This window comes from Ambystoma mexicanum, chromosome 4q (assembly GCF_040938575.1).
Source record: "Ambystoma mexicanum isolate Mex_15411 chromosome 4q, UKY_AmexF1_1, whole genome shotgun sequence".
Taxonomy (NCBI): domain Eukaryota; kingdom Metazoa; phylum Chordata; class Amphibia; order Caudata; family Ambystomatidae; genus Ambystoma; species Ambystoma mexicanum.
In genome coordinates this window covers 435,489,867-435,759,602 of record NC_090928.1, presented here as the reverse complement: position 1 = coordinate 435,759,602, position 269,736 = coordinate 435,489,867, and the positions used below count along the sequence as shown (strand labels likewise).

The window sequence follows — 269,736 nt, the reverse complement described above, 5'->3', positions numbered from 1 at the left end:
AAACAATGCATTTTCAGCCACCAAACCCTCCTTATAAGTATATGGGGTGCGAAGGATGTCCTTTATCTGCCTTGGTAAAATACAGTAAGGTTCCCATTGCGTATCACATGTAGATCTTGGAACATGGAAAAAAAATCTTTTGTCAAATGCACAAATTCTGAAAAATGTAATTGCTTCTCTACTGCAGTTTGTTGATTTTGTGCTAAGAGCATAGTTAAACCCAATTGTTCATTGTTTTGTATATGAAATGATTATATATCTTATTGTTTCTTACAGTGCATTGGTTTGAAAAACATTTAACAGGATCTATTGAAGAGGGTATATGGTTATGAAACAGGCACTTCTTGAACTACACTCCTACGCTCTACCACTGACATAAACCCTTGAATGTTGAAAACTGCCCTTTTTTAAAAAGGTGATAGAGTGGGTGACTCTACGGAACTTGTAGAACTAATGGCATCAGTGCACTTCTGGTCAGCTGTACAAATTAATACATTTCATTAAGGGCATATTATTGGTTTCCACCACAGTTTTATAACATTCATATGAGCTTCCAATGGACTATTTCAAACTGGTAATATCACCAGTAGAACTTGGGTGAATGTCAAACACAGCTTGTATCATATGAAGAAATCCTAAACAGTTTCATGGTGTTACCCTATGTTTCAGGAGATGATCAGGAGTATTTCTAATGTAGAAATGTGTTGCTCATTACATAAAATGCTAAGATTGTAAATGTTTTCTTCAATTAAAAACATATTTCTACAGGTAAAACAGTTGAACAAGGGGGCACCCAGTTTTGAACTAGGGACCTCTTGATCTGCAGTCAAATGCTCTACCACTGAGCTATACCCCCATTTCTGAAAAGTTCACCTTTATTAATTCAGTAATATGTACAAAGTGCAAGCAACATGCAATCACCATCAAAACAATGCATTTTCAGCCACCAAACCCTCCTTATAAGTATAAGTGGTACAAAAGATGTCCTGTATCTGCCTTGGTAAAATACAGTGAGGTTTCCATTGCAAGAATTCATACATTTCGTATCACATGTAGATCTTGGAACATGGCAAAAAAATCTTTTGTCAAATGCACACATTCTGCAAAATGCAACTGTTTCTCTACTGCAGTTTGTTGATTTTGTGCTAAGAGCATAGTTAAACCCAATTGTTCATTCTTTTGTATATGAAATGATGATATATCTTATTGTTTCTATTGTTCCTTACAGTGCATTGGGTTGAAAAACATTTTAACAGGATCTATTGAAGAGGGTATATGGTTATGAAACGGGGACTTCTTGAACTGGATTCCTACGCTCTACCACTGAGTTAAACCCTTGAATGCTGAAAACTGCCCTTTTTTAAAAAGGTGATAGAGTGGGTGACTTTATGGAACTTGTAGAACTAATGGCATCAGTGCACTTCTGGTCAGCTGTACAAATTAATACATTTCATTAAGGGCATATTATTGGTTTCCACCACAGTTTTATAACATTCATATGAGCTTCCAATGGACTATTTCAAACTGATAATATCACCAGTAGAACTTGGTTGAATGTAAAACACAGCTTGTATCATACGAAGAAATCCTAAACAGTTTCATGGTGTTTACCCTATGTTTCAGGAGATGATCAGGAGTATTTCAAATGTAGAAATGTGATGCTCATTACATAAAATTCTAAGATTGTAAATGTTTTCTTCAATTAAAAACATATTTCTACAGGTAAAACAGTTGGACAAGGGGGCACCCAGATTTGAACTAGGGACCTTTTGATCTGCAGTGAAATGCTCTACCCCTGAGCTATACCCCCATTTCTCAAATGTTCACCTTTATTTATTCAGTAATATGTACAAAGTGGAAGCAACATGCAATCACCATCAAAGCAATGCATTTTCAGCCACCAAACCCTCCTTATAAGTATAAGGGGTACAAAAGATGTCCTTTATCTGCCTTGGTAAAATACAGTGAGGTTTCCACTGCAAGAATTCATACATTTCATATCACATGTAGATCTTGGATCATTGAAAAAAAACGTTTGTCAAATGCACAAATTCTGCAAAACGTAACTGCTTCTCTACTGCAGTTTGTTGATTTTGTGCTAAGAGCATAGTTAAACCCAATTGTTCATTGTTTTGTATGTGAAATGATGATATATCCTTTTGTTTCTTACAGTGCATTGGGTTGAAAAACATTTTAACAGGATCTATTGAAGAGGGTATATGGTTATGAACAGGGACTTCTTGAACTGCACTCATACTCTCTACCATTGACATAAACCCTTGAATGTTGAAAACTGCCCTTTTTTAAAAAGGTGATAGAGTGGGTGACTCTATGGAACTTGTAGAACTAATGACAACAGTGCACTTCTGGTCAGCTGTACAAATTAATACATTTCATTAAGGGCATATTATTGGTTTCCACCACAGTTTTATAACATTCATATGAGCTTCCAATGGACTATTTCAAACTGATAATATCACCAGTAGAACTTGGGTGAATGTAAAACACAGCTTGTATCATATGAAGAAATCCTAAACAGTTTCATGGTGTTTACCCTATGTTTCAGGAGATAATCAGGAGTATTTCTAATGTAGAAATGTGTTGCTCATTACATAAAATGCTAAGATTGTAAATGTTTTCTTCAATTTATTTAATTAGAAAAATATTTCTACAGGTAAAACAGTTGAACAAGGGGGCACCCAGTTTTGAACTAGGGAACTCTTGATCTGCAGTGAAATGCTCCACCACTGAGCTATACCCCAGTTCTGAAAGGTTCGCCTTTATTAATTCAGTAATATGTACAAAGTACAAGCAACATGCAATCACCATCAAAGCAATGCATTTTCAGCCACAAAACCCTCCTTATAAGTGTATGGGGTGCGAAGGATGTCCTTTATCTGCCTTGGTAAAATACAGTGAGGTTTCCATTGCAAGACTTCATACATTTCTTATCACATGTAGATCTTGGAAAATGGAAAACAAATCTTTTGTCAAATGCACAAATTCTGCAAAATGTAACTGCTTCTCTACTGCAGTTTGTTGATTTTGTGCTAAGAGCTTAGTTAAACCCAATTGTTCATTGTTTTTTATATGAAATGATGATATATCCTATTGTTTCTTACAGTGCATTGGGTTGAAAAACATTTTAACAGGATCTATTGAAGAGGGTATATGGTTATGAAACAGGGACTTCTAAAGCACTCCTACGCTCTACCACTGACATAAACCCTTGAATGTTGAAAACTGCCCTTTATTAAAAAGGTGATAGAGTGGGTGACTCTATGGAACTTGTAGAACTAATGACATCAGTGCACTTCTGGTCAGCTGTACAAATTAATACATTTCATTAAGGGCATATTATTGGTTTCCACCACAGTTTTATACCATTCATAAGAGCTTCCAATGGACTATTTCAAACTGATCATATCACCAGTAGAACTTGGGTGAATGTAAAACACAGCTTGTATCATATGAAGAAATCCTAAACAGCTTAATGGTGTTTACCCTATGTTTCAGGAGATGATCAGGAGTATTTCAAATGTAGAAATGTGTTGCTCATTACATAAAATGCTAAGATTGTAAATGTGTACTTCAATTTATTTAATTAAAAACATATTTCTACAGGTAAAACGGTTGGACAAGGGGGCACCCACATTTGAACTAGGGACCTTTTGATCTGCAGTGAAATGCTCTACCCCTGAGCTATACCCCCATTTCTGAAATGTTCACCTTTATTTCTTCAGTAATATGTACAAAGTGGAAGCAACATGCAATCACCATCAAATCAATGCATTTTCAGCCACCAAACCCTCCTTATAAGTATAAGGGGTACAAAAGATGTCCTTTATCTGCCTTGGTAAAGTACAGTGAGGTTTCCATTGCAAGAATTCATACATTTCGTATCACATGTAGATCTTGGAACATGGAAAAAAAATCTTTTGTCAAATGCACAAATTCTGCAAAATGTAACTGCTTCTCTACTGCAGTTTGTTGATTTTGTGCTAAGAGCATAGTTAAACCCAATTGTTCATTGTTTTGTATATGAAATGATGATAAATCGTATTGTTTCTTACAGTGCATTGGGTTGAAAAACATTTTAACAGGATCTATTGAAGAGGGTATATGGTTATGAAACAGGGACTTCTTGAAAAGCACTCCTACGCTCTACCACTGACATAAACCCTTGAATGCTGAAAACTGCCCTTTTTTAAAAAGGTGATAGAGTGGGTGACTGTATGGAACTTGTAGAACTAATGACATCGGTGCACTTCTGGTCAGCTGTACAAATTAATACATTTCATTAAGGGCATATTATTGGTTTCCACCACAGTTTTATAACATTCATAAGAGCTTCCAATGGACTATTTCAAACTGATCATATCACCAGTAGAACTTGGGTGAATGTAAAACACAGCTTGGATCATATGAAGAAATCCTAAACAGCTTAATGGTGTTTACCCTATGTTTCAGGTGATGATCAGGAGTATTTCAAATGTAGAAATGTGTTGCTCATTACCTAAAATGCTAAGATTGTAAATGTTTTCTTTAATTTATTTAATTAAAAACGTATTTCTTCAGGTAAAACAGTTGGACAAGGGGGCACCCAGATTTCAACTAGGGACCTTTTGATCTGCAGTGAAATGCTCTACCCCTGAGCTATACCCCCATTTCTGAAATGTTCACCTTTATTTATTCAGTAATATGTACAAAGTGGAAGCAACATGCAATCACCATCAAAGCAATGCATTTTCAGCCACCAAACCCTCCTTATAAGTATAAGGGGTACAAAAGATGTCCTTTATCTGCCTTGGTAAAATACAGTGAGGTTTCCACTGCAAGAATTCATACATTTCGTATCACATGTATATCTTGGAACATGGAAAAAAAACGTTTGGCAAATGCACAAATTCTGCAAAACGTAACTGCTTCTCTACTGCATTTTGTTGATTTTGTGCTAAGAGCATAGTTAAACCCAATTGTTCATTGTTTTTTATATGAAATGATGATATATCCTATTGTTTCTTACAGTGCATTGGGTTGAAAAACATTTTAACAGGATCTATTGAAGAGGGTATTTGGTTATGAACCAGGGACTTCTTGAAAAGCACTCCTACGCTCTACCACTGACATAAACCCTTGAATGCTGAAAACTGCCCTTTTTTAAAAAGGTGATAGAGTGGGTGACTGTATGGAACTTGTAGAACTAATGACATCGGTGCACTTCTGGTCAGCTGTACAAATTAATACATTTCATTAAGGGCATATTATTGGTTTCCACCACAGTTTTATAACATTCATATGAGCTTCCAATGGACTATTTCAAACTGATAATATCACCAGTAGAACTTGGGTGAATGTAAAACACAGCTTGTATCATATGAAGAAATCCTAAACAGTTTCATGGTGTTTACCATATGTTTCAGGAGATAATCAGGAGTATTTCTAATGTAGAAATGTGTTGCTCATTACATAAAATGCTAAGATTGTAAATGTTTTCTTCAATTTATTTAATTAGAAAAATATTTCTACAGGTAAAACAGTTGAACAAGGGGGCACCCAGTTTTGAACTAGGGAACTCTTGATCTGCAGTGAAATGCTCTACCACTGAGCTATACTCCATTTCTGAAAAGTTCGCCTTTATTAATTCAGTAATATGTACAAAGTACAAGCAACATGCAATCACCATCAAAGCAATGCATTTTCAGCCACAAAACCCTCCTTATAAGTGTATGGGGTGCGATGGATGTCCTTTATCTGCCTTGGTAAAATACAGTGAGGTTTCCATTGCAAGACTTCATACATTTCTTATCACATGTAGATCTTGGAACATGGAAAAAAAATCTTTTGTCAAATGCACAAATTCTGCAAAATGTAACTGCTTCTCTACTGCAGTTTTTTGATTTTGTGCTAAGACCATAGTTAAACCCAATAGTTCATTGTTTTTTTATATGAAATGATGATATATCCTATTGTTTCTTACAGTGCATTGGGTTGAAAAACATTTTAACAGGATCTATTGAAGAGGGTATATGGTTATGAAACAGGGACTTCTTGAACTACACTCCTACGCTCTACCAATGACATAAACCCTTGAATGTTGAAAACTGCCCTTTTTAAAAAAGGTGATAGAGTGGGTGACTCTATGGAATTTGTAGAACTAATGACATCAGTGCACGTCTGGTCAGCTGTACGAATTAATACATTTCATTAAGGGCATATTATTGGTTTCCACCACAGTTTTATAACATTCATATGACCTTCCAATGGACTATTTCAAACTGATCATATCACCAGTAGAACTTGGGTGAATGTACAATACAGCTTGTATCATATGAAGAAATCCTAAACAGCTTAATGGTGTTTACCCTATGTTTCAGGTGATGATCAGGAGTATTTCAAATGTAGAAATGTGTTGCTCATTACATAAAATGCTAAGATTGTAAATGTGTTCTTCAATTTATTTAATTAAAAAAATATTTCTATGGGTAAAACAGTTGAACCATGGGGCACCCTGATTTAAACTAGGGACCTCTTAATCTGCAGTCAAATGCTCCACCACTGAGCTATGCCAGCAGTTCTGAAAATTCACCTTTATTAATTAAATATATGTACAAAGTGCAAGCAACATGCAAACACCATCAAAGCAATGCATGTTCAGCCACCAAACCCTCCTTATAAGTATATGGGGTGCGAAGGATGTCCTTTATCTGCCTTGGTAAAATACAGTGAGGTTTCCATTGCAAGAATTCATACATTTTGTATCACATGTAGATCTTGGAACATGGAAAAAAAATCTTTTGTCAAATGCACAAATTCTGCAAAATGTAACTGCTTCTCTACTGCAGTTTGTTGATTTTGTGCTAAGAGCATAGTTAAACCCAATTGTTCATTGTTTTGTATATGAAATGATGATATATCCTATTGTTTCTTACAGTGCATTGAGTTGAAAAACATTTTAACAGGATCTATTGACGAGGGTATATGGTTATGAAACAGGGACTTCTTGAACTGCACTCCTACGCTCTACCACTGATTTAAACCCTTGAATGCTGAAAACTGCCCTTTTTTAAAAAAGTGATAGAGTGGGTGACTGTATGGAACTTGTAGAACTAATTACATCAGTGCACTTCTGGCCAGCTGTACAAATTAATACATTTCATTAAGGGCATATTATTGGTTTCCACCACAGTTGTATAACATTCATATGAGATTCCAATGGACTATTTCAAACTAATCATATCACCAGTAGAACTTGGGTGAATGTAAAACACAGCTTGTATCATATGAAGAAATCCTAAACAGCGTAATAGTGTTTACCCTATGTTTCAGGTGATGATCTGGAGTATTTCAAATGTAGAAATATGTTGCTCATTACATAAAATGCTAAGATTGTAAATGTGTACTTCAATTTATTTAATTAAAAAAATATTTCTACAGGTTAAACAGTTGGACAAGGGGGCACCCAGATTTGAACTAGGAACCTTTTGATCTGCAGTGAAACGCTCTACCCCTGAACTATACCCCGCTTTCTGAAATGTTCACCTTTATTTATTCAGTAATATGTACAAAGTGGAAGCAACATGCAATCACCATCAAAGCAATGCATGTTCAGCCACCAAAACCCTCCTTATAAGTATAAGGGGTGCGAAGGATGTCCTTTATCTGCCTTGGTAAAATACAGTGAGGTTTCCATTGCAAGAATTCATACATTTCGTATCACATGTAGATCTTGGAACATGGAAAAAAAATCTTTTGTCAAATGCACAAATTCTGCAAAATGTAACTGCTTCTCTACTGCAGTTTGTTGATTTTCTGCTAAGAGCATAGTTAAACCCAATTGTTCATTGTTTTGTATATGAAATGATGATATATTTTATTGTTTCTTACAGTGCATTGGGTTAAAAAATACATTTTAAAAGGATTTATTGAAGAGGGTATATGGTTATGAAACAGAAACTTCTTGAAAAGCACTCCTATGCTCTACCACTGACATAAACCCTTGAATGCTGAAAACTGCCCTTTTTTAAAAAGGTGATAGAGTAGGTGACTGTATGGAACTTGTAGAACTAATGACATCAGTGCACTTCTGGTCAGCTGTACAAATTAATACATTTCATTAAGGGCATATTATTGGTTTCCACCACAGTTTTATAGCATTCATATGAGCTTCCAATGGACTATTTCAAACTGATAATATCACCAGTAGAACTTGGGTGAATGTAAAACACAGCTTGTATCATACGAAGAGATCCTAAACAGTTTCATGGTGTTTACCCTATGTTTCAGGAGATGATCGGGAGTTTTTCAAATGTAGAAATGTGTTGCTCATTACATAAAATGCTAAGATTGTAAATGTTTTCTAAAATTTATTTAATTAAAACAATACTTGTACAGGTGAAACAGTTGGACAAGGGGGCACCCAGTTTTGAACTAGGGACCTCTTAACCTGCAGTGAAATGCTCTACCACTGAGCTATACCCCCATTTCTGAAATGTTCACCTTTATTTATTCAGTAATATGTACAAAGTGGAAGCAACATACAATCACCATCAAAGCAATGCATTTTCAGCCACCAAACCCTCCTTATAAGTATAAGGGGTACAAAAGATGTCCTTATATGCCTTGGTAAAATACAGTTAGGTTTCCATTGCAAGAATTCATACATTTCGTATCACATGTAGATCTTGGAACATGGAAAAAAAATCTTTTGTCAAATGCACAAATTCTGCAAAATGTAACTGCTTCTCTACTGCAGTTTGTTGATTTTGTGCTAAGAGCATAGTTAAACCCAATTGTTCATTGTTTTGTATATGAAATGATGATATATCCTATTGTTTCTTACAGTGCGTTGGGTTGAAAAACATTTTAACAGGATCTGTTGAAGAGGGTATATGGTTATGAAACAGGGACTTCTTGAACTACACTCCTACGCTCTACCACTGACATAAACCCTTCAATGTTGAAAACTGCCCTTTTTTAAAAAGGTGATAGAGTGGGTGACTCTATGGAACTTGTAAAACTAATAACATCAGTGCACTTCTGGTCATCTGTACAAATTATTACAGTTCATTAAGGGCATATTATTGGTTTCCACCACAGTTTTATAACATTCATATGAGCTTCCAATGGACTATTTCAAACTGATAATATCACCAGTAGAACTTGGGTGAATGTAATACACAGCTTGTATCATACAAGGAAATCCGAAACAGCTTAATGGTGTTTACCCTATGTTTCAGGAGATGATCAGGAGTATTTCAAATGTAGAAATGTGTTGCTCATTACATAAAATGCTAAGATTGTAAATGTTTTCTTCAATTTATTTAATTAAAAAAATATTTCTACAGGTAAAACAGTTGGACAAGGGGGCACCCAGATTTAAACTAGGGACATCTTAATCTGCAGTCAAATGCTCCACCACTGAGCTATGCCAGCAGTTCTGAAAATTCACCTTTATTAATTAAATATATGTACAAAGTGCAAGCAACATGCAAACACCATCAAAGCAATGCATGTTCAGCCACCAAACCCTCCTTATAAGTATATGGGGTGCGAAGGATGTCCTTTATCTGCCTTTGTAAAATACAGTGAGGTTTCCATTGCAAGAATTCATACATTTCGTATCACATGTAGATCTTGGAACATGGAAAAAATCCTTTTGTCAAATGCACAAATTCTGCAAAACGTAACTGCTTCTCTACTGCAGTTTGTTGATTTTGTGCTAAGAGCATAGTTAAACCCAATTGTTCATTGTTTTCTATAAAAAATGATGATATATTGTATTGTTTCTTACAGTGCAATGGGTTGAAAAACATTTTAACAGGATCTATTGAAGAGTGTATATGTTTATGAAACAGGGTCTTCTTGAACTGCACTCCTATGCTCTACCACTGACATAAACCCTTGAATGTTGAAAACTGCCCTTTATTAAAAAGGTGATAGAGTGGGTGACTCTATGAAACTTGTAGAACTAATGACATCAGTGCACTTCTGGTCAGCTGTACAAATTAATACATTTCGTTAAGTGCATATTATTGGTTTCCACCACAGTTTTATAACATTCATAAGGGCTTCCAATGGACTATTTCAAACTGATCATATCACCAGTAGAACTTGGGTGAATGTAAAACACAGCTTGTATCATATGAAGAAATCCTAAACAGCTTAATGTTGTTTACCCTATGTTTCAGGTGATGATCAGGAGTATTTCAAATGTAGAAATGTGTTGCTCATTACCTAAAATGCTAAGATTGTAAATGTTTTCTTTAATTTATTTAATTAAAAACGTATTTCTACAGGTAAAACAGTTGGACAAGGGGGCACCCAGATTTGAACTAGGGATCTTTGGATCTGCAGTGAAATGCTCTACCCTGAGCTATACCCCCATTTCTGAAATGTTCACCTTTATTTATTCAGTAATATGTACAAAGTACAAGCAACATGCAATCACCATCAAAGCAATGCATTTTCAGCCACAAAACCCTCCTTATAAGTGTATGGGGTGCGAAGGATGTCCTTTATCTGCCTTGGTAAAATACAGTGAGGTTTCCATTGCAAGACTTCATACATTTCTTATCACATGTAGATCTTGGAACATGGAAAAAAAATCTTTTGTCAAATGCACAAATTCTGCAAAATGTAACTGCTTCTCTACTGCAGTTTGTTGATTTTGTGCTAAGAGCATAGTTAAACCCAATTGTTCATTGTTTTTTTATATGAAATGATATATCCTATTGTTTCTTACAGTGCATTGGGTTGAAAAACATTTTAACAGGATCTATTGAAGAGGGTATATGGTTATGAAACAGGGACTTCTTGAAAAGCACTCCTACGCTCTACCACTGACATAAACCCTTGAATGCTGAAAACTGCCCTTTTTGAAAAAGGTGATAGAGTGGGTGACTGTATGGAACTTGTAGAACTAATGACATCAGTTCACTTATGGTCAGCTGTACAAATTAATACATTTCATTAAGGGCATATTATTGGTTTCCACCACAGTTTTATAACATTCATATGAGCTTCCAATGGACTATTTCAAACTGATAATATCACCAGTAGAACTTGGGTGAATGTAAAACACAGCTTGTATCATATGAAGAAATCCTAAACAGTTTCATGGTGTTTACCCTATGTTTCAAGAGATGATCAGGAGTATTTCAAATGTAGAAATGTGTTGCTCATTACATAAAATGCTAAGATTGTAAATGTTTTCAACAATTTATCTAATTAAAAAAATATTTCTACAGGAAAAACAAGTGGACCAGGGGGCATCCAGATTTGAACTAGAAACCACTTGTTCGAAAGTCAAATGCTCTATCACTGAGCTATACCACCATTCTAAAACATTTACCTTTATTAATTCAGTAATATGTACAAAGTGCAAGCAATATGCAATCACCATCAAAGCAGTGCATTTTCAGCCACCAAACCCTCCTTATAAGTATATGGGGTGCGAAGGATGTCCTTTATCTGCCTTGGTAAAATAAAGTGAGGTTTCCAGTGCAAGAATTCATACATTTTGTATCACATGTAGATCTTGGAACATGGAAAAAAAAACTTTTGTCAAATGCACAAATTCTGCAAAACGTAACTGCTTCTCTACTGCAGTTTATTGATTTTGTGCTAAGAGCATAGTTAAACCCAATTGTTTTTTGTTTTTTATATGAAATGATGATATATCCTATTGTTTTTTACAGTGCATTGGGTTGAAAAACATTTTAACAGGATCTATTGAAGATTGTATATGGTTATGAAACAGGGACTTCTTGAACTGCACTCCTAGGCTCTACCTCTGACATAAACCCTTGAATGCTGAAAACTGCCCTTTTTTAAAAACGTGATAGAGTGGGTGACTGCATGGAACTTGTAGAACTAATGACATCAGTGCACTTCTGGTCAGCTGTACAAATAAATACATTTCATTAAGGGCATACTATTGGTTTCCACCACAGTTTTATAACATTCATATGAGCTTCCAATGGACTATTTCAAACTGATAATATCACCAGTAGAACTTGGGTGAATGTAAAACACAGCTTGTATCATATGAAGAAATCCTAAACAGCTTAATGGTGTTTACCCTATGTTTCAGGAGTTGATCAGGAGTATTTCAAATGTAGAAATGTGTTGCTCATTACATAAAATGCTAAGATTGTAAATGTGTTCTTCAATTTATTTAATTAAAAACATATTTCTACAGGTAAACCAGTTGGACAAGGGGGCGACCAGATTTGAATTATGGACCTCTTGTTCTGTAGTCCGATGCACTACCACTGAGCTATAGCCCCAGTTCTGAAATGTACACCTTTATTAATTCAGTAAATTGTACAAAGTGGAAACAACATGCAATCACGATCAAAGCAATGCATTTTCAGCCACCAAACCCTCCTTATAAGTATATGGGGTGCGAAGGATGTCCTTTATCTGTCTTGGTAAAATAAAGTGAGGTTTCCATTGCAAGAATTCATACATTTCGATTCACATGTAGATCTTGGAACATGGAAAAAAACTTTTGTCAAATGCACAAATTCTGCAAAACATAACTGCTTCTCTACTGCAGTTTGTTGATTTTGTGCTAAGAGCATAGTAAAACCCAATTGTTCCTTGTTTTTTATATGAAATGATGATATATCCTATTGTTTCTTACAGTGCATTGGGTTGAAAAACATTTTAACAGGATCTATTGAAGAGGGTATATGGTTATGAAACAGGGACTTCTTGAACAGCACTCCTAGGCTCTACCACTGACATAAACCCTTGAATGCTGAAAACTGCCCTTTTTTAAAAACGTGATAGAGTGGGTGACTGTGTGGAACTTGTAGAACTAATGACATCAGTGCACTTCTGGTCAGCTGTACAAATTAATACATTTCATTAAGGGCATATTATTGGTTTCCACCACAGTTTTACAACATTCATATGAGCTTCCAATTACTATTTAAAACTGATAATATCACCAGTAGAACTTGGGTGAATGTAAAACACAGCTTGTATCATATGAAGAAATCCTAAACAGCTTAATGGTGTTTACCCTATGTTTCAGGAGATGATCAGGAGTATTTCAAATGTAGAAATGTGTTGCTCATTACATAAAATGCTAAGATTGTAAATGTTTTCTTCAATGTATTTAATTAAAAAATTATTGCTACAGGTAAAACAGTTGGACTAGGGGGCACCCAGATTTGAAAAAAGGACCTCTTGATCTGCAGTCAAATGCACTACCACTGAGCTATACCCCCAGTTTTGACATGTTCACCTTTATTTATTCAGTAATATGTACAAAGTGCAAGCAACATGCAATCACCATGAAAGCAATGCATTTTCAGCCACCAAACCCTCCTTATAAATAGCAGGGGTACAAACGATGTCCTTCATCTACCTTGGTAAAATACAGTGAGGTTTCCATTGCAAAAATTCATACATTTCGTATCACATGTAGATCTTGGAACATGGAAAAAAAACGTTTGTCAAATGCACACATTCTGCAAAACGTAACTGCTTCTCTACTGCATTTTGTTGATTTTGTGCTAAGAGCATAGTTAAACCCAATTGTTCATTGTTTTGTATATGAAATGATGATATATCTTATTGTTTCTTACAGTGCATTGGGTTAAAAAATACATTTTAACAGGATCTATTGAAGAGGGTGTATGGTTATGAAACAGGGACTTCTTGAACTGCACTCCTAGGCTCTACCACTGACATAAACCCTTCAATGCTGAAAACTGCCCTTTTTTAAAAAGGTGATAGAGTGGGTGACTGTATGGAACTTGTAGAACTAATGACATCAGTTCACTTCTGGTCAGTTGTACAAATTAATACATTTCATTAAGGGCATATTATTGGTTTCCACCACAGTTTTATAACATTCATATGAGCTTCCAATGGACTATTTCAAACTGATAATATCACCAGTAGAACTTGGGTGAATGTAAAACACAGCTTTTATCATATGAAGAAATCCTAAACAGCTTAATGGTGTTTACCCTATGTTTCAGGAGATGATCAGGAGTATTTCAAATGTAGAAATGTGTTGCTCATTACATAAAATGCTAAGATTGTAAATGTTTTATTCAATTAAAAAAATATTTCTACAGGTAAAACAGTTGGACAAGGGGGCACCCAGATTTGAACTAAGGACCTCTTGATCTGCAGTCAAATGCACTACCACTGAGCTATACCCCCAGTTCTGAAATATTCACCTTTATTTATTCAGAGATATGTACAAAGTGCAAGCAACATGCAATCACCATCAAAGCAATGCATTTTCAGCCACCAAACCCTCCTTATAAGTAGAAGGGGTACAAAAGATGTCCTTCATCTGCCTTGGTAAAATACAGTGAGGTTGCCATTGCAAAAATTCATACATTTCGTATCACATGTAGATCTTGGAACATGGAAAAAAACTTTTGTCAAATGCACAAATTCTGCAAAACGTAACTGCTTCTCTACTGCATTTTGTTGATTTTGTGCTAAGAGCATAGTTAAACCCAATTGTGTTTTTGTTTTTTATATGAAATGATGATATATCCTATTGTTTCTTACAGTGCATTGGGTTGAAAAAACATTTTAACAGGATCTTTTGAAGATTGTATGTGGTTCTGAAACAGGGACTTCTTGAACTGCACTCCTACGCTCTACCACAGAGTTAAACCCTTGAATGCTGAAAACTGCCCTTTTTTAAAAAGGTGATAGAGTGGGTGACTGTGTGGAACTTGTAGAACTAATGACATCAGTGCACTTCTCGTCAGCTGTACAAATTAATACATTCATTAAGGGCATATTATTGGTTTCCAACACAGTTTTATAACATTCATATGAGCTTCCAATGGACTATTTCAAACTGATAATATCACCAGTAGAACTTGGGTGAATGTAAAACACAGCTTGTATCATATGAAGAAATCCTAAACAGCTTAATGGTGTTTACCCTATGTTTCAGGAGATGATCAGGAGTATTTCAAATGTAGAAATGTGTTGCTCATTACATAAAATGCTAAGATTGTAAATGTGTTCTTCAATTTATTTAATTAAAAAAATATTTCTACAGGTAAAACTTTTGGACAAGGGGGCGACTAGATTTGAACTATGGACCTCTTGTTCTGTAATCAAATGCACTACCACTGAGCTATTGCCCCAGTTCTAAAATGTACACCTTTATTAATTCAGTAATATGTACAAAGTGGAAACAACATGCAATCACGATCAAAGCAATGCATTTTCAGCCACCAAACCCTCCTTATAAGTATATGGGGTGCAAAGGATGTCCTTTATCTGCCTTGGTAAAATAAAGTGAGGTTTCCATTGCAAGAATTCATACATTTCGTATCACATGTAGATCTTGGAACATGGAAAAAAACTTTTGTCAAATGCACAAATTCTGCAAAACGTAACTGCTTCTCTACTGCAGTTTGTTGTTTTTGTGCTAAGAGCATAGTAAAACCCAATTGTTCATTGTTTTTTATATGAAATGATGATATATCATATTGTTTCTTACAGTGCATTGGGTTGAAAAATGTTTTAACATGATCTATTGAAGAGGGTATATGGTTATGAAACAGGGACTTCTTGAACTGCACTCCTACGCTCTACCATTGACATAAACCCTTGAATGTTGAAAACTGCCCTTTTTTAAAAAGGTGATAGAGTGAGTGACTGTATGGAACTTGTAGAACTAATGACATCAGTGCACTTTCTGGTCAGCTGTACAAATTAATACATTTCATTAAGGGCATATTATTGGTTTCCACCACAGTTTTATAACATTCATATGAGGTTCCAATGGACTATTTCAAACGGATAATATCACCAGTAGAACTTGGGTGAATGTAAAACACAGCTTGTATCATGTGAAGAAATCCTAAACAGCTTAATGGTGTTTACCCTATGTTTCAAAAGGTGATCAGGAGTATTTCAAATGTAGAAATGTGTTGCTCATTACATAAAATGTTAAGATTGTAAATGTTTTATTCAATTTATTTAATTAAAAAAATATTTCTACAGGTAAAACAGTTGGACAAGGGGGCACCTAGATTTGAACTAAGGACCTCTTGATCTGCAGTCAAATGCACTACCACTGAGCTATACCCCCAGTTCTGAAATGTTCACCTTTATTTATTCAGCAATATGTACAAAGTGCAAGCAACATGCAATCACCATCAAAGCAATGCATTTTCAGCCACCAAACCCTCCTTATAAGTAGAAGGGGTGCGAAGGATGTCCTTTATCTGCCTTGGTAAAATACAGTGAGGTTTCCATTGCAAAAATTCATACATTTCGTATCACATGTAGATCTTGGAACATGGAAAAAAAAACTTTTGTCAAATGCACAAATTCTGCAAAACGTAACTGCTTCTCTACTGCATTTTGTTGATTTTGTGCTAAGAGCATAGTTAAACCCAATTGTTCATTGTTTTTATATGAAATGATGATATATCCTATTGTTTCTTACAGTGCATGGGGTTGAAAAACATTTTAACATGATCTATTGAAGAGGGTATATGGTTACGAAACAGGGACTTCTTGAACTGCACTCCTACGCTCTACCATTGACATAAACCCTTGAATGTTGAAAACTGCCCTTTTTTAAAAAGGTGATAGAGTGGGTGACTGTATGGAACTTGTAGAACTAATGACATCAGTGCACTTTCTGGTCAGCTGTACAAATTAATACATTTCATTAAGGGCATATTATTGGTTTCCACCACAGTTTTATAACATTCATATGAGCTTCCAATGGACTATTTCAAACTGATAATATCACCAGTAGAACTTGGGTGAATGTAAAACACAGCTTGTATCATGTGAAGAAATCCTAAACAGCTTAATGGTGTTTACCCTATGTTTCAGGAGGTGATCAGGAGTATTTCAAATGTATAAATGTTTTGCTCATTACATAAAATGCGACAGCATTTTAAATGTTTTCTTCAATTTATCTAATTAAAAAAATATTTCAACAGGTAAAACAAGCGGACACCCAGATTTGAACTAGGGACCTCTTGATCGAAAGTCAAATGCTCTATCACTGAGCTATACCCCCATTCTAAACCGTTTACCTTTATTAATTCAGTAATATGTACAAAGTGCAAGCAATATGCAATCACCATCAAAGCAGTGCATTTTCAGCCACCAAACCCTCCTTATAAGTACATGGGGTGCGAAGGATGTCCTTTATCTGCCTTGGTAAAATAAAGTGAGGTTTCCATTGCAAGAATTCATACATTTCGTATCACATGTAGATCTTGGAACATGGAAAAAAACTTTTGTCAAATGCACAAATTCTGCAAAACGTAACTGCTTCTCTACTGCAGTTTGTTGATTTTGTGCTAAGAGCATAGTTAAACCCAATTGTTTTTTGTTTTTTATATGAAATGATGATATATCCTATTGTTTCTTACAGTGCATTGGGTTGAAAAATATTTTAACAGGATCTATTGAAGATTGTATGTGGTTATGAAACAGGGACTTCTTGAACTGCACTCCTACGCTCTACCACTGAGTTAAACCCTTGAATGCTGAAAACTGCCCTTTTTTAAAAAGGTGATAGAGTGGGTGACTGTGTGGAACTTGTAGAACTAATGACATCAGTGCACTTCTGGTCAGCTGTACAAACTAATACATTTCATTAAGGGCATATTATTGGTTTCCACCACAGTTTTATAACATTCATATGAGCTTCCAATGGACTATTTCAAACTGATAATATCACCAGTAGAACTTGGGTGAATGTAAAACATAGCTTGTTTCATATTAAGAAATCATAAACAGCTTAATGGTGTTTACACTATGTTTCAGGAGATGATCAGGAGTATTTCAAATGTAGAAATGTGTTGCTCATTACATAAAATGCTAAGATTGTAAATGTGTTCTTCAATTTATTTAATTAAAAAAATATTTCTACAGGTAAAACAGTTGGACAAGGGGGCGACTAAATTTGAACTATGGACCTCTTGTTCTGCAGTCAAATGCACTACCACTGAGCTATACCCCCACTTCCGAAAAGTTCACCTTTATTTATTCAGTAATATGTACAAAGTGCAAGCAACATGCAATCACCATCAAAGCAATGCATTTTCAGCCACCAAACCCTCCTTATAAGTAGAAGGGGTACAAAAGATGTCCTTCATTTGCCTTGGTAAAATACAGTGACGTTTCCATTGCAAAATTTCATACATTTCGTATCACATGTAGATCTTGGAACATGGAAAAAAACGTTTGTCAAATGCAAAAATTCTGCAAAACGTAACTGCTTCTCTACTGCATTTTGTTGATTTTGTGCTAAGAGCATAGTTAAACCCAATTGTTCATTGTTTTGTATATGAAATGATGATATATCCTATTGTTTCTTACAGTGCATTGGGTTGAAAAATATTTTAACATGATATATTGAAGAGGGTATATGGTTATTAAACAGGGACTTCTTGAACTGCACTCCTACGCTCTACCATTGACATAAACCCTTGAATGTTGAAAACTGCCCTTTTTTAAAAAGGTGATAGAGTGGGTGACTGTATGGAACTTGTAGACCTAATGACATCAGTGGACTTTCTGGTCAGCTGTACAAATTAATACATTTCATTAAGGGCATATTATTGGTTTCCACGACAGTTTTATAACATTCATATGAGCTTCCAATGGACTATTTCAAACTGATAATATCACCAGTAGAACTTGGGTGAATGTAAAACACAGATTGTATCATGTGAAGAAATCCTAAACAACTTAATGGTGTTTACCCTATGTTTCAGGAGGTGATCAGGAGTATTTCAAATGTATAAATGTTTTGCTCATTACATAAAATGCTAAGATTGTAAATGTTTTCTTCAATTTATCTAATTAAAAAAATATTTCTACAGGTAAAACAAGTGGGCACCCAGATATGAACTAGGGACCTCTGGATTGAAAGTCAAATGCTCTATCACTGAGCTATACCCCCATTCTAAAATGTTGACCTTTATTAATTCAGTAATATGTACAAAGTGGAAACAACATGCAATCACGATCAAAGCAATGCATTTTCAGCCACCAAACCCTCCTTATAAGTATATGGGGTGCGAAGGAGGTCCTTTATCTGCCTTGGTATAATAAAGTGAGGTTTCCATTGTAAGAATTCATACACTTCGTATCACATGTAGATCTTGGAACATGGAAAAAAAACTTTTGTCAAATGCACAAATTCTGCAAAACGTAACTGCTTCTCTACTGCAGTTTGTTGATTTTGTGCTAAGAGCATAGTAAAACCCAATTGTTCATTGTCTTTATATGAAATGATGATATATCGTATTGTTTCTTACAGTGCATTGGGTTAAAAAATACATTTTAACAGGATCTATTGATGAGGGTATATGGTTATGAAACAGGGACTTCTTGAACTGCACTCCTACGCTCTACCACTGACTTAAACCCTTGAATGCTGAAAACTGTGCTTTTTTAAAAAGGTGATAGAGTGGTGACTGTATGGAACTTGTAGAACTAATGACAACAGTGCACTTCTGGTCAGCTGTACAAATTAATACATTTCATTAAGGGCATATTATTGGTTTCCACCACAGTTTTATAACATTCATATGCGCTTCCAATGGACTATTTCAAAATGATAATATCACCAGTAGAACTTGGGTGAATGTAATACACAGCTTGTATCATACGAAGAAATCCGAAACAGCTTAATGGTGTTTACCCTATGTTTCCGGAGGTGATCAGGAGTATTTCAAATGTAGAAATGTGTTGCTTATTACATAAAATTCTAAGATTGTTAATATTTACTTCAATTTAACTAAATAAAAAAAATATTTCTACAGGTAAAACAGTAGAACAAGGGAGCACCAAGATTTGGACTATGGACCTCTTGATCTGCAGATAAATGCTCTACCACTGAGCTATAGTCTCAGTTCTGAAATGTACACCTGTATTTATTCAGTAATACGTACAAAGTGGAAATAAGATGCAATCACCATCAAAACAATGCATTTTCAGCCACCATACACTTATAAGTATAAGGGGTACACAAGATGTCCTTTATCTGCCTTTGTAAAATACAGTGAGGTTTCCATTGCAAGATTTCAAACATTTCGTATCACATGTAGATCTTGGAACATGGAAAAAAAAAACTTTTGTCAAATGCACAAATTCTGAAAAACGTAACTGCTTCTCTACTGCAGTTTGTTGATTTTGTGCTAAGAGCATAGTTAAACACAATTGTTTTTTGTTTTTTATATGAAATGATGATATATCCTATTGTTTCTTACGGTGCATTGGGTTGAAAAACATTTAAACAGGATCTATTGAAGATTGTATATGGTTATGAGTCAGGGACTTCTTGAACTGCACTCCTACGCTCTACCACTGAGTTAAACCCTTGAATGCTGAAAACTGCCCTTTTTTTAAAAAGGTGATAGAGTGGGTGACTGTGTGGAACTTATAGAACTAATGACTTCTGGTCAGCTGTACAAATTAATACATTTCATTAAGGGCATATTATTGGTTTCCACCACAGTTGTATAACATTCATATGAGCTTCCAATGGACTATTTCAAACTGATAATATCACCAGTAGAACTTGGGTGAATGTAAAACACAGCTTGTACCATATGAAGAAATCCTAAACAGCTTAATGGTGTTTACCCTATGTTTCAGGAGATGATCAGGAGTATTTCAAATGTAGAAATGTGTTGCTCATTACATAAAATGCTAAGATTGTAAATGTGTTCTTCAATTTATTTAATTAAAAAAATATTTCTACAGGTAAAACAGTTGGACAAGGGGGCGACCAGATTTGAACTATGGGCCTCTTGTTTTGCAGCCAAAAGCTCTACCACTGAGCTAAAGCCTCAGTTTTGAAAGGTACACCTTTATTAATTCAGTAATATGTACAAAGTGCAAGCAATTTGCAATCACGATCAAAGCAGTGCATTTTCAGCCACCAAACCCTCCTTATGGGTATATGGGGTGCGAAGGATGTCCTTTATCTGCCTTGGTAAAATAAAGTGAGGTTTCCATTGCAAGAATTCATACATTTCGTATCACATGTAGATCTTGGAACATGGAAAAAAACTTTTGTCAAATGCACAAATTCTGCAAAACGTAACTGCTTCTCTACTGCAGTTTGTTGATTTTGTGCTAAGAGCATAGTAAAACCCAATTGTTCATTGTTTTGTATATGAAATGATGATATATCCTATTGTTTCTTACAGTGCATTGGGTTGAAAAACATTTTAACATGATCTATTGAAGAGGGTATATGGTTATGAAACAGGGACTTCTTGAACTGCACTCCTACTCTCTACCATTGACATAAACCCTTGAATGTTGAAAACTGCCCTTTTTTAAAAAGGTGATAGAGTGGGTGACTGTATGGAACTTGTAGAACTAATGACATCAGCGCACTTTCTGGTCAGCTGTACAAATTAATATATTTCATTAAGGGCATATTATTGGTTTCCACCACAGTTTTATAACATTCATATGAGGTTCCAATGGACTATTTCAAACTGATAATATCACCAGTAGAACTTGGGTGAATGTAAAACACAGCTTGTATCATGTGAAGAAATCCTAAACAGCTTAATGGTGTTTACCCTATGTTTCAGGAGGTGATCAGGAGTCTTTCAAATGTAGAAATGTGTTGCTCATTACATAAAATGCTAAGATTGTAAATGTTTTCTTCAATTTATCTAATTAAAAAAATATTTCTACAGGTAAAACAAGCAGGCACCCAGATTTGAACTAGGGACCTCTTGATCAAAAGTCAAATGCTCTATCACTGAGCTATACCCCCATTCTAAACTGTTTACCTTTATTAAATCAGTAATATGTACAAAGTGCAAGCAATATGCAATCACCATCAAAGCAATGCATGTTCAGCCACCAAACCCTCCTTATAAGTATAAGGGGTACAAAAGATGTCCTTTATCTGCCTTGCTAAAATACAGTGAGGTTTCCATTGCAAGAATTCATACATTTCGTATCACATGTAGATTTTGGAACATGGAAAAAAAATCTTTTGTCAAATGCACAAATTCTGCAAAATGTAACTGCTTCTCTACTGCAGTTTGTTGATTTTGTGCTAAGAGCATAGTTAAACCCAATTGTTCATTGTTTTGTATATGAAATGATGATATATCCTATTGTTTATTACAGTGCAACATTTTGACATGATCTATTGAAGAGGGTATATGGTTATGAAACAGGGACTTCTTGAACTGCACTCCTACCCTCTACCATTGACATAAACCCTTGAATGTTGAAAACTGACCTTTTTTAAAAAGGTGATAGAGTGGGTGACTCTATGGAACTTGTAGAACTAATGACATCAGGACACTTTCTGGTCAGCTGTACAAATTAATACATTTCATTAAGGGCTGTAAGGATATTTGGCGTGTTACAGCACGGAGTACAGCACTACTGCACAGGTAGCATTTTTTTTTTGATGCAGCACCACCACATGGATGTGGTGCATTGCTATATGTGTTGCCAGAGTAACATGGACATATAAGTAAAGACAGGCTATTCAGTCAAAAACGATTTTTACATATAAGATGCAAATCTATTTTTACAGTTAAAAGCACACGTGCACATTCAAAATGCACACTATTTTTCACCTGAAATGCCTATGTTGCAAGAGACACATTTGAAAATTAATAACTTCATTTAACATAACCCACTAATAAAAATGTGTCTCCACTGCAGAATTAGGCCTACTCTGAAAGTGAACTTTTAAACACACATTCATTTTTTTTTCTCTGCTGCTCTGTCCACATAACTACAGGAAGCAAAGAGCTCGAAGGAACAGGAAATCAGTTTGTTACAATTGCCACTGTAGAAGTGAGCCATTGTGTAGTGAGGGAGGAGATGACATGATTGATTCTGAATAGAGCAGCGTCATAGCAAGTATCATGCTAGAGGCTGTGATTAGAACTTTGCTGGAGAAGCTTGAGGAGAGGGGGAGAACAATCGAGATCTGGCAGAGCTGGGAGAAGGATCTTTTACTGTCTGGGGCATTCCTGCTGCAAAAGCTGAGAGTTCCAGGAAATAACCCCGGTTTGAGAACGGCAGACGCTTGTTCTCACTGGGGTTGATTTTCAAGGGAGCCAAATTCAGAAAGAGAATAGCCGGAGAACAGATAAGGTAATTATAGAAGCGAGTGGGAGCTGTGCGAAAGTGTGCGAAACTGTTCAGTCAGTGTATTAAAGGGAGTCTCAGTCTCTTATCAGCATATTTAATGTTACCAATTGAATATATTCTAGCAGCTCTCTGTACATTTTATCACAAATAATGTTGTACCATTTCATTTATTTAAAAAAAAAAATTAAACTGTGTTTAAAAGAAATTTCTATAATACAAAAATATTTGAAAACAGATAGCTAGTGTGTATTATTTCTCTCTTTCATTTTGCATGGGAAAAGGTTTAAACGTGGGTAGATTTTTAAACAGTGCAATTGTCATTTTAAAACAGATGTGTGCATGATTATATTCAGTATGGACAGTTGTGAGTGACTGTTTGTAGCATAGCCTGTTGGAGGTACATGAGTCAACGGGAAGAGAGACTCTCTGGGCATAGTTCCCTAACGTATATAATGTAGTGGAAATTACCACAAAAATACCACAATAGCCCAATGGCACACAACACTAACACTGAAAATGTGGTATCCCTAAAATGTAGGCCTGAGGTCTCTCTAGTGATCAAGAACAATCTAGATAAAAAACAAGGGATGTTGGATATTGGGGCCACAAATAAACCAACCACTATACCAACCAACCACGCAAACTACTGCGCACATCATCTAAATAGGTCTGAATTCTGAAATAATGCAATGTATTATTGTCATGTGTGACCCAATATGAATACAGAGAGTGATTATTGCTAAAGGTATTTTGGCGGTAAGAAAATACTGCAAAGCCCCAAATATCCACAAAATACCCAACATATTTATGGTGCGTTGCAGGCCGGGAAAGTGATCATAGAGTACCTACTGGCCGTGGCAAGCGTGTCTCACACTGCCATTTGCACATTAAAGGGAACCCATTTTATAATAGCAGTGTGCCACTAAAAACGAATTTCAGAATGTCACAAAGGGAAACCACATTTTCAGACCTAGTGCAATATTTAGAGGCAAAGTTGTTTGCACATGGGACGTGGTCGTTGAACAGCACCTTAGAATGGCGTGACCGCATTCAGGGTGAGGTGCAGAAAGAAAAACTAGACAATATTTTTGCAGAAGGCAGCATAATTCAGGTCTGCCTTACAAGATTATTGAATGCAGCCGATAAAAGCACAGAGAAAGACTGTTTAATACGGCTATGCGGCAAAATATGGTTTATTTTGAATAAGTCCCTGCGAATGCAGGAAAATTATACCCAGCTAATTAACAGGTTAAAGACTGAATTAGATGGGGCAAGTAAAAATCAGGAAATGTTAAGAGCAGAATTGGATGTATGCCAAAAAGACATGCAGTTAAAATGCAGGGATTTTGATTCTCAATTGTGCAAAAGCAAGAAACAGTTTGAAGACAGTGAGCAAGAATTGGTTCATCTAAAAGCTTTAGTGGACCACATTAGGCAAGATAAAGATGAAGTTATTTCTGAAATGCAGATTTTACAAAAAGAACATTGTGAAAAAGAATGTGATCTCCATAGTGCAGAACAAGAAATGATTAAAATGACTCAAGAAAGAGACACGAGAAATAAAGATGAGTGATGAAAACAACTATTTGCAAAATGAAGCAAACAGCCTCCTTAAAAAGTGTAAGGACTTAGAACAGCAAATGTGCATTCCCAAGTCCCAGGAGAGGCGGCAGGGTACCACATTCAATGGAGTGGAGGTGAATTCTAGTTCTGCCCAAAGAGCTAGTGCTCCAGTGACTGGGCCGGTGACTGAACTTGGTTGCAGCGCCCTTGGGGGATTTGATACTCCCATTGGGGGCAGCCACCAATCACATACACCTGAAAACAGGATTGAATCACAAAGTAGTGCAATTCCATGCATTGCAACAATTATCCCCATAAAAATAATGAAATCCATTAAAGCCCTGATCAAACCATTTAAAAATGGAGGTGAATGCTGCATTGGGGATCATTTAGAAGAGGTGCATGACATTTTTAAAGCACTCCAGATACCTAAGGAACAGTACAGACAATATTTTCATTTAACTTTAGATGCCCCGACGGCCAGCATCATAAGGGGATTAAATGAACAGCAGAATATGACCTGGGTGGAGTTTGAAAAAGAAATTAGGGGTCATTTTTCTCCTTTTCAGTCATTGCAGGAGGCAAAGAAAGTCGCTTACACAATCACTGCTGGACCTAATACATCCCCTCGCCAATTTTTACAAGACTTAAAAAGAGCATTTTCTCGCTTTGAGGTATCTTTTGACCCAAATTCCAATGAGTTTAAAACTGCATACTTCTATGGGCTACAGAAAGACATCATATCCCAATTGGTCCGTGAATTTGACCGTGACAATTCCCTTGAATGGATTGTACATCAAAGCACAAAACTATATGAGGTACTCTATTGTCAGGGTAGAGAAAGTGATAAAATGAAAGATACTAGACCTAAATCTAAAGAACCCTCAGCCACAGTAATGGAAATCAGGTCAGCCAAAATGTCCCTTGAGTCTGCTCAAAGCCAAGGTAAAAATAATGTGACACCTGAACAAAGGGGTAATCAACAAAGATCGCCATTTCCTGTACCAATGTTCCAATCACATGATCCTAGTAATAGGGAGAGCTACATCAGCCCTAGGTATTTAGGGGACAGACCCCGGGTAGGATATCGGCCTGATATGGCAGGTATGAACAATAACCAGAGACAAAATCAAGATCAAAGAAATGATGGTCCCTACCAGTCATTGGGGACACAGAGCAGATTTGATCCCAATACCATGATATATGGTAATCAGGATAGACCCCGATATGTGGATCGATTTACTGATAATGGAAATCAACATAAGGGCCAGTACCCACAATCTGAGAGACAGGACATGAGGCAAAACATGAACTACAATCCACGTCAGTACAATGATTCCCCACCAGGGGACTATAATCAAAGGATGGGTGCACCCCACGCCCCTCCACAAATGAATCAAGAGTTCAGAAACCATCCCAACTGACATCAATCACCTGAGAGGTATCAGAATAGATCCAATCAGGGGGAAAACAACCGATATCGACCTAGGCCACAGAAAGAGGATTCTAGAGAGATGGAAAGGTTCCAGGGCCTTGAGGCCCAAGTCAAAATGTTAGCTGAGCAAATAGGAAAGCTCTATACAGCGCAAAAACAACCTTCCAAAGAGGGGGCTGATGGCCATAGCAATGACCGGGGGGCTTCCGAAAAGTGACTAAATACTCATGATAACTGCAGTGCCAAAATGACAGATTGCTCTGATATAATTTTGCATAACGACTCTGAGATGCCTAATCAATTAAAAATGAAAGTGCCAGTAAATGAACATGTGACAGAAAGTGCAAATACTTCTAAAAAAGAGGTACGGTTTAACCTGGAGCTAAATAAAACAGTAAAGATTTGCACAAATGAAAAAGAAACATTAGGAATTCCAAAAGAACAAAGGGACAGATTTAAGAAAAATGACTCATGCATGGGGAATACCAGTGAACAGGGAGTAAGTGGGGATGCTATAGCTCCTTCCCTGGGCAAGCAAAACAATGACCAAACACAGGCAGAAAAAGGGAATACTCAAAAGGAGGGTACAAGTCAATCACCTGAAGAATTCTTTGAGCCACATATTTTTGAAGAGGCTGAAAGGGCTGGTATCACACTAAATGATCACAAATGCACACATTTAAAAAATGACAAATTGCTGAATGATGTTGTTACACATGTTCAGTTGGAAGGTTGTAGTGTGGTCTCTGATGTTACCCAGATGGATGGGCGAACAGTGGCCACACTCCAAAAAACCTCTGATCATGGAGAAATTAATAAAGTCTCTCGCGCAGAAATGGGTAAAAAGGAGGGAAAAATGTCTTTCCATTTACCAATGTGCTTAGCCAAAAGTGAAAAAGGCCTGAGAAAGGTGAGCCCTGAAATCAGTAAGAATTCACACTTCTTATGTATATTAGAGGAAGTTGAGGACAGATATTATGCACCCATCACTGTAGAAGAAAAATGCCACACCTTTGCTATGTTTGACACTGGCACAAAGGCCACAATTATGTCCAAGGAGCTGGTAAAGAGTATCAATGAAGGGAGATCCCCACAGAGTCAGATCACAGTGAAGGAAAATCAAGGTCCAGTGCATAACTTTAATGGGGAGGAGGTGCCCATCATAGGTGTAACTGAGGTTGACATAAAAATAGGAAAGCACAGAATGAAACAAGAGGTATTGATCAAATCTATTTGTGAAATTCCATTTCTGATGGGGACAGATTGCTTGAAAAGATTGTCTCCTCTCATAGATGGGGTGAATGGAGTGCTGTGGTCCTTAACCAAAAAATCATTGAGGCCTAAGAAACTAAAATCACAAAACAGCAACATAAATGAATGTCACACCGTTGCCAAAACAAATGATGCTGTGGAGGTATATCTCCAGAATAGTTGCATACCTAGTATCACTGTTATATTAATGTGTCAAGACAAAATGCAGAGCGACAATGAAAAACTACCTGTACAAATATACCTGGACCCAAGGAAAAGTTGGCAGACTGCCATAGATGAGCACACATTACGTTTTTATTTAAAAGAGAAAACATGCAAACAGAATATTGCTCCTAAAACAGATTCAGAAAAACACATTACCACTCTGGCAGAAATACACATGGAAGATGAGCAACCATGGGTTCATGTTGGTATAATTGACTATTTTAAAACAATAAAAGGCACTTTAGCGCTTGGACAGGAAAGGAGTTTCATTAATGAGAAATTGTTGCAAAAAATAATGGAGACGGAAGAAATCCCGAAATTTAGGATTAAAAATCAATATGTTTCTGGGTTGGACAGTCCAGACTTTGAAAACCGAATTGCAGGCAGATGCATGCTTAAAATTAGCATTGGGCAGAAAACAATTTACCATAATGTATGGATAGTGAGTGGAGCACAAAATGAATTTTACATGGGCAATGACATCATGCACAGAATGTGTATGGTGTTAGATTTCCTTAATCAAAAAATATGATCACGCCTAGGTGGTCCGGCGCCTGAATTTGAAGACAAAAGAAGGGCTTATCATTGTGCACAACTGGTTCCTTATGCAATCGAATTACAAATGAGGAAAGATACTATTATTCCTGCATTTACAAAACAGTTTGCAATAACACTGAAATGCAAAAATGGACAGCAGATGAAAGACTCTGATGCATTTGTATGCCTGAATGAAACCATAAAACAGCAAGGCCTGGATTATGAATACATTCCATTGGTAGATATTGGTGAAGGATCTGTAAAAATTATGGTAAATAATAAAGGTTGTCAGGAAATTTATTTAGAGGAAAACTCCCCATTAGGAATGGCCATACAAAAATCACATTATACGGCAGATTTAAATAACATGGTGATTGGAAATATCCCTGAAAAGTATGTAGATGCCAAGGGTGAGTTGCCAGAACACCTGGACGCTCAGCCCAAAGGAATATTTAAAATTCATTCTGTGTATCCTTATGATTCAAATGAGACAGTGTGCTGCCATCAAGAGGATTGCATAATATTTAATTTAAATGAAAATGAAACAGAAAATCAACCCATTGAAGTGGAAGCTAATATGCCAAAATATTTAAAAGTGGCAGCTTTACAAAAAGACACAGCCACACAGTTAGGGGAAAGCGCAGAGATTCCCTTACCAGAAGATTTTCCAGAATTTTCCAAAATGGTAGAAGAGCAGATCTCCTTAGCGGATGCGTGTGACAGCAATGAGGATAGGGACAATCTGAGGGAGATATTTATGGAGTTTAAGGATGTATTTGCAAAAGATGCTTATGATGGTGGTTTAACTGATATACATGTGGCCACACTACCAGAAGGGTGTAGCAGAAGTCCAGTGTTTGTACGCCAGTATAGACTACCGCTGGCATGTTTAGAATCATTGGCAGAGATTATTAAAAATTTGGAATCACGGGGAATCATCAAGCCCATTCATAGCACATCCAATACACCTATTTTAGGTGTGTTAAAGCCAAATGGTCAATGGCGGCTATGTGCAGACTTGAGAGAGTTAAATAAAAGAGTACCAGTATCTAGATGGCCACTGCCATTCATTAATCAGGGCCTAGCTCAGGTACATGGTTCAAAAGTATTTACCACATTAGATCTCACCTCTGGATATTGGTCGTGCCATTGGCAGAGGAGATACAACATTTATTTTCCTTTACATTTGACAGGACTCAATACGCCTGGCTTAGAGCTCCGTTTGGGTACATCAATAGTGGGAGTGAATTTGGCATATTTTTGAGAAAGGCCATGCCGGATGCAGCGGAAAGAGGAACAATAGTTTACGTGGACGATGTTCTGATAAAAAATGAAAGCCTGAAAAGCCATTTTGATGAAATAAGACATGTGCTTGGCCAATTGCAGAAAGCAGGCGCCAAAGTATCTTTGCAAAAAGCACAATGGTACAAGAAAAAAGTGAACTTTCTAGGGCATGAAGTGACTGAACATGGGCTAAATTCACAAAAGAAGAAAATAGAGGCCATACAAAGATTAAAAGATCCTAAACATGTGATAGGAGTAAAACGTTTATTAGGGATGACAGGCTATAACAGAAAGTTCATTGAAAGTTATGCAGAAATCACTCAACCATTGACTAAACTGCTTAAACTGAATACTCCCTGGAAATGGGAAAAAAAGCAGTCTGATGCAGTGGCTAAATTAAAGGAATGTCTTGTAAAGGCACCATGTTTGGCATATCCCATAAAGGACAGGGATTTCTTTATAGAAATAGGTTTTTCTGAACATTGTATGTCAGCAGTGTTATCACAAAAACACGATTTCAATCACAAAACCATTGCCTATGCAAGTAAGGCATTTTCCCAAGTTGAATTGAAATTTAATGAATGTGAAAAGGCCCTATTAACCACTGTGTGGGCGCTACAACATTTCCGCCCCATTGTTCATGGAGAAAAGGTGATTATTGAAACAAATCATCAACCTTTGCAATTTTTAGAGAGTAAAATAATTAGATCAGGTAATCTAGCACAGTCCAGAATCACTTCATGGATGCTGGCATTACAAGGTTTTCCTGTAGAAGTGAGATATGGACAAAATAAAAAGAACCCAATTGCTCAAGGGTTAGCTGACTTACATGACTGCGCAGCTGAACAAATACCAAATGAAATGGAAGTGGAAACTAGTTTGCAGAAATTTGAACAATCACCACACAAAGCTTTTGATGAAAAAACATGCAAGGATTTGCCAACTGTATATGTGGATGGTTGTGCTTTTCACATTGAAAATGACAGTAATAAACAATTAGTGGCAGGAATAGGAAATGTCTGGTTGAAATGTGAAGGCGTCCCCAGTATAGGAATGAGGATTGGAGATAGGAGCAGTCAGGTGGCAGAATTGGCAGCCATTTATAAAGCAATTACTACTGCAGTTGATAAAAAGTTCAGTGAAATTGTCCTGGTGACTGATTCTGACTATGCACGGAATAGCTTTCTGGAGTATTTGCCTGGTTGGAAAGCAATAGGCATGGTTACATACAACAAAAAGCCACTTAAACATGGAAAAATGATACAAGCCATAGACAAATTGGTGTCAGAGAATAATTTAACAATATACTGGAGAAAAATTTGTGGGCATTTAAAAACACCAGGAGAGGATAAGGAGGGAAATGATAAGGCAGACCACCTGGCTAAGATTGGGGCTGTGATGGGAGAATTGCTACCTATTGATTATTTAATGGGTGAAATAAAAATTGATGCAGTAACAGGTTCTAAAGCACCAAAGGAGGTAGATCAACCAGTGGTACAGTGGAGTCATGACACGCCAGACCAAGATTTGATTGAGGCACAAAAGAATGATCAAATTTTGGGAATCTATTATAATCATTTGATAGATCCTGAACAAAACCCTTTAACAGAAAATGATTGTATGGGAAAAGAAGAGTTGAGGGTGCTATTAAAGAACAAAACACGAATTAGATTACAGGATGGACTCATGATTAGAGAGTCCATAACAGGACAAATACAGTGGGTGGTACCCCTTTCATTCAGAGGGCTAATGCTACACCATGCACATGATGCCATAACTGCAGGCCATAGAGGTTCACAAAAAACATTGGAAATACTAAAAGATTATGCTTACTGGCCACATATGTCCCAAGATGTGGAATTATATACTAGAGGATGTCTAGTATGTGCCCACTTTAAAGCTGCTTCACCAATGCATAGAGCCCCATTAATGAAAAGAGGCCTAACTCTTCCATGGTCAGATTTGCAAATAGACTAAGTAGGGCCTTTAAAAAGGTCGAGCAGAGGAAACCGTTATATTTTTAGTGTGGTATGTTGGATGTCAAAGTGGTTTGAATGCATTCCTGCACCAGATTGTAGTGCGCAAACAGCAGCCACATTGCTGGTGAACCGTGTGTTCTCAAGGTTTGGGTTGCCACAAAGAATTGAGTCAGACAGAGGAAGTCATTTCACAAGTATTCTAATGAGTAAGGTATGGCAAATACTGGGTGTGAAAAGAAAACTACATATTGCATATCGGGCGGCCTCTTCAGGTGGAGTTGAACGAAGCAATAGGTCTGTTGTGGATATTTTAAAGAAATTCTTGGCAGAAGCAGGTTCCAGCTGGGATTTTCGTTTACCGTTGGTTTTGATGGCAATCAGATCAACTCCTGCCAAAGAAACAGGTGTTAGCCCCCATGAGGTCTTGACAGGTAGGAAAATGGTGTTACCACAACACCTACTATACAGAACACATGAGCAAACACTTGTGAGTGCATCCACAGTTCATGAATATATTGATGAACTGAGGAGGCATTTGAGGTACAAGTTTCATTTTGGAAAAAGTAAACAGAAAAATTCTAAATTTCTAGCAGCCTGGCAGGGGCCATTTCGAATTATAGCTAAAATTTTGAAAAATGAAGGTGAAACAGCGATAGAGCAGTTTGTCCATGTAAATCAGATCAAACCATGCCATCCCAGACACGAGATCAGGCGGCTTGAGCATGTAGAAACAGAATTCCCTGGGGCTACTACCCACTGATGCACACAATACAACATAAAGTCCCTTGAACAAAAAAAGAGAAAATAAATGGATACAATCAGGAGGCAGTGACAGAGAAGTTAAAAAGTTGATTGTTATAATGGCATACAAACACTGTAATATATGTAAAAATATATAATATAAAATAAGTAAATAAATAAATAAATAAATAAATATAATGGAAGCTCATGGTTGGTGTGCAGAGAGAAAATGTATTAAATATTGAATGCTGTTTTATATATGCTTGTTTTCTTTTTAACTTGTGTTTAATTTCAGAAAAAAAAGAAAAAAAAAACTAAATGTTTTTACCAAGCATGTTTTATTTTTGGAAAAAGGGTGAAGTTAGTATTGTGCAATATACTTAATCTGTTTCTTTTCCATTTTGGTTTAGAACATTAACTATTTATACCGGAGGTCACGGGAGACAATGGAGTCCTGGAGCCCACGTGGACGGATTCCGGGAAAGCCCCAAAGAGGGGTGAAGACCAAGGCTGCAAAGCGAACAGCATTGAAGATGATACCGATGATATGGTTAATGATGATGATATTTGGAGGGATCTTCAAGAATTCAGAAGCACAGGTTGTCATTGAACCTGGACCAGCATCTGGTATCGCGGTGGAAGAGGCACCAGGATTCATCATGAGTGATAGAAGGATGATTTTCCAAAATATCTACATACCATTGAATCCTGAGATTTTGATTGAAAAACATTTGAACAATACCGGAATTAAGATTGAACAGACTAAAGAGTGGCTGGAAATAAGAAAAGTTGACACTAAGCAGTCAATAAGAGATATATTAATGCAGTTGGAGAAAACATTTGTGAATTCAGCAGACATTAAGAAGAGGAGAGGAAAGAGAGGTGCGGTGATGCTCGCGATATCATTGGTAATGTCTATAGTTGGAGCCATAATAGGTACCACAATATCAACAGCCAATTCTATTTCGGTAGGAACACTGAGTACTAAAGCGCAACAACTGAGTATTGACCTAGAAATAATACAAAAAACCTTAGATGGGATTAGAGGGGGACTGGATGAACAAGTAAGATTCATAAATGAAACTGCAATCATTCTAAATGAACAAGCAGATGTGATGCAACTGACGACTAAAATAATACTTAAGCATGACAGAACTTTAAATGAAATATTGAACATAATGAGTCCTGTTGATAGACTATTAAGGAATTATATGAGAGAAGTTCAAACTGCAGTTTCACAATTGATTCAAGGACATGGCCCCTTGTATTTTGTTTCGCAGGATATTATTCGTCAAATGATAGAAAGATTGACCAGGAGGGAAATTGATATAATACAGGTAAAAATTGCATTTGAAATGGGTAATGCAATGCCGTTATACGTGGACTTGAAAAGACTAGAGATCGGATTTTTGCTATGCATCCCATATGTAGCTCCTGAACTTATTTATCAAATGAAGTGGGTACACAACGTGGGATTTTGGCAAGAGGACAGATTTATTAAGATTAAGACTCCAGAAGTGGTGGCATTTCAGTCATGGGAACCTGAAGTTTATTTAATACCAAACCTGGAAACATGTGTCAAATTTAAAGAACAAAATTATATGTGTTCAGGTAAACCGTTTGTTCCTGATGCCACAGATGCTATTTGTGGTTTGAAATCTGACCCAAGTATATCAGAAGGATGTGAAGTGATTATTAGCAATATGGGGAGTGAAGAACTGGCACAGGCTAAGATGGTCAGAGGTAAATGGTTGGTCAGCACCTGTTTAAAGAAGATGACGGTAGTACATTTAAACCATGGAACATACGTGGTTAAACAGGTGAAATATAATGTTTTTTATTTACAGGTTCCAAAGGATACAATTGTGTCAATTGGGGGGTTAACATTGTTTCATGTAACAAATGATGTTTGGGAAAGCCAAGTGGAAAATATCGATTTTTTTCAAAGGGATACTTTTCCAATAGATCCAGATGTGGAATATTTATTGAATCACAAAGAAAGACATGTTATAAAAATGAATTTGAGAAAAAACAATATTACAATTAGTAATCTGGGGATAATAGAAGTGGAAAGATTTAATTGGGGAACCTGGGGGGAACGCTCAATAGTGGGTTTGGCTGTCCTGGTTCTAATCATGGGTGGATGGTTGATTGTGCTATCAGTAAAAATGAAAATGTTACTGATTTTAGTAGCTACGTCAGGAAGAGAAAGATATCCCAATACACATGCATTTTAAAAGAAAAAAAAGAACAAGTTGTTTTTAGGAATTGGCTTGGATAGTAGCCAAGTTCTAAAAACAAAAGGAGGGTATGTAAGGATATTTGGCGTGTTACAGCACAGAGTACAGCACTACTGCACAGGTAGCATTTTTTTTGATGCAGCACCACCACATGGGTGTGGTGCATTGCTATATGTGTTGCCAGAGTAACATGGACATGTAAATAAAGACAGGCTATTCAGTCAAAAACGATTTTTACATATAAGATGCAAATCTATTTTTACAGTTAAAAGCACACATGTGCACATTCAAAATGCACACTATTTTTCACCTGAAATGCCTATGTTGCAAGAGACACATTTGAAAATTAATAACTAACCTTATTAATAACTAACCTGACTAATAAAACTTCATTTAACATAACCAACTAATAAAAATGTGTCTCCACTGCAGAATTAGGCCTACTCTGAAAGTGAACTTTTAAACGCACATTCATTTTTTTTCTCTGCTGCTCTGTCCACATAACTACAGGAAGCAAAGAGCTCAAAGGAACAGGAAATCAGTTTGTTACAATTGCCACTGTAGAAGTGAGCCATTGTGTAGTGAGGGAGGAGATGACATGATTGATTCTGATTGGAGCAGCGTCATAGCAAGTATCATGCTAGAGGCTGTGATTAGAACTTTGCTGGAGAAGCTTGAGGAGAGAGGGAGAACAATCGAGATCTGGTAGAGCTGGGAGAAGGATCTTTTACTGGCTGGGGCATTCCTGCTGCAAAAGCCGAGAGTTCCAGGCAATAACCCCGGTTTGAGAACGGCAGATGCTTGTTCTCACTGGGGTTGATTTTCAAGGGAGCCAAATTCAGAAAGAGAATAGCCGGAGAAAACTCATGCTGAACAGATAAGGTAATTATAGAAGCGAGTGGGAGCTCTGCGAAAGTGTGCGAAACTGTTCCTTCAGTGTATTAAAGGGAGTCTCAGTCTCTTATCAGCATATTTAATGTTACCAATTGAATATATTCTCGCAGCTCTCTGTTCATTTTATCACAAATAATGTTGTACCATTTCATTTATTTCTATAAAAAAAATTAAACTGTGTTTAAAAGAAATTTCCATAATACAAAAATATTTGAAAACAGATAGCTAGTGTGTATTTTTTCTCTCTTTCATTTTACATGGGCAAAGGTTTAAACGTGGGTAGATCTTTAAACAGTGCAATTGTCATTTTAAAACAGATGTGTGCATGATTCTATTCAGTATGGACAGTTGTGAGTGACTGTTTGTAGCATAGCCTGTTGGAGGTACATGAGTCAACGGGAAGAGAGACTCTCTGGACATAGTTCAATACCGTATATAAGATAGTGGAAATTACCACAAAAATACCACAATAGCCCATGGTGGCACACAACACTAACACTGAAAATGTGGTATCCCTAAAATGTAGGCCTGAGGTCTCTCTAGTGATCAAGAACAATCTAGATAAAAAATAAGGGATGTTGGATATTGGGGCCACAAATAAACCAACCACTATACCAACCAACCACGCAAACTACCGCGCACATCATCTAAATAGGTCTGAATTCTGAAATAATGCAATGTATTATTGTCATGTGTGACCCAATATGAATACAGAGAGTGATTATTGCTAAAGGTATTTTGGCGGTAAGAAAATACTGCAAAGCCCCAAATATCCACAAAATACCCAACAGGTCATATTATTGGTTTCCACCACAGTTTTATAACATTAATATGAACTTCCAATGGACTATTTCAAACTGATAATATCACCAGTAGAACTTGAGTGAATGTAAAACACAGCTTGTATCATGTGAAGAAATCCTGATCAGCTTAATGGTGTTTACCATATGTTTAAGGAGGTGATCAGGAGTGTTTCAAATGTAGAAATGTTTTGCTCATTACATAAAATGCTAAGATTGTAAATGTTTTCTTCAATTTATCTAATTAAAAAAATATTTCTACAGGTAAAACAAGTGGACAAGGGGGCACCCAGATTTGAACTAGGGACCTCTTGATCGAAAGTCAAAAGCTCTATCACTGAGCTATCCCCCATTCTAAAATGTTTACCTTTATTAATTTAGTAATATGTACAAAGTGCAAGCAATATGCAATCACCATCAAAGCAGTGCATTTTCAGCCACCAAACCCTCCTTATAAGTATATGGGGTGCGAAGGATGTCCTTTATCTGCCTTGGTAAAATAAAGTGAGGTTTCCATTGCAAGAATTCATACATTTCGTATCACATGTAGATCTTGGAACATGGAAAACAAATCTTTTGTCAAATGCACAAATTCTGCAAAACGTCACTGCTTCTCTACTGCAGTTTGTTGATTTTGTGCTAAGAGCATAGTTAAACCCAATTGTTCATTGTTTTGTATATGAAATGATGATATATCTTATTGTTTCTTACAGTGCATTGGGTTGAAAAACATTTTAACAGGATCTATTGAAGAGGGTATATGGTTATGAAACAGGGACTTCTCGAACTGCACTCCTACGCTCTACCACTGACATAAACCCTTGAATGCTGAAAACTGCCCTTTTTTAGAAAAGGTGATAGAGTGGGTGACTGTATGGAACTTGTAGAACTAATGATATCAGTGCACTTCTGGTCAGCTGTACAAATTAATACATTTCATTAAGGGCATATCATTGGTTTCCACCACAGTTTTATAACATTCATATGAGCTTCCAATGGACTATTTCAAACTGATAATATCACCAGTAGAACTTGGGTGAATGTGAAACACAGCTTGTATCATATGAAGAAATCCTAAACAGTTTCATGGTGTTTACCCTATGTTTCAGGAGATGATCAGGAGTATTTCAAATGTAGAAATGTGTTGCTCATTACATAAAATGCTAAGATTGTAAATGTTTTCTTCAATTTATTTCTACAGGTAAAACAGTTGGACAAGGGGGCACCCATATTTGAACTAGGGACCTCTTGATCTGCAGTCAAAAGCTCTACCACCGAGCTATACCGCCGATTCTGAAATGTGCACCTATATTAATTCAGTAATATGTACAAAGTGGAAACAACATGCAATCACCATCAAAGCAATGCATTTTCAGCCACCAAACCCTCCTCATAACTATAAGGGGTAAACAAGATGTCCTTTATCTGCCTTGGTAAAATACAGTGAGGTTTCCATTGCAATAATTCATACATTTCGTATCACAGGTAGATCTTGGAACATCGAAAAAAACTTGTGTCAAATGCACAAATTCTGCAAAACGTAACTGCTTCTCTACTGCAGTTTGTTGATTTTGTGCTAAGATCATATTTAAACCCAATTGTTCATTGTTTTTTATATGAAATGATGATATATCCTATTGTTTCTTACAGTGCATTGGGTTGAAAAACATTTTAACAGGATCTATTGACGAGGGTATATGGTTATGAAACAGGGACTTCTTGAACTACACTCCTACGCTCTACCACTGACATAAACCCTCCAATGTTGAAAACTGCCCTTTTTTTAAAAAGGTGATAGAGTGGGTGACTGTATGGAACTTGTAGAACTAATGACATCAGTGCACTTCTGGTCAGCTGCACAAATTGAAACATCTCATTAAGGGCATATTTTTGGTTTCCACCACAGTTTTATAACATTCATATGAGCTTCCAATGGACTATTTCAAACTGATCATATCACCAGTAGAACTTGGGTGAATGTAAAACACAGCTTGTATCATATGAAGAAATCCTAAACAGCTTAATGGTGTTTACCATATGTTTCAGGTGATGATAAGGAGTATTTCAAATATAGAAATGTGTTGCTCATTACATAAAATGCTAAGATTGTAAATGTTTACTTCAATGTATTTAATTAAAAAAATATTTCTACAGGTTAAACAGTTGGACAAGGAGGCACCCAGATTTGAAGTAGGAACCTTTTGATTTGCAGTGAAATGCTCTACCCCTGAGTTATACCCCCATTTCTGAATTGTTTACCTTTATTAATTCAGTAATATGTACAAAGTGCAAGCAACATGCAATCACCATCAAAGCAATGCATTTTCAGCCACCAAACCCTCCTTATAAGTATATGGGGTGCAAAGGATTCCCTTTATCTGCCTTGGTAAAATACAGTGAGGTTTCCATTGCAAGAATTCATACATTTCGTATCACATGTAGATCTTGGAACATGGAAAAAAAATCTTTTGTCAAATGCACAAATTCTGCAAAAAATGTAGCTGCTTCTCTACTGCAGTTTGTTGATTTTGTGCTAAGAGCATAGTTAAACCCAATTGTTCATTGTTTTTTATATGAAATGATGATATATCCTATTGTTTCTAACAGTGCATTGGGTTGAAAAACATTTTAACTGGATCTATTGACGAGGGTATATGGTTATGAAACAGGGACTTCTTGAACTGCACTCCTACGCTCTAATACTGAGTTAAACCCTTGAATGCTGAAAACTGCCCTTTTTTAAAAAGGTGATAGAGTGGGTACTCTATGGAACTTGTAGAACTAATGACATCAGTGCACTTCTGGTCAGCTGTACAAATTAATACATTTCATTAAGGGCATATTATTGGTTTCCACCACAGTTTTATAACATTCATATGAGCTTCCAATGGACTATTTCAAACTGATCATATCACCAGTAGAACTTGGGTGAATGTAAAACACAGCTTGTATCATATGAAGAAATCCTAAACAGTTTCATGGTGTTTACCCTATGTTTCAGGAGATGATCAGGAGTATTTCAGATGTAGAAATGTGTTGCTCATTACATAAAATGCTAAGATTGTAAATGTTTTCTTCAATTTATTTAATTCTACAGGTAAAACAGTTGGACAAGGGGGCACCCAGATTTTACCTAGGGACCTTTTGATCTGTAGTGAAATGCTCTACCCCTGAGCTATACCCCCATTTCTGAAATATTCACCATTATTTATTCAGTAATATGTACAAAGTGGAAGCAACATGCAATCACCATCAAAGCAATGCATGTTCAGCCACCAAACCCTCCTTATAAGTATAAGGGGTGCGAAGAATGTCCTTTATCTGCCTTGGTAAAATATAGTGAGGTTTCCATTGCAAGAATTCATACATTTCGTATCACATGTAGATCTTGGAACATGGAAAAAAAATCTTTTGTCAAATGCACAAATTCTGCAAAATGTAACTGCTTCTCTACTGCAGTTTGTTGATTTTGTGCTAAGAGCATAGTTAAACCCAATTGTTCATTGTTTTGTATATGAAATGATGATATATCCTATTGTTTCTTACAGTGAATTGGGTTGAAAAACATTTTAACAGTATCTATTGAAGAGGGTATATGGTTATGAAACAGGGACTTCTTGAACTACACTCCTACGCTCTACCACTGACATAAACCCTTCAATGTTGAAAACTGCCCTTTTTTAAAAAGGTGATAGAGTGGGTTACTCTATGGAACTTGTAGAACTAATGACATCAGTGCACTTCAGGTCAGCTGTATAAATTAATACATTTCATTAAGGGCATATTATTGGTTTCCACCACAGTTTTATAACATTCATATGAGCTTCCAATGGACTATTTCAAACTGATCATATCACCAGTAGAACTTGGGTGAATGTAAAACACAGCTTGTATCATATGTAGAAATCCTAAACAGCTTAATGGTGTTTACCCTATGTTTCAGGTGATGTTCAGGAGTATTTCAAATGTAGAAATGTGTTGCTCATTACATAAAATGCTAAGATTGTAAATGTTTACTTCAATTTATTTAATTAAAAAAATATTTCTACAGGTTAAACAGTTGGACAAGGGGGCACCCAGATTTGAAGTTGGAACATTTTGATTTGCAGTGAAATGCTCTACACCCGAGCTATACCCCCATTTCTGAAATGTTCACCTTTATTTATTCAGTAATATGTACAAAGTGGAAGCAACATGCAATCACCATCTAAGCAATGCATTTTCAGCCACCAAACCCTCCTTATAAGTATAAGGGGTACAAAAATGTCCTTTATCTGCCTTGGTAAAATACAGTGAGGTTCGAATTGCAAGAATTCATACATTTCGTATCACATGTAGATCTTGGAACATGGAAAAAAAAAACGTTTGTCAAATGCACAAATTCTGCAAAACGTAACTGCTTCTCTACTGCAGTTTGTTGATTTTGTGCTAAGAGTATAGTTAAACCCAATTTTTCATTGTTTTTTATATGAAATGATGATATATCCTATTGTTTCTTACAGTGCATTGGGTTGAAAAACCTTTTAACAGGGTCTATTGACGAGGGTATATGGTTATGAAACAGGGACTTCTTGAACTGCACTCCTACGTTGTACCACTGATTTAAACCCTTGAATGCTGAAAACTGCCCTTTTTTAAAGAAGTGATAGAGTGGGTGACTGTATGGAACTTGTAGAACTAATGACATCAGTGCACTTCTGGTCAGCTGTACAAATTAATACATTTCATTAAGGGCATATTATTGGTTTCCACAACAGTTTTATAACATTCATATGAGGTTCCAATGGACTATTTCAAACTGATCATATCACCAGTAGAACTTGGGTGAATGTAAAACACAGCTTGTATCATATGAAGAAATCCTAAACAGTTTCATGGTGTTTACCCCATGTTTCAGGAGATGAACAGGAGAATTTCAGATGTAGAAATGGGTTGCTCATTACATAAAATGCTAAGAGTGTAAATGTTTTCTTCAATTTATTTAATTAAAAAATATTTGTACAGGTAAAACAGTTGAACAAGGGGCACCCAGATTTGAACTAGGGACCTCTTTACCTGCAGTCAAATGCTCGACCACTGAGCTCTACCCCCAGTTCTGAAATGTTCGCCTTTATTAATTCAGTAATATGTACAAAGTGCAAGCAACATGAAATCACCATCAAAGCAATGCATTTTCAGCCACCAAACCCTCCTTATAAGTATATGGGGTGCGAAGGATGTCCTTTATCTGCCTTGGTAAAATACAGTGAGTTTTCCATTGCAAGAATTCACACATTTCGTATCACATGTAGATCTTGGAACATGGAAAATAAATCTTTTGTCAAATGCACAAATTCTGAAAAATGTAACTGCTTCTCTACTGCAGTTTGTTGATTTTGTGCTAAGAGCATAGTTAAACCCAATTGTTCATTGTTTTGTATATGAAATGATGATATATCCTATTGTTTCTTACAGTGCATTGGGTTGAAAAACATTTTAACAGGATCTATTGACAAGGGTATATGGTTATGAAACAGGGACTTCTTGAACTGCACTCCTACGTTGTACCAAAGATTTAAACCCTTGAATGCTGAAAACTGCCCTTTTTTAAAAAGGTGATAGAGTGGGTGACTGTATGGAACTTGTAGAACTAATGACATCAGTGCACTTCTGGTCAGCTGTACAAATTAATACATTTCATTAAGGGCATATTATTGATTTCCACCCAGTTTTATAACATTCATATGAGCTTCCAATGGACTATTTCAAACTGAAAATATCACCAGTAGAACTTGGGTGAATGTAAAACACAGCTTGTATCAAATATGAAGAAATCCTAAACAGTTTCATGGTGTTTACCCTATGTTTCAGGAGATGATCAGGAGTATTTCAAATGTGGAAATGTGTTGCTCATTACATAAAATGCTAAGATTGTAAATGTTTTCTTCAATTTATTTAATTAAAAAAATATTTGAACATGTAGAACAAGGGGGCACCCAGATTTGAATTAGGGGTCGCTTGATTTCCAGTCAAATGCTCTACCACTGAGCTATACCCACAGTTCTGAAATGTTCACCTTTATTAATTCAGTAATATGTACAAAGTGCAAGCAACATGCAATCACAATCAAAGCAATGCTTTTTCAGCCACCAAACCCTCCTTATAAGTATAAGTGGTACAAAACATGTCCTTTATCTGCCTTGGTAAAATACAGTGAGGTTTCCATTGCAAGAATTCATACATTTCGTATCACATGTAGATCTTGGAACATGGAAAAAAAAACTTTTGTCAAATGCACAAATTCTGCAAAATGTAACTGCTTCTCTACTGCAGTTTGTTGATTTTGTGCTAAGAGCATAGTTAAACCCAATTTTTCATTGTTTTGTATATGAAATGATGATATATCTTATTGTTTCTTACAGTGCATTGGGTTGAAAAACATTTTAACAGGATCTATTGAAGAGGGTATATGGTTATGAAACATGGACTTCTTGAACTGCACTCCTACCCTCTACCACTGACATAAACCCTTGAATGCTGAAAACTGCCCTTTTTTTAAAGAAGTGATAGAGTGGGTGACTGTATGGAACTTGTAGAACTAATGACATCAGTGCACTTCTGGTCAGCTGTACAAATTAATACATTTCATTAAGGGCATATTATTGGTTTCCACCACAGTTTTATATCATCCATATGAGCTTCCAATCGACTATTTCAAACTGATCATATCACCAGTAGAACCTGGGTGAATGTAAAAAACAGCTTGTATCATATGAAGAAATCCTAAACAGCTTAATGGTGTTACCCTATGTTTCAGGTGATGATCAGGAGTATTTCAAATGTAGAAATGTGTTGCTCATTACATAAAATCCTAAGATTGTAAATGTTTACTTCAATGTATTTAATTAAAAAAATATTTCTACAGGTTAAACAGTTGGACAAGGAGGCACCCAGATTTGAAGTAGGAACCTTTTGATTTGCAGTGAAATGCTCTACCCCTGAGTTATACCCCCATTTCTGAATTGTTTACCTTTATTAATTCAGTAATATGTACAAAGTGCAAGCAACATGCAATCACCATCAAAGCAATGCATTTTCAGCCACCAAACCCTCCTTATAAGTATATGGGGTGCAAAGGATGCCCTTTATCTGCCTTGGTAAAATACAGTGAGGTTTCCATTGCAAGAATTCATACATTTCGTATCACATGTAGATCTTGGAACATGGAAAAAAAACTTTTGTCAAATGCACAAATTCTGCAAAACGTAACTGCTTCTCTACTGCAGTTTGTTGATTTTGTGCTAAGAGCATAGTTAAACCCAATTGTTCATTGTTTTTTATATGAAATGATGATATATCCTATTGTTTCTTACAGTGCATTGGGTTGAAAAACATTTTAACTGGATCTATTGACGAGGGTATATGGTTATGAAACAGGGACTTCTTGAACTGCACTCCTACGCTCTAATACTGAGTTAAACCCTTGAATGCTGAAAACTGTCCTTTTTTAAAAAGGTGATAGAGTGGGTACTCTATGCAACTTGTAGAACTAATGACATCAGTGCACTTCTGGTCAGCTGTGCAAATTAATACATTTCATTAAGGGCATATTATTGGTTTCCACCACAGTTTTATAACATTCATATGAGCTTCCAATGGACTATTCCAAACTGATCATATCACCAGTAGAACTTGGGTGAATGTAAAACACAGCTTGTATCATATGAAGAAATCCTAAACAGTTTCATGGTGTTTACCCTATGTTTCAGGAGATGATCAGGAGTATTTCAGATGTAGAAATGTGTTGCTCATTACATAAAATGCTAAGAGTGTGAAGTGGGAGAATGGAAGACCAGGCTCCCGTCCTTCACCTCTCGCGCTTGGCCTAGAGGGTCACGGCCCAGACACCCGCCGCGAGAAGAGTTTGTCCAGTTACCAGACGACCAGGTACCATGGTACAGGAACATACGGATGTGTCCACCTGTTTGCCCAGCAGCCCGCACTGGCCATGCCGACACCTGCGGCTCGGATCAGCTAGACTAAAAAACCACACGTCGTTAGAGATGCCATGACGACCTAGACAACTGGAAGCACATCTGTACAAATATACACACCTAACATTCCCACAACAATCTACACGAAGAACATACTCAGTGCTCTGACGTAGGTGACAGGCATATTCACGGACGTGCATCTTTATTATTTTTACATAGGCTTTCAGAATGCAGAACCGCAAGATGCATCATGAATTCATCTATAACGCCGCTTGCTCACGCTTCTCTTGAAACCCGTTACCACCATGAGAGGTATAATAGAAACACGATACTGGTCATGGAAATATACGCCACTATAACCTAAAGCACCCATGCCCGAAATGGATCACTTATACACCAGGCCCAAGTAGGCCTCAGGCAAGAGTTCCCGTGGACATTAACAAAGCAAAAGTCAGGTTGCTGATCCCGCAGAATGAGCCTGGTGGAGCAACCAGCCAAGGTCGCAATGTTGCAAACCCACATCCAAGAACAAATCATCAAAGGCATGATGTTGCAACCTTGCACTCCGCGTACCAACGTTAGAATCATATCTACATATTAAACCAGACACACAGTGGAAAAGCAATATTAATTGTGCAGAATTCTGCCTCAAACACGGTCCCGCCTCACGTGACCAAGCCGAACCTGACGAGATGCCAAAGCCCAGGAGAAAGAAAGGCGTCTGGGTCCCTCGCTACGAGACATAGGCCGATACACTTGAAAGGCTCAATGGACATCTGCTACAGTGGGAGCGGTCAGCCTTCCACCTATGAATAAATCCTCACATTGTCTGCACGTACCCTTATTGAAACATTGTTGCAAACACAGGTACACCGAGAGCTGGGAACAACGGTGGTCCCAGGCTGGGGAGCTCACGGATGCACCAATCAGAACATGGGGCTCTTATCTCAGACGTCAGTAACATTAGCCAATCCTCAGGAGTCTTCATGTAACAATTCTTATGTATCTAATTATAGGGACAACCCAGATATACCACCTGACTACACCTTGACCACTAATATCATTCTCTATATGTGTACTATACTAACCCTACCACTCGAGCAACCAATTAAGAATGGCGATAGGTTTTTTGTTAACCTTTTGAAGTGACGCAAGTAGCGCGTCATATTACAATAAAAAGGGCCTGCGAGCCCCACGAGTGTGTGTGTCAGGACGAACGCGTACGCTCCTTGACCCATCCCTGCCGTTTGCATAATAAACAGCAGAAGTTGCCTTGCTCCTTGTGTGTGCCTCATACTCTGTCTCGATCCGAGATATACACGGGAGGAGTTGGGGCCTCCCTGCCCGGAGGTCTGCGGACGGCCCGGCCGACCCCGGCAGAATTTCCCCCCGACAAGTTGGAGGCACTGCTGAATCTGTTTAAGATCGACTTTTATTTTTAATTTTTCCAGGCACTCCCGTTGCGAGGAGGCCCGGCGGCGCGGCCCCCTCTGCCGTTGCCCCCTTCTGAGGACTACAGGACCATCGCGGAGCTGCGAGAGGACCGGACAGCGCAATCCGGATATTGGCCCTCGGGAGCCGGTTGAGAAGTATCCCGCCCGCGGTCGGCGAGCCTCCAGACGTGGTCCAGACGAGGGGAGGTGGCGAGCCGCTTGGAGGGGTGCACGCAGTCGAGCGGCCCTGCATCGAGAGAACTTGGTGAGCATGACACGCACAACAAGCAATGCGAAATTGTGAGGGAGGGGGAGGAAGTAAATAAGGGAGGAGGGAGGTATTGTAAAGCGGCGAGGGTTTAATTGAGTGTTGCTAATGGAATGAATGGTAGCGAAACGAGTGCGAGAGCAGGCGGCTAACGTTACGCGAAAGAGGGGGGCGGGGCACGAAAATATCACGTGCAGCCGCTCGTAACAGTGAGCTAACGTTACGCGAAAGAGGGGGGCGGGGCACGAAAACATCACGTGCAGCCGCTCGTAAGACACTGATTGGCCTAAATCGCGACTACGTGTGAGGGTGGGTGTGTGGTTTCCTACGGTTTGATATTTATTATTGAATGAGTAGATGAGGTTCCCTATTGTTCGAGCAAGAAACTCGATAGGTAGATGACGTTTCCCTGTGGGCGGTGGCTAGTTACGTAGTTGCCCAAAACGGAAGATAATTGGCTGGTTAAGCCCTCCTGTTGAGGGGCGTATCACACGCGAGGCGACGCAGCGTGCGCAGTCCGGTTATAGTATTGATGAGATTACCTTGTTCCAGGAGAGACAGGAAGACAGCTGTAGGGTTAGCGGGGTAGATTACAAGTGTATTTTGAATTTAAAGAACATAACACGAATATACCAGTAGCTCGAAGAAATCGGTGACGTCACCAGTAGGGATTTAATAGGATATCGCGAGCACAAGGAATATTGGGTTGAGAGTGGTGGGGAGGAGAAGCATGATAAAGGAGCTGATACGGAGATAAATTATAAACCAGTGGATCGAAAGAAGAAGGGGAAAGGGGCGTGGCTGCGCACGGAGAACGCCGGCCACGGCAAGTGTAAAAGGGGGAGGAGAACGGAGAAACAGGACAACTGTATAAGATCGTCGTAAGGGGTACGCAGCCGCAGGGGGCTGCGTGCGCTTCGGCCGCAGGGGGCCGTAGGGGAAGGAATATAATATAACATCACATTTATTACTATTGCATAATTTGTCAAAGGATTGTCGTAAGTCCCCACACTTGCGGGGCGAGGTAAGCAATACAAGGTTGTATATTGTAAATTGGTAGTAAGGGGAAGGGTAACAAGGGGAGTACAACCATGTCATACGGGGGAGGGTCGGGAGGGTGGGGGAACACCCTCACTACCCCACTACAGCACATATGCACCACACTGCCACCACACAGGGAGAAGTTAATTAAGTACAGCATAGAGTGGACCCAGGGGACAGACAACAAAATGTTAACACCATGGCCGCCTAATGGTAGTTTCGATCCATATGCCCAACACTCACTACTGAACCATCTGCACAATACATACAAGGGGAAGAAGTTGGCAAACCACGTGGAGGTGTTTAACTCATGGAGGATGTTCCAGGGGTCTCGACCAGGACCAAATGGAATGTTCACTATGGGGGAAACACAGGAAGAAAAGGAGATTAAGAAAGAAGGAACGGGTGGGGAAAAGGAGAGCGAAAGCACAAAAAATACGGGGAACGAAAGAAAGGGAGGAGAAAAGGTTGATAAATCAGACGACATAAAAAAGGAACCGAGCAATGAGATACCCATAACACCGGGAGTAAAAACAGAGGGAGGAGGGTTGTACCCTTTAAGAGAATTAGGAGAAATAGAAGGACAGTTAAGGGCGGCTGAAGGATACTCAAACCCGGCATACAGCCCTCCACCATATGTGGCTCATGGGAAGATACCAATGGGGGAAGGGAGGATTAGAGAAGAGCAGACTGTAGAGATAGGAGACGATGAGTGGGTAGCTGCACAGATATTGTTGAAATTACGAGGCTCACTAACTGGAGAAGAAAGGGAGGCGGTAAGGAGAACAAACGAGGATAGTGCCAGAGAGAGTGAAATGAGGGGAGAGGAGCTACTACGGCAGAAGGAAGAGATTTTGGAGGAAAGATTAGCAAAACTAAGGGATGAGCAGAATGAACTGATCAAACAACTTGAGAGGGAGGAAAGAGAGAGAGTGAGGAAAAGGAAAGAAGGTAAGGACGAATTGGAAAGATTAAGGGAACGAAGCGAGGAACAAAAGAGAGAAGCTGAAAGGGTAAAAGCAGCAGCAGATAGGGTATCAAGAGTAGTGCTGAGAGAGAAGAAGAAGGAAGAAGAAGAAAAGGAAAAAGAAATGGAAATATGGAGGAGGAGGATAATATCTGAGACAGCTAAAAAATATGAAGAGGGGAAGGTAATAGAGAGTATAGTAGAAAGAGAAAGGGTGAAATGGGAAAGGAAGAGGGAGGATGAAAGGATATTGGAACAGATGAGCAACGAAGTAATGGAGGAATTAAAAAGGAAAAGAGAGGAAAATAGTAGGGAAATGGAGGAGAGAAGGGAAGAAGGAAGAGAAGGGAGGGGTAGGGAGAGTGAAAGATGGGGAGATGTATATAAAAGTAGGGAGGTAGCAACGACATCAGCACTAGGGGGGACAGTTGGTAACAACGAAAGGGGAGAAAGAGACCTAATAGATTTAAAAACAGTAACAATAAAAGGAAAAAAGGCAGAGTGGGGGGTGTCATTTATAAATGATTTTTGCAGTGAGGAGGAAGAAGGAGTGGAGAAGGATGGAAGAGAGAGTGAAAGGGAAAGCTTAGATAAACTGTACCTCACTAGAACAAACATAGATTCGCCCTGGATAAGTAGAAGAGGGGAGGAGCTGGAGAGAAGTAAGGAGGAAACGAAAAGAATAGGGGAAACACAAACCAATGAAACCACGCCACCCACATCTCCATCACGCCGCCCTCCCACGTCACTACCTACATGTTCAACCACCGCACGCTCTCTGCACAGAATAAAGCTCGCGCCCTTCATGAACGAACTTACACCGTATGCATGTCGGCTTAGGGACCTCCCTAGTCGCAGGCAAGACAGACAAATAAACATACCCATATTGAACACAGGAAATGATGAAAGAAGGGGAAAGGAAGAAGAGGGAGGTAGGGGCAGAGGTAGTAAGGAAGAATTTGAAGTAGTAAAAGAAATGGGGGAAGAGGAGGGGTGTGAAGACTCAATATCATGGAGCGTAAAGGGTGACAAAAGACAGAATTTAATGCCACTGTTGGAGAGAGGAGGGGTTAGACCACAGTTTGTACCTTGGAAACATACGGATAAGGAAAATATAAAATGTAGGCTCCCATCACTAAGTGGAGGTGCGGGTAAGTGGATATATGAAATGGAAAAACACACCGCAGGACAGAAACTAGCAGTAGGAGATGTGAAGGGCCTGTTAATATCAATATTAGGGGATAGAGCGGATGACATTTGGAAAAGAGCGGGATTCCATGGGGTAACAATAACAAACACATCGCATGATGGGGCACCATTTGCAAACTGCAGACATGCGCTATGGCAGGCACTGAGAGTGCAATACCCAGACACCTCAGACATAGGAGCCATTACTTCCCGTAAGATGGGTGAAAATGAGGATCCTGTTGATTATATCCAGGACATTCAAGAGAAGTGGCGCATGGAAACTAGAGAACAATGGGACAAAACACCAGCCATATTTTATCATATACTAGTACAAGGGCTCCCAGAAGGAGTTCAGAAACAGCTAAAGAAAGTAGTAGGAATGGAAGCAAAACCATGGCCAGAAATACAACTGACTATAGTACATCACTGCAGGACATGGCAAGGAAAGATGAAACAAAAGGAGGAGGACAGGAAAACAGAAGAGGCCAAATTAGTACAGAAAAAACTTACTAAATATACAATGGAAGGGGCACTAATAACTACGCCCACACCAATGGCCCAAAGCCCAACGCAAGTAGTGGCTGCACAAGATCCAGCTCAAATAGCGCCCCCACAAGGTGTAATACAGCAAGTGCCGCCTCTGCAATTACACACACCGAACATGGGAGGAGGGTACCCAATGCAAGGAACTGGGTATTATAGTTATAACAGAGGAAGAGGAGGGGTTATGAGGGGGAGAGGATATGGATATAATACCCAGCAACAGGGGGGGGGACTCAGAAATTACTACCCCACAGGGCAACCCGTATACCAGGACAACACAGGGAGCTTCCCATGGCAAAACAGGGAACCACCCGTGTGTTGGAGCTGCGGACTATTAGGACACATGTCACGTACATGTAGGGTCAGGCCAGGAACACCAGCATGGAATGAACAAGCACAACCTAGGACCTCACAAGAACAGCAGGGCATGCAACAACAGCAGATGTCACAACAAGGGAGTGACCAACCACAACAAACACGACAGCAACAAACCTATTCACTGCCACAACAACAAATAACACAGCAACTGACGCCGCCACAACAACAAGTGGCGTTAATACAACCACCACCCCAAAATGAACGAACACAATTGGGTGGGGTGTCGGTGTTGGGACACAACCCTTATACGGGGAATGGCCAATCATTGTACCCCCAATAGGCCAGCCCACAGACGGCCTTGGTGTGTCCCATCCTGTCAGTAACACCTAATAGTGCGGAGGAGCCACGCATAGAGGTAACGATAGGTGACAAAAAATTATCATTTCTTGTTGACACCGGGGCAACCCGGTCTTGCATAAGGGAAGGTAAATTTAAGATGTCAGGCGAAGCCATGAACACCCAAGGATTTTCTGGGGCTAAAGGGTTGGTTCCATTTACTGATAACGTTCCCTTATCTATTGGAGATTATGATCTGTCAGTCCCACTTTTGTATTATAGTGCCTCGCCAGTAAATATACTGGGGAGAGACATAATGAACAGGTTGAATATGACGATCTCCTTTACAGAGGATGGCATAATTTGCTCTACTCCAGGGATTAACATGCTCGCAGCACGACAGATTTTGCAAGCATACTGTGGACAGGCAGCGATTAGGGCGGAGCCACTGGATGGCGAGATATTCCAATATGGCACAGACATGGCATTTGCATGGATGCCAGGGATAGAAGGGAAAATATGGAGGAGGCCAGCAGCCTATCTATTCCGACCAGAAACACCAGCTAATGAACTGGAAGGGAAGGTGTTTGCAGTGGACATTGAGAGCATTATTGCAACAGCTGATTATGTTGCTGTGCACGCCCAAGATAAAGAAGGGAGAGCCTGGAGGGCGGTGATAGCACTAGCAGAAGGGTGTAGGCTGACCCAGGTGTCAGATGAAGAGCTGTTCTCAGAAGAAAAGGAAGAAAATGAAATGGTGTTCATGATGAGTGTAGAAATATGGCTAAGAGTGGCTCACAAACAAGTAGCACAGAAAATTGCAATGGCACTTGAGGCACCCGCAGGCACCCCAGTCCCATTTTTTAAGGAGGATATGTCAAAGGTGCCCAAATCATTATGGACTATTAGCCCTTATGACGTGGGATGCATAAAAAGCATAGGGGGTGTAAGGATAAAATTGAAAAAAGGTGCCATATTACCAAGAGTGAAACAGTACCCATTGTCAAAAGAGGCAGATGAGGGCATATATGAAACCATAACGGCCCTTATAAACAATGGCATATTGGTCCCCTCAGAATCACCATGTAACACAGCTGTGTACCTGGTGCGCAAGGCTAAAGGGGGGTCTTGGCGCTTCATACAGGACCTCAGACCCTTGAACAACATAGTAGAAGCAGAGTATCCAGTAACAGCAAACCCGGCCACAATATTGTGTGGCATTCCAGCAGAAGCATCACGATTTACAGTGATTGACCTTAAAAATGCTTTTTTCTCAATACCATTACACCCAGACTCACAAGATTTGACAAGCTTTACTTACCGAAATACAAAGTGGAAACATACCAGATTACCACAGGGGTATTGTGAATAACCCTCAATTTTCAATAGAGTAATACAGATGGATTTGGGTAACGTTGAGGTGGAAAGCACAGTGTTACAGTATGTGGATGACTTAATAATTTGCAGTACAAACGAAAGCAAATGTAGAGAGGACTCCTTAAAAATGTTGACAATATTGGCTGAAAAGGGGTATAAGGTAGACATGGAAAAGATACAATACTGTCAGGAACAGGTACTTTACATTGGCCAACTGATATCTCAACATGGAAGAAGGATTGCACCACAAAGAGCACAGGCCATCTCAAGCACTCCCGTGCCACAGACTGTGAGAGAACTGCAGCAATTTCTGGGGCTGTGCAACTACTGTAGAGCATGGGTATTTGATTATAGCTCATACATAGGACCCCTGCTTGAGGGTTTGAAGGAAGCAAATAAAGGGGAGAAAAAGTTGGGATGGACTATGGAAATGAGGGAGGCATTTGACGAATTAAAGGACGCGATATCAACTGCTCCAGTACTGGCATCCCCAGACTATGAGCGGCGCTTCTTTATATTTTCACATTGCGACTCAGCAGTGATGAAAGCAGTGTTGGCCCAAAAAACTAGCATGGGCTATAAACCAGTAGCATTTTACAGCGGTCACTTAGACCCTATAATGTTAGGCCACTTCTCTTGTGAACAAGGTCTCGCTGCAGCTGCTTTTGCAGTAGAAAAAGCATCAGCAATAACTATGGGGTGTCCAACTACACTATTTGTGGAACATGCATTATTTGCGATATTGAATAAACCTAAGTCCACACTAACAACACAGAGGGCATCAGGTTATGAGATTATTTTGTCTAAAGCTGAACTAGCAATTGTTAGATGTAGCACGGTTAACCCTGCAAGGTTCCTAGCAGAAGTAATTGAAGAGGGAGATTACGCCCACGACTGCACCCAAGTAACTGAAATGTACTCATGTACTAGGAAAGTTGAAGAAAACGCACTAGAGGGAGGTGAGCTTTTGTTTATTGATGGGTCATCAACTATTGATCAAGGAGATGGGATACGAAGGACTGGGGCAGCAGTAGTAAAAATGATGGAGGCGCCGGTGTCTGTGGCTATGAAGTGTGTACAATTACCACAGCATTACTCTGCTCAAGCCGCGGAACTCGTTGCACTAATATTGGCATTAAAGGAAAGTTTTAATAAAAGAGTAACTATATATTCTGACAGTGCATATGTTACATCAACTGTCCACTCAGGGCTATCAAAATGGAGAAGAAGAGGGTTTAGGAGAGCTGATGGCACTCCAGTACAACATGCCCTCTTGTTGGCTGAACTAATTGAAGTAATAAACGACCCCCAAGAACTAGCCCTGGTAAAATGCACCGCACACACAAATGGAGAAGACTACGTATCAAAAGGTAATGCAGCAGCAGACGCACATGCGAAATATGCTGCATATTTTGGTGAGATATGGAACCCCACAGACTCACAGAGAGGGAGAGGGAGGGGAATAGCTAGGGAGATGTTAATAAGAGAAGGGTACACCCATCTCCCAGCCACACAGATTATGGAACTACAAGCGGCTGCACCAATGGCCGAAAAAGAAGTATGGGTGAAAAGAGGATGCACAATGTCACCAACTGACGCACTATGGCGCCAGGGTGGCACTGGGAAAGTTGTAATACCGTTGGCACTGTTAAATACCGCCCTGAGCCAATTACATCACCCTGCCCATACAGGCAAGGAAATAATTGCAGCACGAATTAGAGAAGATTGGTTTTGTCCCGAGTTAACCTCTCATGTGTCAAATTTTATCAGCAATTGCCTCACATGTCAACAGTTTACGGCCGGTCATACTTTAAAAGTGATAAGAGGTATCATACCCCGGCCAGAAGGACCTTTTCGGCACCTTCACATTGACTATGTTGATATGATCAACATATGTCAAGGTAATAGGTATATGATTGTAGTAGTATGCCCATTTTCTAGGTGGATTGAAGCAGGGCCCTGTTCACACCCTGATGCGTTTAGAGCAGCCAAATTCATAGTAAGGGAGGTCTTCCCCAGGTGGGGAGTGTGCGAGGTGTTAAGATCAGACAACGGGCCCCATTTCGCAAACGAAATGTTCCAGCATATCACATCCCTGCTGAACATTAAACACAAATTTGCATGTGCATACCACCCACAGGCTAATGGTGTATGCGAACGCCTGAATGGCTTATTGAAGGAGGCAATTGCTAAAATACAACAAACAACAAAGAAAAGTTGGTTTTATTGCCTTCCGTTAGCATTGTTTGAACTTAGAAACAGGCCAGGGTCCGACCACCACCTCACCCCACACAAAGTGGTTACTGGACGCCAAATGCGCCTTCCCCTAACACCAACGTCAAGGGCATTCACCGACCACGAAAGTTCAGCGAATGTGTTAGGTGATGAAATGTATCAATATGTGTCTTCTTTGATTACTAGTGTCGTGTTTGTGTCTCAACAGCTCGAGCGCACACGGGGCGGGTCTACCAGCAACCAAGAAAAAGACGAAAATACAGAATTGGGAAAGGAGAACTTGTGCAAACTTGCCAAAGGTGACCACGTACTACTTCGCAATTTCAATAGGAAGTGGAACCAGAAGAGGTTCACTGGCCCCCATCTGGTAGAGGACGTATCAACAAGAGCAGTAAAACTAAAGGATAAGCGTGCCTGGAACCACCTACATGACGTAAAGATCTACAAACTGCAGACCCGCCCCAGCGCCAACGACAGATCCATTGGAAGAACAGCAACCACATCCCCTACAGCGGAAGAAAGTTTAACCACAGACAACGACCCAATTGTTCCCTCGGAGACAATAACTTTACGAAGAAGGGAGTGATCCCCATACTGCCCACCCCATGATCACTCGCTCAAAGAGTAAAAATACTTCCGCCATTTGAGCACAAACCCCCCCATTGACTGCTAAGTACAGTTGTAACTAAAACTGAAGGACATGCTTGCACTAATACACATGTAAACACGTGAATGTTCTCTTTTTTTTTCTCTCGCACATACAGGAACTGCGTAATATTGTATTGTTAAGAAAGCTAATTAACAAATTCAGTGTGCAGGTGTAGATGGTGATGGCAGACGATAACTACCCAGAAGAATTGTCACACCAGTTCGTATACGAAATAAAGAGGCCAACATACTTAAAAAGGAGAAGGGTACGTGTCTACTACACAGCCTTCCTCCTGGCCATAGAATATCACATGCCCCACCTCCACCCATACTTGCCGGTCTTAAGAGATCCATCACTTAGAGTAGCGTGGGAGCAGCTCTTCGCCTGGGCACTGAATGACTACTTGATAGGGAGAGCTTAAAACTAACATTTAATAACAAGCACTTTTGAGAATTTTTAGGCGGGCAACTGTAACGTCGCAAGAATAAGCTGCCAGGACTGCAGCAAGGTAAGAGCAAAATGCCGGTGAAATTAGCACATGTAATAAAAATAATAGGGATTTTTATGATCACCGAGTTCTTGGCTGCCTCTGTCTGGCAGTACAGCTATGCTATCGATTTTATTGCTGCGCACAAACTTAATATACCCCCGCCCTCTGCTGCAACAGGTGTTACGTCAGGTGGTAATAGTAACATTGCACCCAAGCAAAATAGAGTTAAACGCAGCACATACTCAGACAATAAAGGTATTGATAATTATGTACAAGATTCAGCACATGTCACAAACAACATATGGTACCAGCACATGACCCGCATTGGTAAGCAGACAACTGAGGATAGCTGTTACGTTTGCTCATTAATACCATACGCCATGAGCGCCTCACGAACATTTGTTGCCACAGAAATAGATGAAAAAACAGCACAGTGCATAATATATTTGGCCCTGTTCCAAACGAAAGGAAGATTTCAAGGAACAGTGGTGCACATGACATGGAAAACGCGAGACTCATACCCATATGAAAACAACTTCCTCAAGACCTATCTGAGTTATCACAAGACCAGTTTACATGCCGAAGCATTCAGGTACATAACAAGTGGCCCTGCAAAAGGAGAAACAAAGAAGGTAACACTGCAGTATCTACCATGTGATTGGTACGCCACTGAAGTTCCGGGTAAACAAGGATGCTGGGAAAGGCCGCTACTGACGATAACAGGAAAGGTGTATCTGGACAATAGCTGGGAGATAGGAGTAATTGGCAGCAACATGGTAACAAAAGAAACTATCTCAACCATCGAGACACACAATCATCGATGTTGGACGACGTGGATCAAGTACGTACCTATGCTCACGTGGGTAGAAGAAGATGAAGACCCAATAACAATATTACCATTGACTGCGCCCAAAGTATGCTACCAGCATAAAGGAGAGGTGGATGTAGGATATAACACCAATTGTGCAAGTGTGATGGAGTTACCTGAGGGGGGTGCGGGAACAGCAGTAATAATGGACCATTATTGGGCCTGCGGAGAAAAGGCATATCATACACTGCCTCCCCTGTGGAATGGTGTGTGCACAATGGTACACGTCAATGTACCATCACTAGTGGTACCTAAGAAGCATGTCAATGTGGCGAAATTTCCTAAAATGGATGAAGGGGATAAGAGACGAAAGAGATCTGCACCACTCCAGAAGGAGCAAGAGAACAAGACCAACAGCGAGGATACTGTCCTAAATAGGAGAAAACGACAAGGAGAGCCACTGACAGGAAATTACCTGTGGGGAAGGTCGGAAACGGAACTAACGTCAATACCGCCAGAACACAGACTATTCAGCAGAGCAGCAATGTTTTTCTCCTCAATAATACATCCGGGACTGCAGGCATACGCAAACGCAAAATGGCTCCAAATAACAAGATGGGAACTAATGATGACCATCAATTCAACAGTAAATGGGTTCAACGCAATTAAAGAGGAGCTGCGAGCTGTAAGGATGGTAGCACTACAGAACAGATATGTACTGGACCTTCTCACAGCAATGGAAGGAGGAGTTTGTGCAAAGATAGGACAATCTTGCTGCACGTTCATACCTGCCAACGATGCTGACAATGGTACACTGACAGAAGCAGTTTCACAATTGGCCCAGATGCACTCTAAAATGATGGACGAGAGTAACGGTGTAAACAAGGATAAGAGCTGGTTCTCACTATTATGGTCATGGATGCCATCTTGGCTGTCGGATGGACTGAAAATAATAGTGGGGTGTACTATTTTGGCTGGAGCTACTCTGATCATAATTAAATTTTGGAAAGCCCGAAAGGCATGCACGGCTGACGAGTTGCTGGAAATGGTGGGAATGCACCCCTTGATGCCAGCAGATGATGGTCAGCATACAGGGGTGATAATACAAGAGAGGGAGAAGCTGCGCACACAAATCATCACCAACCATCTAGATCCACCATCAGTGAAGATCGAGAACCCAAGGAACCCCAGGAGCTACATAGGAAGATGGGTATACTGTACTCCTGGAGGAACATGTGAATACATGTATTGGTCGTTTGAAGATCATGTAAACCATTATGGACATCTCGGAGGGATAACTAAGATATGGAGGGTAAGAGGAGATAACGAGAAGGATATGTTTGTGGTCGACAAGTCGACCAGAGGGGGGACTGAAGTGGGAGAATGGAAGACCAGGCTCCCGTCCTTCACCTCTCGCGCTTGGCCTAGAGGGTCACGGCCCAGACACCCGCCGCGAGAAGAGTTTGTCCAGTTACCAGACGACCAGGTACCATGGTACAGGAACATACGGATGTGTCCACCTGTTTGCCCAGCAGCCCGCACTGGCCATGCCGACACCTGCGGCTCGGATCAGCTAGACTAAAAAACCACACGTCGTTAGAGATGCCATGACGACCTAGACAACTGGAAGCACATCTGTACAAATATACACACCTAACATTCCCACAACAATCTACACGAAGAACATACTCAGTGCTCTGACGTAGGCGACAGGCATATTCACGGACGTGCATCTTTATTATTTTTACATAGGCTTTCAGAATGCAGAAACGCAAGATGCATCATGAATTCATCTATAACGCCGCTTGCTCACGCTTCTCTTGAAACCCGTTACCACCATGAGAGGTATAATAGAAACACGATACTGGTCATGGAAATATACGCCACTATAACCTAAAGCACCCATGCCCGAAATGGATCACTTATACACCAGGCCCAAGTAGGCCTCAGGCAAGAGTTCCCGTGGACATTAACAAAGCAAAAGTCAGGTTGCTGATCCCGCAGAATGAGCCTGGTGGAGCAACCAGCCAAGGTCGCAATGTTGCAAACCCACATCCAAGAACAAATCATCAAAGGCATGATGTTGCAACCTTGCACTCCGCGTACCAACGTTAGAATCATATCTACATATTAAACCAGACACACAGTGGAAAAGCAATATTAATTGTGCAGAATTCTGCCTCAAACACGGTCCCGCCTCACGTGACCAAGCCGAACCTGACGAGATGCCAAAGCCCAGGAGAAAGAAAGGCGTCTGGGTCCCTCGCTACGAGACATAGGCCGATACACTTGAAAGGCTCAATGGACATCTGCTACAGTGGGAGCGGTCAGCCTTCCACCTATGAATAAATCCTCACATTGTCTGCACGTACCCTTATTGAAACATTGTTGCAAACACAGGTACACCGAGAGCTGGGAACAACGGTGGTCCCAGGCTGGGGAGCTCACGGATGCACCAATCAGAACATGGGGCTCTTATCTCAGACGTCAGTAACATTAGCCAATCCTCAGGAGTCTTCATGTAACAATTCTTATGTATCTAATTATAGGGACAACCCAGATATACCACCTAACTACACCTTGACCACTAATATCATTCTCTATATGTGTACTATACTAACCCTACCACTCGAGCAACCAATTAAGAATGGCGATAGGTTTTTTGTTAACTTTTTGAAGTGACGCAAGTAGCGCTTCATATTACAATAAAAAGGGCCTGCGAGCCCCACGAGTGTGTGTGTCAGGACGAACGCGTACGCTCCTTGACCCATCCCTGCCGTTTGCATAATAAACAGCAGAAGTTGCCTTGCTCCTTGTGTGTGCCTCATACTCTGTCTCGATCCGAGATATACACGGGAGGAGTTGGGGCCTCCCTGCCCGGAGGTCTGCGGACGGCCCGGCCGACCCCGGCAGAATTTCCCCCCGACAAGTGTAAATGTTTTCGTCAATTTATTTAATTAAAAAAATATATGTACAGGTAAAACAGTTGAACAAGCGGGCACCCAGGTTTGGACTAGGGACCTCTTTACCTGCAGTCAAATGCTTTACCACTGAGCTATACCCCATTTTTCTGAAATGTTCACCTTTATTAATTCAGTAATATGTACAAAGTGCAAGCAACATGCAATCACCATCAAAGCAATGCATTTTCAGCCATCAAACCCTCCTTATAAGTATATGGGGTGCGAAGGATGTCCTTTATCTGCCTTGGTAAAATACAGTGAGGTTTCCATTGCAAGAATTCATACATTTCGTATCACATGTAGATCTTGGAACATGGAAAAAACACTTTTGTCAAATGCACATATTCTGCAAAATGTAACTGCTTCTCTACTGCAGTTTGTTGATTTTGTGCTAAGAGCATAGTTAAACCCAATTGTTCATTGTTTTGTATATGAAATGATGATATATCCTATTGTTTCTTACAGTGCATTGGGTTGAAAAACATTTTAACAGGATCTATTGAAGAGGGTATATGGTTATGAAACAGGGACTTCTTGAACTACACTCCTACGCTCTACCACTGACATAAACCCTTCAATGTTAAAAAGTGCCCTTTTTTAAAAAGGTGATAGAGTGGGTGACTCTATGGAACTTGTAGAACTAATGACATCAGTGCACTTCTGGTCAGCTGTACAAATTAATACATTTCATTAAGGGCATGTTATTGGTTTCCACCACAGTTTTATAACATTCATATGAGCTTCCAATGGACTATTTCAAACTGATCATATCACCAGTAGAACTTGGGTGAATGTAAAACACAGCGTGTATCATATAAAGAAATCCTAAACAGCTTAATGGTGCTTACCCTATGTTTCAGGAGATGATCAGGAGTATTTCAAATGTAGAAATGTGTTGCTCATTACATAAAATGCTAAGATTGTAAATGTTTACTTCAATTTATTTAAAAAAATATTTCTACAGGTAAAACAGTTGGACAAGGGGGCACCCAGATTTGAACTAGGGACCTTTTGATCTGCAGTGAAATGCTCTACCCCTGAGTTATACCCCCATTTCTGAATTGTTCACCTTTATTAATTCAGTAATATGTTCAAAGTGCAAGCAACATGCAATCACCACCAAAGCAATGCATTTTCAGCCACCAAACCCACCTTATAAGTATATGGGGTGCGAAGGATGCCCTTTATCTGCCTTGGTAAAATACAGTGAGGTTTCCATTGCAAGAATTCATACATTTCGTATCACATGTAGATCTTGGAACATGGAAAAAAAATCTTTTGTCAAATGCACAAATTCTGCAAAATGTAACTGCTTCTCTACTGCAGTTTGTTGATTTTGTGCTAAGAGCATAGTTAAACCCAATTGTTCATTGTTTTTTATATGAAAAGATGATATATCCTATTGTTTCTTACAGTGCATTGGGTTGAAAAACATTTTAACTGGATCTATTGACGAGGGTATATGGTTATGAAACAGGGACTTCTTGAACTGCACTCCTACGCCCTAACACTGAGTTAAACCCTTGAAGGCTGAAAACTGCCCTTTTTTAAAAAGGTGATATAGTGGGTGACTCTATGGAACTTGTAGAACTAATGACATCAGTGCACTTCTGGTCAGCTGTACAAAGTAATACATTTCATTAAGGGCATATTATTGGTTTCCACCACAGTTTTATAACATTCATATGAGCTTCCAATGGACTATTCCAAACTGATCATATCACCAGTAGAACTTGGGTGAATGTAAAACACAGCTTGTATCATATGAAGAAATCCTAAACAGTTTCATGGTGTTTACCCTATGTTTCAGGAGATGATCAGGAGTATTTCAGATGTAGAAATGTGTTGCTCATTACATAAAATGCTAAGAGTGTAAATGTTTTCTTCAATTTATTTAATTAAAAAAATATATGTACAGGTAAAACAGTTGAACAAGGGGGCACCCAGGTTTGGACCAGGGACCTCTTTACCTGCAGTCAAATGCTTTACCACTGAGTTATACCCCATTTTTCTGAAATGTTCACCTTTATTAATTCAGTAATATGTACAAAGTGCAAGCAACATGCAATCACCATCAAAGCAATGCATTTTCAGCCATCAAACCCTCCTTATAAGTATATGGGGTGCGAAGGATGTCCTTTATCTGCCTTGGTAAAATACAGTGAGGTTTCCATTTCAAGAATTCATACATTTCGTATCACATGTAGATCTTGGAACATGGAAAAAACACTTTTGTCAAATGCACATATTCTGCAAAATGTAACTGCTTCTCTACTGCAGTTTGTTGATTTTGTGCTAAGAGCATAGTTAAACCCAATTGTTCATTGTTTTGTATATGAAATGATGATATATCCTATTGTTTCTTACAGTGCATTGGGTTGAAAAACATTTTAACAGGATCTATTGAAGAGGGTATATGGTTATGAAACAGGGACTTCTTGAACTACACTCCTACGCTCTACCACTGACATAAACCCTTCAATGTTAAAAAGTGCCCTTTTTTAAAAAGGTGATAGAGTGGGTGACTCTATGGAACTTGTAGAATTAATGACATCAGTGCACTTCTGGTCAGCTGTACAAATTAATACATTTCATTAAGGGCATGTTATTGGTTTCCACCACAGTTTTATAACATTCATATGAGCTTCCAATGGACTATTTCAAACTGATCATATCACCAGTAGAACTTGGGTGAATGTAAAACACAGCGTGTATCATATAAAGAAATCCTAAACAGCTTAATGGTGCTTACCCTATGTTTCAGGAGATGATCAGGAGTATTTCAAATGTAGAAATGTGTTGCTCATTACATAAAATGCTAAGATTGTAAATGTTTACTTCAATTTATTTAAAAAAATATTTCTACAGGTAAAACAGTTGGACAAGGGGGCACCCAGATTTGAACTAGGGACCTTTTGATCTGCAGTGAAATGCTCTACCCCTGAGTTATACCCCCATTTCTGAATTGTTCACCTTTATTAATTCAGTAATATGTTCAAAGTGCAAGCAACATGCAATCACCACCAAAGCAATGCATTTTCAGCCACCAAACCCACCTTATAAGTATATGGGGTGCGAAGGATGCCCTTTATCTGCCTTGGTAAAATACAGTGAGGTTTCCATTGCAAGAATTCATACATTTCGTATCACATGTAGATCTTGGAACATGGAAAAAAAATCTTTTGTCAAATGCACAAATTCTGCAAAATGTAACTGCTTCTCTACTGCAGTTTGTTGATTTTGTGCTAAGAGCATAGTTAAACCCAATTGTTCATTGTTTTTTATATGAAAAGATGATATATCCTATTGTTTCTTACAGTGCATTGGGTTGAAAAACATTTTAACTGGATCTATTGACGAGGGTATATGGTTATGAAACAGGGACTTCTTGAACTGCACTCCTACGCCCTAACACTGAGTTAAACCCTTGAAGGCTGAAAACTGCCCTTTTTTAAAAAGGTGATATAGTGGGTGACTCTATGGAACTTGTAGAACTAATGACATCAGTGCACTTCTGGTCAGCTGTACAAAGTAATACATTTCATTAAGGGCATATTATTGGTTTCCACCACAGTTTTATAACATTCATATGAGCTTCCAATGGACTATTCCAAACTGATCATATCACCAGTAGAACTTGGGTGAATGTAAAACACAGCTTGTATCATATGAAGAAATCCTAAACAGTTTCATGGTGTTTACCCTATGTTTCAGGAGATGATCAGGAGTATTTCAGATGTAGAAATGTGTTGCTCATTACATAAAATGCTAAGAGTGTAAATGTTTTCTTCAATTTATTTAATTAAAAAAATATATGTACAGGTAAAACAGTTGAACAAGGGGGCACCCAGGTTTGGACTAGGGACCTCTTTACCTGCAGTCAAATGCTTTACCACTGAGCTATACCCCATTTTTCTGAAATGTTCACCTTTATTAATTCAGTAATATGTACAAAGTGCAAGCAACATGCAATCACCATCAAAGCAATGCATTTTCAGCCATCAAACCCTCCTTATAAGTATATGGGGTGCGAAGGATGTCCTTTATCTGCCTTGGTAAAATACAGTGAGGTTTCCATTGCAAGAATTCATACATTTCGTATCACATGTAGATCTTGGAACATGGAAAAAACACTTTTGTCAAATGCACATATTCTGCAAAATGTAACTGCTTCTCTACTGCAGTTTGTTGATTTTGTGCTAAGAGCATAGTTAAACCCAATTGTTCATTGTTTTGTATATGAAATGATGATATATCCTATTGTTTCTTACAGTGCATTGGGTTGAAAAACATTTTAACAGGATCTATTGAAGAGGGTATATGGTTATGAAACAGGGACTTCTTGAACTACACTCCTACGCTCTACCACTGACATAAACCCTTCAATGTTAAAAAGTGCCCTTTTTTAAAAAGGTGATAGAGTGGGTGACTCTATGGAACTTGTAGAACTAATGACATCAGTGCACTTCTGGTCAGCTGTACAAATTAATACATTTCATTAAGGACATGTTATTGGTTTCCACCACAGTTTTATAACATTCATATGAGCTTCCAATGGACTATTTCAAACTGATCATATCACCAGTAGAACTTGGGTGAATGTAAAACACAGCTTGTATCATATGAAGAAATCCTAAACAGCTTAATGGTGTTTACCCTATGTTTCAGGTGATGATCAGGAGTATTTCAAATGTAGAAATGTGTTGCTCATTACATAAAATGCTAAGATTGTAAATGTTTACTTCAATTTATTTAATTAAAAAAATATTTCTACAGGTAAAACAGTTGGACAAGGGGGCACCCAGATTTGAACTAGGGACCTTTTGATCTGCAGTAAAATGCTCTACCCCTGAGTTATACCCCCATTTCTGAATTGTTCACCTTTATTAATTCAGTAATATGTTCAAAGTGCAAGCAACATGCAATCACCACCAAAGCAATGCATTTTCAGCCACCAAACCCACCTTATAAGTATATGGGGTGCGAAGGATGCCCTTTATCTGCCTTGGTAAAATACAGTGAGGTTTCCATTGCAAGAATTCATACATTTCGTATCACATGTAGATCTTGGAACATGGAAAAAAATCTTTTGTCAAATGCACAAATTCTGCAAAATGTAACTGCTTCTCTACTGCAGTTTGTTGAGTTTGTGCTAAGAGCATAGTTAAACCCAATTGTTCATTGTTTTTTATATGAAAGGATGATATATCCTATTGTTTCTTACAGTGCATTGGGTTGAAAAACATTTTAACACGATCTATTGAAGAGGGTGAAGTGGGAGAATGGAAGAACAGGCTCCCGCCCTTCCCCTCTCGCGCTTGGCCTAGAGGATCACGGCATAGACACCCGCCACGAGAGGAGTTTGCCTATCTACCAGATGACCAAAAACCCTGGTACAGGAACATACAGATGTGCCCACCTACTTGCCCAGCAGCCCGCCCTGTCCATGCCGACACCTGCGGCACGGATCAACTCGACTAAACCTACACGTCGTTAGAGATGCCATGACGACATAGCCAACGGTCAGCACACCTGTGCAAACATGCACACCGGACACTCCCACACCAATCCACACGAAGAACATACTCAGTGCTATGACGTAGGCGACAGACATACCCACGGACGTGCATCTTTATTATTTTCCACATAGGCTCTCAAAATGCAGAAACGCAAGACGCATAATGAACTTATCTAAAAAGGCTTGCTCACGCTTCTTCTAAGAACCATGTACCATAATGAAGAATATAACGGAGACACGATACTGAGGATAGAGCAATATGATACCGTAACCTAAAGCGCTCTGCATCAAACGGTTCCACCTATGCACCAGGCCCAAGTAGGCCGCAAGCAAAAGCTTCCATGAACATTGAATGAGTAAGAGCTTGGTTGCTGACCCTGCAAAATGAGCCCGGAGAAAGCACACCGCCAAGGGCACGATGTTGCAATCTCGCACGCCGCAAGCCGACGCCAAGGTCGCACCTGCAAGATAAACCAGGCACACAGTAGGAAAAACAATATTAATTGTGTTGAATTTTGCCTCAAACATGGTCCCACCTCACGTGACAAAGCCAAACTTGACAGGACGCCAAGCCCAGGAGGAAGGAGACGCCTGAATCCCACGTTTCAAGACACAGGCAGATACAATTAAAAGACTCATTGGACATCTGCAGCAGTGGGAGTCGTCGACCTCCCAACATACGAATGAATCCTCACATTGTTTACACCTACCCATAGTAAAACATTGTTGCAAAGGACAGGTGCACCGCGAGCTGGGAACAGCGATAGTCCCAGACTGGGAGGCTCGCGAGCGGACCAATCAGAACATGGGGCTCTTATCACTGACGCCATTAACATTGACCAATCCTCAGGGGTCTTCATGTAACAATTTTCATGTATCAAATTGAAGGGACAGCCCAGGTATACCACCTGACTAACCCTCAACCACTAACACCGTTCTCTATATGTATGCTATATTAACCCTACCACTCGAGTAACCAATCCAGAGTGGAAATAGGTTTTTTGCTAAACTTTCCAAGGTGACGCAAGTAGCGCGTCAGAATAAGGTAAAAAGGGCCTGCGAGCCCCACAATTGTGTCTGTCAGGACGGACGCGTACGCTCCTTGACCCATCCCTGCCGTTTTGTCTAATAAACAGCAGAGTCACCTTGCTTCTTGCGTGTGTCTCATACTCTATCTCTTTTGGGATATACAGGAGGAGTTGGGGCCTCCCTGCCCGGAGGTCTGTGGACAGCCTGGCCGACCCCGGCAGAATTTCCCCCCGACAAGTTGGAGGCACTGCTGAGATCTGTTTAAGATCTGCTTTTTTATTTTTATTTTTTTCCAGGTACTTCTGTTGCGAGGAGGCCCGGCGCGCGGCCCCCTCTGCCATTGCCCCCTTCTGAGGACTACTGGACCATCGCGGAACTGCGAGAAGACCGGACAGCGCAATCCGGATATTGGCTTTCGGGAGCCGGTTGAGAAGTATCCCGCCCGCGGTTGGCGAGTGTCCAGACGTGGTCCAGACGAGGGGAGGTGGCGAGCCGCTTGGATGGGTGCACGCAGTCGAGCGGCCCCGCATCAAGAGAACTTGGTGAGCATGCCACGCACAACAAGCAATGTGAAATTGTGAGGGAGGGGGGAGGAATTAAATACGGGAGGTGGGAGGTGTTGCACAGGTGCGCGGCGAAGGTTTGACAATTTAGTGTAGACAATGAAATGAATGGTAGCCGAACGAGTGCGAGAGCAGTCGGCTACGTTATGCGAGAGAGGGGGGCGGAGCACGAAAACATCACGTGCGGCCGCTCGTAGACACTGATTGGCCTAGGTCGCGACTACGTGTAAGGGTGTGTGTGTGGTTTCCTACGAGTTGGCATTTATTGATCCATGAGTGGATGAGGATCCCTATTGTTCGAGCAAGAAACTCGATAGGTAGATGACGTTTCCCTGTAGGCGGTAGCTAGTTAGTTGCCCAATACGGAAGATAATTGGCTGGTTAAGCCCTCCTGTCGAGGGGCATATCACACGCGAGGCAACACAGCGTGCGCAGTCCGATTATATTATTGATTACCTTGTTCCAGGAGTGACAGGAAGACAGCTGTGAGGTTAACGGGGGTAGATTGCAAGTGTATTTTGGACTTAAAGAATATATGAAGAACTTACCAGTAGTTTGAAGCGATCAGTGACGTCACCAGTAGGGCCTTTCATAGGATATCCCGAGCACAAGGCATTTTTCTTTCTGAGAGTGGTGGGGAAGAGAACTGTGGTAAGGGAGTGGAAACGGAGATACACAGTAACGAGTTGATTGGGGAAAGGCGAAACGGGGGACGTGGCTGCGCACGGAGAACGCCGGCCACGGCAAGTGTAGAAGAAGGAGGAGGAGCAAATAAAAATAGGACGACTGTATAAGAACGTCACAAGGGGTACGCAGCCGCAGGGGGCTACGTGCGCCTCGGCCGCAGGGGGCCGTAAGGGTGTTGTGTAAAGGAAGAAAGAAAGAAGAAAATATACAAATGTAAATACTATATTTTAATAATTTTCCTTAGCGGACTATCGCAAGTCCCCAAACTTACGGGGCCAGGTAAAGGTATAAGGCTGTGTATTGTAAGTGTTAGTAAGATAATAGCTACCAAATAGGGGAAGGCTAACAAGTGAAGCGCTACTATGTCATACGGGACAGGATCGGGAGGGTGGGGGAACACCCTCACTACCCCACTACAACACATATGTACAACACTGTCACCCCATAGGGAGAAACTGATCAAGTATAGCATAGAATGGACACAGGGGACGGACAACAAAATGATAACACCATGGCCGCCTAATGGTAGCTTCGATCCATATGCCCAACATTCACTATTAAACCATCTGCATAATACATACAAAGGGAAGAAGTTGACAAACCACGTGGAGGTGTTTAACTTATGGAGGATGTTCCAAGGGTCCCGACCAGGACCAAATGGAATGTTCACTGTGGGGGAAATACCGGAAGAAAAAGAGATTAAGGAGGAAGGAGAGGATGGGAAAAAGGGGAGTGAAGACCCAAAGAACACGGGGAACGGACAAGAGGGAGGAGAAAAGAATAATAACTCAAAAGAAAATGAAATAAAAAAGGAACTGAGCAACGATATACCCCTAGCAAAGGTAGTGAAAACAGAGGGAGGGGGGTTGTACCCTTTAAGAGAATTAGGAGAAATAGAAAGAGGACAGTTAAGGGCGGCTGAGGGGTACTCGAACCCAGCATACAGCCCGCCACCATATGTGGCTCATAGGAAGATGCCAGCAGGGGAGGGGAAGACTGGAGAAGAACAAACTGTGGAAATAGGACATGATGAGTGGGTAGCTGCGCAGATACTATTAAAATTACGAGGTTCATTAACAGGAGAAGAGAAGGAGGTAGTAAGGAAAACAGACGAGGATAATACCAGGGAGAGTGGAATGAGAGGGGAAGAGCTGTTACGGCAAAAGGAAGAGATTTTGGAGGAACGACTTGCAGAGTTAAGGGATGAGCAGAATGAACTGATCAAACAGCTCGAGAGGGAGGAAAGAGAGAGAGCGAGGGAAAGGAAAGAAGGTAAGAACGAATTGGAAAAAATAAGGGAACGAACTGAGGAGCAAAGGAGAGAAGCTGAAAGGGTAAAAGCAGCAGCAGAAAGGGTATCAAGAGCAGTGCTACGAGAGAGGAAAAGGGAAGAAGAAGAGAAAGAAAGAGAAATGGCAATGTGGAAGAAGAGATTACTATCAGAAACGACTAAGAAATACGAAGAAGGGAGGGTGATAGAGAGTATATTACAAAGGGAGAGGGTGAGATGGGAAAGGAAGAAAGAGGATGAAAGGATATTGGAAAAGGTGAGTAGTGAAGTAATGGAGGAATTAAAAAGGAAAAGGGAGGAAAATGGTAGGGAGATGGAGGAGAGAAATGAAGGGGAAAGAGAAGATAGGAGAAGGGAGAATGAAGTAAGGGGGTATGTATATAGAGACACAGAAGTAGCAACAACATCAGCACAAAGGGGAGCGATTGGTAAAGGAGAAAAGGGAGAACCGGACCTAATAGACTTAAAAACAGTAACAATCAAGGGAAAAAAGACAGAGTGGGGGGTGCCGTTTATGAATGACTTTTGTAGTGAGGAAGAAGATGGAATGGAGAAGGAAGGAAGAAACAGTGAAAGGGAAAGGCTAGATAAACTATACATCACACGGACCAACACAGACTCACCATGGATCCGTAGGAGAAAGGATGAACTGGAGAGAAATGAGGAGGAAGAGCAAGGAATAGCGGAAAGACAGACACATGAAGCCACACCGTCACCATCACACCCTCTCCCATCCCACCCTACATGCTCAACCACCTCACGCTCATTACGTACAATCAAACTTGCGCCCTTCACAGACGAACTGACACCCTATGTAGGTCGGCTTAGAGACCTCCCTAGACGCAGGCAGGAAGGATGAATACACATGCCCACATTAAATACAGGAAATGATGGAAGAAGGGGAAAAGATGGAGAAGAAAGAGTTACGAGCAGGGGAAATACGGACGAAATTGACGATGTAGGAGAGAGGGAAGAAGAGGAGGGGTGTGAGGACTCGATTTTATGGAACCAAAAGGGTAAAACGAGACACAACTTAATGCCACTTCTGGAGAGGGGAGGGGTTAGACCACAGTACGTCCCTTGGAAGCATACAGACAAAGAAAATATAAAGTGCAGGCTCCCATCATTAAGTGGAGGTGTGGGTAAATGGATATATGAAATGGAAAAACACACCACAGGACAGAAACTGGCAGTGGGAGATGTAAAGGGCCTTCTAATATCGATATTAGGGGATGCAGCGGATGACATTTGGAAGAGAGCGGGATTCCCTGGGGTAACAATAGTAAACACATCGCGCGATGGGGCACCATTCGCAAACTGCAGACATGCACTATGGCAGGCACTGAGGGTGCAGAACCCAGACACATCAGACATAGGAGCAATTACTTCACGCAAGATGTGTGAGAACGAAGATCCTGTTGATTATATCCAGGAAATCCAAGAGAAATGGCGCATGGAAACTAGAGAACAATGGGACAAAACACCAGCAATATTTTATCATATACTAGTACAAGGGCTCCCAGAAGGAGTTCAGAAACAACTGAAGAAAGTAGTGGGAATGGAAGCAAAAGCATGGCCAGAAATACAACTGACAATAGTGCATCATTGCAGGATATGGCAAGGAAAAATGAAACAAAAGGAAGAGGACAGGAAAACGGAAGAAGCTAAACTAGTACAGAAAAAACTTACTAAATACACAATGGAAGGGGCACTAATAACTACAGCTACAACAATGACCCAAAGCCCCACACAAGTAGTGGCTGCACAAGATCCCTCCCAAATACCACCCTCACAGACTATAACACAACAGGTGCCGCCACTCCAACCATACACGACCAACATGGGAGGAGGATACTCAATGCCAGGAGCTGGGTATTATAATTACAACAGGGGAAGAGGAGGAATTATGAGAGGGAGAGGATACGGATATAACACACAACAGCAGGTGGGAGGACTTAGAAATTCCTACCCCACCGGGCAACCAGTATACCAGGACAACACAGGGAGCTTTCCATGGCAGAGTAGGGAACCACCGGTGTGTTGGAGTTGTGGATTATTAGGGCATATGTCACGCACGTGTAGAGTAAGACCAGGAACACCATCATGGAGCGAACAGGGACAACCAAGGCCCACACAGGAACAGCAGGGCATACAGCAACAGCAGACGTTGCAACAGGGAAATGAACAGCAACAACTAATAACACAACAACAGCCACAGACATATTCACTGCCACAACAACAGGTAGCGATAACACAACAACCCCAAGCACAACAAACACAACTGGGTAGGGTGACGGTTCTGGGACACAACCCTTACACAGGAAATGGTCAATAGTTCTACCCTCAATAGGACAGCCCACAGACGGCCTTGGTGTGTCCCATCCTGTCAGTAACACCTAATAGTGCAGAGGAACCACGCATAGAGGTAACGATAGGCGACAAAAAATTATCATTCCTTGTTGACACCGGGGCGACCCGGTCTTGCATAAGGGAAGGTCAATTTAAGATGTCGGGCGAAGACATGAACACCCAAAGATTCTCTGGGGCTAGAGGGTTGGTTCCTTTTACTGATAACATTCCCTTATCTATAGGAGATTATGACATGTCAGTTCCACTTTTATATTATAGTGCCTCGCCAGTAAATATACTGGGGAGAGACATAATGAACAGGTTGAATATGACGATCTCCTTTACGGAGGACGGCATAATTTGCTCTACTCCAGGGATTAACATGCTCACAGCACGACAGATTATGCAAGCATACTGCGGACAGACAGCGATTAGGGCTGAGCCAGTAGATGGCGAACTCTTCCAGTACGGGACAGACATGGCATTTGCATGGATGCCAGGGATAGAGGGAAAGATCTGGAGGAGGCCAGCAGCCTATTTGTTCAGACCAGAAACACCAGTCAATGAACCAGAAGGAAAGGTGGTTCCAGTGGACATTGAGAGCATTATAGCAACAGCTGATTACATTGCTGTACATGCCCAAGACAGAGAAGGAAGAGCATGGAGGGCAGTAATAGCACTAGCAGAAGGATGTAGACTCACCCAGGTGTCAGATGAGGAGCTGTTTTCAGAAGAAAAGGAGGAAGATGAAATGGTGTTTATGATGAGTGTGGAAATATGGCTAAGAGTGGCGTACAAACAAGTAGCACAGAAAATTGCAATGGCACTTGAGGCACCCACATCCACCCCAGTTCCCTTCTTTGAGGAGGATATGACAAAAGTACCCACATCATTATGGACTACTAGCCCCTATGACGTGGGGTGCATAAAAAGTATAGGTGGAGTAAGGATAAAATTGAAAAAAGGTGCAATACTCCCCAGAGTGAAACAGTACCCACTATCAAAAGAGGCAGATGAGGGCATATATGAAACCATAACGGCCCTTATAGATAATGGCATATTGGTCCCGTCAGAATCACCATTTAACACGGCTGTATACCCAGTGCGCAAGGCTAAAGGGGGGTCTTGGCGCTTCATACAGGATCTCAGGCCCTTGAACAACATAGTAGAAGCAGAATACCCCATAGCCGCAAACCCGGCCACAATATTGTGTGGCATTCCAGCAGAAGCATCACGATTTACAGTGATCGACCTTAAAAATGCTTTTTTCTCAATACCATTGCACCCAGACTCACAAGATCTGACAAGCTTCACTTACAGAAACACAAAGTGGAAACACACCAGCTTGCCACAAGGGTATTGCGAATCACCCTCAATTTTCAACAGAGTAATACAGATGGATTTGGGTAACATTGAAGTGGAAAGCACAGTGTTGCAGTATGTCGACGACATAATAATTTGCAGTACAAACGAAAGAACATGCAGAGAGGACTCATTAAAGATGCTGACAATATTGGCTGAAAAAGGTTACAAGGTAGACATGGAAAAGTTACAGTACTGTCAAGAACAGGTACTTTACATTGGTCAGCTCATATCCCAACATGGAAGGAAGATTGCACCACAAAGAGCACAGGCCATTTCAAACACACCAGTGCCACAAACAGTGAGGGAACTGCAGCAGTTCCTGGGTCTGTGCAACTACTGTAGAGCATGGGTATTTGATTACAGCTCATACATAGGACCCCTGCTCGAGGCGTTAAAGGAAGCTAATAAAGGGGAGAAAAAGTTGGGGTGGACAATGGAAATGAAAGAGGCTTTTGATGGATTGAAAGATGCGATATCAACTGCTCCGGTACTGGCATCCCCAGACTATGAGCGACAATTCTTTATATTTTCACATTGCGACTCAGCAGTAATGAAAGCAGTGTTGGCTCAAAAAACATTCATGGGCTACAAACCAGTAGCATTTTACAGCGGCCACTTAGATCCTGTGATGTTAGGTCATTTCCCTTGCGAACAAGGTCTCGCCGCAGCTGCTTTTGCGGTAGAGAAAGCATCAGCAATCACCATGGGGTGCCCAACTACACTGTTTGTGGAACATGCACTATTTGCGATATTGAATAAACCTAAGTCAACCCTAACCACGCAAAGGGCATCAGGTTATGAGATCATCTTATCCAGAGCTGAACTATCAATTGTTAGATGTAGCACAGTCAACCCTTCAAGGTTCCTAGCAGAAGTAATTGAGGAAGGAGATTATGCCCACGACTGTACGCAAATAACTGAAATGTACTCATGTACTAGAAAGATTGAAGAGAACGCACTAGAGGGAGGTGAGCTCCTGTTCATTGATGGGTCATCAACTATCGACCAAAGGGATGGTATAAGGAGGACTGGGGCAGCAGTGGTAAACATGATGGAGGTACCGGTGTGTGTGGCAATGAAATGTGTACAACTACCACAGCATTATTCCGCTCAAGCAGCAGAATTAATTGCACTGATTTTGGTGTTGAAGGAAAGCTTTGACAAACGAGTGACCATATATTCCGACAGCGCATATGTTACGTCCACTGTCCACTCAGGGCTGTCGAAATGGAGAAGAAGAGGGTTTAGGAGAGCTGATGGCACTCCAGTGCAATATGCCCTCCTATTGGCTGAACTAATTGAAGCAATAAATGACCCCCAAGAATTAGCTTTGGTCAAATGCACCGCACACACCAATGGTGAAGACCACATCTCAAAAGGGAATGCAGCAGCGGACGCACATGCGAAGTATGCTGCATATTTTGGTGAGATATGGAACCCCCCAGAGTCACAGAGAGGGAGAGGGAGGGGAATGGCTAAGGAGATGTTGGTAAGAGAAGGGTACACCCATCTCCCAGCCACACAGATAATGGAGCTACAAGCGGCTGCACCAATGGCAGAAAAAGAAATATGGGTAAAAAGAGGATGCACAATGTCACCAACTGACGCACTATGGCGCCAGGGTGACACTGGAAAGATTGTAATACCACTGGCACTATTGAACACCGCCCTGAGCCAACTACATTACCCAGCCCACACAGGCAAGGAAGTAATTGCAGCACGAATTAGGGAAGAATGGTTCTGCCCCGAGTTAAATTCTCATGTGTCAAATTTTATCAGCAATTGTCTCACATGTCAACAGTTTATGGCCGGTCACACTCTGAAGGTGATAAGAGGTACTATACCCCGGCCAGAGGGACCCTTCCGACATCTCCATATTGACTATGTTGATATGATCAACGTATGTCAAGGAATATGATTGTAGTAGTATGCCCATTCTCGAGGTGGATTGAAGCAGGGCCCTGTTCACACCCAGATGCATTCAGAGCAGCTAAATTCCTAGTGAGGGAGGTCTTCCCCAGGTGGGGAGTGTGCGAGGTACTGCGGTCAGACATGGCCCACATTTCGCAAATGAAATGTTCCAGCACATCACATCCTTGCTGAACATCAAGCATGAATTTGCATGTGCATACCACCCACAGGCCAACGGTTTATGTGAATGCCTGAATGGCCTATTAAAGGAGGCAATTGCAAAAATACAGCAAACAACAAAGAAGAGTTGGTTGTATTGCCTTCCATTAGCCCTATTTGAGCTAAGGAATAGACCAGGTTCCGACCACCACCTCACCCCTCACGAGGTGGTTACCGGACGTCAAATGCGCCTTCCCCTAACGCCAACATCAAGAGCATTTACCGACCACGAGAGTACTGCAAATGTCCTTGGTGATGAAATGTACCAATATGTGTCTTCTTTGATTACTAGTGTAGTGTTTGTGTCTCAACAGCTCGAGCGCACGCGGGGCGGGTCTAACAGCGATCAACAAGAAGACGTGGATAAAGAATTGGAAAAGGAAAGACTGTGCAAAGTTGCTAAAGGTGACCACGTACTACTTCGCAATTTCAACAGAAAGTGGAACAGCCCACGCTTCACTGGCCCCCATCTGGTAGAGGAGGTATCAATGAGAGCAGTAAAGCTACAGGACAAACGTGCCTGGAACCACCTACACGACGTAAAGATCTACAAACTCCAGACCCGCCCCAGCGCCACCGACAGGGCCACTGGAAGAACAACAACAGCGTCACCAACGGAGGAAGAGATTTCTACCACAACTAACCTGTCCCCATACACCGCCACCCCTCAGATTCCCCAGAGACAACTACTAGAAAAAAAAGGGGTGATCCCCATACCGCCCACCCCATGGTTACACGATTAAAGAGTAAAGAGACTTCCGCCAGTTGAGCCCCAAACCCTCTGCCCATTGACCCCCTACCCACTGTAGTAATAACTGAACTGAAGGACATTGTCTTACACATATACACATGTAAACACCTGAATGTTCTCTTTCTTTTCTCTCACACATGCAGGTACAGCGTATTATTGTACTACTAAGAAAGTAGATAACTAACCAATTCACTGCCCATGAGTAGATGGTACCCTCAGACGATAATTACCTGGAAGAATTGTCACACCAATTTGTATACGAAATAAAAAGGCCAACGTACCTGAAAAGAAGGAGGGTACGTGTCTACTACACAGCATTCCTCCTGGCCATAGAACATTCAATGCCCCACCTCCAACCATACTTGCCTGCCCTAAGAGATAGATTGCTTAGATTGGCGTGGGAACAGCTCTTCGCCTGGGCACTGAATGACTACTTGATAGGGAGAGCTTAAAAACGACAACTAACACTAATAACAAGCATATTAAGAATTTTCAGGCGGGCAACTGTAACGTCGCAAGAATAAGCTGCCGGACTGCAGCAAGGTAAGAGCAAAATGCCGGTGAAATTAGCATTTGTAATAAAATTGATAGGGATTTTAATGATCACCAGGTTCTTGGCTGCCTCTGTATGGCAGTACAGCTATGCTATCAATATTATTGCTGTACCCAAACCTAATACACCCCCACCCCCAGCTGCAACAGGTGTTACGTCAGGTGGTACTAGTAAAATCCCACACAAGGAAAATAGAGTTAAACGCAGCACATACTCAGATAATAAAGGTATTGACAACTACATACAAGATTCAGCACACATCTCAAACAACATATGGTACCAACACATGACCCACATAGGTAAGCAGACAACAGAAGACAGCTGCTACGTTTGCTCATTGATCCCATACGCCATGAGCGCTTCTCGAACATTTGTTGCCACGGAGATAGATGAAAAATAGCACGATGTATAATATACCTGGCACTGTTCCACACGAAAGGAAGATTTCAAGGGACAGTGGTGAAACTGGTGTGGAAAACATGAGATACATATCCATATGAAAACAACTTCATCAAGACTTATTTGAGTTACCACAAGAGCAGTTTATATGCTGAAGGATTCAGATACATAACAAGTGGTCCTGAAAAAGGTGAAACAAAGAAAGTAACACTACAGTACCTACCATGTGATTGGTACGCCTCTGAAGTCCCTGGTAAAAACGGATGTTGGGAAAGACCACTGATGATAATAACAGGGAAGGTGTACATGAACAACAAATGGGACATAGGAGTGGTTGGCAGCAACATGGTAACAAGAGAAAATATTTCAACTATTGATGGACACAACCATAGATGTTGGATGACTTGGGTCAAGTACGTAACCATGCTCACTTGGATGGAGAAGGATGAAGACCCAATAACAATACTGCCGCTAACTGCGCCTAAGGTATGCTACCAACATAAAGGAGAGGTGGACGTAGGATACAACACCAACTGTGAAAGCGTGATGGAGTTACCTGAGGGGGGAACAGGAACAGCAGTAGTAATGGACCATTACTGGGCCTGTGGAGACAAGGCGTACCACACACTGCCCCCTTTGTGGAATGGTATATGCACAATGGTGCACGTTAATGTACCATCACTAGTGGTGCCCCAGAAACATGTGAATATGGCGAATTTCCCCAACATGGATGAAGGGAACAAAAGGAAGAAGAGATCTGCACAGCCTCGGAAAGGGCCAGAGAACCAACGCAACGGCAACAACACTGTCCTCAACAGAAGGAAAAGACAAGGAGAACCTCTGACAGGAAATTACCTGTGGGGAAGGTCGGAAACAGCACTCACCTCAATTCCGCCGGAACACAGACTATTCAGCAGAGCAGCTATGTTCTTCTCCTCAATAATACATCCTGGACTGCAGGCCTACGCAAACGCAAAATGGCTCCAGATAACTAGGTGGGAACTAATGATGACAATTAACTCTACAGTAAATGGATTCAACGCAATAAAAGAGGAATTGCGAGCAGTAAGAATGGTTGCACTACAGAACAGATATGTACTGGACCTCCTCACAGCAATGGAAGGAGGAGTTTGCGCAAAGATAGGACAATCATGCTGCACATTCATTCCTGCTAACGATGCTGACAATGGTACACTGACAGAAGCAGTTTTACAATTGGCCCAGATGCACTCAAAAATGATGGATGAAAGTAAAGGTGTGAAAAAGGATGAGAGCTGGTTTTCAATATTATGGTCATGGATGCCATCTTGGCTGTCAGATGGACTGAAGATTATAGTTGGATGGATGTACTATTTTGGCTGGAGCTACACTGATCATAATAAGATTTTGGAAGGCCCGGAAGGCACGCACCACAGACGAGATGATCGAAATGGTTGGTATACACTTCTTGATGCCAACAGATGACGGCCAACACACAGGCACAATCATAAAAGAGAGAGAGAAGTTGCACAACCAGATCATCACCAACCACCTGGACCCACCATCTGTGAAGCTCGAAAACCCAAGAAACCCAAGGAGCTACATAGGGAAATGGGTATACTGCACTCCTGGAGGAACCTGTGAATATATGTATTGGTCATTTGAAGACCATGTTAACCACTATGGACATTTGGGAGGAATAACTAAAATATGGAGAGTAAGAGGAGATAAAGAAAAGGATATGTTTGTGGTCGACAAGTCGACCAGAGGGGGGACTGAAGTGGGAGAATGGAAGAACAGGCTCCCGCCCTTCCCCTCTCGCGCTTGGCCTAGAGGATCACGGCCTAGACACCCGCCACGAGAGGAGTTTGCCTATCTACCAGACGACCAAATACCCTGGTACAGGAACATACGGATGTGCCCACCTACCTGCCCAGCAGCCCGCCCTGTCCATGCCGAGACCTGCGGCACGGATCAACTCGACTAAACCTACACGTCATTAGAGATGCCATGACGACCTAGCCAACGGTCAGCACACCTGTGCAAACATGCACACCGGACACTCCCACACCAATCCACACGAAGAACATACTCAGTGCTATGACGTAGGCGACAGACATACCCACGGACGTGCATCTTTATTATTTTCCACATAGGCTCTCAAAATGCAGAAAGACGCATAATGAACTTATCTAAAAAGGCTTGCTCACGCTTCTTCTAAGAACCATGTACCATAATGAAGAATATAACGGAGACACGATACTGAGGATAGAGCAATATGATACCGTAACCTAAAGCGCTCTGCATCAAACGGTTCCACCTATGCACCAGGCCCAAGTAGGCCGCAAGCAAAAGCTTCCATGAACATTGAATGAGCAAGAGCTCGGTTGCTGACCCTGCAATATGAGCCCGGCGAAAGCACACCTCCAAGGGCACGATGTTGCAATCTCGCACGCCGCAAGCCGACGCCAAGGTCGCACCTGCAAGATAAACCAGGCACACAGTAGGAAAAACAATATTAATTGTGTTGAATTTTGCCTCAAACACGGTCCCACCTGACGTGACAAAGCCAAACTTGACAGGACGCCAAGCCTAGGAGGAAGGAGACACCTGAATCCCACGTTTCAAGACACAGGCAGATACAATTAAAAGACTCATTGGACATCTGCAGCAGTGGGAGTAGTCGACCTCCCAACATACGAATGAATCCTCACATTGTTTACACCTACCCATAGTAAAACATTGTTGCAAAGGACAGGTGCACCGCGAGCTGGGAACAGCGATAGTCCCAGACTGGGAGGCTCACGAGCGGACCAATCAGAACATGGGGCTCTTATCACTGACGCCATTAACATTGACCAATCCTCAGAGGTCTTCATGTAACAATTTTCATGTATCAAATTGAAGGCACAGCCCAGGTATACCACCTGACTAACCCTCAACCACTAACACCGTTCTCTATATGTATGCTATATTAAACCTACCACTCGAGTAACCAATCCAGAGTGGAAATAGGTTTTTTGCTAAACACTCCAAGGTGACGCAAGTAGCGCGTCAGAATAAGGTAAAAAGGGCCTGCGAGCCCCACAATTGTGTGTGTCAGGACGGACGCGTACGCTCCTTGACCCATCCCTGCCGTTTTGTCTAATAAACAGCAGAGTCACCTTGCTTCTTGCATGTGTCTCATACTCTATCTCTTTTGGGATATACGGGAGGAGTTGGGGCCTCCCTGCCCGGAGGTCTGCGGACGGCCTGGCCGACCCCGGCAGAATTTCCCCCCGACAAGTGTATATGGTTATGAAACAGGGACTTCTTGAACTACACTCCTACGCTCTACCACTGACATAAACCCTTCAATGTTGAAAACTGCCCTTTTTTAAAAAGGTGATAGAGTAGGTGACTCGATGGAACTTGTAGAACTAATGACATCAGTGCACTTCTGGTCAGCTGTACAAATTATTACATTTCATTTAAGGCATATTATTGGTTTCCACCACAGTTTTATAACATTCATATGAGCTTCCAATGGACTATTTCAAACTGATCATATCACCAGTAGAACTTGGGTGAATGTAAAACACAGCTTGTATCATATGAAGAAATCCTAAACAGCTTAATGGTGTTTACCCTATGTTTCAGGTGATGATCAGAAGTATTTCAAATGTAGAAATGTTTTGCTAATTACATAAAATGCTAAGATTGTAAATGTTTACTTCAATTTTTTTAGTTAAAAAAAATATTTCTACAGGTAAAACAGTTGGACAAGGGGGCACCCAGATTTGAACTAGGGACCTTTTGATCTGCAGTGAAATCCTCTACCCCTGAGCTATACCCCCATTTCTGAAATGTTCACCTTTATTTATTCAGAAAATATGTACAAAGTGGAAGCAACAAGCAATCACCATCAAAGCAATGCATTTTCAGCCACCAAACCTTCCTTATAAGTATAAGGGGCACAAAAGATGTCCTTTATCTGCCTTGGTAAAATACAGTGAGGTTTCCATTGCAAGAATTCATACATTTTGTATCACATGTAGATCTTGGAACATGGAAAAAAACGTTTGTCAAATGCACAAATTCTGCAAAATGTAACTGCTTCTCTACTGCAGTTTGTTGATTCTGTGCTAAGAGCATAGTTAAACCCAATTGTTCATTGTTTTTTATATGAAATGATGATATATCCTTTTGTTTCTTACAGTACATTGGGTTGAAAAACATTTTAACAGGATCTATTGACAAGGGTATATGGTTATGAAACAGGGACTTCTTGAATTGCACTCCTACGCTCTACCACTGAGTTAAACCCTTCAATGATGAAAACTGCCCTTTTTTAAAAAGGTGATAGAGTGGGTGACTGTATGGAACGTGTAGAACTAATGACATCAGTGCACTTCTGGTCAGCTGTACAAATTAATACATTTCATTAAGGGCATATTATTGGTTTCCACCACAGTTTTATAACATTCATATGAGCTTCCAATGGACTATTGCAAACTGATAATATCACCAGTAGAACTTGGGTGAATGTAAAACACAGCTTGTATCATATGAAGAAATCCTAAAAAGCATAATGGTGTTTACCCTATGTTTCAGGTGATGATCAGGAGTATTTCAAATGTAGAAATGTGTTGCTCATTACATAAAATGCTAAGATTGTAAATGTTTACTTCAATTTATTTAGTTAAAAAAATATTTCTACAGGTAAAACAGTTGGACAAGGGGGCACCCAGATTTGAACTAGAGACCTTTTGATCTGCAGTAAAATCCTCTACCCCTGAGCTATACCCCCTTTTCTGAAATATTCACCTTTATTTATTCAGTAATATGTACAAAGTGGAAGCAACATGCAATCACCATCTAAGCAATGCATTTTCAGCCACCAAACCCTCCTTATAAGTATAAGGGGTACAAAAGATGTCCTTTATCTGCCTTGGTAAAATACAGTGAGGTTTCCATTGCAAGAATTCATACATTTCGTATCACATGTAGATCTTGGAACATGGAAAAAAACTTTTGTCAAATGCACAAATTCTGCAAAACGTAACTGCTTCTCTACTGCAGTTTGTTGATTTTGTGTTAAGAGCATAGTTAAACCCAATTGTTCATTGTTTTTTATATGAAATGATGATATATCCTTTTGTTTCTTACAGTGCATTGGGTTGAAAAACATTTTAACAGGATCTATTGACGAGGGTATATGGTTATGAAACAGGGACTTCTTGAACTGCACTCCTCTGCTCTACCACTGAGTTAAACCCTTGAATGCTGAAAACTGCCCTTTTTTAAAAAGGTGATAGAGTGGGTGACTCTATGGAACTTGTAGAACTAATGACATCAGTGCACTTCTGGTCAGCTGTACAAATTAATACATTTAATTAAGGGCATATTATTGGTTTCTACCACAGTTTTATAACATTCATATGAGCTTCCAATGGACTATTTCAAACTGATAATATCACCAGTAGAACTTGGGTGAATGTAAAACACAGCTTGAATCATATGAAGAAATCCTAAACAGTTTCCTGGTGTTTTCCCTATGTTTCAGGAGATGATCAGGAGTATTTCAAATGTAGAAATGTGTTGCTCATTACATAAAATGCTAAGATTATACATGTTTTCTTCAATTTATTTAATTAAAAAAATATTTCTACAGGTAAAACAGTTGAACAAGGGAGCATCAAGATTTGAACTATGGACCTCTTGATCTGCAATCAAATGCTCTACCACTGAGCTATACCCCCAGTTCCAAAAAGTCACCTTTATTAATTCAGTAATATGTACAAAGTGCAAGCAACATGCAATCACCATCAAAGCAATGCAGTTTCAGCCACCAAACCCTCCTTATAAGTATATGGGGTGCAAAGGATGTCCTTTATCTGCCTTGGTAAAATACAGTGAGGTTTCCATTGCAAGAATTCATACATTTCGTATCACATGTAGATCTTGGAACATGGAAAAAAAATATTTTGGGAAATGCACAAATTCTGCAAAATGTAACTGCTTCTCTACTGCAGTTTGTTGATTTTATGCCAAGAGCATAGTTAAACCCAATTGTTCATTGTTTTGTATATGAAATGATGATATATCCTATTGTTTCTTACAGTGCATTGGGTTGAAACACATTTTAACAGGATCTATTGAAGAGGGTATATGGTTATGAAACAGGAACTTCTTGAAAAGCACTCCTACGCTCTACCACTGACATAAACCCTTGAATGCTGAAAACTGCCCTTTTTTAAAAAGGTGATAGAGTGGGTGACTGTATGGAACTTGTAGAACTAATGACATCAGTACACTTCTGGTCAGCTGTACAAATTAATACATTTCATTCAGGGCATATTATTGGTTTCCACCACAGTTTTATAACATTCATATGAGCTTCCAATGGAATAATTCAAACTGATAATATCACCAGTAGAACTTGGGTGAATGTAATACACAGCTTGTATCATACAAAGAAATCCGAAACAGCTTAATGGTGTTTACCCTATGTTTCAGGAGATGATCAGGAGTATTTCAAATGTAGAAATGTTTTGCTCATTACATAAAATGCTGAGATTGTAAATGTTTTCTTCAATTTATTTAATTTAAAAAAATATTTCTACAATTAAAACGGATGGACAAGGGGACACCCAGATTCGAACTAGGGACCTCTTGATCTGCAGTCAAATGCTCTACCAGTAAGCTATACCCCCAGTTCTGAAATGTTCATTTTTATTTATTCAGTAATGTGTACAAAGTGGAAGCAACAAGCAATCACCATCAAAGCAATGCATTTTCAGCCACCAAACCTTCCTTATAAGTATAAGGGGCACAAAAGATGTCCTTTATCTGCCTTGGTAAAATACAGTGAGGTTTCCATTGCAAGAATTCATACATTTTGTATCACATGTAGATCTTGGAACATGGAAAAAAACGTTTGTCAAATGCACAAATTCTGCAAAATGTAACTGCTTCTCTACTGCAGTTTGTTGATTCTGTGCTAAGAGCATAGTTAAACCCAATTGTTCATTGTTTTTTATATGAAATGATGATATATCCTTTTGTTTCTTACAGTACATTGGGTTGAAAAACATTTTAACAGGATCTATTGACAAGGGTATATGGTTATGAAACAGGGACTTCTTGAATTGCACTCCTACGCTCTACCACTGAGTTAAACCCTTCAATGATGAAAACTGCCCTTTTTTAAAAAGGTGATAGAGTGGGTGACTGTATGGAACGTGTAGAACTAATGACATCAGTGCACTTCTGGTCAGCTGTACAAATTAATACATTTCATTAAGGGCATATTATTGGTTTCCACCACAGTTTTATAACATTCATATGAGCTTCCAATGGACTATTGCAAACTGATAATATCACCAGTAGAACTTGGGTGAATGTAAAACACAGCTTGTATCATATGAAGAAATCCTAAAAAGCATAATGGTGTTTACCCTATGTTTCAGGTGATGATCAGGAGTATTTCAAATGTAGAAATGTGTTGCTCATTACATAAAATGCTAAGATTGTAAATGTTTACTTCAATTTATTTAGTTAAAAAAATATTTCTACAGGTAAAACAGTTGGACAAGGGGGCACCCAGATTTGAACTAGAGACCTTTTGATCTGCAGTAAAATCCTCTACCCCTGAGCTATACCCCCTTTTCTGAAATATTCACCTTTATTTATTCAGTAATATGTACAAAGTGGAAGCAACATGCAATCACCATCTAAGCAATGCATTTTCAGCCACCAAACCCTCCTTATAAGTATAAGGGGTACAAAGGATGTCCTTTATCTGCCTTGGTAAAATACAGTGAGGTTTCCATTGCAAGAATTCATACATTTCGTATCACATGTAGATCTTGGAACATGGAAAAAAACTTTTGTCAAATGCACAAATTCTGCAAAACGTAACTGCTTCTCTACTGCAGTTTGTTGATTTTGTGCTAAGAGCATAGTTAAACCCAATTGTTCATTGTTTTTTATATGAAATGATGATATATCCTTTTGTTTCTTACAGTGCATTGGGTTGAAAAACATTTTAACAGGATCTATTGACGAGGGTATATGGTTATGAAACAGGGACTTCTTGAACTGCACTCCTCTGCTCTACCACTGAGTTAAACCCTTGAATGCTGAAAACTGCCCTTTTTTAAAAAGGTGATAGAGTGGGTGACTCTATGGAACTTGTAGAACTAATGACATCAGTGCACTTCTGGTCAGCTGTACAAATTAATACATTTAATTAAGGGCATATTATTGGTTTCTACCACAGTTTTATAACATTCATATGAGCTTCCAATGGACTATTTCAAACTGATAATATCACCAGTAGAACTTGGGTGAATGTAAAACACAGCTTGAATCATATGAAGAAATCCTAAACAGTTTCCTGGTGTTTTCCCTATGTTTCAGGAGATGATCAGGAGTATTTCAAATGTAGAAATGTGTTGCTCATTACATAAAATGCTAAGATTATACATGTTTTCTTCAATTTATTTAATTAAAAAAATATTTCTACAGGTAAAACAGTTGAACAAGGGAGCATCAAGATTTGAACTATGGACCTCTTGATCTGCAATCAAATGCTCTACCACTGAGCTATACCCCCAGCTCCAAAAAGTCACCTTTATTAATTCAGTAATATGTACAAAGTGCAAGCAACATGCAATCACCATCAAAGCAATGCAGTTTCAGCCACCAAACCCTCCTTATAAGTATATGGGGTGCAAAGGATGTCCTTTATCTGCCTTGGTAAAATACAGTGAGGTTTCCATTGCAAGAATTCATACATTTCGTATCACATGTAGATCTTGGAACATGGAAAAAAAATATTTTGGGAAATGCACAAATTCTGCAAAATGTAACTGCTTCTCTACTGCAGTTTGTTGATTTTATGCCAAGAGCATAGTTAAACCCAATTGTTCATTGTTTTGTATATGAAATGATGATATATCCTATTGTTTCTTACAGTGCATTGGGTTGAAACACATTTTAACAGGATCTATTGAAGAGGGTATATGGTTATGAAACAGGAACTTCTTGAAAAGCACTCCTACGCTCTACCACTGACATAAACCCTTGAATGCTGAAAACTGCCCTTTTTTAAAAAGGTGATAGAGTGGGTGACTGTATGGAACTTGTAGAACTAATGACATCAGTACACTTCTGGTCAGCTGTACAAATTAATACATTTCATTCAGGGCATATTATTGGTTTCCACCACAGTTTTATAACATTCATATGAGCTTCCAATGGAATAATTCAAACTGATAATATCACCAGTAGAACTTGGGTGAATGTAATACACAGCTTGTATCATACAAAGAAATCCGAAACAGCTTAATGGTGTTTACCCTATGTTTCAGGAGATGATCAGGAGTATTTCAAATGTAGAAATGTTTTGCTCATTACATAAAATGCTGAGATTGTAAATGTTTTCTTCAATTTATTTAATTAAAAAAAATATTTCTACAATTAAAACTGATGGACAAGGGGACACTCAGATTCGAACTAGGGACCTCTTGATCTGCAGTCAAATGCTCTACCAGTAAGCCATACCCCCAATTCTGAAAGGTTCATCTTTATTTATTCAGTAATATGTACAAAGTGCAAGCAACATGCAATCACCATCAAAGCAATGCATTTTCAGCCACCAAACCCTCCTTATAAGTATATGGGGTGCGAAGGATGTCCTTTATCTGCCTTGGTAAAATACAGTGAGGTTTCCATTGCAAGAATTCATACATTTCGTATCACATGTAGATCTTGGAACATGGAAAAAAAACTTTTGTCAAATGCACAAATTCTGCAAAATGTAACTGCTTCTCTACTGCAGTTTGTTGATTTTGTGCTAAGAGCATAGTTAAACCCAATTGTTCATTGTTTTGTATATGAAATGATGATATATCCTATTGTTTCTTACAGTGCATTGGGTTGAAAAACATTTTAACAGGATCTATTGAAGAGGTTATATGGTTATGAAACAGGAACTTCTTGAAAAGCACTCCTACGCTCTACCACTGACATAAACCCTTGAATGCTGAAAACTGCCCTTTTTTAAAAAGGTGATAGAGTGGGTGACTGTATGGAACTTGTAGAACTAATGACATCAGTGCACTTCTGGTCAGCTGTACAAATTAATACATTTCATTAAGGGCATATTATTGGTTTCCACCACAGTTTTATAACATTCATATGAGCTTCCAATGGACTAATTCAAACTGATAATATCACCAGTAGAACTTGGGTGAATGTAATATACAACTTGTATCATACCAAGAAATCCGAAACAGCTTAATGGTGTTTACCCTATGTTTCAGGAGATGATCAGGAGTATTTCAAATGTAGAAATGTTTTGCTCATTACATAAAATGCTGAGATTGTAAATGTTTTCTTCAATTTATTTAATTTAAAAAAATATTTCTACAATTAAAACGGATGGACAAGGGGACACCCAGATTCGAACTAGGGACCTCTTGATCTGCAGTCAAATGCTCTACCAGTAAGCTATACCCCCAGTTCTGAAATGTTCATTTTTATTTATTCAGTAATGTGTACAAAGTGCAAGCAACATGCAATCACCATCAAAGCAATGCAGTTTCAGCCACCAAACCCTCCTTATAAGTATATGTGGTGCGAAGGATGTCCTTTATCTGCCTTGGTAAAATACAGTGAGGTTTCCATTGCAAGAATTCATACATTTCGTATCACATGTAGATCTTGGAACATGGAAAAAAAATATTTTGTCAAATGCACAAATTCTGCAAAATGTAACTGCTTCTCTACTGCAGTTTGTTGATTTTGTGCTAAGAGCATAGTTAAACCCAATTGTTCATTGTTTTGTATATGAAATGATGATATATCCTATTGTTTCTTACAGTGCATTGGGTTGAAAAACATTTTAACAGGATCTATTGAAGAGGGTATATGGTTATGAAACAGGAACTTCTTGAAAAGCACTCCTAAGCTCTACCACTGACATAAACCCTTGAATGCTGAAAACTGCCCTTTTTTAAAAAGGTGATAGAGTGGGTGACTGTATGGAACTTGTAGAACTAATGACATCAGTACACTTCTGGTCAGCTGTACAAATTAATACATTTCATTAAGGGCATATTATTGGTTTCCACCACAGTTTTATAACATTCATATGAGCTTCCAATGGACTAATTCAAACTGATAATATCACCAGTAGAACTTGGGTGAATGTAATACACAGCTTGTATCATACAAAGAAATCCGAAACAGCTTATTGGTGTTTACCCTATGTTTCAGGAGATGATCAGGAGTATTTCAAATGTAGAAATGTTTTGCTCATTACATAAAATGCTGAGATTGTAAATGTTTTCTTCAATTTATTTAATTAAAAAAAATGTTTCTAGAATTAAAACGGATGGACAAGGGGACACCCAGATTCGAACTAGGGACCTCTTGATCTGCAGTCAAATGCTCTACCAGTAAGCTATACCCCCAGTTCTGAAATGTTCATCTTTATTTATTCAGTAATATGTACAAAGTGCAAGCACCATGCAATCACCATCAAAGCAATGCATTTTCAGCCACCAAACCCTCCTTATAAGTATATGGGGTGCGAAGGATCTCCTTTATCTGCCTTGTTAAAATACAGTGAGGTTTCCATTGCAAGAAGTCATACATTTCGTATCATATGTAGATCTTGGAACATGGAAAAAAAATCTTTTGTCAAATGCACAAATTCTGCAAAATGTAACTGCTTCTCTACTGCAGTTTGTTGATTTTGTGCTAAGAGCATAGTTAAACCCAATTGTTCATTGTTTTGTATATGAAATGATGATATATCCTATTTCTTCTTACAGTGCATTGGGTTGAAAAACATTTTAACAGGATCTATTGAAGAGGGTATATGGTTATGAAACAGGGACTTCTTGAACTACACTCCTACGCTCTACCACTGACATAAACCCTTGAAAGTTGAAAACTGCCCTTTTTTAAAAAGGTGATAGAGTGGGTGACTTTATGGAACTTGTAGAACTAATGACATCAGTGCACTTCTGGTCAGCTGTACAAATTAATACATATCATTAAGGGCATATTATTGGTTTCCACCACAGTTTTATAAGATTCATATGAGCTTCCAATGGACTATTTCAAACTGATCATATCACCAGTAGAACTTGGGTGAATGTAAAACACAGCTTGTATCATATGAAGAAATCCTAAACAGCTTAATGGTGTTTACCCTATGTTTCAGGTGATTATCAGGAGGATTTCAAATGTAGAAATGTGTTGCTCATTAAATAAAATGCTAAGATTGTAAATGTTTACTTCAATTTATTGAATTAAAAACATATTTCTACAGGTAAAACAGTAGGACAAGGGACCACCCAGATTTGAACTAGGGACCTATTTATCTGCAGTGAAATGCTCTACCCCTGAGCTATACCCCCATTTCTGAAACATTCACCTTTATGTATTCAGTAATATGCACAAAGTGGAAGCAACATGCAATCACCATCAAAGCAATGCATTTTCAGCCACGAAACCCTCCTTATAAGTATAAGGGTACAAAAGATGTCCTTTATCTGCCTTGGTAAAATACAGTGAGGTTTCCATTGCAAGAATTCATACATTTCATATCACATGTAGATCTTGGAACATGGAAAAAAAATATTTTGTCAAATGCACAAATTCTGCAAAATGTAACTGCTTCTCTACTGCAGTTTGTTGATTTTGTGCTAAGAACATAGTTAAACCCAATTGTTCATTGTTTTTTATATGAAATGATGATATATCCTATTGTTTCTTACAGTGCATTGGGTTGAAAAACATTTTAACAGGATCTATTGACGAGGGTATATGGTTATGAAACATGGACTTCTTGAACTGCACTCCTACGCTCTACCACTGAGTTAAACCCTTGAATGCTGAAAACTGCCCTTTTTTTAAAAAGGTGATAGAGTGGGTGACTGTATGGAACTTGTAGAACTAATGACATCAGTGCACTTCTGGTCAGCTGTACAAATTAATACATTTCATTAAGGGCGTATTATTGGTTTCCACCACAGTTTTATAACATTCATATGAGCTTCCAATGGACTATTTCAAACTGATCATATCACCAGTAGAACCTGGGTGAATGTTAAACACAGCTTGTATCACATGAAGAAATCCTACACAGCTTAATGGTGTTTACCCTATGTTTCAGGTGATGATCAGGAGTATTTCAAATGTAGAAATGTGTTGCTCATTACATAAAATTCTAAGATTGTAAATGTTTACTTCAATTTATTTAATTAAAAAAATATTTCTACAATTAAAACAGATGGACAAGGGGACACCCAGATTTGAACTAGGGACCCTTGATCTACAGTCAAATGCTCTACCAGTCAGCTATACTCCCAGTTCGGAAATGTACATCTTTATTTATTCAGTAATATGTACAAAGGGCAAGCAACATGCAATCACCATCAAAGCAATGCATTTTCAGCCACCAAACCCTCCTTATAAGTATAAGGGGTACAACGATGTCCTTTATCTGCCTTGGTAAAATACAGTGAAGTTTCCATTGCAAGAATTCATACATTTCGTATCACATGTAGATCTTGGAACATGGAAATAAATATTTTGTCAAATGCACAAATTCTGCAAAATGGAACTGCTTCTCTACTGCAGTTTGTTGATTTTGTGCTAAGAGCATAGTGAAACCTAATTGTTCATTGTTTTGTATATGAAATGATGATATATCTTATTGTTTCTTACAGTGCATTGGGTTGAAAAACATTTTAACAGGATCTATTGAAGAGGGTATATGGTTATGAAACAGGGACTTCTTGAACTGCATTCCTAAGCTCTACCACTGACATAAACCCTTCAATGTTGAAAACTGCCCTTTTTTAAAAGGTGATAGAGTGGGTGACTGTATGGAACTTGTAGAACTAATGACATCAGTGCACTTCTGGTCAGCTGTACAAATTAATACATTTCATTAAGGGCATATTATTGGTTTCCACCACAGTTTTATAACATTCATATGAGCTTCCAATGGACTATTTCAAACTGATAATATCACCAGTAGAACTTTGGTGAATGTAAAACACAGCTTGTATCATACGAAGAAATCCTAAACAGCTTAATGGTGTTTACCCTATGTTTCAGGTCATGATCAGGAGTATTTCAAATGTAGAACTGTGTTGCTCATTACATAAAATGCTCAGATTGTAAATGTTTACTTCAATTTATTTAATTAAAAAAATATTTCTACAGGTAAAACAGTTAGACAAGGGGGCACCCAGATTTGAACTAGGGACCTCTTGATATGCAGTGACATGCTCTACCACAGATATATACCCCCAATTCTGAAATGTTCACCTATATTAATTCAGTAGTATGTACAAAGTGGAAGCAACATGCAATCACCATCAAAGCAATGCATTTTCAGCCACCAAACTCTCCTTATAACTATATGGGGTACACAAGATGTCCTTTATCTGCCTTGGTAAAATACAGTGAGGTTTCCATTGCAAGAATTCATACATTTCGTATCACATGTAGATCTTGGAACATGGAAAAAAACTTTTGTCAAATGCACAAATTCTGCAAAACGTCACTGCTTCTCTACTGCAGTTTGTTGATTTTGTGCTAAGAGCATAGTTAAACCCAATTGTTCATTGTTTTGTATATGAAATGATGATATATGCTATTGTTTCTTACAGTGCATTGGGTTGAAAAACATTTTAACAGGATCTATTGAAGAGGTTATATGGTTATGAAACAGGAACTTCTTGAAAAGCACTCCTACGCTCTACCACTGACATAAACCCTTGAATGCTGAAAACTGCCCTTTTTTAAAAAGGTGATAGAGTGGGTGACTGTATGGAACTTGTAGAACTAATGACATCAGTACACTTCTGGTCAGCTGTACAAATTAATACATTTCATTAAGGGCATATTATTGGTTTCCACCACAGTTTTATAACATTCATATGAGCTTCCAATGGACTAATTCAAACTGATAATATCACCAGTAGAACTTGGGTGAATGTAATACACAGCTTGTATCATACAAAGAAATCCGAAACAGCTTATTGGTGTTTACCCTATGTTTCAGGAGATGATCAGGAGTATTTCAAATGTAGAAATGTTTTGCTCATTACATAAAATGCTGAGATTGTAAATGTTTTCTTCAATTTATTTAATTAAAAAAAATGTTTCTAGAATTAAAACGGATGGACAAGGGGACACCCAGATTCGAACTAGGGACCTCTTGATCTGCAGTCAAATGCTCTACCAGTAAGCTATACCCCCAGTTCTGAAATGTTCATCTTTATTTATTCAGTAATATGTACAAAGTGCAAGCACCATGCAATCACCATCAAAGCAATGCATTTTCAGCCACCAAACCCTCCTTATAAGTATATGGGGTGCGAAGGATCTCCTTTATCTGCCTTGGTAAAATACAGTGAGGTTTCCATTGCAAGAAGTCATACATTTCGTATCATATGTAGATCTTGGAACATGGAAAAAAAATCTTTTGTCAAATGCACAAATTCTGCAAAATGTAACTGCTTCTCTACTGCAGTTTGTTGAGTTTGTGCTAAGAGCATAGTTAAACCCAATTGTTCATTGTTTTGTATATGAAATGATGATATATCCTATTTCTTCTTACAGTGCATTGGGTTGAAAAACATTTTAACAGGATCTATTGAAGAGGGTATATGGTTATGAAACAGGGACTTCTTGAACTACACTCCTACGCTCTACCACTGACATAAACCCTTGAAAGTTGAAAACTGCCCTTTTTTAAAAAGGTGATAGAGTGGGTGACTTTATGGAACTTGTAGAACTAATGACATCAGTGCACTTCTGGTCAGCTGTACAAATTAATACATATCATTAAGGGCATATTATTGGTTTCCACCACAGTTTTATAAGATTCATATGAGCTTCCAATGGACTATTTCAAACTGATCATATCACCAGTAGAACTTGGGTGAATGTAAAACACAGCTTGTATCATATGAAGAAATCCTAAACAGCTTAATGGTGTTTACCCTATGTTTCAGGTGATTATCAGGAGGATTTCAAATGTAGAAATGTGTTGCTCATTAAATAAAATGCTAAGATTGTAAATGTTTACTTCAATTTATTGAATTAAAAACATATTTCTACAGGTAAAACAGTAGGACAAGGGGCCACCCAGATTTGAACTAGGGACCTATTTATCTGCAGTGAAATGCTCTACCCCTGAGCTATACCCCCATTTCTGAAACATTCACCTTTATGTATTCAGTAATATGTACAAAGTGGAAGCAACATGCAATCACCATCAAAGCAATGCATTTTCAGCCACCAAACCCTCCTTATAAGTATAAGGGTACAAAAGATGTCCTTTATCTGCCTTGGTAAAATACAGTGAGGTTTCCATTGCAAGAATTCATACATTTCATATCACATGTAGATCTTGGAACATGGAAAAAAAATATTTTGTCAAATGCACAAATTCTGCAAAATGTAACTGCTTCTCTACTGCAGTTTGTTGATTTTGTGCTAAGAACATAGTTAAACCCAATTGTTCATTGTTTTTTATATGAAATGATGATATATCCTATTGTTTCTTACAGTGCATTGGGTTGAAAAACATTTTAACAGGATCTATTGACGAGGGTATATGGTTATGAAACATGGACTTCTTGAACTGCACTCCTACGCTCTACCACTGAGTTAAACCCTTGAATGCTGAAAACTGCCCTTTTTTTAAAAAGGTGATAGAGTGGGTGACTGTATGGAACTTGTAGAACTAATGACATCAGTGCACTTCTGGTCAGCTGTACAAATTAATACATTTCATTAAGGGCGTATTATTGGTTTCCACCACAGTTTTATAACATTCATATGAGCTTCCAATGGACTATTTCAAACTGATCATATCACCAGTAGAACCTGGGTGAATGTTAAACACAGCTTGTATCACATGAAAATATCCTACACAGCTTAATGGTGTTTACCCTATGTTTCAGGTGATGATCAGGAGTATTTCAAATGTAGAAATGTGTTGCTCATTACATAAAATGCTAAGATTGTAAATGTTTACTTCAATTTATTTAATTAAAAAAATATTTCTACAATTAAAACAGATGGACAAGGGGACACCCAGATTTGAACTAGGAACCCTTGATCTACAGTCAAATGCTCCACCAGTCAGCTATACTCCCAGTTCGGAAATGTACATCTTTATTTATTCAGTAATATGTACAAAGGGCAAGCAACATGCAATCACCATCAAAGCAATGCATTTTCAGCCACCAAACCCTCCTTATAAGTATAAGGGGTACAAAGATGTCCTTTATCTGCCTTGGTAAAATACAGTGAAGTTTCCATTGCAAGAATTCATACATTTCGTATCACATGTAGATCTTGGAACATGGAAAAAAATATTTTGTCAAATGCACAAATTCTGCAAAATGTAACTGCTTCTCTACTGCAGTTTGTTGATTTTGTGCTAAGAGCATAGTGAAACCTAATTGTTCATTGTTTTGTATATGAAATGATGATATATCTTATTGTTTCTTACAGTGCATTGGGTTGAAAAACATTTTAACAGGATCTATTGAAGAGGGTATATGGTTATGAAACAGGGACTTCTTGAACTGCATTCCTAAGCTCTACCACTGACATAAACCCTTCAATGTTGAAAACTGCCCTTTTTTAAAAGGTGATAGAGTGGGTGACTGTATGGAACTTGTAGAACTAATGACATCAGTGCACTTCTGGTCAGCTGTACAAATTAATACATTTCATTAAGGGCATATTATTGGTTTCCACCACAGTTTTATAACATTCATATGAGCTTCCAATGGACTATTTCAAACTGATAATATCACCAGTAGAACTTGGGTGAATGTAAAACACAGCTTGTATCATACGAAGAAATCCTAAACAGCTTAATGGTGTTTACCCTATGTTTCAGGTCATGATCAGGAGTATTTCAAATGTAGAACTGTGTTGCTCATTACATAAAATGCTCAGATTGTAAATGTTTACTTCAATTTATTTAATTACAAAAATATTTCTACAGGTAAAACAGTTAGACAAGGGGGCACCCAGATTTGAACGAGGGACCTCTTGATATGCAGTGACATGCTCTACCACAGATATATACCCCCAATTCTGAAATGTTCACCTATATTAATTCAGTAGTATGTACAAAGTGGAAGCAACATGCAATCACCATCAAAGTAATGCATTTTCAGCCACCAAACTCTCCTTATAACTATATGGGGTACACAAGATGTCCTTTATCTGCCTTGGTAAAATACAGTGAGGTTTCCATTGCAAGAATTCATACATTTCGTATCACATGTAGATCTTGGAACATGGAAAAAAACTTTTGTAAAATGCACAAATTCTGCAAAACGTCACTGCTTCTCTACTGCAGTTTGTTGATTTTGTGCTAAGAGCATAGTTAAACCCAATTGTTCATTGTTTTGTATATGAAATGATGATATATCTTATTGTTTCTTACAGTGCATTGGGTTGAAAAACATTTTAACAGGATCTATTGAAGAGGGTATATGGTTATGAAACAGGGACTTTTTGAACTGCTTCCTACCATCTACCACTGACATAAACCCTTGAATGCTGAAAACTGCCCTTTTTTAAAAAAGTGATAGAGTGGGTGACTGTATGGAACTTGTAGAACTAATGACATCAGTGCACTTCTGGTCAGCTGTACAAATTAATACATTTCATTAAGGGCATATTATTGGTTTCCACCACAGTTTTATAACATTCATATGAGCTTCCAATGGACTAATTCAAACTGATAATATCACCAGTAGAACTTGGGTGAATGTAATACACAGCTTGTATCATACGAAAAAATCCGAAACAGCTTAATGGCGTTTACCCTATGTTTCAGGAGATGATCAGGAGTATTTCAAATGTAGAAATGTTTTGCTCATTACATAAAATGCTGAGATTGTAAATGTTTTCTTCAATTTATTTAATTAAAAAAATATTTCTACAATTAGAACAGATGGAAAAGGGGACACCCAGATTTGGGCTAGGGATCTCTTGATCTGCAGTCAAATTCTCTACCAGTAAGCTATACCCCCATTTCTGAAATGTACCTCTTTATTTATTCAGTAATATGTACAAAGTGCAAGCAACATGCAATCACCATCAAAGCAATGCATTTTCAGCCACCAAACCCTCCTTATAAGTATAAGGGTACAAAAGATGTCCTTTATCTGCCTTGGTAAAATACAGTGAGGTTTCCATTGCAAGAATTCATACATTTCGTATCACATGTAGATCTTGGAACATGGAAAAAAACTTTTGTCAAATGCACAAATTCTGCAAAACGTAACTGCTTCTCTACTGCAGTTTGTTGATTTTGTGCTAAGAGCATAGTTAAACCCAATTGTTCATTGTTTTGTATATGAAATGATGATATATCCTATTGTTTCTTACAGTGCATTGGGTTGAAAAACATTTTAACAGGATCTATTGACGAGGGTATATGGTTATGAAACAGGGACTTCTTGAACTGCACTCCTCTGCTCTACCACTGAGTTAAACCCTTAAATGCTGAAAACTGCCCTTTTTTAAAAAGGTGATAGAGTGGGTGACTCTATGGAACTTGTAGAACTAATGACATCAGTGCACTTCTGGTCAGCTGTACAAATTAATACATTTCATTAAGGGCATATTATTGGTTTCCACCACAGTTTTATAACATTCATATGAGCTTCCAATGGACTATTTCAAACTGATAATATCACCAGTAGAACTTGGGTGAATGTAAAACACAGCTTGAATCATATGAAGAAATCCTAAACAGTTTCCTGGTGTTTACCCTATGTTTCAGGAGATGATCAGGAGTATTTCCAATGTAGAAATGTGTTGCTCATTAAATAAAATGCTAAGATTATAAATGTTTTCTTCAATTTATTTAATTAAAAAAATATTTCTACAGGTAAAACAGTTGAACAAGGGAGCACCAAGATTTGAACTATGGACCTCTTCATCTGCAGTCAAATGCTCTACCACTGAGCTATACCCCCAGTTCTAAAAAGTTCACCTTTATTAATTCAGTAATATGTACAAAGTGCAAGCAACATGCAATCACCATCAAAGCAATGCAGTTTCAGCCACCAAACCCTCCTTATAAGTATATGGGGTGCGAAGGATGTCCTTTATCTGCCTTGGTAAAATACAGTGAGGTTTCCATTGCAAGAATTCATACATTTCGTATCACATGTAGATCTTGGAACATGGAAAAAAAATATTTTGTCAAATGCACAAATTCTGCAAAATGTAACTGCTTCTCTACTGCAGTTTGTTGATTTTGTGCTAAGAGCATAGTTAAACCCAATTGTTCATTGTTTTGTATATGAAATGATGATATATCCTATTGTTTCTTACAGTGCATTGGGTTGAAAAACATTTTAACAGGATCTATTGAAGAGGGTATATGGTTATGAAACAGGAACTTCTTGAAAAGCACTCCTACGCTCTACCACTGACATAAACCCTTGAATGCTGAAAACTGCCCTTTTTTAAAAAGGTGATAGAGTGGGTGACTGTATGGAACTTGTAGAACTAATGACATCAGTGCACTTCTGGTCAGCTGTACAAATTAATACATTTCATTAAGGGCATATTATTGGTTTCCACCACAGTTTTATAACATTCATATGAGCTTCCAATGGACTAATTCAAACTGATAATATCACCAGTAGAACTTGGGTGAATGTAATATACAGCTTGTATGATACGAAGAAATCCGAAACAGCTTAATGATGTTTACCCTATGTTTCAGGAGATGATCAGGAGTATTTCAAATGTAGAAATGTTTTGCTCATTACATAAAATGCTGAGATTGTAAATGTTTTCTTCAATTTATTTAATTTAAAAAAATATTTCTACAATTAAAACGGATGGACAAGGGGACACCCAGATTCGAACTAGGGACCTCTTGATCTGCAGTCAAATGCTCTACCAGTAAGCTATACCCCCAGTTCTGAAATGTTCATTTTTATTTATTCAGTAATGTGTACAAAGTGCAAGCAACATGCAATCACCATCAAAGCAATGCAGTTTCAGCCACCAAACCCTCCTTATAAGTATATGGGGTGCGAAGGATGTCCTTTATCTGCCTTGGTAAAATACAGTGAGGTTTCCATTGCAAGAATTCATACATTTCGTATCACAAGTAGATCTTGGAACATGGAAAAAAAATATTTTGTCAAATGCACAAATTCTGCAAAATGTAACTGCTTCTCTACTGCAGTTTGTTGATTTTGTGCTAAGAGCATAGTTAAACCCAATTGTTCATTGTTTTGTATATGAAATGATGATATATCCTATTGTTTCTTACAGTGCATTGGGTTGAAAAAAATTTTAACAGGATCTATTGAAGAGGGTATTTGGTTATGAAACAGGAACTTCTTGAAAAGCACTCCTACGCTCTACCACTGACATAAACCCTTGAATGCTGAAAACTGCCCTTTTTTAAAAAGGTGATAGAGTGGGTGACTGTATGGAACTTGTAGAACTAATGACATCAGTACACTTCTGGTCAGCTGTACAAATTAATACATTTCATTAAGGGCATATTATTGGTTTCCACCACAGTTTTATAACATTCATATGAGCTTCCAATGGACTAATTCAAACTGATAATATCACCAGTAGAACTTGGGTGAATGTAATACACAGCTTGTATCATACAAAGAAATCCGAAACAGCTTAATAGTGTTTACCCTATGTTTCAGGAGATGATCAGGAGTATTTCAAATGTAGAAATGTTTTGCTCATTACATAAAATGCTGAGATTGTAAATGTTTTCTTCAATTTATTTAATTAAAAAAAATATTTCTACAATTAAAACGGATCGACAAGGGGACACCCAGATTCGCACTAGGGACCTCTTGATCTGCAGTCAAATGCTCTACCAGTAAGCTATACCCCCAGTTCTGAAATGTTCATCTTTATTTATTCAGTAATATGTACAAAGTGCAAGCAACATGCAATCACCATCAAAGCAATGCATTTTCAGCCACCAAACCCTCCTTATAAGTATATGGGGTGCGAAGGATCTCCTTTATCTGCCTTGGTAAAATACAGTGAGGTTTCCATTGCAAGAAGTCATACATTTCGTATCACATGTAGATCTTGGAACATGGAAAAAAAATCTTTTGTCAAATGCACAAATTCTGCAAAATGTAACTGCTTCTCTACTGCAGTTTGTTGATTGTGTGCTAAGAGCATAGTTAAACCCAATTGTTCATTGTTTTGTATATGAAATGATGATATATCCTATTTCTTCTTACAGTGCATTGGGTTGAAAAACATTTTAACAGGATCTATTGAAGAGGGTATATGGTTATGAAACAGGGACTTCTTGAACTACACTCCTACGCTCTACCACTGACATAAACCCTTGAAAGTTGAAAACTGCCCTTTTTTAAAAAGGTGATAGAGTGGGTGACTTTATGGAACTTGTAGAACTAATGACATCAGTGCACTTCTGGTCAGCTGTACAAATTAATACATATCATTAAGGGCATATTATTGGTTTCCACCACAGTTTTATAAGATTCATATGAGCTTCCAATGGACTATTTCAAACTGATCATATCACCAGTAGAACTTTGGTGAATGTAAAACACAGCTTGTATCATATGAAGAAATCCTAAACAGCTTAATGGTGTTTACCCTATGTTTCAGGTGATTATCAGGAGGATTTCAAATGTAGAAATGTGTTGCTCATTAAATAAAATGCTAAGATTGTAAATGTTTACTTCAATTTATTGAATTAAAAACATATTTCTACAGGTAAAACAGTAGGACAAGGGGCCACCCAGATTTGAACTAGGGACCTATTTATCTGCAGTGAAATGCTCTACCCCTGAGCTATACCCCCATTTCTGAAATATTCACCTTTATGTATTCAGTAATATGTACAAAGTGGAAGCAACATGCAATCACCATCAAAGCAATGCATTTTCAGCCACCAAACCCTCCTTATAAGTATAAGGGTACAAAAGATGTCCTTTATCTGCCTTGGTAAAATACAGTGAGGTTTCCATTGCAAGAATTCATACATTTCGTATCACATGTAGATCTTGGAACATGGAAAAAAAATATTTTGTCAAATGCACAAATTCTGTAAAATGTAACTGCTTCTCTACTGCAGTTTGTTGATTTTGTGCTAAGAACATAGTTAAACCCAATTGTTCATTGTTTTTTATATATAATGATGATATATCCTATTGTTTCTTACAGTGCATTGGGTTGAAAAACATTTTAACAGGATCTATTGACGAGGGTATATGGTTATGAAACATGGACTTCTTGAACTGCACTCCTACGCTCTACCACTGAGTTAAACCCTTGAATGCTGAAAACTGCCCTTTTTTTTAAAAAGGTGATAGAGTGGGTGACTGTATGGAACTTGTAGAACTAATGACATCAGTGCACTTCTGGTCAGCTGTACAAATTAATACATTTCATTAAGGGCGTATTATTGGTTTCCACCACAGTTTTATAACATTCATATGAGCTTCCAATGGACTATTTCAAACTGATCATATCACCAGTAGAACCTGGGTGAATGTTAAACACAGCTTGTATCACATGAAGAAATCCTACACAGCTTAATGGTGTTTACCCTATGTTTCAGGTGATGATCAGGAGTATTTCAAATGTAGAAATGTGTTGCTCATTACATAAAATGCTAAGATTGTAAATGTTTACTTCAATTTATTTAATTAAAAAAATATTTCTACAATTAAAACAGATGGACAAGGGGACACCCAGATTTGAACTACGGACCCTTGATCTACAGTCAAATGCTCTACCAGTCAGCTATACTCCCAGTTCGGAAATGTACATCTTTATTTATTCAGTAATATGTACAAAGGGCAAGCAACATGCAATCACCATCAAAGCAATGCATTTTCAGCCACCAAACCCTCCTTATAAGTATAAGGGGTACAAAGATGTCCTTTATCTGCCTTGGTAAAATACAGTGAAGTTTCCATTGCAAGAATTCATACATTTCGTATCACATGTAGATCTTGGAACATGGAAAAAAAATATTTTGTCAAATGCACAAATTCTGCAAAATGTAACTGCTTCTCTACTGCAGTTTGTTGATTTTGTGCTAAGAGCATAGTGAAACCTAATTGTTCATTGTTTTGTATATGAAATGATGATATATCTTATTGTTTCTTACAGTGCATTGGGTTGAAAAACATTTTAACAGGATCTATTGAAGAGGGTTTATGGTTATGAAACAGGGACTTCTTGAACTGCATTCCTAAGCTCTACCACTGACATAAACCCTTCAATGTTGAAAACTGCCCTTTTTTAAAAGGTGATAGAGTGGGTGACTGTATGGAACTTGTAGAACTAATGACATCAGTGCACTTCTGGTCAGCTGTACAAATTAATACATTTCATTAAGGGCATATTATTGGTTTCCACCACAGTTTTATAACATTCATATGAGCTTCCAATGGACTATTTCAAACTGATAATATCACCAGTAGAACTTGGGTGAATGTAAAACACAGCTTGTATCATACGAAGAAATCCTAAACAGCTTAATGGTGTTTACCCTATGTTTCAGGTCATGATCAGGAGTATTTCAAATGTAGAACTGTGTTGCTCATTACATAAAATGCTCAGATTGTAAATGTTTACTTCAATTTATTTAATTAAAAAATATTTCTACAGGTAAAACAGTTAGACAAGGGGGCACCCAGATTTGAACTAGGGACCTCTTGATATGCAGTGACATGCTCTACCACAGATATATACCCCCAATTCTGAAATGCTCACCTATATTAATTCAGTAGTATGTACAAAGTGGAAGCAACATGCAATCACCATCAAAGCAATGCATTTTCAGCCACCAAACTCTCCTTATAACTATATGGGGTACACAAGATGTCCTTTATCTGCCTTGGTAAAATACAGTGAGGTTTCCATTGCAAGAATTCATACATTTCGTATCACATGTAGATCTTGGAACATGGAAAAAAACTTTTGTCAAATGCACAAATTCTGCAAAACGTCACTGCTTCTCTACTGCAGTTTGTTGATTTTGCGCTAACAGCATAGTTAAACCCAATTGTTCATTGTTTTGTATATGAAATGATGATATATCTTATTGTTTCTTACAGTGCATTGGGTTGAAAAACATTTTAACAGGATCTATTCAAGAGGGTATATGGTTATGAAACAGGGACTTCTTGAACTGCTTCCTACCATCTACCACTGACATAAACCCTTGAATGCTGAAAACTGCCCTTTTTTAAAAAAGTGATAGAGTGGGTGACTGTATGGAACTTGTAGAACTAATGACATCAGTGCACTTCTGGTCAGCTGTACAAATTAATACATTTCATTAAGGGCATATTATTGGTTTCCACCACAGTTTTATAACATTCATATGAGCTTCCAATGGACTAATTCAAACTGATAATATCACCAGTAGAACTTGGGTGAATGTAATACACAGCTTGTATCATACGAAAAAATCCAAAACAGCTTAATGGCGTTTACCCTATGTTTCAGGAGATGATCAGGAGTATTTCAAATGTAGAAATGTGTTGCTCGTTACATAAAATGCTGAGATTGTAAATGTTTTCTTCAATTTATTTAATTAAAAAAATATTTCTACAATTAGAACAGATGGAAAAGGGGACACCCAGATTTGAACTAGGGATCTCTTGATCTGCAGTCAAATGCTCTACCAGTAAGCTATACCCCCATTTCTGAAATGTACATCTTTATTTATTCAGTAATATGTACAAAGTGCAAGCAACATGCAATCACCATCAAAGCAATGCATTTTCAGCCACCAAACCCTCCTTATAAGTATAAGGGTACAAAAGATGTCCTTTATCTGCCTTGGTAAAATACAGTGAGGTTTCCATTGCAAGAATTCATACATTTCGTATCACATGTAGATCTTGGAACATGGAAAAAAACTTTTGTCAAATGCACAAATTCTGCAAAACGTAACTGCTTCTCTACTGCAGTTTGTTGATTTTGTGCTAAGAGCATAGTTAAACCCAATTGTTCATTGTTTTGTATATGAAATGATGATATATCCTATTGTTTCTTACAGTGCATTGGGTTGAAAAACATTTTAACCGGATCTATTGACGAGGGTATATGGTTATGAAACAGGGACTTCTTGAACTGCACTCCTCTGCTCTACCACTGAGTTAAACCCTTAAATGCTGAAAACTGCCCTTTTTTAAAAAGGTGATAGAGTGGGTGACTCTATGGAACTTGTAGAACTAATGACATCAGTGCACTTCTGGTCAGCTGTACAAATTAATACATTTCATTAAGGGCATATTATTGGTTTCCACCACAGTTTTATAACATTCATATGAGCTTCCAATGGACTATTTCAAACTGATAATATCACCAGTAGAACTTGGGTGAATGTAAAACACAGCTTGAATCATATGAAGAAATCCTAAACAGTTTCCTGGTGTTTACCCTATGTTTCAGGAGATGATCAGGAGTATTTCAAATGTAGAAATGTGTTGCTCATTACATAAAATGCTAAGATTATAAATGTTTTCTTCAATTTATTTAATTAAAAAAATATTTCTACAGGTAAAACAGTTGAACAAGGGAGCACCAAGATTTGAACTATGGACCTCTTCATCTGCAGTCAAATGCTCTACCACTGAGCTATACCCCCAGTTCTAAAAATTTCACCTTTATTAATTCAGTAATATGTACAAAGTGCAAGCAACATGCAATCACCATCAAAGCAATGCAGTTTCAGCCACCAAACCCTCCTTATAAGTATATGGGGTGCGAAGGATGTCCTTTATCTGCCTTGGTAAAATACAGTGAGGTTTCCATTGCAAGAATTCATACATTTCGTATCACATGTAGATCTTGGAACATGGAAAAAAAATATTTTGTCAAATGCACAAATTCTGCAAAATGTAACTGCTTCTCTACTGCAGTTTGTTGATTTTGTGCTAAGAGCATAGTTAAACCCAATTGTTCATTGTTTTGTATATGAAATGATGATATATCCTATTGTTTCTTACAGTGCATTGGGTTGAAAAACATTTTAACATGATCTATTGAAGAGGGTATATGGTTATGAAACAGGAACTTCTTGAAAAGCACTCCTACGCTCTACCACTGACATAAACCCTTGAATGCTGAAAACTGCCCTTTTTTAAAAAGGTGATAGAGTGGGTGACTGTATGGAACTTGTAGAACTAATGACATCAGTGCACTTCTGGTCAGCTGTACAAATTAATACATTTCATTAAGGGCATATTATTGGTTTCCACCACAGTTTTATAACATTCATATGAGCTTCCAATGGACTAATTCAAACTGATAATATCACCAGTAGAACTTGGGTGAATGTAATATACAGCTTGTATCATACGACGAAATCCGAAACAGCTTAATGGTGTTTACCCTATGTTTCAGGAGATGATCAGGAGTATTTCAAATGTAGAAATGTTTTGCTCATTACATAAAATGCTGAGATTGTAAATGTTTTCTTCAATTTATTTAATTTAAAAAAATATTTCTACAATTAAAACGGATGGACAAGGGGACACCCAGATTCGAACGAGGGTCCTCTTGATCTGCAGTCAAATGCTCTACCAGTAAGCTATACCCCCAGTTCTGAAATGTTCATTTTTATTTATTCAGTAATGTGTACAAAGTGCAAGCAACATGCAATCACCATCAAAGCAATGCAGTTTCAGCCACCAAACCCTCCTTATAAGTATATGGGGTGCGAAGGATGTCCTTTATCTGCCTTGGTAAAATACAGTGAGGTTTCCATTGCAAGAATTCATACATTTCGTATCACAAGTAGATCTTGGAACATGGAAAAAAAATATTTTGTCAAATGCACAAATTCTGCAAAATGTAACTGCTTCTCTACTGCAGTTTGTTGATTTTGTGCTAAGAGCATAGTTAAACCCAATTGTTCATTGTTTTGTATATGAAATGATGATATATCCTATTGTTTCTTACAGTGCATTGGGTTGAAAAACATTTTAACAGGATCTATTGAAGAAGGTATTTGGTTATGAAACAGGAACTTCTTGAAAAGCACTCCTACGCTCTACCACTGACATAAACCCTTGAATGCTGAAAACTGCCCTTTTTTAAAAAGGTGATAGAGTGGGTGACTGTATGGAACTTGTAGAACTAATGACATCAGTACACTTCTGGTCAGCTGTACAAATTAATACATTTCATTAAGGGCATATTATTGGTTTCCACCACAGTTTTATAACATTCATATGAGCTTCCAATGGACTAATTCAAACTGATAATATCACCAGTAGAACTTGGGTGAATGTAATACACAGCTTGTATCATACAAAGAAATCCGAAACAGCTTAATGGTGTTTACCCTATGTTTCAGGAGATGATCAGGAGTATTTCAAATGTAGAAATGTTTTGCTCATTACATAAAATGCTGAGATTGTAAATGTTTTCTTCAATTTATTTAATTAAAAAAAATATTTCTACAATTAAAACGGATCGACAAGGGGACACCCAGATTCGCACTAGGGACCTCTTGATCTGCAGTCAAATGCTCTACCAGTAAGCTATACCCCCAGTTCTGAAATGTTCATCTTTATTTATTCAGTAATATGTACAAAGTGCAAGCAACATGCAATCACCATCAAAGCAATGCATTTTCAGCCACCAAACCCTCCTTATAAGTATATGGGGTGCGAAGGATCTCCTTTATCTGCCTTGGTAAAATACAGTGAGGTTTCCATTGCAAGAAGTCATACATTTCGTATCACATGTAGATCTTGGAACATGGAAAAAAAATCTTTTGTCAAATGCACAAATTCTGCAAAATGTAACTGCTTCTCTACTGCAGTTTGTTGATTTTGTGCTAAGAGCATAGTTAAACCCAATTGTTCATTGTTTTGTATATGAAATGATGATATATCCTATTTCTTCTTACAGTGCATTGGGTTGAAAAACATTTTAACAGGATCTATTGAAGAGGGTATATGGTTATGAAGCAGGGACTTCTTGAACTACACTCCTACGCTCTACCACTGACATAAACCCTTGAAAGTTGAAAACTGCCCTTTTTTAAAAAGGTGATAGAGTGGGTGACTTTATGGAACTTGTAGAACTAATGATATCAGTGCACTTCTGGTCAGCTGTACAAATTAATACATATCATTAAGGGCATATTATTGGTTTCCACCACAGTTTTATAAGATTCATATGAGCTTCCAATGGACTATTTCAAACTGATCATATCACCAGTAGAACTTTGGTGAATGTAAAACACAGCTTGTATCATATGAAGAAATCCTAAACAGCTTAATGGTGTTTACCCTATGTTTCAGGTGATTATCAGGAGGATTTCAAATGTAGAAATGTGTTGCTCATTAAATAAAATGCTAAGATTGTAAATGTTTACTTCAATTTATTGAATTAAAAACATATTTCTACAGGTAAAACAGTAGGACAAGGGGCCACCCAGATTTGAACTAGGGACCTATTTATCTGCAGTGAAATGCTCTACCCCTGAGCTATACCCCCATTTCTGAAATATTCACCTTTATGTATTCAGTAATATGTACAAAGTGGAAGCAACATGCAATCACCATCAAAGCAATGCATTTTCAGCCACCAAACCCTCCTTATAAGTATAAGGGTACAAAAGATGTCCTTTATCTGCCTTGGTAAAATACAGTGAGGTTTCCATTGCAAGAATTCATACATTTCGTATCACATGTAGATCTTGGAACATGGAAAAAAAATATTTTGTCAAATGCACAAATTCTGCAAAATGTAACTGCTTCTCTACTGCAGTTTGTTGATTTTGTGCTAAGAACATAGTTAAACCCAATTGTTCATTGTTTTTTATATGAAATGATGATATATCCTATTGTTTCTTACAGTGCATTGGGTTGAAAAACATTTTAACAGGATCTATTGACGAGGGTATATGGTTATGAAACATGGACTTCTTGAACTGCACTCCTACGCTCTACCACTGAGTTAAACCCTTGAATGCTGAAAACTGTCCTTTTTTTAAAAAGGTGATAGAGTGGGTGACTGTATGGAACTTGTAGAACTAATGACATCAGTGCACTTCTGGTCAGCTGTACAAATTAGTACATTTCATTAAGGGCATATTATTGGTTTCCACCACAGTTTTATAACATTCATATGAGCTTCCAATGGACTATTTCAAACTGATCATATCACCAGTAGAACCTGGGTGAATGTTAAACACAGCTTGTATCACATGAAGAAATCCTACACAGCTTAATGGTGTTTACCCTATGTTTCAGGTGATGATCAGGAGTATTTCAAATGTAGAAATGTGTTGCTCATTACATAAAATGCTAAGATTGTAAATGTTTACTTCAATTTATTTAATTAAAAAAATATTTCTACAATTAAAACAGATGGACAAGGGGACACCCAGATTTGAACTACGGACCCTTGATCTACAGCCAAATGCTCTACCAGTCAGCTATACTCCCAGTTCGGAAATGTAAATCTTTATTTATTCAGTAATATGTACAAAGGGTAAGCAACATGCAATCACCATCAAAGCAATGCATTTTCAGCCACCAAACCCTCCTTATAAGTATAAGGGGTACAAAGATGTCCTTTATCTGCCTTGGTAAAATACAGTGAAGTTTCCATTGCAAGAATTCATACATTTCGTATCACATGTAGATCTTGGAACATGGAAAAAAAATATTTTGTCAAATGCACAAATTCTGCAAAATGTAACTGCTTCTCTACTGCAGTTTGTTGATTTTGTGCTAAGAGCATAGTGAAACCTAATTGTTCATTGTTTTGTATATGAAATGATGATATATCTTATTGTTTCTTACAGTGCATTGGGTTGAAAAACATTTTAACAGGATCTATTGAAGAGGGTATATGGTTATGAAACAGGGACTTCTTGAACTGCATTCCTAAGCTCTACCACTGACATAAACCCTTCAATGTTGAAAACTGCCCTTTTTTAAAAGGTGATAGAGTGGGTGACTGTATGGAACTTGTAGAACTAATGACATCAGTGCACTTCTGGTCAGCTGTACAAATTAATACATTTCATTAAGGGCATATTATTGGTTTCCACCACAGTTTTATAACATTCATATGAGCTTCCAATGGACTATTTCAAACTGATAATATCACCAGTAGAACTTGGGTGAATGTAAAACACAGCTTGTATCATACGAAGAAATCCTAAACAGCTTAATGGTGTTTACCCTATGTTTCAGGTCATGATCAGGAGTATTTCAAATGTAGAACTGTGCTGCTCATTACATAAAATGCTCAGATTGTAAATGTTTACTTCAATTTATTTAATTAAAAAATATTTCTACAGGTAAAACAGTTAGACAAGGGGGCACCCAGATTTGAACTAGGGACCTCTTGATATGCAGTGACATGCTCTACCACAGATATATACCCCCAATTCTGAAATGCTCACCTATATTAATTCAGTAGTATGTACAAAGTGGAAGCAACATGCAATCACCATCAAAGCAATGCATTTTCAGCCACCAAACTCTCCTTATAACTATATGGGGTACACAAGATGTCCTTTATCTGCCTTGGTAAAATACAGTGAGGTTTCCATTGCAAGAATTCATACATTTCGTATCACATGTAGATCTTGGAACATGGAAAAAAACTTTTGTCAAATGCACAAATTCTGCAAAACGTCACTGCTTCTCTACTGCAGTTTGTTGATTTTGCGCTAACAGCATAGTTAAACCCAATTGTTCATTGTTTTGTATATGAAATGATGATATATCTTATTGTTTCTTACAGTGCATTGGGTTGAAAAACATTTTAACAGGATCTATTCAAGAGGGTATATGGTTATGAAACAGGGACTTCTTGAACTGCTTCCTACCATCTACCACTGACATAAACCCTTGAATGCTGAAAACTGCCCTTTTTTAAAAAAGTGATAGAGTGGGTGACTGTATGGAACTTGTAGAACTAATGACATCAGTGCACTTCTGGTCAGCTGTACAAATTAATACATTTCATTAAGGGCATATTATTGGTTTCCACCACAGTTTTATAACATTCATATGAGCTTCCAATGGACTAATTCAAACTGATAATATCACCAGTAGAACTTGGGTGAATGTAATACACAGCTTGTATCATACGAAAAAATCCAAAACAGCTTAATGGCGTTTACCCTATGTTTCAGGAGATGATCAGGAGTATTTCAAATGTAGAAATGTGTTGCTCATTACATAAAATGCTGAGATTGTAAATGTTTTCTTCAATTTATTTAATTAAAAAAATATTTCTACAATTAGAACAGATGGAAAAGGGGACACCCAGATTTGAACTAGGGATCTCTTGATCTGCAGTCAAATGCTCTACCAGTAAGCTATACCCCCATTTCTGAAATGTACATCTTTATTTATTCAGTAATATGTACAAAGTGCAAGCAACATGCAATCACCATCAAAGCAATGCATTTTCAGCCACCAAACCCTCCTTATAAGTATAAGGGTACAAAAGATGTCCTTTATCTGCCTTGGTAAAATACAGTGAGGTTTCCATTGCAAGAATTCATACATTTCGTATCACATGTAGATCTTGGAACATGGAAAAAAACTTTTGTCAAATGCACAAATTCTGCAAAACGTAACTGCTTCTCTACTGCAGTTTGTTGATTTTGTGCTAAGAGCATAGTTAAACCCAATTGTTCATTGTTTTTTATATGAAATGATGATATATCCTATTGTTTCTTACAGTGCATTGGGTTGAAAAACATTTTAACAGGATCTATTGACGAGGGTATATGGTTATGAAACAGGGACTTCTTGAACTGCACTCCTCTGCTCTACCACTGAGTTAAACCCTTGAATGCTGAAAACTGCCCTTTTTTAAAAAGGTGATAGAGTGGGTGACTCTATGGAACTTGTAGAACTAATGACATCAGTGCACTTCTGGTCAGCTGTACAAATTAATACATTTCATTAAGGGCATATTATTGGTTTCCACCACAGTTTTATAACATTCATATGAGCTTCCAATGGACTATTTCAAACTGATAATATCACCAGTAGAACTTGGGTGAATGTAAAACACAGCTTGAATCATATGACGAAATCCTAAACAGTTTCCTGGTGTTTACCCTATGTTTCAGGAGATGATCAGGAGTATTTCAAATGTAGAAATGTGTTGCTCATTACATAAAATGCTAAGATTATAAATGTTTTCTTCAATTTATTTAATTAAAAAAATATTTCTACAGGTAAAACAGTTGAACAAGGGAGCACCAAGATTTGAACTATGGACCTCTTGATCTACAGTCAAATGCTCTACCACTGAGCTATACCCCCAGTTCTAAAAAGTTCACCTTTATTAATTCAGTAATATGTACAAAGTGCAAGCAACATGCAATCACCATCAAAGCAATGCAGTTTCAGCCACCAAACCCTCCTTATAAGTATATGGGGTGCGAAGGATCTCCTTTATCTGCCTTGGTAAAATACAGTGAGGTTTCCATTGCAAGAATTCATACATTTCGTATCACATGTAGATCTTGGAACATGGAAAAAAAATATTTTGTCAAATGCACAAATTCTGCAAAATGTAACTGCTTCTCTACTGCAGTTTGTTGATTTTGTGCTAAGAGCATAGTTAAACCCAATTGTTCATTCTTTTGTATATGAAATGATGATATATCTTATTGTTTCTTACAGTGCATTGGGTTGAAAAACATTTTAACAGGATCTATTGAAGAGGGTATATGGTTATGAAACAGGAACCTCTTGAAAAGCACTCCTACGCTCTACCACTGACATAAACCCTTGAATGCTGAAAACTGCCCTTTTTTAAAAAGGTGATAGAGTGGGTGACTGTATGGAACTTGTAGAACTAATGACATCAGTGCACTTCTGGTCAGCTGTACAAATTAATATATTTCATTAAGGGCATATTATTGGTTTCCACCACAGTTTTATAACATTCATATGAGCTTCCAATGGACTAATTCAAACTGATAATATCACCAGTAGAACTTGGGTGAATGTAATATACAGCTTGTATCATACGAAGAAATCCGAAACAGCTTAATGGTGTTTACCCTATGTTTCAGGAGATGATTAGGAGTATTTCAAATGTAGAAATGTTTTGCTCATTACATAAAATGCTGAGATTGTAAATGTTTTCTTCAATTTATTTAATTAAAAAAAATATTTCTACAATTAAAACGGATGGAGAAGGGGACACCCAGATTCGAACTAGGGACCTCTTGATCTGCAGTCAAATGCTCTACCAGTAAGCTATACCCCCAGTTCTGAAATGTTCATTTTTATTTATTCAGTAATGTGTACAAAGTGCAAGCAACATGCAATCACCATCAAAGCAATGCAGTTTCAGCCACCAAACCCTCCTTATAAGTATATGGGGTGCGAAGGATGTCCTTTATCTGCCTTGGTAAAATACAGTGAGGTTTCCATTGCAAGAATTCATACATTTCGTATCACATGTAGATCTTGGAACATGGAAAAAAAATATTTTGTCAAATGCACAAATTCTGCAAAATGTAACTGCTTCTCTACTGCAGTTTGTTGATTTTGTGCTAAGAGCATAGTTAAACCCAATTGTTCATTGTTTTGTATATGAAATGATGATATATCCTATTGTTTCTTACAGTGCATTGGGTTGAAAAACATTTTAACAGGATCTATTGAAGAGGGTATATGGTTATGAAACAGGAAGTTCTAGAAAAACACTCCTACGCTCTACCACTGACATAAACCCTTGAATGCTGAAAACTGCCCTTTTTTAAAAAGGTGATAGAGTGGGTGACTGTATGGAACTTGTAGAACTAATGACATCAGTGCACTTCTGGTCAGCTGTACAAATTAATACATTTCATTAAGGGCATATTATTGGTTTCCACCACAGTTTTATAACATTCATATGAGCTTCCAATGGACTAATTCAAACTGATAATATCACCAGTAGAACTTGGGTGAATGTAATACACAGCTTGTATCATACGAAGAAATCCGAAACAGCTTAATGGTGTTTACCCTATGTTTCAGGAGATGATTAGGAGTATTTCAAATGTAGAAATGTTTTGCTCATTACATAAAATGCTGAGATTGTAAATGTTTTCTTCAATTTATTTAATTAAAAAAAATATTTCTACAATTAAAACGGATGGAGAAGGGGACACCCAGATTCGAACTAGGGACCTCTTGATCTGCAGTCAAATGCTCTACCAGTAAGCTATACCCCCAGTTCTGAAATGTTCATCTTTATTTATTCAGTAATATGTACAAAGTGCAAGCAACATGCAATCACCATCAGAGCAATGCATTTTCAGCCACCAAACCCTCCTTATAAGTATATGGGGTGCGAAGGATCTCCTTTATCTGCCTTGGTAAAATACAGTGAGGTTTCCATTGCAAGAAGTCATACATTTCGTATCACATGTAGATCTTGGAACATGGAAAAAAAATCTTTTGTCAAATGCACAAATTCTGCAAAATGTAACTGCTTCTCTACTGCAGTTTGTTGATTTTGTGCTAAGAGCATAGTTAAACCCAATTGTTCATTGTTTTGTATATGAAATGATGATATATCCTATTGCTTCTTACAGTGCATTGGGTTGAAAAACATTTTAACAGGATCTATTGAAGAGGGTATATGGTTATGAAACAGGGACTTCTTGAACACACTCCGACGCTCTACCACTGACATAAACCCTTCAATGTTGAAAACTGCCCTTTTTTAAAAAGGTGATAGAGTGGGTGACTCTATGGAAATTGTAGAACTAATGACATCAGTGCACTTCTGGTCAGCTGTACAAATTAATACATTTCATTAAGGGCATATTACTGGTTTCCACCACAGTTTTATAACATTCATATGAGCTTCCAATGGACTATTTCAAACTGATAATATCACCAGTAGAACTTGGGTGAATGTAATACACAGCTTGTATCATACGAAGAAATCCGAAACAGCTTAATGGTGTTTACCCTATGTTTCAGGAGATGATCAGGAGTATTTCAAATGTAGAAATGTGTTGCTAATTACATAAAATGCTAAGATTGTAAATGTTTTCTTCAATTTATTTAATTAAAAAATATTTCTACAGGTAAAACAGTTGGACAAGGGGGCACCCAGATTTGTACTAGGGACCTCTTGATATGCAGTGAAATGCTCTACCACGGATATGTACCCCCAATTCTGAAATGTTCACCTATATTAATTCAGTAATATGTACAAAGTGGAAGCAACATGCAATCACCATCAAAGCAATGCATTTTCAGCCACCAAACCCTCCTTATAACTATAAGGGGTACACAAGATGTCCTTTATCTGCCTTGGTAAAATACAGTGAGGTTTCCATTGCAAGAATTCATACATTTCGTATCACATGTAGATCTTGGAACATGGAAAAAAAACTTTTGTCAATTGCACAAATTCTGCAAAACGTCACTGCTTCTCTACTGCAGTTTGTTGATTTTGTGCTAAGAGCATAGTTAAACCCAATTGTTCATTGTTTTGTATATGAAATGATGATATATCTTATTGTTTCTTACAGTGCATTGGGCTGAAAAACATTTTAACAGGATCTATTGAAGAGGGTATATGGTTATGAAACAGGGACTTCTTGAACTGCACTCCTACGCTCTACCACTGAGTTAAACCCTTGAATGCTGAAAATTGCCCTTTTTTTTTAAAAGGCGATAGAGTGGGTGACTGTATGGAACTTGTAGAACTAATGACATCAGTGCACTTCCGGTGAGCTGTACAAATTAATACATTTCATTAAGGGCATATTATTGGTTTCCACCACAGTTTTATAACATTCATATGAGCTTCCAATGGACTATTTCAAACTGATAATATCACCAGTAGATCTTGGGTGAATGTAAAACACAGATTGTATCATATGAAGAAATCATAAACAGCTTAATGGTGTTTACCCTATGTTTCAGGAGATGATCAGGAGTATTTCAAATGTAGAAATGTGTTGCTCATTACATAAAATGCTAAGATTGTAAATGTTTACTTTAATTTATTTACTTAAAAAAATATTTCTACAGGTAAAACCGGAGGACAAGAGGGCACCCAGATTTGAACTAGGGACCTCTTGATCTGCAGTCAAATGCTCTACCATTGAGCTATACCCCCAGTTCTGAAAAATCATCTTTATTAATTCAGTTATATGTACAAAGTGCAAGCAACATGCAATCACCATCAAAGGAATGCATTTTCAGCCACCAAACCCTCCTTATAAGTATATGGTGTGGGAAGGATGTCCTTTATCTGCCTTGGTAAAATACAGTGAGGTTTCCATTGCAAGAATTCATACATTTCATATCACATGTAGATCTTGGAACATGGAAAAAAAATCTTTTGTCAAATGCACAAATTCTGCAAAATGTAACTGCTTCTCTACTGCAGTTTGTTGATTTTGTGCTAAGAACATAGTTAAACCCAATTGTTCATTGTTTTTATATGAAATGATGATATATCCTATTGTTTCTTACAGTGCATTGGGTTGAAAAACATTTTAACAGGATCTATTGACGAGGGTATATGGTTATGAAACAGGGACTTCTTGAACTGCACTCCTACGCTCTACCACTGAGTTAAACCCATGAATGCTGAAAACTGCCCTTTTTTAAAAAGGTGATAGAATGGGTGACTGTATGGAACTTGTAGAACTAACGACATCAGTGCACTTCTGGTCAGCTGTACAAATTAATACATTTCATTAATGGCATATTATTGGTTTCCACCACAGTTTTATAACATTCATATGAGCTTCCAATGGACTATTTCAAACTGATCATATCACCAGTAGAACCTGGGTGAATGTTAAACACAGCTTGTATCACATGAAGAAATCCTAAACAGCTTAATGGTGTTTACCCTATGTTTCAGGTGATGATCAGGAGTATTTCAAATGTAGACATGTGTTGCTCATTACAAAAAATGCTAAGATTGTAAATGTTTACTTCAATTTATTTAATTAAAAAAATATTTCTACAGGTACAACAGTTGGACAAGAGGGCACCCATATTTGCACTAGGGACCACTTGATCTGCAGTGAAATGCTCTACCCCTGAGCTATACCCCCATTTCTGAAATGTTCACCTTTATTTATTCAGTAATATGTAGAAAGTGGAAGCAACATGCAATCACCATCAAAGCAATGCATTTTCAGCCACCAAACCCTCCTTATAAGTATAAGGGGTACAACGATGTCCTTTATCTGCCTTGGTAAAATACAGTGAGGTTTCCATTGCAAGAATTCATACATTTCGTATCACATGTAGATCTTGGAACATGGAAAAAAAATATTTTGTCAAATGCACAAATTCTGCAAAATGTAACTGCTTCTCTACTGCAGTTTGTTGATTTTGTGCTCAGAACATAGTTAAACCCAATTGTTCATTGTTTTTTATATGAAATGATGATATATCCTATTGTTTCTTACAGTGCATTGGGTTGAAAAACATTTTAACAGGATCTATTGACGAGGGTATATGGTTATGAAACAGGGACTTCTTGAACTGCACTCCTACGCTCTACCACTGAGTTAAACCCTTGAATGCTGAAAACTGCCCTTTTTTAAAAAGGTGATAGAGTGGGTGACTGTATGGAACTTGTAGAACTAATGACATCAGTGCACTTCTGGTCAGCTGTACAAATTAATACATTTCATTAAGGGCATATTATTGGTTTCCACCACAGTTTTATAACATTCATATGAGCTTCCAATGGACTATTTCAAACTGATCATATCACCAGTAGAACCTGCGTGAATGTTAAACACAGCTTGTATCACATGAGGAAATCCTAAAAAGCTTAATGGTGTTTACCCTATGTTTCAGGTGATGATCAGGAGTATTTCAAATGTAGAAATGTGTTGCTCATTACATAAAATGCTAAGATTGTAAATGTTTACTTCAATTTATTTAAAAATAATATTTCTACAGGTACAACAGTTGGACAAGAGGGCACCCAGATTTGCACTAGGGACCTCTTGATCTGCAGTGAAATGCTCTACCCCTGAGCTATACCCCCATTTCTGAAATGTTCACCTTTATTTATTCAGTAATATGTAGAAAGTGGAAGCAACATGCAATCACCATCAAAGCAATGCATTTTCAGCCACCAAACCCTCCTTATAAGTATAAGGGGTACACAGATGTCCTTTATCTGCCTTGGTAAAATACAGTGAGGTTTCCATTGCAAGAATTCATACATTTCGTATCACATGTAGATCTTGGAACATGGGAAAAAAATATTTTGTCAAATGCACAAATTCTGCAAAATGTAACTGCTTCTCTACTGCAGTTTGTTGATTTTGTGCTAAGAGCATAGTTAAACCCAATTGTTCATTGTTTTGTATATGAAATGATGATATATCCTATTGTTTCTTGCAGTGCATTGGGTTGAAAAACATTTTAACAGGATCTATTGAAGAGGGTATATGGTTATGAAACAGGGACTTCTTAAACTACACTCATACGCTCTACCACTGACATAAACCCTTCAATGTTGAAAACTGCCCTTTTTTAAAAAGGTGATAGAGTGGGTGACTGTATGGAACTTGTAGAACTAATGACATCAGTGCACTTCTGGTCAGCTGTACAAATTATTACATTTCATTAAGGGCATATTATTGGTTTCCACCACAGTTTTATAACATTCATATGAGCTTCCAATGGACTATTTCAAACTGATAATATCACCAGTAGAACTTGGGTGAATGTAAAACAAAGCTTGTATCATACGAAGAAATCCTAAACATCTTAATGGTGTTTACCCTATGTTTCAGGTCATGATCAGGAGTATTTCAAATGTAGAAATGTGTTGCTCATTACATAAAATGCTCAGATTGTAAATGTTTACTTCAATTTATTTAATTAAAAAAATATTTCTACAGGTAAAACAGTTGGACAAGGGGGCATCCAGATTTGAACTAGGGACCTCTTGATATGCAGTGACATGCTCTACCACAGATATATACCCCCAATTCTGAAATGTTCAACTGTATTAATTCAGTAGTATGTACAAAGTGGAAGCAACATGCAATCACCATCAAAGCAATGCATTTTCAGCCACCAAACTCTCCTTATAACTATATGGGGTACACAAGATGTCCTTTATCTGCCTTGGTAAAATACAGTGAGGTTTCCATTGCAAGAATTCATACATTAAGTATCACATGTAGATCTTGGAAAATGGAAAAAAAACTTTTGTCAAATGCACAAATTCTGCAAAACGTCACTGCTTCTCTACTGCAGTTTGTTGATTTTGTGCTAAGAACATAGTTAAACCCAATTGTTCATTGTTTTGTATATGAAATGATGATATATCTTATTGTTTCTTACAGTGCATTGGGTTGGAAAACATTTTAACAGGATCTATTGAAGAGGGTATATGGTTATGAAACAGGGACTTCTTGAACTGCTTCCTACCATCTACCACTGACATAAACCCTTGAATGCTGAAAACTGCCCTTTTTTTAAAAAGTGATAGAGTGGGTGACTGTATGGAACTTGTAGAAATAATGACATCAGTGCACTTCTGGTCAGCTGTACAAATTAATACATTTCATTAAGGGCATATTATTGCTTTCCACCACAATTTTATAACATTCATATGAGCTTCCAATGGACTATTTCAAACTGATCATATCACCAGTAGAACCTGGGTGAATGTAATACACAGCTTGTATCATACGAAGAAATCCGAAACAGCTTAATCGTGTTTACCCTATGTTTCAGGAGATGGTCAGGAGTATTTCAAATGTAGAAATGTTTTGCTCATTACATAAAATGCTCAGATTGTAAATGTTTACTTCAATTTATTTAATTAAAAAAATATTTCTACAGGTAAAACAGTTGGACACGGGGGCATCCAGATTTGAACTAGGGACCTCTTGATATGCAGTGACATGCTCTACCACAGATATATACCCCCAATTCTGAAATGTTCACCTGTATTAATTCAGTAGTATGTACAAAGTGGAAGCAACATGCAATCACCATCAAAGCAATGCATTTTCAGCCACCAAACTCTCCTTATAACTATATGGGGTACACAAGATGTCCTTTATCTGCCTTGGTAAAATACAGTGAGGTTTCCATTGCAAGAATTCATACATTAAGTATCACATGTAGATCTTGGAAAATGGAAAAAAAACTTTTGTCAAATGCACAAATTCTGCAAAACGTCACTGCTTCTCTACTGCAGTTTGTTGATTTTGTGCTAAGAGTATAGTTAAACCCAATTGTTCATTGTTTTGTATATGAAATGATGATATATCCAATTGTTTCTTGCAGTGCATTGGGTTGAAAAACATTTTAACAGGATCTATTGAAGAGGGTATATGGTTATGAAACAGGGACTTCTTAAACTACACTCCTATGCTCTACCACTGACATAAACCCTTCAATGTTGAAAACTGCCCTTTTTTAAAAAGGTGATAGAGTGGGTGACTGTATGGAACTTGTAGAACTAATGACATCAGGGCACTTCTGGTCAGCTGTACAAATTATTACATTTCATTAAGGGCATATTATTGGTTTCCACCACAGTTTTATAACATTCATAGGAGCTTCCAATGGACTATTTCAAACTGATAATATCACCAGTAGAACTTGGGTGAATGTAAAACACAGCTTGTATCATACGAAGAAATCCTAAACAGCTTAATGGTGTTTACCCTATGTTTCAGGTCATGATCAGGAGTATTTCAAATGTAGAAATGTGTTGCTCATTACATAAAATGCTCAGATTGTAAATGTTTACTTCAATTTATTTAATTAAAAACATATTTCTACAGGTAAAACAGTTGGACAAGGGGGCACCCATATTTGAACCAGGTACCTTTTGATCTGCAGTGAAATGCTCTACCCCTGAGCTATAACCCAATTTCTGAAATGTTCACCTTTATTTATTCAGTAATATGTACAAAGTGGAAGCAACATGCAATCACCATCAAAGCAAAGCATTTTCAGTCACCAAACCCTCGTTATAAGTATATGGGATGCGAAGGATGTCCTTTATCTGCCTTGGTAAAATACAGTGAGGTTTCCATTGCAAGAATTCATACATTTCGTATCACATGCAGATCTTGGAACATGGAAAAAAAATCTTTTGTCAAATGCACAAATTCTGCAAAATGTAACTTCTTCTCTACTGCAGTTTGTTGATTTTGTGCTAAGAGCATAGTTAAACCCAATTGTTCATTCTTTTGTATATGAAATGATGATATATTTTATTGTTTCTTACAGTGCATTGGGTTGAAAAACATTTTAACAGGATCTAATGAAGAGGGTATATGGTTATGAAACGGGGACTTCTTGAACTGCATTCCTACACTCTACCACTAAGTTAAACCCTTGAATGCTGAAAACTGCCCTTTTTTAAAAAGGTGATAGAGTGGGGGACTGTATGGAACTTGTAGTACTAACGACATCAGTACACTTCTGGTCAGCTGTACAAATTAATACATTTCATTAAGGGCATATTATTGGTTTCCACCACAGTTTTATAACATTCATATCAGCTTCCAATGGACTATTTCAAAATGATAATATCACCAGTAGAACTTGGGTGAATGTAAAACACAGCTTGTATCATACGAAGAAATCCTAAACAGTTTCATGGTGTTTACCCTATGTTTCAGGAGATGATCAGGAGTATTTCAAATGTAGAAATGTGGTGCTCATTACATAAAATGCTAAGATTGTAAATGTTTACTTCAATGTATTTAATTAAAAACATATTTCTACAGGTAAAACAGTTGGACAAGGGGGCACCCAGATTTGAACAAGGGACCTCTTGATCTGCAGTCAAATGCTCTATCACTGAGCTATATCCCCAGTTCTGAAAAGTTCACCTTTATCAATTCAGTAATATGTACAAAGTGCAAGCAACATGCAATCACCATCAAAGCAATGCATTTTCACCCACCAAACCCTCCTTATAAGTATATGGGGTACAAAAGATGTCCTTTATCTGCCTTGGTAAAAGACAATGAGGTTTCCATTGCAAGAATTCATACATTTCGTATCACATGTAGCTCTTGGAACATGGAAAAAAAATCTTTTGTCAAATGCACAAATTCTGCAAAATGTAACTGCTTCTCTACTGCAGTTTGTTGATTTTGCGCTAAGAGCATAGTTAAACCCAATTGTTCATTGTTTTGTATATGAAATGACGATATATCTTATTGTTTCTTACAGTGCATTGGGTTGAAAAACATTTTAACAGGATCTATTGAAGAGCGTATATGGTTATGAAACAGGGACTTCTTGAACTGCACTCCTACCCTCTACCACTGACATAAACCCTTGAATGCTGAAAACTGCCCTTTTTTAAAAAAGTGATAGAGTGGGTGACTGTATGGAACTTGTAGAACTAATGACATCAGTGCACTTCTGGTCAGCTGTACAAATTAATACATTTCATTAAGGGTATATTATTGGTTTGCACCACAGTTTTATAACATTCATATGCGCTTCCAATGGACTATTTCAAACTGATAATATCACCAGTAGAACTTGGGTGAATGTAGTACACAGCTTGTATCATACGAAGAAATCCGAAACAGCTTAATGGTGTTTACCCTATGTTTCCAGAGATGATCAGGAGTATTTGAAATGTAGAATTATATTGCTCATTACATAAAATGCAAAGATTGTAAATGTGTTCTTCAATTTATTTAATTAAAAAAATATTTCTACAGGTAAAACAGTTGGACAAGAGGGCACCCAGGTTTGAACTAGGGACCTTTTGATCTGCAGGCAAATGCTCTACCACTGAGCTATACCCCCAGGTCTGAAATGTTCACCTTTATTAATTCAGTAATATGTACAAAGTTAAAGCAACATGCAATCACCATCAAAGCAATGCATTTTCAGCCACCAAACCCTCCTTATAAGTATATGGGGTGCGAAGGATGTCCTTTATCTGCCTTGGTAAAATACAGTGAGGTTTCCATTGCAACAATTCATACATTTCGTATCACATGTAGATCTTGGAACATGGAAAAAAAACTTTTGTCAAATGCACAAATTCTGCAAAACGTAACTGTTTCTCTACTGCAGTTTGTTGATTTTGTGCTAAGAGCATAGTTAAACCCAATTGTTCATTGTTTTTATATGAAATGATGATATATCCTATTGTTTCTTACAGTGCATTGGGTTGAAAAACATTTTAACAGGATCTATTGAAGAGGGTAGATGGTTATGAAACAGTGACTTCTTGAACTGCATTCCTACGCTCTACCACTGAGTTAAACCCTTGAATGCTGAAAACTGCCCTTTTTTAAAAAAGTGATAGAATGGGTGACTGTATGGAACGTGTAAAACTAATGACATCATTGCACTTCTGGGAAGCTGTACAAATTAATACATTTCATTAAGGGCATATTATTGGTTTCCACCACAGTTTTATAACATTCATATGCGCTTCCAATGGACTATTTCAAACTGATAATATCACCAGTAGAACTTGGGTGAATGTAGTACACAGCTTGTATCATACGAAGAAATCCGAAACAGCTTAATGGTGTTTACCCTATGTTTCCAGAGATGATCAGGAGTATTTGAAATGTAGAATTATATTGCTCATTACATAAAATGCAAAGATTGTAAATGTGTTCTTCAATTTATTTAATTAAAAAAATATTTCTACAGGTAAAACAGTTGGACAAGAGGGCACCCAGGTTTGAACTAGGGACCTTTTGATCTGCAGGCAAATGCTCTACCACTGAGCTATACCCCCAGGTCTGAAATGTTCACCTTTATTAATTCAGTAATATGTACAAAGTTAAAGCAACATGCAATCACCATCAAAGCAATGCATTTTCAGCCACCAAACCCTCCTTATAAGTATATGGGGTGCGAAGGATGTCCTTTATCTGCCTTGGTAAAATACAGTGAGGTTTCCATTGCAAGAATTCATACATTTCGTATTACATGTAGATCTTGGAACATGGAAAAAAAACTTTTGTCAAATGCACAAATTCTGCAAAATGTAAATGCTTCTCTACTGCAGTTTGTTTATTTTGTTCTAAGAGCATAGTTAAACCCAATTGTTCATTGCTTTTTATATGAAATGATGACATATCCTATTGTTTCTTACAGTGCATTGGGTTGAAAAACATTTTAACAGGATCTATTGAAGAGGGTATATGGTTATGAAACAGGGACTTCTTGAACTGCACTCCTACCCTCTACCACTGACATAAACCCTTCAATGCTGAAAACGGCTCTTTTTTAAAAAGTTGATAGAGTGGGTGACTGTATGGAACTTGTAGAACTAATGACATCAGTGCACTTCTGGTCAGCTGTACAAATGAATACATTTCATTAAGGGCATATTATTGGTTTCCACCACAGGTTTATAACATTCATATGAGCTTCCAATGGACTATTTCAAACTGATAATATCACCAGTAAAACTTGGGTGAATGTAATACACAGTTTGTATCATACGAAGAAATCCGAAACAGCTTAATGGTGTTTACCCTATGTTTCAGGAGATGATCAGGAGTATTTCAAATATAGAAACGTGTTGCTCATTACATAAAATGCTAAGATTGTAAATATTTTCTTCAATTTATTTAATTAAAAAAATATTTCTACAGGTGCAACAGTTGGACCAGGGGGCACTCAGATTTGAACGAGGGACCTCTTTATCTGCAGTCAAATGCTCTACCACTGAGCTATATCTGCAGTTCTAAAATGTTCACCTTTATTAATTCAGTAATATGTACAAAGTGCAAGCAACATGCAATCACCATCAAAGCAATGCATTTTCAGCCACCAAACCCTCCTTATAAGTATATGGGGTGCGAAGGATGTCCTTTATCTGCCTTGGTAAAATACAGTGAGGTTTCCATTGCAAGAATTCATACATTTCGTATCACATGTAGATCTTGGAACATGGAAAAAAAACTTTTGTCAAATGCACAAATTCTGCAAAACGTAACTGCTTCTCTACTGCAGTTTGTTGATTTTGTGCTAAGAGCATAGTTAAACCCAATTGTTCATTTTTTTTACACGAAATGATGATATATCCTATTGTTTCTTACAGTGCATTGGGTTCAAAAACATTTTACAGGATCTATTGAAGAGGGTATATGGTTATGAAACAGGGACTTCTTGAACTGCACTCCTACGCTCTACCACTGACATAAACCCTTGAATGCTGAAAATTGCCCTTTTTTAAAAAGGTGATAGAGTGGGTGACTGTATGGAACTTGTAGAACTAATGACATCAGTGCACTTCTGGTCAGCTGGAGAAATTAATACATTTCATTAAGGGCATATTATTGGTTTCCACCACAGTTTTATAACATTCAAATGAGCTTCCAATGGACTATTTCAAACTGATAATATCACCAGTAGAACTTGGGTGAATGTAAAACACAGCTTGTATCATATGAAGAAATCCTAAACAGTTTAATGGTGTTTACCCTATGTTTCAGGAGATGATCAGGAGTATTTCAAATGTAGAAATGTGTTGCTCATTACATAAAATGCTAAGGTTGTAAATGTTTTCTTCAATTTATTTAATTAAAAACATATTTCTACAGGTAAAACAGTTGGACAAGGGGGCACCCAGATTTGAACTAGGGACCTTTTGATCTGCAGTGAAATGCTCTACCCCTGAGCTATAACCCCATATCTGAAATGTTCACCTTTATTTATTCAGTAATATGTACAAAGTGGAAGCAACATGCAATCGCCATCAAAGCAAAGCATTTTCAGCCGCCAAACCCTCGTTATAAGTATATGGGGTGCGAAGGATGTCCTTTATCTGCCTTGGTAAAATACAGTGAGGTTTCCATTGCAAGAATTCATACATTTCGTATCGCATGCAGATCTTGGAACATGGAAAAAAAATCTTTTGACAAATGCACAAATTCTGCAAAATGTAACTGCTTATCTACTGCAGTTTGTTGATTTTGTGCTAAGAGCATAGTTAAACCCAACTGTTCATTCTTTTGTATATGAAATGATGATATATTTTATTTTTCTTACAGTGCATTGGGTTGAAAAACATTTTAACAGGATCTATTGAAGAGGGTATATGGTTATGAAACGGGGACTTCTTGAACTGCATTCCTACCTCTACCACTGAGTTAAACCCTTGAATGCTGAAAACTGCCCTTTTTTAAAAAGGTGATAGAGTGGGTGACTGTATGGAACTTGTAGAACTAATGACATCAGTGCACTTCTGGTCAGCTGTACAAATTAATACATTTCATTAAGGGCATATTATTGGTTTCCACCACAGTTTTATAACATTCATATGAGCTTCCAATGGACTATTTCAAACTGATAATATCACCAGTAGAACTTGGGTGAATGTAAAACACAGCTTGTATAATACGAAGAAATCCTAAACAGTTTAATGGTGTTTACCCTATGTTTCAGGAGATGATCAGAAGTATTTCAAATGTAGAAATGTGGTGCTCATTACATAAAATGCTAAGATTGTAAATGTTTACTTCAATGTATTTAATTAAAAACATATTTCTACAGGTAAAACAGTTGGACAAGGGGGCACCCATATTTGAACCAGGTACCTTTTGATCTGCAGTGAAATGCTCTACCCCTGAGCTACAACCCCATTTCTGAAATGTTCACCTTTATTTATTCAGTAATATGTACAAAGTGGAAGCAACATGCAATCACCATCAAAGCAAAGCATTTTCAGTCACCAAACCCTCGTTATAAGTATATGGGGTGCGAAGGATGTCCTTTATCTGCCTTGGTAAAATACAGTGAGGTTTCCATTGCAAGAATTCATACATTTCGTATCACATGCAGATCTTGGAACATGGAAAAAAAATCTTTTGTCAAATGCACAAATTCTGCAAAATGTAACTTCTTCTCTACTGCAGTTTGTTGATTTTGTGCTAAGAGCATAGTTAAACCCAATTGTTCATTCTTTTGTATATGAAATGATGATATATTTTATTGTTTCTTACAGTGCATTGGGTTCAAAAACGTTTTACAGGATCTATTGAAGAGGGTATATGGTTATGAAACAGGGACTTCTTGAACTGCACTCCTACGCTCTACCACTGACATAAACCCTTGAATGCTGAAAATTGCCCTTTTTTAAAAAGGTGATAGAGTGGGTGACTGTATGGAACTTGTAGAAGTAATGACATCAGTGCACTTCTGGTCAGCTGGAGAAATTAATACATTTCATTAAGGGCATATTATTGGTTTCCACCACAGTTTTATAACATTCATATGAGCTTCCAATGGACTATTTCAAACAGATAATATCACCAGTAGAACTTGGGTGAATGTAAAACACAGCTTGTATCATATGAAGAAATCCTAAACAGCTTAATGGTGTTTACCCTATGTTTCAGGAGATGATCAGGAGTATTTCAAATGTAGAAATGTGTTGCTCATTACATAAAATGCTAAGATTGTAAATGTTTTCTTCAATGTATTTAATTAAAAACATATTTCTACAGGTAAAACAGTTGGACAAGGGGGCACCCAGATTTGAACTAGGGACCTTTTGATCTGCAGTGAAATGCTCTACCCCTGAGCTATAACCCCATATCTGAAATGTTCACCTTTATTTATTCAGTAATATGTACAAAGTGGAAGCAACATGCAATCGCCATCAAAGCAAAGCATTTTCAGCCGCCAAACCCTCGTTATAAGTATATGGGGTGCGAAGGATGTCCTTTATCTGCCTTGGTAAAATACAGTGAGGTTTCCATTGCAAGAATTCATACATTTCGTATCGCATGCAGATCTTGGAACATGGAAAAAAATCTTTTGTCAAATGCACAAATTCTGCAAAATGTAACTGCTTATCTACTGCAGTTTGTTGATTTTGTGCTAAGAGCATAGTTAAACCCAACTGTTCATTCTTTTGTATATGAAATGATGATATATTTTATTTTTCTTACAGTGCATTGGGTTGAAAAACATTTTAACAGGATCTATTGAAGAGGGTATATGGTTATGAAACGGGGACTTCTTGAACTGCATTCCTACCTCTACCACTGAGTTAAACCCTTGAATGCTGAAAACTGCCCTTTTTTAAAAAGGTGATAGAGTGGGTGACTGTATGGAACTTGTAGAACTAATGACATCAGTGCACTTCTGGTCAGCTGTACAAATTAATACATTTCATTAAGGGCATATTATTGGTTTCCACCACAGTTTTATAACATTCATATGAGCTTCCAATGGACTATTTCAAACTGATAATATCACCAGTAGAACTTGGGTGAATGTAAAACACAGCTTGTATAATACGAAGAAATCCTAAACAGTTTAATGGTGTTTACCCTATGTTTCAGGAGATGATCAGAAGTATTTCAAATGTAGAAATGTGGTGCTCATTACATAAAATGCTAAGATTGTAAATGTTTACTTCAATGTATTTAATTAAAAACATATTTCTACAGGTAAAACAGTTGGACAAGGGGGCACCCAGATTTGAACAAGGGACCTCTTGATCTGCAGTCAAATGCTCTATCACTGAGCTATACCCCCAGTTCTGAAAAGTTCACCTTTATCAATTCAGTAATATGTACAAAGTGCAAGCAACATGCAATCACCATCAAAGCAATGCATTTTCACCCACCAAACCCTCCTTATAAGTATATGGGGTACAAAAGATGTCCTCGATCTGCCTTGGTAAAAGACAGTGAGGTTTCCATTGCAAGAATTCATACATTTCGTATCACATGTAGCTCTTGGAACATGGAAAAAAAATCTTTTGTCAAATGCACAAATTCTGCAAAATGTAACTGCTTCTCTACTGCAGTTTGTTGATTTTGTGCTAAGAGCATAGTTAAACCCAATTGTTCATTCTTTTGTATATGAAATGATGATATATCTTATTGTTTCTTACAGTGCATTGGGTTGAAAAACATTTTAACAGGATCTATTGAAGAGGGTATATGGTTATGAAACAGGGACTTCTTGAACTGCACTCCTACCCTCTACCACTGACATAAACCCTTGAATGCTGAAAACTGCCCTTTTTTAAAAAAGTGATAGAGTGGGTGACTGTATGGAACTTGTAGAACTAATGACATCAGTGCTCTTCTGGTCAGCTGTACAAATTAATACATTTCATTAAGGGTATATTATTGGTTTGCACCACAGTTTTATAACATTCATATGAGCTTCCAATGGACTATTTCAAACTGATCATATCACCAGTAGAACTTGGGTGAATGTAAAACACAGCTTGTATCATATGAAGAAATCCTAAACAGCTTAATGGTGTTTACCCTATGTTTCCGGAGATGATCAGGAGTATTTCAAATGTAGAAATCTGTTGCTCATTACATAAAATGCTAAGATTGTAAATGTTTTCTTCAATTTATTTAATTAATTAAAAAATATTTCTACAGGTGCAACAGTTGGACCAGGGGGCACTCAGATTTGAACTAGTGACCTCTTGATCTGCAGTCAAATGCTCTACCACTGAGCTATACCCGCACTTGTAAAATGTTCACCTTTATTAATTCAGTAATATGTACAAAGTGCAAGCAACATGCAATCACCATCAAAGCAATGCATTTTCAGCCACCAAACCCTCCTTATAAGTATATGGGGTGCGAAGGATGTCCTTTATCTGCCTTGGTAAAATACAGTGAGGTTTCCATTGCAAGAATTCATACATTTCGTATCACATGTAGATCTTGGAACATGGAAAAAAAACTTTTGTCAAATGCACAAATTCTGCAAAACGTAACTGTTTCTCTACTGCAGTTTGTTGATTTTGTGCTAAGAGCATAGTTAAACCCAATTGTTCATTGTTTTTATATGAAATGATGATATATCCTATTGTTTCTTACAGTGCATTGGGTTGAAAAACATTTTAATAGGATCTATTGAAGAGGGTAGATGGTTATGAAACAGGGACTTCTTGAACTGCATTCCTACGCTCTACCACTGAGTTAAACCCTTGAATGCTGAAAATGCAGTTTTTAAAAAAAGTGATAGAATAGGTGACTGTATGGAACGTGTAAAACTAATGACATCAGTGCACTTCTGGTCAGCTGTACAAATTAATACATTTCATTAAGGGCATATTATTGGTTTCCACCACAGTTTTATAACATTCATATGCGCTTCCAATGGACTATTTCAAACTGATAATATCACCAGTAGAACTTGGGTGAATGTAGTACACAGCTTGTATCATACGAAGAAATCCGAAACAGCTTAATGGTTTTTACCTTATGTTTCCAGAGATGATCAGGAGTATTTGAAATGTAGAAATGTGTTGCTCATTACATAAAATGCAAAGATTGTAAATGTGTTCTTCAATTTATTTAATTAAAAAAATATTTCTACAGGTAAAACAGTTGGACAAGAGGGCACCCAGGTTTGAACTAGGGACCTTTTGATCTGCAGGCAAATGCTCTACCACTGAGCTATACCCCCAGGTCTGAAATGTTCACCTTTATTAATTCAGTAATATGTACAAAGTTAAAGCAACCATCAAAGCAATGCATTTTCAGCCACCAAACCCTCCTTATAAGTATATGGGGTGCGAAGGATGTCCTTTATCTGCCTTGGTAAAATACAGTGAGGTTTCCATTGCAAGAATTCATACATTTCGTATTACATGTAGATCTTGGAACATGGAAAAAAAACTTTTGTCAAATGCACAAATTCTGCAAAATGTAAATGCTTCTCTACTGCAGTTTGTTTATTTTGTTCTAAGAGCATAGTTAAACCCAATTGTTCATTGCTTTTTATATGAAATGATGACATATCCTATTGTTTCTTACAGTGCATTGGGTTGAAAAACATTTTAACAGGATCTATTGAAGAGGGTATATGGTTATGAAACAGGGACTTCTTGAACTGCATTCCTACGCTCTACCACTGAGTTAAACCCTTGAATGCTGAAAACTGCCCTTTTTTAAAAAAGTGATAGAATGGGTGACTGTATGGAACGTGTAAAACTAATGACATCATTGCACTTCTGGGAAGCTGTACAAATTAATACATTTCATTAAGGGCATATTATTGGTTTCCACCACAGTTTTATAACATTCATATGCGCTTCCAATGGACTATTTCAAACTGATAATATCACCAGTAGAACTTGGGTGAATGTAGTACACAGCTTGTATCATACGAAGAAATCCGAAACAGCTTAATGGTGTTTACCCTATGTTTCCAGAGATGATCAGGAGTATTTGAAATGTAGAATTGTATTGCTCATTACATAAAATGCTAAGATTGTATATGTGTTCTTCAATTTATTTAATTAAAAAAATATTTCTACAGGTAAAACAGTTGGACAAGAGGGCACCCAGGTTTGAACTAGGGACCTTTTGATCTGCAGGTAAATGCTCTACCACTGAGCTATACCCCCAGGTCTGAAATGTTCACCTTTATTAATTCAGTAATATGTACAAAGTTAAAGCAACATGCAATCACCATCAAAGCAATGCATTTTCAGCCACCAAACCCTCCTTATAAGTATATGGGGTGCGAAGGATGTCCTTTATCTGCCTTGGTAAAATACAGTGAGGTTTCCATTGCAAGAATTCATACATTTCGTATTACATGTAGATCTTGGAACATGGAAAAAAAACTTTTGTCAAATGCACACATTCTGCAAAATGTAAATGCTTCTCTACTGCAGTTTGTTTATTTTGTTCTAAGAGCATAGTTAAACCCAATTGTTCATTGCTTTTTATATGAAATGATGACATATCCTATTGTTTCTTACAGTGCATTGGGTTGAAAAACATTTTAACAGGATCTATTGAAGAGGGTATATGGTTATGAAACAGGGACTTCTTGAACTGCACTCCTACCCTCTACCACTGACATAAACCCTTGAATGCTGAAAACGGCTCTTTTTTAAAAAGTTGATAGAGTGGGTGACTGTATGGAACTTGTAGAACTAATGACATCAGTGCACTTCTGGTCAGCTGTACAAATGAATACATTTCATTAAGGGCATATTATTGGTTTCCACCACAGGTTTATAACATTCATATGAGCTTCCAATGGACTATTTCAAACTGATAATATCACCAGTAAAACTTGGGTGAATGTAATACACAGTTTGTATCATACGAAGAAATCCGAAACAGCTTAATGGTGTTTACCCTATGTTTCAGGAGATGATCAGGAGTATTTCAAATATAGAAACGTGTTGCTCATTACATAAAATGCTAAGATTGTAAATATTTTCTTCAATTTATTTAATTAAAAAAATATTTCTACAGGTGCAACAGTTGGACCAGGGGGCACTCAGATTTGAACGAGGGACCTCTTGATCTGCAGTCAAATGCTCTACCACTGAGCTATATCTGCAGTTCTAAAATGTTCACCTTTATTAATTCAGTAATATGTACAAAGTGCAAGCAACATGCAATCACCATCAAAGCAATGCATTTTCAGCCACCAAACCCTCCTTATAAGTATATGGGGTGCGAAGGATGTCCTTTATCTGCCTTGGTAAAATACAGTGAGGTTTCCATTGCAAGAATTCATACATTTCGTATCACATGTAGATCTTGGAACATGGAAAAAAAACTTTTGTCAAATGCACAAATTCTGCAAAACGTAACTGCTTCTCTACTGCAGTTTGTTGATTTTGTGCTAAGAGCATAGTTAAACCCAATTGTTCATTTTTTTTACACGAAATGATGATATATCCTATTGTTTCTTACAGTGCATTGGGTTCAAAAACATTTTACAGGATCTATTGAAGAGGGTATATGGTTATGAAACAGGGACTTCTTGAACTGCACTCCTACACTCTACCACTGACATAAACCCTTGAATGCTGAAAATTGCCCTTTTTTAAAAAGGTGATAGAGTGGGTGACTGTATGGAACTTGTAGAACTAATGACATCAGTGCACTTCTGGTCAGCTGGAGAAATTAATACATTTCATTAAGGGCATATTATTGGTTTCCACCACAGTTTTATAACATTCATATGAGCTTCCAATGGACTATTTCAAACTGATAATATCACCAGTAGAACTTGGGTGAATGTAAAACACAGCTTGTATCATATGAAGAAATCCTAAACAGTTTAATGGTGTTTACCCTATGTTTCAGGAGATGATCAGGAGTATTTCAAATGTAGAAATGTGTTGCTCATTACATAAAATGCTAAGATTGTAAATGTTTTCTTCAATTTATTTAATTAAAAACATATTTCTACAGGTAAAACAGTTGGACAAGGGGGCACCCAGATTTGAACTAGGGACCTTTTGATCTGCAGTGAAATGCTCTACCCCTGAGCTATAACCCCATATCTGAAATGTTCACCTTTATTTATTCAGTAATATGTACAAAGTGGAAGCAACATGCAATCGCCATCAAAGCAAAGCATTTTCAGCCGCCAAACCCTCGTTATAAGTGTATGGGGTGCGAAGGATGTCCTTTATCTGCCTTGGTAAAATACAGTGAGGTTTCCATTGCAAGAATTCATACATTTCGTATCGCATGCAGATCTTGGAACATGGAAAAAAAATCTTTTGTCAAATGCACAAATTCTGCAAAATGTAACTGCTTATCTACTGCAGTTTGTTGATTTTGTGCTAAGAGCATAGTTAAACCCAACTGTTCATTCTTTTGTATATGAAATGATGATATATTTTATTTTTCTTACAGTGCATTGGGTTGAAAAACATTTTAACAGGATCTATTGAAGAGGGTATATGGTTATGAAACGGGTACTTCTTGAACTGCATTCCTACCTCTACCACTGAGTTAAACCCTTGAATGCTGAAAACTGCCCTTTTTTAAAAAGGTGATAGAGTGGGTGACTGTATGGAACTTGTAGAACTAATGACATCAGTGCACTTCTGGTCAGCTGTACAAATTAATACATTTCATTAAGGGCATATTATTGGTTTCCACCACAGTTTTATAACATTCATATGAGCTTCCAATGGACTATTTCAAACTGATAATATCACCAGTAGAACTTGGGTGAATGTAAAACACAGCTTGTATAATACGAAGAAATCCTAAACAGTTTAATGGTGTTTACCCTATGTTTCAGGAGATGATCAGAAGTATTTCAAATGTAGAAATGTGGTGCTCATTACATAAAATGCTAAGATTGTAAATGTTTACTTCAATGTATTTAATTAAAAACATATTTCTACAGGTAAAACAGTTGGACAAGGGGGCACCCAGATTTGAACTAGGGACCTTTTGATCTGCAGTGAAATGATCTACCCCTGAGCTATAACCCCATATCTGAAATGTTCACCTTTATTTATTCAGTAATATGTACAAAGTGGAAGCAACATGCAATCGCCATCAAAGCAAAGCATTTTCAGCCGCCAAACCCTCGTTATAAGTATATGGGGTGCGAAGGATGTCCTTTATCTGCCTTGGTAAAATACAGTGAGGTTTCCATTGCAAGAATTCATACATTTCGTATCGCATGCAGATCTTGGAACATGGAAAAAAAATCTTTTGTCAAATGCACAAATTCTGCAAAATGTAACTGCTTATCTACTGCAGTTTGTTGATTTTGTGCTAAGAGCATAGTTAAACCCAACTGTTCATTCTTTTGTATATGAAATGATGATATATTTTATTTTTCTTACAGTGCATTGGGTTGAAAAACATTTTAACAGGATCTATTGAAGAGGGTATATGGTTATGAAACGGGGACTTCTTGAACTGCACTCCTACCCACTACCACTGACATAAACCCTTGAATGCTGAAAACTGCCCTTTTTTAAAAAGGTGATAGAGTGGGTGACTGTATGGAACTTGTAGAACTAATGACATCAGTGCACTTCTGGTCAGCTGTACAAATTAATACATTTCATTAAGGGCATATTATTGGTTTCCACCACAGTTTTATAACATTCATATGAGCTTCCAATGGACTATTTCAAACTGATAATATCACCAGTAGAACTTGGGTGAATGTAAAACACAGCTTGTATCATATGAAGAAATCCTAAACAGTTTCATGGTGTTTACCCTATGTTTCAGGAGATGATCAGGAGTATTTCAAATGTAGAAATGTGTTGCTCATTACATAAAATGCTAAGATTGTAAATGTTTTCTTCAATTTATTTAATTAAAAACATATTTCTACAGGTAACACAGTTGGACAAGGGGGCACCCATATTTGAACCAGGTACCTTTTGATCTGCAGTGAAATGCTCTACCCCTGAGCTATAACCCCATTTCTGAAACGTTCACCTTTATTTATTCAGTAATATGTACAAAGTGGAAGCAACATGCAATCACCATCAAAGCAAAGCGTTTTCAGTCACCAAACCCTCGTTATAAGTATATGGGGTGCGAAGGATGTCCTTTATCTGCCTTGGTAAAATACAGTGAGGTTTCCATTGCAAGAATTCATACATTTCGTATCACATGCAGATCTTGGAACATGGAAAAAAAATCTTTTGTCAAATGCACAAATTCTGCAAAATGTAACTTCTTCTCTACTGCAGTTTGTTGATTTTGTGCTAAGAGCATAGTTAAACCCAATTGTTCATTCTTTTGTATATGAAATGATGATATATTTTATTGTTTCTTACAGTGCATTGGGTTCAAAAACGTTTTACAGGATCTATTGAAGAGGGTATATGGTTATGAAACAGGGACTTCTTGAACTGCACTCCTACGCTCTACCACCGACATAAACCCTTGAATGCTGAAAATTGCCCTTTTTTAAAAAGGTGATAGAGTGGGTGACTGTATGGAACTTGTAGAACTAATGACATCAGTGCACTTCTGGTCAGCTGTACAAATTAATACATTTCATTAAGGGCATATTATTGGTTTCCACCACAGTTTTATAACATTCATATGAGCTTCCAATGGACTATTTCAAACTGATAATATCACCAGTAGAACTTGGGTGAATGTAAAACACAGCTTGTATAATACGAAGAAATCCTAAACAGTTTAATGGTGTTTACCCTATGTTTCAGGAGATGATCAGAAGTATTTCAAATGTAGAAATGTGGTGCTCATTACATAAAATGCTAAGATTGTAAATGTTTACTTCAATGTATTTAATTAAAAACATATTTCTACAGGTAAAACAGTTGGACAAGGGGGCACCCAGATTTGAACAAGGGACCTCTTGATCTGCAGTCAAATGCTCTATCACTGAGCTATACCCCCAGTTCTGAAAAGTTCACCTTTATCAATTCAGTAATATGTACAAAGTGCAAGCAACATGCAATCACCATCAAAGCAATGCATTTTCACCCACCAAACCCTCCTTATAAGTATATGGGGTACAAAAGATGTCCTTTATCTGCCTTGGTAAAAGACAGTGAGGTTTCCATTGCAAGAATTCATACATTTCGTATCACATGTAGCTCTTGGAACATGGAAAAAAAATCTTTTGTCAAATGCACAAATTCTGCAAAGCGTAACTGCTTCTCTACTGCAGTTTGTTGATTTTGCGCTAAGAGCATAGTTAAACCCAATTGTTCATTCTTTTGTATATGAAATGATGATATATCTTATTGTTTCTTACAGTGCATTGGGTTGAAAAACATTTTAACAGGATCTATTGAAGAGGGTAGATGGTTATGAAACAGGGACTTCTTGAACTGCATTCCTACGCTCTACCACTGAGTTAAACCCTTGAATGCTGAAAATGCAGTTTTTAAAAAAAGTGATAGAATAGGTGACTGTATGGAACGTGTAAAACTAATGACATCAGTGCACTTCTGGGAAGCTGTACAAATTAATACATTTCATTAAGGGCATATTATTGGTTTCCACCACAGTTTTATAACATTCATATGCGCTTCCAATGGACTATTTCAAACTGATAATATCACCAGTAGAACTTGGGTGAATGTAGTACACAGCTTGTATCATACGAAGAAATCCGAAACAGCTTAATGGTGTTTACCCTATGTTTCCAGAGATGATCAGGAGTATTTGAAATGTAGAAATGTGTTGCTCATTACATAAAATGCAAAGATTGTAAATGTGTTCTTCAATTTATTTAATTAAAAAAATATTTCTACAGGTAAAACAGTTGGACAAGAGGGCACCCAGGTTTGAACTAGGGACCTTTTGATCTGCAGGCAAATGCTCTACCACTGAGCTATACCCCCAGTTCTGAAATGTTCACCTTTATTAATTCAGTAATATGTACAAAGTTAAAGCAACATGCAATCACCATCAAAGCAATGCAGTTTCAGCCACCAAACCCTCCTTATAAGTATAAGGGGTACAAAAAATGTCCTTTATCTGCCTTCGTAAAATACAGTGAGGTTTCCAGTGCAAGAATTCATACATTTCGTATCACATGTAGATCTTGGAACATGGAAAAAAAACTTTTGTCAAATGCACAAATTCTGCAAAACATAACTGCTTCTCTACTGCAGTTTGTTGATTTTGTGCTAAGAGCATAGTTAAACCCAATTGTTCATTGTTTTTTTTACACGAAATGATGATATATCCTATTGTTTCTTACAGTGCATTGGGTTGAAAAACATTTTAACAGGATCTATTGAAGAGGGTATATGGTTATGAAACAGGGACTTCTTGAACTGCACTCCTACGCTCTACCACTGACATAAACCCTTGAATGCTGAAAACTGCCCTTTTTAAAAAACGTGATAGAGTGGGTGACTGTATGGAACTTGTAGAACTAATGACATCAGTGCACTTCTGGGCAGCTGTACAAATTAATACATTTCATTAAGAGCATATTATTGGTTTCTACCACAGTTTTATAACATTCATGTGAGCTTCCAATGGACTATTTCAAACTGATAATATCACCAGTAGTACTTGGGTGAATGTAATACACAGCTTGTATCATACGAAGAAATCCGAAACAGCTTAATGGTGTTCACACTATGTTTCAGGAGATGATCAGGAGTATTTCAAATGTAGAAATGTGTTGCTCATTACATAAAATGCTAAGATTGTAAATGTTTTCTTCAATTTATTTAAAACAATATTTCTACAGGTACAACAGTTGGACCAGAGGACACCCAGATTTGAATTAGGGACCCCTTGATCTGCAGTCAAATGCTCTACCACTGAGCTATACCCCCAATTCGATAATGTTCACCTTTATTTATTCAGTAATATGTACAAAGTGGAAGCAACATGCAATCACCATCAAAGCAATGCATTTTCAGCCACCAAACCCTCCTTATAAGTATAAGGGGTGAGAAGGATGTCCTTTATCTGCCTTGGTAAAATACAGTGAGGTCTCCATTTCAAGAATTCATACATTTCGTATCACATATAGATCTTGGAACATGGAAAAACAACTTTTGTCAAATGCACAAATTCTGCAAAACGTAACTGCTTCTCTACTGCAGTTTGTTGATTTTGTGCTAAAAGCATAGTTAAACCCAATTGTTCATTGTTTTTATATGAAATGATGATATATCCTATTGTTTCTTACAGTGCATTGGGTTGAAAAACATTTTAACAGGATCTATTGAAGAGGGTAGATGGTTATGAAACAGGGACTTCTTGAACTGCATTCCTACGCTCTACCACTGAGTTAAACCCTTGAATGCTGAAAACTGCCCTTTTTAAAAAAAAGTGATAGAGTGGGTGACTGTATGGAACGTGTAGAACTAATGACATCAGTGCACTTCTGGGAAGCTGTACAAATTAATACATTTCATTAAGGGCATATTATTGGTTTCCACCACAGTTTTATAACATTCATATGCGCTTCCAATGGACTATTTCAAACTGATAATATCACCAGTAGAACTTGGGTGAATGTAATACACAGCTTGTATCATACGAAGAAATCCGAAACAGCTTAATGGTGTTTACCCTATGTTTCCAGAGATGATCAGGAGTATTTCAAATGTAGAAATGTGTTGCTCATTACATAAAATGCTAAGATTGTAAATGTTTTCTTCAATTTATTTAATTAAAAAAATATTTCTATAGGTAAAACTGTTGGACAAGAGGGCACCCAGATTTGAACTAGGAACCTTTTGATCTGCAGGCAAATGCTCTACCACTGAGCTATACCTGCAGTTCTAAAATGTTCACCTTTATTAATTCAGTAATATGTACAAAGTGCAAGCAACATGCAATCACCATCAAAGCAATGCATTTTCAGCCACCAAACCCTCCTTATAAGTATATGGGGTATATGGTTATGAAACAGGGACTTCTTGAACTGCACTCCTACCCTCTACCACTGACATAAACCCTTGAATGCTGAAAATGGCTCTTTTTTAAAAAGTTGATAGAGTGGGTGACTGTATGGAACTTGTAGAACTAATGACATCAGTGCACTTCTGGTCAGCTGTACAAATGAATACATTTCATTAAGGGCATATTATTGGTTTCCACCACAGGTTTATAACATTCATATGAGCTTCCAATGGACTATTTCAAACTGATAATATCACCAGTAGAACTTGGGTGAATGTAATACACAGCTTGTATCATACGAAGAAATCCGAAACAGCTTAATGGTGTTTACCCTATGTTTCAGGAGATGATCAGGAGTATTTCAAATATAGAAACGTGTTGCTCATTACATAAAATGCTAAGATTGTAAATATTTTCTTCTATTTATTTAATTAAAAAAATATTTCTACAGGTAAAACAGTTGGACAAGGGGGTACCCAGATTTGAACTAGGGACCTTTTGATCTGCAGTCAAATGCTCTACCACTGAGCTATACCCCCAGTTCTAAAATGTTCACCTTCATTCATTCATTCAGTAATATGTACAAAGTGCAAGCAACATGCAATCACCATCAAAGCAATGCATTTTCAGCCACCAAACACTCCTTATAAGTATATGGGGTGCGAAGGATGTCCTTTATCTGCCTTGGTAAAATACAGTGAGGTTTCCATTGCAAGCATTCATACATTTCCTATCACATGTAGATCTTGGAACATGGAAAAAAAACTTTTGTCAAATGCACAAATTCTGCAAAACGTAACTGCTTCTCTACTGCAGTTTGTTGATTTTGTGCTGAGAGCATAGTTAAACCCAATTATTCATTGTTTTTTATATGAAATGATGATATATCCTATTGTTTCTTACAGTGCATTGGGTTGAAAAACATTTTAACAGGATCTATTGAAGAGGGTATATGGTTATGAAACAGGGACTTCTTGAAGTGCACTCCTACCCTCTACCACTGACATAAACCCTTGAATGCTGAAAACTGCTCTTTTTTAAAAAGGTGATAGAGTGGGTGACCGTATGGAACTTGTAGAACTAATGACATCATTGCACTTCTGGTCAGCTGTACAAATTAATACATTTCATTAAGGGCAAATTATTGGTTTCCTCCACAGTTTTATAGCATTCATATGCGCTTCCAATGGACTATTTCAAACTGATAATATCACCAGTAGAACTTGGGTGAATGTAATACACAGCTTGTATCATACGAAGAAATCCGAAACAGCTTAATGGTGTTTACATTATGTTTCAGGAGATGATCAGGAGTATTTCAAATGTAGAAATGTGTTGCTCATTACATAAAATGCTAAGATTGTAAATGTTTTCTTCAATTTATTTAATTAAAAAAATATTTCTATAGGTAAAACTGTTGAACAAGAGGGCACCCAGATTTGAACTAGGAACCTTTTGATCTGCAGGCAAATGCTCTACCACTGAGCTATAGCCCCAGGTCTTAAATGTTCACCTTTATTAATTCAGTAATATGTACAAAGTTAAAGCAACATGCAATCACCATCAAAGCAATGCATTTTCAGCCACCAAACCCTCCTTATAAGTATATGGGGTGCGAAGGATGTCCTTTATCTGCCTTGGTAAAATACAGTGAGGTTTCCATTGCAAGAATTCATACATTTCGTATTACATGTAGATCTTGGAACATGGAAAAAAAACTTTTGTCAAATGCACAAATTCTGCAAAATGTAAATGCTTCTCTACTGCAGTTTGTTTATTTTGTGCTAAGAGCATAGTTAAAGCCAATTGTTCATTGTTTTTCATATGAAATGATGATATATCCTATTGTTTCTTACAGTGCATTGGGTGGAAAAACATGTTAACAGGATCTATTGAAGAGGGTATATGGTTATGAAACAGGGACTTCTTGAACTGCACTCCTACCCTCTACCACTGACATAAACCCTTGAATGCTGAAAACTGCCCTTTTTTAAAAAGGTGATAGAGTGGGTGACTGTATGGAACTTGTAGAACTAATGACATCAGTGCACTTCTGGTCAGCTGTACAAATGAATACATTTCATTAAGGGCATATTATTGGTTTCCACCACAGGTTTATAACATTCATATGAGCTTCCAATGGACTATTTCAAACTGATAATATCACCAGTAGAACTTGGGTGAATGTAATACACAGCTTGTATCATACAAAGAAATCCGAAACAGCTTAATGGTGTTTACCCTATGTTTCAGGAGATGATCAGGAGTATTTCAAATATAGAAACGTGTTGCTCATTACATAAAATGCTAAGATTGTAAATATTTTCTTCAATTTATTTAATTAAAAAAATATTTCTGCCGGTGCAACAGGGTGCACTCAGATTTGAACGAGGGATCTCTTGATCTGCAGTCAAATGCTCTACCACTGAGCTATACCTGCAGTTCTAAAATGCTCACCTTTATTAATTCAGTAATATGTACAAAGTGGAAGCAACATGCAATCACCATCAAAGCAATGCATTTTCAGCCACCAAACCCTCCTTATAAGTATAAGGGGTGTGAAGGATGTCCTTTATCTGCCTTGGTAAAATACAGTGAGGTCTCCATTTCAAGAATTCATACATTTTGTATCACATTTAGATCTTGGAACATGGAAAAACAACTTTTGTCAAATGCACAAATTCTGCAAAACGTAACTGCTTCTCTACTGCAGTTTGTTGATTTTGTGCTAAGTGCATAGTTAAACCCAATTGTTCATTGTTTTTATATGAAATGATGATATATCCTATTGTTTCTTACAGTGCATTGGGTTGAAAAACATTTTAACAGGATCTATTGAAGAGGGTATATGGTTATGAAACAGGGACTTCTTGAAGTGCACTCCTACCCTCTACCACTGACATAAACCCTTGAATGCTGAAAACTGCTCTTTTTTAAAAAGGTGATAGAGTGGGTGACTCTATGGAACTTGTAGAACTAATGACATCATTGCACTTCTGGTCAGCTGTACAAATTAATACATTTCATTAAGGGCATATTATTGGTTTCCTCCACAGTTTTATAGCATTCATATGCGCTTCCAATGGACTATTTCAAACTGATAATATCACCAGTAGAACTTGGGTGAATGTAATACACAGCTTGTATCATACGAAGAAATCCGAAACAGCTTAATGGTGTTTACATTATGTTTCAGGAGATGATCAGGAGTATTTCAAATGTAGAAATGTGTTGCTCATTACATAAAATGCTAAGATTGTAAATGTTTACTTCAATGTATTTAATTAAAAACATATTTCTACAGGTAAAACAGTTGGACAAGGGGGCACCCAGATTTGAACAAGGGACCTCTTGATCTGCAGTCAAATGCTCTATCACTGAGCTATACCCCCAGTTCTGAAAAGTTCACCTTTATCAATTCAGTAATATGTACAAAGTGCAAGCAACATGCAATCACCATCAAAGCAATGCATTTTCACCCACCAAACCCTCCTTATAAGTATATGGGGTACAAAAGATGTCCTTTATCTGCCTTGGTAAAAGACAGTGAGGTTTCCATTGCAAGAATTCATACATTTCGTATCACATGTAGCTCTTGGAACATGGAAAAAAAATCTTTTGTCAAATGCACAAATTCTGCAAAATGTAACTGCTTCTCTACTGCAGTTTGTTGATTTTGTGCTAAGAGCATAGTTAAACCCAATTGTTCATTGTTTTGTATATGAAATGATGATATATCTTATTGTTTCTTACAGTGCATTGGGTTGAAAAACATTTTAACAGGATCTATTGAAGAGGGTATATGGTTATGAAACAGGGACTTCTTGAACTGCACTCCTACCCTCTACCACTGACATAAACCCTTGAATGCTGAAAACTGCCCTTTTTTAAAAAAGTGATAGAGTGGGTGACTGTATGGAACTTGTAGAACTAATGACATCAGTGCACTTCTGGTCAGCTGTACAAATTAATACATTTCATTAAGCGCATATTATTGGTTTCCACCACAGTTTTATAACATTCATATGAGCTTCCAATGGACTATTTCAAAATGAAATATCACCAGTAGAACTTGGGTGAATGTAATACACAGCTTGTATCATACGAAGAAATCCAAAACAGCTTAATGGTGTTTACCCTATGTTTCCGGAGATGATCAGGAGTATTTCAAATGTAGAAATCTGTTGCTCATTACATAAAATGCTAAGATTGTAAATGTTTTCTTCAATTTATTTAATTAATTAAAAAAATATTTCTACAGGTGCAACAGTTGGACCAGGGGGCACTCAGATTTGAACTAGTGACCTCTTGATCTGCAGTCAAATGCTCTACCACTGAGCTATACCTGGACTTGTAAAATGTTCACCTTTATTAATTCAGTAATATGTACAAAGTGCAAGCAACATGCAATCACCATCAAAGCAATGCATTTTCAGCCACCAAACCCTCCTTATAAGTATATGGGGTGCGAAGGATGTCCTTTATCTGCCTTGGTAAAATACAGTGAGGTTTCCATTGCAAGAATTCATACATTTCGTATCACATGTAGATCTTGGAACATGGAAAAAAAACTTTTGTCAAATGCACAAATTCTGCAAAACGTAACTGTTTCTCTACTGCAGGTTATTGATTTTGTGCTAAGAGCATAGTTAAACCCAATTGTTCATTGTTTTTATATGAAATGATGATATATCCTGTTGTTTCTTACAGTGCATTGGGTTGAAAAACATTTTAATAGGATCTATTGAAGAGGGTAGATGGTTATGAAACAGGGACTTCTTGAACTGCATTCCTACGCTCTACGACTGAGTTAAACCCTGGAATGCTGAAAATGCAGTTTTTAAAAAAAGTGATAGAATAGGTGACTGTATGGAACGTGTAAAACTAATGACATCAGTGCACTTCTGGGAAGCTCTACAAATTAATACATTTCATTAAGGGCATATTATTGGTTTCCACCACAGTTTTATAACATTCATATGCGCTTCCAATGGACTATTTCAAACTGATAATATCACCAGTAGAACTTGGGTGAATGTAGTACACAGCTTGTATCATACGAAGAAATCCGAAACAGCTTAATGGTGTTTACCCTATGTTTCCAGAGATGATCAGGAGTATTTGAAATGTAGAAATGTGTTGCTCATTACATAAAATGCAAAGATTGTAAATGTGTTCTTCAATTTATTTAATTAAAAAATATTTCTACAGGTAAAACAGTTGCACAAGAGGGCACCCAGGTTTGAACTAGGGACCTTTTGATCTGCAGGCAAATGCTCTACCACTGAGCTATACCCCCAGTTCTGAAATGTTCACCTTTATTAATTCAGTAATATGTACAAAGTTAAAGCAACATGCAATCACCATCAAAGCAATGCAGTTTCAGCCACCAAACCCTCCTTATAAGTATAAGGGGTAGAAAAAATGTCCTTTATCTGCCTTCGTAAAATACAGTGAGGTTTCCAGTGCAAGAATTCATACATTTCGTATCACATGTAGATCTTGGAACATGGAAAAAAAACTTTTGTCAAATGCACAAATTCTGCAAAACATAACTGCTTCTCTACTGCAGTTTGTTGATTTTGTGCTAAGAGCATAGTTAAACCCAATTGTTCATTGTTTTTTTACACGAAATGATGATATATCCTATTGTTTCTTACAGTGCATTGGGTTGAAAAACATTTTAACAGGATCTATTGAAGAGGGTATATGGTTATGAAACAGGGACTTCTTGAACTGCACTCCTACGCTCTACCACTGACATAAACCCTTGAATGCTGAAAACTGCCCTTTTTAAAAAACGTGATAGAGTGGGTGACTGTATGGAACTTGTAGAACTAATGACATCAGTGCACTTCTGGGCAGCTGTACAAATTAATACATTTCATTAAGAGCATATTATTGGTTTCTACCACAGTTTTATAACATTCATATGAGCTTCCAATGGACTATTTCAAACTGATAATATCACCAGTAGTACTTGGGTGAATGTAATACACAGCTTGTATCATACGAAGAAATCCGAAACAGCTTAATGGTGTTCACACTATGTTTCAGGAGATGATCAGGAGTATTTCAAATGTAGAAATGTGTTGCTCATTACATAAAATGCTAAGATTGTAAATGTTTTCTTCAATTTATTTAAAACAATATTTCTACAGGTACAACAGTTGGACCAGAGGACACCCAGATTTGAATTAGGGACCCCTTGATCTGCAGTCAAATGCTCTACCACTGAGCTATACCCCCAATTCGATAATGTTCACCTTTATTTATTCAGTAATATGTACAAAGTGGAAGCAACATGCAATCACCATCAAAGCAATGCATTTTCAGCCACCAAATCCTCCTTATAAGTATAAGGGGTTCGAAGGATGTCCTTTATCTGCCTTGGTAAAATACAGTGAGGTCTCCGTTTCAAGAATTCATACATTTCGTATCACATATAGATCTTGGAACATGGAAAAACAACTTTTGTCAAATGCACAAATTCTGCAAAACGTAACTGCTTCTCTACTGCAGTTTGTTGATTTTGTGCTAAAAGCATAGTTAAACCCAATTGTTCATTGTTTTTATATGAAATGATGATATATCCTATTGTTTCTTACAGTGCATTGGGTTGAAAAACATTTTAACAGGATCTATTGAAGAGGGTAGATGGTTATGAAACAGGGACTTCTTGAACTGCACTCCTACGCTCTACCACTGACATAAACCCTTGAATGCTGAAAACGGCTCTTTTTTAAAAAGTTGATAGAGTGGGTGACTGTATGGAACTTGTAGAACTAATGACATCAGTGCACTTCTGGTCAGCTGTACAAATGAATACATTTCATTAAGGGCATATTATTGGTTTCCACCACAGGTTTATAACATTCATATGAGCTTCCAATGGACTATTTCAAACTGATAATATCACCAGTAGAACTTGGGTGAATGTAATACACAGCTTGTATCATACGAAGAAATCCGAAACAGCTTAATGGTGTTTACCCTATGTTTCAGGAGATGATCAGGAGTATTTCAAATATAGAAACGTGTTGCTCATTACATAAAATGCTAAGATTGTAAATATTTTCTTCTATTTATTTAATTAAAAAAATATTTCTACAGGTAAAACAGTTGGACAAGGGGGTACCCAGATTTGAACTAGGGACCTTTTGATCTGCAGTCAAATGCTCTACCACTGAGCTATACCCCCAGTTCTAAAATGTTCACCTTCATTCATTCAGTAATATGTACAAAGTGCAAGCAACATGCAATCACCATCAAAGCAATGCATTTTCAGCCACCAAACCCTCCGTATAAGTATATGGGGTGCGAAGGATGTCCTTTATCTGCCTTGGTAAAATACAGTGAGGTTTCCATTGCAAGCATTCATACATTTCCTATCACATGTAGATCTTGGAACATGGAAAAAAAACTTTTGTCAAATGCACAAATTCTGCAAAACGTAACTGCTTCTCTACTGCAGTTTGTTGATTTTGTGCTGAGAGCATAGTTAAACCCAATTATTCATTGTTTTTTATATGAAATGATGATATATCCTATTGTTTCTTACAGTGCATTGGGTTGAAAAACATTTTAACAGGATCTATTGAAGAGGGTATATGGTTATGAAACAACCCTCTACCACTGACATAAACCCTTGAATGCTGAAAACTGCTCTTTTTTAAAAAGGTGATAGAGTGGGTGACCGTATGGAACTTGTAGAACTAATGACATCATTGCACTTCTGGTCAGCTGTACAAATTAATACATTTCATTAAGGGCATATTATTGGTTTCCTCCACAGTTTTATAGCATTCATATGCGCTTCCAATGGACTATTTCAAACTGATAATATCACCAGTAGAACTTGGGTGAATGTAATACACAGCTTGTATCATACGAAGAAATCCGAAACAGCTTAATGGTGTTTACATTATGTTTCAGGAGATGATCAGGAGTATTTCAAATGTAGAAATGTGTTGCTCATTACATAAAATGCTAAGATTGTAAATGTTTTCTTCAATTTATTTAATTAAAAACATATTTCTACAGGTAAAACAGTTGGACAAGGGGGCACCCAGATTTGAACTAGGGACCTTTTGATCTGCAGTGAAATGCTCTACCCCTGAGCTATAACATTATTTCTGAAATGTTCACCTTTATTTATTCAGTAATATGTACAAAGTGGAAGCAACATGCAATCACCATCAAAGCAAAGCATTTTCAGCCACCAAACCCTCGTTATAAGTATATGGGGTGCGAAGGATGTCCTTTATCTGCCTTGGTAAAATACAGTGAGGTCTCCATTTCAAGAATTCATACATTTCGTATCACATGTAGATCTTGGAACATGGAAAAACAACTTTTGTCAAATGCACAAATTCTGCAAAACGTAACTGCTTCTCTACTGCAGTTTGTTTATTTTGTGCTAAGAGCATAGTTAAACCCAATTGTTCATTGTTTTTTATATGAAATGATGATATATCCTATTGTTTCTTACAGTGCATTGGGTTGAAAAACATTTTAACAGGATCTATTGAAGAGGGTATATGGTTATGAAACAGGGACTTCTTGAACTGCACTCCTACCCTCTACCACTGACATAAACCCTTGAATGCTGAAAACGGCTCTTTTTTAAAAAGTTGATAGAGTGGGTGACTGTATGGAACTTGTAGAACTAATGACATCAGTGCACTTCTGGTCAGCTGTACAAATGAATACATTTCATTAAGGGCATATTATTGGTTTCCACCACAGGTTTATAACATTCATATGAGCTTCCAATGGACTATTTCAAACTGATAATATCACCAGTAGAACTTGGGTGAATGTAATACACAGCTTGTATCATACGAAGAAATCCGAAACAGCTTAATGGTGTTTACCCTATGTTTCAGGAGATGATCAGGAGTATTTCAAATATAGAAACGTGTTGCTCATTACATAAAATGCTAAGATTGTAAATATTTTCTTCTATTTATTTAATTAAAAAAATATTTCTGCAGGTGCAACAGTTGGACCAGGGGGCACTCAGATTTGAACGAGGGATCTCTTGATCTGCAGTCAAATGCTCTACCACTGAGCTTTACCTGCAGTTCTAAAATGTTTACCTTTATTAATTCAGTAATATGTACAAAGTGCAAGCAACATGCAATCACCATCAAAGCAATGCATTTTCAGCCACCAAACCCTCCTTATAAGTATATGGGGTGCGAAGGATGTCCTTTATCTGCCTTGGTAAAATACAGTGAGGTTTCCATTGCAAGAATTCATACATTTCGTATCACATGTAGATCTTGGAACATGGAAAAAAAACTTTTGTCAAATGCACAAATTCTGCAAAACGTAACTGCTTCTCTACTGCAGTTTGTTGATTTTGTGCTAAGAGCATAGTTAAACCCAATTGTTCATTGTTTTTTACACGAAATGATGATATATCCTATTGTTTCTTACAGTGCATTGGGTTGAAAAACATTTTAACAGGATCTATTGAAGAGGATATATGGTTATGAATCAGGGACTTCTTGAACTGCATTCCTACACTCTACCACTGAGTTAAACCCTTGAATGCTGAAAACTGCCTTTTTTTAAAAAGGTGATAGAGTGGGTGACTGTATGGAACTTGTAGAACTAATGACATCAGTGCACTTCTGGTCAGCTGTACAAATTAATACATTTCATTAAGGGCATATTATTGGTTTCCACCACAGTTTTATAACATTCATATGTGCTTCCAATGGACTATTTCAAACTGATAATATCACCAGTAGAACTTGGGTGAATGTAATACACAGCTTGTATCATACGAAGAAATCTGAAACATCTTAATGGTGTTTACCCTATGTTTCCAGAGATGATCAGGAGTATTTCAAATGTAGAAATGTGTTGCTCATTACATAAAATGCTAAGATTGTAAATGTTTTCTTCAATTTATTTAATTAAAAAAATATTTCTACAGGTAAAACAGTTGGACAAGGGGGTACCCAGATTTGAACTAGGAACCTCTTGATCTGCAGTCAAATGCTCTACCACTGAGCTATACCCCCAGTTCTAAAATGTTCACCTTCATTCATTCAGTAATATGTACAAAGTGCAAGCAACATGCAATCACCATCAAAGCAATGCATTTTCAGCCACCAAACCCTCCTTATAAGTATATGGGGTGCGAAGGATGTCCTTTATCTTCCTTGGTAAAATACAGTGAGGTCTCCATTTCAAGAATTCATACATTTTGTATCACATGTAGATCTTGGAACATGGAAAAACAACTTTTGTCAAATGCACAAATTCTGCAAAACGTAACTGCTTTTCTACTGCAGTTTGTTTATTTTGTGCTAAGAGCATAGTTAAATCCAATTGTTCATTGTTTTTTATATGAAATGATGATATATCCTATTGTTTCTTACAGTGCATTGGGTTGAAAAACATTTTAACAGGATCTATTGAAGAGGGTATATGGTTATGAAACAGGGACTTCTTGAACTGCACTCCTACCCTCTACCACTGACATAAACCCTTGAATGCTGAAAACGGCTCTTTTTTAAAAAGTTGATAGAGTGGGTGACTGTATGGAACTTGTAGAACTAATGACATCAGTGCACTTCTGGTCAGCTGTACAAATGAATACATTTCATTAAGGGCATATTATTGGTTTCCACCACAGGTTTATAACATTCATATGAGCTTCCAATGGACTATTTCAAACTGATAATATCACCAGTAGAACTTGGGTGAATGTAATACACAGCTTGTATCATACGAAGAAATCCGAAACAGCTTAATGGTGTTTACCCTATGTTTCAGGAGATGATCAGGAGTATTTCAAATATAGAAACGTGTTGCTCATTACATAAAATGCTAAGATTGTAAATATTTTCTTCTATTTATTTAATTAAAAAAATATTTCTGCAGGTGCAACAGTTGGACCAGGGGGCACTCAGATTTGAACGAGGGATCTCTTGATCTGCAGTCAAATGCTCTACCACTGAGCTTTACCTGCAGTTCTAAAATGTTTACCTTTATTAATTCAGTAATATGTACAAAGTGCAAGCAACATGCAATCACCATCAAAGCAATGCATTTTCAGCCACCAAACCCTCCTTATAAGTATATGGGGTGCGAAGGATGTCCTTTATCTGCCTTGGTAAAATACAGTGAGGTTTCCATTGCAAGAATTCATACATTTCGTATCACATGTAGATCTTGGAACATGGAAAAAAAACTTTTGTCAAATGCACAAATTCTGCAAAACGTAACTGCTTCTCTACTGCAGTTTGTTGATTTTGTGCTAAGAGCATAGTTAAACCCAATTGTTCATTGTTTTTTACACAAAATGATGATATATCCTATTGTTTCTTACAGTGCATTGGGTTGAAAAACATTTTAACAGGATCTATTGAAGAGGATATATGGTTATGAATCAGGGACTTCTTGAACTGCATTCCTACACTCTACCACTGAGTTAAACCCTTGAATGCTGAAAACTGCCCTTTTTTAAAAAGGTGATAGAGTGGGTGACTGTATGGAACTTGTAGAACTAATGACATCAGTGCACTTCTGGTCAGCTGTACAAATTAATACATTTCATTAAGGGCATATTATTGGTTTCCACCACAGTTTTATAACATTCATATGTGCTTCCAATGGACTATTTCAAACTGATAATATCACCAGTAGAACTTGGGTGAATGTAATACACAGCTTGTATCATACGAAGAAATCCGAAACATCTTAATGGTGTTTACCCTATGTTTCCAGAGATGATCAGGAGTATTTCAAATGTAGAAATGTGTTGCTCATTACATAAAATGCTAAGATTGTAAATGTTTTCTTCAATTTATTTAATTAAAAAAATATTTCTACAGGTAAAACAGTTGGACAAGGGGGTATCCAGATTTGAACTAGGGACCTCTTGATCTGCAGTCAAATGCTCTACCACTGAGCTATACCCCCAGTTCTAAAATGTTCACCTTCATTCATTCAGTAATATGTACAAAGTGCAAGCAACATGCAATCACCATCAAAGCAATGCATTTTCAGCCACCAAACCCTCCTTATAAGTATATGGGGTGCGAAGGATGTCCTTTATCTGCCTTGGTAAAATACAGTGAGGTTTCCATTGCAAGCATTCATACATTTCCTATCACATGTAGATCTTGGAACATGGAAAAAAAACTTTTGTCAAATGCACAAATTCTGCAAAACGTAACTGCTTCTCTACTGCAGTTTGTTGATTTTGTGCTAAGAGCGTAGTTAAACCCAATTGTTTATTGTTTTGTATAAGAAATGATGATATATCTTATTGTTTCTTACAGTGCATTGTGTTGAAAAACATTTTAACAGGATCTATTGAAGAGGGTATATGGTTATGAAACAGGGACTTCTTGAACTGCACTCCTACCCTCTACCACTAATATAAACCCTTGAATGCTGAAAACTGCCCTTTTTTAAAAAAGTGATAGAGTGGGTGACTGTATGGAACTTGTAGAACTAATGACATCAGTGCACTTCTGGTCAGCTGTACAAATTAATACATTTCATTAAGGGCATATTATTGGTTTCCACCACAGTTTTATAACATTCATATGTGCTTCCAATGGACTATTTCAAACTGATAATATCACCAGTAGAACTTGGGTGAATGTAATACACAGCTTGTATCATACGAAGAAATCTGAAACATCTTAATGGTGTTTACCCTATGTTTCCAGAGATGATCAGGAGTATTTCAAATGTAGAAATGTGTTGCTCATTACATAAAATGCTAAGATTGTAAATGTTTTCTTCAATTTATTTAATTAAAAAAATATTTCTACAGGTAAAACAGTTGGACAAGGGGGTACCCAGATTTGAACTAGGAACCTCTTGATCTGCAGTCAAATGCTCTACCACTGAGCTATACCCCCAGTTCTAAAATGTTCACCTTCATTCATTCAGTAATATGTACAAAGTGCAAGCAACATGCAATCACCATCAAAGCAATGCATTTTCAGCCACCAAACCCTCCTTATAAGTATATGGGGTGCGAAGGATGTCCTTTATCTTCCTTGGTAAAATACAGTGAGGTCTCCATTTCAAGAATTCATACATTTTGTATCACATGTAGATCTTGGAACATGGAAAAACAACTTTTGTCAAATGCACAAATTCTGCAAAACGTAACTGCTTTTCTACTGCAGTTTGTTTATTTTGTGCTAAGAGCATAGTTAAATCCAATTGTTCATTGTTTTTTATATGAAATGATGATATATCCTATTGTTTCTTACAGTGCATTGGGTTGAAAAACATTTTAACAGGATCTATTGAAGAGGGTATATGGTTATGAAACAGGGACTTCTTGAACTGCACTCCTACCCTCTACCACTGACATAAACCCTTGAATGCTGAAAACGGCTCTTTTTTAAAAAGTTGATAGAGTGGGTGACTGTATGGAACTTGTAGAACTAATGACATCAGTGCACTTCTGGTCAGCTGTACAAATGAATACATTTCATTAAGGGCATATTATTGGTTTCCACCACAGGTTTATAACATTCATATGAGCTTCCAATGGACTATTTCAAACTGATAATATCACCAGTAGAACTTGGGTGAATGTAATACACAGCTTGTATCATACGAAGAAATCCGAAACAGCTTAATGGTGTTTACCCTATGTTTCAGGAGATGATCAGGAGTATTTCAAATATAGAAACGTGTTGCTCATTACATAAAATGCTAAGATTGTAAATATTTTCTTCTATTTATTTAATTAAAAAAATATTTCTGCAGGTGCAACAGTTGGACCAGGGGGCACTCAGATTTGAACGAGGGATCTCTTGATCTGCAGTCAAATGCTCTACCACTGAGCTTTACCTGCAGTTCTAAAATGTTTACCTTTATTAATTCAGTAATATGTACAAAGTGCAAGCAACATGCAATCACCATCAAAGCAATGCATTTTCAGCCACCAAACCCTCCTTATAAGTATATGGGGTGCGAAGGATGTCCTTTATCTGCCTTGGTAAAATACAGTGAGGTTTCCATTGCAAGAATTCATACATTTCGTATCACATGTAGATCTTGGAACATGGAAAAAAAACTTTTGTCAAATGCACAAATTCTGCAAAACGTAACTGCTTCTCTACTGCAGTTTGTTGATTTTGTGCTAAGAGCATAGTTAAACCCAATTGTTCATTGTTTTTTACACAAAATGATGATATATCCTATTGTTTCTTACAGTGCATTGGGTTGAAAAACATTTTAACAGGATCTATTGAAGAGGATATATGGTTATGAATCAGGGACTTCTTGAACTGCATTCCTACACTCTACCACTGAGTTAAACCCTTGAATGCTGAAAACTGCCCTTTTTTAAAAAGGTGATAGAGTGGGTGACTGTATGGAACTTGTAGAACTAATGACATCAGTGCACTTCTGGTCAGCTGTACAAATTAATACATTTCATTAAGGGCATATTATTGGTTTCCACCACAGTTTTATAACATTCATATGTGCTTCCAATGGACTATTTCAAACTGATAATATCACCAGTAGAACTTGGGTGAATGTAATACACAGCTTGTATCATACGAAGAAATCCGAAACATCTTAATGGTGTTTACCCTATGTTTCCAGAGATGATCAGGAGTATTTCAAATGTAGAAATGTGTTGCTCATTACATAAAATGCTAAGATTGTAAATGTTTTCTTCAATTTATTTAATTAAAAAAATATTTCTACAGGTAAAACAGTTGGACAAGGGGGTATCCAGATTTGAACTAGGGACCTCTTGATCTGCAGTCAAATGCTCTACCACTGAGCTATACCCCCAGTTCTAAAATGTTCACCTTCATTCATTCAGTAATATGTACAAAGTGCAAGCAACATGCAATCACCATCAAAGCAATGCATTTTCAGCCACCAAACCCTCCTTATAAGTATATGGGGTGCGAAGGATGTCCTTTATCTGCCTTGGTAAAATACAGTGAGGTTTCCATTGCAAGCATTCATACATTTCCTATCACATGTAGATCTTGGAACATGGAAAAAAAACTTTTGTCAAATGCACAAATTCTGCAAAACGTAACTGCTTCTCTACTGCAGTTTGTTGATTTTGTGCTAAGAGCGTAGTTAAACCCAATTGTTTATTGTTTTGTATAAGAAATGATGATATATCTTATTGTTTCTTACAGTGCATTGTGTTGAAAAACATTTTAACAGGATCTATTGAAGAGGGTATATGGTTATGAAACAGGGACTTCTTGAACTGCACTCCTACCCTCTACCACTAATATAAACCCTTGAATGCTGAAAACTGCCCTTTTTTAAAAAAGTGATAGAGTGGGTGACTGTATGGAACTTGTAGAACTAATGACATCAGTGCACTTCTGGTCAGCTGTACAAATTAATACATTTCATTAAGGGCATTTTATTGGTTTCCACCACAGTTTTATAACATTCATATGCGCTTCCAATGGACTATTTCAAACTGATAATATCACCAGTAGAACTTGGGTGAATGTAATGCACAGCTTGTTTCATACGAAGAAATCCGAAACAGCTTAATGGTGTTTACCCTATGTTTCCGGAGATGATCAGGAGTATTTCAAATGTAGAAATGTGTTGCTTATTACATAAAATGCTAAGATTCTAAATGTTTTCTTCAATTTATTTAATTAAGAAAATATTTCTACAGGTAAAACAATTGTACAAGGGGGCACCCAGATATGAACTAGGGACCTCTTGATCTGCAGTCAAATGCTCAACCACTGAGCTATACCCCCAGCTCTGAAATGTTCACCTTTATTTATTCAGTAATATGTACAACGTGGAAGCAACATGCAATCACCATCAAAGCAATGCATTTTCAGCCACCAAATCCTCCTTATAAGTATAAGGGGTACAAAAGATGTCCTTCATCTGCCTTTGTAAAATACAGTGAGGTTTCCAGTGCAAGAATTCATACATTTCCTGTCACATGTAGATCTTGGAACATGGAAAAAAAAAACTTTTGTCAAATGCACGAATTCTGCAAAACGTAACTGCTTCTCTACTGCAGTTTGTTGATTTTGTGCTAAGAGCATAGTTAAACCCAATTGTTCATTGTTTTGTATATGAAATGATGATATATCTTATTGTTTCTTACAGTGCATTGGGTTGAAAAACATTTTAACAGGATCTATTGAAGAGGGTATATGGTTATGAAACAGGGACTTCTTGAACTGCACTCCTACCCTCTACCACTGACATAAACCCTTGAATGATGAAAACTGCCTTTTTTTTAAAAAGGTGATAGAGTGGGTGACTGTATGGAACTTGTAGAACTAATGACACCACTGCACTTCTGGTCAGCAGTACAAATTAATACATTTCATTAAGGGCATATTATTGGTTTCCACCACAGTTTTATAACATTCATATGAGCTTCCAATGGACTATTTCAAACTGATAATATCACCAGTAGAACTTGGGTGAATGTAAAACACAGCTTGTATCATATGAAGAAATCCTAAACAGTTTCATGGTGTTTACCCTATGTTTCAGGAGATGATCAGGAGTATTTCAAATGTAGAAATGTGTTGCTCATTACATAAAATGCTAAGATTGTAAATGTTTTCTTCAATTTATTTAATTAAAAACATATTTCTACAGGTAAAACAGTTGGACAAGGGGGCACCCAGATTTGAACTAGGGACCTTTTGATCTGCAGTGAAATGCTCTACCCCTGAGCTATAACATTATTTCTGAAATGTTCACCTTTATTTATTCAGTAATATGTACAAAGTGGAAGCAACATGCAATCACCATCAAAGAAAAGCATTTTCAGCCACCAAACCCTCGTTATAAGTATATGGGGTGCGAAGGATGTCCTTTATCTGCCTTGGTAAAATACAGTGAGGTTTCCATTGCAAGAATTCATATATTTCGTATCACATGCAGATCTTGGAACATGGAAAAAAAATCTTTTGTCAAATGCACAAATTCTGCAAAATGTAACTGCATCTCTACTGCAGTTTGTTGATTTTGTGCTAAGAGCATAGTTAAACCCAATTGTTCATTCTTTTGTATATGAAATGATGATATATTTTATTGTTTCTTACAGTGCATTGGGTTGAAAAACATTTTAACAGGATCTATTGAAGAGGGTATATGGTTATGAAACAGGGACTTCTTGAACTGCACTCCTACCCTCTACCACTGACATAAACCCTTGAATGCTGAAAACTGCCTTTTTTAAAAAGGTGATAGAGTGGGTGACTGTATGGAACTTGTAGAACTAATGACACCACTGCACTTCTGGTCAGCAGTACAAATTAATACATTTCATTAAGGGCATATTATTGGTTTCCACCACAGTTTTATAACATTCATATGAGCTTCCAATGGACTATTTCAAACTGATAATATCACCAGTAGAACTTGGGTGAATGTAAAACACAGCTTGTATCATATGAAGAAATCCTAAACAGTTTCATGGTGTTTACCCTATGTTTCAGGAGATGATCAGGAGTATTTCAAATGTAGAAATGTGTTGCTCATTACATAAAATGCTAAGATTGTAAATGTTTTCTTCAATTTATTTAATTAAAAACATATTTCTACAGGTAAAACAGTTGGACAAGGGGGCACCCAGATTTGAACTAGGGACCTTTTGATCTGCAGTGAAATGCTCTACCCCTGAGCTATAACATTATTTCTGAAATGTTCACCTTTATTTATTCAGTAATATGTACAAAGTGGAAGCAACATGCAATCACCATCAAAGCAAAGCATTTTCAGCCACCAAACCCTCGTTATAAGTATATGGGGTGCGAAGGATGTCCTTTATCTGCCTTGGTAAAATACAGTGAGGTTTCCATTGCAAGAATTCATATATTTCGTATCACATGCAGATCTTGGAACATGGAAAAAAAATCTTTTGTCAAATGCACAAATTCTGCAAAATGTAACTGCATCTCTACTGCAGTTTGTTGATTTTGTGCTAAGAGCATAGTTAAACCCAATTGTTCATTCTTTTGTATATAAAATGATGATATATTTTATTGTTTCTTACAGTGCATTGGGTTGAAAAACATTTTAACAGGATCTATTGAAGAGGGTACATGGTTATGAAACGGGGACTTCTTGAACTGCATTCCTACGCTCTACCACTGAGTTAAACCCTTGAATGCTGAAAACTGCCCTTTTTTAAAAAGGTGATAGAGTGGGGGACTGTATGGAACTTGTAGAACTAACGACATCAGTGCACTTCTGGTCAGCTGTACAAATTAATACATTTCATTAAGGGCATATTATTGGTTTCCACCACAGTTTTATAACATTCATATGAGCTTCCAATGGACTATTTCAAACTGATAATATCACCAGTAGAACTTGGGTGAATGTAAAACACAGCTTGTATCATACAAAGAAATCCTACACAGTTTCATGGTGTTTACCATATGTTTCAGGAGATGATCAGGAGTATTTCAAATGTAGAAATGTGTTGCTCATTACATAAAATGCTAAGATTGTAAATGTTTTCTTCAATTTATTTAATTAAAAACATATTTCTACAGGTAAAACAGTTGGACAAGGGGGCACCCAGATTTGAACAAGGGACCTCTTGATCTGCAGACAAATGCTCTACCACTGAGCTATACCTCCATTACTAAAAAAATCCACCTTTATTAATTCAGTAATATGTACAAAGTGCAAGCAACATGCAATCACCATCAAATCAATGCATTTTCAGCCACCAAACCCTCCTATAAGTATAAGGGGTACAAAGGATTGCCTTTATCTGCCTTGGTAAAATACAGTGAGGTTTCCATTGCAAGAATTCATACATTTCGTATCACATGTAGATCTTGGAACATGGAAAAAAAATCTTTTGCCAAATGCACAAATTCTGCAAAATGTAACTGCTTCTCTACTAGAGTTTATTGATTTTGTGCTAAGAGTGTAGTTAAACCCAATTGTTTATTGTTTTGTATAAGAAATGATGATATATCTTATTGTTTCTTACAGTGCATTGTGTTGAAAAACATTTTAACAGGATCTATTGAAGAGGGTATATGGTTATGAAACAGGGACTTCTTGAACTGCACTCCTACCCTCTACCACTAATATAAACCCTTGAATGCTGAAAACTGCCCTTTTTTAAAAAAGTGATAGAGTGGGTGACTGTATGGAACTTGTAGAACTAATGACATCAGTGCACTTCTGGTCAGCTGTACAAATTAATACATTTCATTAAGGGCATTTTATTGGTTTCCACCACAGTTTTATAACATTCATATGCGCTTCCAATGGACTATTTCAAACTGATAATATCACCAGTAGAACTTGGGTGAATGTAATGCACAGCTTGTTTCATACGAAGAAATCCGAAACAGCTTAATGGTGTTTACCCTATGTTTCCGGAGATGATCAGGAGTATTTCAAATGTAGAAATGTGTTGCTTATTACATAAAATGCGAAGATTCTAAATGTTTTCTTCAATTTATTTAATTAAGAAAATATTTCTACAGGTAAAACAATTGTACAAGGGGGCACCCAGATATGAACTAGGGACCTCTTGATCTGCAGTCAAATGCTCAACCACTGAGCTATACCCCCAGCTCTGAAATGTTCACCTTTATTTATTCAGTAATATGTACAACGTGGAAGCAACATGCAATCACCATCAAAGCAATGCATTTTCAGCCACCAAATCCTCCTTATAAGTATAAGGGGTACAAAAGATGTCCTTCATCTGCCTTTGTAAAATACAGTGAGGTTTCCAGTGCAAGAATTCATACATTTCCTGTCACATGTAGATCTTGGAACATGGAAAAAAAAAACTTTTGTCAAATGCACGAATTCTGCAAAACGTAACTGCTTCTCTACTGCAGTTTGTTGATTTTGTGCTAAGAGCATAGTTAAACCCAATTGTTCATTGTTTTGTATATGAAATGATGATATATCTTATTGTTTCTTACATTGCATTGGGTTGAAAAACATTTTAACAGGATCTATTGAAGAGGGTATATGGTTATGAAACAGGGACTTCTTGAACTGCACTCCTACCCTCTACCACTGACATAAACCCTTGAATGATGAAAACTGCCTTTTTTTTAAAAAGGTGATAGAGTGGGTGACTGTATGGAACTTGTAGAACTAATGACACCACTGCACTTCTGGTCAGCAGTACAAATTAATACATTTCATTAAGGGCATATTATTGGTTTCCACCACAGTTTTATAACATTCATATGAGCTTCCAATGGACTATTTCAAACTGATAATATCACCAGTAGAACTTGGGTGAATGTAAAACACAGCTTGTATCATATGAAGAAATCCTAAACAGTTTCATGGTGTTTACCCTATGTTTCAGGAGATGATCAGGAGTATTTCAAATGTAGAAATGTGTTGCTCATTACATAAAATGCTAAGATTGTAAATGTTTTCTTCAATTTATTTAATTAAAAACATATTTCTACAGGTAAAACAGTTGGACAAGGGGGCACCCAGATTTGAACTAGGGACCTTTTGATCTGCAGTGAAATGCTCTACCCCTGAGCTATAACATTATTTCTGAAATGTTCACCTTTATTTATTCAGTAATATGTACAAAGTGGAAGCAACATGCAATCACCATCAAAGAAAAGCATTTTCAGCCACCAAACCCTCGTTATAAGTATATGGGGTGCGAAGGATGTCCTTTATCTGCCTTGGTAAAATACAGTGAGGTTTCCATTGCAAGAATTCATATATTTCGTATCACATGCAGATCTTGGAACATGGAAAAAAAATCTTTTGTCAAATGCACAAATTCTGCAAAATGTAACTGCATCTCTACTGCAGTTTGTTGATTTTGTGCTAAGAGCATAGTTAAACCCAATTGTTCATTCTTTTGTATATGAAATGATGATATATTTTATTGTTTCTTACAGTGCATTGGGTTGAAAAACATTTTAACAGGATCTATTGAAGAGGGTATATGGTTATGAAACAGGGACTTCTTGAACTGCACTCCTACCCTCTACCACTGACATAAACCCTTGAATGCTGAAAACTGCCTTTTTTTAAAAAGGTGATAGAGTGGGTGACTGCATGGAACTTGTAGAACTAATGACACCACTGCACTTCTGGTCAGCAGTACAAATTAATACATTTCATTAAGGGCATATTATTGGTTTCCACCACAGTTTTATAACATTCATATGAGCTTCCAATGGACTATTTCAAACTGATAATATCACCAGTAGAACTTGGGTGAATGTAAAACACAGCTTGTATCATATGAAGAAATCCTAAACAGTTTCATGGTGTTTACCCTATGTTTCAGGAGATGATCAGGAGTATTTCAAATGTAGAAATGTGTTGCTCATTACATAAAATGCTAAGATTGTAAATGTTTTCTTCAATTTATTTAATTAAAAACATATTTCTACAGGTAAAACAGTTGGACAAGGGGGCACCCAGATTTGAACTAGGGACCTTTTGATCTGCAGTGAAATGCTCTACCCCTGAGCTATAACATTATTTCTGAAATGTTCACCTTTATTTATTCAGTAATATGTACAAAGTGGAAGCAACATGCAATCACCATCAAAGCAAAGCATTTTCAGCCACCAAACCCTCGTTATAAGTATATGGGGTGCGAAGGATGTCCTTTATCTGCCTTGGTAAAATACAGTGAGGTTTCCATTGCAAGAATTCATATATTTCGTATCACATGCAGATCTTGGAACATGGAAAAAAAATCTTTTGTCAAATGCACAAATTCTGCAAAATGTAACTGCATCTCTACTGCAGTTTGTTGATTTTGTGCTAAGAGCATAGTTAAACCCAATTGTTCATTCTTTTGTATATAAAATGATGATATATTTTATTGTTTCTTACAGTGCATTGGGTTGAAAAACATTTTAACAGGATCTATTGAAGAGGGTACATGGTTATGAAACGGGGACTTCTTGAACTGCATTCCTACGCTCTACCACTGAGTTAAACCCTTGAATGCTGAAAACTGCCCTTTTTTAAAAAGGTGATAGAGTGGGGGACTGTATGGAACTTGTAGAACTAACGACATCAGTGCACTTCTGGTCAGCTGTACAAATTAATACATTTCATTAAGGGCATATTATTGGTTTCCACCACAGTTTTATAACATTCATATGAGCTTCCAATGGACTATTTCAAACTGATAATATCACCAGTAGAACTTGGGTGAATGTAAAACACAGCTTGTATCATACAAAGAAATCCTACACAGTTTCATGGTGTTTACCATATGTTTCAGGAGATGATCAGGAGTATTTCAAATGTAGAAATGTGTTGCTCATTACATAAAATGCTAAGATTGTAAATGTTTTCTTCAATTTATTTAATTAAAAACATATTTCTACAGGTAAAACAGTTGGACAAGGGGGCACCCAGATTTGAACAAGGGACCTCTTGATCTGCAGTCAAATGCTCTACCACTGAGCTATACCTCCATTACTAAAAAAATCCCCCTTTATTAATTCAGTAATATGTACAAAGTGCAAGCAACATGCAATCACCATCAAATCAATGCATTTTCAGCCACCAAACCCTCCTATAAGTATAAGGGGTACAAAGGATGGCCTTTATCTGCCTTGGTAAAATACAGTGAGGTTTCCATTGCAAGAATTCATACATTTCGTATCACATGTAGATCTTGGAACATGGAAAAAAAATCTTTTGCCAAATGCACAAATTCTGCAAAATGTAACTGCTTCTCTACTAGAGTTTGTTGATTTTGTGCTAAGAGCGTAGTTAAACCCAATTGTTTATTGTTTTGTATAAGAAATGATGATATATCTTATTGTTTCTTACAGTGCATTGTGTTGAAAAACATTTTAACAGGATCTATTGAAGAGGGTATATGGTTATGAAACAGGGACTTCTTGAACTGCACTCCTACCCTCTACCACTAATATAAACCCTTGAATGCTGAAAACTGCCCTTTTTTAAAAAAGTGATAGAGTGGGTGACTGTATGGAACTTGTAGAACTAATGACATCAGTGCACTTCTGGTCAGCTGTACAAATTAATACATTTCATTAAGGGCATTTTATTGGTTTCCACCACAGTTTTATAACATTCATATGCGCTTCCAATGGACTATTTCAAACTGATAATATCACCAGTAGAACTTGGGTGAATGTAATGCACAGCTTGTTTCATACGAAGAAATCCGAAACAGCTTAATGGTGTTTACCCTATGTTTCCGGAGATGATCAGGAGTATTTCAAATGTAGAAATGTGTTGCTTATTACATAAAATGCTAAGATTCTAAATGTTTTCTTCAATTTATTTAATTAAGAAAATATTTCTACAGGTAAAACAATTGTACAAGGGGGCACCCAGATATGAACTAGGGACCTCTTGATCTGCAGTCAAATGCTCAAACACTGAGCTATACCCCCAGCTCTGAAATGTTCTCCTTTATTTATTCAGTAATATGTACAACGTGGAAGCAACATGCAATCACCATCAAAGCAATGCATTTTCAGCCACCAAATCCTCCTTATAAGTATAAGGGGTACAAAAGATGTCCTTCATCTGCCTTTGTAAAATACAGTGAGGTTTCCAGTGCAAGAATTCATACATTTCCTGTCACATGTAGATCTTGGAACATGGAAAAAAAAAACTTTTGTCAAATGCACGAATTCTGCAAAACGTAACTGCTTCTCTACTGCAGTTTGTTGATTTTGTGCTAAGAGCATAGTTAAACCCAATTGTTCATTGTTTTGTATATGAAATGATGATATATCTTATTGTTTCTTACAGTGCATTGGGTTGAAAAACATTTTAACAGGATCTATTGAAGAGGGTATATGGTTATGAAACAGGGACTTCTTGAACTGCACTCCTACCCTCTACCACTGACATAAACCCTTGAATGATGAAAACTGCCTTTTTTTTAAAAAGGTGATAGAGTGGGTGACTGTATGGAACTTGTAGAACTAATGACACCACTGCACTTCTGGTCAGCAGTACAAATTAATACATTTCATTAAGGGCATATTATTGGTTTCCACCACAGTTTTATAACATTCATATGAGCTTCCAATGGACTATTTCAAACTGATAATATCACCAGTAGAACTTGGGTGAATGTAAAACACAGCTTGTATCATATGAAGAAATCCTAAACAGTTTCATGGTGTTTACCCTATGTTTCAGGAGATGATCAGGAGTATTTCAAATGTAGAAATGTGTTGCTCATTACATAAAATGCTAAGATTGTAAATGTTTTCTTCAATTTATTTAATTAAAAACATATTTCTACAGGTAAAACAGTTGGACAAGGGGGCACCCAGATTTGAACTAGGGACCTTTTGATCTGCAGTGAAATGCTCTACCCCTGAGCTATAACATTATTTCTGAAATGTTCACCTTTATTTATTCAGTAATATGTACAAAGTGGAAGCAACATGCAATCACCATCAAAGCAAAGCATTTTCAGCCACCAAACCCTCGTTATAAGTATATGGGGTGCGAAGGATGTCCTTTATCTGCCTTGGTAAAATACAGTGAGGTTTCCATTGCAAGAATTCATATATTTCGTATCACATGCAGAATTTGGAACATGGAAAAAAAATCTTTTGTCAAATGCACAAATTCTGCAAAATGTAACTGCATCTCTACTGCAGTTTGTTGATTTTGTGCTAAGAGCATAGTTAAACCCAATTGTTCATTCTTTTGTATATGAAATGATGATATATTTTATTGTTTCTTACAGTGCATTGGGTTGAAAAACATTTTAACAGGATCTATTGAAGAGGGTATATGGTTATGAAACAGGGACTTCTTGAACTGCACTCCTACCCTCTACCACTGACATAAACCCTTGAATGCTGAAAACTGCCTTTTTTTAAAAAGGTGATAGAGTGGGTGACTGTATGGAACTTGTAGAACTAATGACACCACTGCACTTCTGGTCAGCAGTACAAATTAATACATTTCATTAAGGGCATATTATTGGTTTCCACCACAGTTTTATAACATTCATATGAGCTTCCAATGGACTATTTCAAACTGATAATATCACCAGTAGAACTTGGGTGAATGTAAAACACAGCTTGTATCATATGAAGAAATCCTAAACAGTTTCATGGTGTTTACCCTATGTTTCAGGAGATGATCAGGAGTATTTCAAATGTAGAAATGTGTTGCTCATTACATAAAATGCTAAGATTGTAAATGTTTTCTTCAATTTATTTAATTAAAAACATATTTCTACAGGTAAAACAGTTGGACAAGGGGGCACCCAGATTTGAACTAGGGACCTTTTGATCTGCAGTGAAATGCTCTACCCCTGAGCTATAACATTATTTCTGAAATGTTCACCTTTATTTATTCAGTAATATGTACAAAGTGGAAGCAACATGCAATCACCATCAAAGCAAAGCATTTTCAGCCACCAAACCCTCGTTATAAGTATATGGGGTGCGAAGGATGTCCTTTATCTGCCTTGGTAAAATACAGTGAGGTTTCCATTGCAAGAATTCATATATTTCGTATCACATGCAGATCTTGGAACATGGAAAAAAAATCTTTTGTCAAACGCACAAATCCTGCAAAATCTAACTGCATCTCTACTGGAGTTTGTTGATTTTGTGCTAAGAGCATAGTTAAACCCAATTGTTCATTCTTTTGTATATGAAATGATGATATATTTTATTGTTTCTTACAGTGCATTGGGTTGAAAAACATTTTAACAGGATCTATTGAAGAGGGTACATGGTTATGAAACGGGGACTTCTTGAACTGCATTCCTACGCTCTACCACTGAGTTAAACCCTTGAATGCTGAAAACTGCCCTTTTTTAAAAAGGTGATAGAGTGGGGGACTGTATGGAACTTGTAGAACTAACGACATCAGTGCACTTCTGGTCAGCTGTACAAATTAATACATTTCATTAAGGGCATATTATTGGTTTCCACCACAGTTTTATAACATTCATATGAGCTTCCAATGGACTATTTCAAACTGATAATATCACCAGTAGAACTTGGGTGAATGTAAAACACAGCTTGTATCATACAAAGAAATCCTACACAGTTTCATGGTGTTTACCATATGTTTCAGGAGATGATCAGGAGTATTTCAAATGTAGAAATGTGTTGCTCATTACATAAAATGCTAAGATTGTAAATGTTTTCTTCAATTTATTTAATTAAAAACATATTTCTACAGGTAAAACAGTTGGACAAGGGGGCACCCAGATTTGAACAAGGGACCTCTTGATCTGCAGTCAAATGCTCTACCACTGAGCTATACCTCCATTACTAAAAAAATCCCCCTTTATTAATTCAGTAATATGTACAAAGTGCAAGCAACATGCAATCACCATCAAATCAATGCATTTTCAGCCACCAAACCCTCCTATAAGTATAAGGGGTACAAAGGATGGCCTTTATCTGCCTTGGTAAAATACAGTGAGGTTTCCATTGCAAGAATTCATACATTTCGTATCACATGTAGATCTTGGAACATGGAAAAAAAATCTTTTGCCAAATGCACAAATTCTGCAAAATGTAACTGCTTCTCTACTAGAGTTTGTTGATTTTGTGCTAAGAGCATAGTTAAACCCAATTGTTCATTGTTTTGTATATGAAATGATGATATATCCTATTGTTTCTTACAGTGCATTGGGTTAAAAAACATTTTAACAGGAGCTATTGAAGAGGGTATATGGTTATGAAACAGGGACTTCTTGAACTACACTCCTACGCTCTACCACTGACATAAACCCTTGAATGTTGAAAACTGCCCTTTTTAAAAAAGGTGATAGAGTGGGTGACTCTATGGAACTTGTAGAACTAATGACATCAGTGCACTTCTGGTCAGCTGTACAAATTAATACATTTCATTAAGGGCATATTATTGGTTTCCACCACAGTTTTATAACATTCATATGAGCTTCCAATGGACTATTTCAAACTGATCATATCACCAGTAGAACTTGGGTGAATGTAAAACACAGCTTGTATCATATGAAGAAATCCTAAACAGCTTAATGGTGTTTACCCTATGTTTCAGGTGATGATCAGGAGTATTTCAAATGTAGAAATGTGTTGCTCATTACATAAAATGCTAAGATTGTAAATGTTTACTTCAATTTATTTAATTAAAAACATATTTCTACAGGTAAAACAGTTGAACAAGGGGGCACCCAGAACTAGGGACCTCTTGATCAGCAGTGAAATACCCTACCACTGAGCTATACCCCCAGTTCTGAAAATGTCCCCTTTATTAATTCAGTAATATGTACAAAGTGCAAGCAACATGCAATCACCATCAAAGCAATGCATTTTCAGCCACCAAACCCTACTTATAAGTATAAGGGGTACAAAAGATGTCCTTAATCTGCCTTGGTAAAATACAGTGAGGTCTCCATTGCAAGAATTCATACATTTCGTATCCCATGTAGATCTTGGAACATGGAAAAAAAACTTTTGTCAAATGCACAAATTCTGCAAAACGTAACTGTTTCTCTACTGCATTTTGTTGATTTTGTGCTAAGAGCATAGTTAAACCCAATTGTTCATTCTTTTGTATATGAAATGATGATATATCTATTGTTTCTTACAGTGCATTGGGTTAAAAAATACATTTTAACAGGATCTATTGAAAAGGGTATATGGTTATGAAACAGGAACTTCTTGAAAAGCACTCCTACGCTCTACCACTGACATAAACCCTTGAATGCTGAAAACTGCCCTTTTTTAAAAAGGTGATAGAGTGAGTGACTGTATGGAACTTGTAGAACTAATGACATCAGTGCACTTCTGGTCAGCTGTACAAATTAATACATTTCATTAAGGGAATATTATTGGTTTCCACCACAGTTTTATAGCATTCATATGAGCTTCCAATGGACTATTGCAAACTGATAATATCACCAGTAGAACTTGGGAGAATGTAAAACACAGCTTGTATCATACTAAGAAATCCTAAACAGTTTCATGGTGTTTACCCTATGTTTCAGGAGATGATCAGGAGTATTTCAAATGTAGAAATGTGTTGCTCATTACATAAAATGCTAAGATTGTAAATGTTTTCTTCAATTTATTTAATTAAAAAAACATTTCTACAGGTAAAACAGTTGGACAAGGGGGCACCCAGATTTGAACTAGGGACCTCTTGATTTGTTGTCAAATGCTCTACCACTGAGCTATACCCCCAGTTTTTAAATGTTCACCTTTATTAATTCAGTGATATGTACAAAGTTCAAGCAACATGCAATCACCATCAAAGCAATGCATTTTCAGCCACCAAACCCTCCTTATAAGTATATGGGGTGCGAAGGATGTCCTTTATCTGCCTTGGTAAAATACAGTGAGGTTTCCATTGCAAGAATTCATACATTTCGTATCACATGTAGATCTTGGAACATGGAAAAAAAACTTTTGTCAAATGCACAAATTCTGCAAAACGTAACTGTTTCTCCACTGCATTTTGTTGATTTTGTGCTAAGAGCATAGGTAAACCCAATTGTTCATTGTTTTGTATATGAAATGATGATATATCTTATTGTTTCTTCCAGTGCATTGGGTTGAAAAACATTTTAACAGGATCAATTGAAGAGGGTATATGGTTATGAAACGGGGACTTCTTGAACTGCATTCCTACGCTCTACCACTGAGTTAAACCCTTGAATGCTGAAAACTGGCCTTTTTTAAAAAGGTGATAGAGTGGGTGACTCTATGGAACTTGTAGAACTAATGACATCAGTGCACTTCTGGTCAGCTGTACAAATTAATACATTTCATTAAGGGCATATTATTGGTTTCCACCACAGTTTTATAACATTCATATGAGCTTCCAATGGACTATTTCAAACTGATAATATCACCAGTAGAACTTGGGTGAATGTAAAACACAGCTTGTATCATATGAAGAAATCCTAAACAGTTTCATGGTGTTTACCCTATGTTTCAGGAGATGATCAGGAGTATTTCAAATGTAGAAATGTGTTGCTCATTGCATAAAATGCTAAGATTGTAAAAGTTTTCTTCCATTTATTTAATTAAAAAAATATTTCTACAGGTAAAACAGTTGGACAAGGGGGCACCCAGATTTGAACTAGGGACCTTTTGATCTGCAGTGAAATGCTCTACCCCTGAGCGATACCCCCATTTCTGAAATGTTCACCTTTATTTATTCAGTAATATGCACAAAGTGGAAGCAACATGCAATCACCATCAAAGCAAAGCATTTTCAGCCACCAAACCCTCCTTATAAGTATATGGGGTGTGAAGGATGTCCTTTATCTGCCTTGGTAAAATACAGTGAGGTTTCCATTGCAAGAATTCATACATTTCGTATCACATGTAGATCTTGGAACATGGAAAAAAAATCTTTTGTCAAATGCACATATTCTGCAAAATGTAACTGCTTCTCTACTGCAGTTTGTTGATTTTGTGCTAAGAGCATAGATTAACCCAATTGTTCATTGTTTTGTATATGAAATGATGATATATCCTATTGTTTCTTACAGTGCATTGGGTTGAAAAACATTTTAGCAGGATCTATTGAAGAGGGTATATGGTTATGAAACAGGGACGTCTTGAACTACACTCCTACGCTCTACCACTGACATAAACCCTTGAATTTTGAATACTGCCGTTTTTTAAAAAGGTGATAGAGTGGGTGACTCTATGGAACTTGTAGAACTAATGACATCAGTGCACTTCTGGTCAGCTGTACAAATTAATACATTTCATTAAGGGCATATCATTGGTTTCCACCACAGTTTTATAACATTCATAAGAGCTTCCAATGGACTATTTCAAACTGATCATATCACCAGTAGAACTTGGGTGAATGTAAAACACAGCTTGTATCATATGAAGAAATCCTAAACAGCTTAATGGTGTTTACCCTATGTTTCAGGTGATGATCAGGAGTATTTCAAATGTAGAAATGTGTTGCTCATTACATAAAATGCTAAGATTGTAAATGTTTACTTCAATTTATTTAATTAAACACACATTTCTACAGGTAAAAAAGTTGGACAAGTGGGCACCCAGATTTGAACTAGGGATCTTTTGATCTGCAGTGAAATGCTCTACCCCTGAGCTATACCCCCATTTCTGAAATGTTCACCTTTATTTATTCAGTAATATGTAAAAAGTGGAAGCAACATGCAATCACCATCAAAGCAAAGCATTTTCAGCCACCAAACCCTCCTTATAAGTATATGGGGTGCGAAGGATGTCCTTTATCTGACTTGGTAAAATACAGTGAGGTTTCCATTCCAAGAATTCATACATTTCGTATCACATGTAGATCTTGGAACATGGAAAAAAAATCTTTTGTCAAATGCACAAATTCTGCAAAATGTAACTGCTTCTCTACTGCAGTTTGTTGATTTCGTGCTAAGAGCATAGTTAAACCCAATTGTTCATTCTTTTGTATATGAAATGATGATATATCTTATTGTTTCTTACAGTGCATTGGGTTGAAAAACATTTTAACAGGATCTATTGAAGAGGGTATATGGTTATGAAACAGGGACTTCTTGATCTGCATTCCTACGCCCTACCACTGAGTTAAACCCTTGAATGCTAAAAACTGCCCTTTTTTAAAAAGGTGATAGAGTGGTTGACTGTATGGAACTTGTAGAACTAATGACATCAGTGCAATTCTGGTCAGCTGTACAAATTAATACATTTCATTAAGGGCATATTATTGGTAACCACCACAGTTTTATAACATTCATATGAGCTTCCAATGGACTATTTCAAACTGATCATATCACCAGTAGAACTTGGGTGAATGTAAAACACAGCTTGTATCATATGAAGAAATCCTAAACAGCTTAATGGTGTTTACCCTATGTTTCAGGTGATGATCAGGTGTATTTCAAATGTAGAAATGAGTTGCTCATTACATAAAATGATAAGATTGTAAATGTTTACTTCAATTTATTTAATTAAAAACATATTTCTACAGGTAAAACAGTTGGACAAGGGGGCACCCAGATTTGAACTAGGGACCTTTTGATCTGCACTGAAATGCTCTACCCCGGAGCTATACCCCCATTTCTAAAATGTTCACCTTTATTTATTCAGTAATATGTACAAAGTGGAAGCAACATGCAATCACCATCAAAGCAAAGCATCTTCAGCCACCAAACCCTCCTTATAAGTATATGGGGTGCGAAGGATGTCCTTTATGTGCCTTGGTAAAATACAGTGAGGTTTCCATTGCAAGAATTCATGCATTTCGTATCACATGTAGATCTTGGAACATGGAACAAAAATCTTTTGTCAAATGCACAAATTCTGCAAAATATAACTGCTTCTCTACTGCAGTTTGTTGATTTTGTGCTAAGAGCATAGTTAAACCCAATTGTTCATTGTTTTGTATATGAAATGATGATATATCTTATTGTTTCTTACAGTGCATTGGGTTGAAAAACATTTTAACAGGATCTATTGAAGAGGGTATATGGTTATTAAACAGGGACTTCTTGAACTGCATTCCTACGCTCTACCACTGAGTTAAACCCTTGAATGCTGAAAACTGCCCTTTTTTAAAAAGGTGATAGAGTGGGTGACTGTATGGAACTTGTAGAACTAATGACATCAGTGCACTTCTGGTCAGCTGTATAAATTAATACATTTCATTAAGGGCATATTATTGGTTTCCGCCACAGTTTTATAACATTCATAAGAGCTTCCAATGGACTATTTCAAACTGATCATATCACCAGTAGAACTTGGGTGAATGTAAAACACAGCTTGTACCATATGAAGAAATCCTAAACAGCGTAATGGTGTTTACCCTATGAACCAGGTGATGATCAGGAATATTTCAAATGTAGAAATGTGTTGCTCATTACATAAAATGCTAAGATTGTAAATGTTTACTTCAATTTATTTAATTAAAAACATATTTCTAGAGCTAAAACAGTTGGACAAGGGGGCACCCAGATATGAACTAGGAACCTTTTGATCTGCAGTGAAATGCTCTACCCTTGAGCTATATACCCCCATTTCTGAAACATTCACCTTTATTTATTCAGTAATATGTACAAAGTGGACGCAACATGCAATCACCATCAAAGCAAAGCATTTTCAGCCACCAAACCCTCCTTATAAGTATATGGGGTGCGAAGGATGTCCTTTATCTGCCTTGGTAAAATACAGTGAGGTTTCCATTGCAAGAATTCATACATTTCGTATCACATGTAGATCTTGGAACATGGAAAAAAAATCTTTTGTCAAATGCACAAATTCTGCAAAATGTAACTGCTTCTCTACTGCAGTTTGTTGATTTTGTGCCAAGAGCATAGTTAAACCCAATTGTTCATTCTTTTGTATATGAAATGATGATATATCTTATTGTTTCTTACAGTGCATTGGGTTGAAAAACATTTTAACAGGATCTATTGAAGAGGGTATATAGTTATGAAACAGGGACTTCTTGATCTGCATTCCTACGCCCTACCACTGAGTTAAACCCTTGAATGCTGAAAACTGCCCTTGTTTAAAAAGGTGATAGAGTGGTTGACTGTATGGAACTTGTAGAACTAATGACATCAGGGCACTTCTGGTCAGCTGTACAAATTAATACATTTCATTAAGGGCATATTATTGGTTTCCACCACAGTTTTATAACATTCATATGAGCTTCCAATGGACTATTTCAAACTGATAATATCACCAGTAGAACTTGGGTGAATGTAAAACACAGCTTGTATCATATGAAGAAATCCTAAACAGTTTCCCGGTGTTTACCCTATGTTTCAGGAGATGATCAGGAGTATTTCAAATGTAGAAATGTGTTGCTCATTACATAAAATGCTAAGATTGTAAATGTTTTCTTCAATTTATTTAAAAAAATATTTCTACAGGTAAAACAGTTGAACAAGGGGGCACCCGGATTAGAACTAGGGATCTCTTGATCTGCAGTCAAATGCTCTACCACTGAGCTATAGCCCCAGTTCTGAAAAGTTCCCCTTTATTAATTCAGTAATATGTACAAAGTGCAAGCAACATGCAATCACCATCAAAGCAATGCATTTTCAGCCACTAAACCCTCCTTATAAGTATATGAGCTGCGAAGGATGTCCTTTATCTGCCTTGGTAAAATACAGTGAGGTTTCCATTGCAAGAATTCATACATTTCGTATCACATGTAGATCTTGGAACATGGAACAAAAATCTTTTGTCAAATGCACAAATTCTGCAAAATGTAACTGCTTCTCTACAGCAGTTTGTTGATTTTGTGCTAGGAGCATAGTTAAACCCAATTGTTCATTGTTTTGTATATGAATGGTGATATATCTTATTGTTTCTTACAGTGCATTGGGTTGAAAAACATTTTAACAGCATCTATTGAAGAGGGTATATGGTTATTAAACAGGGACTTCTTGAACTGCATTCCTACGCTCTACCACTGAGTTAAACCCTTGAATACTGAAAACTGCCCTTTTTTAAAAAGGTGATAGAGTGGGTCACTGTATGGAACTTGTAGAACTAATGACATCAGTGCACTTCTGGTCAGCTGTATAAATTAATACATTTCATTAAGGGCATATTATTGGTTTCCACCACAGTTTTATAACATTCATATGAGCTTCCAATGGACTATTTCAAACTGATCATATCACCAGTAGAACTTGGGTGAATGTAAAACACAGCTTGTATCATATGAAGAAATCCTAAACAGCGTAATGGTGTTTACCCTATGTTCCAGGTGATGATCAGGAATATTTCAAATGTAGAAATGTGTTGCTCATTACATAAAATGCTAAGATTGTAAATGTTTACTTCAATTTATTTAATTAAAAACATATTTCTAGAGCTAAAACAGTTGGACAAGGGGGCACCCAGATATGAACTAGGAACCTTTTGATCTGCAGTGAAATGCTCTACCCCTGAGCTATATACCCCCATTTCTGAAACATTCACCTTTATTTATTCAGTAATATGTACAAAGTGGACGCAACATGCAATCACCATCAAAGCAAAGCATTTTCAGCCACCAAACCCTCCTTATAAGTATATGGGGTGCGAAGGATGTCCTTTATCTGCCTTGGTAAAATACAGTGAGGTTTCCATTGCAAGAATTCATACATTTCGTATCACATGTAGATCTTGGAACATGGAAAAAAAATCTTTGGTCAAATGCACAAATTCTGCAAAATGTAACTGCTTCTCTACTGCAGTTTGTTGATTTTGTGCCAAGAGCATAGTTAAACCCAATTGTTCATTCTTTTGTATATGAAATGATGATATATCTTATTGTTTCTTACAGTGCATTGGGTTGAAAAACATTTTAACAGGATCTATTGAAGAGGGTATATAGTTATGAAACAGGGACTTCTTGATCTGCATTCCTACGCCCTACCACTGAGTTAAACCCTTGAATGCTGAAAACTGCCCTTGTTTAAAAAGGTGATAGAGTGGTTGACTGTATGGAACTTGTAGAACTAATGACATCAGGGCACTTCTGGTCAGCTGTACAAATTAATACATTTCATTAAGGGCATATTATTGGTTTCCACCACAGTTTTATAACATTCATATGAGCTTCCAATGGACTATTTCAAACTGATAATATCACCAGTAGAACTTGGGTGAATGTAAAACACAGCTTGTATCATATGAAGAAATCCTAAACAGTTTCCCGGTGTTTACCCTATGTTTCAGGAGATGATCAGGAGTATTTCAAATGTAGAAATGTGTTGCTCATTACATAAAATGCTAAGATTGTAAATGTTTCCTTCAATTTATTTAAAAAAATATTTCTACAGGTAAAACAGTTGAACAAGGGGGCACCCGGATTAGAACTAGGGATCTCTTGATCTGCAGTCAAATGCTCTACCACTGAGCTATAGCCCCAGTTCTGAAAAGTTACCCTTTATTAATTCAGTAATATGTACAAAGTGCAAGCAACATGCAATCACCATCAAAGCAATGCATTTTCAGCCACCAAACCCTCCTTATAAGTATATGAGCTGCGAAGGATGTCCTTTATCTGCCTTGGTAAAATACAGTGAGGTTTCCATTGCAAGAATTCATACATTTCGTATCACATGTAGATCTTGGAACATGGAACAAAAATCTTTTTGTCAAATGCACAAATTCTGCAAAATGTAACTGCTTCTCTACAGCAGTTTGTTGATTTTGTGCTAGGAGCATAGTTAAACCCAATCGTTCATTGTTTTGTATATGAATGGTGATATATCTTATTGTTTCTTACAGTGCATTGGGTTGAAAAACATTTTAACAGGATCTATTGAAGAGGGTATATGGTTATTAAACAGGGACTTCTTGAACTGCATTCCTACGCTCTACCACTGAGTTAAACCCTTGAATACTGAAAACTGCCCTTTTTTAAAAAGGTGATAGAGTGGGTCACTGTATGGAACTTGTAGAACTAATGACATCAGTGCACTTCTGGTCAGCTGTATAAATTAATACATTTCATTAAGGGCATATTATTGGTTTCCACCACAGTTTTATAACATTCATATGAGCTTCCAATGGACTATTTCAAACTGATAATATCACCAGTAGAACTTGGGTGAATGTAAAACACAGCTTGTATCATATGAAGAAATCCTAAACAGCTTAATGGTGTTTACCCTATGTTTCAGGTGATGATCAGGAGTATTTCAAATGTAGAAATGTGTTGCTCATTACATAAAATGCTAAGATTGTAAATGTTTACTTCAATTTATTTAATTAAAAACATATTTCTACAGGTAAAACAGTTGGACAAGGGGGCACCCAGATTTGAACTAGTGACCTTTTGATCTGCAGTTAAATGCTCTACTCTGGAGCTATAGCCCCATTTCTGAAATATTCACCTTTATTTATTCAGTAATATGTACAAAGTGGAAGCAACATGCAATCACCATCAAAGCAATGCATTTTCAGCCACCAAACCCTCCTTATAAGTATATGGGGTGCAAAGGATGTCCTTTATCTGCCTTGGTAAAATACAGTGAGGTTTCCATTGCAAGAATTCATACATTTCGTATCACATGTAGATCTTGGAACATGGAAAAAAAATCTTTTGTCAAATGCACAAATTCTGCAAAATGTAACTGCTTCTCTACTGCAGTTTGTTGATTTTGTGCTAAGAGCATAGTTAAACCCAATTGTTCATTGTTTTGTATATGAAATGATTATATATCTTATTGTTTCTTACAGTGCATTGGGTTGAAAAACATTTAACAGGATCTATTGAAGAGGGTATATGGTTATGAAACAGGGACTTCTTGAACTGCATTCCTACGCTCTACCACTGAGTTAAACCATTGAATGCTGAAAACTGCCCTTTTTTAAAAAGGTGATAGAGTGGGTGACTGTATGGAACTTGTAGAACTAATGACATCAGTGCACTTCTGGTCAGCTGTACAAATTAATACATTTCATTAAGGGCATATTATTGGTTTCCACCACAGTTTTATAACATTCATATGAGCTTCCAATGGACTATTTCAAACTGACAATATCACCAGTAGAACTTGGGTGAATGTAAAACACAGCTTGTATCATACGAAGAAATCCTAAACAGTTTCATGGTGTTTACCCTATGTTTCAGGAGATGATCAGGAGTATTTCAAATGTAGAAATGTGTTGCTCATTACATAAAATGCTAAGATTGTAAATGTTTACTTCAATTTATTTAATTAAAAACATATTTCTACAGGTAAAACGGTTGGACAAAGGGGCACCCAGATTTGAACTAGGGACCTTCTGATTTGCAGTGAAATGCTCTACCCCTGAGTTATACCCCCATTTCTGAAATGTTCACCTTTATTTATTCAGTAATATGTACAAAGTGGAAGCAACATGCAATCACCATCAAAGCAATGCATTTTCAGCCACCAAACCCTCCTTATAAGTATAAGGGGTACAAAAGATGTCCTTTATCTGCCTTGGTAAAATACAGTGAGGTTTCCATTGCAAGAATTCATACATTTCGTATCACATGTAGATCTTGGAACATGGAAAAAAAATCTTTTGTCAAATGCGCAAATTCTGCAAAATGTAACTGCTTCTCTACTGCAATTGGTTGATTTTGTGCTAAGAGCATAGTTAAACCCTAGTGTTCATTGTTTTGTATATGAAATGATGATATATCGTATTGTTTCTTACAGTGCATTGGGTTGAAAAACATTTAACAGAATCTATTGAAGAGGGTATATGGTTATTAAACGGGGACTTCTTGAACTGGATTCCTACGCTCTACCACTGAGTTAAACCCTTGAATGCTGAAAGCTGCCCTTTTTTAAAAAGGTGATAGAGTGGGTGACTGTATGGAACTTGTAGAACTAATGACATCAGTGCACTTCTGGTCAGCTGTACAAATTAATACATTTCATTAAGGGCATATTATTGGTTTCCACCACAGTTTTATAACATTCATATGAGCTTCCAATGGACTATTTCAAACTGATAATATCACCAGTAGAACTTGGGTGTATGTAAAACACAGCTTGTATCATACGAAGAAATCCTAAACAGTTTCATGGTGTTTACCCTATGTTTCAGGAGATGATCAGGAGTATTTCAAATGTAGAACTGTGTTGCTCATTACATAAAATGCTAAGATTGTAAATGTTTACTTCAATTTATTTAATTAAAAACATATTTCTACAGGTAAAACAGTTGGACAAGGGGGCACCCAGATTTGAACTAGTGACCTTTTGATCTGCAGTTAAATGCTCTACTCTGGAGCTATAGCCCCATTTCTGAAATATTCACCTTTATTTATTCAGTAATATGTACAAAGTGGAAGCAACGTGCAATCGCCATCAAAGCAAAGCATTTTCAGCCACCAAACCCTCCTTATAAGTATAAGGGGTACAAAAGATGTCCTTTATCTGCCTTGCTAAAATACAATGAGGTTTCCATTGCAAGAATTCATACATTTTGTATCACATGTAGATCTTGGAACATGGAACAAAAATCTTTTGTCAAATGCACAAATTCTGCAAAATGTAACTGCTTCTCTACAGCAGTTTGTTGATTTTGTGCTAAGAGCATAGTTAAACCCAAGTGTTCATTGTTTTGTATATGAAATGATGATATATCTTATTGTTTCTTACAGTGCATTGGGTTGAAAAACATTTTAACAGGATCTATTGAAGAGGGTATATGGTTATGAAACGGGGACTTCTTGAACTGGATTCCTACGCTCTACCACTGAGTTAAACCCTTGAATGCTGAAAACTGCCCTTTTTTAAAAAGGTGATAGAGTGGGTGACTGTATGGAACTTGTAGAACTAATGACATCAGTGCACTTCTGGTCAGCTGTACAAATTAATACATTTCATTAAGGGCATATTATTGGTTTCCACCACAGTTTTATAACATTCATATGAGCTTCCAATGGACTATTTCAAACTGATAATATCACCAGTAGAACTTGGGTGAATGTAAAACACAGCTTGTATCATACGAAGAAATCCTAAACAGTTTCATAGTGTTTACCCTATGTTTCAGGAGATGATCAGGAGTATTTCAAATGTAGAAATGTGTTGCTCATTACATAAAATGCTAAGATTGTAAATGTTTACTTCAATTTATTTAATTAAAAACATATTTCTACAGGTAAAACAGTTGGACAAGGGGGCACCCAGATTTGAACTAGGGACCTTTTGATCTGCAGTGAAATGCTCTACCCCTGAGCTATACCCCCATTTCTGAAATGTTCACCTTTATTTATTCAGTAATATGTACAAGGTGGAAGCAACATGCAATCACCATCAAAGCAATGCATTTTCAGCCACCAAACCCTCCTTATAAGTATAAGGGGTACAAAAGATGTCCTTTATCTGCCTTGCTAAAATACAATGAGGTTTCCATTGCAAGAATTCATACATTTCGTATCACATGTAGATCTTGGAACATGGAACAAAAATCTTTTGTCAAATGCACAAATTCTGCAAAATGTAACTGCTTCTCTACAGCAGTTTGTTGATTTTGTGCTAAGAGCATAGTTAAACCCAATTGTTCATTGTTTTGTATATGAAATGATGATATATCTTATTGTTTCTTACAGTGCATTGGGTTGAAAAACATTTTAACAGGATCTATGGAAGAGGGTATATGGTTGTTAAACAGGGACTTCTTGAACTGCATTCCTACGCTCTACCACTGAGTTAAACCCTTGAATGCTGAAAACTGCCCTTTTTTAAAAAGGTGATAGAGTGGGTCACTGTATGGAATTTGTAGAACTAATGACATCAGTGCACTTCTGGTCAGCTGTATACATTAATACATTTCATTAAGGGCATACTATTGGTTTCCACCACAGTTTTATAACATTCATATGAGCTTCCAATGGACTATTTCAAACTGATAATATCACCAGTAGAACTTGGGTGAATGTAAAACACAGCTTGTATCATATGAAGAAATCCGAAACAGCTTAATGGTGTTTACCCTATGTTTCAGGTGATGATCAGGAGTATTTCAAATGTAGAAATGTGTTGCTCATTACATAAAATGCTAAGATTGTAAATGTTTACTTCAATTTATTTAATTCAAAACATATTTCTACAGGTAAAACAGTTGGACAAGGGGGCACCCAGATTTGAACTAGCGACCTTTTGATCTGCAGTTAAATGCTCTACTCTGGAGCTATAGCCCCATTTCTGAAATATTCACCTTTATTTATTCAGTAATATGTACAAAGTCGAAGCCACATGCAATCACTATCAAAGCAATGCATTTTCAGCCACCAAACCCTCCTTATAAGTATATGGGGTGCAAAGGATGTCCTTTATCTGCCTTGGTAAAATACAGTGAGGTTTCCATTGCAAGAATTCATACATTTCGTATCACATGTAGATCTTGGAACATGGAAAAAAAATCTTTTGTCAAATGCACAAATTCTTCAAAATGTAACTGCTTCTCTACTGCAGTTTGTTGATTTTGTGCTAAGAGCATAGTTAAACCCTATTGTTCATTGTTTTGTATATGAAATGATTATATATCTTATTGTTTCTTACAGTGCATTGGGTTGAAAAACATTTAACAGGATCTATTGAAGAGGGTATATGGTAATGAAACAGGGACTTCTTGAACTGCATTCCTACGCTCTACCACTGAGTTAAACCATTGAATGATGAAAACTGCCCTTTTTTTAAAAAGGTGATAGAGTGGGTGACTGTATGGAACTTGTAGAACTAATGACATCAGTGCACTTCTGGTCAGCTGTACAAATTAATACATTTCATTAAGGGCATATTATTGGTTTCCACCACAGTTTTATAACATTCATATGAGCTTCCAATGGACTATTTCAAACTGATAATATCACCAGTAGAACTTGGGTGAATGTAAAACACAGCGTGTATCATACGAAGAAATCCTAAACAGTTTCATGGTGTTTACCCTATGTTTCAGGAGATGATCAGGAGTATTTCAAATGTAGAAATGTGTTGCTCATTACATAAAATGCTAAGATTGTAAATGTTTACTTCAATTTATTTAATTAAAAACATATTTCTACAGGTAAAACGGTTGGACAAAGGGGCACCCAGATTTGAACTAGGGACCTTCTGATTTGCAGTGAAATGCTCTACCCCTGAGCTATACCCCCATTTCTGAAATGTTCACCTTTATTTATTCAGTAATATGTACAAAGTGGAAGCAACATGCAATCACCGTCAAAGCAATGCATTTTCAGCCACCAAACCCTCCTTATAAGTATAAGGGGTACAAAAGATGTCCTTTATCTGCCTTGGTAAAATACAGTGAGGTTTCCATTGCAAGAATTCATACATTTCGTATCACATGTAGATCTTGGAACATGGAAAAAAAATCTTTTGTCAAATGCACAAATTCTGCAAAATGTAACTGCTTCTCTACTGCAATTGATTGATTTTGTGCTAAGAGCATAGTTAAACCCAAGTGTTCATTATTTTGTATATGAAATGATGATATATCTTATTGTTTCTTACAGTGCATTGGGTTGAAAAACATTTAACAGGATCTATTGAAGAGGGTATATGGTTATGAAACAGGGACTTCTTGAACTGCATTCCTACCCTCTACCACTGAGTTAAACCCTTGAATGCTGAAAACTGCCCTTTCTTAAAAAGGTGATAGAGTGGGTGACTGTATGGAACTTGTAGAACTAATGACATCAGTGCACTTCTGGTCAGCTGTACAAATTAATACATTTCATTAAGGGCATATTATTGGTTTCCACCACAGTTTTATAACATTCATATGAGCTTCCAATGGACTATTTCAAACTGATAATATCACCAGTAGAACTTGGGTGAATGTAAAACACAGCGTGTATCATACGAAGAAATCCTAAACAGTTTCATGGTGTTTACCCTATGTTTCAGGAGATGATCAGGAGTATTTCAAATGTAGAAATGTGTTGCTCATTACATAAAATGCTAAGATTGTAAATGTTTACTTCAATTTATTTAATTAAAAACATATTTCTACAGGTAAAACGGTTGGACAAAGGGGCACCCAGATTTGAACTAGGGACCTTCTGATTTGCAGTGAAATGCTCTACCCCTGAGCTATACCCCCATTTCTGAAATGTTCACCTTTATTTATTCAGTAATATGTACAAAGTGGAAGCAACATGCAATCACCGTCAAAGCAATGCATTTTCAGCCACCAAACCCTCCTTATAAGTATAAGGGGTAAAAAAGATGTCCTTTATCTGCCTTGGTAAAATACAGTGAGGTTTCCATTGCAAGAATTCATACATTTCGTATCACATGTAGATCTTGGAACATGGAAAAAAAATCTTTTGTCAAATGCACAAATTCTGCAAAATGTAACTGCTTCTCTACTGCAATTGGTTGATTTTGTGCTAAGAGCATAGTTAAACCCAAGTGTTCATTATTTTGTATATGAAATGATGATATATCTTATTGTTTCTTACAGTGCATTGGGTTGAAAAACATTTAACAGGATCTATTGAAGAGGGTATATGGTTATGAAACAGGGACTTCTTGAACTGCATTCCTACCCTCTACCACTGAGTTAAACCCTTGAATGCTGAAAACTGCCCTTTCTTAAAAAGGTGATAGAGTGGGTGACTGTATGGAACTTGTAGAACTAATGACATCAGTGCACTTCTGGTCAGCTGTACAAATTAATACATTTCATTAAGGGCATATTATTGGTTTCCACCACAGTTTTATAACATTCATATGAGCTTCCAATGGACTATTTCAAACTGATAATATCACCAGTAGAACTTGGGTGAATGTAAAACACAGCTTGTATCATATGAAGAAAACCTAAACAGTTTCATGGTGTTTACCCTATGTTTCAGGAGTTGATCAGGAGTATTTCTAATGTAGAAATGTGTTGCTCATTACCTAAAATGCTAAGATTGTAAATGTTTTCTTCAATTTATTTAATTAAAAAAATATTTCTACAGGTAAAACAGTTGAACAAGGGGGCACCCCGATTTGAACTAGGGACCTCTTGATCTGCAGTCAAATGCTCTACCACTGAGCTATACCCCCAGTTCTGAAAAGTTCACCTTTATTAATTCAGTAATATGTACAAAGTGCAAGCAACATGCAATCACCATCAAAGCAATGCATTTTCAGCCACCAAACCCTCCTTATAAGTATATGGGGTGCGAAGGATGTCCTTTATCTGCCTTGGTAAAATACAGTAAGGTTTCCATTGCAAGAATTCATACATTTCGTATCACATGTAGATCTTGGAACATGGAAAAAAAATCTTTTGTCAAATGCACAAATTCTGAAAAATGTAACTGCTTCTCTACTGCAGTTTGTTGATTTTGTGCTAAGAGCATAGTTAAACCCAATTGTTCATTGTTTTGTATATGAAATGATTATATATCTTATTGTTTCTTACAGTGCATTGGGTTGAAAAACATTTAACAGGATCTATTGAAGAGGGTATATGGTTATGAAACAGGGACTTCTTGAACTACACTCCTACGCTCTACCACTGACATAAACCCTTGAATGTTGAAAACTGCCCTTTTTTAAAAAGGTGATAGAGTGGGTGACTCTATGGAACTTGTAGGACTAATGGCATCAGTGCACTTCTGGTCAGCTGTACAAATTAATACATTTCATTAAGGGCATATTATTGGTTTCCACCACAGTTTTATAACATTCATAAGAGCTTCCAATGGACTATTTCAAACTGATCATATCACCAGTAGAACTTGGGTGAATGTAAAACACAGCTTGTATCATATGAAGAAATCCTAAACAGCTTAATGGTGTTTACCCTATGTTTCAGGTGATGATCAGGAGTATTTGAAATGTAGAAATGTGTTGCTCATTACATAAAATGCTAAGATTGTAAATGTTTACTTCAATTTATTTAATTAAAAACATATTTCTACAGGTAAAACAGTTGGACGAGGGGGCACCCAGATTTGAACTAGTGACCTTTTGATCTCGCAGTGAAATGCTCTACTCCGGAGCTATACCCCCATTTCTGAAATGTTCACCTTTATTTATTCAGTAATATGTACAAAGTGGAAGCAACATGCAATCACCATCAAAGCAAAGCATTTTCAGCCACCAAACACACCTTATAAGTATATGGGGTGCGAAGGATGTCCTTTATGTGCCTTGGTAAAATACAGTGAGGTTTCCATTGCAAGAATTCATACATTTCGTATCACATGTAGATCTTGGAACATGGAAAAAAAATCTTTTGTCAAATGCACAACTTCTGCAAAATGCAACTGCTTCTCTACTGCAGTTTGTTGATTTTGTGCTAAAAGCATAGTTAAACCCAATTGTTCATTGTTTTGTATATGAAATGATGATATATCTTATTGTTTCTATTGTATCTTACAGTGCATTGGGTTGAAAAACATTTTAACAGGATCTATTGAAGAGGGTATATGGTTATGAAACGGGGACTTCTTGAACTGTATTCCTACGCTCTACCACTGAGTTAAACTGCCCTTTTTTAAAAAGGTGATAGAGTGGGTGACTGTATGGAACTTGTAGAACTAATGACATCAGTGCACTTCTGGTCAGCTGTACAAATTAATACATTTCATTAAGGGCATATTATTGGTTTCCACCACAGTTTTATAACATTCATATGAGCTTCCAATGGACTATTTCAAACTGATAATATCACCAGTAGAACTTGGGTGAATGTAAAACACAGCTTGTATCATATGAAGAAATCCTAATCAGTTTCATGGTGTTTACCCTATGTTTCAGGAGATGATCAGGAGTATTTCAAATGTAGAAATGTGTTGCTCATTACATAAAATGCTAAGATTGTAAATGTTTTCTTCAATTTATTTAATTAAAAACATATTTCTACAGGTAAAACAGTTGGACAAGGGGGCACCCAGATTTGAACTAGGGACCTTTTCATCTGCAGTGAAATGCTCTACCCCTGAGCTATAACATCATTTCTGAAATGTTCACCTTTATTTATTCAGTAATATGTACAAAGTGGAAGCAACATGCAATCCCCATCAAAGCAAAGCATTTTCAGCCACCAAACCCTCGTTATAAGTATATGGGGTGCGAAGGATGTCCTTTATCTGCCTTGGTAAAATACAGTGAGGTTTCCATTGCAAGAATTCATATATTTCGTATCACATGCAGATCTTGGAACATGGAAAAAAAATCTTTTGTCAAATGCACAAATTCTGCAAAATGTAACTGCGTCTCTACTGCAGTTTGTTGATTTTGTGCTAAGAGCATAGTTAAACCCAATTGTTCATTCTTTTGTATATGAAATGATGATATATTTTATTGTTTCTTACAGTGCATTGGGTTGAAAAACATTTTAACAGGATCTATTGAAGAGGGTACATGGTTATGAAACGGGGACTTCTTGAACTGCATTCCTACGCTCTACCACTGAGTTAAACCCTTGAATGCTGAAAACTGCCCTTTTTTAAAAAGGTGATAGAGTGGGGGACTGTATGGAACTTGTAGAACTAACGACATCAGTGTACTTCTGGTCAGCTGTACAAATTAATACATTTCATTAAGGGCATATTATTGGTTTCCACCACAGTTTTATAACATTCATATGAGCTTCCAATGGACTATTTCAAACTGATAATATCACCAGTAGAACTTGGGTGAATGTAAAACACAGCTTGTATCATACAAAGAAATCCTACACAGTTTCATGGTGTTTACCCTATGTTTCAGGAGATGATCAGGAGTATTTCAAATGTAGAAATGTGTTGCTCATTACATAAAATGCTAAGATTGTAAATGTTTTCTTCAATTTATTTAATTAAAAACATATTTCTACAGGTAAAACAGTTGGACAAGGGGGCACCCAGATTTGAACAAAGGACCTCTTGATCTGCAGTCAAATGCTCTACCACTGAGCTATACCTCCATTACTAAATAAATCCCCCTTTATTAATTCAGTAATATGTACAAAGTGCAAGCAACATGCAATCACCATCAAATCAATGCATTTTCAGCCACCAAACCCTCCTATAAGTATAAGGGGTACAAAGGATGGCCTTTATCTGCCTTGGTAAAATACAGTGAGGTTTCCATTGCAAGAATTCATACATTTCGTATCACATGTAGATCTTGGAACATGGAAAAAAAATCTTTTGCCAAATGCACAAATTCTGCAAAATGTAACTGCTTCTCTACTAGAGTTTGTTGATTTTGTGCTAAGAGCATAGTTAAACCCAATTGTTCATTGTTTTGTATATGAAATGATGATATATCCTATTGTTTCTTACAGTGCATTGGGTTAAAAAACATTTTAACAGGAGCTATTGAAGAGGGTATATGGTTATGAAACAGGGACTTCTTGAACTACACTCCTACGCTCTACCACTGACATAAACCCTTGAATGTTGAAAACTGCCCTTTTTAAAAAAGGTGATAGAGTGGGTGACTCTATGGAACTTGTAGAACTAATGACATCAGTGCACTTCTGGTCAGCTGTACAAATTAATACATTTCATTAAGGGCATATTATTGGTTTCCACCACAGTTTTATAACATTCATATGAGCTTCCAATGGACTATTTCAAACTGATCATATCACCAGTAGAACTTGGGTAAATGTAAAACACAGCTTGTATCATATGAAGAAATCCTAAACAGCTTAATGGTGTTTACCCTATGTTTCAGGTGATGATCAGGAGTATTTCAAATGTAGAAATGTGTTGCTCATTACATAAAATGCTAAGATTGTAAATGTTTACTTCAATTTATTTAATTAAAAACATATTTCTACAGGTAAAACAGTTGAACAAGGGGGCACCCAGAACTAGGGACCTCTTGATCAGCAGTGAAATACCCTACCACTGAGCTATACCCCCAGTTCTGAAAATGTCCCCTTTTTAATTCAGTAATATGTACAAAGTGCAAGCAACATGCAATCACCATCAAAGCAATGCATTTTCAGCCACCAAACCCTACTTATAAGTATAAGGGGTACAAAAGATGTCCTTAATCTGCCTTGGTAAAATACAGTGAGGTTTCCATTGCAAGAATTCATACATTTCGTATCCCATGTAGATCTTGGAACATGGAAAAAAAACTTTTGTCAAATGCACACATTCTGCAAAACGTAACTGTTTCTCTACTGCATTTTGTTGATTTTGTGCTAAGAGCATAGTTAAACCCAATTGTTCATTCTTTTGTATATGAAATGATGATATATCTATTGTTTCTTACAGTGCATTGGGTTAAAAAATACATTTTAACAGGATCTATTGAAAAGGGTATATGGTTATGAAACAGGAACTTCTTGAAAAGCACTCCTACGCTCTACCACTGACATAAACCCTTGAATGCTGAAAACTGCCCTTTTTTAAAAAGGTGATAGAGTGAGTGACTGTATGGAACTTGTAGAACTAATGACATCAGTGCACTTCTGGTCAGCTGTACAAATTAATACATTTCATTAAGGGCATATTATTGGTTTCCACCACAGTTTTATAGCATTCATATGAGCTTCCAATGGACTATTGCAAACTGATAATATCACCAGTAGAACTTGGGAGAATGTAAAACACAGCTTGTATCATACTAAGAAATCCTAAACAGTTTCATGGTGTTTACCCTATGTTTCAGGAGATGATCAGGAGTATTTCAAATGTAGAAATGTGTTGCTCATTACATAAAATGCTAAGATTGTAAATGTTTTCTTCAATTTATTTAATTAAAAAAACATTTCTACAGGTAAAACAGTTGGACAAGGGGGCACCCAGATTTGAACTAGGGACCTCTTGATTTGCTGTCAAATGCTCTACCACTGAGCTATACCCCCAGTTCTTAAATGTTCACCTTTATTAATTCAGTGATATGTACAAAGTTCAAGCAACATGCAATCACCATCAAAGCAATGCATTTTCAGCCACCAAACCCTCCTTATAAGTATATGGGGTGCGAAGGATGTCCTTTATCTGCCTTGGTAAAATACAGTGAGGTTTCCATTGCAAGAATTCATATATTTCGTATCACATGCAGATCTTGGAACATGGAAAAAAAATCTTTTGTCAAATGCACAAATTCTGCAAAATGTAACTGCGTCTCTACTGCAGTTTGTTGATTTTGTGCTAAGAGCATAGTTAAACCCAATTGTTCATTCTTTTGTATATGAAATGATGATATATTTTATTGTTTCTTACAGTGCATTGGGTTGAAAAACATTTTAACAGGATCTATTGAAGAGGGTACATGGTTATGAAACGGGGACTTCTTGAACTGCATTCCTACGCTCTACCACTGAGTTAAACCCTTGAATGCTGAAAACTGCCCTTTTTTAAAAAGGTGATAGAGTGGGGGACTGTATGGAACTTGTAGAACTAACGACATCAGTGCACTTCTGGTCAGCTGTACAAATTAATACATTTCATTAAGGGCATATTATTGGTTTCCACCACAGTTTTATAACATTCATATGAGCTTCCAATGGACTATTTCAAACTGATAATATCACCAGTAGAACTTGGGTGAATGTAAAACACAGCTTGTATCATACAAAGAAATCCTACACAGTTTCATGGTGTTTACCCTATGTTTCAGGAGATGATCAGGAGTATTTCAAATGTAGAAATGTGTTGCTCATTACATAAAATGCTAAGATTGTAAATGTTTTCTTCAATTTATTTAATTAAAAACATATTTCTACAGGTAAGACAGTTGGACAAGGGGGCACCCAGATTTGAACAAGAGACCTCTTGATCTGCAGTCAAATGCTCTACCACTGAGCTATACCTCCATTACTAAAAAAATCCCCCTTTATTAATTCAGTAATATGTACAAAGTGCAAGCAACATGCAATCACCATCAAATCAATGCATTTTCAGCCACCAAACCCTCCTATAAGTATAAGGGGTACAAAGGATGGCCTTTATCTGCCTTGGTAAAATACAGTGAGGTTTCCATTGCAAGAATTCATACATTTCGTATCACATGTAGATCTTGGAACATGGAAAAAAAATCTTTTGCCAAATGCACAAATTCTGCAAAATGTAACTGCTTCTCTACTAGAGTTTGTTGATTTTGTGCTAAGAGCATAGTTAAACCCAATTGTTCATTGTTTTGTATATGAAATGATGATATATCCTATTGTTTCTTACAGTGCATTGGGTTAAAAAACATTTTAACAGGAGCTATTGAAGAGGGTATATGGTTATGAAACAGGGACTTCTTGAACTACACTCCTACGCTCTACCACTGACATAAACCCTTGAATGTTGAAAACTGCCCTTTTTAAAAAAGGTGATAGAGTGGGTGACTCTATGGAACTTGTAGAACTAATGACATCAGTGCACTTCTGGTCAGCTGTACAAATTAATACATTTCATTAAGGGCATATTATTGGTTTCCACCACAGTTTTATAACATTCATATGAGCTTCCAATGGACTATTTCAAACTGATCATATCACCAGTAGAACTTGGGTGAATCTAAAACACAGCTTGTATCATATGAAGAAATCCTAAACAGCTTAATGGTGTTTACCCTATGTTTCAGGTGATGATCAGGAGTATTTCAAATGTAGAAATGTGTTGCTCATTACATAAAATGCTAAGATTGTAAATGTTTACTTCAATTTATTTAATTAAAAACATATTTCTACAGGTAAAACAGTTGAACAAGGGGGCACCCAGAACTAGGGACCTCTTGATCAGCAGTGAAATACCCTACCACTGAGCTATACCCCCAGTTCTGAAAATGTCCCCTTTATTAATTCAGTAATATGTACAAAGTGCAAGCAACATGCAATCACCATCAAAGCAATGCATTTTCAGCCACCAAACCCTACTTATAAGTATAAGGGGTACAAAAGATGTCCTTAATCTGCCTTGGTAAAATACAGTGAGGTTTCCATTGCAAGAATTCATACATTTCGTATCCCATGTAGATCTTGGAACATGGAAAAAAAACTTTTGTCAAATGCACAAATTCTGCAAAACGTAACTGTTTCTCTACTGCATTTTGTTGATTTTGTGCTAAGAGCATAGTTAAACCCAATTGTTCATTCTTTTGTATATGAAATGATGATATATCTATTGTTTCTTACAGTGCATTGGGTTAAAAAATACATTTTAACAGGATCTATTGAAAAGGGTATATGGTTATGAAACAGGAACTTCTTGAAAAGCACTCCTACGCTCTACCACTGACATAAACCCTTGAATGCTGAAAACTGCCCTTTTTTAAAAAGGTGATAGAGTGAGTGACTGTATGGAACTTGTAGAACTAATGACATCAGTGCACTTCTGGTCAGCTGTACAAATTAATACATTTCATTAAGGGCATATTATTGGTTTCCACCACAGTTTTATAGCATTCATATGAGCTTCCAATGGACTATTTCAAACTGATAATATCACCAGTAGAACTTGGGAGAATGTAAAACACAGCTTGTATCATACTAAGAAATCCTAAACAGTTTCATGGTGTTTACCCTATGTTTCAGGAGATGATCAGGAGTATTTCAAATGTAGAAATGTGTTGCTCATTACATAAAATGCTAAGATTGTAAATGTTTTCTTCAATTTATTTAATTAAAAAAACATTTCTACAGGTAAAACAGTTGGACAAGGGGGCACCCAGATTTGAACTAGGGACCTCTTGATTTGCTGTCAAATGCTCTACCACTGAGCTATACCCCCAGTTCTTAAATGTTCACCTTTATTAATTCAGTGATATGTACAAAGTTCAAGCAACATGCAATCACCATCAAAGCAATGCATTTTCAGCCACCAAACCCTCCTTATAAGTATATGGGGTGCGAAGGATGTCCTTTATCTGCCTTGGTAAAATACAGTGAGGTTTCCATTGCAAGAATTCATACATTTCGTATCACATGTAGATCTTGGAACATGGAAAAAAAACTTTTGTCAAATGCACAAATTCTGCAAAACGTAACTGTTTCTCTACTGCATTTTGTTGATTTTGTGCTAAGAGCATAGGTAAACCCAATTGTTCATTGTTTTGTATATGAAATGATGATATATCTTATTGTTTCTTACAGTGCATTGGGTTGAAAAACATTTTAACAGGATCAATTGAAGAGGGTATATGGTTATGAAACGGGGACTTCTTGAACTGCATTCCTACGCTCTACCACTGAGTTAAACCCTTGAATGCTGAAAACTGGCCTTTTTTAAAAAGGTGATAGAGTGGGTGACTCTATGGAACTTGTAGAACTAATGACATCAGTGCACTTCTGGTCAGCTGTACAAATTAATACATTTCATTAAGGGCATATTATTGGTTTCCACCACAGTTTTATAACATTCATATGAGCTTCCAATGGACTATTTCAAACTGATAATATCACCAGTAGAACTTGGGTGAATGTAAAACACAGCTTGTATCATATGAAGAAATCCTAAACAGTTTCATGGTGTTTACCCTATGTTTCAGGAGATGATCAGGAGTATTTCAAATGTAGAAATGTGTTGCTCATTGCATAAAATGCTAAGATTGTAAAAGTTTTCTTCCATTTATTTAATTAAAAAAATATTTCTACAGGTAAAACAGTTGGACAAGGGGGCACCCAGATTTGAACTAGGGACCTTTTGATCTGCAGTGAAATGCTCTACCCCTGAGCGATACCCCCATTTCTGAAATGTTCACCTTTATTTATTCAGTAATATGCACAAAGTGGAAGCAACATGCAATCACCATCAAAGCAAAGCATTTTCAGCCACCAAACCCTCCTTATAAGTATATGGGGTGTGAAGGATGTCCTTTATCTGCCTTGGTAAAATACAGTGAGGTTTCCATTGCAAGAATTCATACATTTCGTATCACATGTAGATCTTGGAACATGGAAAAAAAATCTTTTGTCAAATGCACATATTCTGCAAAATGTAACTGCTTCTCTACTGCAGTTTGTTGATTTTGTGCTAAGAGCATAGATAAACCCAATTGTTCATTGTTTTGTATATGAAATGATGATATATCCTATTGTTTCTTACAGTGCATTGGGTTGAAAAACATTTTAGCAGGATCTATTGAAGAGGGTATATGGTTATGAAACAGGGACGTCTTGAACTACACTCCTACGCTCTACCACTGACATAAACCCTTGAATTTTGAATACTGCCGTTTTTTAAAAAGGTGATAGAGTGGGTGACTCTATGGAACTTGTAGAACTAATGACATCAGTGCACTTCTGGTCAGCTGTACAAATTAATACATTTCATTAAGGGCATATCATTGGTTTCCACCACAGTTTTATAACATTCATAAGAGCTTCCAATGGACTATTTCAAACTGATCATATCACCAGTAGAACTTGGGTGAATGTAAAACACAGCTTGTATCATATGAAGAAATCCTAAACAGCTTAATGGTGTTTACCCTATGTTTCAGGTGATGATCAGGAGTATTTCAAATGTAGAAATGTGTTGCTCATTACATAAAATGCTAAGATTGTAAATGTTTACTTCAATTTATTTAATTAAACACACATTTCTACAGGTAAAAAAGTTGGACAAGTGGGCACCCAGATTTGAACTAGGGACCTTTTGATCTGCAGTGAAATGCTCTACCCCTGAGCTATACCCCCATTTCTGAAATGTTCACCTTTATTTATTCAGTAATATGTAAAAAGTGGAAGCAACATGCAATCACCATCAAAGCAAAGCATTTTCAGCCACCAAACCCTCCTTATAAGTATATGGGGTGCGAAGGATGTCCTTTATGTGCCTTGGTAAAATACAGTGAGGTTTCCATTGCAAGAATTCATACATTTCGTATCACATGTAGATCTTGGAACATGGAACAAAAATCTTTTGTCAAATGCACAAATTCTGCAAAATGTAACTGCTTCTCTACTGCAGTTTGTTGATTTTGTGCTAAGAGCATAGTTAAACCCAATTGTTCATTGTTTTGTATATGAAATGATGATATATCTTATTGTTTCTTACAGTGCATTGGGTTGAAAAACATTTTAACAGGATCTATTGAAGAGGGTATATGGTTATTAAACAGGGACTTCTTGAACTGCATTCCTACGCTCTACCACTGAGTTAAACCCTTGAATGCTGAAAACTGCCCTTTTTTAAAAAGGTGATAGAGTGGGTGACTGTATGGAACTTGTAGAACTAATGACATCAGTGCACTTCTGGTCAGCTGTATAAATTAATACATTTCATTAAGGGCATATTATTGGTTTCCGCCACAGTTTTATAACATTCATAAGAGCTTCCAATGGACTATTTCAAACTGATCATATCACCAGTAGAACTTGGGTGAATGTAAAACACAGCTTGTATCATACAAAGAAATCCTAAACAGCGTAATGGTGTTTACCCTATGTTCCAGGTGATGATCAGGAATATTTCAAATGTAGAAATGTGTTGCTCATTACATAAAATGCTAAGATTGTAAATGTTTACTTCAATTTATTTAATTAAAAACATATTTCTAGAGCTAAAACAGTTGGACAAGGGGGCACCCAGATATGAACTAGGAACCTTTTGATCTGCAGTGAAATGCTCTACCCCTGAGCTATATACCCCCATTTCTGAAACATTCACCTTTATTTATTCAGTAATATGTACAAAGTGGACGCAACATGCAATCACCATCAAAGCAAAGCATTTTCAGCCACCAAACCCTCATTATAAGTATATGGGGTGCGAAGGATGTCCTTTATGTGCCTTGGTAAAATACAGTGAGGTTTCCATTGCAAGAATTCATACATTTCGTATCACATGTAGATCTTGGAACATGGAAAAAAAATCTTTTGTCAAATGCACAAATTCTGCAAAATGCAACTGCTTCTCTACTGCAGTTTGTTGATTTTGTGCTAAGAGCATAGTTAAACCCAATTGTTCATTGTTTTATATATGAAATGATGATATATCCTATTGTTTCTTAGAGTGCATTGGGTTGAAAAACATTTTAACAGGATCTATTGAAGAGGGTATATGGTTATGAAACAGGGACTTCTTGAAAAGCACTCCTACGCTCTACCACTGACATAAACCCTTGAATGCTGAAAACTGCCCTTTTTTAAAAAAGTGATAGAGTGGGTGACTGTATGGAACCTGTAGAACTAATGACATCAGTGCACTTCTGGTCAGCTGTACAAATTAATACATTTCATTAAGGGCATATTATTGGTTTCCACCACAGTTTTATAACATTCATATGAGCTTCCAATGGACTATTTCAAACTGATAATATCACCAGTAGAACTTGGGTGAATGTAAAACACAGCTTGTATCATACGAAGAAATCCTAAACAGTTTCATGTTGTTTACCTAATGTTTCAGGAGATGATCTGGAGTATTTCAAATGTAGAAATGTGTTGCTCATTTCATAAAATGCTAAGATTGTAAATGTTTACTTCAATTTATTTAATTAAAAACATATTTCTACAGGTAAAACAGTTGGACAAGGGGGCACCCAGATTTGAATTAGGGACCTTTTGATCTGCAGTGAAATGCTCTACGTCTGAGCTATACCCCCATTTCTGAAATGTTCACCTTTATTTATTCAGTAATATGTACAAAGTGGAAGCAACATGCAATCACCATCAAAGCAATGCATTTTCAGCCACCAAACCCTCCTTATAAGTATAAGGGGTACAAAAGATGTCCTTTATCTGCCTTGGTAAAATACAATGAGGTTTCCATTGCAAGAATTCCTACATTTCGTATCACATGTAGATCTTGGAACATGGAACAAAAATCTTTTGTCAAATGCACAAATTCTGCAAAATGTAACTGCTTCTCTACTGCAGTTTGTTGATTTTGTGCTAAGAGCATAGTTAAACCCAATTGTTCATTGTTTTGTATATGAAATGATTATATATCTTATTGTTTCTTACAGTGCATTGGGTTGAAAAACATTTAACAGGATCTATTGAAGAGGGTATATGGTTATGAAACAGGGACTTCTTGAACTGCATTCCTACGGTCTACCACTGAGTTAAACCCTTGAATGCTGAAAACTGCCCTTTTTTAAAAAGGTGATAGAGTGGGTCACTGTATGGAACTTGTAGAACTAATGACATCAGTGCACTTCTGGTCAGCTGTATAAATTAATACATTTCATTAAGGGCATATTATTGGTTTCCACCACAGTTTTATAACATTCATATGAGCTTCCAATGGACTATTTCAAACTGATAATATCACCAGTAGAACGTGGGTGAATGTAAAACACAGCTTGTATCATATGAAGAAATCCTAAACAGCTTAATGGTGTTTACCCTATGTTTCAGGTGATGATCAGGAGTATTTCAAATGTAGAAATGTGTTGCTCATTACATAAAATGCTAAGATTGTAAATGTTTACTTCAATTTATTTAATTAAAACATTTTTCTACAGGTAAAACAGTTGGACAAGGGGGCACCCAGATTTGAACTAGTGACCTTTTGATCTGCAGTTAAATGCTCTACTCTGGAGCTATAGCCCCATTTCTGAAACATTCACCTTTATTTATTCAGTAATATGTACAAAGTGGAAGCAGCATGCAATCACCATCAAAGCAATGCATTTTCAGCCACCAAACCCTCCTTATAAGTATATGGGGTGCAAAGGATGTCCTTTATCTGCCTTGGTAAAATACAGTGAGGTTTCCATTGCAAGAATTCATACATTTCGTATCACATGTAGATCTTGGAACATGGAAAAAAAATCTTTTGTCAAATGCACAAATTCTGCAAAATGTAACTGCTTCTCTACTGCAGTTTGTTGATTTTGTGCTAAGAGCATAGTTAAACCCAATTGTTCATTGTTTTGTATATGAAATGATTATATATCTTATTGTTTCTTACAGTGCATTGGGTTGAAAAACATTTAACAGGATCTATTGAAGAGGGTATATGGTTATGAAACAGGGACTTCTTGAACTGCATTCCTACGCTCTACCACTGAGTTAAACCATTGAATGCTGAAAACTGCCCTTTTTTAAAAAGGTGATAGAGTGGGTGACTGTATGGAACTTGTAGAACTAATGACATCAGTGCACTTCTGGTCAGCTGTACAAATTAATACATTTCATTAAGGGCATATTATTGGTTTCCACCACAGTTTTATAACATTCATATGAGCTTCCAATGGACTATTTCAAACTGATAATATCACCAGTAGAACTTGGGTGAATGTAAAACACAGCTTGTATCATACGAAGAAATCCTAAACAGTTTCATGGTGTTTACCCTATGTTTCAGGAGATGATCAGGTGTATTTCAAATGTAGAAATGTGTTGCTCATTACATAAAATGCTAAGATTGTAAATGTTTACTTCAATTTATTTAATTAAAAACATATTTCTACAGGTAAAACGGTTGGACAAAGGGGCACCCAGATTTGAACTAGGGACCTTCTGATTTGCAGTGAAATGCTCTACCCCTGAGCTATACCCCCATTTCTGAAATGTTCACCTTTATTTATTCAGTAATATGTACAAAGTGGAAGCAACATGCAATCACCATCAAAGCAATGCATTTTCAGCCACCAAACCCTCCTTATAAGAATAAGGGGTACAAAAGATGTCCTTTATCTGCCTTGGTAAAATACAGTGAGGTTTCCATTGCAAGAATTCATACATTTCGTATCACATGTAGATCTTGGAACATGGAAAAAAAATCTTTGTCAAATGCATAAATTCTGCAAAATGTAACTGCTTCTCTACTGCAGTTTGTTGATTTTGTGCTAAGAGCATAGTCAAACCCAATTGTTCATTGTTTTGTATATGAAATGATGATATATCTTATTGTTTCTTACAGTGCATTGGGTTGAAAAACATTTTAACAGGATCTATTGAAGAGGGTATATGGTTATGAAACAGGGACTTCTTGAACTGCATTCCTACGCTCTACCACTGAGTTAAACCCTTGAATGCTGAAAACTGCCCTTTTTTTAAATAGGTGATAGAGTGGGTGACTGTATGGAACTTGTAGAACTAATGAAATCAGTGCACTTCTGGTCAGCTGTACAAATGAATACATTTCATTAAGGGCATATTATTGGTTTCCACCACAGTTTTATAACATTGATATGAGCTTCCAATGGACTATTTCAAACTGATAATATCACCAGTAGAACTTGGGTGAATGTAAAACACAGCTTGTATCATATGAAGAAATCCTAAACAGTTTCATGGTGTTTACCCTATATTTCAGGAGATGATCAGGAGTATTTCAAATGTAGAAATGTGTTGCTCATTACATAAAATTCTAAGATTGTAAATGTTTTATTCAATTTATTTAAAAAAATATTTCTACAGGTAAAACAGCTGAACAAGGGGGCACCCAGATTTGAACTAGGGACCTCTTGATCTGCAGTCAAATGCTCTACCACTGAGCGATACCCCCAGTTCTGAAAAGTTCACCTTTATTAATTCAGTAATATGTACAAAGTGCAAGCAACATGCAATCACCATCAAAGCAATGCATTTTTAGCCACCAAACCCTCCTTATAAGAATAAGGGGTACAAAAGATGTCCTTTATCTGCCCTGGTAAAATACAGTGAGGTTTCCATTGAGAGAATTCATACATTTCGTATCACATGTAGATCTTGGAACATGGAAAAAAAATCTTTGTCAAATGCACAAATTCTGCAAAATGTAACTGCTTCTCTACTGCAGTTTGTTGATTTTGTGCTAAGAGCATAGTCAAACCCAATTGTTCATTGTTTTGTATATGAAATGATGATATATCTTATTGTTTCTTACGGTGCATTGGGTTGAAAAACATTTTAACAGGATCTATTGAAGCGGGTATATGGTTATGAAACAGGGACTTCTTGAACTGCATTCCTACGCTCTACCACTGAGTTAAACCCTTGAATGCTGAAAACTGCCCTTTTTTTAAATAGGTGATAGAGTGGGTGACTGTATGGAACTTGTAGAACTAATGAAATCAGTGCACTTCTGGTCAGCTGTACAAATGAATACATTTCATTAAGGGCATATTATTGGTTTCCACCACAGTTTTATAACATTGATATGAGCTTCCAATGGACTATTTCAAACTGATAATATCACCAGTAGAACTTGGGTGAAAGTAAAACACAGCTTGTATCATATGAAGAAATCCTAAACAGTTTCATGGTGTTTACCCTATATTTCAGGAGATGATCAGGAGTATTTCAAATGTAGAAATGTGTTGCTCATTACATAAAATGCTAAGATTGTAAATGTTTTATTCAATTTATTTTAAAAAAATATTTCTACAGGTAAAACAGCTGAACAAGGGGGCACCCAGATTTGAACTAGGGACCTCTTGATCTGCAGTTAAATGCTGTACCACTGAGCGATACCCCCAGTTCTGAAAAGTTCACCTTTATTAATTCAGTAATATGTACAAAGTGCAAGCAACATGCAATCACCATCAAAGCAATGCATTTCCAGCCACCAAACCCTCCTTATAAGTATATGAGGTGCGAAGGATGTCCTTTATCTGACTTGGTAAAATACAGTGAGGTTTCCATTGCAAGAATTCATACATTTCGTATCGCATGTAGATCTTGGAACATGGAAAAAAAACTTTTGTCAAATGCACACATTCTGCAAAACGTAACTGTTTCTCTACTGCATTTTGCTGATTTTGTGCTAAGAGCATAGTTAAACCCAATTGTTCATTGTTTTGTATATGAAATGATGATATATCTTTTTGTTTCTTACAGTGCATTGGGTTAAAACATACATTTTAACAGGATCTATTGAAGAGGGTATATGGTTATGAAACATGAACTTCTTGAAAAGCCCTCCTACGCTCTACCACTGACATAAACCCTTGAATGCTGAAAACTGCCCTTTTTTAAAAAGGTGATAGAGTGGGTGACTGTATGGAACTTGTAGAACTAATGACATCAGTGCACTTCTGGTCAGCTGTACAAATTAATACATTTCATTAAGGGCATATTATTGGTTTCCACCACAGTTTTATAACAATCATATGAGCTTCCAATGGACTATTTCAAACTAATCATATCACCAGTAGAACTTGGGTGAATGTAAAACACAGCATGTATCATATGAAGAAATCCTAAACAGTTTAATGGTGTTTACCTTATGTTTCAGGTGATGATCAGGAGTATTTCAAATGTAGAAATGTGTTGCTCATTACATAAAATGCTAAGATTGTAAATGTTTACTTCAATTTATTTAATTAAAAAAATATTTCTACAGGTAAAACAGTTGAACAAGGGGGGCACCCAGTTTTGAACTAGGGACCTCTTGATCTGCAGTCAAATGCTCTATCACTGAGCTATACCCCCAGTTCTGAAAAGTACACTTTTATTAATTCAGTAATATGTACAAAGTGCAAGCAACATGCAATCACCATCAAAGCAATGCATTTTCAGCCACCAAACCCTCCTTATAAGTATAAGGGGTACAAAAGATGTCCTTTATCTGCCTTGGTAAAATACAGTGAGGTTTCCATTGCAAGAATTCATACATTTTGTATCACATGTAGATCTTGGAACATGGAAAACAAATATTTTGTCAAATGCACAAATTCTGCAAAATGTAACTGCTTCTCTACTGCGGTTTGTTGATTTTGTGCTAAGAGCATAGTTAAACCCAATTGTTCATTGTTTTGTATATGAAATGATGATATATCCTTTTGTTTCTTACAGTGCATTGGGTTGAAAAACATTTTAACAGGATCTATTGAAGAGAGTATATGGTTATGAAACAGGGACTTCTTGAACTGCACTCCTACCCTCTACCACTGACATAAACCCTTGAATGCTGAAAACTGGTCTTTTTTAAAAAGGTGATAGAGTGGAGTGGGTGACTGTATTTAACTTGTAGGACTAATGACATCAGTGCACTTCTGGTCAGCAGTACAAATTAATACATTTCATTAAGGGCATATTATTGGTTTCCACCACAGTTTTATAACATTCATAAGAGCTTCCAATGGACTATGTCAAACTGATCATATCACCAGTAGAACTTGGGTGAATGCAAAACACAGCTTGTATCATATGAAGAAATCCTAAACAGCTTAATGGTGTTTACCCTATGTTTCAGGTGATGATCAGGAGTATTTCAAATGTAGAAATGTGTTGCTCATTACATAAAATGCTAAGATTGTAAATGTTTACTTCAATTTATTTAATTAAAAACACATTTCTACAGGTAAAACAGTTGGACAAGGGGGCACCCAGATTTGAACTAGGGACCTTTTGATCTGCAGTGAAATGCTCTACCCGTGAGCTATAACCCCATTTCTGCAATGTTCACCGTTATTTATTCAGTAATATGTACAAAGTGGAAGCAACATGCAATCACCATCAAAGCATAGCATTTTCAGCCACCAAACCCTCCTTATAAATATATGGGGTGCGAAGGATGTCCTTTATCTGCCTTGGTAAAATACAGTGAGGTTTCCATTGCAAGAATTCATACATTTCGTATCACATGTAGATCTTGGAACATGGAAAAAAAATCTTTTGTCAAATGCACAAATTCTGCAAAATGTAACTGCTTCTCTACTGCAGTTTGTTGATTTTGTGCTAAGAGCATAGTTAAACCCAATTGTTCATTCTTTTGTATATGAAATGATGATATATCTTATTGTTTCTTACAGTGCATTGGGTTGAAACACATTTTAACAGGATCTATTGAAGAGGGTATATGGTTATGAAACAGGGACTTCTTGAACTGCATTCCTACGGTCTACCACTGAGTTAAACCCTTGAATGCTGAAAACTGCCCTTTTTTAAAAAGGTGATAGAGTGGGTCACTGTATGGAACTTGTAGAACTAATGACATCAGTGCACTTCTGGTCAGCTGTATAAATTAATACATTTCATTAAGGGCATATTATTGGTTTCCACCACAGTTTTATAACATTCATATGAGCTTCCAATGGACTATTTCAAACTGATAATATCACCAGTCGAACTTGGGTGAATGTAAAACACAGCTTGTATCATATGAAGAAATCCTAAACAGCTTAATGGTGTTTACCCTATTTTTCAGGTGATGATCAGGAGTATTTCAAATGTAGAAATGTGTTGCTCATTACATGAAATGCTAAGATTGTAAATGTTTACTTCAATTTATTTAATAAAAAAAATATTTCTACAGGTAAAACAGTTGAACAAGGGGGCACCCAGATTTGAACTAGGGACCTCTTGATCTGCAGTCAAATGTTCGACTCTGGAGCTATGGCCCCATTTCTGAAATATTCACCTTTATTTATTCAGTAATATGTACAAAGTGGAAGCAACATGCAATCACCATCAAAGCAATGCATTTTCAGCCACCAAACCCTCCTTATAAGTATATGGGGTGCGAAGGATGTCCTTTATCTGCCTTGGTAAAATACAGTGAGGTTTCCATTGCAAGAATTCATACATTTCGTATCACATGTAGATCTTGGAACATGGAAAAAAAATCTTTTGTCAAATGCACAAATTCTGCAAAATGTAACTGCTCCTCTACTGCAGTTTGTTGATTTTGTGCTAAGAGCATAGTTAAACCCAATTGTTCATTGTTTTGTATATGAAATGATTATATATCTTATTGTTTCTTACAGTAAATTGGGTTGAAAAACATTTAACAGGATCTATTGAAGAGGGTATATGGTTATGAAACAGGGACTTCTTGAACTGCATTCCTACGCTCTACCACTGAGTTAAACCATTGAATGCTGAAAACTGCCCTTTTTTAAAAAGGTGATATAGTGGGTGACTGTATGGAACTTGTAGAACTAATGACATCAGTGCACTTCTGGTCAGCTGTACAAATTAATACATTTCATTAAGGGCATATTATTGGTTTCCACCACAGTTTTATAACATTCATATGAGCTTCCAATGGACTATTTCAAACTGATAATATCACCAGTAGAACTTGGGTGAATGTAAAACACAGCTTGTATCATATGAAGAAATCCTAAACAGCTTAATGGTGTTTACCCTATGTTTCAGGTGATGATCAGGAGTATTTCAAATGTAGAAATGTGTTGCTCATTACATAAAATGCTAAGATTGTAAATGTTTACTTCAATTTATTTAATTAAAAACATATTTCTACAGGTAAAACAGTTGGACAAGGGGGCACCCAGATTTGAACTAGTGACCTTTTGATCTGCAGTTAAATGCTCTACTCTGGAGCTATAGCCCCATTTCTGAAATATTCACCTTTATTTATTCAGTAATATGTACAAAGTGGAAGCAGCATGCAATCACCATCAAAGCAATGCATTTTCAGCCACCAAACCCTCCTTATAAGTATATGGGGTGCAAAGGATGTCCTTTATCTGCCTTGGTAAAATACAGTGAGGTTTCCATTGCAAGAATTCATACATTTCGTATCACATGTAGATCTTGGAACATGGAAAAAAAATCTTTTGTCAAATGCACAAATTCTGCAAAATGTAACTGCTTCTCTACTGCAGTTTGTTGATTTTGTGCTAAGAGCATAGTTAAACCCAATTGTTCATTGTTTTGTATATGAAATGATTATATATCTTATTGTTTCTTACAGTGCATTGGGTTGAAAAACATTTAACAGGATCTATTGAAGAGGGTATATGGTTATGAAACGGGGACTTCTTGAACTGGATTCCTACGCTCTACCACTGAGTTAAACCCTTGAATGTTGAAAACTGCCCTTTTTTAAAAAGGTGATAGAGTGGGTGACTGTATGGAACTTGTAGAACTAATGACATCAGTGCACTTCTGGTCAGCTGTACAAATTAATACATTTCATTAAGGGCATATTATTGGTTTCCACCACAGTTTTATAACATTCATATGAGCTTCCAATGGACTGTTTCAAACTGATAATATCACCAGTAGAACTTGGGTGAATGTAAAACACAGCTTGTATCATACGAAGAAATCCTAAACAGTTTCATGGTGTTTACCCTATGTTTCAGGAGATGATCAGGTGTATTTCAAATGTAGAAATGTGTTGCTCATTACATAAAATGCTAAGATTGTAAATGTTTACTTCAATTTATTTAATTAAAAACATATTTCTACAGGTAAAACGGTTGGTCAAAGGGGCACCCAGATTTGAACTAGGGACCTTCTGATTTGCAGTGAAATGCTCTACCCCTGAGCTATACCCCCATTTCTGAAATGTTCATCTTTATTTATTCAGTAATATGTACAAAGTGGAAGCAACATGCAATCACCATCAAAGCAATGCATTTTCAGCCACCAGACCCTCCTTATAAGTATAAGGGGTACAAAAGATGTCCTTTATCTGCCTTGGTAAAATACAGTGAGGTTTCCATTGCAAGAATTCATACATTTCGTATCACATGTAGATCTTGGAACATGGAAAAAAAATCTTTTGTCAAATGCACAAATTCTGCAAAATGTAACTGCTTCTCTACTGCAATTGGTTGATTTTGTGCTAAGAGCATAGTTAAACCCAAGTGTTCATTGTTTTGTATATGAAATGATGATATATCTTATTGTTTCTTACAGTGCATTGGGTTGAAAGACATTTAACAGGATCTATTGAAGAGGGTATATGGTTATGAAACAGGGACTTCTTGAACTGCATTCCTACCCTCTACCACTGAGTTAAACCCTTGAATGCTGAAAACTGCCCTTTCTTAAAAAGGTGATAGAGTGGGTGACTGTATGGAACTTGTAGAACTAATGACATCAGTGCACTTCTGGTCAGCTGTACAAATTAATACATTTCATTAAGGGCATATTATTGGTTTCCACCACAGTTTTATAACATTCATATGAGCTTCCAATGGACTATTTCAAACTGATAATATCACCAGTAGAACTTGGGTGAATGTAAAACACAGCTTGTATCATATGAAGAAAACCTAAACAGTTTCATGGTGTTTACCCTATGTTTCAGGAGATGATCAGGAGTATTTCTAATGTAGAAATGTGTTGCTCATTACCTAAAATGCTAAGATTGTAAATGTTTTCTTCAATTTATTTAATTAAAAAAATATTTCTACAGGTAAAACAGTTGAACAAGGGGGCACCCAGATTTGAACTAGGGACCTCTTGATCTGCAGTCAAATGCTCTACTACTGAGCTATACCCCCAGTTCTGAAAAGTTCACCTTTATTAATTCAGTAATATGTACAAAGTGCAAGCAACATGCAATCACCATCAAAGCAATGCATTTTCAGCCACCAAACCCTCCTTATAAGTATATGGGGTGCGAAGGATGTCCTTTATCTGCCTTGGTAAAATACAGTAAGGTTTCCATTGCAAGAATGCATACATTTCGTATCACATGTAGATCTTGGAACATGGAAAAAAAATCTTTTGTCAAATGCACAAATTCTGAAAAATGGAACTGCTTCTCTACTGCAGTTTGTTGATTTTGTGCTAAGAGCATAGTTAAACCCAATTGTTCATTGTTTTGTATATGAAATGATTATATATGTTATTGTTTCTTACAGTGCATTGGGTTGGAAAACATTTAACAGGATCTATTGAAGAGGGTATATGGTTATGAAACAGGGACTTCTTGAACTACACTCCTACGCTCTACCACTGACATAAACCCTTCAATGTTGAAAACTGCCCTTTTTTAAAAAGGTGATAGAGTGGGTGACTCTATGGAACTTCTAGAACTAATGGCATCAGTGCACTTCTGGTCAGCTGTACAAATTAATACATTTCATTAAGGGTATATTATTGGTTTCCACCACAGTTTTATAACATTCATAAGAGCTTCCAATGGACTATTTCAAACTGATCATATCACCAGTAGAACTTGGGTGAATGTAAAACACAGCTTGTATCATATGAAGAAATCCTAAACAGCTTAATGGTGTTTACCCTATGTTTCAGGTGATGATCAGGAGTATTTCAAATGTAGAAATGTGTTGCTCATTACATAAAATGCTAAGATTGTAAATGTTTACTTCAATTTATTTAATTAAAAACATATTTCTACAGGTAAAACGGTTGAACAAGGGGGCATCCAGATTTGAACTAGTGACCTTTTGATCTCACAGTGAAATGCTCTACTCCGGAGCTATAACCCCATTTCTGAAATGTTTACCTTTATTTATTCAGTAATATGTACAAAGTGGAAGCAACATGCAATCACCATCAAAGCAAAGCATTTTCAGCCACCAAACACACCTTATAAGTATATGGGGTGCGAAGGATGTCCTTTATGTGCCTTGGTAAAATACAGTGAGCTTTCCATTGCAAGAATTCATACATTTCGTATCACATGTAGATCTTGGAACATGGAAAAAAAATATTTTGTCAAATGCACAACTTCTGGAAAATGCAACTGCTTCTCTACTGCAGTTTGTTGATTTTGTGCTAAGAGCATAGTTAAACCCAATTGTTCATTCTTTTGTATATGAAATGATGATATATCTTATTGTTTCTATTGTTTCTTACAGTGCATTGGGTTGAAAAACATTTTAACAGGATCTATTGAAGAGGGTATATGGTTATGAAACGGGGACTTCTTGAACTGGATTCCTACGCTCTACCACTGAGTTAAACCCTTGAATGTTGAAAACTGCCCTTTTTTAAAAAGGTGATAGAGTGGGTGACTGTATGGAACTTGTAGAACTAATGACATCAGTGCACTTCTGGTCAGCTGTACAAATTAATACATTTCATTAAGGGCATATTATTGGTTTCCACCACAGTTTTATAACATTCATATGAGCTTCCAATGGACTATTTCAAACTGATAATATCACCAGTAGAACTTGGGTGAATGTAAAACACAGCTTGTATCATACGAAGAAATCCTAAACAGTTTCATGGTGTTTACCCTATGTTTCAGGAGATGATCAGGAGTATTTCTAATGTAGAAATGTGTTGCTCATTACATAAAATGCTAAGATTGTAAATGTTTTCTTCAATTAAAAACATATTTCTACAGGTAAAACAGTTGAACAAGGGGGCATCCAGATTTGAACTAGGGACCTCTTGATCTGCAGTCAAATGCTCTACCACTGAGCTATACCCCCATTTCTGAAAAGTTCTCCTTTATTAATTCGGTAATATGTACAAAGTGCAAGCAACATGCAATCACCATCAACACAATGCATTTTCAGCCACCAAACCCTCCTTATAAGTATAAGTGGTACAAAAGATGCCCTTTATCTGCCTTGGTAAAATACAGTGAGGTTTCCATTGCAAGAATTCATACATTTCGTATCACATGTAGATCTTGGAACATGGAAAAAAAATCTTTTGTCAAATGCACAAATTCTGCAAAATGTAACTGCTTCTCTACTGCAGTTTGTTGATTTTGTGCTAAGAGCATAGTTAATCCCAATTGTTCATTGTTTTGTATATGAAATGATGATATATCTGATTGTTTCTTACAGTGCATTGGGTTGAAAAACATTTTAACAGGATCTATTGAAGAGGGTATATGGTTATGAAACAGGGACTTCTTGAACTACACTCCTACGCTCTACCACTGAGTTAAACCCTTGAATGCTGAAAACTGCCCTTTTTTAAAAAGGTGATAGAGTGGGTGACTGTATGGAACTTGTAGAACTAATGACATCAGTGCACTTCTGGTCAGCTGTATAAATTAATACATTTCATTAAGGGCATATTATTGGTTTCCGCCACAGTTTTATAACATTCATAAGAGCTTCCAATGGACTATTTCAAACTGATCATATCACCAGTAGAACTTGGGTGAATGTAAAACACAGCTTGTATCATACAAAGAAATCCTAAACAGCGTAATGGTGTTTACCCTATGTTCCAGGTGATGATCAGGAATATTTCAAATGTAGAAATGTGTTGCTCATTACATAAAATGCTAAGATTGTAAATGTTTACTTCAATTTATTTAATTAAAAACATATTTCTAGAGCTAAAACAGTTGGACAAGGGGGCACCCAGATATGAACTAGGAACCTTTTGATCTGCAGTGAAATGCTCTACCCCTGAGCTATATACCCCCATTTCTGAAACATTCACCTTTATTTATTCAGTAATATGTACAAAGTGGACGCAACATGCAATCACCATCAAAGCAAAGCATTTTCAGCCACCAAACCCTCATTATAAGTATATGGGGTGCGAAGGATGTCCTTTATGTGCCTTGGTAAAATACAGTGAGGTTTCCATTGCAAGAATTCATACATTTCGTATCACATGTAGATCTTGGAACATGGAAAAAAAATCTTTTGTCAAATGCACAAATTCTGCAAAATGCAACTGCTTCTCTACTGCAGTTTGTTGATTTTGTGCTAAGAGCATAGTTAAACCCAATTGTTCATTGTTTTATATATGAAATGATGATATATCCTATTGTTTCTTAGAGTGCATTGGGTTGAAAAACATTTTAACAGGATCTATTGAAGAGGGTATATGGTTATGAAACAGGGACTTCTTGAAAAGCACTCCTACGCTCTACCACTGACATAAACCCTTGAATTCTGAAAACTGCCCTTTTTTAAAAAAGTGATAGAGTGGGTGACTGTATGGAACCTGTAGAACTAATGACATCAGTGCACTTCTGGTCAGCTGTACAAATTAATACATTTCATTAAGGGCATATTATTGGTTTCCACCACAGTTTTATAACATTCATATGAGCTTCCAATGGACTATTTCAAACTGATAATATCACCAGTAGAACTTGGGTGAATGTAAAACACAGCTTGTATCATACGAAGAAATCCTAAACAGTTTCATGTTGTTTACCTAATGTTTCAGGAGATGATCTGGAGTATTTCAAATGTAGAAATGTGTTGCTCATTACATAAAATGCTAAGATTGTAAATGTTTACTTCAATTTATTTAATTAAAAACATATTTCTACAGGTAAAACAGTTGGACAAGGGGGCACCCAGATTTGAATTAGGGACCTTTTGATCTGCAGTGAAATGCTCTACGTCTGAGCTATACCCCCATTTCTGAAATGTTCACCTTTATTTATTCAGTAATATGTACAAAGTGGAAGCAACATGCAATCACCATCAAAGCAATGCATTTTCAGCCACCAAACCCTCCTTATAAGTATAAGGGGTACAAAAGATGTCCTTTATCTGCCTTGGTAAAATACAATGAGGTTTCCATTGCAAGAATTCCTACATTTCGTATCACATGTAGATCTTGGAACATGGAACAAAAATCTTTTGTCAAATGCACAAATTCTGCAAAATGTAACTGCTTCTCTACTGCAGTTTGTTGATTTTGTGCTAAGAGCATAGTTAAACCCAATTGTTCATTGTTTTGCATATGAAATGATGATATATCTTATTGTTTCTTACAGTGCATTGGGTTGAAAAACATTTTAACAGGATCTATTGAAGAGGGTATATGGTTATTAAACAGGGACTTCTTGAACTGCATTCCTACGCTCTACCACTGAGTTAAACCCTTGAATGCTGAAAACTGCCCTTTTTTAAAAAGGTGATAGAGTGGGTCACTGTATGGAACTTGTAGAACTAATGACATCAGTGCACTTCTGGTCAGCTGTACAAATTAATACATTTCATTAAGGGCATATTATTGGTTTCCACCACAGTTTTATAACATTCATATGAGCTTCCAATGGACTATTTCAAACTGATAATATCACCAGTAGAACTTGGGTGAATGTAAAACACAGCTTGTATCATATCAAGAAATCCTAAACAGTTTCATGGTGTTTACCCTATGTTTCAGGAGATGATCATGAGTATTTCAAATGTAGAAATGTGTTGCTCATTACATAAAATGCTAAGATTGTAAATGTTTTCTTCAATTTTTTTAATTAAAAAAAATATTTCTACAGGTAAAACAGTTGAACAAGTGGGCACCCAGATTTGAACTAGGGATCTCTTGATCTGCAGTGACATGCTCTACCCCTGAGCTACACCCCCATTTCTGAAACGTTCACCTTTATTTATTCAGTAATATGTACAAAGTGGAAGCAACATGCAATCACCATCAAAGCAATGCATTTTCGCCACCAAACCCTCCTTATAAGTATAAGGGGTACAAAAGATGTCCTTTATCTGCCTTGGTAAAATACAGTGAGGTTTCCATTGCAAGAATTCATACATTTCGTATCACATGTAGATCTTGGAACATGGAAAAAAAATCTTTTGTCAAATGCACAAATTCTGCAAAATGTAACTGCTTCTCTACTGCAGTTTGTTGATTTTGTGCTAAGAGCATAGTTAAACCCAATTGTTCATTGTTTTGTATATGAAATGATTATATATCTTATTGTTTCTTACAGTGCATTGGGTTGAAAAACATTTAACAGGATCTATTGAAGAGGGTATATGGTTATGAAACAGGGACTTCTTGAACTGCATTCCTACGGTCTACCACTGAGTTAAACCCTTGAATGCTGAAAACTGCCCTTTTTTAAAAAGGTGATAGAGTGGGTCACTGTATGGAACTTGTAGAACTAATGACATCAGTGCACTTCTGGTCAGCTGTATAAATTAATACATTTCATTAAGGGCATATTATTGGTTTCCACCACAGTTTTATAACATTCATATGAGCTTCCAATGGACTATTTCAAACTGATAATATCACCAGTAGAACGTGGGTGAATGTAAAACACAGCTTGTATCATATGAAGAAATCCTAAACAGCTTAATGGTGTTTACCCTATGTTTCAGGTGATGATCAGGAGTATTTCAAATGTAGAAATGTGTTGCTCATTACATAAAATGCTAAGATTGTAAATGTTTACTTCAATTTATTTAATTAAAACATTTTTCTACAGGTAAAACAGTTGGACAAGGGGGCACCCAGATTTGAACTAGTGACCTTTTGATCTGCAGTTAAATGCTCTACTCTGGAGCTATAGCCCCATTTCTGAAACATTCACCTTTATTTATTCAGTAATATGTACAAAGTGGAAGCAGCATGCAATCACCATCAAAGCAATGCATTTTCAGCCACCAAACCCTCCTTATAAGTATATGGGGTGCAAAGGATGTCCTTTATCTGCCTTGGTAAAATACAGTGAGGTTTCCATTGCAAGAATTCATACATTTCGTATCACATGTAGATCTTGGAACATGGAAAAAAAATCTTTTGTCAAATGCACAAATTCTGCAAAATGTAACTGCTTCTCTACTGCAGTTTGTTGATTTTGTGCTAAGAGCATAGTTAAACCCAATTGTTCATTGTTTTGTATATGAAATGATTATATATCTTATTGTTTCTTACAGTGCATTGGGTTGAAAAACGTTTAACAGGATCTATTGAAGAGGGTATATGGTTATGAAACAGGGACTTCTTGAACTGCATTCCTACGCTCTACCACTGAGTTAAACCATTGAATGCTGAAAACTGCCCTTTTTTAAAAAGGTGATAGAGTGGGTGACTGTATGGAACTTGTAGAACTAATGACATCAGTGCACTTCTGGTCAGCTGTACAAATTAATACATTTCATTAAGGGCATATTATTGGTTTCCACCACAGTTTTATAACATTCATATGAGCTTCCAATGGACTATTTCAAACTGATAATATCACCAGTAGAACTTGGGTGAATGTAAAACACAGCTTGTATCATACGAAGAAATCCTAAACAGTTTCATGGTGTTTACCCTATGTTTCAGGAGATGATCAGGTGTATTTCAAATGTAGAAATGTGTTGCTCATTACATAAAATGCTAAGATTGTAAATGTTTACTTCAATTTATTTAATTAAAAACATATTTCTACAGGTAAAACGGTTGGACAAAGGGGCACCCAGATTTGAACTAGGGACCTTCTGATTTGCAGTGAAATGCTCTACCCCTGAGCTATACCCCCATTTCTGAAATGTTCACCTTTATTTATTCAGTAATATGTACAAAGTGGAAGCAACATGCAATCACCATCAAAGCAATGCATTTTCAGCCACCAAACCCTCCTTATAAGAATAAGGGGTACAAAAGATGTCCTTTATCTGCCTTGGTAAAATACAGTGAGGTTTCCATTGCAAGAATTCATACATTTCGTATCACATGTAGATCTTGGAACATGGAAAAAAAATCTTTGTCAAATGCATAAATTCTGCAAAATGTAACTGCTTCTCTACTGCAGTTTGTTGATTTTGTGCTAAGAGCATAGTCAAACCCAATTGTTCATTGTTTTGTATATGAAATGATGATATATCTTATTGTTTCTTACAGTGCATTGGGTTGAAAAACATTTTAACAGGATCTATTGAAGAGGGTATATGGTTATGAAACAGGGACTTCTTGAACTGCATTCCTACGCTCTACCACTGAGTTAAACCCTTGAATGCTGAAAACTGCCCTTTTTTTAAATAGGTGATAGAGTGGGTGACTGTATGGAACTTGTAGAACTAATGAAATCAGTGCACTTCTGGTCAGCTGTACAAATGAATACATTTCATTAAGGGCATATTATTGGTTTCCACCACAGTTTTATAACATTGATATGAGCTTCCAATGGACTATTTCAAACTGATAATATCACCAGTAGAACTTGGGTGAATGTAAAACACAGCTTGTATCATATGAAGAAATCCTAAACAGTTTCATGGTGTTTACCCTATATTTCAGGAGATGATCAGGAGTATTTCAAATGTAGAAATGTGTTGCTCATTACATAAAATTCTAAGATTGTAAATGTTTTATTCAATTTATTTAAAAAATATTTCTACAGGTAAAACAGCTGAACAAGGGGGCACCCAGATTTGAACTAGGGACCTCTTGATCTGCAGTCAAATGCTCTACCACTGAGCGATACCCCCAGTTCTGAAAAGTTCACCTTTATTAATTCAGTAATATGTACAAAGTGCAAGCAACATGCAATCACCATCAAAGCAATGCATTTTTAGCCACCAAACCCTCCTTATAAGAATAAGGGGTACAAAAGATGTCCTTTATCTGCCCTGGTAAAATACAGTGAGGTTTCCATTGAGAGAATTCATACATTTCGTATCACATGTAGATCTTGGAACATGGAAAAAAAATCTTTGTCAAATGCACAAATTCTGCAAAGTGTAACTGCTTCTCTACTGCAGTTTGTTGATTTTGTGCTAAGAGCATAGTCAAACCCAATTGTTCATTGTTTTGTATATGAAATGATGATATATCTTATTGTTTCTTACGGTGCATTGGGTTGAAAAACATTTTAACAGGATCTATTGAAGCGGGTATATGGTTATGAAACAGGGACTTCTTGAACTGCATTCCTACGCTCTACCACTGAGTTAAACCCTTGAATGCTGAAAACTGCCCTTTTTTTAAATAGGTGATAGAGTGGGTGACTGTATGGAACTTGTAGAACTAATGAAATCAGTGCACTTCTGGTCAGCTGTACAAATGAATACATTTCATTAAGGGCATATTATTGGTTTCCACCACAGTTTTATAACATTGATATGAGCTTCCAATGGACTATTTCAAACTGATAATATCACCAGTAGAACTTGGGTGAAAGTAAAACACAGCTTGTATCATATGAAGAAATCCTAAACAGTTTCATGGTGTTTACCCTATATTTCAGGAGATGATCAGGAGTATTTCAAATGTAGAAATGTGTTGCTCATTACATAAAATGCTAAGATTGTAAATGTTTTATTCAATTTATTTTAAAAAAATATTTCTACAGGTAAAACAGCTGAACAAGGGGGCACCCAGATTTGAACTAGGGACCTCTTGATCTGCAGTTAAATGCTGTACCACTGAGCGATACCCCCAGTTCTGAAAAGTTCACCTTTATTAATTCAGTAATATGTACAAAGTGCAAGCAACATGCAATCACCATCAAAGCAATGCATTTCCAGCCACCAAACCCTCCTTATAAGTATATGAGGTGCGAAGGATGTCCTTTATCTGACTTGGTAAAATACAGTGAGGTTTCCATTGCAAGAATTCATACATTTCGTATCGCATGTAGATCTTGGAACATGGAAAAAAAACTTTTGTCAAATGCACACATTCTGCAAAACGTAACTGTTTCTCTACTGCATTTTGCTGATTTTGTGCTAAGAGCATAGTTAAACCCAATTGTTCATTGTTTTGTATATGAAATGATGATATATCTTTTTGTTTCTTACAGTGCATTGGGTTAAAACATACATTTTAACAGGATCTATTGAAGAGGGTATATGGTTATGAAACATGAACTTCTTGAAAAGCCCTCCTACGCTCTACCACTGACATAAACCCTTGAATGCTGAAAACTGCCCTTTTTTAAAAAGGTGATAGAGTGGGTGACTGTATGGAACTTGTAGAACTAATGACATCAGTGCACTTCTGGTCAGCTGTACAAATTAATACATTTCATTAAGGGCATATTATTGGTTTCCACCACAGTTTTATAACAATCATATGAGCTTCCAATGGACTATTTCAAACTAATCATATCACCAGTAGAACTTGGGTGAATGTAAAACACAGCATGTATCATATGAAGAAATCCTAAACAGTTTAATGGTGTTTACCTTATGTTTCAGGTGATGATCAGGAGTATTTCAAATGTAGAAATGTGTTGCTCATTACATAAAATGCTAAGATTGTAAATGTTTACTTCAATTTATTTAATTAAAAAAATATTTCTACAGGTAAAACAGTTGAACAAGGGGGGCACCCAGTTTTGAACTAGGGACCTCTTGATCTGCAGTCAAATGCTCTATCACTGAGCTATACCCCCAGTTCTGAAAAGTACACTTTTATTAATTCAGTAATATGTACAAAGTGCAAGCAACATGCAATCACCATCAAAGCAATGCATTTTCAGCCACCAAACCCTCCTTATAAGTATAAGGGGTACAAAAGATGTCCTTTATCTGCCTTGGTAAAATACAGTGAGGTTTCCATTGCAAGAATTCATACATTTTGTATCACATGTAGATCTTGGAACATGGAAAACAAATCTTTTGTCAAATGCACAAATTCTGCAAAATGTAACTGCTTCTCTACTGCGGTTTGTTGATTTTGTGCTAAGAGCATAGTTAAACCCAATTGTTCATTGTTTTGTATATGAAATGATGATATATCCTTTTGTTTCTTAGAGTGCATTGGGTTGAAAAACATTTTAACAGGATCTATTGAAGAGAGTATATGGTTATGAAACAGGGACTTCTTGAACTGCACTCCTACCCTCTACCACTGACATAAACCCTTGAATGCTGAAAACTGGTCTTTTTTAAAAAGGTGATAGAGTGGAGTGGGTGACTGTATTTAACTTGTAGGACTAATGACATCAGTGCACTTCTGGTCAGCAGTACAAATTAATACATTTCATTAAGGGCATATTATTGGTTTCCACCACAGTTTTATAACATTCATAAGAGCTTCCAATGGACTATGTCAAACTGATCATATCACCAGTAGAACTTGGGTGAATGCAAAACACAGCTTGTATCATATGAAGAAATCCTAAACAGCTTAATGGTGTTTACCCTATGTTTCAGGTGATGATCAGGAGTATTTCAAATGTAGAAATGTGTTGCTCATTACATAAAATGCTAAGATTGTAAATGTTTACTTCAATTTATTTAATTAAAAACACATTTCTACAGGTAAAACAGTTGGACAAGGGGGCACCCAGACTTGAACTAGGGACCTTTTGATCTGCAGTGAAATGCTCTACCCGTGAGCTATAACCCCATTTCTGCAATGTTCACCGTTATTTATTCAGTAATATGTACAAAGTGGAAGCAACATGCAATCACCATCAAAGCATAGCATTTTCAGCCACCAAACCCTCCTTATAAATATATGGGGTGCGAAGGATGTCCTTTATCTGCCTTGGTAAAATACAGTGAGGTTTCCATTGCAAGAATTCATACATTTCGTATCACATGTAGATCTTGGAACATGGAAAAAAAATCTTTTGTCAAATGCACAAATTCTGCAAAATGTAACTGCTTCTCTACTGCAGTTTGTTGATTTTGTGCTAAGAGCATAGTTAAACCCAATTGTTCATTCTTTTGTATATGAAATGATGATATATCTTATTGTTTCTTACAGTGCATTGGGTTGAAACACATTTTAACAGGATCTATTGAAGAGGGTATATGGTTATGAAACAGGGACTTCTTGAACTGCATTCCTACGGTCTACCACTGAGTTAAACCCTTGAATGCTGAAAACTGCCCTTTTTTAAAAAGGTGATAGAGTGGGTCACTGTATGGAACTTGTAGAACTAATGACATCAGTGCACTTCTGGTCAGCTGTATAAATTAATACATTTCATTAAGGGCATATTATTGGTTTCCACCACAGTTTTATAACATTCATATGAGCTTCCAATGGACTATTTCAAACTGATAATATCACCAGTCGAACTTGGGTGAATGTAAAACACAGCTTGTATCATATGAAGAAATCCTAAACAGCTTAATGGTGTTTACCCTATTTTTCAGGTGATGATCAGGAGTATTTCAAATGTAGAAATGTGTTGCTCATTACATGAAATGCTAAGATTGTAAATGTTTACTTCAATTTATTTAATAAAAAAAATATTTCTACAGGTAAAACAGTTGAACAAGGGGGCACCCAGATTTGAACTAGGGACCTCTTGATCTGCAGTCAAATGTTCGACTCTGGAGCTATGGCCCCATTTCTTAAATATTCACCTTTATTTATTCAGTAATATGTACAAAGTGGAAGCAACATGCAATCACCATCAAAGCAATGCATTTTCAGCCACCAAACCCTCCTTATAAGTATATGGGGTGCGAAGGATGTCCTTTATCTGCCTTGGTAAAATACAGTGAGGTTTCCATTGCAAGAATTCATACATTTCGTATCACATGTAGATCTTGGAACATGGAAAAAAAATCTTTTGTCAAATGCACAAATTCTGCAAAATGTAACTGCTCCTCTACTGCAGTTTGTTGATTTTGTGCTAAGAGCATAGTTAAACCCAATTGTTCATTGTTTTGTATATGAAATGATTATATATCTTATTGTTTCTTACAGTAAATTGGGTTGAAAAACATTTAACAGGATCTATTGAAGAGGGTATATGGTTATGAAACAGGGACTTCTTGAACTGCATTCCTACGCTCTACCACTGAGTTAAACCATTGAATGCTGAAAACTGCCCTTTTTTAAAAAGGTGATATAGTGGGTGACTGTATGGAACTTGTAGAACTAATGACATCAGTGCACTTCTGGTCAGCTGTACAAATTAATACATTTCATTAAGGGCATATTATTGGTTTCCACCACAGTTTTATAACATTCATATGAGCTTCCAATGGACTATTTCAAACTGATAATATCACCAGTAGAACTTGGGTGAATGTAAAACACAGCTTGTATCATATGAAGAAATCCTAAACAGCTTAATGGTGTTTACCCTATGTTTCAGGTGATGATCAGGAGTATTTCAAATGTAGAAATGTGTTGCTCATTACATAAAATGCTAAGATTGTAAATGTTTACTTCAATTTATTTAATTAAAAACATATTTCTACAGGTAAAACAGTTGGACAAGGGGGCACCCAGATTTGAACTAGTGACCTTTTGATCTGCAGTTAAATGCTCTACTCTGGAGCTATAGCCCCATTTCTGAAATATTCACCTTTATTTATTCAGTAATATGTACAAAGTGGAAGCAGCATGCAATCACCATCAAAGCAATGCATTTTCAGCCACCAAACCCTCCTTATAAGTATATGGGGTGCAAAGGATGTCCTTTATCTGCCTTGGTAAAATACAGTGAGGTTTCCATTGCAAGAATTCATACATTTCGTATCACATGTAGATCTTGGAACATGGAAAAAAAATCTTTTGTCAAATGCACAAATTCTGCAAAATGTAACTGCTTCTCTACTGCAGTTTGTTGATTTTGTGCTAAGAGCATAGTTAAACCCAATTGTTCATTGTTTTGTATATGAAATGATTATATATCTTATTGTTTCTTACAGTGCATTGGGTTGAAAAACATTTAACAGGATCTATTGAAGAGGGTATATGGTTATGAAACGGGGACTTCTTGAACTGGATTCCTACGCTCTACCACTGAGTTAAACCCTTGAATGTTGAAAACTGCCCTTTTTTAAAAAGGTGATAGAGTGGGTGACTGTATGGAACTTGTAGAACTAATGACATCAGTGCACTTCTGGTCAGCTGTACAAATTAATACATTTCATTAAGGGCATATTATTGGTTTCCACCACAGTTTTATAACATTCATATGAGCTTCCAATGGACTGTTTCAAACTGATAATATCACCAGTAGAACTTGGGTGAATGTAAAACACAGCTTGTATCATACGAAGAAATCCTAAACAGTTTCATGGTGTTTACCCTATGTTTCAGGAGATGATCAGGTGTATTTCAAATGTAGAAATGTGTTGCTCATTACATAAAATGCTAAGATTGTAAATGTTTACTTCAATTTATTTAATTAAAAACATATTTCTACAGGTAAAACGGTTGGTCAAAGGGGCACCCAGATTTGAACTAGGGACCTTCTGATTTGCAGTGAAATGCTCTACCCCTGAGCTATACCCCCATTTCTGAAATGTTCATCTTTATTTATTCAGTAATATGTACAAAGTGGAAGCAACATGCAATCACCATCAAAGCAATGCATTTTCAGCCACCAGACCCTCCTTATAAGTATAAGGGGTACAAAAGATGTCCTTTATCTGCCTTGGTAAAATACAGTGAGGTTTCCATTGCAAGAATTCATACATTTCGTATCACATGTAGATCTTGGAACATGGAAAAAAAATCTTTTGTCAAATGCACAAATTCTGCAAAATGTAACTGCTTCTCTACTGCAATTGGTTGATTTTGTGCTAAGAGCATAGTTAAACCCAAGTGTTCATTGTTTTGTATATGAAATGATGATATATCTTATTGTTTCTTACAGTGCATTGGGTTGAAAGACATTTAACAGGATCTATTGAAGAGGGTATATGGTTATGAAACAGGGACTTCTTGAACTGCTTTCCTACCCTCTACCACTGAGTTAAACCCTTGAATGCTGAAAACTGCCCTTTCTTAAAAAGGTGATAGAGTGGGTGACTGTATGGAACTTGTAGAACTAATGACATCAGTGCACTTCTGGTCAGCTGTACAAATTAATACATTTCATTAAGGGCATATTATTGGTTTCCACCACAGTTTTATAACATTCATATGAGCTTCCAATGGACTATTTCAAACTGATAATATCACCAGTAGAACTTGGGTGAATGTAAAACACAGCTTGTATCATATGAAGAAAACCTAAACAGTTTCATGGTGTTTACCCTATGTTTCAGGAGATGATCAGGAGTATTTCTAATGTAGAAATGTGTTGCTCATTACCTAAAATGCTAAGATTGTAAATGTTTTCTTCAATTTATTTAATTAAAAAAATATTTCTACAGGTAAAACAGTTGAACAAGGGGGCACCCAGATTTGAACTAGGGACCTCTTGATCTGCAGTCAAATGCTCTACTACTGAGCTATACCCCCAGTTCTGAAAAGTTCACCTTTATTAATTCAGTAATATATACAAAGTGCAAGCAACATGCAATCACCATCAAAGCAATGCATTTTCAGCCACCAAACCCTCCTTATAAGTATATGGGGTGCGAAGGATGTCCTTTATCTGCCTTGGTAAAATACAGTAAGGTTTCCATTGCAAGAATGCATACATTTCGTATCACATGTAGATCTTGGAACATGGAAAAAAAATCTTTTGTCAAATGCACAAATTCTGCAAAATGTAACTGCTTCTCTACTGCAGTTTGTTGATTTTGTGCTAAGAGCATAGTTAAACCCAATTGTTCATTGTTTTGTATATGAAATGATTATATATGTTATTGTTTCTTACAGTGCATTGGGTTGGAAAACATTTAACAGGATCTATTGAAGAGGGTATATGGTTATGAAACAGGGACTTCTTGAACTACACTCCTACGCTCTACCACTGACATAAACCCTTTAATGTTGAAAACTGCCCTTTTTTAAAAAGGTGATAGAGTGGGTGACTCTATGGAACTTCTAGAACTAATGGCATCAGTGCACTTCTGGTCAGCTGTACAAATTAATACATTTCATTAAGGGTATATTATTGGTTTCCACCACAGTTTTATAACATTCATAAGAGCTTCCAATGGACTATTTCAAACTGATCATATCACCAGTAGAACTTGGGTGAATGTAAAACACAGCTTGTATCATATGAAGAAATCCTAAACAGCTTAATGGTGTTTACCCTATGTTTCAGGTGATGATCAGGAGTATTTCAAATGTAGAAATGTGTTGCTCATTACATAAAATGCTAAGATTGTAAATGTTTACTTCAATTTATTTAATTAAAAACATATTTCTACAGGTAAAACGGTTGAACAAGGGGGCATCCAGATTTGAACTAGTGACCTTTTGATCTCACAGTGAAATGCTCTACTCCGGAGCTATAACCCCATTTCTGAAATGTTTACCTTTATTTATTCAGTAATATGTACAAAGTGGAAGCAACATGCAATCACCATCAAAGCAAAGCATTTTCAGCCACCAAACACACCTTATAAGTATATGGGGTGCGAAGGATGTCCTTTATGTGCCTTGGTAAAATACAGTGAGCTTTCCATTGCAAGAATTCATACATTTCGTATCACATGTAGATCTTGGAACATGGAAAAAAAATATTTTGTCAAATGCACAACTTCTGGAAAATGCAACTGCTTCTCTACTGCAGTTTGTTGATTTTGTGCTAAGAGCATAGTTAAACCCAATTGTTCATTCTTTTGTATATGAAATGATGATATATCTTATTGTTTCTATTGTTTCTTACAGTGCATTGGGTTGAAAAACATTTTAACAGGATCTATTGAAGAGGGTATATGGTTATGAAACGGGGACTTCTTGAACTGGATTCCTACGCTCTACCACTGAGTTAAACCCTTGAATGTTGAAAACTGCCCTTTTTTAAAAAGGTGATAGAGTGGGTGACTGTATGGAACTTGTAGAACTAATGACATCAGTGCACTTCTGGTCAGCTGTACAAATTAATACATTTCATTAAGGGCATATTATTGGTTTCCACCACAGTTTTATAACATTCATATGAGCTTCCAATGGACTATTTCAAACTGATAATATCACCAGTAGAACTTGGGTGAATGTAAAACACAGCTTGTATCATACGAAGAAATCCTAAACAGTTTCATGGTGTTTACCCTATGTTTCAGGAGATGATCAGGAGTATTTCTAATGTAGAAATGTGTTGCTCATTACATAAAATGCTAAGATTGTAAATGTTTTCTTCAATTAAAAACATATTTCTACAGGTAAAACAGTTGAACAAGGGGGCATCCAGATTTGAACTAGGGACCTCTTGATCTGCAGTCAAATGCTCTACCACTGAGCTATACCCCCATTTCTGAAAAGTTCTCCTTTATTAATTCGGTAATATGTACAAAGTGCAAGCAACATGCAATCACCATCAACACAATGCATTTTCAGCCACCAAACCCTCCTTATAAGTATAAGTGGTACAAAAGATGCCCTTTATCTGCCTTGGTAAAATACAGTGAGGTTTCCATTGCAAGAATTCATACATTTCGTATCACATGTAGATCTTGGAACATGGAAAAAAAATCTTTTGTCAAATGCACAAATTCTGCAAAATGTAACTGCTTCTCTACTGCAGTTTGTTGATTTTGTGCTAAGAGCATAGTTAATCCCAATTGTTCATTGTTTTGTATATGAAATGATGATATATCTGATTGTTTCTTACAGTGCATTGGGTTGAAAAACATTTTAACAGGATCTATTGAAGAGGGTATATGGTTATGAAACAGGGACTTCTTGAACTACACTCCTACGCTCTACCACTGACATAAATCCTTGAATGTTGAAAACTGCCCTTTTTTAAAAAGGTGATAGAGTGGGTGACTCTATGGAACTTGTAGAACTAATGACATCAGTGCAATTCTGGTCAGCTGTACAAATTAATACATTTCATTAAGGGCATATTATTGGTTTCCACCACAGTATTATAACATTCATATGAGCTTCCAATGGACTATTTCAAACTGATCATATCACCAGTAGAACTTGGGTGAATGTAAAACACAGCTTGTATCATATGAAGAAATCCTAAACAGCTTAATGGTGTTTACCCTATGTTTCAGGAGATGATCAGGAGTATTTCAAATGTAGAAATGTGTTGCTCATTACATAAAATGCTAAGATTGTAAATGTTTACTTCAATTTATTTAATTAAAAACATATTTCTACAGGTAAAACAGTTGGACAAGGGGGCACCCAGATTTGAACTAGGGACCTTTTGATCTGCAGTGAAATGCTCTACCCCTGAGTTATACCCCATTTCTGAAATGTTCACCTTTATTTATTCAGTAATATGTACAAAGTGGAAGCAACATGCAATCACCATCAAAGCAATGCATTTTCAGCCACCAAACCCTCCTTATAAGTATAAGGGGTACAAAAGATGTCCTTTATCTGCCTTGGTAAAATACAGTGAGGTTTCCATTGCAAGAATTCATACATTTCGTATTACATGTAGATCTTGGAACATGGAAAAAAAATATTTTGTCAAATGCACAAATTCTGCAAAATGTAACTGCTTCTCTACTGCAGTTTGTTGATTTTGTGCTAAGAGCATAGTTAAACCCAATTGTTCATTATTTTGTATATGAAATGATGATATATCTTATTGTTTCTTACAGTGCATTGGGTTGAAAAACATTTTAACAGGATCTATTGAAGAGGATATATGGTTATGAAACAGGGAATTCTTGAACTGCATTCCTACGCTCTACCACTGAGTTAAACCCTTGAATGCTGAAAACTGCCCTTTTTTTAAATAGGTGGTAGAGTGGGTGACTGTATGGAACTTGTAGAACTAATGAAATCAGTGCACTTCTGGTCAGCTGTACAAATTAATACATTTCATTAAGGGCATATTATTGGTTTCCACCACAGTTTTATAACATTCATATGAGATTCCAATGGACTATTTCAAACTAATAATATCACCAGTAGAACTTGGGTGAATGTAAAACACAGCTTGTATCATATGAAGAAATCCTAAACAGTTTCATGGTGTTTACCCTATATTTCAGGAGATGATCAGGAGTATTTCAAATGTAGAAATGTGTTGCTCATTACATAAAATGCTAAGATTGCAAATGTTTTATTCAATTTATTTAAAAAAAATATTTCTACAGGTAAAACAGCTGAACAAAGGGGCACCCAGATTTGAACTAGGGACCTCTTCATCTGCAGTCAAATGCTCTACCACTGAGCGATACCCCCAGTTCTGAAAACTTCACCTTTATTAATTCAGTAAAATGTACAAAGTGCAATCAACATGCAATCACCATCAAAGCAATGCATTTCCAGCCACCAAACCCTCCTTATAAGTATATGGGGTGCGAAGGATGTCCTTTATCTGACTTGGTAAAATACAGTGAGGTTTCCATTGCAAGAATTCATACATTTCGTATCACATGTAGATCTTGGAACATGGAAAAAAAACTTTTGTCAAATGCACACATTCTGCAAAACGTAACTGTTTCTCTACTGCATTTTGTTGATTTTGTGCTAAGAGCATAGTTAAACCCAATTGTTCATTGTTTTGTTTATGAAATGATGATATATCTTATTGTTTCTTACAGTGCATTGGGTTAAAACATACACTTTAACAGGATCTATTGAAGAGGGTATATGGTTATGAAACATGAACTTCTTGAAAAGCCCTCCTACGCTCTACCACTGACATAAACCCTTGAATGCTGAAAACTGCCCTTTTTTAAAAAGGTGATAGAGTGGGTGACTGTATGGAACTTGTAGAACTAATGACATCAGTGCACTTCTGGTCAGCTGTACAAATTAATACATTTCATTAAGGGCATATTATTGGTTTCCACCACATTTTTATAACATTCATATGAGCTTCCAATGGACTATTTCAAACTAATCATATCACCAGTAGAACTTGGGTGAATGTAAAACACAGCGTGTATCATATGAAGAAATCCTAAACAGTTTAATGGTGTTTACCCTATGTTTCAGGTGATGATCAGGAGTATTTCTAATGTAGAAATGTGTTGCTCATTACATAAAATGCTAAGATTGTAAATGTTTACTTCAATTTATTTAATTAAAAACATATTTCTACAGGTAAAACAGTTGGACAAGGGGGCACCCAGATTTGAACTAGTGACCTTTTGATCTGCAGTTAAATGCTCTACTGTGGAGCTATACCCCCATTTCTGAAATGTTCACCTTTATTTATTCAGTAATATGTACAAAGTGGAAGCAACGTGCAATTGCCATCAAAGCAAAGCATTTTCAGCCACCAAACCCTCCTTATAAGTATATGGGGTGCGAAGGATGTCCTTTATGTGCCTTGGTAAAATAAAGTGAGGTTTCCATTGCAAGAATTCATACATTTCGTATCACATGTAGATCTTGGAACATGGAAAAAAAATCTTTTGTCAAATGCACAAATTCTGCAAAATGCAACTGCTTCTCTACTGCAGTTTGTTGATTTTGTGCTAAGAGCATAGTTAAACCCAATTGTTCATTCTTTTGTATATGAAATGATGATATATCTTATTGTTTCTATTGTTTCTTACAGTGCATTGGGTTGAAAAACATTTTAACAGGATCTATTGAAGAGGGTATATGGTTATGAAACGGGGACTTCTTGAACTGGATTCCTACGCTCTACCACTGAGTTAAACCCTTGAATGCTGAAAACTGCCCTTTTTTAAAAAGGTGATAGAGTGGGTGACTGTATGGAACTTGTAGAACTAATGACATCAGTGCACTTCTGGTCAGCTGTACAAATTAATACATTTCATTAAGGGCATATTATTGGTTTCCACCACAGTTTTATAACATTCATATGAGCTTCCAATGGACTATTTCAAACTGATAATATCACCAGTAGAACTTGGGTGAATGTAAAACACAGCTTGTATCATACGAAGAAATCCTAAACAGTTTCATGGTGTTTACCCTATGTTTCAGGAGATGATCAGGAGTATTTCAAATGTAGAAATGTGTTGCTCATTACATAAAATGCTAAGATTGTAAATGTTTACTTCAATTTATTTAATTAAAAACATATTTCTACAGGTAAAACAGTTGGACAAGGGGGCACCCATATTTAAACTAGGGACCTTTTGATCTGCAGTGAAAAGCTCTACCCCTGAGCTATACCCCCATTTCTGAAATGTTCACCTTTATTTATTCAGTAATATGTACAAAGTGGAAGCAACATGCAATCACCATCAAAGCAATGCATTTTCAGCCACCAAACCCTCCTTATAAGTAATGGGGTGCGAAGGATGTCCTTTATCTGCCTTGGTAAAATACAGTGAGGTTTCCATTGCAAGAATTCATACATTTTGTATCACATGTAGATCTTGGAACATGGAAAACAAATCTTTTGTCAAATGCACAAATTCTGCAAAATGTAACTGCTTCTCTACTGCAGTTTGTTGATTTTGTGCTAAGAGCATAGTTAAACCCAATTGTTCATTGTTTTTTATATGAAATGATGATATATCCTATTGTTTCTTACAGTGCATTGGGTTGAAAAACAGTTTAACAGGATCTATTGAAGAGGGTATATGGTTATGAAACAGGGACTTCTTGAAAAGCACTCCTACGCTCTACCACTGACATAAACCCTTGAATGCTGAAAACTGCCCTTTTTGAAAAAGGTGATAGAGTGGGTGACTGTATGGAACTTGTACAACTAATGACGTCAATGCACTTCTGGTCAGCTGTACAAATTAATACATTTCATTAAGGGCATGTTATTGGTTTGCAGCACAGTTTTATAACATTCATATGAGCTTCCAATGGACTATTTCAAACTGATAATATCACCAGTAGAACTTGGGTGAATGTAAAACACAGCTTGTATCATATGAAGAAATCCTAAACAGTTTCATGGTGTTTACCCTATGTTTCAGGAGATGATCAGGAGTATTTCTAATGTAGAAATGTGTTGCTCATTACATAAAATGCTAAGATTGTAAATGTTTTCTTCAATTTATTTAATTATAAAAATATTTCTACAGGTAAAACAGTTGAACAAGGAGGCACCCAGATTTGAACTAGGGACCTCTTGATCTGTAGTCAAATGCTCTACCAGTGAGCTATACCCCAGTTCTGAAAAGTTCACCTTTATTAGTTCAGTAATATGTACAAAGTACAAGCAACATGCAATCACCATGAAAGCAATGCATTTTCAGCCACCAAACCCTCCTTATAAGTGTATGGGGTGCGAAGGATGTCCTTTATCTGCCTTGGTAAAATACAGTGAGGTTTCCATTGCAAGAATTCATACATTTCGTATCACATGTAGATCTTGGAACATGGAAAAAAAATCTTTTGTCAAATGCACAAATTCTGCAAAATGTAACTGCTTCTCTACTGCAGTTTGTTGATTTTGTGCTAAGAGCATAGTTAAACCCAATTGTTCATTGTTTTGTATATGAAATGATTATATATCTTATTGTTTCTTACAGTGCATTGAGTTGAAAAACATTTAACAGGATCTATTGAAGAGGGTATTTGGTTATGAAACAGGGACTTCTTGAACTACACTCCTACGCTCTACCACTGACATAAACCCTTGAATGTTGAAAACTGCCCTTTTTTAAAAAGGTGATAGAGTGGGTGACTCTGAGGAACTTGTAGAACTAATGGCATCAGTGCACTTCTGGTCAGCTGTACAAATTAATACATTTCATTAAGGGCATAATATTGGTTTCCACCACAGTTTTATAACATTCATAAGAGCTTCCAATGAACTATTTCAAACTGATCATATCACCAGTAGAACTTGGGTGAATGTAAAACACAGCTTGTATCATATGAAGAAATCCTAAACAGCTTAATGGTGTTTACCCTATGTTTCAGGTGATGATCAGGAGTATTTCAAATGTAGAAATGTGTTGCTCATTACATAAAATGCTAAGATTGTAAATGTTTACTTCAATTTATTTAATTAAAAACATATTTCTACAGGTAAAACAGTTGGACAAGGGGGCACCCAGATTTGAACTAGTGACCTTTTGATCTGCAGTTAAATGCTCTACTGTGGAGCTATACCCCCATTTCTGAAACGTTCACCTTTATTTATTCAGTAATATGTACAAAGTGGAAGCAACGTGCAATCGCCATCAAAGCAAAGCATTTTCAGCCACCAAACCCTCCTTATAAGTATATGGGGTGCGAAGGATGTCCTTTATGTGCCTTGGTAAAATAAAGTGAGGTTTCCATTGCAAGAATTCATACATTTCGTATCACATGTAGATCTTGGAACATGGAAAAAAAATCTTTTGTCAAATGCACAAATTCTGCAAAATGCAACTGCTTCTCTACTGCAGTTTGTTGATTTTGTGCTAAGAGCATAGTTAAACCCAATTGTTCATTCTTTTGTATATGAAATGATGCTATATCTTATTGTTTCTATTGTTTCTTACAGTGCATTGGGTTGAAAAACATTTTAACAGGATCTATTGAAGAGGGTATATGGTTATGAAACAGGGACTTCTTGAACTGGATTCCTACGCTCTACCACTGAGTTAAACCCTTGAATGCTGAAAACTGCCCTTTTTTAAAAAGGTGATAGAGTGGGTGACTGTATGGAACTTGTAGAACTAATGACATCAGTGCACTTCTGGTCAGCTGTACAAATTAATACATTTCATTAAGGGCATATTATTGGTTTCCACCACAGTTTTATAACATTCATATGAGCTTCCAATGGACTATTTCAAACTGATAATATCACCAGTAGAACTTGGGTGAATGTAAAACACAGCTTGTATCATACGAAGAAATCCTAAATAGTTTCATGGTGTTTACCCTATGTTTCAGGAGATGATCAGGAGTATTTCAAATGTAGAAATGTGTTGCTCATTACATAAAATGCTAAGATTGTAAATGTTTACTTCAATTTATTTAATTAAAAACATATTTCTACAGGTAAAACAGTTGGACAAGGGGGCACCCATATTTGAACTAGGGACCTTTTGATCTGCAGTGAAAAGCTCTACCCCTGAGCTATACCCACATTTCTGAAATGTTCACCTTTATTTATTCAGTAATATGTACAAAGTGGAAGCAACATGCAATCACCATCAAAGCAATGCATTTTCAGCCACCAAACCCTCCTTATAAGTATAAGGGGTACAAAAGATGTCCTTTATCTGCCTTGGTAAAATACAATGAGGTTTCCATTCCAAGAATTCATACATTTCGTATCACATGTAGATCTTGGAACATGGAACAAAAATCTTTTGGCAAATGCACAAATTCTGCAAAATGTAACTGCTGCTCTACTGCAGTTTGTTGATTTTGTGCTAAGAGCATAGTTAAACCCAATTGTTCATTGTTTTGTATATGAAATGATGATATATCTTATTGTTTCTTACAGTGCATTGGGTTGAAAAACATTTTAACAGGATCTATTGAAGAGGGTATATGGTTATTAAACAGGGACTTCTTGAACTGCATTCCTATGCTCTACCACTGAGTTAAACCTTGAATGCTGAAAACTGCCCTTTTTTAAAAAGGTGATAGAGTGGGTCACTGTGTGGAACTTGTAGAACTAATGACATCAGTGCACTTCTGGTCAGCTGTACAAATTAATACATTTCATTAAGGGCATATTATTGGTTTCCACCACAGTTTTATAACATTCATATGAGCTTCCAATGGACTATTTCAAACTAATCATATCACCAGTAGAACTTGGGTGAATGTAAAACACAGCATGTATCATATGAAGAAATCCTAAACAGTTTAATGGTGTTTACCCTATGTTTCAGGTGATGATCAGGAGTATTTCAAATGTAGAAATGTGTTGCTCATTACATAAAATGCTAAGATTGTAAATGTTTTCTTCAATTTATTTATTAAAAAAATATTTCTACAGGTAAAACAGTTGAACAAGGGGGCACCCAGATTTGAACTAGGGACCTCTTGATCTGCAGTCAAATGCTCTATCACTGAGCTATACCCCCAGTTCTGAAATGTTCACTTTTATTAATTCAGTAATATGTACAAAGTGCAAGCAACATGCAATCACCATCAAAGCAATGCATTTTCAGCCACCAAACCCTCCTTATAAGTAATGGGGTGCGAAGGATGTCCTTTATCTGCCTTGGTAAAATACAGTGAGGTTTCCATTGCAAGAATTCATACATTTTGTATCACATGTAGATCTTGGAACATGGAAAACAAATCTTTTGTCAAATGCACAAATTCTGCAAAATGTAACTGCTTCTCTACTGCAGTTTGTTGATTTTGTGCTAAGAGCATAGTTAAACCCAATTGTTCATTGTTTTGTATATGAAATGATGATATATCTTATTGTTTCTTACAGTGCATTGGGTTGAAAAACATTTTAACAGGATCTATTGAAGAGGGTATATGGTTATTAAACAGGGACTTCTTGAACTGCATTCCTATGCTCTACCACTGAGTTAAACCCTTGAATGCTGAAAACTGCCCTTTTTTAAAAAGGTGATAGAGTGGGTCACTGTGTGGAACTTGTAGAACTAATGACATCAGTGCACTTCTGGTCAGCTGTACAAATTAATACATTTCATTAAGGGCATATTATTGGTTTCCACCACAGTTTTATAACATTCATATGAGCTTCCAATGGACTATTTCAAACTAATCATATCACCAGTAGAACTTGGGTGAATGTAAAACACAGCTTGTATCATATGAAGAAATCCTAAACAGTTTCATGGTGTTTACCCTATGTTTCAGGAGATGATCAGGAGTATTTCTAATGTAGAAATGTGTTGCTCATTACATAAAATGCTAAGATTGTAAATGTTTTCTTCAATTTATTTAATTATAAAAATATTTCTACAGGTAAAACAGTTGAACAAGGAGGCACCCAGATTTGAACTAGGGACCTCTTGATCTGTAGTCAAATGCTCTACCACTGAGCTATACCCCAGTTCTGAAAAGTTCACCTTTATTAGTTCAGTAATATGTACAAAGTACAAGCAACATGCAATCACCATGAAAGCAATGCATTTTCAGCCACCAAACCCTCCTTATAAGTGTATGGGGTGCGAAGGATGTCCTTTATCTGCCTTGGTAAAATACAGTGAGGTTTCCATTGCAAGAATTCATACATTTCGTATCACATGTAGATCTTGGAACATGGAAAAAAAATCTTTTGTCAAATGCACAAATTCTGCAAAATGTAACTGCTTCTCTACTGCAGTTTGTTGATTTTGTGCTAAGAGCATAGTTAAACCCAATTGTTCATTGTTTTGTATATGAGATGATTATATATCTTATTGTTTCTTACAGTGCATTGAGTTGAAAAACATTTAACAGGATCTATTGAAGAGGGTATATGGTTATGAAACAGGGACTTCTTGAACTACACTCCTACGCTCTACCACTGACATAAACCCTTGAATGTTGAAAACTGCCCTTTTTTAAAAAGGTGATAGAGTGGGTGACTCTGAGGAACTTGTAGAACTAATGGCATCAGTGCACTTCTGGTCAGCTGTACAAATTAATACATTTCATTAAGGGCATATTATTGGTTTCCACCACAGTTTTATAACATTCATAAGAGCTTCCAATGAACTATTTCAAACTGATCATATCACCAGTAGAACTTGGGTGAATGTAAAACACAGCTTGTATCATATGAAGAAATCCTAAACAGCTTAATGGTGTTTACCCTATGTTTCAGGTGATGATCAGGAGTATTTCAAATGTAGAAATGTGTTGCTCATTACATAAAATGCTAAGATTATAAATGTTTACTTCAATTTATTTAATTAAAAACATATTTCTAATGGTGAAACAGTTGGACAAGGGGGCACCCAGATTTGAACTAGTGACCTTTTGATCTGCAGTTAAATGCTCTACTGTGGAGCTATACCCCCATTTCTGAAATGTTCACCTTTATTTATTCAGTAATATGTACAAAGTGGAAGCAACGTGCAATCGCCATCAAAGCAAAGCATTTTCAGCCACCAAACCCTCCTTATAAGTATATGGGGTGCAAAGGATGTCCTTTATGTGCCTTGGTAAAATAAAGTGAGGTTTCCATTGCAAGAATTCATACATTTCGTATCACATGTAGATCTTGGAACATGGAAAAAAAATCTTTTGTCAAATGCACAAATTCTGCAAAATGCAACTGCTTCTCTACTGCAGTTTGTTGATTTTGTGCTAAGAGCATAGTTAAACCCAATTGTTCATTCTTTTGTATATGAAATGATGATATATCTTATTGTTTCTATTGTTTCTTACAGTGCATTGGGTTGAAAAACATTTTAACAGGATCTATTGAAGAGGGTATATGGTTATGAAACGGGGACTTCTTGAACTGGATTCCTACGCTCTACCACTGAGTTAAACCCTTGAATGCTGAAAACTGCCCTTTTTTAAAAAGGTGATAGAGTGGGTGACTGTATGGAACTTGTAGAACTAATGACATCAGTGCACTTCTGGTCAGCTGTACAAATTAATACATTTCATTAAGGGCATATTATTGGTTTCCACCACAGTTTTATAACATTCATATGAGCTTCCTATGGACTATTTCAAACTGATAATATCACCAGTAGAACTTGGGTGAATGTAAAACACAACTTGTATCATACGAAGAAATCCTAAACAGTTTCATGGTGTTTACCCTATGTTTCAGGAGATGATTAGGAGTATTTCAAATGTAGAAATGTGTTGCTCATTACATAAAATGCTAAGATTGTAAATGTTTACTTCAATTTATTTAATTAAAAACATATTTCTACAGGTAAAACAGTTGGACAAGGGGGCACCCATATTTGAACTAGGGACCTTTTGATCTGCAGTGAAAAGCTCTACCCCTGAGCTATACCCCCATTTCTGAAATGTTCACCTTTATTTATTCAGTAATATGTACAAAGTGGAAGCAACATGCAATCACCATCAAAGCAATGCATTTTCAGCCACCAAACCCTCCTTATAAGTATAAGGGGTACAAAAGATGTCCTTTATCTGCCTTGGTAAAATACAATGAGGTTTCCATTCCAGGGAATTCATACATTTCGTATCACATGTAGATCTTGGAACATGGAACAAAAATCTTTTGGCAAATGCACAAATTCTGCAAAATGTAACTGCTTCTCTACTGCAGTTTGTTGATTTTGTGCTAAGAGCATAGTTAAACCCAATTGTTCATTGTTTTGTATATGAAATGATGATATATCTTATTGTTTCTTACAGTGCATTGGGTTGAAAAACATTTTAACAGGATCTATTGAAGAGGGTACATGGTTATTAAACAGGGACTTCTTGAACTGCATTCCTACGCTCTACCACTGAGTTAAACCCTTGAATGCTGAAAACTGCCCTTTTTTAAAAATTTGATAGAGTGGGTCACTGTGTGGAACTTGTAGAACTAATGACATCAGTGCACTTCTGGTCAGCTGTATAAATTAATACATTTCATTAAGGGCATATTATTGGTTTCCACCACAGTTTTATAACATTCATATGAGCTTCCAATGGACTATTTCAAACTAATCATATCACCAGTAGAACTTGGGTGAATGTAAAACACAGCGTGTATCATATGAAGAAATCCTAAACAGTTTAATGGTGTTTACCCTATGTTTCAGGTGATGATCAGGAGTATTTCAAATGTAGAAATGTGTTGCTCATTACATAAAATGCTAAGATTGTAAATGTTTTCTTCAATTTATTTATTAAAAAAATATTTCTACAGGTAAAACAGTTGAACAAGGGGGCACCCAGATTTGAACTAGGGACCTCTTGATCTGCAGTCAAATGCTCTATCACTGAGCTAAACCCCCAGTTCTGAAATGTTCACTTTTATTAATTCAGTAATATGTACAAAGTGCAAGCAAAATGCAATCACCATCAAAGCAATGCATTTTCAGCCACCAAACCCTCCTTATAAGTAATGGGGTGCGAAGGATGTCCTTTATCTGCCTTGGTAAAATACAGTGAGGTTTCCATTGCAAGAATTCATACATTTTGTATCACATGTAGATCTTGGAACATGGAAAACACATCTTTTGTCAAATGCACAAATTCTGCAAAATGTAACTGCTTCTCTACTGCAGTTTGTTGATTTTGTGCTAAGAGCATAGTTAAACCCAATTGTTCATTGTTTTTTTTATATGAAATGATGATATATCCTATTGTTTCTTACAGTGCATTGGGTTGAAAAACATTTTAACAGGATCTATTGAAGAGGGTATATGGTTAAGAAACAGGGACTTCTTGAAAAGCACTCCTACGCTCTACCACTGACATAAACCCTTGAATGCTGAAAACTGCCCTTTTTGAAAAAGGTGATAGAGTGGGTGACTGTATGGAACTTGTACAACTAATGACGTCAATGCACTTCTGGTCAGCTGTACAAATTAATACATTTCATTAAGGGCATGTTATTGGTTTGCAGCACAGTTTTATAACATTCATATGAGCTTCCAATGGACTATTTCAAACTGATAATATCACCAGTAGAACTTCGGTGAATGTAAAACACAGCTTGTATCATATGAAGAAATCCTAAACAGTTTCATGGTGTTTACCCTATGTTTCAGGAGATGATCAGGAGTATTTCTAATGTAGAAATGTGTTGCTCATTACATATAATGCTAAGATTGTAAATGTTTTCTTCAATTTATTTAATTAAAAACATATTTCTACAGGTAAAACAGTTGGACAAGGGGGCACCCAGATTTGAACTAGTGACCTTTTGATCTGCAGTTAAATGCTCTACTGTGGAGCTATACCCCCATTTCTGAAATGTTCACCTTTATTTATTCAGTAATATGTACAAAGTGGAAGCAACGTGCAATCGCCATCAAAGCAAAGCATTTTCAGCCACCAAACCCTCCTTATAAGTATATGGGGTGCGAAGGATGTCCTTTATGTGCCTTGGTAAAAAAGAAGTGAGGTTTCCATTGCAAGAATTCATACATTTCGTATCACATGTAGATCTTGGAACATGGAAAAAAAATCTTTTGTCAAATGCACAAATTCTGCAAAATGCAACTGCTTCTCTACTGCAGTTTGTTGATTTTGTGCTAAGAGCATAGTTAAACCCAATTGTTCATTCTTTTGTATATGAAATGATGATATATCTTATTGTTTCTATTGTTTCTTACAGTGCATTGGGTTGAAAAACATTTTAACAGGATCTATTGAAGAGGGTATATGGTTATTAAACAGGGACTTCTTGAACTGCATTCCTACGCTCTACCACTGAGTTAAACCCTTGAATGCTGAAAACTGCGCTTTTTTAAAAAGGTGATAGAGTGGGTCACTGTGTGGAACTTGTAGAACTAATGACATCAGTGCACTTCTGGTCAGCTGTATAAATTAATACATTTCATTAAGGGCATATTATTGGTTTCCACCACAGTTTTATAACATTCATATGAGCTTCCAATGGACTATTTCAAACTGATAATATCACCAGTAGAACTTGGGTGAATGTAAAACACAGCTTGTATCATATGAAGAAATCCTAAACAGTTTCATGGTGTTTACCCTATGTTTCAGGAGATGATCGGGAGTATTTCAAATGTAGAAATGTGTTGCTCATTACATAAAATGCTAAGATTGTAAATGTTTTCTTCAATTTATTTAATTAAAAAAATATTTCTACAGGTAAAACAGTTGAACAAGGGGTCACCCAGATTTGAACTAGGGACCTCTTGATCTGCAGTCAAACGCTCTACCACTGAGCTATACCCCCAGTTCTGAAAAATTCCACTTTATTAATTCACTAATATGTACAAAGTGCAAGCAACATGCAATCACCATCAAAGCAATGCATTTTCAGCCACCAAACCCTCCTTATAAGTATATGAGGTGCAAAGGATGTCCTTTATCTGCCTTGGTAAAATACAGTGAGGTTTTCATTGCAAGAATTCATACATTTCGTATCACATGTAGATCTTGGAACATGGAAAACAAATCTTTTGCCAAATGCACAAAGTCTGCAAAATGTAACTGCTTCTCTACTGCAGTTTGTTGATTTTGTGCTAAGAGCATAGTTAAACCCAATGTTCATTGTTTTGTATATGAAATGATGATATATCCTATTGTTTCTTACAGTGCATTGGGTTGAAAAACATTTTAACAGGATCTATTGAAGAGGGTATATGGTTATGAAACAGGGACTTTTTTTAAATAGGTGATAGACTGGGTGACTTTATGGAACTTGTAGAACTAATGACATCAGTGCACTTCTGGTCAGCTGTACAAATTAATACATTTCATTAAGGGCATATTATTGGTTTCCACCACAGTTTTATAACATTCATATGAGCTTCCAATGGACTATTTCAAACTGATAATATCACCAGTAGAACTTGGGTGAATGTAAAACAAAGCTTTTATCATATGAAGAAATTGGAAACAGCTTAATGGTGTTTACCCTATGTTTCGGTGATGATCAGGAGTATTTCAAATGTAGAAATGTGTTGCTCATTACATAAAATGCTAAGATTGTAAGTGTTTACTTAATTAAAAAAATATGTCTACAGGTAAAACAGTTGAACAAGGAGGCACCCAGATTTGAACTAGGGACCTCTTGATCTACAGTCAAATGCTCTACGACTGAGCTATACCCCCAGATCTGAAAAGTTCTCTTTTATTAATTCAGTAATATGTACAAAGTGCAAGCAACATGCAATCACCATCAAAGCAATGCATTTTCAGCCACCAAACCCTCCTTATAAGTATAAGGGGTACAAAAGATGTCCTTTATCTGCCTTGGTAAAATACAGTGAGGTTTCCATTGCAAGAATTCATACATTTCGTATCACATGTAGATCTTGGAACATGGAAAAAAAATCTACGTCAAATGCACAAATTCTGCAAAATGTAACTGCTTCTCTTCTGTAGTTTGTTGATTTTGTGCTAAGAGCATAGTTAAACCCAATTGTTCATTGTTTTGTATATGAAATGATGATATATCTTATTGTTTCTTACAGTGCATTGGGTTGAAAAACATTTTAACAGGATCTATTGAAGAGGGTATATGGTTATGAAACAGGGACTTCTTGAACTGCATTCCTACGCTCTACCACTGAGTTAAACCCTTGAATGCTGAAAACTGCCCTTTTTTAAATAGGTGGTAGAGTGGGTGACTGTATGGAACTTGTAGAACTAATGAAATCAGTGCACTTCTGGTCAGCTGTACAAATTAATACATTTCATTAAGGGCATATTATTGGTTTCCACCAGTTTTATAACATTCATATGAGCTTCCAATGGACTATTTCTAACTAATAATATCACCAGTAGAACTTGGGTGAATGTAAAACACAGCTTGTATCATATGAAGAAATCCTAAACAGTTTCATGGTGTTTACCCTATATTTCAGGAGATGATCAGGAGTATTTCAAATGTAGAAATGTGTTGCTCATTACATAAAATGCTAAGATTGTAAATGTTTTATTCAATTTATTTAAAAAAATATTTCTACAGGTAAAACAGCTGAACAAGGGGGCACCCAGATTTGAACTAGGGACCTCTTGATCTGCAGTCAAATGCTCTACCACTGAGCGATACCCCCAGTTCTGAAAAGTTCACCTTTATTAATTCAGTAATATGTACAAAGTGCAAGCATCATGCAATCACCATCAAAGCAATGTATTTCCAGCCACCAAACCCTCCTTATAAGTATATGGGGTGAGAAGGATTTCCTTTATCTGACTTGGTAAAATACAGTGAGGTTTCCATTGCAAGAATTCATACATTTCGTATCACATGTAGATCTTGGACCATGGAAAAAAAACTTTTGTCAAATGCACACATTCTGCAAAACGTAACTGTTTCTCTACTGCATTTTGTTGATTTTGTGCTAAGAGCATAGTTAAACCCAATTGTTCATTGTTTTGTGTATGAAATGATGATATATCTTATTGTTTCTTACAGTGCATTGGGTTAAAACATACATTTTAACAGGATCTATTGAAGAGGGTATATGGTTATGAAACATGAACCTCTTGAAAAGCCCTCCTACGCTCTACCACTGACATAAACCCTTGAATGCTGAAAACTGCCCTTTTTTAAAAAGGTGATAGAGTGGGTGACTGTATGGAACTTGTAGAACTAATGACATCAGTGCACTTCTGGTCAGCTGTACAAATGAATACATTTCATTAAGGGCATATTATTGGTTTCCACCACAGTTTTATAACATTCATATGAGCTTCCAATGGACTATTTCAAACTGATAATATCACCAGTAGAACTTGGGTGAATGTAAAACACAGCTTGTATCATATGAAGGAATCCTAAACAGTTTCATGGTGTTTACCCTATGTTTCAGGAGATGATCAGGAGTATTTCTAATGTAGAAATGTGTTGCTCATTACATAAAATGCTAAGATTGTAAATGTTTTCTTCAATTAAAAACATATTTCTACAGGTAAAACAGTTGAACAAGGGGGCACCCAGATTTGAACTAGGGACCTCTTGATCTGCAGTGAAATGCTCTACCACTGAGCTAGACCCCCATTTCTGAAAAGTTCTCCTTTATTAATTCAGTAATATTTACAAAGTGCAAGCGACATGCAATCACCATCAAAACAATGCATTTTCAGCCACCAAACCCTCCTTATAAGTATAAGTGGTACAAAAGATGTCCTTTATCTGCCTTGGTAAAATACAGTGAGGTTTCCATTGCAAGAATTCATACATTTCGTATCACATGTAGATCTTGGAACATGGAAAAAAAATCTTTTGTCAAATGCACACATTCTGCAAAATGTAACTGCTTCTCTACTGCAGTTTGTTGATTTTGTGCTAAGAGCATAGTTAAACCCAATTGTTCATTCTTTTGTATATGAAATGATTATATATCTTATTGTTTCTTACCATGCATTGGGTTGAAAAACATTTTAACAGGATCTATTGAAGAGGGTATATGGTTATGAAAGGGGGCCTTCTTGAACTGCATTCCTACGCTCTACCACTGAGTTAAACCCTTGAATGCTGAAAACTGCCCTTTTTTAAAAAGGTGATAGAGTGGGTGACTGTATGGAACTTGTAGAACTAATGACATCAGTGCACTTCTGGTCAGCTGTACAAATTAATACATTTTATTAAGGGCATATTATTGGTTTCCACCACAGTTTTATAACATTCATATGAGCTTCCAATGGACTATTTCAAACTGATAATATCACCAGTAGAACTTGGGTGAATGTAAAACACAGCTTGTATCATACCAAGAAATCCGAAACAGTTTCATGGTGTTTACCCTATGTTTCAGGAGATGATCAGGAGTATTTCAAATGTAGAAATGTGTTGCTCATTACATACAATGCTATGATTGTAAATGTTTACTTCAATTTATTTAATTAAAAACATATTTCTACAGGTAAAACAGTTGGACAAGGGGGCACCCAGATTTGAACTAGGGACCTTTTGATCTGCAGTGAAATGCTCTACCCCTGAGCTATACCCACATTTCAGAAATGTTCACCTTTATTTATTCAGTAATATGTACAAAGTGCAAGCAACATGCAATCACCATCAAAGCAATGCATTTTCAGCCATCAAACCCTCCTTATAAGTATAAGGGGTACAAAAGATGTCCTTTATCTGCCTTGGTAAAATACAGTGAGGTTTCCATTGCAAGAATTCATACATTTCGTATCACATGTAGATCTTGGAACATGGAAAAAAAATGTTTTGTCAAATGCACAAATTCTGCAAAATGTAACTGCTTCTCTACTGCAGTTTGTTGATTTTGTGCTAAGAGGATAGTTAAACCCAATTGTTCATTGTTTTGTATATGAAATGATGATATATCTTATTGTTTCTTACAGTGCATTCGGTTAAAAAATACATTTTAACAGGATCTATTGAAGAGGGTATATGGTTATGAAACAGGAACTTCTTGAAAAGCCCTCCTACACTCTACCACTGACATAAATCTTGAATGCTGAAAACTGCCCTTTTTTAAAAAGGTGATAGAGTGGGTGACTATATGGAACTTGTAGAACTAATGACATCAGTGCACTTCTGGTCAGCTGTACAAATTAATACCAACTGTTAACCAAATTAACTATTGGTTTCCACCACAGTTTTATCACATTCATATGAGCTTCCAATGGACTATTTCAAACTAATCATATCACCAGTAGAACTTGGGTGAATGTAAAACACAGCTTGTATCATATGAAGAAATCCTAAACAGTTTAATGGTGTTTACCCTATGTTTCAGGTGATGATCAGGAGTATTTCAAATGTAGAAATGTGTTGCTCATTACATAAAATGCTAAGATTGTAAGTGTTTACTTAATTAAAAAAATATGTCTACAGGTAAAACAGTTGAACAAGGAGGCACCCAGATTTGAACTAGGGACCTCTTGATCTACAGTCAAATGCTCTACGACTGAGCTATACTCCCAGATCTGAAACGTTCACTTTTATTAATTCAGTAATATGTACAAAGTGCAAGCAACATGCAATCACCATCAAAGCAATGCATTTTTAGCCACCAAACCCTCCTTATAAGTATAAGGGGTACAAAAGATGTCCTTTATCTGCCTTGGTAAAATACAGTGAGGTTTCCATTGCAAGAATTCATACATTTCGTATCACATATAGATCTTGGAACATGGAAAAAAAACTTTTGTCAAATGCACACATTCTGCAAAACGTAACTGTTTCTCTACTGCATTTTGTTGATTTTGTGCTAAGAGCATAGTTAAACCCAATTGTTCATTGTTTTGTATAAGAAATGATGATATATCTTATTGTTTCTTACAGTGCATTGGGTTAAAACATACATTTTAACAGGATCTATTGAAGAGGGTATATGGTTATGAAACATGAACCTCTTGAAAAGCCCTCCTACGCTCTACCACTGACATAAACCCTTGAATGCTGAAAACTGCCCTTTTTTAAAAAGGTGATAGAGTGGGTGACTGTATGGAACTTGTAGAACTAATGACATCAGTGCACTTCTGGTCAGCTGTACAAATTAATACATTTCATTAAGGGCATATTATTGGTTTCCACCACAGTTTTATAACATTCATATGAGCTTCCAATGGACTATTTCAAACTAATAATATCACCAGTAGAACTTGGGTGAATGTAAAACACAGCTTGTATCATATGAAGAAATCCTAAACAGTTTCATGGTGTTTACCCTATATTTCAGGAGATGATCAGGAGTATTTCAAATGTAGAAATGTGTTGCTCATTACATAAAATGCTAAGATTGTAAATGTTTTATTCAATTTATTTAAAAAAATATTTCTACAGGTAAAACAGCTGAACAAGGGGGCACCCAGATTTGAACTAGGGACCTCTTGATTTGCAGTCAAATGCTCTACCACTGAGCGATACCCCCAGTTCTGAAAAGTTCACCTTTATTAATTCTGTAATATGTACAAAGTGCAAGCATCATGCAATCACCATCAAAGCAATGCATTTCCAGCCACCAAACCCTCCTTATAAGTATATGGGGTGCGAAGGATTTCCTTTATCTGACTTGGTAAAATACAGTGAGGTTTCCATTGCAAGAATTCATACATTTCGTATCACATGTAGATCTTGGAACATGGAAAAAAAACTTTTGTCAAATGCACACATTCTGCAAAACGTAACTGTTTCTCTACTGCATTTTGTTGATTTTGTGCTAAGAGCATAGTTAAACCCAATTGTTCATTGTTTTGTATATGAAATGATGATATATCTTATTGTTTCTTACAGTGCATTGGGTTGAAAAACATTTTAACAGGATCTATTGAAGAGGGTATATGGTTATGAAACAGGGACTTCTTGAACTGCATTCCTACGCTCTACCACTGAGTTAAACCCTTGAATGCTGAAAACTGCCCTTTTTTAAATAGGTGGTAGAGTGGGTGACTGTATGGAACTTGTAGAACTAATGAAATCAGTGCACTTCTGGTCAGCTGTACAAATTAATACATTTCATTAAGGGCATATTATTGGTTTCCACCACAGTTTTATAACATTCATATGAGCTTCCAATGGACTATTTCAAACTAATAATATCACCAGTAGAAATTGGGTGAATGTAAAACACAGCTTGTATCATATGAAGAAATCCTAAACACTTTCATGGTGTTTACCCTATATTTCAGGAGATGATCAGGAGTATTTCAAATGTAGAAATGTGTTGCTCATTACATAAAATGCTAAGATTGTAAATGTTTTATTCAATTTATTTAAAAAAATATTTCTACAGGTAAAACAGCTGAACAAGGGGGCACCCAGATTTGAACTAGGGACCTCTTTATCTGCAGTCAAATGCTCTACCACTGAGCGATAACCCCAGTTCTGAAAGGTTCACCTTTATTAATTCAGTAATATGTACAAAGTGCAAGCAACATGCAATCACCATCAAAGCAATGCATTTCCAGCCACCAAACCCTCCTTATAAGTATATGGGGTGTGAAGGATGTCCTTTATCTGACTTGGTAAAATACAGTGAGGTTTCCATTGCAAGAATTTATACATTTCGTATCACATGTAGATCTTGGAACATGGAAGAAAAACTTTTGTCAAATGCACACATTCTGCAAAACGTAACTGTTTCTCTACTGCATTTTGTTGATTTTGTGCTAAGAGCATAGTTAAACCCAATTGTTCATTGTTTTGTATATGAAATGATGATATATCTTATTGTTTCTTACAGTGCATTGGGTTAAAACATACATTTTAACAGGATCTATTGAAGAGGGTATATGGTTATGAAACATGAACCTCTTGAAAAGCCCTCCTACGCTCTACCACTGACATAAACCCTTGAATGCTGAAAACTGCCCTTTTTTAAAAAGGTGATAGAGTGGGTGACTGTATGGAACTTGTAGAACTAATGACATCAGTGCACCTCTGGTCAGCCGTACAAATTAATACATTTCATTAAGGGCATATTATTGGTTTCCACCACAGTTTTATAACATTCATATGAGCTTCCATTGGACTATTTCAAACTGATAATATCACCAGTAGAACTTGGGTGAATGTAAAACACAGCTTGTATCATATGAAGAAATCCTAAACAGTTTCATGGTGTTTACCCTATGTTTCAGGAGATGATCAGGAGTATTTCTAATGTAGAAATGTGTTGCTCATTATATAAAATGCTAAGATTGTAAATGTTTTCTTCAATTAAAAACATATTTCTACAGGTAAAACAGTTGAACAAGGGGGCACCCAGTTTTGAACTAGGGAACTCTTGATCTGCAGTGAAATGCAATACCACTGAGCTATACCCCAGTTCTGAAAAGTTTGCCTTTATTAATTCAGTAATATGTACAAAGTACAAGCAACATGCAATCACCATCAAAGCAATGCATTTTCAGCCACAAAACCCTCCTTATAAGTGTATGGGGTGCGAAGGATGTCCTTTATCTGCCTTGTTAAAATACAGTGAGGTTTCCATTGCAAGACTTCATACATTTCTTATCAAATGTAGATCTTGGAACATGGAAAAAAAAACATCTTTTGTCAAATGCACAAATTCTGCAAAATGTAACTGCTTCTCTACTGCAGTTTGTTGATTTTGTGCTAAGAGCATAGTTAAACCCAATTGTTCATTGTTTTTTATATGAAATGATGATATATCCTATTGTTTCTTACAGTGCATTGGGTTGAAAAACATTTTAACAGGATCTATTGAAGAGGGTATATGGTTATGAAACAGGGACTTCATGTAAAGCACTCCTACGCTCTACCACTGACATAAACCCTTGAATGCTGAAAACTGCCCTTTTTGAAAAAGGTGATAGAGTGGGTGACTCTATGGAACTTGTAGAACTAATGACATCAGTGCACTTCTGGTCAGCTGTACAAATTAATACATTTCATTAAGGGCATGTTATTGGTTTGCACCACAGTTTTATAACATTCATATGAGCTTCCAATGGACTATTTCAAACTGATAATATCACCAGTAAAAAATGGGTGAATGTAAAACACAGCTTGTATCATATGAAGAAATCCTAAACAGTTTCATGGTGTTTACCCTATGTTTCAGGAGATGATCAGGAGTATTTCTAATGTAGAAATGTGTTGCTCATTACATAAAATGCTAAGATTGCAAATGTTTTCTTCAATTTATTTAATTATAACAATATTTCTACAGGTAAAACAGTTGAAAAAGTGGGCACCCAGATTTGAACTAGGAACCTCTTGATCTGTAGTCAAATGCTCTACCACTGAGCTATACCCAAGTTCTGCAAAGTTCACCTTTATTAGTTCAGTAATATGTACAAAGTGCAAGCAACATGCAATCACCATCAAAGCAATGCATTTTCAGCCACCAAACCCTCCTTATAAGTATATGGGGTGCGAAGGATGTCCTTTATCTGCCTTGGTAAAATACAGTGAGGTTTCCATTGCAAGAATTCATACATTTCGTATCACATGTAGATCTTGGAACATGGAAAAAAAATCTTTTGTCAAATGCACAAATTCTGCAAAATGTAACTGCTTCTCTACTGCAGTTTGTTGATTTTGTGCTAAGAGCATAGTTAAACCCAATTGTTCATTGTTTTGTATATGAAATGATGATATATCCTATTGTTTCTTACAGTGCATTGAGTTGAAAAACATTTTAACAGGATCTATTGACGAGGGTATATAGTTATGAAACAGGGACTTCTTGAACTGCACTCCTACGCTCTACCACTGAGTTAAACCCTTGAATGCTGAAAACTGCCCTTTTTTAAAAAAGTGATAGAGTGGGTGACTGTATGGAACTTGTAGAACTAATGACATCAGTGCACTTCTGGTCAGCTGTACAAATTAATACATTTCATTAAGGGCATATTATTGGTTTCCACCACAGTTTTATAACATTCATATGAGCTTCCAATGGACTATTTCAAACTGATAATATCACCAGTAGAACTTGGGTGAATGTAAAACACAGCTTGTATCATATGAAGAAATCCTAAACAGTTTCATGGTGTTTACCCTATGTTTCAGGAGATAATCAGGAGTATTTCTAATGTAGAAATGTGTTGCTCATTACATAAAATGCTAAGATTGTAAATGTTTTCTTCAATTTATTTAATTAGAAAAATATTTCTACAGGTAAAACAGTTGAACAAGGGGGCACCCAGTTTTGAACTAGGGACCTCTTGTTCTGCAGTCAAATGCTCTACTACTGAGCTATACCCCCATTTCTGAAAAGTTCACCTTTTCACCTTTATTAATTCAGTAATATGTACAAAGTGCAAGCAACATGCAATCACCATCAAAACAATGCATTTTCAGCCACCAAACCCTCCTTATAAGTATAAGTGGTACAAAAGATGTCCTTTATCTGCCTTGGTAAAATGCAGTGAGGTTTCCATTGCAAGAATTCATACATTTCGTATCACATGTAGATCTTGGAACATGGAAAAAAAAATCTTTTGTCAAATGCACAAATTCTGCAAAATGTAACTGCTTCTCTACTGCAGTTTGTTGATTTTGTGCTAAGAGCATAGTTAAGCCCAATTGTTCATTGTGTTGTATATGAAATGATGATATATCCGATTTTTTCTTACAGTGCATTGGGTTGAAAAACATTTTAACAGGATCTATTGAAGAGGGTATATGGTTATGAAACAGGGACTTCTTGAACTACACTCCTACGCTCTACCGCTGACATAAACCCTTGAATGTTGAAAACTGCCCTTTATTAAAAAGGTGATAGAGTGGGTGACTCTATGGAACTTGTAGAACTAATGACATCAGTGCACTTTTGGTCAGCTGTACAAATTAATACATTTCATTAAGGGCATATTATTGGTTTCCACCACAGTTTTATAACATTCATAAGAGCTTACAAAGGACTATTCCAAACTGATCATATCATCAGTAGAACTTGGGTGAATGTAAAACACAGCTTGTATCTTCATGACCATCAATCTGGCTTCAGAGCGGCCAGAAGCACGGAAACTGCTCTTCTGAACATCCGTGAGGACCTGCTCCTGAACCTCGATTCCAACACTCCCTGTGTTCTCATTCTGCTCGACCTCTCCTCTGCCTTTGACACTGTCAACCATGCCATCCTGCTCAACCGTCTCCGTGATAACCTGGGTATCACTGGTCAGGCTCTGGCATGGCTGACCTCTTTCCTTTCCGGACGACCCTCCCAGGTCCAAATGGGCTCCTTCCTCTCTGACATCTTTTTCTCCACCTGTGGTGTCCCCCAGGGATCCAACCTCTCTCCCTGGCTTTTCAACCAGTATCTGGCACTCCTTGCCCACCGCATCGCCGCTCTCTGCCCCCACTTCCAGTGCTATGCGGACGATACCCAGCTCATTTTCAGGCTACCCTCGGCCTCCTCCTCTTCTTCCCTCATCTCCGACTGTCTGTCTGCCATCCAGGAATGGTGTGCCGCCAATGACCTCTGCCTTAACGCCAGTAAGACTGAGATTCTACTCATCGGCACACCCACTCCCTCCTTCCCTGCAGCTCTCTGGCCGGCCTCCCTTGGCCCCCTTCCTGCCCCTACCTGCAAGGCTAAAAACCTCGGGGTCATCTTCGACTCCACACTCTCCTTCTCTCCTCATATATCTGACGTCTCTAAGAAGTCACACTACCAGCTGCACCTCCTCAGAGGTATTCTTCCCTTCCTCTCCTTCCCCCAGAAGCTCACTGTCTCCCGAGCCCTGGTTCTCTCAAGGCTGGACTACTGTAACAGCCTCTATCTTAATCTGCCTGCCTCCACTCTCCGCCCTCTGCAACTTATCCAGAACAGAACTGCGAGACTTGTCCTTGGCCTCAAGCCCAGGGACCGTATCTCTCCAGGACTGAAATCTCTTCACTGGCTCCCAGTGGCTGCGAGGATTAAGTTCAAAACCCTCTGCATTGTCCACAAGGCCTTCTGGGGCCTGGGGCCTAAATACCTTCAACTCTCTCTTCCTAAATATCTTCCTTCACGAGCCCTTCGCTCATCCGTCTCCAACTCCCTCATGGTCAGCCGCTTCTCGAAGCAACGAGCTGGGGGTAGATCTCTCTCCGCAGCAGGGGCCTCCCTCTGGAACAGCCTTCCTGCCTCCCTGAAACTGGAGGAGAACCATCTCCGGTTCCGGAAGCACCTCAAAACCTTCCTCTTCGCTTCTGCCTTCTCTCTCCCTCTCCCCTGCTAAACCTGCTTAACTCCCCTCTGAATTCTGCACTAAACCTGCATCTTGGCCACTCTCAGCGACCTCGGTCCAGGGCCCAGCCACTCTCCACTTGCACTGCCTCCCTGGCTCCCCCTGCACTGTGGGACTGTCACTGTATCCCTACAGCCCCCCTTCCCAGCACTTGCTCTGCACTTACCTCGTACTTGCCACCAGCTGGCCCTTTTATTTATTATTTATTAATTACTATTTTATTACGCTACTTACCGTGTACTGCACTTTCCCCCCCACCTCCTCCCCCTGCACTTTCTCCTTTTCCCCTTACCTCTGCACTTGCGCGATCTGAATGACACCTGGCCTAGTAGGATCGTTTGTCTGTCTTTCCCCTTGTTTCCCTCCCGCCCTGCCTCGTCGCGCCTTGAAACACTTGTGTATAGGCGCGTTACAAATACCATATCATATCATATCATATCATATGAAAAAATCCTAAACAGCTTAATGGTGTTTACCCTATGTTTCAGGAGATGATCAGGAGTATTTCAAATGTAGAAATGTGTTGCTCATTACATAAAATGCTAAGATTGTAAATGTTTTCTTCAATTTATTTAAAAAAATATTTCTACAGGTAAAACAGTTGAACAAGGGGGCACCCAGATTTGAACTAGGGACTTCTTGATCTGCAGTCAAATGGTCTACCACTGAGCTATAGCCCCAGTCCTGAAAAGTTCACCTTTATTAATTCAGTAATATGTACAAAGTGTAAGAAACATGCAATCACCATCAAAGCAATGCATTTTCAGCCACCAAACCCTCCTTATAAGTATATAGGGTGCGAAGGATGTCCTTTATCTGCTTGGTAAAATGCAGTGAGGGTCCATTGCAAGAATTCATACATTTCGTATCACATGTAGATCTTGGAACATGGAAAAAAAATCTTGTGTCAAATGCACAAATTCTGCAAAATGTAACTGCTTCTCTACTGCAGTTTTTTGATTTTGTGCTAAGAGCATAGTTAAACCCAATTGTTCATTGTTTTGTATATGAAATGATGATATATCCTATTGTTTCTTACAGTGCATTGAGTTGAAAAACATTTTAAAAGGATCTATTGACAAGGGTATATGGTTATGAAACAGGGACTTCTTGAACTGCACTCCTACGCTCTACCACTGAGTTAAACCCTTGAATGCTGAAAACTGCCCTTTTTTAAAAAAGTGATAGAGTGGGTGACTGTATGGAACTTGTAGAACTAATGACTTCAGTGCACTTCTGGTCAGCTGTACAAATTAATACATTTCATTAAGGGCATATTATTGGTTTCCACCACAGTTTTATAACATTCATATGAGCTTCCAATGGACTATTTCAAACTGATAATATCACCAGTAGAACTTGGGTGAATGTAAAACACAGCTTGTATAATATGAAGAAATCCTAAACAGTTTCATGGTGTTTACCCTATGTTTCAGGAGATGATCAGGAGTATTTCTAATGTAGAAATGTGTTGCTCATTACATAAAATGCTAAGATTGTAAATGTTTTCTTCAATTTATTTAATTAAAAACATATTTCTACAGGTAAAACAGTTGAACAAAGGGGGCACCCAGATTTGAACTAGGGTCCTCTTGATCCGCAGTCAAATGCTCTACCCCTGAGCTATACACCCATTTCTGAAATGTTCACCTTTATTTCTTCAGTAATATGTACAAAGTGGAAGCAACATGCAATCACCATCAAATCAATGCATTTTCAGCCACCAAACCCTCCTTATAAGTATAAGGGGTACAAAAGATGTCCTTTATCTGCCTTGGTAAAGTACAGTGAGGTTTCCATTGCAAGAATTCATACATTTCGTATCACATGTAGATCTTGGAACATGGAAAAAAAAAACTTTTGTCAAATGCACAAATTCTGCAAAATGTAACTGCTTCTCTACTGCAGTTTGTTGATTTTGTGCTAAGAGCATAGTTAAACCCAATTGTTCATTGTTTTGTATATGAAATGATGATATATCGTATTGTTTCTTACAGTGCATTGGGTTGAAAAACATTTTAACAGGATCTATTGACGAGGGTATATGGTTATGAAACAGGGACTTCTTGAACTGCATTCCTACGCTCTACCTCTGAGTTAAACCCTTGAATGCTGAAAACTGCCCTTTTTTAAAAAGGTGATAGAGTGGGTGACTGTATGGAACTTGTAGAAGTACTGACATCAGTGCACTTCTGGTCAGCTGTACAAATTAATACATTTCATTAAGGGCATATTATTGGTTTCCACCACAGTTTTATAACATTCATATGAGCTTCCAATGGACTATTTCAAACTGATAATATCACCAGTAGAACGTGGGTGAATGTAAAACACAGCTTGTATCATATGAAGAAATCCTAAACAGTTTCATGGTGTTTACCTTATGTTTCAGGAGATGATCAGGAGTATTTCAAATGTAGAAATGTGTTGCTCATTACATAAAATGCTAAGATTGTAAATGTTTTCTTCAATTTATTTAAAAAAATATTTCTACAGGTAAAACAGTTGAACAAGGGGGCACCCAGATTTGAACTAGGGACCTCTTGATCTGCAGTCAAATGGTCTACCACTGAGCTATACCCCCAGTCCTGAAAAGTTCACCTTTATTAATTCAGTAATATGTACAAAGTGTAAGCAACATGGAGTCACCATCAAAGCAATGCATTTTCAGCCACCAAACCCTCCTTATAAGTATATAGGGTGCGAAGGATGTCCTTTATCTGCTTGGTAAAATACAGTGAGGGTCCATTGCAGGAATTCATACATTTCATACCACATGTAGATCTTGGAACATGGAAAAAAAATCTTGTGTCAAATGCACAAATTCTGCAAAATGTAACTGCTTCTCTACTGCAGTTTGTTGATTTTGTGCTAAGAGCATAGTTAAACCCAATTGTTCATTGTTTTGTATATGAAATGATGATATATCCTATTGTTTCTTACAGTGCATTGAGTTGAAAAACATTTTAACAGGATCTATTGACGAGGGTATATGGTTATGAAACAGGGACTTCTTGAACTGCACTCCTACGCTCTACCACTGAGTTAAACCCTTGAATGCTGAAAACTGCCCTTTTTTAAAAAAGTGATAGAGTGGGTGACTGTATGGAACTTGTAGAACTAATCACTTCAGTGCACTTCTGGTCAGCTGTACAAATTAATACATTTCATTAAGGGCATATTATTGGTTTCCACCACAGTTTTATAACATTCATATGAGCTTCCAATGGACTATTTCAAACTGATAATATCACCAGTAGAACTTGGGTGAATGTAAAACACAGCTTGTATAATATGAAGAAATCCTAAACAGCTTAATGGTGTTTACCCTATGTTTCAGGTGATGATCAGGAGTATTTCAAATGTAGAAATGTGTTGCTCATTACATAAAATGCTAAGATTGTAAATGTTTACTTCAATTTATTTAATTAAAAAATATTTCTACAGGTAAAACAGTTGCACAAGTGGGCACCCAGATTTGAACTAGGGACCTTTTGATCTGTAGCGAAATGCTCTACCCCTGAGCTATACCCCCATTTCTGAAATGTTCACTTTTATTTATTCAGTAATATGTACAAAGTGGAAGCAACATGCAATCACCATCAAAGCAAGGCATTTTCAGCCACCAAACCCTCCTTATAAGTATAAGGGGTACAAAAGATGTCCTTTATCTGCCTTGGTAAAATACAGTGATGTTTCCATTGCAAGAATTCATACATTTCGTATCACATGTAAATCTTGGAACATGGAAAAAAACTTTTGTCAAATGCAAAAATTCTGCAAAACGTAACTGTTTCTCTACTGCATTTTGTTGATTTTGTGCCAAGAGCATAGTTAAACCCAATTGTTCATTGTTTTGTATATGAAATTATGATATATCTTATTGTTTCTTACAGTGCATTGGGTTAAAACATACATTTTAACAGGATCTATTGAAGAGGGTATATGGTCATGAAACAGGAACTTCTTGAAAAGCACTCGTACGCTCTACCACTGACATAAACCCTTGAATGCTGAAAACTGCCCTTTTTTAAAAAGGTGATAGAGTGGGTGTCTGTATGGAACTTGTAGAACTAATGACATCAGTGCACTTTTGGTCAGCTGTACAAATTAATACATTTCATTAAGGGCATATTATATTGGTTTCCACCACAGCTTTATAGCATTCATATGAGCTTCCAATGGACTATTTCAAACTGATAATATCACCAGTAGAACGTGGGTGAATGTAAAACACAGCTTGTATCATAGGAAGAAATCCTAAACAGTTTCATGGTGCTTACCCTATGTTTCAGGAGATGATCAGGAGTATTTCAAATGTAGAAATGTGTTGCTCATTACATAAAATGCTAAGATTGTAAATGTTTTCTAAAATTTATTTAATTAAAAAAATATTTCTACAGGTAAAACAGTTGGACAAGGGGGCACCCAAATTTGAACTAGGGACCTCTTGATCTGTAGTCAAATGCTCTACCACTGAGCTATGCCCCCAGTTCTTAAATGTTCACCTTTATTAATTCAGTAATATGTACAAAGTGCAAGCAACATGCAGTCACCATCAATGCAATGCATTTTCAGCCACCAAACCCTCCTTATGAGTATAAGGGGTACAAAAGATGTCCTTTATCTGCCTTGGTAAAATACAGTGAGGTTTCCATTGCAAGAATTCATACATTTCGTATCACATGTAGATCTTGGAACATGGAAAAAAAACTTTTGTCAAATGCACAAATTCTGCAAAATGTAACTGCTTCTCTACTGCAGTTTGTTGATTTTGTGCTAAGAGCATAGTTAAACCCAATTGTTCATTGTTTTGTATATGAAATGATGATATATCCTATTGTTTCTTAAAGTGCATTGGGTTGAAAAACATTTTAACAGGATCTATTGAAGAGGGTATATGGTTATGAAACAGGGACTTCTTGAACTGCACTCCTACGCTCTACCACTGACATAAACCCTTGAATGCTGAAAACTGCCCTTTTTTAAAAAGGTGATAGAGTAGGTGACTGTATGGAACTTGTAGAACTAATGATATCAGTGCACTTCTGGTCAGCTGTACAAATTAATACATTTCATTAAGGGCATATTATTGGTTTCCACCACAGTTTTATAAAATTCATAAGAGCTTCCAATGGACTATTTCAAACTGATCATATCACCAGTAGAACTTGGGTGAATGTAAAACACAGCTTGTATCATATGAAGAAATCCTAAACAGCTTAATGGTGTTTAGCCTATGTTTCAGGAGACGATCAGGAGTATTTCAAATGTAGAAATGTGTTGCTCATTACATAAAATGCTAAGATTGTAAATGTTTTCTTCAATTTATTTCTACAGGTAAAACAGTTGGACAAGGGGGCACCCAGATTTGAACTAAGGACCTCTAGATCTGCAGTCAAATCCTCTACCACTGAGCTATACCCCCCTTTCTGAAACGTTCACCTTTATTTATTCAGTAATATGTACAAAGTGGAAGCACCATGCAATCACCATCAAATCAATGCAATTTCAGCCACCAAACCCTCCTTATAAGAATAAGTGGTAGAAAAGATGTCCTTTATCTGCCTTGGTAAAATACAGTGAGGTTTCCATTGCAAGAATTCATACATTTTGTATCACATGTAGATCTTGGAACATGGAAAAAAAACTTTTGTCAAATGCACAAATTCTGCAAAACGTAACTGCTTCTCTACTGCAGTTTGTTGATTTTGTGCTAAGAGCATAGTTAAACCCAATTGTTCATTGTTTTGTATATGAAATGATGATATATCTTATTGTTTCTTACAGTGCATTGGGTTGAAAAACATTTTAACAGGATCTATTGAAGAGGGTATATGGTTATGAAACAGGGACTTCTTGAACTGCACTCCTACCCTCTACCACTGACATAAACCCTTGAATGCTGAAAACTGCGCAAATTAATACATTTCATTAAGGGCATATTATTGGTTTACACCACAGTTTTATAACATTCATATGAGCTTCCAATGGACTATTTCAAACTGATAATATCACCAGTAGAACTTGGGTGAATGTAATTGTCGGGGGGTTTCTCCCGGGGTCGGCTGGGCCTTCCGCGGACCTCCGGGCTGGGGGCCCCAACTCCTCCCGTGTATCCCAAAAATGAGTATGAGACACACACAAGAAGCAAGGTGTTACTGCTGTTTATTGAATAACGGCAGGGATGGGTCTAGGATCGTACGCGTCCGTCCAGACTCTCGAAATTCGTGGGGATCGCAGGCACCTTTTTGCCTCAGTATGACGCGCTACTTGCGTCACCTGGGAAAGTTAGCAAAAAACCTATCGCCACTCTGGATTTGTCGCTAGAGTGGTAGGGTTAGTATAGCATACGTATAGAGAACGATGTTAGTGGTTAAGGGTCAGTCAGGTGGTATACTTAGGTTGTCCCTTCTATTAGATACTTGAAAATTGTTACACAAAGACCCCTAATGATTGGCTAATGTTAGTGGCGTCAGTGATGAGTGCCCCATGTTCTGATTGGTCGACTCGCGAGCCCCCCAGCCTGGGACCATCGTTGTTCCCTGCTCGCGGTGTACCTGTCATTTGCAACAATATGTAACTATGTGTTTGTGCAGACAATGCGTGGATTTGCTCATATGCCTGAGAGCAGACCATTCCCATCGCTGTAGGTGTCCATTAGGTCATTTCATTGTTGCAGCCTGTGTCTCAAACGTGGGACCCAGGCGACTTCTCCCTCCTGGGCCTGGAACCCTGTCAGGTTTGGCTTGGTCACCTGAGGAGAGACCGTGGTTGAGGCAGAATTCTGCACATTTAAGTTGTACTTTCCACTGTGTGTCTGGCTTAGCTTGCAAGTGCGACCTTGGCGTCGGCTGGTGGCATGCGAGTTGCAACATCGCTCCCTTGGCTGTCAGTTCTCGCTGGACGCGTTCTGCAGGGTCAGCAATTGTACTCTTGCTCCTTCAATGTTCATGGAGGCTCTTGCTTGCGGCCTACTTGGGCCTGGTGCATAGGTGGGGATGTTTAATGCACAGCACTTTAAGTTGCGGTATCACATTGCTTCATAGGAGGGACCATGTCTACGTTGTATTTTCATCACAATGCAAGGGTTAGGAGAAGAGTCTGCAAGCATTTAGATGAGTGCTTTGTGCGTCTTGCGTTTCTGAATTTCGAAAAACCTATGTGAAAAATGATAAAGATGCGCGTCAGTGGGTGAGTCTGTCACCTACGTCATAGCACTGAGTATGTTCTTCATGTAGATAGGTGTGGGGGTGTCCAGTGTGCATGGTTGCACGAGTGTTCTGACAGTTGGCTAGGTCGTCATGGCATCTCTAACTATGTGTTTATTTACTGTTGATGGGTTTAGTCGAGTTCATCCATGCCGCAGGTGTCGGCTTGAGCAGGGCAGGCTGGTGGGCACATCCGTATGTTCCTGTACCAGGGTATTTGGTCGTCTGGTAGATAGGCAAATTCATCTCGTGGCGGGTGTCTGGGTCGCGATCCTCTAGGCCAGGGGCGCGAGGAGATTGGGGGAGTCTTTTCTCCCATTCTCCCACTTCATAAAACACAGCTTGTATCATACGAAGAAATCCGAAACAGCTTAATGGTGTTTACCCTATGTTTCAGGTGACGCTCAGGAGTATTTCAAATGTAGAAATGTGTTGCTCATTACATAAAATGCTAAGATTGTAAATGTTTTCTTCAATTTACAGTTGAACTGGGGACCTCTTGATTTACAGTCAAATGCTCTACCACGGAGCTATACCCCCAATACTGAAATGTTCACATATTTTAATTCAGTAATGTGTACAAAGTGGAAGCAACATGCAATCACCATCAAAGCAATGCATTTTCAGCCACTAAACCCTCCTTATAACTATAAGGGGTACACAAGATGTCCTTTATCTGCCTTGGTAAAATACAGTGAGGTTTCCATTGCAAGAATTCATACATTTCGTATCACATGTAGATCTTGGAACATGGAAAAAAAATCTTTTGTCAAATGCACAAATTATGCAAAATGTAACTGCTTCTCTACTGCAGTTGTTGATTTTGTGCTAGGTGCATAGTTAAACCCAATTGTTCATTGTTTTGTATATGAAATGATGATATATCCTATTGTTTCTTACAGTGCATTGGGTTGAAAAACATTTTAACAGGATCTATTGAAGAGGGTGTATGGTTATGAAACAGGGACTTTTTGAACTGCACTCCTACGCTCTGCCACTGACATAAACCCTTCAATGTTGAAAACTGCCCTTTTTTAAAAAGGTGATAGAGTGGGTGACTGTATGGAACTTGTAGAACTAATGACATCAGTGCACTTTCTGGTCAGCTGTACAAATTAATACATTTCATTAAGGGCATATTATTGGTTTCCACCACAGTTTTATAACATTCATATGATCTTCCAATAGACTATTTCAAACTGATAATATCACCAGTAGAACTTGGGTGAATGCAAAACACAGCTTGTATCATGTGAAGAAATCCTAAACAGATTAATGGTGTTTACCCTATGTTTCAGGAGATGATCAGGAGTATTTCAAATGTAGAAATGTGTTGCTCATTACATAAAATGTTAAGATTGCAAATGTTTTCTTCAATTTATCTAATTAAAAAAATATTTCTACAGGTAAAAACAAGTGGGCATCCAGACTTGAACTAGGGCCCTCTTGATCTGCAGTGAAATGCTCTACCCCTGAGCTATAGCCCCATTTCTGAAATGTTCACCTTTATTTATTCAGTAATATGTACAAAGTGGAAGCAATATGCAATTTCCATCAAAGCAATGCATTTTCAGCCACCAAACCCTCCTTATAACTGTAAGGGGTACACAAGATGTCCTTTATCTGCCTTGGTAAAATACAGTGAGGTTTCCATTGCAAGAATTCATACATTTCTTATCACATGTAGATCTTGGAACATGGAAAAACAACTTTTGTCAAATGCACAAATTCTGCAAAACCTTACTGCTTCTCTACTGCAGTTTGTTGATTTTGTGCTAAGAGCATAGTTAAACCCAATCGTTCATTGTTTTTTTTATATGAAATGATGATATATCCTATTGTTACTTACAGTGCGTTGGGTTGAAAAACATTAGAACATGATCTGTTGAAGAGGGTATATGGGTATGAAACAGGGACTTCTTGAACTACACTCCTACGCTCTACCACTGACATAAACCCTTGAATGTTGAAAACTGCCCTTTTTTAAAAAGGTGATAGAGTGGGTGACTGTATGGAACTTGTAGAACTAATGACATCAGTGCACTTTTGGTCAGCTGTACACATTAATACATTTCATTAAGGGCATATTATTGGTTTCCACCACAGTTTTATAACATTCATATGAGCTTCCAATGGACTATTTCAAACTGATAATATCACCAGTAGAACTTGGGTGAATGTAAAACACAGCTTGTATCATACTAAGAAATCCTAACAGCTTAATGGTGTTTACCCTATGTTTCAGGTGATGATCAGGAGTATTTCAAATGTAGAAATGTGTTTCTCATTACATAAAATGCTAAGATTGCAAATGTTTTCTTCAATTTATTTAAAAAAAATATTTCTACAGGTAAATCAGTTGGACAAGGGGGCACCCAGATTTGAACTAGGGACCTCTTGATCTGCAGTGAAATGCTCTACCCCTGAGCTACAGCCCCATTTCTGAAATGTTCACCTTTATTTATTCAGTAATATGTACAAAGTGGAAGCAACATGCAATCACCATCAAAGCAATGCATTTTCAGCCACCCAACCCTCCTTACAACTATAATGGGTACACAAGATGTCCTTTATCTGCCTTGGTAAAATACAGTGACGTTTCCATTGCAGGAATTCATACATTTCTTATCACATGTAGATCTTGGAACATGGAAAGAAAACTTTTGTCAAATGCACAAATTCTGCAAAACCTAACTGCTTCTCTACTGCAGTTTGTTGAGTTTGTGCTAAGAGCATAGTTAAACCCAATTGTTCATTGTTTTTTATATGAAATGATGATATATCATATTTTTACTTACAGTGCATTGGGTTGAAAAACATTTTAACAGGATCTATTGAAGAGGGTATATGGTTATGAAACAGGGACTTCTTGAACTGCACTCCTACGCTCTACCACTGAGTTAAACCCTTGAATGCTGAAAACTGCCCTTTTTAAAAAAGGTGATAGAGTGGGTGACTGTATGGAACTTGTAGAACTAATGACATCAGTGCACGTATGGTCAGCTGTACAAATTAATACATTTCATTAAGGGCATATTATTGGTTTCCACCACAGTTTTATAACATTCATATGAGCTTCCAATGGACTATTTCAAACTGATAATATCACCAATAGAACTTGGGTGAATGTAAAACACAGCTTGCATCATATGAAGAAATCCTAAACAGCTTAATGGTGTTTGTTTACCCTATGTTTCAGGAGATGATCAGGAGTATTTCAAATGTAGAAATGTGTTGCTCATTACATAAAATGCTAAGATTGTAAATGTTTTCGTCAATTTATTTCTACAGGTAAAACAGTTGGACAAGGGGGCACCCAGATTTGAACTAAAGACCTCTTGATCTGCAGTCAAATGCACTACCAGTGAGCTATACACCCAGTTCTGAAATGTTCACCTTTATTTATTCAGTAATATGTGCAAAGTGGAAACAACATGCAATCACCATCAAAGCAATGCATTTTCAGCCACCAAACCCTCCTTATAAGTATAAGGGGTACAAAATATGTCCTTTATCTGCCTTGGTAAAATACAGTGAGGTTTCCATTGCAAGAATTCATACATTTCGTATCACATGAAGATCTTGGAACATGGAAAAAAAACGTTTGTCAAATGCACAAATTCTGCAAAACGTCACTGCTTCTCTACTGCATTTTGTTGATTTTGTGCTAAGAGCATAGCTAAACCCAATTGTTCATTGTTTTGTGTATTAAATGATGATATATCTTATATTTTCTTACAGTGCATTGGGTTGAAAAACATTTTAACCGGATCTATTGAAGAGGTTATATGGTTATGAAACAGGGATTTCTTGAACTGCTTCCTACCCTCCACCACTGACATAAACCCTTGAATGCTGAAAACTGCCCTTTTTTAAAAAAGGGATAGAGTGGGTGACTGGATGGAACTTGCAGAACTAATGACATCAGTGCACTTCTGGTCAGCTGTACAAATTAATACATTTCATTAAGGGCATATTATTGGTTTCCACCACAGTTTTATAACATTTATATGAGCTTCCAATGGACTATTTCAAACTGATAATATCACCAGTAGAACTTGGGTGAATGTAAAACACAGCTTGTATCATATGCAGAAATCCTAAACAGCTTAATGGTGTTTACCCTATGTTTCAGGTGATGATCAGGAGTATTTGAAATGTAGAAATGTGTTGCTCATTACATAAAATGCTAAGATTGTAAATGTTTACTTCAATTTATTTAATTAAAAAATATTTCTACATGTAAAACAGTTGGGCAAAGGGGCACCCAGATTTGAACTAGGGATGTCACGATATTGATTTTTTGACGGTATGATAACCTTCATTTGAAATTACGGTATACCGCGGTTATCGCAGTATAGCGCGCACGTGTGTATAAGCATTGTCTTAAATATTATTTTGACAGGAAGAGTCACATTTTCAACAAGACACCATACACAAACAAGAAAACATCACCAAGAAGTTGTCTTAGTTCTTCTTACAAACATTTATTTTAGTTTTAACTCAACGGAGCAGGAGGTCCTATTTAACTTTGTAAACCAATACAACCTTTTTAGAAGTTTAATTAAAGAAGGAGGATGCCAAGACATGTATGACACTAGGGTCTCAAAGTAGGATAGCTGGAAGGTTTTAAAAGTCAATCAACTGCAGGCATAGCTCTGGGCAATCACCCAGACCAGACTATCGTTTTTCAAGATCTACCTGCCATCACAAAAGGAAGAACGCCCAATTTGCAAATTCAATATGTTTTGTTCCTTCTGAACAATGATGGTCAGAGAAGGGGTGCCCAGGGGTTATGCCAAAACTTTTGGTTTGCTGAATTATGTTTTAGCTACACTACCAAGGTAAAACTGTCAAAAAGATCATATATCTGCTTACTCAAAGTCTGAAAAGATTCTAGGTATTAGAACGCAAGTCTGAGTGACCAGCAAACAAACCACTTTCGTTTTAGAAAAATAAAAAAAAATCACAAATTATGATGCAGAAATACCAGCATGTTTACATGCTCTGTAGATAGTCTGCTCCTAAAAGGAGATAATATGTAGCCACTGCTACTGAATACACGTTCAGAAGGAACACTAGTTGCTGGGATGCATAGGTATTTTTGGGCTAGGTGTGACAGAATGGGTAATTCCTTTTTATGTTGTTTCCACCAAATGAGCGGATCCTCATTTCCCGGAAGGATTGGCAGAGCTTTGTAGTGTTCGACTTGAGCAATGATTGCTGCTTCTGGTTCAGAGTCTGCTGCCATAGAAGTGGACTGTTTCACACTTTCTGTGATTTCCCACAGTAAATCATGTAGACCTTTTCTGGGATTAACATCAACTGTTTTTTTGCTTGCTACTACTGGAGTTGGTGATGGAACTCCAAGGCTTTGCAGCTGCTGCTCACTCTGTTGTTCTTCACTACCTTGGGGGGTCCCATTTCTTGTGATGGTGGCAGTGGTAAAATCTGATTCCTGATCCTCACCTTCTTCCAGGCTGTGTTTTTCTTGTAAAGCATTTTCTTTTATTGCTTCTGTTGTATCAGACACATTACTGAGGAAGTGTTCTTTGAACCTTGGATCCAGGAATGAACAGATGTCAAGCAACAATCGTGTTTCAGGTGCCTCGTATCTACTGCTCAGGTCTGCTGCAATAGTTTCTTTCATTTCTCTCGCTAGTGGACTATCAGTGGGAGCACAAACCAGAACATTATTCAATAAATGATTTAATATTGGTCTGATTGCTGATGCGGTGACACGTGTGCCACTAGCAAGGGAATCTGTGAACATGTGGACTGATCCAAGTACTAATGAAATGTCCTCAAGGTTCGTCATGTCATTTTGTTTTGGCATCAAATGCCAGAGATTTCTATCTGCCGCAAGAACTGCACACACCGCTTGCTGCTGCTCAGTGAAGCGCTCTATCATGTTGTATGTTGAGCCCCACCTTGTGACTACATCGTGAATCAGGGAATGTTTAGGAACGTTGAGATCAGTTTGTTTTAAGGTTAGCTCTCGTCTTTTCTTCCAGCTGCGGCTGAATGACTCAACCAGCCGTCTGCAACTTTTCACTGCTGTGTCAACGCGCTGAATTTTTAAACACTTTTGAATGCCTAAATTTAAGTTGTGGCCAAAGCAGCTTAAGTGTGGTACTTTAAGTACCTGTTGAAATGCTTTCTTCATGTTTGAGGCGTTATCTGTGCCAATACATGTAAGTCTATTAATGTCTACCTGCCATTGTTGTAACATGCCTTCAAATATTTCAGCTATGTGTTCTGCAGTATGGTCTTCGGGCACATACAGTGTCTCCAAGCAGTGAGACTGCATGACCCACTCTGATGAGATGTGGTGGAGTGTCAGGCTAATGTATGGCTCCCCTTTGCCACCATTGCTTGTCCAAAGATCTGTAGTTGCTGCAAACCACCTGGCTCTGCCAACAGCTTCCTGCACTTCATTTCTCAAAGCTGAATACAATTTTGGGATTTCTTTTCCAGAAAAAAATGTTCGCGATGGAAGTTCGTATTTAGGGTTCAGCTGGTTTACTAAATGCTTGAAACCTGGTCTTTCTACTATGTAATAGGGAACCATATCTTTTGCAATGAAGAAAGCAACAGCAGCATTCATTTGTTTTGCAGATTTAGAGGTACGGTCATATTTCTTTTGCTTCTCAAACATTTTTTCCATTGTATATTGAGTGAGGTTTTCTGGGGATTGGCGGCACCACTGCAAATGCAAATGCAAAAAAATTAACTCAAAAGTAAACTAAGGTAGGTAAGTAAAATTCATCTACATGTGGACAGCCCCACACACCAGCGCCAAGGCAGCAGCACCTCACCAGTTCAAGCTGGGCCTGTGTGATGCAGTGCACTGCACTAGTGCGCAATGCACATGTTAAGCTCCTAATCATGATAATTTTTTTTTTTGGTGATGAACGTTAAGTTTAAAACTAAAAATACCTTTGTACTGGATGATGCTTCTGTGGAGTCTGCTGCAGTAGTGAAAGTGTCAGGATGAGCAAGTCGTTTCCTTTTGATGGATGGCTGGGTTTCTAGAAAAAGGGCTGGATGATGCTCTCGATGATGCGTAAACATATTAGATGTGTTTCCACCCTTAGCTGAAATTTTTTTGGCACAGGCACGGCAAATGGGAAAGCCATCTTCTTTTATTTCTCCTCTGATTTTAGCGTAGCCAAAGTAGTTCCACACTGCTGAAGTTCTACGTTTCATGGGAGGGTACAGCAGCATTTCCTCACATGATGGGCCGGCGGTGTCGGTAGTGTCATGGTGTTCATCTACCTCTTCCATCATTGTTGGATTTGGTTGCTTTCACTACTTCGCCTAACAGTTGCTCTAGCTGCACTTGTATAAATCTGCCTCACTATTTGACCCTGAAATTGGAAATAAAATAGCCTTATTGACTTTTGATTCAGTCTGTGGCAGTGATTGTACAGTTACAGTACTATTCAACATCAACAAGTCACTAACTCTGATAGATTCAAGTTATTAGTCTAACTGTGAGGTCAATCCCCTCTCCTTTTAAGTAGAACCGTACAAGTGCTTTTAGACTGACACACACCTCATGTGATGTCTGATGTGACATTTTACTTTACACGTCACAGACAGGAAATGGAATAGATAAGGGTGAGACAAAGAAATACATACAGGTGGGTGGGCCCGGGCCGCCGATTGAAGGCTCTTAAATAATCTGTGGCTACTGGCTATAATATAACGAGCCCCACCCACCAGCTGTATTTCTTTTGTCTCCATTATAATGTAAAAAAGAAAAGTGGAGATCCTTTTTTTGTTCCATTATAATGTCTACTCTACTCCAACAGGTGCGTGCCTCTGTATGCCGTAGTGAGTCTAGTGACAAAGAAGGATTGGGAATTGGGATAGGCAAATGTGCATTTAGTGTTTCAGATCCCTGCTGGATATCCATCTTGTGTCTTGAATCAAGAGTCAAAAGAGATGGCCACCCAGCATGGATGTGAAACACTACATGCCCAATTACCGATGGCCTGCGAAATGCCATAGCTAAGAAGTGGCTGGAACAGATGATTGTTAAGCCAATGACTGAGGTGATAATACAGGAGGAAACTGACAGCCGCAGGGATCAAGCAAAGTCTGCAAACACAGCTATAAGTCGACTCCCAGAATGCAAAATAATGTCGACCTGAAAAATCTATTTAAGACCACTATACTTTCAGTGATTTGAAGAGATGTAATAAAATAAGTTGTGTAATAACAAACAGATATGCAGATTCTTTGCAACAAACCTCTACTATTTGGTGCATGTATACGATCATACGAGGTTAGGTTTTTAATTATTAACATATGACCCGTGAGGTAACTCGCTCACAAAGATCTTTTGTAGGACAGACTCATTTGGATGGGTAGTGGCATAGTAGTGTCGGGGAGAAATTCTGCCGGGGTCGGCCGGGCCGTCCGCGGACCTCCAGGCAGGGAGGCCCCAACTCCTCCCGTGTATCCCAGTTGAGACAGAGCGCGAGACACACACAAGGAGCAAGGTGACTCTGCTGTTTATTAGACAAAAACGGCAGGGATGGGTCAAGGAACGTACGCGTCCATCCTGACACACACACAATCGTGGGGCTCGCAGGCCCTTTTTACTGCATTATGACGCGCTATTCGCGTCACTTCAGAAAGTTAACAAAAAACCTATCGCCACTCTTAATTGGTTGCTCGAGTGGTAGGGTTAGTATAGCGCACATATAGAGGACAATGTTACTGGACAAAGGGTAGTCAGGTGATATATCTGGGTTGTCCCTACAATTAGATACATGAAAATTGTTACATGAAGACTCCTGAGGATTGGTTAATATTACTGACGTCTGAGATAAGAGCCCCATGTTCTGATTGGTGCACCCGTGAGCTTCCCAGCCTGGGACCACCGTTGTTCCCAGCTCTCGGTGTACCTGCGATTGCAACAATGTTTCAATATGGGTACGTGCAGACAATGTGAGGATTTATTCATAGTTGGAAGGCTGACCGCTCCCACTGTCGCAGATGTCCATTGAGCCTTTCAAGTGTATCTGCCTGTGTCTCGTAGCGAGGGATCCAGACGCCTTTTCTCTCCTGGGTTTGGCATCTCGTCAGGTTCGGCTTGGTCACGTGGGGAGGGACCGTGTTTGAGGCAGAATTCTGCACAATTAATATTGCTTTTCCACTGTGTGTCTGGTTTAATTTGCAGGTGTGACCTTAACGTTGGTGCGCGGAGTGCGAGGCTGCAACATCGTGCCTTTGATGCTTTGTTCTTGGAATGTGGGTTTGCAACATTGTGACCTTGGCTGGTTGTTTCACCGGGCCCATTCTGCAGGATCAGCAACCAGACTCTTGCTTTGTTAACGTCCACGGGAGCACTTGTTTGAGGCCTACTTGGGCCTGGTGCATACGTGATCCGGTTGGTGCATGGGTGCTTTAAGTTATAGTAGCATATAGTTCCATGACCAGTATCGTGTCTTCATTATAGTTCTTATAGTGGTAACTGGTTTCAAGAGAAGCGTGAGCAAGCTTTGTAAATGAGTTCATGACGCGTCTTGCGTTTCTGCATTCTGAAAGCCTATGTAAAAATAATAAAGATGCACGTCCGTGAATATGCCTGTCGCCTACGTCATAGCACTGAGTATATTCTTCGTGTAGATCGGTGTGGGAATGTCCAATGTGTGTATTTGTACAGAGGTGCTTCCCGTTGTCTAGGTCGTCATGGCATCTCTAACGACGTGTAGATTTTAGTCTAGTTGGTCCGTGCCGCAGGTGTCGGCATGGCCAGTGCGGGCTGTTGGGCAGGCAGATGGACACATCCGTATGTTCCTATACCAAGGTATTTGGTCATCTGGTAAATGGACAAACTCTTCTCGTGGCGGGTGTCTGGGTCGTGACCCTCTAGGCCAAGCGCGAGAGGTGAAGGACGGGAGCCTGGTCTTCCATTCTCCCACTTCAGTCCCCCCTCTGGTCGACTTGTCGACCACAAACATATCCTTCTCGTTATCTCCTCTTACTCGCCATATCTTAGTTATTCCTCCTAGATGTCCATAATGGTTCACATGATCTTCAAATGACCAATACATATATTCACAGGTTCCTCCAGGAGTACAGTATACCCATTTCCCTATGTAACTCCTGGGGTTTCTTGGGTTCTCGATCTTCACTGATGGTGGGTCTAGATGGTTGGTGATTATTTGGGTGCGCAGCTTCTCCCTCTCCTGTATTATCACACCTGTATGTTGGCCGTCATCTGCTGGCATCAGGGGGTGCATTCCCACCCTTTCGAGCAACTCGTCAGTGGTGCGTGCCTTCCGGGCCTTCCAAAATCTAATTATGATCAGCGTAGCTCCAGCCAAAATAGTACAACCCACTATTATTTTCAGTCCATCTGACAGCCAGGATGGCATCCATGACCATAATATTGAGAACCAGCTCTTATCCTTGTTTACACCGTTACTTTCATCCATCATTTTGGAGTGCATCTGGGCCAATTGTGAAACTGCTTCAGTAAGTGTACCATTATCAGCATCGTTGGCAGGTATGAACGTGCAGCATGATTGTCCTATCTTTGCACAAACTCCTCCTTCCATTGCTGTGAGAAGGTCCAATACATATCTGTTCTGGAGTGCTACCATTCTTATAGCTCGCAGCTCCTCTTTTATTGCGTTAAACCCATTTACTGTAGAATTAATGGTCATCATTAGTTCCCATCTAGTTATTTGGAGCCATTTCGCGTTTGCGTAAGCCTGCAGTCCCGGATGTATTATTGAAGAGAAGAACATTGCTGCTCTGCTGAATAGTCTGTGTTCTGGCGGTATGGAGGTTAGTTCCGTTTCTGACCTTCCCCACAGGTAATTTCCTGTCAGTGGCTCTCCTTGTCTTTTCCTTCTATTTAGGACAGTATCATTGTTGTTGGTCCTGTTCCCTTGCTCCTCCTTAAGTGGTGCAGATCTCTTTTTTCTCTTGTCCCCTTCATCCATTTTGGGAAAGTTCGCCACATTAACATGCTTCTTAGGTACCACTAGTGATGGTACATTGACGTGCACCATTGTGCACACACCATTCCACAGGGGGGGCAGTGTATGGTATGCCTTTTCTCCACAGGCCCAATAATGGTCCATTATTACTGCTGTTCCTGCTCCCCCCTCAGGTAACTCCGTCACACTTGCACAATTGGTGTTATATCCTACGTCCACCTCTCCTTTATGCTGGTAGCATACCTTGGGCGCAGTCAGTGGTAGTATTGTTATTGGGTCTTCATCTGTTTCTACCCACGTGAGCATTGGTACATACTTGATCCACGTCGTCCAACATCGGTGATTGTGGGCCTCGATAGTTGAGATAGTTTCTTTTGTTACCATGTTGCTGCCAATCACTCCTATCTCCCAGCTGTTGTCCAGATACACCTTTCCTGTTATCGTCACCAGCGGCCTCTCCCAACATCCTTGTTTACCCGGAACTTCGGTGGCGTACCAATCACATGGTAGATACTGCAATGTTACTTTCTTTGTTTCTCCTTTTGCAGGGCCACTTGTTATGTATCTGAATGCTTCTGCATGTAAACTGGTCTTGTGGTAACTCAAATAGGTCTTGAGGAAGTTGTTTTCATATGGATATGAATCTCGTGTTTTCCATGTCATGTGCACTACCGTCCCTTGAAATCTTCCTTTCGTTTGGAACAGTGCCAAGTATATTATGCATTGTGCTATCTTTTCATCAATTTCTGTGGCAACAAATGTTCGTGAAGCACTCATGGCGTATGGTATTAATGAGCAAACGTAGCAGCTGTCCTCAGTTGTTTGTTTACCAATGCGGGTCATGTGTTGGTACCATATGTTGTTTGTGACGTGTGCTGAATCTTGTATAAAATTATCAATACCTTTATTGTCTGAGTATGTGCTGCGTTTAACTCTATTTTGCTTGGGTGCAAGGTTACTACTATCACCTGACGTAACACCTGTTGCAGCAGGGGACGGGGGTATATTAGGTTTAGGTGCAGCAATAAAATTAATAGCATAGCTGTACTGCCATACAGAAGCAGCCAAGAACCCGGTGATCATCAAAATCCCTATTACCTTTATTACATATGCTAGTCTCACCGGCATTTTGCTCTTACCTTGCTGCAGTCCTGGCAGCGTATTCTTGCGACGTTAAAGTTGCCCGCCTGAAAATTCTCAAAAATGCTGGTTACTAAATGTTAGTGGTTTGTTTCCTTTAAGCTCTCCCTATCAAATAGTCATTCAGTGCCCAGGCGAAGAGCTGTTCCCACGCTACTCTAAGTGATCTGTCTCTTAGGATCGGCAAGTATGGGCGGAGGTGGGGCATGGAATATTCTATGGCCAAGAGGAATGCTGTGTAGTAGACACGCACCCTTCTCCTTTTTAGGTACGTTGGCCTTTTTATTTCGTATACAAATTGGTGTGACAATTCTTCTGGGTAGTTATCGTCTGGTAGTACCATCTACACCTGGGCAGTGAACTTGTTAGTAAGCTACTTTCTTAACAATACAATACGCAGTACCTGTATGTGCGAGAGAAAAAGAGAACATTCACGTGTTTACAGGTGTATTTGTGAGGCAATGTCTTTCAGGTCAGTTATGACTATACTTGGGGGTCAATGGGCGGGGGTTTGGGCTGAGGTGGCGGAAGTATTTTTACTCCTTGAGCGTGTGACCATGGGGTGGGCAGTATAGGTATCACTCCTTTCTTCGTCAGTTATTGTCTCCGGGGAAGTTGGGTAGTGACACGGTAAGGGAACAATTGGGTCGTTGTCTGTGGTAGAACTTCCTTCCTCTGTAGGGGATGTTGTTGCTGCTCTTCCACTGGACCTGTCGTTGGCGCTGGGGCGGGTCTGCAGTTTGTAGATCTTTACATCATGTAAGTGGTTCCAGGCACGCTTGTCTTTTAGTTTTACTGCTCTTGTTGATACGTCCTCTACCAGATGGGGGCCAGTAAACCTCTTATCGTTCCACTTCCTATTGAAATTGCGAAGTAGCACGTGGTCACCTTTGGCAAGTTTGCACAAGTTCTCCTTTTCTAATTCGGTACTGGAGCCTTCTTCTTGATTGCTGGTGGACCCGCCCCGTGTGCGCTCGAGCTGTTGAGACACAAACACAACACTAGTAATCAAAGAAGACACATATTGATACATTTCATCACCTAACACACTTGCTGAACTTTCGTGGTCAGTGAATGCCCTTGACGTTGGCGTTAGGGGAAGGTGCATTTGACGTCCAGTAACCACCTTGTGTGGGGTGAGGTGGTGGTCGGACCCTGGCCTATTCCTCAATTCGAATAGGGCTAATGGAAGGCAATACAACCAGCTTTTCTTTGTTGTTTGTTGTATTTTTGCAATTGCCTCCTTCAGTAGGCCATTCAGGCGTTCACATACACCGTTAGCCTGTGGGTGGTATGCACATGCAAATTTATGTTTTATGTTCAGCAAGGATGTAATATGTTGGAACATTTCGTTTGCGAAATGTGGGCCGTTGTCTGACCTTAACACCTCGCACACTCCCCACCTGGGGAAGACCTCCCTTACTAGGAATTTGGCTGCTCTAAATGCATCTGGGTGTGAACAGGGCCCTGCTTCAATCCATCTAGAGAATGGGCATACTACTACAATCATATACCTATTACCTTGACATATGTTGATCATATCAACATAGTCAATGTGAAGGTGCCGAAAAGGTCCCTCTGGCCGGGGTATGGTACCTCTTATCACCTTTAGGGTATGACCGGCCGTAAACTGCTGACATGTAAGACAATTGCTGATAAAATTTGACACATGAGAATTTAACTCAGGACAGAACCAATCTTCTCTAATTCGTGCTGCAATTATTTCCTTGCCTGTATGGGCTGGGTGATGTAATTGGCTCAGGGCGGTGTTTAAAAGTGCCAATGGTATTACAACTTTCCCAGTGCTGCTCTGGCGCCATAATGCGTCGGTTGGTGACATTGTACATCCTCTTTTTACCCATATTTCTTTTTCGGCCATTGGTACAGCCGCTTGTAGCTCCATAATCTGTGTGGCTGGAAGATGGGTGTACCCTTCTCTTATCAACATCTCCCTAGACATTCCCCTCCCTCTCCCTCTCTGTGAGTCAGTAGGGTTCCATATCTCACCAAAGTATGCAGCATATTTCGCATGTGCGTCTGCTGCTGCATTCCCTTTTGAGATGTGATCTTCCCCATTGGTGTGTGCGGTGCATTTTACTAGGGCTAGTTCTTGGGGGTCATTTATTACTTCAATTAGTTCAGCCAATAAGAGGGCATGTTGCACTGGAGTGCCATCAGCTCTCCTAAACCCTCTTCTTCTCCATGTTGATAGCCCTGAGTGGACAGTGGATGTAACATATGCACTGTCGGAATATATGGTTACTCGTTTGTCAAAACTTTCCTTCAATGCCAATATTAGTGCAACCAGTTCTGCGGCTTGAGCAGAATAATGCTGTGGTAATTGTACACATTTCATAGCCACACACACCGGCGCCTCCATCATTTTAACCACTGCTGCCCCCGTCCTCCTTATCCCATCTCCTTGATCAATAGTTGATGACCCATCAATAAACAAAAGCTCACCTCCCTCTAGTGCGTTTTCTTCAACTTTTCTAGTACCCGAGTACAGTTCAGTTATTTGGGTGCAATCATGGGCATAATCTCCCTCCTCAATTACTTCTGCTAGGAACCTTGCAGGGTTAACCGTGCTACATCTAACAATTGCTAGTTCAGCTCTAGACAAGATGATCTCATAACCTGATGCCCTTTGCGTTGTTAGTGTGGACTTAGGTTTATTCAATATTGCAAATAGTGCATGTTCCACAAACAGTGTAGTCGGACACCCCATGGTTATTGCTGATGCTTTTTCCACTGCAAAAGCAGCTGCAGCGAGACCTTGTTCGCAAGGGAAGTGGCCTAACATCACAGGGTCTAAGTGACCGCTGTAAAATGCTACTGGTTTATAGCCCATGCTCGTTTTTTGGGCCAATACTGCCTTCATCACTGCTGAGTCGCAATGTGAAAATATAAAAAATCGTCGCTCATAGTCTGGGGATGCCAGTACTGGAGCAGTTGAAATTGCGTCTTTCAATTCATCAAAGGCCTCTCTCATTTCCATAGTCCAACTCAACTTTTTCTCCCCTTTATTTGCTTCTCTCAAACCCTCAAGCAGGGGTCCTATGTATGAGCTGTAATCAAATACCCATGCTCTACAGTAGTTGCACAGCCCCAGAAATTGCTGCAGTTCTCTCACAGTCTGTGGCATTGGAGTGCTTGAAATGGCCTGTGCTCTTTGTGGTGCAATTTTTCTTCCATGTTGGGATATCAGTTGGCCAATGTAAAGTACCTGTTCCTGACAGTATTGTATCTTATTCATGTCTACCTTGTACCCTTTTTCAGCCAATATCGTCAACATTTTTAAGGAGTCCTCTCTACATTTACTTTCGTTTATACTGCAAATTATTATGTCATCCACATACTGTAACACTGTGCTTTCCATTTCAACGTTACTCAAATCCATCTGTATTACTCTATTGAAAATTGAGGGTGATTCACAATACCCCTGTGGCAATCTGGTATGTTTCCACTTTGTGTTTCGGTAAGTGAAGCTTGTCAAATCTTGTGAGTCTGGGTGTAATGGTATTGAGAAGAAAGCATTTTTAAGGTCAATCACTGTAAACCGTGATGCTTCTGCTGGAATGCCACACAATATTGTGGCCGGGTTTGCTGTTACTGGATACTCTGCTTCCACTATGTTATTCAAGGGCCTGAGGTCCTGTATGAAGCGCCAAGACCCCCCTTTAGCCTTGCGCACTGGGTACACAGCCGTGTTGCAGGGTGACTCTGAGGGGACCAATATGCCATTGTTTATAAGAGCCGTTATGGTTTCATATATACCCTCATCTGCCTCTCTTGACAGTGGGTACTGTTTCACTCTTGGTAGTATTGCACCTTTTTTCAATTTTATCCTTACACCCCCTATGCTTTTTATGCATCCCACGTCATAAGGGCTAGTAGTCCATAATGATTTGGGCACCTTTGACATATCCTCCTCAAAGAAGGGGACTGGGGTGCATGCGGGTGCCTCAAGTGCCATTGCAATTTTCTGTGCTACTTGTTTGTGAGCCACCCTTAGCCATATTCCTGCACTCATCATGAACACCATTTCACCTTCCTCCTTTTCTTCTGAGAACAGCTCCTCATCTGACACCTGGGTCAGCCTACATCCTTCTGCTAGTGCTATCACTGCCCTCCATGCTCTCCCTTCTTTATCTTGGGCATGTACAGCAATATAATCAGCTGTTGCAATAATGCTCTCAATGTCCATTACAAACACCTTTCATTAACAGGTGTTTCTGGTCGGAACAGTAAGGCTGCTGGCCTCCTCCATATTTTCCCTTCTATCCCTGGCATCCATGCAAACGCCATGTCTGTTCCATACTGGAATAGCTCGCCATCTACTGGCTCCGCCCTAATCGCTGTCTGTCCACAGTATGCTTGCATAATCTGTCGTGCTGCGAGCATGTTAATCCCTGGAGTAGAGCAAATTATGCCATCCTCTGTAAAGGAGATCGTCATATTCAACCTGTTCATTATGTCCCTCCCCAGTATATTCACTGGTGAGGCACTATAATATAAAAGTGGAACTGACAGATCATAATCTCCAATAGATAAGGGAACGTTATCAGTAAATGGAACCAACCCTTTAGCCCCAGAAAATCCTTGGGTGTTCATGGCTTCGCCTGACATCTTAAATTTACCTTCCCTTATGCAAGACCGGGTTGCCCCCGTGTCAACAAGGAATGATAATTTTTTGTCACCTATCGTTACCTCTATGCGTGGCTCCTCCGCACTATTAGGTGTTACTGACAGGATGGGACACACCAAGGCCGTCTGTGGGCTGTCCTATTGTGGGTACAATGATTGGCCATTCCCTGTGTAAGGGTTGTGTCCCAAGACCGTCACCCTACCCAATTGCGTTTGTTGAGTTTGGGGTTGCTGTGTTAACGTTACTTGTTGTTGTGGCAGTGGCTGTTGTTGTGGTATTTGTTGTTGTTGTGGGTCATTTCCTTGTTGTAACGTCTGCTGTTGTTGTATACCCTGCAGTTCTTGTGGGGTCCTAGGTTGTGCTTGTTCATTCCATGCTGGTGTTCCTGGCCTGACCCTACACGTACGTGACATGTGTCCTAATAACCCACAACTCCAACACACGGGTGGTTCCCTGCTTTGCCATGGGAAGCTCCCTGTGTTGTCCTGGTATACTGGTTGCCCTGTGGGGTAGGAATGTCTAAGTCCTCCCACCTGCTGTTGGGCATTATATCCGTGTCCTCTCCCTCTCATAAATCCTCCTCTCCCCCTATTATAACTATAATACCCAGCTCCTTGCATTGGGTACCCTCCTCCCATGTTTGGTGCGTGTAATTGCAGTGGCGGGACTGGGACTTGTGTTATAATCTGTGGAGGTGCTATTTGAGCAGGATCTTGTGCAGCCACTACTTGTATTGGGCTTTGTGCCATTGGTGTGGGCGTAGTTATTAGTGCCCCTTCCATTGTGTATTTAGTAAGTTTTTTCTGTACTAGTTTAGCCTCTTCTGTTTTCCTGTCCTCTTATTTTTGTTTCATCTTTCCTTGCCATGTCCTGCAGTGATGTACTATAGTCAGTTGTATTTCTGGCCATGGTTTTGCTTCCATTCCCACTACTTTCTTTAGTTGTTTCTGAACTCCTTCTGGGAGCCCTTGTACTAGTATATGATAAAATATGGCTGGTGTTTTGTCCCATTGTTCTCTAGTTTCCATGCGCCACTTCTCTTGGATATCCTGGATATAATCAACAGGATCCTCATTCTCACGCATCTTACGGGAAGTAATTGCTCCTATGTCTGATGTGTCTGGATATTGTACTCTCAGTGCCTGCCATAGCGCATGTCTGCAGTTTGCAAATGGTGCCCCATCATGCGATGTGTTTGTTATTGTTACCCCATGGAATCCCGCTCTCTTCCAAATGTCATCCGCTCTATCCCCTAATATTGATATTAACAGGCCCTTTACATCTCCTACTGCTAGTTTCTGTCCTGCGGTGTGTTTTTCCATTTCATATATCCACTTACCCGCACCTCCACTTAGTGATGGGAGCCTACATTTTATATTTTCCTTATCCGTATGCTTCCAAGGGACGTACTGTGGTCTAACCCCTCCTCTCTCCAACAGTGGCATTAAGTTGTGTCTGGTGTCACCCTTTATGTTCCACAATATCGAGTCTTCACACCCCTCCTCTTCTTCCGGTTCCTTTACCTCTTCAATTTCGTCCTTATTACCCCTGCTCCTAACTCCTTCTACATCCTTTCCCCTTTCGTCATTTGCTGTAGTTAATGTGGGCGTGTTTATTTGTCTGTCTTGCCTGCGACTAGGGAGGTCTCTAAGCCTACATGCATAGGGTGTCAGTTCGTCCATGAAGGGCGCGAGCTTTATTCTGCGCAGCGAGCGTGCGGTGGTTGAGCATGTAGGGTGCGATGGGGGAGGGCGTGATGGAGATGGGGATGGTGTGTTTTCATGGGTTTGTCTTTCCACTAGTCCTTTCACTCCCTCCTCACTTCTCTCCAAGTCCTCCCTTCTCCTACTGATCCATGGCGAGTCTATGTTTGTTCGAGTGAGGTATAGCTTATCTAAGCTTTCCCTTTCACTCTTTCTTCCTTCTCTCTCCACTCCTTCTTCCTCCTCACTGCAAAAATCATTCATAAATGGCACCCCCCACTCTGCCTTTTTCCCTTTTATTGTTACTGTCTCTAAGTCTACTAGGTCTATTTCTCCTTTTCCTTTGTTATCAACCGCTCCCCCTAGTGCTGATGTTGTTGCTACTTCTCTACTTCTATATACATCCCCCCATCTTTCACTCTCCCTACTCCTCCCCTCTCTTTCTCCTTCCCTTTTCTCCTCCATCTCCCTACTATTTTCCTCCCTCTTCCTTTTCAATTCCTCCATCACTTCGTTGCTCATCTGTTCCAATATTCTTTCATCCTCTTTCTTCCTTTCCCGTTTCACTCTTTCTCTCTCCACGATACTTTCTATTATTTTCCCCTCTTCATATTTCTTAGCTGTCTCTGATAGTACCCTCCTCTTCCATATTGCCATTTCCTTTTCTCTTTCTTCTTCTTCCTTCTTCTTCTCTCTCAACACTACTCTTGATACCCTGTCTGCTGCTGCTTTTACCCTTTCAGCTTCTCTCCTTTGCTCCTCATTTTGTTCCCTTAATTTTTCCAATTCGTTCTTACCTTCTTTTCTTTTCCTCACTCTCTCTTTTTCCTCCCTCTCAAGCTGTTTGATCAGTTCATTCTGCTCATCCCTTAGCTTTGCTAATCTTTCCTCTAAAATCTCTTCCTTTTGCCGTAATAGCTCCTCCCCCCTTATTTCACTCTCTCTTGCACTATCCTCGTCTGTTCTCTTTACTACCTCCCTCTCTTCTCCAGTTAGTGAACCTCGTAATTTTAATAATATTTGTGCAGCTACCCACTCATCATGTCCTATCTCTACAGTCTGCTCTTCTCCAATCTTCCCCTCTCCCACTGCCATTTTCCTATGAGCCACATATGGTGGAGGGCTGTATGCCGGGTTCGAGTATCCTTCAGCCGCCCTTAACTGTCCTTCTATTTCTCCTAATTCTCTTAAAGGGTACAACCCTCCTCCCTCCGTTTTCACTCCCGGTTTATGGGTATCTCGTTGTTCGGTTCCTTTTTTATGTCGTCTGATTTAACACTCTTTTCTCCTCCCTCTCCTCCGTTCCCCGTATTCTTTGTGCTTTCACGCCCCTGTTTCCCATCCTCTCCTTCTTTCTTAGTCTCCTTTTCTTCCGGTGTTTTCCCCATAGTGAACATTCCATTTGGTCCCGGTCGGGACCCCTGGAACATCCTCCATAAGTTAAACACCTCCACATGGTTTGCCAACTTCTTCCCCTTGTATGTATTGTGCAGATGGTTTAGCAGTGAATGTTGGGCATATGGATCGAAACTCCCATTAGGTGGCCATGGTGTTAACATTTTGTTATCCGTCCCCTGGGTCCACTCTATGCTGTACTTTATTAACTTCTCCCTATGGGGTGGCAGTGTGGTGCATATGTGTTGTAATGGTGTAGTGAGGGTGTTCCCCACCCTCCCGACCCTGTCCCGTATGACATGGTGACTCTCCACTTGTTATCCTTTCCTTCACTGGTAGTTTACAATATACAACCTTATATTGTTTACCTGGCCCCGTAAGTATGGGGACTTACGACAATCCGTTATGTATGGTTTTACATTTGTCGATTCCCTTCTGTTACTACACCCTTACGGCCCCCTGCGGCCGAAGCGCACACAGCCCCCTGCGGCTGTGTACCCTTTACGACGCTCTTATACAGTCGTCCTGTTTCCCCGTTCTCCTCCCCCTGTTACACTTGCCGTGGCCGGCGTTCTCCGTGCGCAGCCACGCCCCTTTCCCCTTCTCCTTTTCCCGATCCACTCGTTTATCGTTTATCTCCGCGCCCGCTCCCTTATCACATTTCTCTTCCCATCCACTACCAAAACCAAACTTCCTTGTGTTCGCGCTATCCTATTAAATCCCTACTGGTGACGTCACTGATCTCTTCGAGCTAATGGTACATTCTTATTATGTTCTTTTAAGTTCAAAATACACTTGCAACCTACCCCCGCTAACCCTACAGCTGTCTTCCTGTCACTCCTGGAACAAGGTAATCAAATCAATAATATAATCGGACTGCGCACGTTGCGTCGCCTCGCGTGTGATACGCCCCTCAACAGGAGGGCTTAACCAGCCAATTATCTTCCGTATTGGGCAACTTAATTAACTAGCCACCGCCTACAGGGAATCGTCATCTACCTATCGAGTTTCTTGCTCGAACAATAGGGATCCTCGTCTACTCATTGATCAATAAATGCCAAATCGTAGGAAACCACACACACACACCCACCCTTACACGTAGTCGCGACTTAGGCCAATCAGTGCCTTACGAGCGGCCGCACGTGATGTTTTCGTGCTCCGCCCCCCCTCTTCCGCGTAACGTAGCCGACTGCTCTCGCACTCGTTTCGCTACCATTCATTCCATTGGCAACACTAAGTTGTTAGACCTTCGCCGCGCATCTGTACAACACCTCCCTCATTCACTTCCTCCCCCCTCCCTCACAATTTCGCATTGCTTGTTGTGCGTGTCATGCTCACCAAGTTCTCTCGATGCAGGGCCGCTCGACTGCGTGCACCCCTCCAAGCGGCTCGCCACCTCCCTTCGTCTGGACCACGTCTGGACACTCGCCAACCGCGGGCGGGATTTGTCGGGGAGAAATTCTGCCGGGGTCGGCCGGGCCGTCCGCGGACCTCCAGGAAGGGAGGCCCCAACTCCTCCCGTGTATCCCAGTTGAGACAGAGCGCGAGACACACACAAGGAGCAAGGTGACTCTGCTGTTTATTAGACAAAACGGCAGGGATGGGTCAAGGAACGTACGCGTCCGTCCTGACACACACACAATCGTGGGGCTCGCAGGCCCTTTTTAGTGCATTATGACGCGCTATTCGCGTCACTTCAGAAAGTTAACAAAAAACCTATTGCCACTCTTAATTGGTTGCTCGAGTGGTAGGGTTAGTATAGCGCACATATAGAGGACAATGTTACTGGACAAAGGGTAGTCAGGTGATATATCTGGGTTGTCCCTACAATTAGATACATGAAAATCGTTACATGAAGACTCCTGAGGATTGGTTAATATTACTGACGTCTGAGATAAGAGCCCCATGTTCTGATTGGTGCACCCGTGAGCTTCCCATCCTGGGACCACCGTTGTTCCCAGCTCTCGGTGTACCTGCGATTGCAACAATGTTTCAATATGGGTACGTGCAGACAATGTGAGGATTTATTCATAGTTGGAAGGCTGACCGCTCCCACTGTCGCAGATGTCCATTGAGCCTTTCAAGTGTATCTGCCTGTGTCTCGTAGCGAGGGATCCAGACGCCTTTTCTCTCCTGGATTTGGCAACTCGTCAGGTTCGGCTTGGTCACGTGGGGAGGGACCGTGTTTGAGGCAGAATTCTGCACAATTAATATTGCTTTTCCACTGTGTGACTGGTTTAATTTGCAGGTCTGACCTTAACGTTGGTGCGCGGAGTGCGAGGCTGCAACATCGTGCCTTTGATGCTTTGTTCTTGGAATGTGGGTTTGCAACATCGTGACCTTGGCTGGTTGTTTCACCGGGCCCATTCTGCAGGATCAGCAACCAGACTCTTGCTTTGTTAACGTCCACGGGAGCTCTTGTTTGAGGCCTACTTGGGCCTGGTGCATACGTGATCCGGTTGGTGCATGGGTGCTTTAAGTTATAGTAGCATATAGTTCCATGACCAGTATCGTGTCTTCATTATAGTTCTTATAGTGGTAACTGGTTTCAAGAGAAGCGTGAGCAAGCTTTGTAAATGAGTTCATGACGCGTCTTGCGTTTCTGCATTCTGAAAGCCTATGTAAAAATAATAAAGATGCACGTCCGTGAATATGCCTGTCGCCTACGTCATAGCACTGAGTATATTCTTCGTGTAGATCGGTGTGGGAATGTCCAATGTGTGTATTTGTACAGAGGTGCTTCCCGTTGTCTAGGTCGTCATGGCATCTCTAACGACGTGTAGATTTTAGTCTAGTTGGTCCGTGCCGCAGGTGTC

The 269,736-nt window shown here is 37.6% G+C and overlaps 33 non-coding genes across 33 annotated transcripts; all 33 read right to left on the bottom strand.

The window, feature by feature from the left end:
• Positions 1–784: 784 nt before the first annotated feature.
• Positions 785–856, bottom strand: TRNAC-GCA (transfer RNA cysteine (anticodon GCA)). The gene has a single exon. It is a non-coding gene; the product is annotated as a tRNA-Cys (tRNA).
• A 16,113-nt stretch (positions 857–16,969) lies between these two features.
• TRNAE-UUC (transfer RNA glutamic acid (anticodon UUC)) lies at positions 16,970–17,041 on the bottom strand. Its single transcript has one exon. It is a non-coding gene; the product is annotated as a tRNA-Glu (tRNA).
• Positions 17,042–36,353: 19,312 nt separating this feature from the next.
• TRNAE-UUC (transfer RNA glutamic acid (anticodon UUC)) lies at positions 36,354–36,425 on the bottom strand. The gene has a single exon. It is a non-coding gene; the product is annotated as a tRNA-Glu (tRNA).
• Positions 36,426–42,039: 5,614 nt separating this feature from the next.
• On the bottom strand, positions 42,040–42,111 carry TRNAS-GGA (transfer RNA serine (anticodon GGA)). The gene has a single exon. It is a non-coding gene; the product is annotated as a tRNA-Ser (tRNA).
• A 70,284-nt stretch (positions 42,112–112,395) lies between these two features.
• TRNAC-GCA (transfer RNA cysteine (anticodon GCA)) lies at positions 112,396–112,467 on the bottom strand. Its single transcript has one exon. It is a non-coding gene; the product is annotated as a tRNA-Cys (tRNA).
• Positions 112,468–119,063: 6,596 nt separating this feature from the next.
• TRNAC-GCA (transfer RNA cysteine (anticodon GCA)) lies at positions 119,064–119,135 on the bottom strand. Its single transcript has one exon. It is a non-coding gene; the product is annotated as a tRNA-Cys (tRNA).
• An 880-nt stretch (positions 119,136–120,015) lies between these two features.
• Positions 120,016–120,087, bottom strand: TRNAC-GCA (transfer RNA cysteine (anticodon GCA)). Its single transcript has one exon. It is a non-coding gene; the product is annotated as a tRNA-Cys (tRNA).
• Positions 120,088–126,683: 6,596 nt separating this feature from the next.
• TRNAC-GCA (transfer RNA cysteine (anticodon GCA)) lies at positions 126,684–126,755 on the bottom strand. Its single transcript has one exon. It is a non-coding gene; the product is annotated as a tRNA-Cys (tRNA).
• Positions 126,756–133,341: 6,586 nt separating this feature from the next.
• TRNAC-GCA (transfer RNA cysteine (anticodon GCA)) lies at positions 133,342–133,413 on the bottom strand. Its single transcript has one exon. It is a non-coding gene; the product is annotated as a tRNA-Cys (tRNA).
• Positions 133,414–135,909: 2,496 nt separating this feature from the next.
• Positions 135,910–135,981, bottom strand: TRNAC-GCA (transfer RNA cysteine (anticodon GCA)). Its single transcript has one exon. It is a non-coding gene; the product is annotated as a tRNA-Cys (tRNA).
• Positions 135,982–140,669: 4,688 nt separating this feature from the next.
• TRNAC-GCA (transfer RNA cysteine (anticodon GCA)) lies at positions 140,670–140,741 on the bottom strand. Its single transcript has one exon. It is a non-coding gene; the product is annotated as a tRNA-Cys (tRNA).
• A 1,830-nt stretch (positions 140,742–142,571) lies between these two features.
• Positions 142,572–142,643, bottom strand: TRNAC-GCA (transfer RNA cysteine (anticodon GCA)). Its single transcript has one exon. It is a non-coding gene; the product is annotated as a tRNA-Cys (tRNA).
• Positions 142,644–145,407: 2,764 nt separating this feature from the next.
• Positions 145,408–145,479, bottom strand: TRNAC-GCA (transfer RNA cysteine (anticodon GCA)). The gene has a single exon. It is a non-coding gene; the product is annotated as a tRNA-Cys (tRNA).
• A 1,834-nt stretch (positions 145,480–147,313) lies between these two features.
• On the bottom strand, positions 147,314–147,385 carry TRNAC-GCA (transfer RNA cysteine (anticodon GCA)). Its single transcript has one exon. It is a non-coding gene; the product is annotated as a tRNA-Cys (tRNA).
• An 881-nt stretch (positions 147,386–148,266) lies between these two features.
• TRNAC-GCA (transfer RNA cysteine (anticodon GCA)) lies at positions 148,267–148,338 on the bottom strand. The gene has a single exon. It is a non-coding gene; the product is annotated as a tRNA-Cys (tRNA).
• Positions 148,339–150,172: 1,834 nt separating this feature from the next.
• Positions 150,173–150,244, bottom strand: TRNAC-GCA (transfer RNA cysteine (anticodon GCA)). Its single transcript has one exon. It is a non-coding gene; the product is annotated as a tRNA-Cys (tRNA).
• Positions 150,245–163,527: 13,283 nt separating this feature from the next.
• Positions 163,528–163,599, bottom strand: TRNAC-ACA (transfer RNA cysteine (anticodon ACA)). The gene has a single exon. It is a non-coding gene; the product is annotated as a tRNA-Cys (tRNA).
• An 18,984-nt stretch (positions 163,600–182,583) lies between these two features.
• TRNAC-GCA (transfer RNA cysteine (anticodon GCA)) lies at positions 182,584–182,655 on the bottom strand. Its single transcript has one exon. It is a non-coding gene; the product is annotated as a tRNA-Cys (tRNA).
• Positions 182,656–185,440: 2,785 nt separating this feature from the next.
• On the bottom strand, positions 185,441–185,512 carry TRNAC-GCA (transfer RNA cysteine (anticodon GCA)). Its single transcript has one exon. It is a non-coding gene; the product is annotated as a tRNA-Cys (tRNA).
• Positions 185,513–192,112: 6,600 nt separating this feature from the next.
• On the bottom strand, positions 192,113–192,184 carry TRNAC-GCA (transfer RNA cysteine (anticodon GCA)). Its single transcript has one exon. It is a non-coding gene; the product is annotated as a tRNA-Cys (tRNA).
• A 6,607-nt stretch (positions 192,185–198,791) lies between these two features.
• TRNAC-GCA (transfer RNA cysteine (anticodon GCA)) lies at positions 198,792–198,863 on the bottom strand. The gene has a single exon. It is a non-coding gene; the product is annotated as a tRNA-Cys (tRNA).
• Positions 198,864–200,699: 1,836 nt separating this feature from the next.
• Positions 200,700–200,771, bottom strand: TRNAC-GCA (transfer RNA cysteine (anticodon GCA)). The gene has a single exon. It is a non-coding gene; the product is annotated as a tRNA-Cys (tRNA).
• A 5,646-nt stretch (positions 200,772–206,417) lies between these two features.
• TRNAC-GCA (transfer RNA cysteine (anticodon GCA)) lies at positions 206,418–206,489 on the bottom strand. Its single transcript has one exon. It is a non-coding gene; the product is annotated as a tRNA-Cys (tRNA).
• A 6,607-nt stretch (positions 206,490–213,096) lies between these two features.
• Positions 213,097–213,168, bottom strand: TRNAC-GCA (transfer RNA cysteine (anticodon GCA)). The gene has a single exon. It is a non-coding gene; the product is annotated as a tRNA-Cys (tRNA).
• Positions 213,169–215,004: 1,836 nt separating this feature from the next.
• Positions 215,005–215,076, bottom strand: TRNAC-GCA (transfer RNA cysteine (anticodon GCA)). Its single transcript has one exon. It is a non-coding gene; the product is annotated as a tRNA-Cys (tRNA).
• A 7,571-nt stretch (positions 215,077–222,647) lies between these two features.
• Positions 222,648–222,719, bottom strand: TRNAC-GCA (transfer RNA cysteine (anticodon GCA)). The gene has a single exon. It is a non-coding gene; the product is annotated as a tRNA-Cys (tRNA).
• Positions 222,720–228,388: 5,669 nt separating this feature from the next.
• On the bottom strand, positions 228,389–228,460 carry TRNAC-GCA (transfer RNA cysteine (anticodon GCA)). Its single transcript has one exon. It is a non-coding gene; the product is annotated as a tRNA-Cys (tRNA).
• A 1,756-nt stretch (positions 228,461–230,216) lies between these two features.
• TRNAC-GCA (transfer RNA cysteine (anticodon GCA)) lies at positions 230,217–230,288 on the bottom strand. Its single transcript has one exon. It is a non-coding gene; the product is annotated as a tRNA-Cys (tRNA).
• A 3,726-nt stretch (positions 230,289–234,014) lies between these two features.
• TRNAC-GCA (transfer RNA cysteine (anticodon GCA)) lies at positions 234,015–234,086 on the bottom strand. Its single transcript has one exon. It is a non-coding gene; the product is annotated as a tRNA-Cys (tRNA).
• Positions 234,087–236,865: 2,779 nt separating this feature from the next.
• On the bottom strand, positions 236,866–236,937 carry TRNAC-ACA (transfer RNA cysteine (anticodon ACA)). Its single transcript has one exon. It is a non-coding gene; the product is annotated as a tRNA-Cys (tRNA).
• Positions 236,938–241,420: 4,483 nt separating this feature from the next.
• TRNAR-GCG (transfer RNA arginine (anticodon GCG)) lies at positions 241,421–241,492 on the bottom strand. Its single transcript has one exon. It is a non-coding gene; the product is annotated as a tRNA-Arg (tRNA).
• Positions 241,493–242,371: 879 nt separating this feature from the next.
• Positions 242,372–242,443, bottom strand: TRNAC-GCA (transfer RNA cysteine (anticodon GCA)). Its single transcript has one exon. It is a non-coding gene; the product is annotated as a tRNA-Cys (tRNA).
• A 1,835-nt stretch (positions 242,444–244,278) lies between these two features.
• On the bottom strand, positions 244,279–244,350 carry TRNAC-ACA (transfer RNA cysteine (anticodon ACA)). Its single transcript has one exon. It is a non-coding gene; the product is annotated as a tRNA-Cys (tRNA).
• Positions 244,351–269,736: the final 25,386 nt, after the last annotated feature.